The 268,014-nt window shown below is 42.6% G+C and overlaps 5 protein-coding genes and 1 long non-coding RNA gene across 12 annotated transcripts; 3 read left to right on the top strand and 3 right to left on the bottom strand.

The window, feature by feature from the left end:
* Positions 1-14,746: 14,746 nt before the first annotated feature.
* SLC7A9 (solute carrier family 7 member 9) lies at positions 14,747-34,479 on the bottom strand. 2 transcript variants are annotated; one of them, XM_054048542.1, is made up of 13 exons: positions 34,356-34,479; positions 33,181-33,328; positions 29,311-29,458; positions 27,703-27,945; positions 26,528-26,653; positions 26,104-26,203; positions 23,408-23,452; positions 20,500-20,623; positions 19,093-19,196; positions 18,166-18,262; positions 17,159-17,308; positions 16,226-16,400; positions 14,747-14,830 (listed from the first exon to the last, which is right to left on the bottom strand). In XM_054048542.1, the coding sequence occupies exons 2-13, from the start codon at positions 33,283-33,285 to the stop codon at positions 14,766-14,768; spliced, it is 1,482 nt and encodes a 493-aa protein (XP_053904517.1). In that variant the 5' UTR covers positions 33,286-33,328; positions 34,356-34,479; the 3' UTR covers positions 14,747-14,765. The 2 variants fall into 2 exon arrangements, with proteins under 2 accessions (XP_053904517.1, XP_053904516.1); XM_054048541.1 differs by having other exon boundaries at positions 33,181-33,309.
* An 8,584-nt stretch (positions 34,480-43,063) lies between these two features.
* On the top strand, positions 43,064-69,773 carry LOC128848622 (uncharacterized). Of its 2 annotated transcripts, none has more exons than XR_008447083.1 (3): positions 43,064-43,256; positions 49,440-49,564; positions 69,713-69,773. It is a non-coding gene; the product is annotated as an uncharacterized LOC128848622 (long non-coding RNA). The 2 variants fall into 2 exon arrangements; XR_008447082.1 differs by having other exon boundaries at positions 43,064-43,283.
* Positions 67,204-192,822, bottom strand: CEP89 (centrosomal protein 89). Of its 3 annotated transcripts, XM_054048648.1 has the most exons (20): positions 192,714-192,820; positions 190,536-190,642; positions 186,960-187,118; positions 185,897-186,098; positions 178,975-179,080; positions 171,385-171,413; positions 158,895-158,949; positions 151,613-151,831; positions 150,033-150,175; positions 146,941-146,991; positions 145,188-145,271; positions 143,538-143,645; positions 138,030-138,141; positions 134,388-134,568; positions 131,695-131,862; positions 129,829-129,970; positions 116,996-117,085; positions 87,861-88,030; positions 69,720-69,769; positions 67,917-67,977 (listed from the first exon to the last, which is right to left on the bottom strand). In XM_054048648.1, the coding sequence occupies exons 1-19, from the start codon at positions 192,750-192,752 to the stop codon at positions 69,721-69,723; spliced, it is 2,214 nt and encodes a 737-aa protein (XP_053904623.1). In that variant the 5' UTR covers positions 192,753-192,820; the 3' UTR covers positions 67,917-67,977; position 69,720. The 3 variants fall into 3 exon arrangements, with proteins under 3 accessions (XP_053904624.1, XP_053904622.1, XP_053904623.1); XM_054048649.1 differs by lacking the exon at positions 69,720-69,769 and having other exon boundaries at positions 67,204-67,977; positions 192,714-192,822; XM_054048647.1 differs by lacking the exons at positions 69,720-69,769; positions 192,714-192,820 and adding an exon at positions 190,751-192,704 and having other exon boundaries at positions 67,204-67,977.
* LOC128848619 (E3 ubiquitin-protein ligase RNF182-like) lies at positions 88,043-103,193 on the top strand. 2 transcript variants are annotated; one of them, XM_054048651.1, is made up of 2 exons: positions 88,043-88,172; positions 101,947-103,193. In XM_054048651.1, the coding sequence occupies exon 2, from the start codon at positions 101,963-101,965 to the stop codon at positions 102,686-102,688; it is 726 nt and encodes a 241-aa protein (XP_053904626.1). In that variant the 5' UTR covers positions 88,043-88,172; positions 101,947-101,962; the 3' UTR covers positions 102,689-103,193. The 2 variants fall into 2 exon arrangements, with proteins under 2 accessions (XP_053904626.1, XP_053904627.1); XM_054048652.1 differs by lacking the exon at positions 88,043-88,172 and adding an exon at positions 90,877-90,885.
* Positions 192,823-192,912: 90 nt separating the features above from the next.
* FAAP24 (FA core complex associated protein 24) lies at positions 192,913-207,024 on the top strand. Of its 2 annotated transcripts, XM_054048653.1 has the most exons (5): positions 192,913-193,206; positions 194,212-194,355; positions 200,075-200,214; positions 200,712-200,864; positions 202,983-207,024. In XM_054048653.1, the coding sequence occupies exons 2-5, from the start codon at positions 194,244-194,246 to the stop codon at positions 203,229-203,231; spliced, it is 654 nt and encodes a 217-aa protein (XP_053904628.1). In that variant the 5' UTR covers positions 192,913-193,206; positions 194,212-194,243; the 3' UTR covers positions 203,232-207,024. The 2 variants fall into 2 exon arrangements, with proteins under 2 accessions (XP_053904628.1, XP_053904629.1); XM_054048654.1 differs by lacking the exon at positions 192,913-193,206 and having other exon boundaries at positions 194,230-194,355; positions 200,136-200,214.
* RHPN2 (rhophilin Rho GTPase binding protein 2) lies at positions 207,021-255,578 on the bottom strand. Its single transcript, XM_054048650.1, has 15 exons — positions 255,453-255,578; positions 237,593-237,708; positions 230,193-230,321; positions 225,497-225,572; positions 223,002-223,079; positions 221,946-222,070; positions 220,831-220,997; positions 217,806-217,993; positions 215,723-215,879; positions 215,078-215,197; positions 214,183-214,377; positions 212,815-212,891; positions 212,583-212,729; positions 211,300-211,455; positions 207,021-208,038 (listed from the first exon to the last, which is right to left on the bottom strand). Exons 1-15 carry the CDS (start codon positions 255,519-255,521, stop codon positions 207,784-207,786), a joined length of 2,055 nt encoding a protein of 684 aa, XP_053904625.1. The 5' UTR covers positions 255,522-255,578; the 3' UTR covers positions 207,021-207,783.
* Between the last annotated feature and the right edge of the window lie 12,436 nt (positions 255,579-268,014).

Genomic DNA, 268,014 nt, shown 5'->3' with positions numbered 1-268,014 from the left:
AGCAATACAACACAACTATTCAGGACAACAATTGAACAATCACAGTTAAAACTACAAGGGAATTTTACCTAGGTGGAAGGCAATTGTCCAGCTGTGATTTAGCTAGGATACCAAGAATAATACCTTTACTCTTGAACATGCTGCCAGGAATGTGTGGGTGTCTTTACTTCAAGAACCAAGGAAGCTACAGTAGTAATAAATTTACACTAGTAATTATGTAACATACATTTGTAGGGTAAAATGTAATAGAATCATAAAGAGTAACTACCAGCTTGTTTTGCTTGTCCCAAATATTACTTTGCTCAGTGGAAAACTGCAGTGTAATCGAAGATTGTAATCTCTTAAAGGTACTGAGTTAGATGTATATTTTTAAAAATTAAGACTTGTAACTATTTTGACAGTCTGATATAAAAGGTGGCTTATACAGTTCAGCTCAGATTTGAGTACAAGGACTTTCAGATTTTTATATGATGGTTTTTAAAAAACATTAATTTAAATGTTATTCAAAAATAGAATTTAATTCTTGCTGAACATTATTGTAAAGATGGATATGACCTGACAGATAATCTGGATAATTCCCTGACAGTGAGATCCAACTCCGAGCTCTCCTAGTGGAGTCGGTGTTGACCCCGGCACCGGCGCGTCGAGCTGACACTGTGCTGGGCACATCGTCCTCGGCGCGCAGCGAAGTGCCCCAGGCGTGCCGTCCTGATTCCACACCCGGTACCGTGTTGTCGGTGCACAGCGACAACCTGACGAGCCGGCACCGCTCCCCTTCTAAGAAGCAAGGGAAGACTCAGCGGCGCCGGGAGGAAGATCGGGGTGAGGCTAGACCCGCGTTGGGCAGCCCACGATCCCCATCGGGACCGAGACCTCCGACTCGGGTAGAGCGGAGTAGTCCAGTGCCGTCCACGTGCGCCTCACCAGAGGTGAGAATGCCTTCGACGCCGGAGGCAGCTCAGGCCGTGTGCGACATCATGACGCTTCCGGTACCGGGAGCGCAACTCCAGGCAGGCCCCCAATCCCATAAGAAGCCTTCGCTCAGTGCCCATCGACGCTCTCTGGGGTCGAGATAGCGTCCCGAGTTGAAGGTCTGAGCCGCAGACCCCGGCATGCCTCCACGCCGCGAGCAGGATCATCTGTGAGCGAGCTTTCCACCTCCACTCCGGGAGACGGTAGGGGAGGCATTAAGAGACGGCGCTGCTCCTCTTTGAGCCTTGACCGCAGGGACAGGTCTCATTGTCGGCACCAATGTTCCTGCTCCAGCACCTGCCGTGGAAGGCGCTACGCCAGGAGACTGTCACGGGAATCCCAGGCACCGAGGCGTCGTAGTCTTGGGCGCTGGAGGCATTACGGAGACAGCACCTCAGACTCCTACCTGTCTGCCTCCAGGGACTGGAGCCGTCATGTGCAGGCCCGCTCCAGCCGTTTGCACGGCACCGTCCGCTCATCCCGGACTTCGGCTTCGGCACGTAGCCGCCCCTCGTTGAGCCGTCCAGTGCCGCGAGACCAGCCGGCCCTCCCAGGCTACCTCGCGTCCCAAGGCCAGGCCGTTCCCTGGCAGGGACAGTGGTGCCAATGGGCACCGTGGCCCCAGGCACCGGCACCGCCGGGACCCCGCTCCATGGTGGGAGCGTCCCAGGCCCAGCCAACGTCACCGCCTTGGCACTGCGATGAGGCAGTGGGCACTGACCCTCCGGCACCGACTCGGGCCCCGGGTCAGGACGTCGAGCTTGCGGTACAGCCGGGTGCAGACAACACCGCAGCACCGACCTCTTCGGCGCCGGACGACTCTGTGGTGCCACCACCTCCGGTCTCTCAGGAGGATTTCAAGGCCCACCAGGAGCTACTCAGGAGGGTGGCATCAAACTTCCATCTCAAGGCCAAGGAGATGGAGGAGCCGTTGGACACATTGTTTAATGTCCTGACCTCCTCAACGCTGGGACGTGTGGCCCTCCCGCTCCATTGTGGGTGGCCAACATTACTACTGGCCTCTGGCAAACCCCGGCATCTCTGTCCGATCTCCAAAAAGGCTGAACGGAAGTACTTTGTGCCCACAAAGGGGCACGAGTACTTATACTCCCACCCAACACCAAACTCTCTGGTGGTGGAATCGGTGAACCACCATGAGAGGCACGGCCAATCTGCTCCTACCCCTAAAGACAAAGATGCTCGCAGGCTGGATTCCTTTGGGAGAAAAGTTTATTCGTCTGCAAACTTTCAGCTCAGAGTGGCCAACCACCAGGCCCTCTTGAGCAGATACGATTTTAACCTGTGGGGGGTCCCTTGCCAAGTTTGAGGCCTCCCTCCTCGAGAAGGACAGGAAGAAGTTTCGGGCCCTTGCGGATTAGGGGGCAGTGGCGGCTAAAGGGGCGCTCCACATGGCCTCCGATGCAGCGGACAAGGCCGCTCGTTCAATGGACGCAACGATCTCCATGAGAAGGGCGTCCTGGCTTTCACTTTCTGGACTATTGGCTGAGTCCCAGTCGATCATGCAGGACCTGTCGTTCGATGGTCGGGCCCTGTTTGCAGATCAAACAGACACGCATCTGCATGGGATGAAAGACTCCCGTACTACCCTGCAGACGCTGGGCCTGTACATCCCGCCAGCCAAGGACAAGCCCAGGCCTCACACCTTCGCTCCACAGGCTCGGGGTAGATATGAGCCCCTGCCTAAGAAGCAGCGGGAGCAGAGGTGCCGGTCACAATGCCAATCCCGCTCGGCCCCTCGCCTGGTGCCCTCTAAGGCCAGGAGGCCAGGAAAGCGCCGTTTTTGACTGGGGGGGGTCATCGGGCCTGTTGCCAGGTTAAGCCCCCCAGTTAATAAAGTTCAGGTTTGCAAATCGTTTACCTGCCTTCCGTTTGCAATAGTCCCATATTACTACGGACCGCTGGGTCCTCAACACTGTTTCCCTGGGGTACAGGTTGCAGTTTGTGTCGCCCCCTCCCAATTGCCCTCCGGTCAGGGAATCGGCGGAGGACCCGGAACATTCACTCCTCCTGGAACAGGAGGTACAGCATCTCCTCTCCCTGGGAGCCGTAGAGAGGGTACCTTGGGAATTCCGGGGCAAGGGGTTCTATTCCAGGTATTTCCTCATCCCGAAGGCAAAAGGTGGGCTTCGGCCCATCCTCGACCTGCGGAAGCTCAACCAGTTCTTGGTAGGCTGCAAATTCCGCATTGTGTCCCTAGCCTCTATTATTCCCTCCCTAGACCCGGGGGATTGGTTTGTAGTGCTGGACCTTCAGGATGCCTACTTCCACATCCACATTTTTGAAGGTCACAGGCGCTTCCTCTGTTTCCTGGTGGGTCAGGACCACTACCAGTTTAGTCCTACCCTTTGGCCTCTCAACGGCCCCCAGAGTCTTCACGAAGTGTATGGTGGTGGTAATGGTCCACCTCAGGAGGAGAGGGCTGCAGGTCTTTCCCTACCTGGACGATTGGCTGCTCAAGGGCAAGACCCGGTCCCAGTGCAGCAGCAAATAACCCTCCTGCTATGCATCTGCTCAAATCTAGGCCTAGTGGTAAACGAGGAGAAATCCACGTTAGTTCCGGTCCAGCGCATAGAATTCATAGGAGTGCTGCTGGATTCCCAGGTGGCCACGGCCTCCCTTCCAAGGGACAGGTTTGAGGAGTCGCCTCGGTCACAGCCTTCCTGGTAACCACGGCTCGGATATGCCTTCAAATCCTCGGCCACATGGCAGCATGCACCACAGTGGTGCGACATGCCAGGCTCTGGATGAGGCCTTTCCAACTCTGGTTGGCCTCCCGCTATTCCCAGGTCAGGGACGGCCTGGACAAGGTTGTTACGGTGCCGCCCACGGTGGTTGCGGACCTCCAATGGTGGTCCCTCCCTAGCAACATGCTCCAGGGAATCCCCTTCCGAGAACCCTCTCCCTCACTAGATCTAGTGTCAGATGCCTCGGACCTGGGCTGGGGAGCCCACGTGGGGGACATCAGGATCCAAGGTATGTGGTCATCCGAGGAACTGACCCTGCACATAAATGTCAGGGAACTCAGGGCTGTGCGCCTGGCATGCCTGGCCTTTCGCCAGCACTTTGACCACCTTCCCTTTCGAGTTCTCACGGACAACACCACCGCAATGTATTACATCAACAGGCAAGGGGGCATGCGCTCCAGGGCCTTATGTCAGGAAGCCTAGCTCCTGTGGGAGTTCTGTATAGCCCACAACATCCTCCTCCAAGTGTTCCACCTACCCGGTGAGAGCAACACGCTCGCAGATTGCCTGAGCAGGGTGTTGTCACATCAACACGAGTGGTCCCTGCACAGGGAGGTGGCAGAATTGATTTTCCTTCAGTGGGGCACTCCCCAGGTGGACCTATTTGCCACCGCCCAGAACTGCCTGTGTCCCAGGTTCTGTTCCAGGGTGATAAAAGGCGAAGGGGCCATGATGGACATGTTCCTGCTCAATTGGTCGGGGCCCCTGATGTACACCTTCCCGCCCTTCCCCCTCATAGGCAGGGTCCTGCAGAAGGTGAAGTCAGACGGGGCGAGAATTATCCTGATAGCCCAGGATTGGGCCCATCAACATTGGTACGGGACCCTACTGCAACTCTTGGCGCCCCCCCTTGCAGGCTGCCACTCCACCCGGGCCTCCTCCCAGGAGGGAGGTCGTCTCCTCCATCTCAACCTGGCCCCGCTCCACCTGACAGCATGGCTGCTCCGTGGCTAGATGCGGAGGAGGGGAGGTGTACTGAGGCTGTTAGATGTGTCCTGCTTGAAAGCAGGAAGCTGTCCACACGGAGGACCTACCTGGCCAAGTGGTATCGGTTCTCCTGGGCGAGGGAGAGAGGCTTCTCCCCTGCGTCCACTCCTCTACAGCTGGTCCTGGACTACCTCCTGTCCCTTAGGACCCGAGGGCTAGCCCCCTCCTCAATCAAGGTGCACCTGGCAGCCATTTCGGCCTTCCACCCTCCGGTGGCGGGACAATCAGTGTTCTCCCACCACATGACTTTCAGGTTTTTAAAGGGTTTAGACAGAGCGTTCCCTCATGCTAGACCCTCAGTTCCCCCTTGGGACCTGAACGTAGTACTGTCACGCCTCACGGGATCTTCCTTTGAGCCCTTGGCCACTTGTTCCTGGTACCACTTATCTGAGAAAGTGGCGTTTTTGGTGGCTGTCACCTCAGCCCCCAGGGTTTCGGAGCTTAGGGCGCTCACCTCGGAACCCCTGTACACTGTCTTCCATAAGGGGGAAGGTACAGCTTCGCCCACACCCGGCCTTCCTACTGAAGGTGGTCTCAGCGTTTCATATGGACCAGGATATTTTCCTGCCAGTCCTATGTCCTAAGCCCCATTCCTCCAATGAGGAACGACGCCTACACATGCTAGATGTGCGTAGGGCGTTGGCCTTTTACTTGGATCAAACAAGGCCATTTCGGGCATCCCCACAGCTTTTCATTCTATGGCTGAGCGCATGAGAGGGCAACCGGTTTCCACCCAGCGGATCTCCCGCTGGATCACCTCATGCATACGCACGTGTTATGACCTGGCTGGGCTTCCCCCGCCTCCTATTGTTAAGGCGCATTCGACGAGAGACCAGGCCTCGTCTGCGGCCTACGTGGCTCATGTCCCCATTCAGGACGTATGTAGGGTTGCTACGTGGTCCTCTGTCCATACTTTCGCATCACACTATGCGATCGTCTCCCAAGCAAGGGATGACGCCGGGTTTGGTAGGGCAGTGCTCCGCCCGGGTAACCTCTAACCTTTATCATTTAGAACTCCTACCCACCTCCGTCAGGTATAGCTTGGAATCACCTACTGTGGAATACACAGGAGCAATCACTTGAAGAAAGGACATTTACCTGTTCTGTAACTGGCATTCTTCGAGATGTTGCTCCTGTCTATTCCACATCCCACCCTCCTTCCCCTCTGTCGGAGTTGTCTGGCAAGAAGGAACTGAGGGTCGGGGGAGCACACAGCCCCCTTTATAGCATGATATGTCGGCGCCACTCCAGGGGTTGCAGCGGTGCTCCCCCACTACGGATGCTGCTAAGGGAAAAACTTCCAGCACCGGTGCACGTGGCAAGCACGCATACCTACTGTGGAATAGACAGGAGCAACACATCTCAAAGAACGCCAGTTACGGAACAGGTAACTGTCCTTTTTTGTTTTGAAGTATCAATAAAAATACCAAGCTGCTTGCATAAAAATCTATATTTTCCTTAGAAAAGAAGTTTTTAGTTTAGTTTTATTTTTATAGAGCCCAATGTATGCAACACTTCTTACAGACAAAAAAACCAGTTCCTCTGCTGAAGAGTTTATAATAGGGGAAGACAAAGGGCATGCCTATGCTGCCTGTTGTTTGGAGAATGGGAACATGAATAGTGCTGCCCTGTAACTCCTCTGCGTGGATGCTGCAGGAATGAATTAAAAGGTTCCTAGTTCACAGTGATGTAATCCTGTTTGAACAGCATGATGGGCAGGGAGAGTGCAGCAGCAGCAGGAAGACTCTGATGTCACTGGGATCTTGGAGCTACAAAAGCCATCTTGCTGTAGCTCCTGCTGCTGAGGATCTGGGATTCTTCTGAGGGTCTGGGATTGCTCCTAAGAGATTGTTTTCTTTCCATCTTCAGCCTTACCTGGCTGAGGATAGGTGCTTGGGAGTGGTTTGTGCTTGGAGCAAGGAGGAGAGGCAGGGTAAACACGGAAGTTGGGCCCCTTTTGTACCTGCCATGCTGTTTGCTTTAAAAAGGCATGCATGGTTCATTGATATAGATTCTTATTTTATTGGGTTTTAAATGACCCTGAAACAAATGTCATATAAACTGTAAATACAGGGGCAAAAGAAATAATTTTATTATAGTATTCTACGTACAATATTAAGAGGTTCTGAAGCTCTTTAGTGTGGACACATCCCCATTGGAAAAATTCATCCATGTTCATGGTGGATTCTCCATTGCTGTTAATTTTTAAATCAAGATTGGATGTTTTTCTAAAAGATATGTTCTAGGAATTTTTTTGAAGAAGTACTCTGTCCTGTGTTGTATAGGAGGTCAGACTAGATGATCACAATGATCTCTTCTGGTCTTGGAATCCATGAGAAAAAACCCTGTCCATTTGGGATCACATGAACCATCTCGTCTCCCATTCACAATTGCATATTATTCCTGAAGCAACTGTAACAATTACCATGAATAAGCAATATCAAGGAAATATTCAAGTTGTTTTAACTGTCTTATTCTTCTTCGAGTGATTGCTCATGTGCATTCCACAATAGGTGTACATGCTCGCCATGTGCACTGGTGCCAGAAGTTTTTCCCTTAGCAGTACACGTAGGGGAGTGCTTCTAGTGACACCTGGAGTGGCGCTGCTATGGCACGGTATAAGGGGCACTGCGCGCTCCCCCCACCCTCAGTTCCTTCTTGCCGCCAGTGAAGGTGCTTCAGTACTGCTCTTCTCCAGCTCTACTGTAGCTTTCCCTCTTTGGATTTTGTTAGTTCATAGTTAGTACCTATAGTTACCCCCCCCCCAAAAAAAATAGAATAGTTAAGGGCACCCAGCCAAGGCATGCCCCGCGCCCTGGGCTTTAAGTCATGCGACACTTGCAAATGGCCTATGCCTGTGAGTGTTCCGCACGTGGACTGTTTATGCTGTCTGGGGAAAACCCACCTCAGCGACCACTGCAAAATTTGCAGATCCTTCAAACCTCGGACCAAGGAGGAGTGGGGACATACAGCTCCGAGCCATTCTGATGGAGTCGGCCCTGATCCCCACACTGCTGCACCACTCCGAGTTGGCACTGAGCACTGCAGCATCGGTGCGTGGCAACCCAACGATACTTTCCACCAGTCGGCACCTCTCCCCGTCCACAGAATACTCTAAAAAGGTGAAGAAGAGACCTTCTCCACCAAGGCACCGGAGCAAGCCTGGGAGAGAGACTAGACCTGTGTTGGGCAGCTCTCGGTCCCCATCAGCCTTGCGGCCTCTGACTCAAGTCAAGCAGAGTAGCCCAGCCCACTCTTGAGCCGACCTTTTTGGACGCCAGTGGCCACATTCGGGTGCCCTCCACACCAGAGGCCCTGCAGGCAGCCCGAGATGTTATGTCTCTACTGGTACCAGTCGCACCACTGTCAATGGATCCCCGGTCCAGGGGCAAGCCCCCACTCGGACCCCCACAGTCACCGCCTGGATGGTACCGCTCACAGTCGAGGGAAGGTTCCCGACGCCGTTTTCTGCACAATGACCATCCCACGCGCAGCCCGTGCCGGTCCCCGTCAACCCCCACCAGGTTGTCTGGCTGTGTGCCAAGCAGCAGGGGTTCCAGGCACCGCTCTGCCTCGAGGGAACGTAGACCTCCCGATGAGTGTGCCCGGCCGAGACCAGGACAGATGGCACCGGAGGTCATTATCTCCGAGAAGCTGTCGTGGCCCCTCATGGTATGGACGTCGACGCCGCTCTCTCTCTTCATCCTGTTCGAGGGCAGTGCTCCCACAGCCCCAGGCGTCAATCACCAGCACCCCGCCATTGTGGATCCGCCCATCAGAGCCGTTCGCGGAGCAGCTGCTACAGACAGTACTCCCGCTTCTGCACGGCGGGATCACGGTCTCGTGTTCGGCACCATTCCCAACGCCGTCATTCGGCCCTGTCCCGGGATAGCGGTAGATTGTATGCCAGCCTGGCCTCCTGTCGAAGTCAACAGTTGGTGGGCCAGGCGAGTCAGGCAGGGCAGTCCGCTCTGATGGTGCCACAGCAGGTGCAGTGGCACTGGGCTCCCTGGCCAGCACCATGATACCAATGGGTCCCGACAAAGCCACCCTGTGGTGGCTCACGTGGTGGCCAGAGCCTCAGAAAGACCATCGGCCTCCCTCAGCCTCCCAGAAAAGGGTCAGCGGTGTGCTCATTCCCTAGTCCCACACTTAGAAGGGGGACCAAGTGATGGGACCTGCGGCACTGATGGGGACGCAGAGCACTGCACCCCCTTCTTCATCCTCTCCTGATGAGGCTAATGGTCCCTCAGCCTCCCATCCCACAGGAGGACACGAAAGCCCACCAGGAGTTGTTGAAAAGGGTGGCATCAAGCCTCAACCTACAAGCTGAGGACGGGGAGGAACCCTCGGATTCCCTCTTCAGTGTCCTCTCGGCTTCAGCACCGGCCAGGGTGGCTCTCCCACTCCATGAAGGGGTGGCAAAGATCTCAAACTCCCTGTGGCAAACCCCGGCTTCCTTGCTCCCCATCTCTAAGAGGGCAGAACGGAAGTATTTTGTGCCTGCCAAGGGGCACGAATATCTGTATATCCCCCCCTCCACCCCCAACTCTCTAGTGGTCGAGGAGGTCAACCTGTTCTTACTCCTAAGAATAAGGACTCAAGGAGACTAGATTTATTCGGTAGAAAAATTTATTCGTCCTTGAGCTTCCAACTGAGGGTGGCTAGCCACCAAGCCCTGCTGGGTAGATACGACTTCAATTTGTGGGGTTCAGTGCCCAAATTTGCGGACTCCCTCCAGGAGCGTGATAAGCAGGAGTTTAAGGCTCTGGTTGAGGAGGGCATGGCTGCCGCTAGGGCGGCCCTTCATGCAGCCGCGATACAGCTGCACAGTCTATGGCCTCCGCTGTGTCCATGAGGAGAGCATCGTGGCTCCAGCTGTCTGGGTTGTCCAGCGAGGCACAGAACTCCTTGTCCCGGCCAGGACCAAGTTCAAACCGTAGCAAACTCCCAGTCAGGCCACTCCAGATACCAGCCCCCTTATAAAAAAAAAAAATCAAAGGACTATAAAAAGCGCCCACAAAAGGCAATCCCGGCCTGCGCCCCAGCCTGGGCCCTCTTAGGGCAAGCAGGCGGGTAAGTGCCAGTTTTGATGGGACGCCCAGGGATGACTTACCAGTTCGTGCCAGGGATCCACTGGACCTTCCCTTCTCCAACCACCTATGTACTTTCCTCCTGAAGGCTAAAGGGGGGCCTCAGGCCCATCCTGGACCTGCAAGGCCTGAACCAGTACATGGTAAAGCTCAAGTTTTGCATGGTCTCTCTAGTCTCCATCATCCCCTCCCTCGAGACTGGTACACCGCCCTCGATCTACAGGACGCATACTTCCACGTTCATATATTCAAGGGCCACAGGGATTTTCTCCGCTTCACGATAGGGCAGGAGCACTACCAGTTCACTGTCCTCCCGTTTGGCCTATTGACGACTCCCTGAGTCTTCACAAAGTGTATGTCTGTGGTGTGGTCTACCTCAGGCGTCGAGGGGGAGGGGGGGGAGTCCAGATCTTTTCCTACCTCAATGACTGGCTGGTCAAGGGCAGCTGCAAGTCACAGGTACAGGATCACATAACACTTCTCCTGTCCACATGCACCACACTGGGGCTGCTGGTAAACAACACCAAGTCCACATTGGTACCGGTGCAATGCATAGAGTTCATTGGGGCAATTCTGGACGTGACATCACCAGAGCCTCCCTCCCACTGGACAGATTTGAAACCCTAAGGGAGCTCATTGGCGTGGTCACAAGGTTTCCCGTGATGACTGCCAGAGCATGCCTCCAACTGCGTGCACGTACGTGGTTCATCACACTAGACTCAGGATGCGGCCTCTTCAGCTTTGGTTGGCCTCGGTATTCTCTCAGACCAGAGACAGTATGGACCAAGTCCTCACTGTGCCCAAACCTGTAATAGCCTCCCTATGCTGGTGGTCCTCCCTGGGGAACATGCTCCAAGGGGTCCCGTTTAGGGGCTGGTCCCCGACTGTGGAGTTGGTGTCCGATGCGTTGGACCTGGGGTGGGGAGCGTATGTGGGAAACCTCCAGACCCAAGGTCTGTGGTCTGTGCAGGACCCAGCCCTGCACATAAATGTCAAGGAGCTCAGGGCAGTCCGTCTAGCCTGCGTGGCTTTTCACTCGTGCCTAGCGACGAGTGGTCAGGGTTCTCATGGACGACACGGACTCGATGTTCTACATCAACAGGCAAAGCAGGGTCTGCTTCTCAGCCCTCTTACAGGAAGCCCTCAGGCTGTGGGGCTTCTGCATAGCCCATGATATCTACTTGGAAGCCCACCATCTACTGGGCATTCAAAACTCTTGGGCGGATCGGCTGAGCCAGGACTTCTCCTCTCATCACAAATGGTCGCTGCACCCAGAGGTGGTGCACAGGATTTTTCAAATGTGGGGCACTCCCCAAGTGGACCTGTTCATGACCCACAGGTGTCACTGCTTCTGCTCCAGGGGAGGGTTGGGCATGGGCGCGATATCCGATGCCTTCCTTCTGTCCTAGTTGGTCAGTTTTTCTATGTCTTTTCCCCAATTCCACTGATCGGCAAGGTCTTGGAAAAGATAAAGATGGATAGGGCCCATGTCCTTCTGATCGCCCTGGCATCTCCCAAACCAGGGAGGACGCCGGGTTCAGCAGGGCAGTGCTCTGTTCCGAGTGTCTGTGACCTCCTACCCACCTCCAACAGATATAGCTTGGAATCACCTATTGTGGAATGCACATGAGCAATCACTCGAAGAAGAAAAGACAGATGTGTTGCTCATGTCCATTCCACATCCTGCCTTCCTTCCCCACAGTCGGAGTTGTCTGGCAAGAAGGAACTGAAGGTAGGGGGAGCACCCAGCGCCCCTTATACCGCGCCATAGCGGTGCCACTCCAGGGGTCGCTAGGGGCGCTCCCCTACAGGTACTGCTAAAGGAAAAACTTCCGGCACCAGTGCACATGGCGAGCATGCACACCTATTGTGGAATGGACGTGAGCAACACATCTCGAAGAACACCAGTTACGGAAAGGTAACGGTCTTTTCCTGCATCAAGTCTGCATACGAAAGTTTCAGCCACACCACCTGTATTGGTGCGAGTTCATTCTGTGAGAGTGTAAGCTATGTCAATAGTGTTCTTAAGTGATGTTTCAATATTGGATATTTGCAGGGTTTCCACATGGTCATGGATGCATACTTTTTTGAACCATTATGCCATTATTGTGGGATCCAGAGCTGATGCAAACTTTGGGAAGGTGGTCCTGCAGTCCCTGTTTAAATAGGATCTGCAGGAAGTGGGATTAAGTCTGTTTACAAGTCATGGAAGTGAAATACATGGCCGCATCTAATCGAAAAAGAAAAGGTTACATACTGTAACTGTAAAAAGAACAGGAGATACAGACTAACACGGCTGTTACTCTGAAACCTGTCATACTGTAACTGTGGTTCTCCAAGATGTGATGCAGATGTGTATTCCATGACCCACCATCTGCCCCCTCTGTATTGGAGTCTAGTCTCTGGGCATTTGATGCGAAAGAACTGAGGGGGATCAGGGCGGCACTGCCTCATACAGCTAGAGATGGAGCTATGGCCACGAGGCGCAAGTACCACCCCTTTATGGTACTGTTAGGCAAAATTCTCCAGCTCTGGTGTGCTGAGCTTGCATTCACCTGAATCACATCTCAAAGAACCACATTTACAGTACATAATCCTTTCTTCTTGTACGAACCCCTGTTCTTTCTTTGGTCAGGGAGTGGGGTAGTGGCGGACCACAATCTGCTTCTGGGCCTCCAGTTCTGCAGTCTCCTGCTGCAATTACTTTGGATGCCATCCTTTTCAGGTGTATGTTTGTGTGGAGGGGGGACCCTCTTCTGTCAGGACTGCTGATTCCCCCTGAAGAATACCAGTTACTTAGTCTTTTGAAACAGAGACATTGGCTTGGCCCTCAGACTCTAGATTAGCGTGTAAAAATCCACTGTGACAGCTGAGCCTACATCAACTGTCAGAGGAGCACCCTCAATCCTCTGCTCCTAAGGGAAGCTTTAGCACTCTGCTCTTGGGCAGAAATTAACTTGCCTTCTCTCAGACTGTTTTCTTTGCCAATCCTTATCTCAAGGGAAATGGAGTTTGCAGCTAGATGTATACATCTCACTTAGTCGTTGGTGGAACACTCTCTCAATGGATTTGTTCGCCTACAGGTACCTAACCTCCCCAGCTGCTGCTTCCCACTCTTCTGATCCTGTGGCCATGAGATGGGATGCCTTTTCCTGGGATTGGAGTAAGGCGTTTAGATATGTGTTCCCTCCTATTCTCTTACTGCCGAAGATCCGGATAGACAAAGCAGAGACCTTTCTCTAATCCCTCCCCAGGTGATCTTGGTTCTGTGAACTCTTAGCCATCTCAGTGGGCCAGAGAGTCTCTTTCTCTCTGCCCAGACTTGCTTTGTCAAGGTTCAGCTCCCTTCCACAACCTAGTCTTCGTGAACCTTACAAGCTGGAGGGTGAGTGATCTCTGCTCCTAGCAGATTATTTTTCCTGTGACATTGCTAAGGTCTTGCTGAATAGTCAGAAAGCTTTGACTAAGGAGACATATTCCAGAATCTGGGTAACCTTTTCTGACTGATCATTCTAGAAACAGATTTCTTCATCCTCCTTTTTTCCTTTAGCATATCTTAGAATATATCCTAGTGGGTTTCAACAAGCTATGTTCCGTCAGAATACAGGTCTCTGCTTTTAGGGGCTCTTGGAGGGTTTGCTTCCTTGGGATCCAATGCATACGCTACCAAGTTTCTCAGAACCCCTGGCCTAAAAACCCAATTTCAGAGCCATTATCCCTCAATGGGACCTTCATGGGTCTTTAAACATTTCTGCTGTTCTCCCTTCAACTGCTGAGAGATATAACCCTGGAACTATATGAACTGTCATGATTACCCTGCTAGTTACTATTACTTCAGCTTGTGTTGGGGGATTCACATTCCTTTTCAACCCTGCTTATCTGCAGTGTTTCTAAACAAGTTAGTATTTCATTTGCTTCCAGAATTCTTTCCCAAGGAAAGTGTGCTACATAAATGAACCATTTGTTCTATCCACCTTTTACCTGAACCTTTCTTCCAGCCTCAAGCGCACTCTTCACACTCTAGATGTAAAGACAGCTATCCAGTTTTATTTGCTGCTACTTGCAGTATGTTGAAAGTGCATGTAAATCTGACTTAGTGGGTAGTTTAAATCCCCTCTGCTTTCAGAAAGGATACTCTGCCTGGCTACTTCTTGGTTAGGGAGAGCAAAAGCCGTGGACCTCAGGAACTGCAAGACCACCATCTATTATTCACCTCATGTCTTTGTCAGTCACTACTGAGTGGACCTTGAGCCCTCTGTGGAGGCAGATTTTGGATGCTGCATCTTGTAAAAGCCCACCTCCTTGCTTAGAATATTTCTTGCATTGTCTGCTTACTGTTCCATACTTCCAGCAGGATGGAAGGAAAGGGAAACAATCAACAAAGGAAATTTACTCACTAGTTAAGAGTTTTCCAGTGCATGCCTACAACCCTCACTTTCTGTTTTCCTTGTCTTTTCTTCTGGGGATTTCCAGTTTTTGACTGACCTGACAGGTTGAGGTTGGAGTCAGCCTAATATGCACGTAGGCTTTCACTATGCTTTGCCTCTGTTTTTCCTGATAGATCATGCTATAAATCCTTTCAGCAGGATGGCAGAAGAGGAACTGACAAACTCCTTTACTGGTGAATGAATTTCTCTTTATTCACCACTCCTATAGCTGAAAATAGTTCCTATTGTGTATGTGCAATCTGCTAATCATATTAGCAGAGTAGCAGTCAAAACAATGAAGCCATCCAGATCTAGATAGAATTCCATGCACAGAAAACGTCTGTTTCTCATGTTCTTAAGATAATATTGAAAACATACTTATAAATTATAATTGTTGCAAAAATAAAACGGCACATCAGGATGAAAAAGTCTGAATTTAGCAAGCATAAACATTTAAACTATTCAAGCTGCCTCACAAACATTATAGTACTTAAAAATAGACTACTGGAAATCAAATCTTTTTATTCAGGAACTTTCTCTGGTGGAACAACTTCTAGAAGCATCTGAAGGTACATGGTGATGGGCCCTGAAAATAAGTTATTGTGGTTAGAGATGTTTAACACAAGTTTTAAAAGGCCTTTGGCAATGTTAACTATATAGTTTAATTCAAGTTTACACCATTTCAATAACTCAGTGTAATGTTACATGCATAAGCATTTATTTTCCCCACTCTACAGACGGGGAAGACAAAACTTGCCTATGACCAAAGAGTAAATTGGTAGCAGATTTGGGACATAGGTTCTGAAACTGCAGCACCCCCTGGCTTGAAGTGGTTTCCATCATATACAGGGTTTACAGTTTGGTTCAATGGCTCTTAGCACCCCCATGTACAAATTGTTCCAGCACCCCTGATTTGGGATGTGAATTCAGAAATTCCAGGCTCCCAGTTTTGTGCTCATTATAGTAGACTACACTGCTTTTCATAATGTAATAAAAAGTAGCTTTAGTTTTGTGGGCAGATGGATTTTTTTTTTTGTAAGGAATACCAATAATGTGGGATTTATATCCTTTTAGAACCAGTCCAACTTTCCCTTTCAGTAGTGTCTCATTGCATCTTCCATCTCCCCCAGAAAATAGTTAGGAATTGTACTTTTAAAGAAGACTGTAAGTCACTTCATAAACAGACCTGTAAGGGCACTGCTAAAACATAATCATTTTCCTCTCACTTGCGCACACTGGAAGTTTGAATGCATGGTAGCAGGGTCCACATGTCCAATCAGTGCATGGCAAACTAGTGCACTGTATATTTACGTCTCAGCTTGCTGCACACTAATCCTCTGTACACAAGCCCTAAGGCTGTCATTTTAGTTTCCCTTTCATGCTGTTAATTTTGTCTTTGTTAGACTGATTGTGAAGATACTAAATCTTGAAAGAGATCTGAGTGCAAGGTAAGTGCCAGAACAGAAAATAGCTAGGTGTATTTAAAGTCACTTCAGTTACTGGCTAGGGAATTTCCAATTTATTTCGACTTCTAAATTACCCAGGAGAATTGAACGGTTCAAAATTTCACCTTAAATAAAAACGAGTTAAAAGGATATTGCCAGTGGAAACTTACGGTAAGCTATTTTATATAGCCTTTGCACTGACACGCTGGTATGTATCACGTTTCTTCAAAGCATTTTATGAACTAAATCTCATCAAATTTTATGTTATCTCAATTTGTACACAGGAAAAAACTGAAGCAAAGATGTAATGTGCTAAAGAGCTTGAATTAGAATTCAATAGCTCCTAGCAATTTTTGCTATGCTTATATCAAAAGATCATGCCTTTTTCTCAATGTAAGTTAGATGTGATGGTTGACTATAACGAGAATTTTTACTCAGGGGAGAAAGGAGTGGTTGCTACATCTTAGAGTATCCTGTTGTATGCCTTATTTAATGGGAATCGTTGTTTGCAAATCACCTGTAATATATATACTTACTTGATATTTTTTGAGCCCAGTTGAATTTAAAATGAATGAAAAGGACATAAAATATAAGTCCTCCAAGCATAAATAAAACACAGTAGAGATATGCCCATTCAGGTTCACTGATGATTGGTGCCAAAACTAGTAAAATGGAGACTATTGTCACTAAGATGGGAATGACGATAGGTATCTGTAATAGACAAAGCATAAAAGTATTGAGCGAATTCTGTGGCCATTTTTTCTTCATATTGCATACATTTAGTACATAGCTTGTTGAATGTGAGAAGTTATCTTTACCTCGTTTCTGATATTTTTTAAAAAATATTCAGAAGAGAGTTCAGGAAATTAGTGAAATGGTTGAGAGGCTCAGCAGCAGCAGAGGGTCAGTTTGGCTATGTTACAGACCAAGACCACTCTGGCTATGCTATTGGTCCCAATGCTAGAACTGTAATGAATTCATTGTAAATCATAAACCTGAACGTCAGTAGGATGAACTCTCCAGAAGGGTCCTGCCACCAACTCATTGTGACCTATCATGGTCACTCTGGTTGCAGCTTCCCTCCCCTTCTTCATTATCTGCAGCTAGATTTCTTTCCTTTTTCCCTCACCCTTTCACTATGGCAGGCAGCAGAGGTGTGTCAGTATGGACAAGATGCTAAGACCAGTACTTCTCTGACCCTCTGCCTGTCTCTCTGTTCATTCTCAAGGGAACAGAAAAAGGAACTATACTAAGTAGTAGTTTCCTGGGACAAAATGATCTTCAAAGGAAAGGGATCAACTTCTCCAGTATGTTTTTCAATATTCCAAACTCCCTGGACAAGTCCATGCCTTCTTGTTAATGGGGGTGGAGGAATACCAGTAGTGGAGAGCCACTTTTCTTACCATCCTGAGGTCCATGATTGGTTCATTTTTATTATGTTTAGAAATGTGTTCTAGTACTGAACTTACCTTGATTGGTCTTTTGAGCTCTTTTCTTGTAAATCTCATAACTATGAGTGCAAATACAGTCAAACCATAAAATATCCAGACGGCAAAACTAAAGTAGTTTATGAGTGTATTAATGTCTCCAGGGATGATATAAATAATAGCAATGGCACCCTAAAAATAAAATATGAAAATTAATGTGGACTTGATAAGACAGTCGGTGTAGCAAGGAAGAATGCACACTCACTTTTATGGAGGGCACAGTTTTACATTCAAACTGATCCCATACGCAATGAGTGTATGTGTTTTTGCTCTGCTTTATGATGAAGATTCAGCAAAAATTCAGCATACTTGGTACCCTTTCCTGAGAATGGCCTGATCCTGCAAACGTATGTGCTTAATTTTGAGTATGAGTAATCCCATTAAAGTCATGCTTGAAGTTCAGTATGTGCATAAGTGCTTGCAAGATATGGAACACAATACAAATCTTCTTTCCTGCTTGTATAAACCTACTTGCTAAGCATGATGAAGTGTTTGTATTGATGCTACATATATACATAACGAATCTGTCAAATTTATGACACCTATTTTACAGGCCATGAATGTTTGCAGGAGAAAAAATTCCTAGATTTCTTGTATTCACAGAAACCCTGCAGTGAGCCAGTTTGACCATCAAGATAATTTTACTCTACATATCTGATTTTCATTGTCAGTACCCTACTTCTTTCCTAAAACTGAAAGAGTTGCATTTTAACATTCCAATTCTATGAACTTTAAAACACGGAGAATCTGCATCTGGTATGGAGTTAGATTCAAGTTGATCTGTTTTTATTACATAGTCTTTCTGATGTATAAAAGAATATTTCAGCTATTTCCCTGTATATGTAACTACATGTGCATGAAAGTAAGTGTAGGGATAGCATGTTGAGATCACCATTGTGTCATTTGAAGAGCCAATGTAACTTCACATCTGAGTATTTTAGATTTTTTTAGCTGAAAGTTTTATTTCTTTGCTTAGCATTCATACTTACATAAAATATGATAGCAGGTGCTGGGGTGAAACGTTTAACACTAATGTAAGACAGCACCTTTAGCATGTGCCCTTCACGACCTGCTACATAAACAAGTCTGACAAAACAAAAACACATTAAGCTGGTTAGTGGGGCATCTACACAGATTCAAGTGGTTCTATTTTTCAGATATCTCCAAATACTCAATATTCTTCACAGAGTGCCATTTAACTATTCTCTCTCTCTCTCTCTCTCTGTGTGTGTATGTGTGTGTGTGTGTATATATATATATATATATATATATATATATATATATATATAATATAGGCTATATCTATATATGCTTCTCAAGTGCATCAAGCCTAATTTAATATTTGCTTGAGTGTAGGGAACAATCACACTGGTTGTGGAGGAGGAATTATAACTGCTTTCAAAACAAGTGCCTAACTCCATTGAGCACAAAAGTGAAACTGGTTAATTAATTCAGAGAAAACCATTGTTTTCCTCTCCCTTAAAAAAAATTCATCACAACACTTTCAGCACAAATGTAATTTCACATTGTATGATTTTAGGGATTTAGAAACCTTGAAGTATGAGATTTTGCAAACCTCTCAAATACTTGTACACGCACAAAACTAGTTAAAGTTATAACCTCTTTAATTTTTCATTTTCAGGTGACTGTGTTTATTTTTAAAGAATTGTTTTTTTTTTAGCTGAAAGAAGCCTGTACTTGTTTACAGGCATTTTAGGAAAATGTTTAATCTCTTATTTTCTAGCTTTCTCAACCTTTCATAGCTACTGGTCCTTGCTGAGGATGGGCTACATGACTAAGTTTGCAGGTATTTTGTTAAATCACTTGTTTAAATTGATCCCTAGACTTAGAAGACATTATATAACTTCTTTCTGTAAATTCAATCATGTATTCTGCTATTTAGAGTTAAAATTTACCTTCCAGCAGTAAAACAGGTCCCATTGGCTGCTCCAATTGTAGAAAATGCCACAAAGAGAGGAACTATCCAAGAAGCTGGATAAAGGACCCGATCACCAAATGTCTGGGACCAGAGGATTAAAATAGACACATTAATATAACATCTATCATTTTTCCACTTTGTAGTGTGTCCACTGGTAGGAACCAATCAGATATACAGTAAACGATCTTTAAAAATATATTTTACCTTTCAAAAAAATCTATATTAATATAATTTTACATAGCTTGCTTTTATCCCAAATTATTCTGCAAACTATATACAATAATTACTTCACCTACCATTCTAATGAAAGAACCTTGAGACTACAACACAATAGTTGTGTTGCTATGACCCAATGCCACTATACAGCAATTTAAGACAAGAATCTAAGAGTATCACATCCAACTGAAAGTAGAGGGAATTTAGATACTGAACATGTCAAATTGGAATCTGATCAAGATACCAGCACTAACATCCTTACTTTTGCTAAAAGTGGCATGGGAACTTAAATATAGGTGAGTCTCAGGGCCTCTCTTATGTGTCTTATTACCAATGCCCGCTATCACTCCTTCCTAAGTACCCTATGTTTTCTGGGTAACCTGCCATCCTGCCCTGACCTTGCTTAGCTTTTGAGATCAAATGAGATATTTCTGCATGCTTATGTGCTCAGTGTTGATGCAGTTTGATCAATTTAATAGTAGCTGATGTAATACCATTGATATAATTTAATAATATGTTGATAGGGACATTCAAGACTAGTAATCCTAAAATCAGATTACCTAGCTGCGTTTTAAGTAAAGTATGCATGCACATTGCATCAATCTCTGCTCTGCAGCCATTTTTGTGAGTAGGCAGGATATTGAAATATACCAGAATCCAGCTCTCTAAAAGCAAGAGTCTATTTGCCTGTACAACGTTCATTGGTACATGAAGTATTTCTGCATGGATGCTCCTCTTCACTGTGCTGTGCATGCAGAATGCAGCGTGTCATGAATTGTTTGTTCCCCCCCCCCCATCCCCGAACTAATGTAGAGATGGATACAACCAGGGATTCCGATGTTTACCAGTGAAAATAATTGTCATGTCCCCCTCACTGAGCATTGTGGAATGAAAGCATCACTAAACTGCAAATACACTGAAGATTTCCTGTAGAAGATAAGATGTCTCATGCATACTAAATTTTCACTTTCTACAAACTAATTTCAAAAAGATACTTTTACCTCTGTGACATAATTAAAATATTGATAGAGTTAAATGTACAATGGTACTGAAAAATTCTTTCCTGAAAGCCAAGAAATTTAGGATTTTTTTATGATTTGGACTCAGCCCTGCAACAAAAATAGTGTCTCACTTGGTACTTCTAATCACAAAATGAAAAGTGGCTTACCACAGCGACCGCCTGGGATTGCAGAAGTTCTGTTGAAGTCATTATTGTGAAATATGAAATATTAATCAGAACATAGCAAACTGAAACCAATGGGATTCCAATGATTATAGAAAGTGGTAGATTTCTACAGAATGTAAAAACATAGTATCAGCATTTCTAAACCACTAGGCAGTTTTATTATAATGGACTGTAGGCTCTTTCCTGTTTTAGTTCAAATTTAGGATTCTAAAAGAATCACAGATATCTTAACTAGTAAATATTGTATATGAATCATTGTGTTAAGACTGAAGGATCGCTGTTCAGGACAATCATGTTTTTAGGAATTCAGTACCTGTGTTACTTATGCTATCATGGGTGATTAAAATTGAAAGAATTTTTAAAATTTAAATTCCTTTTTCAACATTTATGCTGTTTGTTCTCATTTTTCACTAAGCTGAGTAAAGTGAAATTACAGTTGGGTATTCCTGGTGCATGTACTTTCTAGTTCTCATGTAATAACATAGTAGCTATTCACTCATGGGATTGATGCAAAGGTGAGTCACAACTTCATACAAACTGGATCTGACTGTACCTGACCCACGTGTATCTGGCAGAGCAGATCAATGCTCTGTGTGCTCTGACTAGAACAATATGTTATATTTACTGCCGGGGAATGGGTAAATCCCCAGCCCGCCCTGTTTTTGTTTCCATTTAACAACAAACATTTTTGTTCCTCTTACAGTTTGATAAAATTTGTTTTTACAAATTCTACATTCACAGGTATTCCTTTTTGCAGCCAGTACCTCAAGTAATTCATACTGATGGCTCCTCCTCTTTCCACAGGTGATTGGCAGGCAGCTGATGAGTCAGAAGAAAAGGAGAGTCCCCTTCCACAAGGGCAGAGTAGTGCTACTGTGCATTGAGCCTAGTTTCTGTTTCGCCTCTTGCATGAGGAGCATGATGTGCAGCTGCTAGCAGGGACTTTTTTTCTTAGGAAGATGCATGCAAAACCATGGGTAAAAATTAGACCTTATCAACTGTTCTTTTTGCAGTGGCCAGTAAGCAGATACAGAAGGACCTATGGCCTGAAATGCCCGGGCGTGTATCTCTTCCACCTCAAGACCCAGTTGACTGCTGAGTCTAATAATACAGACCTCTGCTACTTTTTTCATAAACAGGTGGTCTCTTATTTCTGACTCAGCTCACAGAAATAAAAGTAAAGCCCTCCATGTTGGCCTGTCCTGGCATCACAAGCACATGAGTTTTTCCCCACATTCAGACATCCTGCTGCTGGCTCCCCTCTGATGGTGCCTGTGCCTTCATTAATCTAGAGCTCGCTTGGAAGCCAAAGTCCACAGCTGCTGCCTCTCTCACTTGGCCTAACTGCAGAGGTCAGTCCCTCTCTAAGACCACAAGAACAAGAATCTCTGTGGAAAGTGGCCACTCTTTGAAGCCTGAAAGTTCTTCCTTTCCAAAAGAGTTCCCTACCCCCTCAAAAATCTTGACTTCCCAGGCATGTCTCAAAAGGAAAGGATCCTGCACGTACTCGCCCAGGTTCAAGCATTTGCATAGGGAGGATAATATTCAATCAACTGATTACCACTGAGACTGTTTTATAGTGCAAAAATTCAAAGCATCTTGAAAATCATCGATTTCTCGGTGGATTCAACAAAGTAAAAGCTCATCAAGACCAAGGGACAGGCTCCCTCTTGGGCAGGAAAATTGGGGAGGAGGCAGCCTCTGTAAACAAGATTTACATGATCATCTGGAAGTGCACTTAAAGTTTAGTAAGCATATGGATGTTGTTGCCTTATCTAATGCAAATTTTGGCTGACACATTCTAAATTCAACAATCCCATTTAATCTGGTATATTTTTAAAGAGTCTTGGCACAGAGGTTTTTTCCATCCTAGTTCAGCTGATTGGTACTGACATTTGAGTCCACTCATATGGATTACTGGGGCTACTTGCTGCAGAAAAGGGATTTGTTCCCTATCTGTAAAATTGGTCTCTGGGAGAGTAGCTCCAGTAGTTCATATGCCCACCTAGTTATTATTGTTCCACATAGATGGTGTTGGATGATGACCAGTTCTGTTAGTGAATTAATTCTAGGGGAGTCACTCTCCTGGTTCTTCTGTGTGTACTAGCAGCAGTGACTTCTTGTGGTGGGAGCCTCTTCTTTTTCTGTACTGGCTGCCTGCCTGTCAATCACCTGTGAAGAGAAGTCAGGGTTACTAGACTTACACTTTGAGAAACCCATTTTACAGGTTGGGAAGAAATCTATTTTTTTAAATTGTCATTAATGTAACTATTGTGCACTCTTAAGATTTTCTAGAAGAGACTAGGAAGATAGGAAGCTTGATGTATGTGTCTCTAGGCCTGCAATTACTTCTGAATGAACTTTTGGTAGTTTCTCTTGACTTTAGCACACAACTTCTCACTCCTAATGGGAATTGTGTATGCACATTGAAGGGAATGATATAGTCTGTATTCAGGCAATTTTCTATACTCTAGAGGGGTTTTCTCCACTATTTATTTCTATAATAATAAGATTGAAACCTCCCTGACATCCGGGTGGATGCTAATCAAAAATTAAAGACTCTATTAAATCCAAAGTAGCAGTCAGCAAGGGGATGGAAAAGAATTAATTAGCATGCATTCTCTGTACTCGTTGCATTGTAAAGTCATGGAAATGAATAATTAATAATAATTAATTAGAGATGATTCACAAGTATACAGTAATCAGTGTAAAAAACAGAATAAATGCTAACGAAATTATTCCTTTGTGAACAAGCACCAAAACTTCTGAGTGCCCAGTTCTTAACCAGAGGGAGAGTAAAATATGCAGCTGCTATTAAGCCTTCTAATCTGATTGTGGCATTAGAAATTGTGCCTTTCTTGTTTTCTAGGTTATCTTTTGGTTGTCTTACCTGTAAGGATTTTTAAGTTCTTCTGTAATGTAATTGAGTTGATTCCTGCAAAAAATCCATTAGCAGAAGGTTACTCGTAATCAGATCCTGAAATGCCAAATTACTTGTCAGGTCTTTATTTCTGACCTCACTGTTGCTGCTATTCAACCTCTAACAAGAAAAAAAATGTAGACCAGGTAAGCTCCTTAACTTAACCAAAGCATATGACATGGAATTAAATCTGGGTTCTATACCCAGGTCTGCCTCTGTTTCATTATATGTCACTGGACAAGTCCCTTAATCTCTCTGTGTCTCACTTTTCTCATCTGTAATATGAGATGAATAATGTCAATGGCATTGCAAGGTTTAGGGGTTTGGATTTTTTTGTAAGTACTTTGAGTAGAAGGGACTGTAGCACAGTGTGGTGTTAAAGTGTATTGCTCAGGTAATGTGTAATTGCCAAAGTGTAAGAATCTAGCTAGAGTACTGCCAATACGTCAGATAGACAAATTGCTTGGATTAATGGCAGGTTTTCAACAAAGCTCACATGCCACAAGGCTGCTTGTGACCTCCACAAGTTCTGGAAAACGTGAATCTTTTCTAATAAAAACATTTGTACACCAACTACAAACCTTAGTGCTAGGGTGACCATATTTCCCAAAAGGAAAATGGGATACCCCCAGCTGTTTGCTCGAGCCCCCACGTGGGGCTAGCATCTCCACTTCCCCCTCTGCATGTTCCTCTGCACCGCACCCCACTTTTTTGACAAAAGTGAGCATTTCTCCTGTTTGCTCTTGCTAACCGATCGAGTCAACAAGAGCAAATGGGACAAATGCCCACTTTTGCACACCAAAAAAAAAAAAGTTGGAACGGCTGGGACAGGGCTTAAAAAGGAATTTATGGCCACCCTACTTAGTGCCTTAGTGCAAATACTATCATTTAGCAATATATAACTTGCATTATTTAAATCTCTTATCCACAAGGCTTTCATGAAAACTTGTATGAAGTTTTTGCAACCATCAGAATGACAAATTTAAAATACTCATTTTCATTAGACTGTGTTATTTTTAAACTAGACTGTTTTATGTTCATAATTGTAGAGGATTGACACACGTGTGGTTTTTTTATGCTTCTGTGATTGATAGAAATGTGAAAGGAGTTCACAGTTATCTACAGATATTAGAGACCAATTTTCAAACCTGAGTGGCTAAAATTAAACATTCAATTCAATATTTAAGCATCTAAATAAGCTTTAGGCAGTTAGCTAAATAACTGATAAATAACCTGACTTTAGGCATTTGAGTTTGAAAACTGAACCTTGAAAGATTAAGGTCAATATGCAGCAAAGTATTTAAGCATATGCTTAAAGTTAGACACATGAGTAGTCCCTTACTCTGGTGCTTAAAATTAAGTACGTGCTTAATTACCTTCTTGAATAGGGAGCTAAATAAAGACTTTTCAAGGCTGAGTGACAACAGTATTGATGTGTCATAGCTGAGTCAAGAAAAACAAAGCCTGCATTTTTGTAAGGTCCCTGAAGTGGAGGTAGCCCAAACTGATGCCCCAATCCTGCAAGGTGAATCATGCGCACAGACCCCTGCTCTCCTATGGTTTTCCTTGCAGGATCAAGGCCTGAAATGTGTAAACCCCTTCCTAGGAATCAAAGGAGATGAAAATGTATCCACATTGTTTTAATATTAAACTTAATATTGTTTAATTAAATATATTCAGAAAGTGTAGACTTCTTGGGTGGTTAAATTAATTAAGTATTGGGAAATACTATTCTGTAGTTTTCTGTTGGATAGTGAAGAAATAATTTTATGAAATAAATCTATAAGCATTCAAATTTAATATATTAAACATAAAGCAGTCACTTTTAGCTAGGGCTTTGGAGTTCAGTGGGTAAACAGATGTGGGAATATGGAAATATTGTTTTGGACACTGGAGGGGCTCCCTTTTTTTTGTTTAATACAAGAGAAATGGAACATGAAGTAAATAGTAATAAAAGATGAACCACATGGGCTGAAAAATCCAATGCGTTTTTCCCTAGTTCATATCAAGAACGTATACATACACAGTCTATAAATATATCCATAGCCACATATATATTTGGCACTAATAGATTGCCCATATTGGCAATTGTTACAGAGGCACTAAGGACATGAAAATCTGTACAGATGGTCCCACCAGAGCAGGATTGAAGCCGTGTATAGAAGCTAGCACTATGTGCTACTCAGGATATATCTGTTCATTGAATTAAAAGAAGATTCAGTCTCAAGTGCTAATCAGTCTGACATATTTCTTGAATACTAAAATTCACACAACTTCAGAAAAATGTTTTGTATGTGATGCTAGAGTGAGGAGGTTAAAAACAAACTAACTTCCAAGTGATATTAGGGCAATGGCTCAAATTTCTGAATGGAAAGAATGTAACTTTATGGTCCTACACCAGCTTCATCCCCACAGTATCTGAGCACCTTACACCCCATATCCTCTTGAGGTCCAGTCGGGTATCTTCCCCCTAGGGCATGGTGCTTTGTTTGGTTTTATTTTAAGGTGGTAGTGCTCTTTTTCCAATGCTCTCTGGAATTATTCTCCATAACAAGAAGTCAAACTTCAACTTTCCCAAATAAGACGTTTAGGTGAGTTTTACAAGAAGAGATAAAATCTGTTAGACTCTTAAATAGTAATTAACAACAGTAATAAAAAAATCTTACCATCCATCATAGGCCCAGAGTCCATTATAAAATGCCAAACTGATAGAACCAGCAGAAATTTTAGCATCATTGAAAGAGTTTTTAAAATTTTCTGTTTTTCCTGCAAATGAAACAATTGATACTGAACTATGCTGAGGCAAAATGAAACAATCACCACTGATTGAAAGCAACATTTCATGATCAAATTTTATTTTGTATAGCACTTTGACAGTTAAAGTGAACACTTAAATAGTAATTTTTTCCTAAAAGACAACAGGGCAGTCAACGGGATCTGGTATCAAAAACATATTAAATTAGAATAATCTGATCATTGCTTGTTTGCTTTGTTTTTCAGTGAATGATCCAGTAGCAAGTCATGGCAGAAACAAAAGTACTCTCTAAGTTACTATCTTTGTAAATCTAAAACCAACAAAAATTAAATTACCTTGTGCAAGGAGAACAATTCCACTTACAATAATGATTATGACAATGATCATTTTAGCAGCAGTGAAAAAATTCTGAACATAGCTCCCCAACTTCACACTCAGTGAATTCACTGTGGTAATAATCACTAGGGGAAATAAAGATTATATTTTTTCAGTTTAAATGCCATAAATCATAGCACTATAATAATTGAGTTTAAAGACACATTCACAATATAATTTTTTATCTTCGGTTCAGACACCCAAATATGTATATCTTGTTTCTTATATTGATTTGTAAATTCCATGTAATTATTACAATTTCCTGCATTTGATGGATTGTTCTAAAGAATGAGAACAATTTTCTGAAACTGAGGATTTCTTGACAATCTCTCTTGAAAAATATTTTTAAAAGTTGGGATAACTTTGGGATCTATTTTTAAAAGTTGGGATCTAGAACAGTGGTTCCCAAACCAGTGTTCCGCCGCTTGTGCAGGGAAAGCCCCTGGCGGGCTGGGCCGGTTTACCTGCCGCGTCCGCAGGTTCGGCCGATTGCGGCTCCCAGTGGCCGTGGTTCGCTGCTCCAGGCCAATGGGAGCTGCTGGAAGTGGCAGCCAGTGCGTTCCTTGGCCCGTGCCGCTTCCAGCAGCTCCCATTGGCCTGGAGCAGCGAACCGCGGCCACTGGGAGCCGCTATCGGCCGAACCTGCGGACACGGCAGGTAAACCGGTCTGGCCCGCCAGGGGCTTTCCCTGCACAAGTGGCAGAACAAGTTTGGGAACCACTGATCTAGAAAATATAAGCTTGGACCATTTTTTTCTTTTCATTCTTTCCTAGAGATACACATGCTTCTTAGCTCATTCTCGTAATAGGGTGTATAGATAACTGTATAAGGAAGAAACCTGATTGTTCAGATCTTCTAACCCTAGAAGTGAAGCTTCCTTTAAGTTAAACTCACCCTTTCTATCAGCGTTATGAGAGACATTAGATATATTAGGTATCAGTCATCAAGTCTAGCCCTCTTCCAATGCAAAATTGTTCCCACTAATACAGTTTTCTGTATGGTATTCTAGTGATTTATGCATACTAGGTTTTAATATTTAAGAGATGAGGCTCCTCCTACTTTCCTGGAAAAAATAATTCATGAACGCTACACAGTTTCATAACTCAGTCCCCTTTAAAAAAAATAGAGATCTTACCAATGGCAGCTGCTGCAAGACACTTAATGACTACTACGGGTGGATCACAGCCCGGATAAAAAGGAGCTGAAGCATATTCTGCGAAGCTGAGACAAATGATAGCAAATGAACTGGGTTTGATGACCAATAAACTAGTCCAGGAAAACAAATATGCTGGAATAGGACCAAATGCTTCCATAAGGTAAGGATATTCTCCCCCTGATTTTGCAATCATTGTGCCTAGCTCAGCATAACATAGTGCACCTGAACAAAAAGAAATGGAGTTAATAGTCAAGTGCTTTTAGTTCATACACTTCTTTAAGCTATGTTTGGTTTTAATTAGCTCATTAAATGTTATAATTAATATAAAATTAAGGAAATGGCTATAAACACATGCTATATTTCATTATATTTGTATAACATCATAAGTAAATAGTGACTGAATTTTTAAAAAATTATAATTTGCCAAAGGCAGTTCCATAAGTTAGAAAATTATTGGAAACTAACAAGTTACTGATTAGATCTTATAGTTATGAGTGCCTAATTTGAGACTATTTTTGCAGACTCAGTTTGTAAACAATTCTTGCTAACTTAACTATGTTTAGTTGCTTAGAACTGAATGCAATATTCCAGACACAAGTGCCTCCAGACTATATAGAGGAGAGAGTTTTACTTCCTCACTCCATGATGTCTGTATAATTAGTTTAAAATTGCATTGTATTTTTTGCTTATTTATTGCATTACAAACTCATGGCTAATTTGCTTTACATTATAACAAACTCGTTTTAAATTGTTACATACTCAGAATTTTAATCTATAACATGACTTACTCCTAACGTATTCTTTTGGATTAATTCCTTGTTTTTTAAACCCTTTATTATATTGGACTTTCAGGTAGTTTAAGATATTTTTGGCAAATATTTCTATTTTAGTTTTCTATTTAGAAACTCAGAATTCTATTCGGAAACAGCAGACTAAAGGAAAACTGCATTCAGTACTGGCTCAGTAGTTTGAAAACTCGGGGAAAAAAGCAGCACAAGTCACAAAGCACAATGAGGAGTTGCTTTCAAATACAATTGGCATTTCTGAGCTTATTGCTCATGGATGGCAACTTGCTGAAAGTTGCATCACTTTTGCTCAGAGCCCAACAATAAGAAACTATAAATTTATGTCCAGTTTTAATGTTTAACATTTTATGTAAATATTACCTGTTTAAGGCCAAAATTCAAAAAATAGCCTCTAATTTTGCACCTGCAAACAAGGCTTTGTACAATGAAATTGTGGAGGTAGGTATGCACTGTGGGCCTGCTTCTGCTCCCATTGAAATTACTGGGTTATTTTGTCATTGACTTCAATGGGAGCAGAATATGTCTTGTTTGTGCTCCCATTTGGTGGGATATGCAAAATAGGAGGCTAGATCTAAAGGTCAAGTGAAAATTTGACTTGTACAGTTTTCTTCTAATACTTAATGTTCTTTAAACTGCTTAATTTGTGGCAAGTTTTTGCCCAACCACTGAGCACAGTGGCTGGCTAGCATTTTGGTTTGATGTGAGCAGAACCATCTAATTTTCATAATGGAATACAAGAGTAAAACTGGAAATATAAAGACTTTTCCTTTCTTTTGCTTACCTAATGTAGAAAGAATTCCGCAGGCTGCCCAGATGACTAAACAAGGCCCCACAGCTCCAACATTGGCAAGTACCGACTTTGGAGAAATAAAGATGCCTGAGCCAATAACTGTACCAACAATAACACAGATCCCACTGATCAGGCCCACCTTGAAATAATGAGATATTCCAGTAAGGTAACAATATTAACTTCTTGTGCTATTATGCTGTTAGATGAGAGAGAGAACCGTCACCATTAGTAATTTTTCTGGCATCACACATGCAGCTTCTGTTTATTGATCTATTGATAGACACGCACACAACTTAACTGCATATCTGCTATTTTTAAGACGTGTTCACATGCCATAATACAGCATAATGGCCACCTTTCTCAAAAACACAATTAATATGACCTGGTGTATCTAAAGATACAATAAACTGAAATGGCAAAAGACAACAGTAGACCTCAATGATTGTTGGCAAATATTCATAGGCCATAGATCACTGCTATGCAAAATAGTTTTGAATTTATTCATCAGGCTTGTGTTTTTAGAATAGCCCTGAAATTGCTTCTGTATTTTGAGATGCTTTTTGTTTTAAACATTACATATGTTGTACTCTGTTTCCTAGTAGAAAGCACACATCACATTGATAGTTGTTAGCATTCACTGTAGAAAAACAGGGCCATGCTGAGGGAAAATAAAAAATTAGAAAGTTGTGCTCAGTTGATGAGAGTAATTAATTAGTTACTAGTTTGTGGAATCAGAAACCTACATGGTTAAAATTCTAAGAAGCCTGATCAGATCCTGATCAGACAAGACATAGATATTAGTTTTGGACAGTGGAATTTACTAACTTTGCTCTCATTTGATAGCAGAGAGGGCACTATAAAGGCAGGTCAACGTAGAAGTAAATATTTGAAATATTAACTATTATATGATCTTTTCCTTGCCCCATGACTACTGGTTGCTTTATTGACAAGGAGACAAGCAGAGGCAGAGCCTGGCTAATATAGGTTTCCCCCTCCCATGGAAATTTGATAATTTGTCATCATTCTAACTATTTCACAGCAGATAATTATGGTAGAAACATGGGACTGTGAGCACATCTTAAGCTGAGTGCCACTATATTTCTCTACAAATCTGATCTGTCCATTGAACACAATGCACAGCAATCCTATTCCTGATATCCATAGTTGCTACTTTCAGACAAGAATATGTTCGGTCATAATTGGGTAGGATTCCATTTAGTTTCTGTATCTTGATCATGCTATTGAAGTGGAAGATTTTTACTCATTTGGATTTTGGCCAGAGTCAACAGTTTTGGTGGATAGTTAAGGAACATGCAGTCCTAACATATTGTTCCAGCATGCCTGTTTCATGATGTTCAGGGCCAAAAAAACTCTTTGCAATCCTGTTAATAGAAGACAAAGTGAATGGAAGTAAGTGAGAACAAAATGCTATTACAGTTTTAATTATATTGTTACTGTTTGCAATAAAAAGCCGTTTGTGAGATCCTGTGATGTGTTCCAAATATTAAACAGACATACTGGCCAATACTGAATTTTTCTCACATTGCAGTATTTCAGGATTATCTCTGGTTCTAACAACTGACAGTCTGTAATTAACTTAAGGATAATGATTACAGTGCATTTTGCTTATGTGTTTGCAGCATTAAAACTGAACCTATTAACTGCATAAGTTACAGCTTACAGTGTGCCATGCATTCACCTTTATCCTTACTAACTGCAGTTATGTCTTCAGTGTGGAGCAGAACAAACAGATATATATATTCCTATCTCTAAAAGAGCACCTCCTTGTCTGTTTGTCATGTGAAACTTATTGCACCAACTATTAAATGATTTAAGCACTGTTTGGAGTATTCTAATATACGTCATCAATTTGTAACCATTGACACTAGAAAAATGTGTGAGTTGAATACTGTGGTTTCTGTATTAGTGTGCAGCTTCCTGGTGTTTGAAGCAAATAGCCATACCTTTGCTAAATGCTAATCTTGCTTGAAGGATGCAAGTTGCACGGTACCAGGCTTGTTACACGTTTAAGGGTCTGATCTTGCAAAGTACTGAGTGCCCTCAACTCCTATGAAGTAGACAATGGAAGTTGAACTTACTCAGCACCTGGCCAGTAAGGATTCAGAAAATGAAAGATTCAGTTCCACTGTGTGGTCCTTTAAGTGTTTTGGTATTCTGTGCTGAAAATCTGATCCCTGTAAGGAGTTTCCAAAATACTCTTCAGTGACTCTCAGCTGATAAGAACTCAAAACGGCTGCTAAATAAAGAATTACACCCTTTTCTTGTTCCATGTGGGGTCTCTCTCCTCCCTTTCGTGTTTATAGTGGAAGTTATGTACACACAAAATAGTGATGATTAGAACAGTTTTCTTCATCATGTTGGAGGTGCTCTTTCTTACTCTAAAGTGGCCTGAGATACAAGTGTAGATTAAGATTAAATGTGACCCTGAGCCACCAGAAGTTAAGGCACCCCCCAAAAATCAAATCTTCCCCATGGGATGGGCTTCTTCCACTTGTCCTGTTAGCCACCAATGGACTTTTGGTTTCTCATTGATATTTTGATGCCTCATGCTCCCTCCCACCACCAAACATGGATTACAAACATCTCTCTCGCCTGTTGAGATCCATGAGATATTTGAGACAAGTCAGAGAAGCTTTTTTCAGAAATTGGAGGGGATATTGTAGTTTCCTCTCAATGGTTAGAGAACACAGTGTATAAATACATATTAATTGAAATAAGACTGCACTGAAAACGTGTGAGCAGTGAAATTAATGAGAGCTTTACAGGTTAGAGAGGTGCGAGTGACAAAAATGTTGAATTCTCCGTTGCCTTCCATAATGTTCTGGGATATTCTCTATGGCATTGGCTATTTAAGATTCTCACAAATGAGGATGAGGAACTGTGATACATGACAGTATTGGTAACATTTTCAAAAGCAACTAATGGAGTTAGAAAGGCCTAAGCCTACTGAAAGTCCAGGGGACTTAGGCTCCTAAGTGGCTTAGCCACTTTTGAAAAGTTTACCTTATATGTTACTGGATCTGTTGTGTGCCACTCACCAAATTTTTAAGTGGTTTTCAGACTTTGAGTTAGATAAACAACATTTTTTTCTTATAATCAATGGGAACTTTGATTTATGACTAGAGCTGAGACAACAATTTTTGAGACTTCAGAAGTTTTCCTGTTCCACATCAGACCTAAGACCTTATACATTTTTTAGAGAGAAGAAGGGAGAAAGAGTCACCTAAATAGACAGTAGTCTGGGATGTGGGAGACCCAGTTTCGAGTCCCTTCTCTACTTGATTTGGAGCAGGGACATGAACCTGAGTCTCCTACAGATATGTGCCCTAAACACCAGGCTGTTCCGGGGTGTGTCTTTTTCAATCTCTTGTGTTGGAGTTGTTCCACTTCATATCAATAAATATTCATTGTGTCAGAGAGAGAACTACTATATAGTCAAATGACTAGAGCTTTCACCTGGGATATCTGAGAGACAGGTTCAAGTCTCCACTCCAAATCAGGAAGAGAGGGTATTTGAATCTGGGTCTCCCACATCCCAGATGAGTGCCCTAATCACTAGGCTATTGGCTATCCTGGGGTGTCTCTCCCCTATATGAGCTTGAGACAGTTTCCCAGCAAAAGTTTTATCAAAAATGGATACATTTCCGTGAAAAATTTTGGTTTTGATGAATCAGCATTTTCTGTCAGAAAATGTTGTGTTAGAAAATTCTCAACTAGTTCTACTTATTACTAACACAGAAATCAACCACAACCTCACTGAAATACTTGTGCTTCTCTGTTACATTTAGCATTGCTATACAACCCTCTGATTAAGGTAAATATTTTAGAAAACATTCTTGCCTCTTTCTGAAGATTCATAGTTTTGGACTCTTTACTTTGGATGGATTGTTCATCTCTTTCCCTGTTAGTCTCTCCCTTTCTTTTTCTCACGTTTTCTTCACCCATTTGGCTTATTTGATGTTGAGATATCTATAGATATTAAACAGAACTAACAAATATTTAGCTTTATTTTACTATTATATACAATCAGATTAATATACAAATATGAATCTGAACATTTTACAAAAAAATAATCTATTTTTCAGCATAGTAGTAAAAACTCATTTTTCAAAAGGGTTGATGCACAAACTTGTGTATATTGGTACATCTCCTTTTCACCTTCAATTACCACCATTAACAGTTAGATGCATAAATATTCATTTGTTCAAGAATCATGCTAATTGTATACTCAGACTAGGTATACAAATGTGGACTAGGTTGTTTCCGAGAATGTTTAAGTAACATATTTTTAACTGATGCAGCAAGTGGCAATTTAGGAGAGATCAGATTCTGGTACTCCCAAACCTAGTCAAATAAAAATCCCATCTGATTCTAAATCTAAATTTCTGGAAACCAAAATGTTGAAGATAATTTTGCAGTTGTAATTTAATACATTTAGTTCATGATGTTTTAACTACCCACATTTTTGGTCAATGTTTTGTATATGGTGAATAATACTACTTAGCAGTTCTGTAGTACTTTAAATATAGGGTGACCAGATGTCTCGATTTTATAGGGACAGTCCTGAGATTTGGGGCTTTGTCTTATATAGGCACCTATTACAGCTCCCCCTCCCCTCCCCCCCATCCTGATTTTTTTACACTTGCTGTCTGGTCACCCTATTTAAATGTTCAAAAGACTGTGCCAGTAGTAACTACTTCAGCTCAATGATCCAAAAAAGTTTTTCATGAGAAGGTATTAGAAATCAAAATAATGCCTCTGCATGTGATTACCTATAGCAGCAATGTCTGTTAAGAAACACTTTGTCTGCTAACCTGATGGTCTAGTTAAAAAAAGCTCCAAATAAGTGTAATTGACCGAATGAAATAGTCAGGCTTCAATGAAAATGTTGCCTGCATAAGGATTGCAGGACTTGGGCCATCAGATTTTATTACAATTCTGTGCCTTACTCCCTACCTGAGAGAGAACTTTATTGAGAATATTAGTCTAAAACATTGTTAGCAATGTTTACTTACCTTATTTCTTTATATTTGTTTGTCATAAATCTGGCCACAGAGCTCTTTGTGTAATGTGTTTCTTCACTGCTCCAGTTAGACTTAAGATTTAATCAGCAGGGAATGTCCATGTCTGAAGGCTGAATATCAGAAGAGGAAGAATCTTAAGTACAGAGGTTATAGAAGGTAATTATTAAACAAATGTGTAGCCAAGAAGCTTTGAGATATGAATCCAAGGTAAACCAACAACCCAATTAGTTTATTTGTAAAAACCTCATTGGTTTGATCCATTTCTATGTACAAATTGTTTCTATTAATGTTTTGCCAGCATCTAAGTATTTTATTACATAGTGAGAGTGACCTGAGATTCTGGTAAATTAAGGTTGTTTGTTTTTTTTAAAGTGTCAAGGTCTTTCTAATTCATAAACTTTGGGGAAAGAAAACTTTGGAAGTGATTATTTTACTATTGTGGCCACTCATTGTTTACTATGCTGAGTGAGTTCTGCAGATAACTGTAGCCCATAGAAGTTGTTCATTTATTTTGTCTTGAGGTTGGAGAGTGTTAGCAGAAGCCTTCATTTTTTTCATTAAATTTAAGACCACTGAGTGGGCAGGTTGAATTCTTTTCATTCATAATTCCAATTAGATTTTTCATTTTTCTAAATGTTTAAACCTACTTTTATGAAAAATATGATCTTTTAATTTTTCTACAAATGTGTATCCAGGCAGAAAGCATGTTTTTTCTAAAGACTGAAGGACTCTTTCACTCATTCCTGCCATAATCCTTTAAACTCACAAAAACAAAGATTACTTTAAAAACTCCAAGTCTAGGTGCCACTTTACACCACACATTTGAAAGTATGCAAATGCATAGTTAGATCAAACAAACTTTTCCCCATAGTATACCTTAGTTGTTCTTGGGGAGTAAGTGGAAACATTAAAGATCATTTGAATAAGATGAAAAAATGCTTTGTCACCCTCTTTTGCAACTTGTTGATATATTAAAGAAGGCCTGAAAGGTAGGAGGATATAGGGAAGTATCCTACCTGAAAGGTAGGAAGGATATAGGATATTGTTTGTCTTTAAACCTTAGAAATGTCAGGAATATCATGTTTGAAGTCTTCTGATTATGTTGGAAGCCTCATTGAAGTTCTCTGAGATGTGGGTTGTGAGAGATCTTCGCTCTTGTTTGAAGGAATGGGGGAGTCTGATCTTTAACAGTTTCTCAAGTATTTGATGTGTGTATTAACAAAACAAAGTTTTAAACAATGTTTATAAAGATCACTTCCCCTCTGAATCAGGTTTCATATACTTGATACCTGTAGCGTTAAAGTTCTCAATCACTTGTAATGTATTGTAGGAAAAGTGGAGGAGACAACACCTAGATTTCCAATATGAAAGAATAATAAAAGATTAAAAAATAAACGAAACCACACTGTCAGACCACCGTCATCCATTATAACAAAACCAAAAGAGCATAAACCTTTTCTTTTTCTTTTATAGGTTACCTTTAACTTGAAATCCTCAGGCTTTGTAAGATTAAAATATATAGCAGCTGCAACTCAAAGACAACAGCTACACGTCATTTAAGAACTTTCTGGTGGATATACATGATAGTTATCTCAACTTTAACACCAGGTTAATGAAGTTTTTGCCTAGGAATTTCCTTAGGTTTCAACAAATGTCTCAACATCGGTCAATGTCATGGGTTCCTGCAGACTTTGCAATCTAGGAAACATTTGAGGGTATTGAGATGTGGGGTTTCTTCTTCGAGTGCTTGCTCATATCGATTCCAATTAGGTGTGTGTGCATCGCGTGCACGATCGTCGGAGAAATTTTCTACCCTAGCAACACCCGGTGGGTCGGCTGTGGAGCCCCCTGGAGTGGTGCCTTCATGGCGCTGGATATATACCCCAGCCGACCCAGTGCCCCCTCAGTTCCTTCTTACCGCCCCTGACGGTTGTTGGAACTGTGGAGCGCGGCATAGCTGTTCTCCACTCTCCCTAGCTTATCCTGTTAATTCTGTAGATAGTTGTAGTCATAGTTGTTGTATAGTTTTAGATCGTTATTCATCTTCGTTTTTAGTAGTTGTAAATAGTTAGCGGGGGTTAAGGGGGTTGTTCTCCCTCCTCTTCCCCCCCGGCGCATAGCCGGGCTCATGCCCAAGGCTCCTGGCTTTAAGCTGTGCGCGTCCTTGCACTAAGCCTATGCCTACGAATGATCCGCACGACTCGTGTCTGAAGTGTCTAGGAGAGTCCCATCAGACAGATAAGTGCAAGATCTGTAAGGCCTTCAGACCGAGAACCAAAAAGGAGTGGGACTTTAGGCTTAGGCAGCTCCTCATGGAGGCGGCACTTAGCCTGGATCCTCCCTCGGCGCGCCCAGCCCCAGTACCGAGCGCCTCGGTGCGCAGCGCCCCTGCGGCACTGACCGGTACTGCACTGCGGGCAGAATCGGACAAGGCCTCACGGCACCGGCCTCCTTCGGCACTGCGCCCGCCACAGGGCCCTCGGCGCCATTCCCTGTCTCCGGGATATAAGAAATCCCGCAAGGCGCAGTAGTCTGCTGTCCTGCAGACGCCGGCTCCCCCGGTGCCGGGGGTAGAGCCGCGTCCGTCTTTAGAGCGCCAGAAGCAAGTGCCTGCTACACCGTCGACTTTGGCACCGCGGCCGTTGAGTCCGGTGCGGACTGGATCACCACCTCAGTCGGCGGTGGAGCCTTGTCTTCTGTCCACTCCAGAGACCTTCGCAACGGCAAGAGACCTTATTGCTCTCACGGAGCTGGCACCGTCCCAACCACCGGCACCGTCGGCTCCTCGCGCGGTGCAATCCAGGGGCAAGCCTTCCCTGGTACGCCCGCCATCTCAGGACGTGGACTCACAGCACCGCTCCTGGTCTCAGAGCAGGTCCCGACGCCGCTCGCAGTCCCGGCGCCGACTATCGCCTCGGCACCGGTCGTACTCATGGCCAAGATCTTCTTCACGGCACCGGTCTACGTCTCGGCACCGTCACGATCATCGGTACCGATCGGACTCAAGACGTAGTTCTCGGCACCGGTACGAGCACCGCTCCAGCTCGAGGGGCCGCTCCCGGTACCATGTCTACTCGTGGTCGTCGTCGTCTAGGTCCAGATCCGGATCTCGGCACTGACATGGCCACCGGCACCGATCCCAATACCGCTCACCGGCACCGCGCAGGGACTGATCACCTGCAGACCGGCGCTGATCGGCTCCGTATCGTCCTGAGCCGATTCCGACGCGTTCGGCACTGCCTTGGCCCTCGAGATCAGCATCTCGCTCCTCCGACGGGGCCTCGAGATCGGCATACCCTCCTCAGGGTCAGGCTGCTGCGGCTGACTTGGGCCACTGGCAGGAGGGGGCGGAGGATCCTGCGCAGGGACCTACGCACTGGTCGTTCTGGACCCCATGGGCGTATCACCAGGCGCAGGGGGCTCCACCATCAGCCTTTCGCTCGGCACGCTCTGAGCTCAGGGTCCCGGAGGCCACCATCTCCCGTCCTCCCCCAGGGGGCATGGAGGCTCCTGTGCCTACACCACCTGAGGCCCTGGACCCAGGGGCAGGCGATGCTCCGCTTCAGGGACCTTTAGAGCAGGACCCTCCAGTAGACCCCTTGCCACCTGATGCATCCTCATCTTCCCTAGATGAGGCGGTGGCGGGCACAACAGCCTTGGGCCCACCCCCGATAGATCTTTGTGCCCACCAGGACCTATTACGTAGGGTGGCGCGTAATATGGATCTCCAGGCAGAGGAGATAGGAGGAGGTGCAGGACCCGGTGGTGAGCAGCCTCTCGGCTGATGCCCCATCCAGGGTGGCATTACCTCTGATTCGGACGATTCAGGCTAATGCCACTACAATATGGCAAACTCCTGCCTCTATTCCACCCACAGCTAGAGGGGTGGAAAGGAAGTACTTCATCCCTTCCAAGGATTACGAGTACTTATATATTCATCCCCCACCGTGTTCACTAGTGGTGTCATCGGTGAACGCAAGAGAGCGTCATGGCCAGCAGGCTGCAGCGCCCAAATCGAAGGACGGTAAGCGCTTCGATTTGTTCGGGCGTAAGGTGTATTCAGCGGGAGGGCTGCAACTCAGAGTGGCAAACCAGCAGGCGCTCTTGAGCCGCTACAACTTTAATTCATGGAACTCTATGGGGAAATTTAAGGAGTTGGTTCCCCAGGACTCAAGGGAAGAGTTCGGGGCCTTAGTGGAGGAGGGTAAGAAGGTGGCGAGGACCTCCTTACAAGCCTCCTTGGACATAGCGGACTCGGCCGCCAGGACGCTGGCCTCAGGTATCGCCATGCAGCGAGTCTCCTGGCTCCAGGTCTCGGGCTTGCCTCCGGAACTGCAGCAGACCCTACAGGATTTACCCTTTGAGGGCCACGGGCTGTTCTCGGAGAAGACGGACTCTCGGCTGCAGAGCCTCAAGGACTCGAGAACAATCATGCGCTCCCTGGGGATGCATGGCCCAGGGCCCCAGCGCAGACCCTTTAGGCCCCAGCCTCAAAGGTTCTACCCTCCCCCGCCTCGTCCGAGACAGGACTTCGCCAGAAGGCGGGGCCAAGGTGGTAGACAAAGGTCGACCGGCCCTCAACCTGGTCAGAACCAGGGGCTGCCTAGGCCACCTTCAGGACCTAGGCAAAACTTTTGAAGGTGCGGTCGAGGACGGCGCCCCAGCCACTACCCAGGATCCAGCTCCCTCCTTTTGGGATCGCCTCTCCCGTTTCCACCGTGCTTGGTACCTTATAACCTCGGACCGTTGGGTCCTTCACACGGTGGAGAGGGGATATGCTCTCCAGTTTTCTTCATTCTCCCCCCTCCCACCTCCCCCGTCCCTCTTCAGGGACCCTTCTCACGAGCATCTCCTTACACAGGAGGTTTTTGGGCTCCTCTCTATTGGGGCCATAGAGGAGGTTCCTCCAGAGTTAAGGGGCAGGAGGTTTTATTCCTGCTACTTCCTGATCCCCAAGTCAAAAGGGGGTCTACGACCCATTTTAGACTTACGCGGACTCAACAAATTCATAGTAAAGTTGAAGTTCCGCATGGTCTCATTGGGGACCATTATCCCATCCCTGGATCCTAGAGACTGGTTCGCCGCCCTCGACATGAAGGACGCATATTTTCATATAGCGATCTATCCCCCTCACAGGCGCTTCCTTCGATTTGTGGTAAACAAGGTGCATTACCAATTTGCAGTCCTTCCCTTCGGCTTGTCCGCAGCTCCGAGAGTGTTCACAAAATGTATAAAGCAACAGAGGGTCCTGTGGCACCTTTGAGACTAACAGAAGTACTGGGAGCATAAGCTTTCGTGGGTAAGAACCTCACTTCTTCAGATGCAAGTAATGGAAATCTCCAGAGGCAGGTATATATCAGTGTGGAGATAACGAGGTTAGTTCAATCAGGGAGGGTGAGGTGTTCTGCTAGCAGTTGAGGTGTGAACACCAAGGGAGGAGAAACTGTTTCTGTAGTTGGATAGCCATTCACAGTCTTTGTTTAATCCTGATCTGATGTATGGCTGTCGTGGCAGCATACCTTCGTCGACAAGGGATACAGGTGTTCCCGTACTTAGATGACTGGCTGGTACGCGGCTGCACCAGAGAGCAAGTTCAAGCTCACGTCCACATAATAGTACAAACATTCCACGAGTTGGGCATTCTGCTCAACAAAGAGAAGTCCACTCTGGAGCCAACCCAGAGGATAGAATTTATTGGGGCAGTCCTAGACTCCAGACGTGCCCGAGCTATTCTACCAGACAATCGCTTTCATACCGTCACAAGCATCATTCGAGGGCTCAGGGCCTTTCCGATTACCACAATAAGGACGTGTCTTGCCCTATTGGGTCACATGGCCTCTTGTACTTATGTAACCAGACACGCCAGACTTCGACTTCGCCCACTGCACGCCTGGATATTGTCAACGTACCGCCCTCGTCAACACAGCCTAAACATGGTGGTCACGATCCCGACCTTGGTCCTGGCCCCTCTCACCTGGTGGCTGGACCGCAAGGCGGTTTGCGCAGGAGTGCTGTTCCATGCCCCTCAACCCTCCCTGCACCTGGTTACGGACGCCTCATCTCTAGGTTGGGGCGCTCACCTTGGGGAGCACCATACCCAGGGAATGTGGACCGCACCCCAACTAGCCCTGCACATCAATGTTCGAGAACTGATGGCGGTGCGCCTGGCGTGTCAGGCTTTTCTCAGTCTCCTACAGGGCCGTTGCGTGTTAGTCCTCACCGACAACACCACAGCCATGTTTTACATCAACAAGCAAGGAGGAGCCCGCTCGTCGCTTCTATGCCAAGAGGCCATTCGCCTGTGGGACTTCTGCATCGCCCACTTGATACATCTCACGGCATCGTTCCTTCCTGGAGTCCAGAAGACGCTAGCGGGGACTGTCTCAGCAGGTCCTTCCAGACACACGAGTGGTCAATTCGCCCGGACATCATCTATTCCATCTTCCAGAGGTGGAGATTTCCCCAGGTCGACCTGTTTGCATCTCGAGCCAACAGGAAGTGCCACACGTTCTGCTCCCTCCAAGGGCGAGCTCTGGGCTCTCTGTCGGACGCGTTCCTTCTATCCTGGAAAGACCACCTGTTCTACGCTTTCCCTCTACTTCCACTGGTCCATAGGCTACTGCTCAAGCTACGCAGAGACCAGGCACGGGTAATTCTAGTCGCTCCAGCTTGGCCAAGGAAGCACTGGTACACCACACTGTTGGAGCTATCGGTTCAAACACCGATCACACTTCCCTTGTGTCCAGATCTCATCTCTCAGGACCACGGCCGACTATGTCACCCCGACCTGCAATCGCTCCACCTCACAGCGTGGATGCTCCATGGCTGAATCGGACAGAGCGGCAATGCTCGCATTCCGTCCAACAGATTCTGCTGGGAAGTAGAAAGCCCTCTACACGGACCACTTACTTAGCCAAGTGGAAACGGTTCTCCTGTTGGTGCGAGCAGCGAGCCACGCCCCCCTTGCAGGTGCCTATTCCTCTTATACTTGAATATCTCCTATCCCTAAAACAGCAGGGCTTGGCGATATCTTCAATCAGGGTTCACCTGGCCGCTATATCGGCGTTCCACCCAGGAGAACTCGCTTCCTCAGTCTTCTCTAACCGGATGGTCGTTAGATTCCTCAAGGGCTTGGACCGACTGTGCCCGCAGCAACGCCAGCCCGTTCCAATGTGGGATCTCAACCTGGTTCTCTCCAAACTCACAGGGCCTCCATTGGCTACCTGTTCACTCCTGTACCTATCCTGGAAGACAGCCTTCCTTGTAGCCATCACCTCAGCAAGGCGCGTTTCTGAACTCAGGGCGCTTACGTCCAAGCCCCCATACACTGTTTTCCGTAAGGACAAGGTGCAGCTTCGCCCCCACCCTGCCTTTCTTCCCAAGGTAGTCTCACCTTTTCACGTGAACCAGGATATATTTCTCCCGGTCTTCCATCCTAAGCCACACGCTACTCGCCAAGACCAGCGTTTGCATTCCTTGGACGTACGCAGGGCCCTGGCTTTCTATATTGACCATACAAAGCCGTTTAGGAAGGCGACACAACTCTTGGTTGCAGTGGCCGACTGGATGAAAGGCTCACCGGTCTCCTCACAGTGCCTGTCCTCTTGGATCACGTCCTGTATTCGTGCTTGCTACGACCTGGCTGGCGTCCCGACGCCGCGCCTCACCGCTCACTCCACGAGGGCCCAGGCCTTCTCAACTGCCTTCCTGGCTCAAATCCCGATCCAGGACATTTGTAGAGCTGCAGTTTGGTCGTCAGTCCACACATTCGCCGCTCACTATGCGCTGGTACAGCAATCCAGAGACGATGCTGCATTCGGATCAGCGGTTTTGCACACAGCAATGTCTCACTCCGACCCCACCACCTAGGTAAGGCTTGGGAGTCACCTAATTGGAATCGATATGAGCAAGCACTCGAAGAAGAAAAGACAGTTACTCACCTTTGTAACTGTTGTTCTTCGAGATGTGTTGCTCATATCCATTCCAAACCCTCCCCCCTTCCCCACTGTCAGAGTAGCTGGCAAGAATGAACTGAGGGGGCGCTGGGTCGGCTGGGGTATATATCCAGCACCATGAAGGCGCCACTCCAGGGGCTCCACAGCCAACCCACCGGGTGTTGCTAGGGTAGAAAATTTCTCCGACGATCGTGCACGCGGCGCGCACACCTAATTGGAATGGATATGAGCAACACATCTCGAAGAACAACAGTTACAAAGGTGAGTAACCGTCTTTTTTAATTTGGGAGTGATATCCTGTGTGCTGCTTGCATATAGATGTGTGTATTGTACCTCCCACAATTTTCAAATTTTGTTTCTGTTTTACCCCAAGAGCCATACCCCACTTTTTCTTTTTTTCCTTCATCTCAGTTGCCAGCACCAACATCCTGGATATTTTTGCAGCTTTGGACAAAGTCATCAACATCTTGAGAGCCACCCTAGCTATATGTTCAGAGAGTGTGGTCTAGTGACTAGAGGACTCAGGTCTGTACCATTGCCTCGCTGTTTGGCCTGAATTGTTTTATTCCCTCATAAATAAAATGGATAATTTATCATATTAACCTATCCCCTGGGATATTTTTGGGGTTAATCTTTTTAAGATCTCCTCCTTAAATGAGAGCTGCTTATAGAATTGCAATTTATTATGAGCACTTCTACCAACAGAGCACCCCTTCTTTCATCAGTAGGGACAAACCACCCCAACACTAGGAGATCTACTGAGATGCCACCTGTGGGCAGGAAACACAGTAATGCTTAATGTGATATTCCACGGCTATTGAAGAGTTACTTCCTTGTCAAACCGATGAGTGGCTGCAGAGATCAAGGAACTCAGAGATTCCAAGGACCTGGAGAAGCAAGGGCTCCTTTGAGCTGAATATGATCCTATCTGAACAGCGTAGGTTGCTAATGTTGAAACTTTAAGGTACACTTAACTGCTTTCTCAGTGTAATCATAAAAGAGTAATTTTTAAACTTCAATGCCTAGTAGGGACAATGCTATTTATATAATCATTACTGCAGTCAGTAATATCAGGTTAAGGTTTGGTAGGGGTTGGTATTTACTGCTTGATAACAGTGCATATTCTACTTTGGATCAATGACAATATTCTAATGTATTGGAACGACTGTTCAAACTTGGAGGAGACTTTAGTTGGGCCTTGTATTATAAGTATTTCAGAATGGAAACTTTTTATCTTAACCTTATCCTCAAGCAGGTTACTTTCTTTTAACAGGGAGAACAATGTATTAGCGGTACTTGCTCCTCCCTTTGAGTCCTGACTTTAATGTATTTAAACAGTCATTGCTTTAAGAAGTGACTGTAAGTATTGACCTCACCTTTAAAAACTTTCCAGGTTTGTCTTTGCAACTATAAAGAATGACCACATATTCTCTGTTCTTCTATGTATTTAGTATTGGAAATACCTAGGGAACATTGCGGCAATGTAATGTTGTTTGCTTATAAAAGTGGATCAGAGTTTTGATTCAGGCCCATCTCTAGTACAGTGTCTGCCCTTGGAATTTTTCCACCAATCACTCATAAACGTTGGGTTCAGATATAAATCTGAAAATTTTAGTCACTCCCTTAATTTAAAATAGACCAGATCAAAACTCTAGATCCAGCTCCCTCCACCACTCCCTGTTAAGTTCAACCCTAGATCCATACTCTGTGGCCTAGATCTGGCTCTAACAAATAGCTTTTTGAAAGCCACAAAGAAGCCATATTAGATACACTATATACTCATCTAATTCCATTTGAAATGTTTGTACTTTCTAGTGATGGTTTGTTTTACTGGTAGTATTGAATATCATCTTCATTAACATTTATTTCTAATATTTGTTAATAAATGAAACAAACACTCCAGCAATATAAGGGTCTCCCTTGCATCTCCGCCAAGTGTTCACTTGATCCTCAATTATTGAAGTTCAATGGTGTTTCTCTGTGGTGGGTACAAATAACTGCAATGCCCACTGAAACAATCAATGCTGAAAGTCTGAATTTTTTAATGTTTGGTTTTGCAGTCTTGACTGAAAAATAAATCTCTTCCTATTTCTTCATCTGAATGTTGTACTTCAGTATATCGGCATGATTTTGTGGCTATTTATTCCATTTATTTTATTTCCATATAGAGTTAAGTCTTACTGTCTAGTATATTAGGCATATTTTACAGTGGGTATCTTACTGAATTCCCACTGGTGTTTTCCCAGAAAAGAAATCAAATGAATCTTGTGTATCATGAATGTGCTTAGTCTGAGAGTTTTGAAACTTGCATTCACAAGGTGCAGCCCCTACATGTGTTCAGAATATTTCCTCTCCTCTCAGGACACAGTTGCTAAGCTGCAACCAGCAGGTAGATCTTGCATCTTAATGAATGTTCAGTTGTTCATACCTCCCTGCAGACCAATTTTAGTTTGAAAATCCTCTTTCTTTACTTTTTCTACATGAGAAAAATCTCTAATATTTGTTCATTCTCAGTAAAATTATTGGCTTGATTCAAATTAGGGCCAGAACCTAACTTCTATGACCGAGAAAGTGTAAGTCAATGGGCCATTCACAGGTTTAATCTAAAAAGCTCCTATTTCACATCCCATGTTGGTGAAAGTGAGTTTGGTGAGCCTTAATTTCTCAGAATCACTGGAAAATTCAGTAGGTTTTGAGCCTCTGGACTGGAATAGTAGCAGGACAGGTTAGAGGTCAGGATTGAGATTTATTTGCAAAACTGTGAGAGGAAGCTTACACACCACCAGTGCTATTAGCCCTTCTCTTTCATGAGGATTAAACTCATTCTTGGAATAAAACAAAAATAATGGTAGAAACTCCAGCAGAAATGTAGTTGTCTTTCCTCCTAACATGGTGCTGCCAGCCTGTGCTTTCTGAAACACTAAAAGCATGAGCTGTCTCATAGAAAAAACACCTTTTTTAAAATTCTTTAGTGATGTGAGAGGTGTAAATTAATTGTATTCCTCAATGATGAATCTAGCAGGGAGGTGGCATATGTCCATCCAGTGCCATTCTGATTCCCGTGAAGAGGATGCAGCCTGCATCACTGATATGTACCTTCAAAGTGTTTTGCTATGTGGATGGGGCAATACATTCAGGGACCTCTTAAAGCAGTATCGGAATCTCTCCTACTCTTGACAGAGATTGAAGTGGTGCCACCTGAGTTTTTCAGAAGAGGCTTCTATTCCAACTATTTCCTAGTCCACAAAAGAGACAGAGGAGGGAGAGCAATCCTCTGTCTCAGAAACTTGCCCACCTATCTCCTTTCAAAGCATTTCAGATCATGCTAGCCACCATGGTTACATCCCTAGATCTAGGAAACTGGTTCATCACCTTCAACCTACAGGATGCATACTTTCATGTAACCATCCACCCATCCCACGGGCATTTCCTACATTTTGTAATAGGCTCAGATCATTACCAAAACTGAGTGTTCTCCTCTTGGGGATCTGCACAGCCCGGATGGTCTTTACAAAGATTGTCCTCTCAGTGTTAGAAGCACACCTATGTCACTGAGATATTGTGATATTGGACTACTGGCTCATCAGGGGTTGGTCAGCTCTAGAGGGTCAGTCGGCAACGTCCAGGGTGCTAGCTTTATTTCAGTCCCTGGGTCTCCATATCAATCTGATGAAGTCTACACTGACCCCAATCCAAAGGATAGACTTCATCAAAGCTACTCCAGACCCTTACTACAAGAGCCTACCTGCCTAAGGAGAGATTCTCTATTATGTCCAGTTTAATCTCAGCAATACAGCACAGCCCGCAAATAACTGCAAGGACCTACCTACAGTTCTTGGGCTGTATGTCAGCCTTCACGTTTGTCATGCTTTATGCAAGACATGCACCTTCAGATGTTGTAAGGTATGTGTACACCCCAAACAGGCAGTCTCTCCAAACTCATCATGGTACCACCTGAAAATTCTGGAGACTCTCCAGTGATCCAAGGACCCACTGAAGCACTTCATGGGAACCCCATTTTCACATCTCCCACCCTCAAAGATCCTTACAACAGATGCCTCACTTTTGGGGAGGAACCACAGCCCAGGACAGGTGATCCTCACAAGACACCACACTCCACATCAACATCCTAGAGCTAAGAGTGGTTCAATATGCTTATTAGCACTTTTTTCACACCATACAGGGTCACTCTGTCAGGGTAATACTGGACAACAGGGCAGCTATGTGTTATATCAACCAGCAGGGCTTAGTAAGATCCCAATCCTTATTCACGGAATTGCTGAAACTGTGGAACTGGTGCATTTCCTATCAGATAGAAATCTCATAGACTCATAGACTTTAAGGTCAGAAGGGACCATTATGATCATCTGGTCTGACCCCCTGCATGCTGCAGGCCACAAAACCGTCCCTACCCCTTCCCTGGACTCTGCTGTTGAAGTCCCCAATCCTGTGTTTTAGTGACTTCAATCGGCAGAGACCCTCCTGCTAGTGATCCCTGCCCCATGCTGCGGAGGAAGGCGAAAAACCTCCAGAGGCTCAGCCAATCTACCCTGGAGGAAAATTCCTTCCCGACCCCAAATATGGCGATCAGTAAGACCCCGAGCATGTAGGCAAGAGTCTCTAGCCTGACCCCTGTTAGCCATTATACTATTTACGTACCATTGCTTGGTTTTCCTTGGCTACTATGTTTTTACCATTAAACTATTCCCTCCATAAACTTATCTAACTTAATCTTAAAACCAGACAGGTCCGTCGCCCCCACCGTTTCCCTCGGAAGGCCGTTCCAATATTTCACCCCTCTGACGGTCAGAAACCTTCGTCTAATTTCAAGCCTGAACTTCCCCACGGCCAGTTTATATCCATTCGTTCTCGTGTCCACATTAGTACTAAGCTGGAATAATTCCTCTCCCTCCCTTGTATTTATCCCTCTGATATATTTAAAGATAGCAATCATATCCCCCCTCAGCCTTCGCTTTGTCAGACTAAACAACCCAAGCTCCTCTAGTCTCCTTTCATACGACAGATTTTCCATTCCTCTGATCATCCTAGTCGCCCTTCTCTGCACCCGTTCCAGTTTGAATTCATCTTTTTTAAACATGGGAGACCAGAACTGCACACAGTACTCCAAATGAGGTCTCACCAGTGCCTTATACAACGGAAGCAGGACCTCCTTATCCCTACTAGATATACCTCGCCTAATGCATCCCAAGACCGCATTGGCTTTTTTCACCGCCATGTCACATTGTCGACTCATAGTCATCCTGCGGTCTACAAGGACCCCTAGGTCCTTCTCCTCTTCCATTACTTCTAACCAATCTCAGTGGTCTATCTACCAGGCCACACAACTGCAGACTCTCTGAGCAGGAACTTCCATCAGAACCAGGGGGAGGGATAGCTCAGTGGTTTGAGCATTGGACTGCTAAACCCAGGGTTGTGAGCTCAATCCTTGAGGGGGCCATTTAGGAGGGATGTGGGGCAAAAATCTATCTGGGGATTGGCCCTGCTTTGAGCAAGGGGTTGGACTAGATGACCTCCTGAGGTCACTTCCAACCCTGATATTCTATGATTCATGAATAGGAGCTCTATGACTTTGTCTTTCACAGCATCTGCCAAGCCTGAGGTCTCAGCAGACCTCTTTGGTACCCCAATCAACATGAAAACTTGCCTTTTCTGCTCCTTATAGACACGACTCCTCGAGAGATTTCCTAATAACACCATGATCATATACTTGCTATATGCTTACCTGCCTCTATCTCTGATTTTTCAAGACCTTGTTCAACTGCAACAGAAAAGAGTAAGGGTTATCCTCATAACATTGTCCTGGCCAAGACAAGTGTGGTTATTCAAATCTCCTTCACCTCTCTGTGGCAATGTCTATCTGCCTTCCCATCAGGAGGGATCTCCTATCACAGAACTTAGGGACCCTGATCCATCCCAACCCCTCATCCTTGAACCTGACAGCATGGTTCTTAAATGGTTCTCAAACATGGAACTAACCTGTTTGGATAGTGTCTAGTCGTTTCTTCTGTCTAGCAGGAAACCTACTACTTGCAAAACTTCCCTTCAAAACTGTAAACACCTCCATTCCTGGTGTTCTCTTCACTCTTCTCAAGCATCAGATGCTCTGCTCTGTAAGGGCCTAGAGTACCTGTAGGATTTGAAGACACAGGGTCTGTCAATGAGCTCAGTCAGAGTACGTTTGGCCTTCCACTCACTCACTGAGTGCTTCTCAGATTTTGCCCATCCTATTACAACCAGATTCTTTAAGGGCTTACACAACTTGTTTCCTCCTGTGTGGAATCTGGCCCCCCAATGGAATCTAAATTTGGTTCTTAATGCTCTAAGGAAAGCCCTTCTTTGAATTGATAGCTACATGCGCTCTCCTCCACCTCTCCCTGAAGACTTCATTCCTTATGTCCATCACTTTGGCTAGATGGATGGGAGAACTAAGTGTTCTCATGGCAGACTGACCATTCACTACATTCTACAGAGAGAAAACTACACTGTGTCCCCATCCTTGCTTCCTCCCTAAGGTCTCTTCAGAATACCATATTAATCAGGAAATCGATCCACCAGTGTTATATCCAAAGCCTCGTGTCTCTGGGGAGGAAACCAGCCTACATACACTAGGTGTCAGGAGAGATCTCATACTCTACCTTGACAGTACTAAGACCTTGCCTATTTGTATTTTTTTCAGAGAGGATGAAGTGACAGCCCATTTCCACAAAAAGACTGTTGGGGTGGGTCTTGGGTTGCATTTTAATGTACTATGACACTTCTGGAATAGAGCACCCTCACAGCGGAACAGCACACTGCACTAAGGCTCAATCACATCTGTAGCTCTCTTGAAATATGTTCCCATAGTAGAAATCTGCAAGTCTGCAATTTTGTCCTCTGTCCATGTTTGCCAAGCATTATGCTATCTTATCTGCTTGTAGAACTGATACAGTGTTTGGTGATGAAGTCCTCTGAACTGTCTTGGATCTTCCTCCTCCGCATGCACCAGTTACTGCTTGGGAGTCTCCTACAATGGAGCACCCATAGGGACATATATTCAAAGGAAGAGAGGTTGTTTACCTGTACAGTAACTTGAATTCTTTAAGATGTTTTGTTCTTATAGGTCCTCTACATCTGGTCCTCCGTCTGCTGTGGAGTCTCTGGCTTTGCAATTGAGAAGGAACTGCTCAGGAATCTCCAGTCCAGAGCGCATGGCATGCATAGATCATATGGTGGGAGCACCCACAGGTAAGTAACCTCTTTTTCTGCTCTACTGTATAGTATGCACCACCTTGCTACTATTGTACTGGTTTGTGCACTGTTGGAAATTGGAATCATCAACTTTTCTGAGGACACATGTAATAAGGCACATTAGATTATGGTGTTTCAAGCCTGCCTTATAAGTTTAAGTTTTAAAAAAAAATTGCCTCCTTGATGATTTCAGCTTGCTCAGTTACATTCTTTCCCCTAGTGACTGCAGATAGGTGATTGCAGGGCTATGGGATATTATGATGTGTCAAGATTCAGAATTCTGAATTATACCTATCGATTGGATCCGCAATTTACAGTAATATTTACTTAGCCTGCCTGGTTATATTACAGGAAATTATGGCACTCAGAAATAATATAAACAGTGCCCTATTATAGTCCAGAAACTATAGCTAAAGAGCTCAGAAATTAACTACTTGGAGACTACCTGCTGTGTTATGAAAAATAAATATAGGGCCCAACTGAGAAAGGTGCTGTGCACCTGAAACACCCAGTGAAGGAAATGGGGAGCTCAACCCATCTCACAATATAGCCTGTAAATTAGTAGTAGTGGAGATATGAGAAGTCTCATGACTGACTGAAAACAGACATGAATCATTACATTTTTTATCATTTATCTTTCTCAAGGTCCACAATTCTGAGCCCTGGAACAAAGTTTACTAATCAGCTCATCCAGTCAGATATGTGCATTCTAAGTGACTGCCATGAGTTCTGTGATAATTATCTCATAGGAAGTAAAATAACATTTTTCCTGGCATTCGAACTATTTGTCCTTGTTAATTTTTCCCCCCATGAGTATATTTTGAAACGAAAAGATCTGCAACAAATGATTAAAAATTCTGTGCACAATATTTTAAAATTCTGCATACTTTATTTGTCAAAATAACACAATATAATCACACCAATTTCAATTATTTTTGGTCATTTATTGCAAAATACCTGTCAGCAAGTATGTCTGTAACAATACAGACAACAAAAAAGATTTAGGAAATGTTTTTTGACAAATAGATTCCTTACTAGGCATATTAATACAGAACTCCGCAATTATTAAATGAGTAATAATTCATTTAAACTATAATACAGAACCATATTTCACGCACCCCTCAGAAGCAGTGAAAAGGCTTGGGGGAGTCAGGGGTAACGGACGAGCTGAGGGAGAGGGAAGTAAATTGCTGAGAAGGAGCCTGGGTGTGAACTTGGACAATTGTTTGGTATGGGTGGGAAAAGTATGGAATAGGTTTTTAGGGGCAGGGCAGGGAGGAATTGTTAAGGAGCTTCCTCCATGTGTCTCTGTGCCCTACCCAGCCACTGCCCTGTCCCCATGTGTCCCTGTACCTGCTCCCCCTGTCCCCATGTGTCTCTGTGTTCCTACTCAGCCATCTCCTGTCCCTTATCAGAGGGATAGCCGTGTTAGTCTGTATCCACAAAAACAACAAGGAGTCCGATGACACCTTAAAGACTAAGATTTATTTGGGCATACATTTTCGTGGGTAAAAAACCCACTTCTTCAGATGCCCCTCCTGTTCCTGTGTCCCTGCACCCCTGTCCCCATGTCTCTGTGCCCCTTCCCCCTGCCTCATGTGTATCTTTGCCCCCACTCATCCACTCACTGTCCCCGTGTGTCCCTGTCCCCATGTGTCTTTGTGCCCCCACTCAGCCATGCTCTGTCCCTATGTAGCTCTGCACTTCCTCCCTCATCACCATGTGGCCCTGCACCTCCCTCCCGCCTGTGGCCCTGTGCCTCCACTCCTATTCAGCCCCTGCCCCAGTCTATCTTCCCCCACTAGCCCTTATGATCCACTGTCTGCCCCCCCCCCGGGACCCACACTGTCTGTCTCCTGACCTGGCCTGACCGGCGCTGCAAAGAAGACGGTTTCTTTCTCGTCCCTAGCCGGCTGGGAGCTGCTGCTGTGTTCTGTCACCACAATGCCCTCTGGTGGGCAAAAGGCAGAACTGCAGAAGTTATTTTCTGCAGGGAGTTGCTGCTGTTCTTGAGCCATAGTACCGTCTGGTGGGCAAAAGGGGGAACTGTAGCAACATTTCGGCAGAAGCTTTTTTCTGCACAAAAAATTTAAATAATTAATTATTTGCAAGCACAGTAGCAGAATTCCCCCAGGAGTAAAAATAAAATCTTCTGAAATGCATGGCTATAATGGAGGATTTTCTAAATACTTTGGTTGAAATTCAGAATATACATAAAACAAAGTCTGAGAACAACTCATTTTAATGAACCATATCTGTTCTGTCAAATATTGCCTGACACATCTAATATTTACTTTTTGAGGTCAATTAATCTCAAGTTTACCAACAACAGAAGTTGTCGTATTTAATGTAAGACGGTTTAAAGAATGCAATGAGAAATTATCATGGGATTGCTTGTGAATAGACTGAAAATATACAACAGGAGATAGGCTCTGCTGAAGTTAGCTTGTTGCAGAAAGAAAATTAAATTTAAGCTAAAGAAAATCTGAGATATTCACTTCTTGACATCCATCTTTTTGAAAGTGAAGCAACTTTCAAACATGTTCCTGCTCTGTTAGACTTTTAAATTTATTAAATTTATACCATATTAAATTAATGCTGTTAGATCTATAGGATCATGAGCGCTTAGATCTTTTCTAAATGGAAGAGTTGTGCCTATCTAACTATAATCCCAGTGGAAGAGCCCTGAGCACTCTGGATGGAGCTTTGCAGATCTAATGGCATTAATTTTTTATGGTGGAAAATTCTTACGAGTCTCTCTCTTTCTGGCTAACGAAAAAGTAGTGATCAGTGTTGGAAACTTACAATGTTCTGCTTGCTCCAAAGTGGTGAAAAGGAAAGAGCAAATTGCTGTTTGAACAACTTTCAAACCTCTCAAACTGTCTCACACCACAAGTATACCATGAAGGAATAGTGGAGGAAAGAGTGCAATTGAGAAAGCTGAGATCAAGGAGGCAGGTTTTTTTACTTTAACTTATAAGGCAGCCTGGAAACACCCATTATTCTTTGAGGAGTGTCCCTGTGCCTTTGATAGGAGAATTTTAGCAGCAGTGCTCATCTAGGTCGCACATGCGCTCTCCCTGTTTCGAACCGTTGTTAGTGCCTGTTTAGCACCGCGCAACCAGACCCCCTCAGTTCCTTCTCCACCCCTGAGTCCATAGATAGAACTCCGGAGTAGTGGAGCACCCACAGTTACTGCACAGGGTCAGTAACCTTCGCTTCTTAAATTTCAAGCTAGAGGTTTATGGATGCATTATAAACCACTGGAAATTGTAGATGGTGCAATAATGGATTATGAAAATGAAAGTCTACTGTACCTTTTTCATCCAAGAGAATTATCTACATTTTGAGATAGTAACTTAACTTTGCACATACTAAACTGCTGATCATCCCTGCTTCAGTGTTCATGAAAAGTAGTTAAATTCTCAGATATTTTTCTTTATACTATGACTATGAACAACTGAGTTATCTTTTCATGGCTACAAAACCATTTTCACCTAGGCAGCTTTGTCAGTACAGTACTGGCATTAGTTTTGAGTCTTTTTTTATTCTCTGTCTATTTTTCAACACAGATTGAAAATATCTACTGTTCTCTGTGTTTGCACAGCGCCTAGCCCAGTGGGATCCAGGTTCATGACTAGGACTCATATGCACTACAGTAATACAAATAATAAAAAAGAATATGGTTCATATTTGCATAGTTAATACATGTGATGCCTTGCTTAACTTGCTGCGGCTGGCAAAGAATGAGGGACCCTTGGAACAACAAGTCAAGCTTTGTCTTTTAATTAAATTTAAGTCTCAAACTCTGTTTGAAGTGAAATTGCTACCTTGTGTCATCTTGGTACACATAACTGGAATTTTACAGCACAAGCTAAAGGTCATAATGAATTTTATGAGTCTAGCTATCAAAGTACTTGAGAAAATGGTTCACGTCATAAACAACATCTCTGATTATTTTCGTCCTGAGTTTCACTCTGCCTGTAGCACAGAAACAAACTCTTCTGGGTAGGCAACGATCTTGTTCATTCTTTCTGATGGTAAGGGATCCCATTCTCTCTATCCAACTTCTCCCTCTTGGTCATCTGACCCTTAGTTTTCTCTCTTTAAAACTTTAACCACTGCTTTCATGTTGGTAATAGTGTATATACATTTTAAGCCCCTTTTATGACTCCTTCCTGTCCATGCTCTGCCTCTCTCAACCATGTATTGGCAAAGCTTCCTTCACAGAAAAGGTGAAAAATAAAAACAAATATGAAGGATATTTTTCTCTTCTTCAAGAAACTCCTGAACAATTACAGAGAAACAGCATAGATGTCTGCTCAATAGGATAATCTTGTGCTGAGGAATAGGGAGTTGTTAAAAAATATGCAACAACAATGATTTTGGCATGTGGCAAACCAGGCTTTTCAGAATAAAAATTATTTATAGTATTTATACAGAGGTAGTCACTTAAAAGCTTTATTGCCCCAATTACAGTGAGTGTCCTTCATGCAAGAACTCAGTATAATTGTCCCAGCCCACAATAATATGTTAAGATGATCAGCACTGTATGATCCAAACCAGGATATGGAGGGGGAAAAAAAATTAAACGGTGAGATAATGAAGAAATAGGGGAAATTGTAGGTTCAGCATTTGGCATGTTACCAACAACATTGTACAGTACCCTGGCAGCCACTTTTAACCATGTGACAGAGGAGATGCAACATCCTTTGAGTTTAACAGGGTAATTCTCTGTTTTGTGCATGGCTGCTCTCTATGGTACCAGATATAATAAAATGTATACACTTTAAAGTTAAGCATGAAATTAAGCATTTTACTCACAAGCTATTTTAACGCCTTGTTAAAATTAGAAGGCTAAGTTAAAGCGTTTTGAAAATTTGTTCTTAACATTGAACAGGAAGGGAAAATTGCATACACATTTGCCAAAATATTATCAGAAGTTAGTATAGTTTGCAACAGTTACCGGCAAGTATCTTCTAAATTGCATACACTAAGGGCTTGTGCACTATGTTAGCAGTTGATTTAGACTCCTTTTCACTTCTGAGGACATATGTAATATGGCACATTAGAGAAGAAGAAATTTACTAAGAATGCATTTAGCATGCACCAGCCAAACTTAGGGGTTTCCACCACTTCCCTTGGAAGACTTCTTTCACAATTCAAAATACTTTGTATTAGGAAGCTTTCCTGGATGTTCATCTTAAACTTTCCATGACTGAACTTCATCCCATTACTTTCAGCATAACAATTCAAAGTAATTACCTGAAATAATTTCTTTCCATCTTTACATTCATCAAATATTTGTAGGTTATGCTTCCTCCTTAGTTTTCACAAGACAGTTATATTGTACATATTTCTGTCTTCTAACCTTTTCTCATTCTTCCACCTCACTAATTATTTATATTGGCTTTCTCTGAGCTCCCTCCAAGGCTGATCTAACACTGAGCTTTGTCTGATAATTTGTCTCTGTCATCATCATCATCATCATCATCATGTTCCTATTATGCCTTTGGCATTTAGGGCAGTGATGAAGCTCCTCCACTCCGGTCTGTTTCTGGCAAGCTGTGCCCCAGGTTTTTCAGCTCGGCTTCCACAACTCTTCGCCATGTTGTTTTCGGGTGACCTCATTTTCGCTTGCCTTCAGGTGTTCATCTTATTGCTTCTCTGGTGATGGAATCAGTTTCCATCCAAAGCACATGACTGATCCATCTCCAGCACCTCCTGGCAATGATGGTGGTCAGATCCTCTTTGCTACACTGTGTCAATAGATCTTGGTTTGAGATTGTTCTGGGCCAAAAGATGCGGAGGATTTTTCGGAGGCAGGTTGTATGGAATGAAGACAGTTTGGACGCGTCATACTTTCTTATTCCCCAGCATTCTGCATTATAAAGTAGTGTTGAAAGTATACAGCTCTGATAAATCTTAAGATTGGTTTTGGTGTATTTTGGTGATTTTCAGACTGTATTTAAGCTCCTGAAGGTGTTCTTGGCTTTATTTATTTTGTTCTGGATGTCCTGGCTTGTTCCGATGTCCTGGCTGATGGTGCTGCCCAAGTATACGAATGTTTCTACATTGGTGAGAACATAATCCTCTATCCATACTGGTGATGGTGAGGCAATATTAAAGGTCATGATATCTGTTTTATTGCGGTTGATTTTCAGTCCAATTTGCTGGCTGAATGCGTTGAGTTGACTTGTTTTTTTCTTGTATATGGTGTTGGGTATGTGATAAGAGAGCAACATCATCTGCGAAGTCCAGGTCTTCAAGGGATGAGAAGAGTGTCCATTTAATGCCCCTTGGCATGTCTTCTGTTGTACGCCAGCCATTACCCAGTCGATGGCAACGTTGAAGAGGATTGCAGACATGACACACCCCGACATACTCCTGTTTTGACTTCAAAACTGAGCTCACTGTATGTAAAGTTGAAATAGAAGCTTTTGATAACGTTGATTATACGGAAAGAAATTCCATATGCCCGCCGTGTCATAGGCTGGTCCTATGAATGCTATCAAAAGTCTTCTCAAAGTCTGTGAAATTTATGTAGAGTTGAAATTGCCATTCTAAGCACTTTTCTATTATGTTTCGTAGAGCGAAGATCTGGTCTGTGCATCCACGCCCTTGCCGAAAACCAGCTTGCTCTTTTCTGAGAACACTATCAATTGCCTCTGATATATGCTGGGCTGTGATCTTACACAGTACTTTGCTTGGCACAGATAAAAAGTGGGATACCATGCCAGTTATTACAATCACTGAGAGTTCCTTTCTTTGCTATCTTCACTATAATCCGATTGGTCCACTCATCTGGCACTTTCTCCCTTTCCCAGACTGATTTAAATAGAGGGGCCAGGATAGATGCTGCTAATTTAGGATTTACCTTGAATAATTCTGCATTCAAGTTATCCTTGCCAGGAGCTTTCCCATTTTTTAAGGATTTGATGGCTTGAATGAGCTCTTCCTTAGTTGGGGTGTCTGTGTTGATATCAAGATCATCTTCTGCCCCCTGGATGTTTACTTCCTCTTTAGGTGGCTCCCTGTTCAGCAATTATTTGAAATGCTCTGTCCAGCGCATTTCTTGTTCTTTTTCGGTTGTTAGGAGGTGTCCTTGTTTGTTCCTGATGAGTGTTTGTTGGTGTCAGCCGTTTACCACTGATAAGCCGTGTAATTTTATAAACGGTTCCTTGTTCACTACGAGCAGCTGCATCCTCTGCTTGTGTTGCCAAATTATCAATATAATGCCAATTGTCTGCTCTCACCAGGCGTTTGACCTCTCGGTGTGCCTTGCTATACTGCTCATGGTATTTGTCCTTTAGCTTTTGGGATTTTGTGTGTCAAACTTTTTTCTTCAGAGCTCGTCTGGTTTCTATGGCATTCCATGTACTGAGTGTAATCCACTCCTTCCTTCTCTTCTGCCTGTAGCCTAGACAGGCTTCACTGCTGTGTTTATAAATTGCTGTTACTTTGTCCCACCTCTTGTTGATCTCATCTGCATTCCTCTCCTCTTCATCAAGGTCTGCAAGTGCTTGAAACCTGTTCTTAAGCTGCAGAACAAAGGCTTTCTGTATTTCAAGGGACTTTAGCTTGTCAATATCATAACGTCTATGTCCCTTGTTTGGTGGACCCACACTGCTCAGTTTTAGCTTGATGGAGGCTGTCACAAGGTGGTGGTCACTGCCAACATCTGCACCCCTTCTCACTTTCATATCTGTCAGTGAGCGTCACCATTTGCCATTGATCATGATATGGTCAATCTGGTTCTTACCTCTGCCATTTGGAGAACGCCATGTCAGCTTGTGAATTTCACGATGTTCAGATAGGGTTCTGCCGATGACCAGGTCATTCATATTACAGAAATCAACAAGCCTTTCTCTGTTTTCATTCATGGTGCCACACCCATGTCTTCCCATTGCTCTGTCATTGTTTGTATTGTCCTTACCGACCTTGGCATTCAGGTCTCCCATGAGGATAGGTCGTGGCATGGTCCTCTCTCTAACTCGGCCTGTAGTGTAAGGTAGAATTTGTCCTTTACTTCTTCATCACTGTCATTTGTTGGAGCATAGCACTGAATCAGGGTGATGTTGATGTTTCCCTTTCAGTCTGGTCCTCATAAGTCTGCTGCTGATGGATTTCCATTCAAGCAGGGAATGCTCCACTCCCTTCTTCAAAAGGATGGCAACACCTTCATGGTGTTGTCCATCATCTCGTCCAGAAAACAGCAAAGTTTCTCCTGAGGCTGTTGTTAAGCTTCCTGATCCTGTTGATCTGCTCTCGCTGACACCCAGGATCTGTAAGCTGACAATGATTTTTGGATGCTTTGAAGACTGGATAGAGGGTGCCATCTCAGGCTTAATTCAGAACCATCCTCATTCCTGCTTGAGAGCAGGCAGAAGCCATCCATATCTGATGTGTTCCTTCTGAAAGGGGGATGGGCCTGTTATACATTTCCCCCCCCCCCCCCCCCACACACACACATCCAGAGGGTGTTAAAAATAAGACATGATGGGCCAGGATAATTCCAATTGCTCCCACGTGACCAAGGCAATAGCAGTGTTCAGATCTTCTTCACTCTTCTGGAGCATCTACAAACTTCTGCTTGTGATGCCAAACATATTATAACAGGACATGAGGATGTATGGTCCAGGTGATTCATCCTCACTATATCTAGCTGTGTGGCAAATGCAACTCTAATGGACCTTGACAAATCTTGCAGTGTACAGGTGCAACAGGTTCAGGTTAATTCTAGGAAGCAGTCACCTCAATTGTGAATTTAAGTGGTATAGATTAGTGTACTCCATAGCTGACAAATGTGTAGATCCTGTACAAGTACCAGTCCAATGTATTTTTAAATACTTATTACATTTAAGGTCTTTAGAAATACAGTAGAACCTCAGAGTTACAAACTCCTTGGAAATGGAGGTTGTTTGTAACTCTGAAATGTTCGTAACTCTAAACAAAACATTATGGTTGCTCTTTCAAAAGTTTACAACTGAACATTGACTTAATATGGCTTTGAAACTTGACTATGCAGGAGAAAAATGCTGCTTTAACCATCTTATTTTAAATAAAATAAGCACAGAAATAGTTTCCTTACCTTGTCAAATCCTTTTTAAAGTTTCCTTTTACTTTTTTTTAGTAATTTGTTTAACACAGTACTGTACTATATTTGCCTTTTTTGGGGGCGGGGTCTCTGCTTCCATACTTCCGGTTCCAAATGAGGTGTGTGGTTGACTGGTCAGTTTGTAATTCTGGTGTGTGTAACTCTGAGGTTCTACTGTGTTTACATATTACATATTTTCTCAGAATACAGTTAGTAGCAATAGCTTATCGTGTACTTAAGATAGGAAATCTGTCTTTGTACATAACACAGTTAAGACATTTATTAAAGGTCTAGTTAATGTGTACCCACATTAGGACCCAGTTTTATCATGGGACTCTAATTTGATCTTGACACACCTCATGAATTCTCCCTTTGAACCCATAGCAGATTGTTGTTTGTCATTTATCTATTTAAACACTTTTTATAATATCCACTACACTAGCAAGGTGGTTGAGCAAGTTGCATGCTCTTATGGCAGATCCACCATTCACTGTTTTTCATAAAGATAGCATTGTCCTCAGAGCTCACTCCAGATTCCTTCCTAAAACGTTTTCTGGGTTTTATAACAATCAGTTAATTTTCTTTCTGAAATCTCATGGTCATAAAAGAATATAAACTACATATTTTAGATGCTAAAAGAGCTTTCGATTATTACCTAAATGGGACAGGACAGTTTTGCAACTCTGATAAACTTTTTATTTCTTATGTTTACAACTATAAGGATCATGCCAGTCCTGCTTAGTCATTATCTTCTTGGGTGAAACAGCATATTGAACAGGCATATAGGGTAGCATCAGTTTCTCCTCCTATTGGAGTTAGGTCACACTCAACCAGAGCAATAGCTCCTTTATAGCACATCTGAGACATGTTCCAGTTCTTGAAATACAGGAATATATATATAGGAATATAAGGTTGCTACTTGGAGTTGCAATCATACCTTTACAAAACACTATTCATTTGGTTTGGCATTGAAATTAGATGCCCTGTTTGATAGAGCAGTTCTGCAATTCTTATTTAGTTAGGACCCTGAGTGTCACCATCCAGTCCTGGGGTATTGCTTATCTAGCAAACCTATGAGTGGGAATAAGCAGAGGACACTCAAAGAAGAAACGAAGGTTACTTGTAACAAGTCCTGGGAAATAGACTCTGCCCACCTGAATGGTCACACAGCCCAGGGCCTTTGGACAGCACGAAAAGCTAGGATGTGTGTCAACATCTTGGAGTTGAGAGCCACTTGTCTCGCCTGTCTGGCATTCCTCCCCCTCATACAATCCCATCACATTCAACTGCTATCCGATAATATATCTGCAGTAGTCTATATCAACAAGCAAAGTGGTGCCAAGTCTCCCTCCCTCTGTGTGGAAGCTGCCTATGTCTGAAACTGGTGCATCAAGCACAGTGTCATCCTACAGGCTGCATATCTCCCGGATGCCCACAACTCCCTCACGGACATGCTCAACAGGTTCTTCTATGAAGACCACGAGTGGGAACTGCACAATCCCACCCTGCACTCCATTTTCCACAGGTGAGGCTCCCCTCACTGGGACCTCTTCATGACCAATGAGAACCATAAACTCCCCCTTTATTGCTCCAGAGGGAACTGTGGAGGCAGTCTCCTGGGGCAATGTCCTTTTCCTCCCCTGGACTGGCAACTTTTGGTATGCCTTGCCACCCATTCCCCTGCTCCCCCAAGTCCTGTGCAAGATTCACAGGGACTGAGCAACGGTCATACTGATAGCCCCTTTTTGGCCTCACCAATATTGGTTCACAGATCACCTTTGTCTCCCCCGCTCATCCCCCTCTCTGCCTCCATGCACATCTGGATTTCCTCACCCAGGCACAGGTACATCTCCAGCACCCCACTCCACTCATGGCTTGGTATTTGGATGCAGCTCGCAAGTAAACAGAGCATGCTCTACCCTGGTGCATGAGGTCCTCATGCACAACAGAAGACTATCTACCAGGGCCTGTTATCAAGCGAAATGGAAACCACCTGGGCTCACCGCCACCATTACCCGCTGGACTCCATATCCATTGCTATTTTCTCTGACCACCTTCTTCAACTCAAACTATTGGGCTCACCCACAACTCCATACAGGTCCACCTGGCGGCACTCAGTGCCTCCTTCCCTCCGGTGGATGGCTGCTCTGTCTTCACTCACCTGACCACTGTTTCCTCAAAGGTCTGCTCAACACCTTTCCACTAGTGCTCAAGCTGATCCCTTCTTGGGACCTTAATGTAGCTCTCTCTGCTCTGACCAAGCCACCCTTCAAACCCCTCATGATGTGCTCTCTCTCCCACCTCTCAATGACGGTGATCTTCTTGGTTGCCATCTTGTCAGTGCAGCAGGTTAACAGATTGGCAGCCATGATGGCTGATTTCCCCCCCCCGCATCTTCCATAAGTACAAGGTCTCCTTACACCTTAAGGTAGTGTCCTTAAGGTGGTGTCCGCGTTCTACCTCAACCAGTGCATCCACCTCTGGGACTTCTATCCCAAACCCCACACCTCCCACAGAGCCAGAACATTGCACTCTCTTGATGCCAGCCGTGCACTGGCCTTCTACCTGCAACACACCTGTGCCTTCTACACTCCATCCAGGCTCTTCATTGCCATTGCCAAACGTTGCAAGTAACAAGCCCTCTGCTCGCAATGCATCTCCAAATAGATCTCGTGTTGCATTTACGAATGTTACTCTCTCCAATATACCTCCACTTCTTGAAGTCCCAGCTCACTCTATGTGGATGCACGCCATCACATTGGACTGCATCACGGACATGCTGTGGCAGGACATTTGCTGAGCAGCCACGTGGAGCACCGTCCACATCTTTACCTCTCACTAAAACATCACTCCAGCAGTGGCAGTGGATGCAGCCATCAGCCACGCTGTCTTGCAGTCTATAACTTCTTGCAAATCCTCACACCCACCTCTATGCTTTCCGTGTTTGGAATCCATATAGGGACCATAACTTGAAGAAGAAGAGGTTACTTACCTGTAACTGGAGGGTCTTTGAGATGTGTGGTGCCTATTCGGATTCCAGTACCTGCCTCCATCCCCTGTGCAATGGACTATACTGCTTAGTGGTAAAAGAGATACTGGAGCGGTGTCAGCCCGCATGGCCTCTTATAGCCTCAGCTGCGGACACAAGGACAACATGTGCAGATCGACGGACACTTGTACAGAATGGTTCTGACTCTGACACATGGCGGACCTCAAATAAGGACCATTCATCTCAAACAACCTCCAGTTACAGGTAAATAATCTCCGCTTCCTACTTTGGTTTAAATTATGTTATATAAATGTAAGGGGGCGAGTACTAGCTGAGGAAAACAGGACATAGAGCATCCAGGGATAACTGGAGCAAAGAGGCACTCCAGCCAAGCTCTACCCTGCAGCTTGACAATAAGGGAGCTGCAAAAGTGATGCCCCTCAAACTGCCCCAGTGCTTGAGCATTTGACCCATAAACTGTAAAGTGGATCTGAGTATGTCTGAGCTGTAAGTAGAGCCACATAAATCTCCTGATATCATATTGCTGTGGGAAAACTAATCATAATGTTTACCACCTATAAATTCATAATAAACAGGATTAAACAAGAAGCTCTTTCAATGTGGAATTAAAACTGGTGAAGAAATGGGATAGTAATGTTCAAACAAATACCCTGTAAGCTTTATACAGGGTTTCAATTGAAGTATGCGTTTAGGGGGTATCTTAGTAAAACGGTAAGGCCAGCTGGTTTATACTGATTATTTCCTACAGAATTATCACCTATTTAATGTCATCTGTAACGCCACATGGCACAGCATACTATTTCATCACTATGAGATACGGATCTCTAATTTCAGAAGTGAAAAATCTTAGAAATATATTTTAACACTAACTGATACAGATGGCTGTCTGGGTTTTTAGTTCTCTTGTTATTCCTTTTCTTTATGTGGCTGGGTTTTATGTTGCTAAAATACCACTTTTCTATTTTGAAAAAATATTTTACAACATGTTCAAGTAAATTGAGCCACAATGCAGAAGTGTCTCAGTGTTTGAACCACTAGGCTGATGCCATAAAGTATTTATTCAGCTTCTGGATCAGCTCCTTTAGTGGCAGGGATTGTGGCAGTAAAGGAAAGGGGGCGCTCCTAGTCTTCCCTGGACAGCTGTAGCCCCCTGATTGGTATCTAAATAATATTACCAAACACATCTACCAGGCCACCTGCAAAGTCCCGGGACAGAATGCATATCATAGGTCTAAGCCTGGCTTGGTGCACTGATACCATCTACTACCCAAGTGATGCCATCAGATCTCATGTAGGGTGCTCTGGCCACAAATCCGAGGAGGGTTATTTATGTCAATGGTGAGTTGCTATGTCCTTATATTATTTTCTTCCTTACTCTATTTGGAAAGAGGTTGCTGCTCCAGTGCCAGCAATCTTTTTTCACTGGGTAACCTTTCACCTTCATACACACAGCCAATATTGATTCAAATAGTGTATTGTTTGCTTGTTTTTAAATTCACTACTGGAAGCAAAAAACATATTTTATTCTTCTGAATTAAAAATACACCCTGCTTTTTGGAGGGCTTAACTTTGTAGACAAAACATATTAATGAGTTCCTGGTGCTGATCTTTTTCTCTGTCTTGTCTTTGGTTATGAATTAAATCTGTCATTCTGAAATGATGCAATAAAATACTCTTACTGCACCCACTGGGAATTACATGACTGTTTAGTGTTCTGGAGCTGGAGGGGACTCACTAGCAGCTAAAAATCCAGAATCTATCCACTTGCTTTTGTCTCCAGTGGCTCATTTGCTTTCTCTAGAAGTTAAGGAAACCTTGACAGGCTTTCAGGCTTTTGACTGGGACTTGGGCATTAATTCTGGTGTGAATCACGATCATGCTAATTCAGTCAGGGACTTGTTCTAGTCAACATTATTTCTGACTTTTTGATGCGGTATTTGTTTACTTTAACTGGCTGTACTTCCTAATAGCCAACTCTAACCTGTATGTTACAGCCTTTGTTATTTATTAGGATCTTGGATATTTTTTATTTTGGCTTTTTTACTGTATTTTAGTATACCATCTGAATGTAAATGATATTCAGAATAAAATGATTTGAACTAAAATAACTTGCTTTCAAATTAATAGCTTTCTGCATAAAAATGCAAAATGCACTCTTTGTCTAGTCCTAAGACCAACAGTTCACAATAAACTACATTATTTTTCTACCTATAAACAGGCTTTAAATATAAAGTACTCTGAAATGAAAGCTAAACAAATTGAATCTAATACTTGTTTTTCACTGGTGAGAAATTTAGAGGGAAATCAACTCTAAGCTGTGCAAAAAAAAGAACAAAATTACTGGCTTCTTTCATAACTCATAGATTTCACAGCAGAAATATCCCTTTAATCATTAATTCTGTTTGTATTAACTCCATATTATATTGTGCCCTCTAGCCAAGATGCTTTTACTTATTCTTCATCATGAAATTTCTCTAATCTCAAGGGTTTCCAACATCTCTGGTTTGATTTTAAAACTCAGATAAACTCTTCAACTAATCAGCAGTGTAATTGCACATATTATATACTTTTTAGCGCTAAAAATATGTATTTCAACATACTCATCAAAACAATTGGGGGCCCAATCCTTTACATGCATAATTCCCACGTGCCTTTGGGAGTTTTTGGTATGCACAGAATGCAGGATTGGTCCCACATGGGAATATGCCATCACGTTTTCTAAGTTCCCTTAATACAATGCAAATTTTATTTCTGAGAGAATTTCACAGGATGAGAACCTCTTTAAGAATATTTTTTTATTAAATTTTACATATTAGAAATGTTTTACATATAGTGCAGCCTTTGGTCATGCAAGTATATTTATGAATATGTTCAATAAGCTATAAAGTTACATTGTGAAGATACATAAAGGCACATAAAACTTGTTTTAAATTTAAAGGTCTAAAATGAGAGCTATACAGAGGAAAGGAGACACAGCAAAGAAGGAAAGGGGGGGAGGTGGAAGTGTGTCAGAGGGAGTTTTACCTTTGACCTCAGTAGCACCAGAATTAGGCCAACACTGAGTGACTTTGAAAATCTTACCCCTAGTTTCTAACCAGTCATAACTGGAGTAGTTCTCGCAGATCTGTTAGGGCTGGTCTACGCTGGGGGGCGGATCGATCCAAGATATGCAACTTCAGCTACGCGAATAGCGTAGCTGAAGTCGAAATATCTTGGATCGAATTACCTGGGGTCCACACGGCACAGGATCGACGGCCGCGGCTCTCCCGTCGACTGCGCTACCACCGCACGCTCTGGTGGAGTTCCGGAGTCGACGGTGAGTGCGTTCGGGGATCGATATTATTAACGAGACGCGATATATCGATCCCAGATAAATTGATTGCTACCCACCGATACGGCGGGTAGTGAAGACGTACCCTTAGATGTAAGCCAAGAAGGGCAGGGTTTCCAAAGAAGGAACCTAAAATGTGCAGCCAGGTGCAAACAGGTAATTAAAACCTGAAAAGTTTGGGTACCTAATTACTATTCTTTACCTGAACACTCATGCTGTGCATGGGAAATTCAGGTGCCCATTTTTAAAAATCTGATGCACAGTGCCTGATTTTTAAAACCTGTGATGTACAAGGCTATGCAAAAAAAAAATTGTGTGCAGCTGTCTGATATGTATGCACAATTACTGTATGTGCATGTCTAAGTTGTCCATTTGTGCATGCTGATGAAGTTTGTCTACTATATTAGATGCAGAATTATGCATGTACATAGTCTGTAATGTTCTTCTCTGTATAACAGCTGAATTGATACTGTGGGTATTGCCTCTCAAATTACTATAGCCACCTGCAAGACCTCAGAGAAACAGGAGTGGTTGGGCTACAAGATCTAGTGAAAGTCTAAATGAAAATATTAGGTATTATTAGATATTATTAGCTCATTCTCTCAATCCTCGTCTGGTGTATTACTTGATCTTACTAGGTTTAGGCTTTTGTAATTTTGTAATTTCACTGTTATGTCACAGCCATTGAGCCCAAAAACATGAGAATTTTAAAAAATTATCCTGTTTGTAGTTAGGTGTCTGGGGGAGAGGGAGTGAGATAATAATTCTGTCTTTGTAACTGAAAGCTCTAAAATGTAATAGTAAAGATAAAACTATTTGGGCTGGTAACAAGTCTGCTGCAATTTAGTGATTTTGCACATGCTTTAGACCCCAATTCAGGAAAGCACTTTGAGCACGTGTTTAATTCTCATGGACTTTAACGGGACACAAAGCACATACCCTATCTTAGGGTATGAGCTACAAGACTGTCTACCGTGCAGAACAAAACAAAACACCCAAAACCCTGCAGTAGCAAGTCTTAGGTCCAGGTCAACAGAGTTGGGCTTACCGGGGTCACACTATGGGACTAAAAATAGCAGTGTAGACATTCCTGCTCAGGCTTTGAAACCTGGCAAAGCAGAGTGAGTCGCAGAGGCCTGAGCTCCAGCCCAAGAGGCAGTGTCTACACTGCTATTTTTAGATCCATAGCATGAGTCCAAGTCACTTGACTAGGGCTCTCAGACATGCTGCCTAAGGTTTTTTTGGCAGTGTAGACATACCCTTCCTTCGCTTTCCTAAGTGAGGCCCTTAATGTGAGGTAGAAGACTCTAGTAAATAAGTGTACTCTCTCAGATCCACACCAATTGGAGTACATTTTCTTTTTTTATGTTCATTTTAAGGGACCTTTGTTTCCCTAATTTTATTTTTGCTGCTTAGGTCCTGTCAACAAGCAATAAGAGATTGTATATGTTGTAGATTTACACATTTAAGGAGTATTGTTTTCACCTTTTTGTTTTCAATTCACAAACAGTTGTCAGTTCTTTAGCTAGGGTAATAAAATTAGGCACCAAGCTAAAAAATTGCAGAAAGATCCAACATACTTGTATAAATTGTGAAATAAAACCCTTCACTTTTATATCAACTTTGAGCTTTGGTTTCTACAATGTGCAATTGCTGTGAAATATGAGAATAAATGTATCATACTAATGGGATAGACTTCCCCCTGCTGCAAAGAACTCTGTGAAGGGGTCTAGCTAGAGCAGAAAAAATTGAGGGGTTCCCTGCAAATTTTCCCCTAAAGGGGAAGTGGTTTCAGATGCTGTTGAATTTGCAGAGGGCAAAGCCGCCTGATCCTGGGGATGACTCCATGCCTCTTCTGACTTTCCATCCCCTTGGCAGCACAACTCCATCAGGAAATGTGCTGCTGTTGGCTGGGTCCCTCTATAGCTATTTATAAGCAGTCATGGATTCAAGCAGTACTAACTCCCATTTGGATGTCTGAGGTAGCAGGGGATGTGGTGCCACTAATTTGCCCCTGCCTTGTCCCCAAATTCTCTATGCAGTTGGCACTTCCTCTTTCTTTCTCCAGGTAGTAGGCAGAGATTTTGTAAGACAATCGATCCTAATAGTAACACTTTGCATCTAAGGATATTAAAGTGCTTTACAAACAGTGAAATAAAGATTAGACATTGCAGATGTTTTCTGTGTATTTTGTTTGATTAAATCTCCACATTTTGGATAATTAAACAACTGTATGGGATTGTTTATAGATGAAACTACTAGCATTTCAATTAAACCATATAAAAACATAAGCATTATTTACCATATAGGAGAGTCTCTGCTACAAAACAAGTGAACAGGAAATAGTAACCCTAGGATTTATGTGCTCTGTGAGTCTGGCAATTAGAATGCCAAGCTCTCCAATTATTTATCCCTTTAATTTGATAAGTACTGCCGGCTTTAGAGTCATGACTAGTGCTATACTACATTTCTACTGGATTAGCAATGGTCTTTTATCAAATTATATCAACAATATTATTAAAATCTATACTAAAAATATAACGCTACCGGAGTGAGACTATGCTGTTATCAATTCAAGTTAACGTATATATCAGTATCAAAGAGCATAAATGATTTTTTTGTTGGAACATATTTTGTGGTTGAGGAGAGTCTAATTCAGATGTAGAGCTCTTCTTGTTTTGTTTCTTTGGGATCATCCTTTCCTGTGCAAGACGTAGAGGCACCTTTGTCCTTAACACAGAGGTTCCTGTTTACTTTGATTTTTTGTGGGTGATGATGGTTTCACATCACAGTAGCTAAAATCATATCCAGAAATAAAATCCTTCTGAGAGATTTCATCTAAATATGATTCATAAACTCTGACAGTGCTCCACATGTTATTTTTCTCCAGAGATTTATGCAAGAATTCTTTCATTCTCCGGTTCTCTTTGGAGGTAGATTCCCAAACTATTTCAAGTTCACCTTCCACTTCTCTGAAAGAACAACAATAAAAAAAGAGGATGCTGATTTCAAAAATTCAAATAGTTAGTTTAAAAGTTCATTTGTACAGTATATGCCTTAATATTTAAACAAATAGTGTAATTGCATGATACACGTCTTCAAGTACCTGAAGTGTTTTGATTAAATTGGTCTCCATCGTGTTTAAAAAACACATTAAGTATTTAAAAATGTTAGGAAGAGAGGATGTGATCAGAAGCAAGACATGAGTTCTGGGCTCATGCAATAACATGTTGTAAGAAACACACTATTTTGCATCAGTCCTTCCCAGCACGTGGTTATGGATCCCCCTCAAAGCACTAGCCTGTGATCGAAACAGTTCTTCCTTATTCCTCCACCATTTCTGGGGAACATCATGGGTCAGTTTCTCCTGTTACACGAGTACAACTCCCCATTTAAGTCGCTGAGAGTTGTACTTGCATAAATGAAGGGAGAATTCAAGCCCATGTCTGCACTTGTACTTGATTTTGCTCCCTCTCTGGACATCTATGAACATGGCACTTGTACTGTAGGGGAGAGAAAAGAAACTCTATGGATGTTTAAAGAATATGCCAGCAAAAGTCACTCATGCAGTGAGCAGATATTACCCCCCTTCCTTAGGCATCCAATAGCATTACCTGCAGAGTGCACTTAGCCCTGAGAATAGATCCCAGCTGCTCTTGAGCAATGATACATAGGCTTTCATCAAGCCACTTCTGACCGTTTCATTGCAAATACTGCTTTTTTTAAATTGACTAGTTTTGGGGACAACATAATCTAATGTTGACACTTTGATAAAATAACCCTTTGAACAAGCAATGATGATTATCTGCCACTTGCTCTAGGATGCTAAGCATGAGAATCCTGGTAGATGGTATCTTTAGTATCTCCATTACCAAGGAAAGGAGCTGACTTCTTGCTGCACTGCACAGAGCTACCTCATTCACACAAAACTACTCTCCAAGTGCTGCCTGATTGAATTTGACTCACTTCCCTTCTTGTCACATCTGCTGAGAACACACACAAAGTCTTGTCGGAAGGCCACTGAATGAAAATGGTTGTGATTTGATATCCGTTTGTACCCTAAGGCTTCCTCTGGTCTTGTACAATGGTTGGCTTTTATAACTGCACTGTGGTTTTTATTTAGCATTGTATCGCTTTTGGATAGGCTCACAACCTACTATCTTAATAAAATGCAGGTGGCTCTCTTCTATTCCCTGTATACCCATGTGGTCTCAGATTAATGCATTCTAGATCAGCCTGTAAATAAAGGAATAAGTTGGCATAAACACTGATGAGTGAAAGTTAGAATCCTTGTATTTGAGTGTAGGATTTTTTAAATTTTGTGATAAAGATTTGTGTGATTTCCAGCTATTAAAGCATATGACCAGCTGTAATACGGCAATAAAGGTGTTTCAGCATCATAACATTTAATTGTACTACTCAATTGTGCATCTATCTACATGCTGCCCACATGCTGATATGCAATGCCATTCTCAGATGTTCTGAATTTTTCTTTTTGGATCCAATGGTCATTTTAAATCTACACCACCTCTCTCTCATTCATACACATGCAGACTGTATACACCGTTCACACACACAAGCCTTAAAATCTGGGCTCATTTAAATACAATGCTTGCCTAATTTTGTGTCATATTTAGAGGGTAAATATTTTGCTTTGTTTAGACTACAAATTATCCCCATAGTTCATACTTCAGTATCCATTACTAGACTCTACCTTATTCTTGGCTGGACAAAGATCGCACAACCTCAGAAGATAAAGAACCACTAGAGAAAAAGAAAAGGAGAAAAGTATGGTGCCAATGTTGGAGGAGAAAATGGAGCAAGAAAAGAGGTTACTGCAGCACCAGTAATAAAGTAAATTATGGTATGTTTCCTTCACTCTTGTAGTTCCTTCCACTCTATCCAAAATGCTGCTGTCAAAATCACCTTTCTCTCATTGCACTGCACTCCTGAAATCCCTTCACTAGCTTTCTCTTGCCTTCCAAACCAAGGCCCTATGCTATCCTTCCCTGCCTACGGCTCTGCCCTTTTTAATCTCTTTCTTGCTCCCCTTGCTCTGCCACGCCTCTCTTCTCACTGCCTCATTTCTATGTTTCTTACACTCTTGTCTCTGTTTTCTTCCACTCCATCCTTTGCATTTGGAACTTCAGAAATGGGTGAAATCATCTTAGTGAAAATGACTCTTGTACTGTGTAGATCTGTTGTAGGCCCTGCTCGTTATTCAGCCAGGTAGGTATAAAAGAGAAGCTTGCTGACATTTGTTGGAACTTCACACTGCATGCCAAAGATATTCAGGAAGGGCACTAAGACTACAGGGAAAGAGGATCCTGGATACTTACTATATTCCCAACAGCATTGAACCAGGGCAAGAAAATGTAAAATTTAAGAGCTGGAAGGGATTCAAAGAGTGCTAGCTGCTTAGAAAGGCAGAATGTTACATTATTTACATGAGACAGTTTAAGAACTAGACAATGTTAAAAACCTTTGTTTTAATAAGTTAATGCTGCTTTCCATCCCAGATTAGACAATGACACCCACTTCAAAAGCAGGAACCTAAACACTAACCAGCAGTGCTGAAGAGAACCGTGAAACTGAAACAAGGCTACATGAGACTTTTTTTTAAGAACTGCTTCTGGAAGTACAGTTTGACCTGACCCCATTGGTGGATAAATATACAGAATAGAAGGTGAAGAGAGTGGGGCTGTCTCTGAGGTACAACAGAAGTTTCAACAGGACAATTACTGTGTTCTTTCTGTTGCTTTTATGAGAGATTGAGTTCACCTCAGAATGGAAATAAAATTAGTGTTTAATGGATTGTTGAATCAAGACCTTGTTGTTAGACGCTATCGGTGTGGTGCTCTGCTCTGTTCAATGTTGGTATCAATCGGCTGCGTGCGTGTGTTCCCTCTGTGCGCTGCCCCAGCTCTGCGCAGATAGCTGACACAGCAGACCCCAAGAGAACCCCCAATGATCACAGACTCTAGTAAGGTACGAAGGCACGTCGGCCAGGTTTATTGTCAAAGAGAAACACAATCTCCAGTTTTCCGCGGCAAATGAAGTCCAAGGTGCTGCTAAGGTGCGGCTAGCCAGTACTTATGTGCTCCCTGACAATGGATTCAGCTCAGTCAGTGGCGGGACTTTCCACTGCCCCTGAGGCTGGACAAAGCTATCCACTCAGGGATGCGTTCTTATACACAGATACAAACAAGTTACACATTACTCCTGACGTATTGAGGTGCAACCCCACTACGTAGTAAGGTGCCGCCTCTCACCTTGTACATGTTGGTTCGAACCAACAACTCTATCGATCATATTCCCCTTTGGGCCCTGTCATTGGGATGAGTCAGCTTGTTTCTTGTTATGTGTGGAATGTACAAGTATGCAAATGGTCTGCTATCTAGTGTTCAGTACCTTTTAGGTATGTATCTTCTGGCAGCATCAGCCCTTTCCTTGCCAGCTTCTGTGAGCAGGGCCTGCCTCTGGCTCACAGTTTAACTTTGCTTTATGTTAGCAAAGTCTTGACCATTACTTTAGTTCAGGCCTTAGGCCTCATACTGGGCCTCTGATACCAAGGTTTATATCTCAGGGCCTCCTCTTACTACAGACCTTTCTTAGCCTTTCCAGGTAAATGCAGGTATTTGCATATGCTGAATGCTAGTTGCAGTCCTCTCTCCTGCTGAAATGCAAGCTGCACTACAGTGAATACCTAATGTGAGTAGCATGCAGTTGGGTCTTTTTGGATGAGAACTTAATAAACGACTACATGTGACTATTTTTCATATGGTTAGGCAGAAACCTGTGTCTCCCTTTGTGTGCTCTGTGAATTAGGTAAATGTGCATGGCCTGGGGCCTCTACTTTATGAAATCTCTTGGTACTTTTTGGAATGTCCTTGGCCAAATTTCTCTTCGCTGTTGTGCAGAAGGCTGTGTGCTGGCTTTCTCTAGCAGTGGTTGCATTTCAGTGTTTGTATAGAAGAAGGTAAGTATTGTTAAAATCCTTTAGTATTACAGGCCTTATAGTGTAGAAATGTGAAACATTAATAAATAACTGACCTGACACTACTCAGGGTGGGGAGAATAGCACATCTTAAATATTTTTGACTTTCTTCTTCAGACTCTCTGTAGCCACTTGGCCCAAAAGGGGCTTAGAATTAAAGCTGTGTGTTAAAAAGGGGTTTTATGAATTCATTCTGGTATAGAGGGGTGACAAGTCTTTAAAAAAATCCTCCTCCTCTGACACTTCCAGACTCTCTGGAGCACACCTGGAAGCCTTCACTCCAATTGAAGGGGATTTCTGGAGAGTAGCTGCTGTCCCTATACCACAGAGAGCAATGTAAAACAAGCCTTGAAATGCACCTTTTCCTATCTCAATTCTTTTGTGAGATTTAGTGTTACTTGTGAACCATGTCAAAAATGAAGGTTGTATGGAGAGATTTGAAGGCTGGAAATCATTCCTGTGTCTCAGGGATAGGGAAAGTGTTCCAGATAAAATGCTTTAACAAATCTCATTAAGCAAGTATCTGCTTCTTAAATATTTAATCCTTGATCCCTGCAGGAAGTTGTGGGGAGAGAGAGAGAGTGTGTGTGTGTGTGTGTGTGTGTGAGAGAGAGAGAGAGAAAGAGACAATAAATTGTGCCTCTATTGTCTTTTGTAGCAAACTAGTCAACTGAGGGGATGCCCCATATCTACAAAATAAATTGCAGCACACTGTTTTTGAGAGACCATTTGTGAGTGAATGAAAACCCAGCCAGTTTTGGGAATCAGGTAAGTGAGTTGCCACCAGGGCGATGTTCTGTTCGATGCATAATTTCCAGAGGCTTATCACCTCCTACATTTGTATGGAGAGGGTCATTCTCCCCACCCCCACCAGCCCGGTCTATTTAGATAATACATGGCAGTTGTATTGTCAGTCAAGATCTGGACTGCTGAATCTTTGACAAGAGAGAGAAAGGCCTGGCAAGCTCTGTAAATTTCCTGTAGCTTCAGGACATTAATGTGAAGCCTCACTTCCTGGTCTGTCTGTATCCCTTGCACCCATGAACTATTCAGGTGAGCACCTCAGCCTATTGTTGAATTGTTGGTTACAACTGTCTTCTTTGCAAGGGGACTGGAAAAGGTATGTGTGTGTGGTGGGGAAATCCCTGTGCTGTCCTGGTCCATCCACCATTCCACAGACTGTAAGACTACAGGAGCAACTCGGACCAGCTTGTCCAGATCATGCCTACTTGGCTGGTAAACTGACTTTACCCATGCTTATAGAGGACAAACTTGGAGTCCCGCATGCATGGTCACATATTTCCCTGCAGCCATGTGACCTAGCAACCTGAGGCATACTTGGGCTGTGGTGGATGGGTGAGACCTATAGCCAATGATTTTAGTGTATTCATTTATAGTGTGATGTTATAATTAATCAATACGTTATATTACATATATTCATTGTATGTTAATAAGAGTTAATTTGTAGGGTTATAAGAGTATAAGATTGATCAGTATTTAGAGGAATCCGGTATTAGACATGAGTAAGACCAGCTGAAACACAAAAACCTGTAGGTTGAGGCCTGCAAGACTTTAGCTTAGCTATTTTAGGCCTTGGAGGCAAGAAATTATTACATAAATGACTGAGAAATAACCCAATGCCCTAAGATTATGGGAAAAGGGGTACCAAGTGATAATATTGTACAAAATTACCCAGAAGATTAATATTAGATCATAAAAATACTGTAAAGGCGCATCTGTCTCACCCATGTGTCTTAACCAAGGGATACAAGTTGTGTGTCAATGCTAGTGAGAACAAAGGGAACTTACACAGCCTAGAAAATTGGGGGTGCTTAAGTTTCTAGGGGACACTGACCAATAAGAGTAAAGAAGGTTAACACTTGTATGGACATGAGCAGAATGTAGGTATAGACAGAATCACATTATAAAAAGGGGATGCCCAGAACGGGAAAATTGAGCTCCCTCTGGGAGACTCCAGCAGGAACCATCCCTCTACTGATAACTAAGCCATGAGAGACCCATCGGACCCTAACACTATTGTTAAGGATGTGAGTATATTTGTAACTTGTGCATAGGTCTCTATGGAATTTCTATATGCTTGAGTAATCATAACTTTAATAAAACTTGTAAAATAGACTAGACCAGTGGTTCTCAAACTTTTTTTTTTTCACGGACCACTTGAAAATTGCTGAGGGTCTCGGCGAAGCACTTAATGATCTTTCCAGATGTTGTTTGTACCATTGGCTAACTATTGTAAAGCGCTTGGATAAAAGCACTATATAAAAAACCTTGTAATAATAAATAACTTTTTTTGTTTTGCAAATAAAAGCGCACAACTCATATTTTAATATCAGTAGTTTTACCTTTCTAATGCAATGGATGTGCCCTCTCTCCCCCACCGCGGCAACCCCCAAACTGCCGCTGGGAAGGAGGGCCGTCTCTTCCCAGCAGCTGCAGCCCTGGAGCTGGGGAAGTCGCCTTTTTCTCTTGCCACTGCAGCCCAGCGTGTCCCAAATTCCCCCCACTCCCACTTCTCACTCCACTGCCCCGAGTGAAGAGCTAAAAGGCAGATTTTTCCACAGATTGGAGCATGAGCTAGAGGACTTTTTTCTCCGAGGTCTATATCTCCTTTTTCGGGTTGTCAACTTGTCTAGGCTGGTAGAAAGGGTGTCTATAGTATTGCTGAGAGTATTGGATATGAAGAGTTTTATGTCTTTTCTTGGATACCAGGGCATAAATTCCCAAGGATTGGAGGGTCACTCAGGAGTCATTAAGTGAATGCAGCGTTTCATCAGTTTTATCCAGAACGAAGCGCCCATCAAATGGAAGGGCTTCTCTAGTTTGCTGAATGTCAGGGATTATACCAGAATTATATAGCCAAGATACTCTCCTCATTACAATTGCAGAGGCCAAAATCCTAAAGGAACCATCAATGATATCCAAGGCAGACCGAAGAGATGGCTTCGCAACCAGACTGCCCTCCGTCAAAAGCCTTTGAACTGTTCCCTGGAGTCCATGGGGAATTTCTGTAAACTTTAGTTTAAAAAAAAAAAAATCAAATTTAGCTAACAGTGCCTGCGGATTAGTTGCATCCATTTTTTTCAGTTCTTGTTTTTTGGGGGCCGACTTGAACCTCCCTTGCCTTGACCTCTCATTGGCAGCCACGACTACCAGGGAATTTTGGGCCAGATGAGCGTAAAATCTCTCAAACCCCATGGCAGGCACGTGGGAAATGTTTGTCAGTGTGTTTGGCTATGGGAGCCAACAAAGCAGTTGTATTCCATAAGGCCTTTGCTGGCTCTGAAAGTGCCTCGTTAATTGGGAGGCTACCCTTCTCAAGTTTGCACCTTGAAGAATATCCAACAGCTTGTGGGTATTCTCCTGTAAAAACCTGGCTTGTATAACAATTGCAGAGGCCATTCTTCAAAGCAAATTCTGATAGGATTTAAAAACATCTGAGGTTGTGAGGATGAGCCTGCGACTACTGAGTCCTCTGGGGAGGGCGAGGATAAATTGACTGGAATGAAAGTAGTCTTCTAAGACAGAGCTCATTCCTCCAACAATAGCTCATCTTGTTGGGCTGGTTGTTCAATAGGAAGAGCTTCTAGATGCTCTTCTAGTACATGAGGTTCTGATGTGGATGGTTGTGGGGATCTTCTGGAACCGGGTGGAGCTCTAGATCTGGAAGATCTAGGAATCCACTAAGGGGGGTTTCACATCAGCCAGTATAGCACAGGAGGCCAAAATGTCTCAGGCTGCACTGGCTTCTCCTTGTTGTGTGATTGGTACAAATCTTGGTACTAAGGTTGTCCCTCTTAAAGTAGTTTGGATGATTCACTGGACTTTCTGTGCCTTGGCGGGGATTAAGAAGAGCTAGAGAAGTCTGACCCATGTTGAGAGGGGCCCTCCGAATAATCATTTGGCATAAGAGGAGCCCAACCAGGCGAGGCCACTGGATGACCCAATCTGTCCAACTCTCAGCTGGGCAGAGGTAAGGTTGGTACTGGTGGTGGTACTGCAGTCGGTAAGGTGAATGTTTCTCAAGAAGCAGGCTCTGTTGGAGGCAGTGCATAGCCTGGCATCAACACCCAGGCTGACAAAGGCCCTAGTACCGGTGCTAATGTTTAAGACTGTCTCAGGACCAATGAAAAGTGCATTTAGGTGCTGGAAGATGCAGATGAGTCTTAAATTGTGTCCCTTGCACAGATGCTGGCAACATTCTGTGTCTGGTGCTGAAAAGGTTGAGGGCCTGGGAAGCGACGAAGGTAATAGCAGCCCTGCAGACTCCTGCATCAACGGCAAAACAGGGGCAGACAAAATGGTCCTTCGCTGCCTCATATGCCTGTGGGATCGTAGGTACTAAAACAGGCATCACTGAAACTTTTGTGTTGGTACCAGGCTCAATGACCACCATAGTGGTTTCTTGCCTTGGTACTGGGAGACATAAGCTAATGGCCCAGTTCTACCTGGGTACCTGGTGAATCTCATTGTTGCTCCAATCTCTTTGAGGTGGAAGATGAACTTCTCTTGGAGCATCTATCAGTCTTATGGGTTCTTTTGCAAAGGACCTAGGGTGACCAGATTGCAAGAACAAAATATTGGGATACATATGCGGACGTCTGGTCACCTTAGAGGGACCCTACAAGAGAAAGATTGACCTCTCCTCCATGAAGAGGAGTGCAAGTCCAAGGGTCTTTCTGAACTCTCTACAATAGTAATAGTTGACTGTGCATGGACAGAATGATCTGGTGTCAGTGCTGAGGCAGGCCTCTGGCCTGTTCCAAGAGGTGCAGCTTGAGGTGTAGATCCCTGGAAACTTGAGTATGTTTCTTTAAGGAGTGGCAAATGCAACTCCTCTCCTTGATGTGTCCTTCCCCAAGATACAGCAATCAATGTATGTAGGGATCGCTATTAGGAATAGATACCTCACACAAAGATCAGTGCTTGAAGTCCAGAGAGTGCTGCATACCCCTGGAGCGTAGCAACTACATTAACAAATAAACTAGAAATAAAAACTGAAAACAATAAAGGAAACCTGCCTAAAGGATACTAACTGCTAACTATTTACAGAATTAAATAAGCTAAGAGCTAGCTAAAAGGTGTGAGGAGAACCACCCATGGAGTTCCAACTCAGCTGTGAGTGATCATTGTCGATCCCTCAAGGTTGAGGATGATCTCTTTCACCGGTTTTATTTTTTATTGGTCCTTTGGTGACTGAGGAGTCCGATCCTTGAACCACAGGCTCATTGGCAGACTTGCAGGTGATGTTGGAAGCAGGGCCAGAAGTGCTTTAGGAAGTGCGGGGCCCAATTCGAACACTTTTGACGGGGCCCCAGCAGGGATGACTTAAAAAAAAGCCACTTAAAAAGAACCCTTTCATTTCTTCCATGTATTGTTTACTTTCCATGACTATATAAATAATAACAAAATTATATATTACATAGATTGCGTCATATATTAATTAGCTGATTTTCACTTTCCTATTAGGAAAATAATTCATGTTTTGATAGTTGTACAACTGATTTTCTTCAATAATGTTTATTTTATTATAATTTATAAAATATTTTCTTATTAATATAAAATTGTGCCCTCCCCCCGCCCCCCTCCGGAAACAAACCCTGCTTCCCCAGCGCCGCCCCGTCCTGCCAAAACAGCTGTGGGCCGAAAAGGAAGGTTTTTTTGGGGGGGGGGGAGAAATGGCACACATAGGGTGACCAGATCACAGCAGTAAAATAGGACCTGACCTCTCCCCGCTCAGCCCCACCATCACACTCCTCTTCACCCCCTAGCTCCCCGCCCCTAAGAGGGCCCCGCGCAGATCGGGCAGTGTCCCTGCCTGAAGCAAAGCTCTGTGGCTCTCCCGGAAGCAGCAGCTGTTGCTGCTAGGCAATGAGAGACGCTGGCCGGCAGGGGGCTGAGGCATTTTTCCTGGATCTGCCTGTGAAAATCATGTCGGTGGTGCCTTGTGTTGGTCTGAAGCCACACTGGGACTCTGTAAAAAGGAACACAGAGTCCTGTGGCACCTTATAGACTAACAGATGTATTGGAGTATAAGCTTTCGTGGGTGAATACCCACTTCGTCACTGGGACTCTGGAAATATTTCCTCTGCAAGAGGGAGCAGGCGATTCAGTCAGATGCTAGCAATAATTTTCCCAGTGATGGAGAGGAGGGCAATGCCTCGCTAGTTGGCCCTGTCTCCCTTTTTGAAAATGGTGATGATGTTAGTATTATGTAAGTCAACGTGGATTTCTTTGGTGTTCCAGATTTTGAGGAGCAGCAAATGAAGCTTGTTAATCATTGTTTCTTCCCCCACTTTCAATACTTCAGGTAGTATGCCATCACGACCTGGTGCTTTATTGTCCTTCATTTGTTTAATTGCTTTGCAGACCTCCTCAGGTGTTGGTGGATTGGCAGGAGTTTCCCAGATTTGGTGCTATGGGATGGAGTCGATGGTGTCGTCAGTCACAGTTGATTCTCGATTTAGAAGCTTTTGGTAGTGTTCCTTCCAGAACTCTTTGATGGATTTGTTACCTTTAAGAAGGGTACAACCATCTTCAGATCTCAGCGGTGTGAGGCCACATGAGCTTGGTCCATAAAAGGGAACTGAACGGAGTCCGGGTGGGGCCACAAGGAAGTGCAAGGCGCATGGACTGCCCTGACAGGTACTGCTGCTGAAAGCTCCACTGTGCTGGGCACATACAAATTTGCATCCACTCAAATACATTTTAACATCCTGGGACATGCGGGCAAGTTGGACTTCAACAAGTTTCAGCTGGTCACGGTGAACTCTAGGCTCCCTTCTAGGATTCATCTCTGCCAGCTAGCATATGTTAAAATCCAGTGTGCACTGTCTGCATGTAGAAACTATTATGTTTTGAAAACTATGCCTTTTATTCTGGCATGGAAAGGCTCTCGTTCTCTGTAATGGACTCTACCCTGGGATGGTCTACACTCAAGGTGCTTTCTCTCCACTGGTACTTCAGCATGTTGTCTGCACAGCATTCCTAGCTCCTGCTATCCCAGGAATCAAGAGCTCAATCTGGGTTTCTCAGGTGGTTGTGCAGAGAATTAAGTATTGGGCCACCATCCAGCCTTATAACAGATTTCTTTCTTTCTAAGTGGCTGGTATATAAATAGAGAAGCGAAGAAACCTTCAGATCATAATGTGGTAGATACTTTTTTAAATTATTATTGTTTCAGCATTCAGCCTTTAATTTCCAACAGCAAGAGCCCTCTTGAGTTGTGGTCATGCTTTGCTGAACTTCAAGGCATCAAGGTTTTAATGCTGTGATGAGACAAAACTAAGGAGGGCTCAACTCTGAACTGCAGTTTAATGCCTTCAAGGTACCTGACAAAATGAGGGGCTGAGAGGGCAAAAAAAAAAAATAGAGATCAGAATGTAAATTCTTTGACTTGTCACTTTTCCTTCATGCATTGCTCAGTTCAGTGTTAGCTGTATCGATATATTTAAAATAATAAAAAAAGCAAGCATATTTGAAGTCGCTAACCTTAAAAGTCAATTTGGGTTTGCACCTCTTGGAAATGGCTTCAGCAGCAAAGGAGCCTTTGAAGGATCCTAAATAAAACTTAAATAAACCGGAAATAAAGCAGCTGAAGCTGCCTGCTGACTTTATTTTGGTCAAAGCATGTTGCTGCAAGGAAGTTCATCATAGATGCCCTTGGCTTTTGTTTGCACTGTGCCAGAGTCTGAGTGTGGTAGCCTACAGCATATGGTGCAAGACACATCTTTGTAATGTAGCTATTCGTTCTGGTAGTCAGCTACTGAAAGGAGGTTATTATCACGAGGTTGTGGCTGGCAACAGTGGGCTAGGTTTTTCTGTCCATTGATGATATACTTGTTTTGTTTTAAATTCTTAGAAATGAACCCACATTCAAAAGTATAGGGAGTCATACAAAGTTCTCCATAAATAAAACAAACTCCCAGTCCAATCCAAGATGGCAGCCCAGCACTGCTCAGAACAGGAAGAGGGTAACTTGAATTTTCTGAGCCCACTGGAACCTGAAAGTCTTTTTTTGGCAGGGTGGCGGGGTCTGGCTTGCTATTGCCCTTTTCAGTCACCAGAATCTGGATTTAATCACAGCAAGACCACCACAGTCCTCATCAATCTCCAAGGAGAACACAGAACTTGGAGGCTACAACAGGGGATCTCTTAATCCTGGGGTTCCATTAAAGGTTCACGTTTTCTCCTCTTTTTACACCACTCCTTGCCCATCTTTTCCATGTAATGCTCCTACTTCACAAGGACCTGTTGCATCCCTCCAGAACGAATTTCTTCAGGTCCTGCACTGGCATTAGCATCCTGTTTTGACATTGTCTGTAAAGGCCCTTAGTTCAGTAGATTTCCTCTCATAGACCCGTGATAAACGTCATTCTGTCTTGTGTGCCATCTCTTCATTTTGGTCAAGAGTTAATAATTCTACATGTAAAATTGGCATTTTAAAAGTGGACATTCCTCCAGCAGTGAATAAATATCCCAGTTCTAAACATGACTGTACAAGATGATAACCTTCTGTTTTTTTTTGTCATTAACAAATGATTGCCTAACTTATTAAAGATGAAAATGCAATTAAAATCACAACTAACCTAAAGAGTGATGAGATTGAATACCCTACTTGCTGCTACCAAAAAGTGTTAATACAGTACTAAGATGTTTTAGGAAAATGAACCCAATGGAAGGAGAGCAGAGGCAGATTCAGTGATTTTTCCCAAATCAGTTTATCTTAGATCCTAATTCAGCTCTCTCAGTCCATTCTGTAGTAGATAGGCATCCACAGCACAAAGACCAAACCCACAACCAGAACACTTCATGATAATTTCATCTGAAAACCTAAGGCAAAAGACTATATGGAGCCTTTCCCCTGATTATATAGCACTGCAAAGTTTTGTATTGATGCACCTTTTCTAAGGATAAACACAGGAAATTTAGTCAAGATTTTCAGGCTCGTACTTACAAGTGCAAAACAGCCATGCCATTTCTTTGGAAAGTGTAACAGCTGTGACAAATTACCATGTACTGTACCACTGCAGAGGATTTATGATATAATATGGTGTGATCTAGAAAAATCACAGAGGAAGGAAAAGCAGTGTTCAGAAACATAAATAAGATGTGATAGCATTTACGAACCTGATTTCTTACCTTGCAGCTATATTCACAACTTAGATTACATATTTCAGATATAACATTTAATTAGGGTTACCATATTTCAGCAAGCAAAAAAGAGGACGGGAGGAGCCCCGCCCTAGCCCCGCCCCTGCCCCTCCCACTTCCCGCCCCCCCAGAACCCCCAACCCTCCCCCCGTTCCTTGTCCCCTGACTGCCCCCTCCTGGGACCCCTGCCCCTAACTGCCCCCCAGGACTCCACTCCCTATCTAAGCCTCCCTGCCTCTTGTCCCCTGACTGCCCCAACCCTTATCCACACCCCCACCCCCAGACAGACCCCTGGGACTCCCACGCCCCATCCAACCACTCCCCACCCCCTGACAGCCCCCCCCCGAACTCCCAACCCATCTAAACCCCTCTGCTCCCTGTCCCCTGACTGCTCCAATCCCTCTCCGCACTCCTGCCCCCTGACAGCCCCCCCCAGAACTCCCAACCCATCTAAACCTCTCTGCTCCCTGTCCCCTGACTGCTCCGATCCCTCTCCCCACTCCTGCCCCCTTGACAGCCCCCCCCAGAACTCCCAACCCATCGAAACCTCTCTGCTCCCTGTCCCCTGACTGCTCCGATCCCTCTCCCCACTCCTGCCCCCTGACAGCCCCCCCCAGAACTCCCAACCCATCTAAACCTCTCTGCTCCCTGTCCCCTGACTGCTCCGATCCCTCTCCCCACTCCTGCCCCCTGACAGCCCCCCCCCAGAACTCCCAGCTCCTCACCCCCCTGCTCCTTGTCCCCTGACTGCCCCTTCCTGGGACCCCTGCTCCTAACTGCCCTCCAGAACCCCACCCCTAAGCCTCCCTGTTCCTTGTCCCCTAACTGCCCCCTCCTAAGACCCCCCCCAACTGCCCCCCAGGACCCTACCCCCTACCTGTACCCTGACTGCCCAAAACTTTCTCCACCCCCCCCAAAAGCCCCCCCCCCCGTTTCTTGACTGCCCCCTCCAGAACCTTCCTGCCCCCGGTCCCCCTTACCCTGCTGCTCAGAACAGGGTGTTGGGCTCTGTGCGAGCCGAGCCGGACACGTGGCTGCGCTTCCCAGCACAACAAAACCCGGTCCCTGGCCCTGCACAACAAAACCCGGTCCCTGGCCCTGCACAGTGCTGCCGGACCGGGTTGCAGGAGAGGCCAACTCAGAATGCAGGGCGGCTCCGGCTTCTCTACAGCTGCTCAGGAGTCCAGCCCGGGATTTTTCTGCAGCCCTCCCAGCCGCTCGCTCTGCCGGGGGAGGGGGAAATCCCGGACATTGTGAGTGCTTTACAAATTCCCCCCGGACGCTATTTTTAGCGCGAAAAGGAGGACATGTCCGGGTAAATCCGGACGAATGGTAACCCTAATTTAATTTAAAGAAAGATGTGTGAAACGATATTCTTCATAAGTCTGCTCTATAAACAATAATAGCATCAATTGAATATCACCTATGTTAAGTGAGAAAATCACACCAAATTCTTCTGAGCTTGGTGGGGCAAAAGGTTACTGTGAATTTCCAATATTTTTGCAAGAAGGCTGTAAAAGTTAAGAAATATTGGGAATAGGAATTCTCTCAAAGAAAGGGAATCCTAAATGTCAGTTTGAAAGAACATGGAATTTGTACATTCTTCCTTTAGAAGCTATCAAAATGTCTTTAGTAAACAACTGTGACTTGAAAAACCAGGCAACTCATGTACATATATTTGACATATCTGTTATATTTAATAGTGTTATGGGGTATAATCAGTACTGTTGGACATGATCGTTGGTATAATATTTCAATATATTGATATGCCAACATATGTATATCTATATATTCATAGTAACTATATTACCATTATCTCCTTATTTCCACTTATATTTATATCTATATTTGTCTATTTAACATAAGAACTGAATAACTTCAGAATGACCATACTGAGTCAGACCAATGGTCCATCTAGTGCAGTAGCCTGTCTTCTGAAAGTGGCCAGTTCCAGATGCTTCAGAGGGAATTAAATGTATCGAGTAATTCATCCCGTCATTCAGTCATAACTTCTGGCAGTCAGAGATTTAGGTTTATTTGTTTAATATATACATTATGGTAATATATTCATAACTACTTACTTGTATGTTATTTGTGACTACCTGTATCACTTTATATGGGCAGTTGTATATTTTTATGCTTCTACCCACAGTTAGGGTTTATACATTTATAATATGTGTATGGTAATAATATATTCATATTTATTTATTCACACACATCATTTGTCACTTCATGTTTACCTTTTTTCATTAGTCTATTGGTATATTTATAAACCATGTGCATGTCAACATTTATATACTATTACTTATACATTGATATCTATGAAGCAATCAGTTCTTCAAGTGCTTGCACATGTCCATTCCAGGTTTGTGTGCACCCCAAGGACAATTGCTGGAAATTTTTCCCTCAGTTGTATCCATCAGATTGGCTCTGGCGCCCTGTGGTGCCATGAGCTCACAGAGCCAATATAAAGGGCCTGGCCTGCACCCCCTCAGTTCCTCCTTATTGCCAGGGCAGTTGCTGGAACTGCAATTTTTGCTTCAGCAAATTTTCCAAGTGATTTTTGCTGTTTTTTATAGTGTACGTAGTTGAATTTGTTGTAAATAGTTAGTTTTTAGTCAGGAAGTGTTTGGAGTTTATTCTCCATCAGTTATTGGAGCTTATTTGTTACCTGAAGCTGAGGCATGCCTCAGTCACCGGGCTTCAAGCCCTGTCCCTCCTGTGGCGAGGCGATTCCCCTGAGCGACCCGCATTCCAGTTGTCTGAATTGTCTGGGAGAGATTCATATAGGGGACAGCTGCCAGATCTGCAAGGACTTCAAACCTCACACAAAAATGGACTGGGAGGCAAAACTGACATACTAACGTGAGTTGTCAGCAGGGATTGAGCCCAGGACATTCAGATCCACAGCATAATCCTCTATTATTTGAGCTAAAGGGATAACCCATGGCACAAACAAACTGTTGTGTATGTGGACCAGATCCTAGAGCGCGGTGTGTGATATACTCTTAGTTAGTGGCTTACATAGCTACTGGTTAGACAGCAGTGGAATGTCAGGTATCTGGATACTGGCTCTGGTTCAATGGGTAGAGCAGGGGTTGCAGGAAGTATAGCTAAGCAGTTAGATTTGGCACATTTATTCTTAAAGGATGGTTAAGGGAAGAAGATGTGAGCCTGTTATGTTAGAGGTATGGGTTTCTGTTCCTAGATAGAGGTATAAGACCTTATTCAGTTTATGAATGGCAGAAATATTAATATTGATCTTTGGAAGCAGTGAGCCTAGTAATCATAGCTCTTCCCAGTCCAGTGCTCCTTTCTCTAGGCTAGAAGGAATTTTCTGAACAAGGATCTCTCTGTCGTAAGACTGCCAAATGTGTGACGGTCATGCAAGAGGCATAACGCTTGGCTATCTATGCTGTACGGCTATTTTGGATGATCTTGGTTCCTTTAATTACATTGATTGAGGTGTTAAAATGTGTGTGTAGGAGAAAAAACTATTTTTGCACAGGTTAAAGCACCCTGGTTTAAATAGGCTCTCCTTGACCCTTTTTTAGTATCACATCTTGAATTGGAAGGTTGGCCATTTAGAAACTGTTTACTTAAGAGACCCTGTTGCTCCATGAAAGCTTTGTATATTGCTTTAATAATATATTTTAATAATCCTATGTGACTCCATTTAAGTGGTTTTTTTTTAACATACAAAGATTTAAAATGGCAGTCATTTTCATGAAGACTGTTTCTGACACTGTTGTAAATGCAGGCTGAATATGGTCCCCTGCAGGAGTCTGTAAGCTGTGAATTCTGCTCAACAGGAATGTCTATTTTTAAAAATAGCACTCAAAGCTAGCTCATCTTCTAGCAATCAACTCTTCAGAGCCAAGTGAGTTTATGGCAGATCCTCCACATTTGTTAGCAACTAGAACAATGCATGCAATCATAAGCAAGTTTAGGAATAAGAAATAGCTGTGTTGGGGTTTTTTCTGTTTTTTTTTAAAGCGCCCATAAATAATTATAGTACATCTAGCCCCCTTATGAAAGCGCAGAATGTCAAGGTATGAATAGAAGTTATAGCTGATATCCTGATCCTAGCTCTGACTGTTATAAAACAAAATTTAAGAAACTCAATAGTATGAGGAAAGGACATTGCATCATCCAGGTTCTTCAATTTACCTAAGTGTATTGCTTTTGGTTAGAATTCAATGTCAGTGTCTTTAAAATTACTGTTTGATTTGCTTTATAGTATGTCTCAAGAATAACTGCTGTAACATTAACACAAAAACACTGCTAACCAAATAATCCACATATCTTCAGTTAACTGTTTTATCACATCAGCTTTCCTGATTCAAAATTCTTGAACATAGTATGATTTTAGTTAAATGGCTATTCCAAATGTACAGTCTAATACACAAAGCCTGCATGTGGTAAGTTATTTTACACCCATCTTATTTAGTATTTAGAATACTTTTATCTTTATCACCAACTATTTTAAGTTCATAATTGAAATTATGTGCTGAAAACAATTTTCTGTTCTGCAAATTTGCTCCTTGAACAATGCTGGTGGAAATCTATAACAGTCCATTACTGTCCCAGCACTAGTGATGCTGGTTGCCAAGCTACAGATGATTAGTGACATCTAACCTACAAGTAATTCCTCCTTCCACTTTATTCCGCTGTCAGTGAGGGGAGAGTGATAAAGATAAACCTTAAAAAGCTAGAAGTACATTGAATTGACAGATGACAAGAGCAATGAATTTTAATTTATATGGCAGACAGACATACTATAATATGTTAATATTCCTTTAAAATGCTTGGCTTGGGTTGACTAGTAAATATGTTATCAGGAGACAATCAGAGCTGGAGGAATCTTGATTTATTGACATTACAGTGTTTAAGAGGTGAATGAAACAACATAAGTGAGGTATTTTTGCATAATTAATGATACCATATTAAATTAAAAAATCTTTATAGTTAAAATAAAAGGGATAGTCCTAGCTTTATAATAATAGGATTAATTTTCAGCTATAGGTCTTTATCTATTTTAGTTTAGAGTTTTTACCATAACTGCCACAGCAAAATACAAAAGATGAGTTGAACTAAAACAGGAGAATTAGAAAATGAATTGGTAAGCAGCTATCAGAACCTAACATAAATACTTTACTTTCTATCAGCTGTATGCATCATTTTATACTCCAGTAAACATTAGCAAGACTGAGCAACCATCAGTAAATTCAGTCAGTGATTACACTGTTATGAAAGGGACTGCTTGAATGTAAACAGTCCTTTGTGACCTTAGTATGATTGTTTGCACAAACCACACTTTCCCCACTGTTAAATCAAAGAACAAGCAATAATATTAACAATGTTACAATGCCAAGTGAAAATGTAGCTTCTTAAAAGTGCGAAATTGAAGTTACTGATAGGAGTGTGTTTTATCAAGGAGAAATAGTCAATTCAGAGTATAGAAAAGAAAGTGATTAAGTATAGTCAGTGTATCCGTGGAAGATAATGTTTGATACAAATAAACTTTACCTCCTTTTCTTGGGGACATAAAGCCAATATCTAAGAGGCTCGTATGATGGCACTATGGCTTTATGCCCCAAAGTATATCACATAGTTCTCCTCCTTTTAACTAGTTATATTTTTTAAACAGTTGGCACAGGCATGCACGGAGAAGAGTCACTTAAATAATTAAAAATCCTAAGTAACCATTTCCCAGACAAATCAAGAATGATCAGAATACTCTATTTTTCTGCCAGTTTTCAGAGATGCAGCAAAATGATGCTTATTATATATCTACCAACAATTAAATGCCATCTAATGACACTGTATGCACGAACAAGAAACAGAACTGTGCAGATCTTGTAGACGTAGATGGTACTCTGCTTGAGCTCTGGTTTCCATCATTTTTAAATCCATATTATCTCACAATGGCTGAGGCGACTTGCAATATGACTGCTTAATTAGCTCTCACTTATTGTAATTCTTTTACGCTGATAATGGGAATGTGTTATTAAGTCTTCCACCACCAGGGGAAAAAATCTCCTTAAGGTACTATTTATATTAATAGGCTATTTCAACACTGACAGTCATAATCTTGTCAAAATCTGTTAAACTATTTTTATTTTTATTTTGTGCTCTTGATGATGGCAATCTACAGTAGTGGATAATAGAATATTAAGATGTTGTCATTATATATCACTCCAAAACCAGTCCCCTCTCTGTGTACTCATCTGACAAGGTTCTCTAATTGACTGCTTTCACTTCCCATTTGTCAGAAAACTGTCAGCAAAAAACAGTGCTTCAGTCTTCACTGAAAGCTAATTTATTTACTATCATACGTCCTAGTGATGTATAGACACATAAAAGAATTAAAGGCTGGATTCAAGTTGATATTTGCTACATATTTCTTTTTTGTTGAGATGCAATGAGCCATTGGGAGGATTTTTAATTAAGAACAGCTGTAGTCTTCCATGAAAAACTCCTTCCTTGTAAGATTATTTTTTGGAGGGAGGAAGAAGACAATAAGGAGCATTTCAGTATTTTCTATATATCTAAGAGATGAGTGAGAGAAGGCTCCCAGAGCATACCAGATGGAGCTGTGTTTAAAAGCAAGTGCTTGCAGCTGTGCAGCTGCCCCCTTTTTACCACTCAATCCAAATGGCTTGTTTTTGACTGTGACTGACTTACCTTTTCTGCTGCAGCACTTCATCAAGGGTTTCTTGCTTGTCTTGCAGCAGCCGCTGGAGGTGCTTCATTTCACGCTGGTACTGAGAAGCCTTCCCAGCAAATTCCTTCTCTTGCTCGGTCATTTTGAGATTGATGTCTCCAAGCTTCCCAGCAGCTTTCTTTTTGTATACCTATGAGAATTGAAGATCGTGGGGAAAATGTGGTTATGGCAGTCTCAAGGATAATTACTATGGACAAAATAACCAGCTAAATATTTTCTTTCTTACTGTGGCTTGATCTTTAACTCACTGATGCCTTGCTTAAATAAATCAGGTAAGGTGCACTGATATGATCTTTTTTAGAATATTTATTAATTGATAGGTATGATGCATGTACTTTCCACTGCATAGATCAGTCCGAATACTACATATTATGCCTATACTTTTATTTTGAGTGAAAATGACAGAAAGCAGGAAAACAAAATGGGTTTACTCTTCTGGGTGTAAAGCTGCTCTTCACAACACATGTTGCTTACCCACTAATTCAACAGTCAAGTCTAATTATCTGTCTACAACACAAAGAAATAGGAGTAAATACCATTGGATGGCATGTTTTTAATCTTACTACAATGAGAAAAAATTAGACTGATTTCCTTATTAAATTAAGTGTGTAACTGTTTTTCACAATATGAAAAAATATATTTTATTGGAATTACTGTACATGAACACTTTCTCCTGAAAAGGGTACTGTTCTAAAACAGCTCACAGAGTAATATATTGCCAGAAAATATGCTCAATACATTTGTAATGTTAAAATATTTTGCCACTTCAGATAGTAGTTCATTTTTCTTAAACGAATGCCCTAGTGAGTTTTTTCCTTCCTATTAATAAAATAACCAATTATGCAAGTCTGAACCCTAGAAATTTTTTTAAAAATACTTTTGATAAAATGTATCTTTTCAGCTTTTAGAATCAATTTCTCTGTTACACTGCATGTCACCATGTGGAACTCACAGGAGTATATGGCTTGTCAGCTTAGCATCATGATGCCCCATGCACTTCCATTACATTTTTTTTAAAGGGGGTTTTCTGCTAATGATTCCAAATGGAATACAATAATTCATCATAGGCTGTAATTTTGACACTCTCCTCACTACATCCATGTGATCTGAAAATAGAATCTTGTGCTGGAAGCAGCTCATGCAGCATGACTGGAAATTCTCTGAACTGAAATTTTGAAAATATTTATCTTCAACTGGTGCAAATTCAAATATGCCCACATGGCTGTCATCTTAAAAAGGCAGATTCTGCTTGCTTGTACATAGGTGCCCTAGGGGAGAGGGATGCTGTAGAGAGCTCCCCCTTCCCCTTGTACATCGGCACAGGGAGCAGCTAAAGTTTTCAGCAAAGCATTTAAACAAGTGCTTAATAGGGATGTAAAAGGTTAAGCAGTAGTTTTACCGGTTAACCCGCCTTAACCATTAACCCCGGGCCGGCTGGCGGACCCCAGCAGCCCCGCACTGCCGGAGCGGTCCCAGCCCCAGCTGCGCTGGCTCTGGCCGGAGGGGCCCCAACCTCAGCCGCTTAATCGGTTAACCATTTAAACGGTATTTACATCCATAGTGCTTAAGTCCATCCCTATCCAGTAAAGAATTTAGAACTTGATCCTGAAAGGTGGTGATGAACCATGCACCTATTCCAGCAAAGAACTTAAGCAGGTGAGTAGTCCCACTGAAGTCAATAGAACTATATTCATGTGCCTAAGTGCTTTGCTGACTAAGGGGGGATATTCAAATTGGGCTTGTGCTTCTTGATTCTCCACTGCCCTGCAATTCTGTAGCCATTTACAGCTGTGCAAAGTGGGCATAAAACACGACTGTTCTAATTTGATAGTATTTTATGCCCACTTTGCATTGGTGTAAATGAGTACATAACAGAATGCAAGGCATAGGAGTGTTAGTGTACCAGTGTGACAAACACCTAGTTAAGGCATGGCCCTGGCCCCACTCACTTGCAGCTAGAGCTAACACAAGCTCCACCCTTTTAAGCAGCCTCAGAGGGTATGTCTACACAGTCTGTGGCAACAAGCCTCACAGCCCAGATGGGCAGACTTGGTTTGTGGGGTTCACACTAGTGCTCTATAAATAGCTGTGCAGACAACACTTTGAAGTTGCAGCTTGGGCTCTGAAGCCTACCCCCTCCCTAGCTCTCAGATCCCAGGCTCCATTCTGGGCCACATCATCAAAGTGCAGTCTACACAGTTATTTTTAGAGCGCTAGCTTGAGTCCCACAAACCCAGGCTCAGAGGTTTGCTTCCACAGGCTGTGTAGATATACCTAGAGAATGCACCCTCTCAGCATTCTACCTATCTCTGCCCTCCATATGCTGAATTCATTTAGCAGCAGCTGCTGGTGTGGAACACATCCACACCTCCCAACACAGCTGTGGCTTTAGAATCATAGAATACCAGGGTTGGACGGGACCTTAAGAGGTCATCTAGTCCAATCCCCTGCTCAAAGCAGGACCAATCCCCAGATAGATTTTTGCCCCAGATCCCTAAATGGCCCCCTCAAGGATTGAACTCTCAACACTGGGTTTAGCAGGCCAATGCTCAAACCACTGAGCTATCCCTTCCCCCCCAAAATAGCTCATAAGCTGGTCAAAAATGGGACAAACTTGGCAGTAGTCATTCCAGTTTTTAATCCTTCTGATTTACATTAATGTAGTTAAATAATGTTCTGCATTTCAGGACTCTTGCAGTTGGGGAGGAATCAACAACATTGGGTGATAGATCCATATAAAATATTTGCCCCTCATCCATTTTTCACTGTTCTGACATTTCTTTGGTTCTTAAACCCCTACAGAGTCACCACCTTTCTTAGAGCTAGATTGGTAGCTCCTGGGCCTTGCAGAGGACCAATCCTTTTTCTACAAGACTTACTCTCTGCCTAGACAAAGCCTGGGACAGTAACTGGAAAGTTCTGGCAGAGGCAGACAGATTGGAACGCAAAGAGTTTCTACAAGGCTACTCTGAGGACAGGTTACAGGTAGACATCCTTTCTGTCCTCCTCCATACTGGCTTCCTAACCACACCTAAAAGAACAATTCAGATTGAGAACTACTTATCAACCCAGTCTGTCTGCAATCCACACCTGAACCCTGTATCATTTGCTGAGAGGAACTATTCTCTTTTCACAGAGGAGATCACCCACATCCAAGGTTTCTCAGGATACTCTGAACCAGAAACCACACAAACATAGTATCTTGACACTTTCCTATTCAAAGTTCTGTCCATTCAACAGTAAGTCCAGGACACAATGAAGGAAGTATAAAACCTTCTTTGGGTCCAATCCTTGCCCTTCCTAGTTGGCAAAGGAAAGTGAAGGATAAATACAATTTCTTCCAAGAAAAATATGGTCAATGCACCATTTGAAAAATTAACTCGTTCCGTCTCCTTAAAGCATGCCATCATCCTATGAATTCTGAAGAAACCTTCACTAGATGCAATGGAACTTGACATCTACTGCCTGGTGTCAAATCTCCCTTGGACTTCTAGGTAGCATTGCATATGGTGGATCATACACTGCTGCTCTTCTACCTAAGAGATGTGGCAGGTGTCAATGGAAATGTTCTAAAACTATTTGAATCCTTCCTCAAAGGCTGTACACAGGATAGTGATGGGCAAATACTCCTTTATCACTAGGCTTCTTGCCTGTAGAATACCTCAAGATTTAATTCTCTCTTCTGTCCTACTCAGCATCTATATATAGCCATTGGGGGAAAAGGTGAGACTTCATCACAGGCTCAGATACCAGAAATATGCAAATAACTCTATTATTCACATATGCAAAGACCTCAATCACTCAGCTATCTTAGTGCCTGGTTAATATCAGCACATAGATGAGGAGCAGTTGGCTGAGACAAAACCAGGAATGAGAGAGGTTATATGTTGAGATGGCTTTAATATTGTGTGTGTGATCATCACAGTCATGCACTGAGGTTAAAGCCATGTATTTGTGATCTTTTATTTATATTTATATCTATCTATCTGTTTTGACTAAGTTTCACATTAAATAAAAAGAATTGCCATTGTGCATTGAAGAGGTGTGTTAAGATAAATGGAAATTCCACATTTCATTAGTTACTTCAGACTTACTAAATTCATGAACACTGTAGAGATAAAATACTCTGCAAACTGATTCAGTATTCTGAAATGGTGTTAAAACACTGGACACAACTAGTGTTTTCCAAGCTTTCAGAAACACTGGCCTCTTGACACTGTCTGGAAAATGTATAGTCTGAGTCCCTTTAGGAGTAACGCAACCATGGGGACTTCTAGAGGAATTACTGTACTTCTATAGTAGTCACTTGAACTTCATCCTTGTGTCTTGTAACCTTATATGAGATGTGCTATGCTATAATCAGCTTTGTAGAATGATTTTCAGAAGTGCTATGTTTACTTTCTTCAATGGAAGTCTCCTTGCTCAATATCTCTGAAAATCAAATCACTAAGCACCAAATACTATAGTCCTCATGCAGGCCCACTGATTACAATGGGAGTTGCATGTGAATAAGAAGCAAAACAGGCTCTTGGAAAAATGCAGATGAAATTATTTCTGTTCAAATTTGTAATATTTCCAAACCCAAGCTTCCAAATATCATGTGAGGCCCCCAAAATTCATGAGATTGGCTTACAACTCATGAAATTTTTAAGCCAATAATGTGGCATTCATTTGCCTTCTCATTTGAGTCTTTAGGTTGCACTCAAGTCATGTTTTCAAGCTTTCCGCAACAAGGAGGAGATGGTCTGCACAAATGGCTAGCCACTGATTTCCATTTCATAGAAACAGCACCACCACAACAGCAGGACAGGTATCTAAAACAGCTGTAATAGGAAGTCACTAGGGTCACTTTTTGCCCTTGTCATCTTACTGCTTCATGCTATGACCAGAGTTCAAAAGCTACATAAAAGTTAAAAGTAAACATCTATATTAATTTTTCTAGGTTGTCCATTACACTTCATCACCAGGCTTCAAACCTGTTCGAAATTTTTTAGCCTTTCATTTTATCGAGTTCAGATGAAAGAAGAACAAAATGTTATTGTGCTAACTAGCATTTGATCTGCTAACCAACATTTATGCATGAGCTTAACATTACTTATGTGAGCAGTTTCATTGTAGCCAACAGAACTATTCACATGAGTAAAGTTAAGCAGGTGCCAGACGTGTTTCCAAGATTGGGGCCTAAAGTTACGAAAGGGAAAGAGTTAAGACTCCTATAGCAATATTAATAGCCACTTTTAACAACAGGAAAAGAAAATATTGTGTATGGGCAATGTTTAGTACAGTATTTCGACTCAAATTAAATCTACACCATAAAAGCTGAGGCTCTGGTCCACAATATGGGGAACACAACTGAGATAACCTTGCTATGGGAATTTTGATTTTGTATTTCTAGATTTAATTAACTGCAACCCAAATACAGCTTTTTGAATTTGATTTCCTTAAAAAAAATTAATTGGGGGGAGGAGGGAAGCTTGCTCATAATAGCAGCAAATTAGGCTTTGAAACTCTCATCTTAGTGAGGTAAAATGAGGTTGGTGAATGCAGAGTTCCCACAGCTGCTGCTATTTTCTGGCTAGAGTCAGTTTTCTGCAAGACTGGTTTATGTAACAGTGAAAAGCTCAGGTTTACATTGCAATGGCTCTATATCTTAATTTTTTGAAAAATGAGGTTTGGAATGTGCAAAATGCAGCACAAACTGAGCGTGAAATTGCAGCCTCTAAATTCACACTTGCAGTTTTCATGGGTTCTTGATGTGTGTCTTCTGAAAAAAATCCTGCATTGCGTTTTGTGTTTTTCAAAAGATATTTCTTATCTCTCTGACAAATTGTCCCAACAGGAACAGTAGCCCCTTGAGCCTGTCAGACTGGGCAGGAAATATATGCAAACAGAGAGAGGTTTCTAACAGCTCCATGGTATGGTCAGGGTAACAGATGCAGGGGGTTCTGTTCTTTGGGGCTGCCTCCCCCTTTCTGCTACCTTCATTAGACTGCTCAAAATCTTAGATGCTTATTACACACATTCAGAAGTGAGTTTTCAGTAGTTTATAACTCAGTTACCCAAGTGATTTTTCCACACTTGGTTGCGGATGATAAACCTCATTGTCATTGGGCATTATTTACACACCAAGTTCAACCATCCTTAATACCTGCACGGAACAAAGTGCAGCAATCTTTACACTTGTAAAAGTGTGTATTTCCAACTCACTGATTCAACCAGTTGAATAGATTTGGCTCATATTTTATTTACCAAAAATCCACACCCAAGACAAATGGCCCTTCTGTTAAGATCAGCCATAGAATATTACAGCCCAGACAGTGAATATTTTTGCAAATTATGAATGTGTGACTATGGGATTTATAAGCGAAACCTTAACTATTGTATAGCAGTTGATGCCAGGCAAATGCTATAATTGTATCTTCAGAACAAAAATTTAACACATTGCAGTACAGATAGTCAATTTCACTTGTCTTTATTCTAGTTCAGTTTATCATTTAAAATGTTCTTTTCTCCATTTTTTTGCATGTTCTTTCTGCACTCTATTTTTACCTTCTTCCCATTAATTTCACAGCTATGGCTGCTTAGATTCAAACTTAAACATTGACATTTTACATTACCAAAATAATCCACAAGAAAATGTTGGATAAATTCATTTTGTTCATGGTTGCTATTAATTTAATATCTTATGCTGTGGATCAGATGCAACTATCCTTTCAGCTTACGAGCTTTGCTATTGCTGAGTGTGCGCAGGTTAGGGTTTCTGTGCAAAAGACATGACTTGTGCATACCCATTGGGGCTTGCACAGATACAAAATTGGCTGTTGAAAATCTGGCCTTATTTTACTAAAATGGCATAAAATATTGATTTCTGTTGAGATTAATATCAAGATTTGGTCTAAGACAAATCACCATGGTCTCTAGGTGCCGATTCTTGATTTTCTATATATGAAGTTGAAAATTGATCTGATATGTTTTAGGAATGCTGTCATATTTTTGATACTCTGCAGTTACTCATTTGGACAAAGTTGTCAACCTGAACATCACCTTTAATCCTAAGACTTGTCTAGTGCATTTCTTGCAGAACCAAAAGACAAATATATTAGAAGGCATCTGGTAGTGTGCTCTTTTCAAAAGCTCTTTGATTTCTGCAAGTCGCCTTCTGTGCTGAAATTTTTCCTCCTTGATTTCTAGCTGAAGGTATTTCTTTTTGGCAGTATGAGCAAAAAATATATATTTAAAAAACAAGCTGCCTATTTAAAAACAAAACTCATCACTCATTGAGAATTGCCTAGAGCAAAATCTTTAAATTATACTCCTTATTGAGGACTGATTTCTTTGCTTAATTTGAAAAAGGTTGGGTTTGATTTACCAAGCAGAGTTTTTAGAAGCCTGAGACATTCAGGTCAATGCCGTTTATTGATAAATATATTATACTGAGAGGTAGTATATGACCACATAATTAAATTGTGGGCCAGAATCACCCCCAAACTCCTGAAAGATACTGGGTTCACTCCAGCTATGGTGACAGAGGGGTTGAGAGGGAGACAAGCTAAGCTTTCACTCCCCTTCACTTCCTTTTGAATCCACACTTAGGCTACCATGGCTCAACTCTTTATAGAGTCAGTTGGAAGCTAAAGCCACTTGGTAAAGGAGGCCGAATGCTTCTTCCAGCTGCTGCACACTTTCACAGACCTGGCAGCATCTCCCTGTGACGCTGGAGTATTTTGCATATATCTGCTGACAGGGAAATATATTTCTTTTGAATTGGGCCTTAAAGGTGAGATTGCATGAGCTGCACTATGGCCACTGCCTTAATAATGAAACAACTGAATTTCCTGAATCATCTATTTCTTATCCTTGAATGACATCCAAAATGGTTGAGACCTAATTCTGTAATACATTTTTGAATGCTGTGCTTACAACTTATTTTTATTACAATCAAGATTTTGATTTGAAATTGGGTAACAAAATAGTGCAACATGTACAAGAAACAAGCAATTCTGTTTTGTTCACTTTCAATAATATGGGTCTTTGTGAGAAGCACAGAATACTATAGTTTAGGTGAAGAAAGGTAAAATTAATCTGTTTTGAATCACGATACTTGTCTATCTCAGAATATTATTCAAACACTACTTAGTTTTAAAAGGAGTAAGTAAAAAAAGACTTAATTCCTGATGTGCTTAAATGAGTCAAGGATTTTATACCATTGTTACATGGGGACCACAATTTTAATATATACTTAGTAGGTAAACTCTTTGGAGCAGGAACTGTCTTTTTGTGAGAGTTTGTACAGTGCCTAGCACAATGGGGCCCTGATTCTTTCTGTTGGCCTAAGGCCAGCAATACTACAAATAATGAATAATAATGTAGACCAGGGGTAGGCAACCTATGGCACGCGTGCCAAAGGCGGCACATGAGCTGATTTTCAGTGGCATTCACACAGCCCGGGTCCTGGCCACCAGTCCGGGGGGCTCTGCATTTTAATTGAAGCTTTTTAAACATTTTAAAAACCTTATTTACTTTACATACAACAATAGTTTAGTTATATATTATAGACTTATAGAAAGAGACCTTCTAAAAACGTTAAAATGTATTACTGGCATGTGAAACCTTAAATTAGAGTGAATAAATGAAGACTCGGCACACCACTTCTGAAAGGTTGCCGACAAACCTCCACTTTCCCTTCAGAGTATAATGGTCATGATAAAGCTTGAAATTGTTATAGGGAAGTCTTCACTTTAACATATGTCAAGAATAAATATATATTCCAATATCAGTGACAAACTTTAAACTGAGAACAATGCAGATGTTTAAAGACTGATTCAAATGAACTGATCATATTAATCATCCTTATCATAAAATAATTATATTCCTTGTGAAGAATATTATTCAACATAATTGTGTAACTAAATAATCATAATATACCTCAGCTATATAGTATGCGAGCCACTGAAAACTCTCAGAAGATGTGAATCCAAAATGGTGGCCACAACCTCAGTGTGGTTATAATTTTGTGACTGTTTTTTTTAGGTTTACATCTGAGTTCCAAATGGGTGGGAGGAGCATTTTCCCATCACACAGAAGTTGTCGATGCTGTTCTGTATGTTAAATATAATAGGGCTTGATTCTCGCACCAAGACTTCAACCTAAGCCTTAACTTAAGGTAGTAGATGGTATCTTCCTAAGGAAAGAATAAGTCTTCTTAATTACACATATGTATCCTTTCTGTGCAGATACTTACGAAGTCATGGCTAACAAGAAGCACATTTTTAGTAAAAGAGAGAAAGAATGGACATCATAAATTAAATGGCTGAGTTGTCAGGAAAAAGGCAGAACCCATTTTTTGAAGATGGGTCTCACTGTTTTTGATGGTCTTGCTACTTGATACCTGGGAATGATATGTCAGTGAACCTGGAAAACTTGCTCAAGATGTAATAGACTGATGATGACCAATACCTGCCTAGTTATATTGGGTTATTTGCAACCCAAGCCATTCCATCTTGTAAGAAATCAATAATCACTGGTATGCCTGAGTCTCCTGGTTCTGTCTGCCATTCCTCACACCAGAAGCAAAACTTTGACCAGGTTCCTGAATATTCTTCGACAGTAGATTTCTACCTTAAAGTCAGAAGTCTCTCTAGAGAAGATCATCTGGCTTAGGTTTTCCTATTCTGTAGTCACAGAGTCAGCTGCAGATGATCTGAATTAGAATGTATAAGAGGGCTGTCAAACAATCTGTGGACTTCTAAAGAGCCTCTGTTCAGCCCATCTGCCTCTTGATTCAGGGTGCCTTTGGCACTGACTGAAAGAAGTGGAACCTCTGCCAAGGACAAGGTTTGGGCTTCTGGTCCCACCATTATTGGACAAACCAGGATTGTGGTGGTGCCCAACAGTACTATGAGGTAGCATCTGATAATCTGAGTTTAGAATTTGAGAAGAGCTAATCTGACCACTTGAAGCTCCAGCATGTTGGTTTTCTCCTTCCTTAGGCCTTGTGCTGTCAGATTGTTCAGGCATGCTCCCCACCGCTAAAGGTTCTTGTTGGCAATGAGCTCTGAGGGTTCCAGAAGCGTATGAGATGACCCATGCTTTGTGTTTAAATCCACAAGTATTGTGAACACATGGAAGGCCTCTGGAATTTTTGTCAACGATATCTAAAATTGCAGAGGTTAGCAGGATATTATCACCACAGAACTTAGTGCCATCAATGCAAAAATTACATGAACAGAAAGTAAGGCTATGATTTAGAGCTACACACCAGGAAATTCAGAGCTTGGGCTCCTGCAACACCTAGAAGTGCTGCTTGGCACATATGCATTATGGGCCTGATCCAAATCCCACTGAAGTGAACTGAAAGACTCCCTTAGATAGCAAATGAGGTCTGTAGTGTGTAGCACTGGATAAGGGAATATACTCTGGATGACAAAATTGTATGGTTTATTATGAATTAAGGGTCATACATATTTAAATGTCATTAGTAGCCATTGACGTATCATATTGTAAATTATAACATTAAATGAAAATTTAAAAAAATTCTGTTTGCAAATGTTTGTTTATAGAGTGCCTAAAGTAAATACTCAACATACATATTTTAAAAAGCATAAAAAAATCTAAAATAATATTTCAAGACACCAAATACTCCCATGTCTACTAAATGAAAAGGGAGAACTCCCATCCCACTTCTCAGAAAAAGCCTGAGTAAATACAGGCATAGATGCTTGTAATGCTATTACTGGAATTTCTCTCTCTTATATGTATTGTAACAAATTGGGAGGGGGAAGGCTTTTGCTCTTTAATACATGAAATTTAATTTTTGTTCAATAGGATGAATGCATAATTACATTGTTATAATAGTTTGTGTTTTATGTGCACATGCATTGAGGAATTGAGTTAAATAACTTGGTAGTGTATAGATAGATCAATTTCAGTCACATTCTGTTGAATGGGCTGGGCCGAGGAGTTTGGAATGTGGAAGAGGGCTCCAGGCTGAGCCTGGGGTGGCGGGTTGGGGTGCAGGAGGGGGTGATGGGTGTAATCTCTGGGAGGGAGTTTGGGTAGAGGAGGGGGCTCTGGTCTGGGGCAGAGTGTTGGAGTGCAGGAGGAAGTATGGGGTGCTGGCTCTGGGAGGGGGTTCAGGGTGCAGGAGGGGATATCGGGTGCTGGCTCCAGGAGGGGGCTCGGGGCCGGGGGTTGAGGCGGGTTCCTGCCGGGCGGCACTTTCCTCAGGCGGCGCGCAGCCGGGCTAAGCAAGGCAGGCTCCCTACCTGCCCCAGCTCCACCCTGCTCCCGGAAGGGGCCAACGCACCTCAGGCTGCTGGGGGCGGGGCACATGGCTACGCACGCTATCCCTCTTTGCAAGCACTGGCCGCAGTTCCCCAGTCATAGCCAATGGGAGCTGCGGGGGTGGTGCTTGCGGGCAGGAGCAGCGCACGGAGACCCCTGCCTCCCCCCCTTGCGGGGGCATGCTGCACTAGTCACTTCCGGCAGTGGCATGGGGCCTTAGTGGCAGCGCTGCTGTGCTACACAGCTGGACTTTTAGTGGCCAGAGATCACAATCGACTGGGAGAGTCTCCAGGATTGACCAGTTGATCGCGATTGACCAGTTGGTGACCACTGCTCAAGAGGAAAGGAAAATTAAAACATTCAGGCCAAAAATAGTGATCTGAGGAATTTTAGGAGGCTGGATTCTTTTCTGGGAAGCCTTGACTAACCGGTTTTAACTGTCCTCAGTCTCTAATCATAGGGTATGCTAAAATTAGATTGACATGTTATGATGAAGAAATTGACATAGCATACAGAACAGATTTCCATAATCTTGTCTTCTGAAGGTTGAATGCAATAATAATGGTAATTGCCATACAAATTACACATTAAACTTGTTGTAGTGGAGTCAGTGGAAGAAAGCAAATGAATTATGCTTCAGCCATAAATTTATTTTTCTAGAATTGAATAACTGAGTTAAACTAGTGCATGAGATTTCTTTTTTAAAAAAAAGTTAAAAATTCAGTAAAACACCAAATATTTTTTCTTCTAAAAATAGTGACACACTTTCTACAGAGAAAGAATACCAGTTCCTACGCTGAGGATGTAAAATTGAATCTAAAATGTAACTTACAAGGAAAATTCAAAAATTAAACAGCAAGCAAACTGCACACATGAAGGAAACATTAGAATAATTTAGGGTTCTGCACATTCCCCTGTAAACAATTTGTAATTATTGATGTTTAAATCTTGATAGATGTTTCACTTAAGTCTACTTTTTTTTTATCCCTACCAAATATATAGTCTCACTTCAGTAGTCATACAGTACATGGTTCATAGGTCAAAGACTCCTACAGCTGTTGCCAACATGAAGAAGCCTGTTAGATACCAATGTCATAGGTACCTTAGAACTTTACCCATTAGAGTAGTTCACTTGCCAAGGTGATTTATACCTTTTAAAGGGTCTGATAGTACACAGAAATTGGTAAACATAAACAGAGAGTGAAGAGACTCAAGATCATGTCAGTCCCAAAAATAAAAATCCATGAATTCAAATACTTTAGGCTCCAATCCTGCAAACATATGGGCATGTAACTTCATGTACATGAATTCCATAGGATCATTATCTTAATAAAGTTATTTATATGTGCAACTGTTTGCAGGATCGATATCTTAATTTTTACTATTTTAAAAGAATGCAACTTTCATGAAAGCAGAGATTGGGTCCCATCATGCACCTATTTAAGTCAATGGCAAAGCTTTCATTATATCATCTTGCCTGTTTCCATTAACACAGAACCTGCTGTGTAGTAATTTGAGCCTGATGTTCTGAGAAAGGACTAATTTTACTTACTAACAAATCAGAGTGGAAATAAATTAACTTTTCTGGAAAAAAGCTGAGGAAAAACACATTGCTGAGAAATGCAGTGTCACACTGGTCAGAAATTGCTATAGCTTCACAAACATCTGTATAATCCCAAAGCATGACTAATATAAATGTGTCATAGGGAAACCACTATAGTTAAATAATCATGTCTCTGTTCAGTAACTTTAAAAATATAGCACAGCTAAAATGAGCAACTGTGACGCCTCCTTTTTGGCTTCAGACATATAGAACAGTGTTACCGGAGTATTCATGATTGATAACAAGATTCATCTCCAAGGCAAAGCAAACTATAAACACTTGTCAATGTTAGATTGTAGGAAGTGCCTTAGTAGTCATTTTGGGCTATATTACTCATACCTTGAATTACAGAAAATGTAAAAGCACTTTTGCAACTTAACTTGATGGCATTTTTAAAACTCTTTGTTCCATTGATGAACATTAAATTATCAACAGTATTCAATAACTGGCAATCTCAGATAAGAAAAAATGGGTTGCTGCCTGTCAGAACTGATGTATTCAGGTAAAGCTACATAGAGAATCTTGCTTATATATACCCATATGATGCTTGGTTCAGATAGTTAAAACAGCCCTCGTGTTTTCAGGAAAAAATGAAATTCTAAAAGGCAGGGATCCTGTGAGAAGTGATGGGGAAGGGAAATGGTATGTGAGGTGAGACTTAACTCATGGTATTCTGCCTCCTGGCCCAATGCACCTTCCTTCCCCTAGATCAAAAAGTATTTTTATATGGCAGTGAGAAGGGGGGGGAACATCCCTATTTTTCTCGCATCCAAATGTTCTGGTCTTCATGGCTGCTTTAAAGTGATGCATGAAAACGTGTACTGCAGATGGAATTCTCAGAAAATGTAAGAAGCAAGCCTCTAGCAAGTACTACTGCCCTATGCAAATAGCAATTTTTCTGCAGCTTACATTCAGTCTGAGCCAGATACCAAGCATAGAAAACTTGAGCCAACACAGCTAAAATTTGGCAAGTTATATGCAATTGAAAACAAAGGGAATTATAGTGGAATGTTAGGCAATTTTAATATGAGACTTGCTTCCAGCTCCTTTGCCTACTTCTTAAAACCAACAGTAGAATTTATTCTTGGGAAAATTAATGTCAAACAGATTTTTAGAGATGTACGGTAACTTATTGTTTCTCTGACTTCTTCTTTTGACAGTGTGCCTAAATTAAAGATGAGTTACCCTCACACAGAAGGGGAAGAAAAGGTGCCAAATGATGAGCTGGAGTGCAAAATTTGTTACCAGAGATTTAACATTCATAGTCGTAAACCCAAAATACTGAACTGTCTTCACAGAGTATGTGCTAGATGTCTGACTAAAATACTTCACATAGGAGATGGCTGTCCTTGCATTAGTTGTCCCTTTTGCCGCCATGAGACAGAGTTGCATGAAGATGAAGTTGAAGGACTACCTAATGATACAAACGTTATGTCCAAACTCGTGTTAAAAGACAAAACAATATGGAATTCCGACTGTAAAGAAGTAGTTTTAACACCAAAGAACTTGGCTTGCTCAAGCCCCACTCATGGATCTTCAAACTGCTTAGTAATAACAATTATGGAAGTACAGAGAGACTCTACTAGGACTCCAAGCCAAAACACTATCTCAGATTATTATGCAGACCATAGCCTTGACTCAGTATCTATCAGTTCTCACAGTCAGCTAGACCAAGATCTCTTCTCTAAGCTTTGTAATCATGTACCCAGAATACTGGTATGGCTGTTAGGATTTTTCTACTTTGGCTCACTGCCTCTTGGAATCTATTTATTAGTGATTCAGAAAGTGACCCTAGGCATTGTGTGTGTCAGTCTTGTTCCCTCAAGTCTAACTGTATGTCTTGTGTATGGTTTCTGTCAATGCCTCTGCCAGGGAATGTGTGACTGCTCTTCAAGAAGCTGAGAGGAATTGCGTTATCAAACTGTACGTTTTAATTAAACTTTGAATGATAACTACAGACTTCCAATATTATGGACTATTAAGGTGATTGCAATATGATTTTAAGTTTTTCGTGGTCCCATTTCTTAGCTATAACTAGCACAAAGGCCTATGTTTAAACAAACAAAAAGCACCACCAGCATTTGTGTAAACACTAGAAAATTGGCAAAGTAATATTATTATTAAATAGGTGGTATCTAATATCACCTTTTCCTTGAACAATGTATAATTTCATAAACACCTCATCGTGTCAAGAATTCACAGGTGAAAGTGATAAAAATGAAATTGATGTTTTCTACATTATGCTGGTACTATTTTTTTTAAAAAGAATGAAGATCAGAAATATTTTGAGTACAACTTTCTATAAAAATATATTTCAATTATCACCTTAAATTACATTTTCAAATTCTGTATGGTACTTTATTGGACATTTAAATACTCGGATGATAACCAATACAGGATCTAGAATTAAAAGCAAAATAAAAGTGCAATAATTTTTTTAAATTTAGAACTCGTGTACTGTTGAAATCTTGGAGAAAGCAATTTATAGTTAAACTAAATCTCAAGGGAACATAAAAACAAATTAAGTATTTTCAAAAGAGACGTTTCCAGAATTTTTTCAGAAACTACGGCTATTTCTGAAATATAATGCTCTAAATAGTGTACGTCAGAGCACATCAGAATAGAAATGGCTTTAAGAACTGTCTTCAAAATGTTAAATAAAAACATGCCTACTAATATATATGGTGCCTTAAAATCAAGGCATTAATTACAGGCAATTAAAAATAAATACAGAAACAAGTTATTATTTTATATTAATGTTAATTCCATATGCAAAAATGGTTGATTCATTTTTCTGAACGTTTTTATTGAACCTACTAGATATTGTTACATTAAATTTTATTTTTAAAAAGGTAATTGAATTTTGTATGGTTCTAGTGTAAACCAGAATCTAAATTGAAAAATGGTATGCACAAGGGTTTTTATATAAAGATTTGTACAAAATAATTATCTAGTAAATCCCCAAACTACCAATGGGTAAGACTTCTGAAGAATAATGGAATTTTGGTAGCAAAGTAAGAATAAACATGCATAGCTTTAAAATAGGTGTTCTTACAAATCAATGTAATAAACATATATAAAAAACAATGTTTTGATGCTTTTTTTTAAAGCAATTTATAGCTATCCCAAATGTTGTTTAATATGTCCACAGATTAAATATCAGCTCCTGATTTATTTTTCATTGAGGCCTCAAAATCAAAGATAATTTAACTTGTACTGTATGCAACTCAAAAGGAAATGTAAGAATTTTTTTTTTCTCCAGAAGAGCATATAAAAAGGTGGAACTGTGTGCCACTAAACCAAATCCACTCATGCACAAAGGTTAACTAAACAGGCTTCACAGAGGGATGGCATTCTCCCTGCCAGGCTTGTGTACACCCTCAGTGATGGAGATACATACTGTACAGAGCCACTGAATGACTGTTCAACCTCAGCCCGTTCCCTCCTTTCCCTTTTCCCCCAAATAACCTTTTTGGTGCTATGGGAGGAACTCCATGAAGTCTCCCAACACTCTTCCCTTCTCCAACATGCAGGTGAACTGCCCCCCCTACACTGCTTTCTGGTTGTCACAAGTCTGCAAAACTAAAGAGTGTAGGGTTTGTCAAAACATGAACTTCACTCATTTATCAAATTGTTTTTAAAAAGTAGAAATATATCGTCACTATTACAGATACATTCAGTACTATGTACTCTTTCATTTTCTAACCATCTCTCATTCCCTGTTGGCAGTCACCCAAGACTCTGAGCTCTCATCCTCAATTTAGGATTAGATGTCTCATTTATACAATCCAACTTCTATTTCTTAGGCCTTGTCTACACTACGAGAGTAGTTCGATTTTACTTAAATCGAATTTTTGGAATCGATATTGCAAAGTCGAACGTGTGTGTCCACACTAAGGACAGTAATTCGACTTTGTGAGTCCACACTAACGGGGAAAGCGTCGACATTGGAAGTGGTGCACTGTGGTCAGCTATCCCACAGTTCCCGGAGTCCCCGCTGCCCATTGGAATTCTGGGTGGAGCCGCAAATGCCTTCTGGGTAAAAAAAAGGTGTCCAGGGTGCTTTTGGGTAACTGTCGTCATCCGTCCATCACTCCCGCCCTCCCTCCCTGAAAGCGCCGGCGGGAAATCAGTTCGCGCACTTTTCTAGTCAGTGACAGCGCGGACGCCACAGCACTGCGAGCATGGAGCCTGCTGCAACCATCACTGCAGTTGTGGCCGCTCTCAACGCCTCGCAACTTATCATACACCTTTCCCTGAGGCAGATGCAGAAAAGTCAGGCGAGGAGGCTACGTCAACGCGGTGATGGCCTGAAGTCTGAGAGTAGCACAGACCTCTCAGAAAGCAGGGGACCCAGCGCCGAGAACATCACGGTGGCAATGGGTCATGTTGATGCCGTCGAAAGGAGATTCTGGGCACGGGAAACAAGCACTGAGTGGTGGGACCGCATAGTGCTGCAGGTCTGGGATGAATCCCAGTGGCTGCGAAACTTTCGCATGCGGAAGGGAACTTTCCTGGAACTTTGTGAGTTGCTGTCCCCTGCCCTGAAGCGCAATGACACCCGGATGCGAGCAGCCCTGACTGTCCAGAAGCGAGTGGCCATAGCCCTGTGGAAGCTTGCAACGCCAGACAGCTACCGGTCAGTCGCGAACCAGTTTGGGGTGGGCAAATCTACCGTGGGGGTTGTTGTGATGCAAGTAGCCAAGGCAATCGTTGATGTACTGCTGCCAAAGGTAGTCACCCTGGGAAACGTGGAGGCGATCATAGATGGCTTCGCAGCGATGGGATTCCCAAACTGCGGTGGGGCCATAGATGGAACTCACATCCCTATCCTGGCACCGGAACACCAGGCCAGCCAGTACATTAACAGAAAGGGCTACTTTTCCATGGTGCTGCAAGCACTGGTGGACCACAGGGGACGTTTTACCAACATCTACGTGGGATGGCCGGGCAAGGTTCATGACGCTCGTGTTTTCAGGAACTCTGGTCTGTTTAGACGGCTGCAGCAAGGTATTTACTTCCCGGACCACAAAATAACTCTTGGGGATGTGGAGATGCCTATAGTCATCCTCGGGGACCCAGCCTACCCGCTAATGCCCTGGCTCATGAAGCCCTATACTGGCGCCCTGGACACTGAAAAAGAACTCTTCAACTACCGGCTGAGCAAGTGCAGAATGGTGGTGGAGTGTGCTTTTGGCCGTCTCAAGGGGAGATGGAGAAGCTTACTGACTCGCTGTGATCTCAGCGAAACCAATATCCCCATTGTTATTGCAGCTTGCTGTGTGCTCCACAATCTCTGTGAGAGCAAGGGGGAGACCTTTATGGCGGGGTGGGAGGTTGAGGAAAATAGCCTGGCTGCTGATTACTCACAGCCAGACAGCCGGGCGATTAGAAGAGACCAGCGGGAAGCGCTGTGCATCCGGGAGGCTTTGAAAGCAAAGTTCCTGAGTGAGCAGGGTAACCTGTGACTTTAAAGTTTGTGTATTGAGAAGCTAAACCTGCCCCCATTTCTTTGCCCAGTTAATGTTGACTATCCTATCCAGTTACATACCCCCTTCACCCCACTTCCAACACACGTTTCAAAATAAAAATAGTTCTACTTTGTTAAAGCACACCGTTTTCTTTAATACTGTATTCGCGGGAATTTTTTAAAACTGGGACGCAGACTGTGGTGCGGAGCGGGTGTACTGTAGTGGCGCGAATGCAGCTTCTAAACTCAAGGATTGACAGGCTCCGCTGCGGTGGGATGGTTGTTTCAACGGAGCCTGTCACCCCTCCTGATAGGGACTGTGTGTATGGGGGGGTCTATGTGACTTTGTGGCAGGGGGAGGACGGTTACAGATCCCCTGCTGTGTGGCTCTGTGATCCTGCCTAAGGACCGCCGCTTAAGATCTGTAACTGCCCTCCCCTGCCACAAAGTCACAGAGCAACCCACCCCCCACCACATAACATGAAAACAACCTCCCAGACTAACCAGGGTAACTAGTCACTGCATCACTGCACTATGTATGTGCCCTGCTGCTGTGCCTGCCCCCGACTATATACCCTGCCAAAGGTGACTGTCCTGTCGAATTACCAACCCCCTATCCCCCCCTCCTGCAAAAGAACATGATGGAAACAGTAGTTAACAGAAACGTATTTTTTATTATCAACCAAACATGGAACTGGGAAAGTGAAACTTGGACGGGGGCTTGTGTCAGGCGGGAAGGAAAGAACTTGTCAAATTTTGGGGAATGAGAGCCTTCTGCTGCTCGAGCTCTCTGCAGGGGTGGAGTGAGAGTTAGCAGGGACTCTGCCGCCTCTCCTTCTGTGCACTTTGGGTGAGGGGAGTATGGGACTTGGTGGCGGGGGAGGGCGGTTAGAGATGGACTGCAGCGGGGCTCTGTCCTCCTGCCTCCGTTCCTGCAGAACATCCACAAGGCGCCGGAGCGTGTCCGTTTGCTCCCTCATTAGTCCAAGCAGGGTTTGAGTCGCCTGCTGGTCTTCCTGACGCCACCTCTCCTCCCGATCCATGTTGGCTTGGTGCATTCGGGTCAAGTTCTCCCGCCACTGGGTCTGCTGTGCTGCCTGGGCTCTGGAGCAGGCTATAAGCTCCGAGAACATGTCCTCCCGTGTCCTCTTCTTCTTATGCCTAATCCGCGCTAGCCTCTGGGAGTGTGATGACAGGCTAGGTTGTGAGACAGTCGCAGATGGGGCTGTGGGAATGGGAAAAAGGGAGTGAATTCCTCAGAAAGATAAATGTAGTTGTGAACAAAGAACATAGTCTTTCTCTGTTAACAAGACCATGCACAGCACCTCTCACATGCGCACTCAGCACAAGGTCGAATTCTCGGCCTTCGCATTCAGTGCCTGGGGTCTTCTACAGCACATTTGAGAAGCCTCTCAGGAGAACGGAATTTCTGTTGCAGGCAGACATGGTAAGCCGTAGACTTGTGGCAGCTTAAAACTTTAATATTAGCAATGGCCTCATTTCACATTGAAATCAATGTCGGTCCCTGCTGCCAGCAATTCGGCAAGCAGGAAGTCTGCTCCTGTCCCACACCCTCGCGGCTGTCCCCGGGAACGATCCCTTTCGGCTGCCCCTCTCCCGCCTCCACCGCGTGGCTGCAAACCAGCGGTTACAGTTCTGTAAAGGAACGGCAAAGCAGTCCCAACACTAACATTCCCCTACCTCATTCAAAGCAGGTCATCATGAGCGACATCACCCTCATGAGGATCTCTGACAGCGAGAAAGAGAGAATGCTCCGGGAAAGCCTGCAAAGACCAGGGCCGTATGCCGCCATGCTGTGCAGAGCAATGATTCCAGAGTACTTGATAGTCTCGTGGCGTGGCAACGTGTCCTACTACGGAGGACCCAATAAGGCCGCTCTCCCCAAGAACCTAATGCAGCGGATTTCCAATTACCTCCAGGAGAGCTTCCTCGAGATGTCACAGGAGGATTTCTGCTCCATCCCCGGACATATAGACCGCATTTTACTGTAGCTGCTGTAGCAGTGACTAACCAGTAGAGCGGCTTGGGCAGGACAATCATGCAAAACCGGACATTGCTAGATTTTTTTTCAATAGTTGCACTGCCCATGACTGAACCGTTAAGCTAATCAAACTAATCATGAGAAACCCATTTTTTAAATAGTTAATATTCCTGTTCTGTTACAAATAAATGTTTAGATTTTTACAACACTTACTGGCTGATCCTTCCCCAGATTCTGTGTCCGGGGTAACGGCTGGGGAGGGTTGGTAGGGGATCTCTGTAAGGGTGATGAAGAGATCCTGGCTGTCGGGGAAATCAGCGTTGTGAGCGCTGTCGACTGCCTCGTCCTCCTCATCTCCTTCCTCATCTTCCCCGTCCGCTAACATGTCCGAGGATCCAGCCGTGGACACTATCCCATCCTCAGAGTCCACGGTCACTGGTGGGGTAGTGGTGGCGGCCGCACCGAGGATGGAATGCAGTGCCTCGTAGAAACGGGATGTCTGGGGATGGGATCCGGAGCGTCCGTTTGCCTCTTTGGTCTTCTGGTAGCCTTGTCTCAGCTCCTTGATTTTCACGCGGCACTGCGTTACATCCCGGCTGTATCCTCTCTCTGCCATGTCTTTAGAGATCTTCTCGTAGATCTTTGCATTCCGTCTTTTGGATCGCAGCTCGGAAAGCACGGACTCATCGCCCCACACAGCGATGAGATCCAAGACTTCCCGATCAGTCCATGCTGGGGCCCTCTTTCTATTCTGAGATTGCACGGCCATCACTGCTGGAGAGCTCTGCATCGTTGCCAGTGCTGCTGAGCTCGCCACGATGTCCAGACAGGAAATGAGATTCAAACTGGCCAGACAGGAAAAGGAATTCAAATTCAAATTTTCCCGGGGCTTTTCCTGTGTGGCAGTTCAGAGCATCCGAGCGCGTACTGCTGTCCAGAGCGTCAACAGAGTGGTGCACTGTAGGATAGCTCCCGGAGCTATTAGCGTCGATTTCCATCCACACCTAGCGTAATTCGACATGGCCATGTCGAATTTAGCGCTACTCCCCTCGTCGGGGAGGAGTACAGAAGTCGAATTAAAGAGACCTCTATGTCGAACTAAATACCTTTGCGGTGTGGACGGGTGCAGGGTTAATTCGATGTAACGGCGCTAACTTCGACATAAATGCCTAGTGTAGACCAGGCCTTAGAGTGTCCCTATCCCCAGTGCAATAAATCACTATGGCCAAAGGCAATGAAAGATGCTCTTTTCCAATGTTGCAATACAGTCAGCAAGAGCCTTTGTAAAAGATTACTCTAGCCTTTCTATAAAATAAGTGTATTGTTAATTACTACTGTTAGTAGTATTAAAAGCCCAATACAGGCCTGGATCCCCCATTGTGCTACACACTGTATAAATGCATAGTAAGAGACAATCTCTGCCTTGAAAAACCTCCTTCTCACAGGTGGTTTGATTTGATTATTCAGGTTCTGGTCTCTTGCTATCTAATCCAGCAGGGGCTGATAGTTTTGTGAATAAGAGGCTCAGTTCTTGGGAAAGAAGGAACATATAATACCTCACCTTGCTTTGCAGTGATCCCATGAATGATCTAAGGATAGCACTGACCGGCTCCTAAGCATTTTCCCATCCCACATAAAGTAGGGTCTGTGTAGTCCCAACAGACACTGCTATTCAAAAATTCCAAGGTTGTACACTCAAAGCATGTTTATAACCTACAGTGGAAAATCCACACAAGCAAACTTCAAAGAAGAAACATCCTTTTCTCCTTCCATACTCCTTATACTGGGATCTTTTGGATCTTTGTCACCTCTACTTGCAAAAGCAGAGAATATAATATGGCTCTATGTGAGAAACTGTGCTAGTAGTTAGGATTAAAAAGGTACCGCAACCATCAAAATATTTAACAACTTTGATAATACTTGTGCTTAGATCAAAAATTAAGCTTTATTTTTTTCCCCCAGTTTTAAATCAATACAAGAATCAGACTCTCTAGAGAACACTCAATGACTCGTTCTTCTGTATATAGGATATTGTGGTTAAATTATCTGTCAAAATCTCTAATAGGCCGGATTAGCTGATATATGATTAGGGTGTAAACAAATTACAAGTGCTTGTAAGAAAGACTTAAAGAACATAGTTCAGATAACACCATAATCATGATTGCTGAATATGCTGCCATACACTTACTTCTGAGTGGTTATGTCATATGCTTAGTTAACATTTTTATTTTTGTTTGCAATTTTTTTTGTTTAAGAAAGCTTTGTTAAAGACTTGTTTGGGTTTTTTTTTTAATTTTTTTTTATTAGTTCCTATTTATGCTTTTCCCTTCTTTATTGCTGTAGTTCCCAGCCAGCTTTTTTCAAATTTGCATTAATAATTCAGGGTCCTAATGTATTTAAAGTTTATCTTGTGCTCTGGATTTGACAATCTTCTGAAAATAAGAGACTTTGTCACTGAAAGTTGGTAGTGTGTATTGCACCTAAATGATTGGCTAATTTTTCTGAAAATGTTTTCTCCAGTTCATATAGTAGTGTCACATAACATGACAAAAATGCAGTTAAATAAATACAGATTTTCTGATATTTAAGAAGATTACAAACTGGCATCTTTTTAAGGGATGCATTTACTAAGCTCAGATACATATGAATGGGAGAAAAAGCATGGCTCAAGCATTTTATAACTGTATTGGTAAAACTGTAGAGTTGTGTAAGATTGCTACAGTGATGCTTTGATTGTGATTACCTCCCCTAAAAACTGCACTGCTTAATTTTTTAACCTAGCATTGGTAAATGATAAACCTGAAAGAGTTCAAAATAAAATGAATCTCTAATTGTTCAATGTATAATCAGAATTCCTGTACAGCCAATCAGCTTCCCTGCTGAATGTGTGGGTCTTTATTTAGAACATCTGTGCTGAGAAAACATAGGAAAATGTGGCGGTAAATCTGTAGAAACTTAAGGGGATCCAGATGAAAGCATAGTAACCAATTTCTTTTAATTCTCTTTTTGAAAATGATTAGATTTCAAGGTGACTCTCCCTTTTATTAAAATAATTCTTCATAGAAGACTGAGGGGGCGTAAGGTTGGCTGGGCGCTCAATACCGGTGCTAATGGCAATGGCAGCAGAGGGTGCTTAAGCCGCCCCAACAGGTACCACTGAGGGAAAAATTTCCAGCGATCATGCTCGGGATGCGCGCACTTAGAGTGGAATGTACATGTGCAATCACTCAAAGAAGAATAAAAATTCTGAGTCACTTTGCCAGGACATAATACATTTTATTTGCTCTCTTGCATGTATGGAGAATAGAAGATGGAATGTGCCAGATGATCTTCCTGGCTTAGTTGATAGGCAAAGCTATGCGGGCAGATGAGGGCGAATGGAGGATATTGAGCAGCTTATGATGAGGCTCAAGGAGTCCGCAACTCTCTTGACTAAATTCTAGACATGCTTAAAATATCTGTCAAGAATGGAGAAGGAGGCATGACAGACCCATCGCTGACTGGGATCACCTCCCAGCATGACAACATCTGAAGCAAAACCTCGCAGTAAAGAAGAACTAAAAACTAACTAGTATCTAGCTAAATACAATATGAGTGAAAGAAAAAAAATTAAGAAGCTATACTACTACCCCGATATAACGCTGTCCTTGGGAGCCAAAAAATCTTACCGCATCATAGGTGAAACCGCGTTATATCAAACTTGCTTTGATCCGCCGGAGTCCGCAGCCCCGCCCCTCCAGAGCACTGCCTTACCGCGTTATATCCAAATTCGTGTTATATCGGGTCGTGTTATATCGGGGTAGAGGTGTACTTATTAACTAATACTATGACTAACTATTAATAAGAAAAGAAGATAAAGTTGAGGAAATCTCAACAGGACAACTGCCAGAGCTCTGTCTCAGGCTGAGGCAGTTGAGAAGGAGCTGAGGGTGGTTCACCCATGCAGCACTATACAACAATGTCACAGGGCACGAGACTAACATGAACATGTGGGCTGAATGGACGCTGCTATGAGAAATCTCCAATCAAAGGCACAGGGGTTACTACCGCATCTAAAGTGGAGCACCCATAGGACACTACTTGAAGAAGAAGAAAGCTAACATATGTGCTACCCAGGGAATATGTACCCCTGGGCCCAGGACAGCCTCCCTAAATCTTCTTTCTCCTCCATACAGTGAAATGGTTTTGACACAAGGGGGACCTCTGGACCTGAGGAAGATGGGGAAAGATTTGTCCTTATGGACATACGTTTACGAGAGGGAGGACTGTTCCCTATCTTGACTGGATCTCATTCCTTCTGCTCTGAAGAGGAAGTGATCTTCTTTTGAGGAACCACTGCCCTTGCCTCAGACCCTGCAGAGCACTGCACATCGAGGTGGGGCAGGGATAGATTCAGAATATAGTATAATTCCATAAATTTTCTTTGATATATAACGGGCCCAATATTCTGCCATCACTTGTACATGTGTAATAAAGTCATGACGGTCAGTGTGACTTAGATGCGATTGCATAGTATAACTGTTATTGACTACTGTGGCTGAAAAGACTATTAAACAGTAAAGTTCAGCATGGATTGAAATAATAAAAGAAAAATATGGATGAACTTGCTTTCAGATTTGACAGCACTTACGTATTTATTTATATTTTCACTAGAAGAATAGTAGAGGCAGCAGCACAGACAGGCTCCCTGTCTCCCGTGCCAGCTCAGTGAAAACTGGGTACACGAATGGGGGGACACCCTGCCATTAGCCCGACCCTAATCCGCTCTGCACAGCAGACAGGAGGCTCCTGGTCCCGAGCTGCTTGGCCAGGGGCAGTTCCAAGGTGAAGGGAGGGGTTGCAGGGGAGGAGGGGCACCTCTGCTCCGGAGGCACTCCCTGCATGCACTGGCTAATCCTGCCCACCCCTAAGGCCGGCCCTGGGTTGATCTCAAAAGACACACTGTGACAGAGGCCCACTGGTACCAGCTGGCAAAGTGTTCATGGTTCTTTACAAGCAACTCCTGACTCAGTCAGACCTGACAAACTTACTACACCTAATAAAGGGTAGTATATGAGGTCTCTACTGAAAGCTTGTAACTTATCAAGTCATAATCATTGTGAGATGTGTATGCAGGTAATATTTAAGGAATAATGTAACTATATTGAAAATTATGCCTTATGGTCAGAGTAAAAGTTAGTCACCAGGCAATCATTTGTCTTGGTGATGGCCCATTCATGGTCTATGAACAAAGTATGATTCAGGGTGGAGAAAGACACTCTGCATCCATTCACTGAGAAGACGTGGTATTTCATGACAGATTAGATCCAGCCAGCTCTGCAACACACTGAACTTTTGGGGCCAGGCAAGAACCTACTTTATTAGATAGGAAAGGTAACTACTACTAAGTGTCGGGCCTAGTGTGTGTGTTATGATTTTGTTTTGCATTGTGTGACAAAGTCAAACCAGACAGCTGTAAGAGAGTTGTGGAAGGCAGGTATACCATCCCTAGAATGGTAAAGTTCCTTTCCCCCGTAAGCTGAAATGTTACCTCAGGTAAACTAGGGACATCTAAGTCCAAATAAGGGCTGCCTGTGACTGTTAAAAACCCCTTTTCTGGTGCGAGAGAGGGAGGAGAGATGGGAGACAAGGTACATCAGGACAAAAGACTTCTCTTGAGTGGAAGGCTGCTCTCCTCCATATATGGGAAGCAACCACCCTAATGGACTGTTTGGAGAAGGACTGGCACACAGTGCCCTCATAGCAAGGCAACACCCCAGAAACGGGGGAGGGAAAGGTATTCTCTCTTTTGTGTTATGAACTTTTCTTTTTGTTTGGCTGAAAAGTACTCCTTGGGCCTACCCTGAGGCCCACCTTGTAAATATGGAAGAATAAAAACCCAAGTGAGGAATAAAAACTCTCCAGAGTGGGTCTAATTTACTCTAAGCTCCCCCACTGCCAGAGGGAGGAATGCCATCCCCAGCAAGGCGAAGGAGGTGCCTTTGCAAAACTGTAACTATTTGTTTCCATCACTCTCCCTTGTTTTCAGTGGAATCTCTATTCTCTCTTAAATAAACATTCTTTTGTTTTATTATAAATGCTCTCAAGTGCTGTGAATTATCCAGAAGTGGTGATTTAAGGCAGTGGTTCTCAATCAGCGATACGTATACCCCTGGAGTTACGCAAAGATCCAGGGGGTACATCAAGTCATCTAGATATTTGCCAAGTTTTACAACAGGCTACATAAAAAGCACTAGCGAAGTCAGTACAAACTAAAATGTCATGACAAGACCATGACTAGTTTAGAGTGCTGTATATACTATACGCAGAAATGTAAGTACATTATTTATATTCCAGTTGATGTATTTTATAATTAGATAGTAAAAATTAGAATAATCAATTTTTCAGTAATAGTGTGCTGTGACACTTTTTTGTATTTTTGTGTCTGATTTTGTAAGCAAGTAGTTTTTAAGTGAGGTGTAACTTGCAGGTACTGTAATGGGGCACCTGCCCCATATTGGCCTGTCAGGGGTTAATAGAGCCCTACGGTGGCTGCGCAAAAAGCAGCCAATAGGAAAGGGGCTGTGAGGAGCAGCCAATCATGGCCAGACAGGCCCATATAAGAAGAGCTGCAGGGCAGAGCAAGTTCAGTTGCTCCCTGGCGCTAGAGGAGGGAGAACTGACTGCCTTGCAGGAGGAGGAAAGCTAGCACCTTGGAGACAGCAATGCTGGGCAGGATCAGGGGAGTGAGAGCGAGCTCCTGGCTGACTGTTAAGATGGCATGCTGAGGCCTTGAGATAAGGTTGGAGAAGGTGCTGGGGCTGTGGGGAAATGGCCCAGTGAAGTAGACTGAGAGGTTGGAGGCAACGCAGTGCGTGGCTGCCATTTACAAGGTCCTTGGGCTGGGACCTGGAGTAGTGGCCGGGCCCAGGTTCCCCCTCACTCCCACTTGCCACGGAGGAAGTGCTGTACCGTCGGACTGCAGTACATTCCCCTGGAAAGGGGAAGAACGAAGTGTGGCACAGTCAGAGGGCTGTGTCCTGAAGAGGACGCCGCGGTCCTTGGAGCAACATGGGTCCAGGACTAGAAATGATGGTGGGCGACACACCACCGAGAGTCGGCATACCGATCTGTGGAGCTGATCTGCAAGATGACCAGCAGGAGGCGTTGGTGTGGTGAGTCGCACCCCATCACAGGTACGCAAGACATATCAGATACCTGAAAGGGGTACAGTAGTCTGGAAAGTGAGAGCCACTACTAAATAGGGATACACTGTCCATTTGGGAGCAGAGGATCTGGGAGTTCTGTGAGTAGCTAGTGTCAGGGGTTGGATGTCACAGTGGAATGCTTCAAGGGGACTCAGTGACTGGGCTGCACCTATTGTTAACTTGCAAGGTAAAGACAAGGCTGACATAGCCTGGAGGAGAGTGCTTGAGGGGCTGACAGGTTGGTGGCATTAGAGAGCTAACACCCAGACTCCCTCACAGTAGAGGCAACTAGCACAGTAAGGGTCTAGCACATGGGCTCAATAGCCTGAAGTAGAGACCCTAGGAGCAGCCATGGTTAGGGAGAAGTTAAGCTGAACTCTGCTCTGTTATTGCTAATTTCTTTGTTAACAAAGTCAAACTGCAGGAAGGGTTGTGTGGACTTTATTTTAAAATAGATTGGAAAAGACTTAAAAGCTCAACAGACGTTTTCAATTATTTAAGAAAAACAATAATTACCAATGAAGAACCCAAGAAGTAACAGGATGTGTGCCTAAGATAAATATGGGGTCTTTGGGTTCTGGTTTTTACCACTGATTCATTTGCCAAAAAAACTAATTTGACAATGCAGATTCTTGATCCCATCCTATCACATCTGACTGTACATATAAGAAGAAACTTGTTAAGAAACTATGTGCTATAGAAAAAACATTAGGTTGTATAAATATTTAAACAGAATTTCTGTAGCATCAGACAGGTTAAAACTGTGAATGTACTAAAGAATTAAAATATAATTCACTCAAGTTTGCCATTAAATTGCAATGAAATGTAAAAACTAATAAGATATACATGGTAAAGAGAGGGACTGTATACTTTTATAGCTGATTATTTGTATACTTTAGACAACATACAAATACTTCACTACAAATACAACCAAGGTGGGGCACCCAGTTACTTAGATTTCTGACTTAATTACTCTGCAAATGGAGCAGTGTAGCAGATAAGAGTGTAACTGTGTTTTGGAATTAGGTTAAATCTTTGGTATGTCCATATTCCCTGAAATTGAGGTACAACCCTATAGTCATCTGAATGCACCTTGACAGTAGTTGTATATGCATCTCAATACTTGTAATTCTAATTTTAATAAACTCTATATTGAGAATATTTTTCAATTTTCCCCATTATTACAGACTTTTTAAAAGGTACAAAGAAAAGGGTTGGGATATATCCTATAAAATAAAAAATATAAATAAAATTTCTATGCTTCTACCACTCTACAACCTGCAATAGCTCATACAAATCATTGGAACATTATGTTCGTATATAGAAAGCAGTGTATGTATACAAATGAAAAGGACTTTTTATTATTTTTATTGTGTAAAATATGCTAAAAATCCCATTTATCTTCTAAAATCCATTCTAAAAAATATCCATAAAATGTTCTTACAAAAATATACTGCCATGTGGATTAAGTACTGATTTTTTTAAAAACAAAAGCAACTTGTAATAGATATGGAATGGTAATTAATATGTGATTTACAAAGCCTACTTACCCGAACCTTCTCTTCTAATCTTCCTAAGCGTACATTCCCTTCTATTATTTTGTTCAGAACTCCATGCTTCTCACTTTCCAAGCATTTGGCCTGCAAACATAATAGGTAGATGAATGTAGGTTTTGTATTCTGATATATGTAAGAAAAGGAAAAAGCACAATATTAAAGTGCTGTTTTGCCATCATGACACCATTTTTTTTTGTATGAATGGCTCTTATTATACAAGTGTATCATATACCTAACTTGAAAATGTCTTGCTGGCATTTCTAAAAGGGAGCATGTCTCTTAAAGCCTACAGTTGCAGTTTTTGGAGAGAGGAGTGGTAGACCTAAGATGCTGATAAAATGGGCAATGTTCTACAAAGAGACAGAATTACCCAAAAGGGACTTGTTTGAATATATTCTTTCCTTGTATTACCTTACACTGAGGCTGTCAAAGCACATCGCAAATATTAGTCATTTCTCATTACTTTCTTCTATGGGAGGTATCTGTAAATATTATTTCCCTTTGTTGCATACTCCACAAGCATTTCCATGCTATCATCCATCTTATTTGCTATGCTTTTAATGCCCTATTGAAACTTATTCACCAAGCCACTTTCCGTGCCACATTCAAATCTCTCCTACAGACCTATTTCTATCAAGACTACTAAAAGCAAAAAAGAAAGGTAACCAATCAATAGTAATTAAACGGGGAAAGAACCAAACTATCAAAACGCATACGTGCCTCATTATTGTCACCCTATCCTTCCCTTCCCTCTTCCCCCACACTGGTCTGTTTCTGACCTGCACTTGTGCAGTGTCATGTTAAATCAGGATTGGACAGTTTTCTAGGCAGTGATTGTATCTCTTTGTGTCAATCCTTATGCCTTTTCTGAGTCTTGAGAAATAAGAATTAATAAGTTTCATCCACAACTATTGACAATAATATATGTCAAGTTTCTACACCACCTTTTAAAAAGATTTCTACAAACAAATCAATAAGTGAAATGTATCTTATTTTTCCAAGTGCTGTTTCTCAGAAGTGTCATGACTAATTAACTTCAAAATTCACCTTCTTACACCCTCCCCAAATTCTCCTCTGGCTAGAGATAAGATATATGGGATTCCAGGTACAGGATTTTTTGATGGAGGCTGAGGGCAAAATCAGTCTGATAGAATTGGGAAAAAACGGTTAGAACCTTGACTATGGAATCACTACCCTTCCTTCAGAATACCTCTACAGAGCTAGTCACACTAAATAGACTATACTGCTATCATAATATTTATATATAGTACACACAATAAAAATGGTAGGAAAATGTGTTTTATTCAGTAGATGGTTACTCACCTGTAACCAGAGTTCTATGAGATGACCTCTGCACATTCACACTCTTAGGTTCCTTTCAACCTTTCACATCCTCAGAGTGAGCACAAGGGTGGAAATGTGCACAGGCCATGCAAAGAGGAACCTATTTTTAAAAAGATACTGGGCAAGATCATCAGCTCATGTAAATTGGCACTGCTCTACTAAAATCACTTTTTATAAAATCGTTTTAGGCTGAGACCTATATAGAGGAAGTTTTTACCTCAGTTTTTACACCCTGTGAAAAACACAGATTTCTAATGAAAATGTTGACACATTTTTAACTATTGTGTCACCAACCATGCCCCAGAATTCAGTGAAAATAACTAACTATGGCAGTAGTTCATTATTGCTCTGTGAATAAAAAAAATCCTGTGCACTCAGTTCATTAACTTCAAAAGGATTACTTGCTTTCATGCTCATATTTCATCTGAGGGGAGTCTAAATGTCAGTGAACTGAGTTTGTAGTCGTATGTAATGTAAAGGCCTCCTATAATATTTCAGACTTAATATTTATGCAAAACTACTGAAATAAATTAATATATAAGAAAAGCAGGAGATGCAGAAAAACAACTCCCTAGCACTCTACTAATTCTATATTTGTAGTGATTGGGCTTGATTCATGCAGGATCTGGGCCAGCTTCTGCTAGTACGGATCTGGGGCCCAGTCCCCCCCGAGAGGGCTGTCCAGTTGCATAAAGGGTACATAACTTCTGCTACCTTGGGGAGTTAAAATCAGCCAGTACGGCCCTCTAAATCAGAGGTTCTCAAACTGGGGGTCAGGATCCCTCAAGGGGTCATGAGGCTACTATATGGGGGCTCGCGAGCTGTCAGCCTCCACCCCAAACCCTGCTTTGCCTCAAGCATTCATAATGGTGTCAAATATATAAAAACGTTTTTTTAATTTATATGGGGGAGGGTCGCACTCAGAGGCTTGCTATGTAAAAGGGATCACCACTAAAAAAAAGTTTGAGAACCACTGCTCTAAATGGTCAGTGTTGGTTGGAAAATATTTGAGACTCCTTATTGGCATTTTGAACTGCTTGAACTGAAAAGAGCCCTTGAAATAGCAGGAGGTCAGGTTTGAAGTAGAGATGCATGGGGAAGCTTATGCATTGCCTTCGTACTATATGCTTGGCTCAGTTCACTGTTATGAATCCATCACTTTTGTAAACACTAAGTTCACTCACAGATTTAAAAGAAAACAAAAAACTGAATAGACTGCAAACATGAAAAGATCTTAAACCCCTTAAGAAGATAAACTCTTAAATCCACTGACAGTGTTCAAAAGAGAAATAACTAGGTTAGAATTAGTGACGCTTGACTACATGTGAAGTATACACATCACTCCTGTCTATTCCAGAGAAACAACTCCCTTCACAGAAAATCAAAACTCACCAGCATCACAAAAATGAGCTTGGTGCTCAGTCACTGAATGACATTTTGACTTAGTATGTGGCACCTGCATCATAAAATAAAATAAAGGAATGATTTTTGACAGCTGCTAACACTGGATTATAGCTTACCACTATTACCCAGACAAAACTGTTTTAAATAATTTGTTACCACCCTTTCATACTGCAATTTGATTTTTGTTTATCAGAATACTGGCCTGATCCTGCAAACAATAAAGCTAACTCTGTGTGTGTACTTGCAGGATTGGGGCCATCGGGCTAATGCTGGGGCGGGGAAGCCTGTTTTCTCTTAGATCCCTCTGCAAATTAATCTCTTCCTTTCTATCTGTGGGAATGGGACAAGCTAGTGGAAATGTAACTCGTTGGACCACTACACACACACATAACCGCTGAAGGAAATCTGCAAAACCATTAACACAACCTCCAAACTACATTTGCTTTTCTGTAGCTCCTATTTGGCACTGTGGAATCCCACTTCATCGGCTTTTCCAGGAGCAACTGCAGCTGGAGGAAGCCTGGGAAGCACAGCTCCAATGGAGCCATGCTTTCTGAATCAGAAGTGAATGCTAGCGATCCCAAAGCATAGAGGCACAGAGTTCTATTATGTGAGGCGGTAGTGAATCAGCAGGAAAACTAGGAAAGACCACCTTGTTTGTTCCATGGGTGAGCAAAGAGACCTGTCTCCATAATAGAACAATCTGAGGAAAACTTTGCAAGGGAAACCCTTTCCTCTCCCCAAAGGCTCTTCCATGGGAAGGAGCAATAGGGACCACACAAATATTCATTGATTATGAGAAGATTGCTTTCCTATTAACTGTTTGAATTGCTCTCATGTCAAATGTGACAAAACTTCAGAAATTGTTTTTAGTATGGGCATTTTTCCTGCAACTCGAAGTATGATAAATATTAAAACACTATTTTTTTATGAAAGTGCCTGTGGGACAAAAAAATTGAATTACTGTAACCAAAGTAATATTTGTATGTGTAAATAAAACGTCCTTTAATTTCACACATGCAATTCCACTGGCCACCTTAAATTAACTATTAAATATTGTAGGGAGAAGTTTTCAGCTGTCAAGTAACCTTAAAGTTGATATCCAGACTTAGACTCAAATCAACTTTTCTATAGCAAATTTCATTCTCAGTTTTTGCCGCAGGCACAGAATTGTTCTTTAATTGTAACTTTAACTTTAATTCTTCAATTTATTAAGAAAATACATTCCAATGCTTGTTTTTAAAATGTCAGCAGAACTTACAGGTGACCCAAAACGACAGTCACAGGGAAAGTGACAGTTATGTCCATTTCATTATGTAGGAGGGAGCGTGGAAGGTTGCAAAGGGCCCTAGCAACTGTGAGAAGGCATCTTGAGAACTATCAGAAGGAGTAGTATCAAGCAACTGATCATCTGCCCTAAGGGCTCTCATATGTAGGTCTCCACCTTGTGACCTCATATTGTTTAATGTCCATAGCTGGGGTCCTGTCACCAAGACTACTCTAACCTCAATGCCCAGTAATCTAAGAAGGAGCCTTTCTGGCCACTTTGTCTGTGTAGAGTTGTAGTTGTCTTGAAGGGTTGTGGAATGTGAGACAGTCTTGGGGGGGAGGGGAGAACTGTTACTGACCTTTTGTAACTGTTGTTCTTTGAGATGTGTTGCTCATATCCATTCCATGATAGGTGTATGTTCACCACATTCACTGTTCCCCAGGAATTTTCCCTTAGTGGTATCCACTGGGCTGGCTCTAGTGCCCTGTGAAGTCATGCGCATATTCACTGGTATAAGGGGTGCTGCTGGCCCCACACCTTCTCAGTTCCTTCTTGCTGGTAGCTCCAACAGGAGGATGGGTCATGAAATGGACATGAGCCACACATCTCTAAGAACAAATGTTACAAAAGGTTAGTAACTGTTTCTTCTTCTTTGAGTGCTTGCTCATGTCCATTCCATGCAAGGTGATTCACAAGCAGTATCCCAGGAGGTGGGCTCGGAGTTCACTGATGTGCTGCCTGCAACACTGCTCTCCTGCAACTGGCATTGTCACAGGCCTGTTGGGTGATGGCGTAGTGGGACGCAAAAGTATGAACTGACAACCAGGTTGTGGCTTGCAGATGTCCTGTATTGCTACCTGCACAAGGAACGCTGCTGATGAAGTCTAGGTTCTTGTGGAATGCGTAGTAAAGATGGCCAGAGGCAGAACATTCACCTGCTTGTAGCAAGCTCGTATACCAGCGGTTATCCAGGATGAGATTCTTTGGGTTGACAACAGGTAGCCCTCTCATCCTTTCCAACATTGAGTTGTGTGGACTTATGGAAGGGCTTAATTTTCTCAATATAAAAGGCCCACCTAACATCCAATGTATGATGCTGACGTTCCTCTAAGCTTTCGTGAGGCTTTAGGAAAAAGACAGGTAGAAAAATGACCTGGTTGTTGTGGAATTGTGACACCATCTTTGGAAGGAAGGCCGGATGAGGGTGCAGTTGGACCTTGTCCTCTCAGAGACCCTTCTGGCCGAGGTGATTGCCACCAGAAAGACCTCCCAGGAGAAAAGCAGTAGGGAGCACGATGCTAAAGGCTCAAAAGGGAGCCCAGTGAGCCTCGACAGGATTGGGTTTAAGTCCTGGGGGAGATGGTTTGCAAACCTAAGGGTAGTCTTTCCAGCCCTTAGAGAAGCTGGACCATCGTCTCGTGAGAGAACACTGATCTGCCATTCATTGGAGGGTGGAAGGCTGAGATGGCTGCCAAATGAACTTTAATAGATGAGAGTGCCAGGCCTTGCTGCTTTACGTGGAAAAGATAGTCCAAGATAGACTGGAGAGAGATCCCATTTGGAGGCCCAGCAAGTGAAACGTTTCCACGTAGCCAAGTAGGTAGCCCTGGTGGAAGGCTTTCTGCTACCTAGCAAGACCTGTCAAACCTGTTCTGAGCAGGCCCAGGGGGCCATTTCAGATTTTTGGGGGAGGGCAACTTTAACCATGATTCAAGGGGCTACTTAGGCATCTGAAAACGCTAAGTTTTTTTGCAGATAATAACTTGGAAAATAGCCGACAGGAGCACTGTATCTAATTCTTATATAAAGAAAGAAAAAAATATAGATACAAACACCAATTAAAGACACATTTTAAAGCTTATATGTAAGTTTAGAACAATCAGCAGATAATACAGCAAGATAGTGCCAATTCCAAGCCTTGAGGTATCAGTTTTGGAGCCTTGACACAGATATCAGATACACAAGTTTGGGTGTTAACAATGTGGATCTATACAAACAAATTTTGGTAGCCAAATCTTACAAATTGTTCAAAATGGCTTGGGTTTATGTTCACTGAAGGGCATATACAAATAGTTACAATAAATACAAAGGATTAAATTGGAAGGAGGTTTCTAGTGTGTTGCTGTAAGGATTGGTGAGAGTAAACATCACTGCTATGAAATTCACAGATGGTACTCAAGCTTGTGAGACTCTGCCATACCCTCAGAAATGTACAAGTGAAAGTACAACAGGAGATATGAATACATACCTGCTGGAAGAGAAGGAGATATAGCAGACAGCTGCAAAATGCCTGCTTGAGAGCAGCAGCTGAGGGGATGCAGCTCCTCAAAAAGTATTCTGGGAAAAGGTCCTGCAGCATCTTCCACTCTAAGCACAAAGTTTGAGAGCTTCCTTCCTCTCACCGCTTCTTGAGCATGTTTGTTTCATAAAAAAGTGCTGCAGAAGCTCCCAGCCCTGCTATTGGCTCTACCAGATACACCCCTGCGTTCTTATTTGCTGAGCAAAGAATAGGCCAGAGAGGGGTAGGGGGGAGAGGAGCAAGCAACATGGTTGCAGTGTTGTCTGTCAGGACCTGCACCACTTCACCTGAGATCTGGGGAAGAAACACTTGGCAAGCTAACCGAGTTCCCTGATTTTGATGTGCAGGGGGAGTTCTTCTTGGGACCAGAGACCCTGAGTCTTGAGGTGTTGAGGTGGGGCTCCCCACCCTACGTCTGATGTGTCTGAGCCTAAGGCTACTAACAGTTATGGGGCAATAAAGGAGACCCCCTTCATTACCGATTTTGGGTCTTTCCACCAGTCCAGGGAAGCAAGGACCGGAGGCTGGACCATGAGTACTGAGTCTAAGTGGTGTCTGCTTGGAGAGTAAACTGACGCTAGCCACATCTGGAGGGGCCTGAGGCACAGACTTGTATACTGTACCATGTAAATACATGCCACCATATGTCCCAATAGCTTGAAACAGACCTGAGCAGTTGTGATTGGGTGGACCGTGATCTTGGATATCAGATCTGACCTGATCCAGAATCAGGCATCCAGCAGAAGGGCCCTGGCTTGGGTTAAGGCAAGAACTGCCCTGATAAATTCTATTCTTTGAACTATGACCAGAGTTGACTTTTGCTCATTTATCAGCAGGTCCAGCACTCTGAAGGTAGCTTGGACTGTGCTGATGCTGTTCTATACTTGGGCCTATGAGCAGCCTTTGATCAGCCAGTTGAGGTACACGTAGACTCACCCTGTCGCCTGAGGTAGGCTGCTATGACCGCCATACAGTTCGTGAAGGCCCGGGGGCTGCTGGTAGGCCAAAGGGTAAAACGGTGAATTGGTAATGGCGTTGACCCATTACAAACTTGAGAAATCTTCTGTGGCCATGGAAGATAGAGATGTGAAAATAAGCATCCTTTAAGTCGAGGATGGAGTACCAGTCTACTGGATCCAGGGAGAGAATGATGGAGGCCAGGGAGATCATGCGAAACCTCAGTTTCTTGAGAGATCTGTTGAGGCGACGTAGGTCCAAGATGGGCCGGAAGCCCCCTTTTGGCCTTCATGATTAGGAAATACTGAGAGTAGAATCCCTTCCCTCAAGTCTTAAGGAACTTCCTCCACACGTAGAAGGGATTGGACCTCTGGACAAGGAGAAGAGGGATGGGGAGGTGCAAAGAAACGGCAGAGTATAACTGGCTGTCACTGTGTGCATGACCCAACGATCTGACATTATGAACTATCATGCAGGGCTGAAGAGCAACAGACAGTCTGAAAATAAAAGGGTAGACGGATTTGAGATGTGACTGGTACTGTGACTTCGGGCACATCTTCAAAAGGCTTGCATGGGCCCGCCCAAGTATCTCTGAGACCCTGACTGGGAGGCTAAGGTGGACAGGAGAAGTTGGCACCATTTGTAACCTCTCCCTTTTCTCTTGTAGGGCTCCTGTCTTGGAGGTGCAGAGAGCCAAGGAGGCTGTTAGGGCCTGAAGTGCTTCCTGGAAGCTGACGGGGTATAAAGGCCTAAGGAGTGCAGGGTGGCCCTCGAGTCCTTCAGGATGTGCGGCCTCATGTCTGTCTGCCTGTCCCAAAAAAAGAGCAGCCTTCAAAGGGGAGGTTCTGGACAGATTGCTGGAACTCTTCTGGGAGTCCAGAGGACTGGAGCCAAGAACCACCTCATGGTGATGGCTGAGGCCATTGTCCTGGCTGCCCAGTTGGCCGCATCCAGAGCCGCCTGATTGGAGATCCTGGCTACATTCTTACCCTCTTCCAGGAGGACAGTGAACTCTGGCCTTGACTCAATGAGTCTTTAAATTTACACACTGAGTCCCAAAGATTAAAATCGTATCTCCCCAGCAACACCTGCTGGTTGGAGATACATAGCTGAAGGCTACCCATTGAATAAACTTTCCCTCCGAAAGATCTAGTCTCTTTGCGTCTTTGTTTCAGAGTAGCGCTCGACTGGCTCTGCCTATCCCATTCATTCGGTGTAGTGACCACCAGGGACCCTGGGGATAGGGTGTTGCAAGTACAGGTATTCAAACCTGCTCGCCAGTACACAGTACTTTTTCTCTTCCCTCTTTGAGGTGGAGGGCAGAGAAGGAGTTTTCCACAGGGCTTTGACTGCTCCCATTATCGCCTCATTGATGGGCAAGGCCATGTTGGAGGGTGCTGACATCCAGGATGTCAATGAAACTGTGTGCTGACTCTTCGATCTCTAGACCCAGGCTTGCCATGACCTGTTTGAAAAGGTCCTGATGGAACCTGAAATCATCTTGCAGAAGCAGGCTACTGGGCCCTGCGACAGCTTTGTCAGAGGAGGAGGAGGCTTGCGTCAGAGGAGGGGCTCCTTCCTCTTCTTCTGCTTCAACCCTGACCACCGGAGTCATCTCCAGAATGTTGGCACTGGGATCAGTGCCAGAGTCAGGATCCGGTACCGAATAGGAAGGAGTGATAGTCTGTTTCTCCAAAGCTACCGTATAGAGCTATAAACAGATAAGAAATTTGTATCTGCATCTGATCCGCAAAAATGATCCACGGATATCAAGCTGATATCTGCAGATTTGCAGAGCTTTACGAATAAGAGCAGTGGGAGGAGTGGTCCCACATTGCGGGAAACCCCCAGGGTTGCGGTACGGCCACTGCATCAGCCAGAGACCTGCTGGCCAGGTACCGGCACCAAAGTCCGGTGGCATGTAGGCTGGGTACTGGTGATATGCCCTGGGTGGAGCAAAAGATTCTCCTTTGGACTCTGAAGAGGAGTCTTCTCGCAGGGACCATGCTGGATCTGTACCCACTTCTGCCTCCACATGATGCCGGGATTCTGGGGGCCGCCAAAGAGTCCATGACTGTGTTGCCGGGATCATGGTAGGCTTACCCTAGAGGAAGCCAGCAGTGCCTGGGAAGGAGCCCGATGCTTCCAGTTGCCTGGGCTGGTGAGTGCCCCCTTGGAGTCAATGGGATTGGAAGAGAGAAGAGGTTATTCACTTCTTGGAAAGCCTCCAGGGCCAAGGGGACTGTTGGACTGCTGGCACCGCAGCAGCTTCCAGGGTCAGCAGAGGATCTCACACTGGACTCAACGCTCTAGGCAGAGTTGACGGTGCCATCTCTGGCTCAGGGGAGGAAGAATGGCCCGGCACATTGGCCTCTCCCGGCTTGTCCCTCTTCTGGTGCGCTGCTTCTTCTGCTTCCTTGGCACCAGAGATGGAGAACGGTGCCAGAAAGGACATGGCACCAAGGAAGCGCTTCACATAGATGTCAAAGTGCTTGGTACCAATTCGGAGCAGCTCTGCTCCGAGACAGGTCGGGGAGGCCTGTCAGCCTCTATGAGGAAAGCCTTCAGCCAAATGTCACGGTCTTTTTTTTTTTTTTTTTTTTTTTTTTTTTTTAAGTGCAAGGTCTGAAGTCCCTGCAGATCTGGCACATGTCCTTTACTTGGGTTTCCCACGGACACTTTAAGCAGCTGGTGTGTGGGTCACTCACTAGCATATGTTTGCCGCAAGAAGCCCTGAGAACCCTGGGGCAAAGGGTCCCTCGATGACAGGCTAACCATTCACACTACTATATTCATTAACAATAAGAACGATACACACTAACTACAATAACTATGAATAGAGAAGAGTCCAACCACTGTTAAAGAAGCCTTGCCACAGCAAAAAGGATCATTCCAGCAACCGTCATGGGCGGTAAGAAGGAACTGAGAGGATACAGGGCCAGTGGCACCCCTTATACCGGCACATATGCGCACAACTCCAGAGGGCACTAGAGCCAGCCCAACGGATACCACTAAGGGAAAAATCTCCAACAACAGTGGATGCGGCACGCAAATACCTCGCATGGAATGGACATGAGCAAGTACTCAAAGAATATCTTGGTCCCAATTCATAAAGAACATTTTAGAGTACAACCAGAACTTAATTCTGTTGTAAAGTAAGTGGAGTTAAAAAAACAAAAGGAATGATGTATTTAGGATAACCAGACTGCAAGTGTGAAAAATCGTGACAGAGGGTGGGAGGATAATAGGAGCCTATATAAGAAAAAGCCCCAAATATCGGGACTGTTCCTATAAAATCGGGACATCGGGACTGTTCCTATAAAATCTAGATGTATTCACACTAGTCTTTGTTGCATATCAGGTGCACTGCTGCAAATCACAACTAGTTTGTGCAATGACAGAGGTTGTACCAGTTTTATTGCTGCAGTAATCTAGCTCAGAAGTGGCTAGGCCCTTTCTAAATGGAGGGGGCAGAGTTTCATGGCCAAACTGAAAATGAAAGGAAGTGTTCTTGTTTGAACTGCACATTCCCACTCCTGGGATGCACCAACAATGTGAGCTGCACTGCCAACACATCCTGTGAATGGACGGAGTCAATCTCTAAGAACTCGGGTTACAGGTTAATTTCCCTATCATTGTGGCAATCTCTATATCCAGGAGTAGAAACAAGCCCAGCATGACACTGAGACTTGTCACCAGCTGTGGTGTGCTGCCGTCAGTCATCAGTGAAGTAAGAATACTGACAAGTTCCATAGTGTTTTTCCCTTTCTACTAACCACCTGTTTTTCCTGGGTTAAATTTGAGCCAACTACTTTTAATCTCTGATCATCTCTTCCAGGAATTAGGAAATCTATGTAACAAGAAGTTAGGTTTGGATAGAAGAGTAGTTGTACTGAGTAAATCGGCTAGGATGACTGTCATTTTAGATTGGGTTGATGTTATGTTCTTTACTTTCGGAATCAAAATTATCAGGAGTTCTCCATGACCATTAGAGTCCTAATGCTCATCAAGTTTTCAGGGTCTTGCCCATAGCTGGACTACACAGGCCACCTGGACACAGGTCATCTACAGTGCCATATTAGCTTTTATTCATTTCACGGATGGTTCTTTCAAAAATATAGTTTCTTTAACACTGCCTCAGAGTTAAAACACACTAAATCCAATTGAGGGGGAAGAGAGGAGGTTTGGATGAACAGCAATGTTTCGATTTTTCTAAACTGAGCACACACAAATGAGCACAAATTTGTGCTACTTTAAAAAGCAAATGGATAGTGAAATGCGTAACTGTCTATTTTCACAATAAATTATGCTGTATGTGAAAAGTAGGTGCACAGTTGCATGCACATTTTGTGGGTTCATCTCCATGTGCACAGTTTACAAAACTGGGCCTGTCAAGTCCTTGACTGGAATAATTCAACTCTCTCTGACTAACTGTATACTGTTACAGTCCCCCACTCTCACACTAATTAAGTCTGTTATATTATTTCTAATCACAGTCGCTGGGATTATTACAGATGCTTTTAAACACTGATCTATAAAAACTTTTTTTGCTCTTTCTATCCAGGTGCTCAAATCTGTTTACACATCTAAATCAGTGGTCTCCAACCTTTTTACACCCAAGATCACTTTTTGAATTTAAGGGCAACCCAGGATCTACCCCGCCCCTTCCCCAAGGCCCTGCCCCGCTCACTCCATTTCCCCCCTCCCTCCGTTGCTCACTCTTCCCCCCACCCTCACTCACTTTCACCAGGCTGCGGTTGGGGTTCGGGAGGGGTGTGGGCTCTGGGCTGGGGCCAAGGAGTTCGCAGTGTGGGAGGGGGCTCCGGGATGAGCATGGGGCAGGGAGTTGGGGTGCAGGAGGGAGGGAGGGGTAAAAGCTCTGGGAGGGAGTTTGGGTGCCAGAGGGAGCTCCGGGCTGGGGAAGAGTGTTGGGGTGCAGGCTCTGGCAGAGAATTTGGGTGCAGGAGGGGGCTCTGGGCTGGGGCAGAGTGTTGGGCTGCAGGAGGGGGTATGGGGTGCTGGCTCCGGTGGCACTTATCTCGGGCGGCTCCCAGTTGATGGCGCAGCAAGGCTAATGCAGGCTCCCTGCCTGCCCAAGCCCCACGCCGCTCCCAGAAGGGGCCAACGTGCCCCTTTGGCCCGGGGGGGAGAGACATGGCTCCGCATGCTGCCCCTCTCTGCAGTTACCGCCCCCGCAGATCCCATTGGCCACAGTTCCCCATTCCTGGTCAATGGGAGCTGCGGGGGAGGTGCTTGCAGGCAGGAGCACCGCGTGGACACCCCTCCCAGCTGGGGCTGCAGGGGCATGCTGGCCGCTTCTGGGAGCGGCATGGCCGGGGCAGGCAGGGAGCCTGCCTTAGCAGCAGCCCCGCTGCACCACTGGAGATTGCGATGGATTGGGAGAGTCTCTAGGATCAACCAGTCCATCGCAATTGACAGGTTGGTGATCATTGATCTAAACTACTACATTTTGAAATATTAACCCTCATTGTTAGTTGCTTTCTTTTTTTCATAATAAAACAAGGAAACCTGAAATATCCCTAAAGAACTTACCAAATGTATAAGATGGTCACGTTCCTGACTTATATTCTCTGCCAAGCTAATAAGATTTGCTAAGTACTGATGAGCTGCCACTTCCTTTTCCATTGCTTCTCCCAACTGCTGTTTCAGAAGACCTATTTTCTTCTGTGATTTCCTACAAAATATAAATATAAATACAGGAAAATCTTATTTTTAAACACTAAACTACTGTATAACAATTAAAAACATTGTTTTTGTGCATACATTAGCTTTTAAACAGTATTGTCTTATGAGTCAAATCACATGTAAGGAAAGATTCTGAAACATGATGATTTTAAATATAAAAGGTCAATAATCTAACCTTAGTACATTACAAAAACATCTTACAACATCTTTGTCAGTTTACAGGAAGACCAAACCTCTATATTCTCTATTTTTTGGCTGTTTTGTTTCAAGCAATGAGTACGACTGAACTATCTGAATGACTAGCAAATACAGTGAAAACTTTCTAACATACTACATGGATATAAAAAGATGCTCCCAGCATTATGAATATTTTAAAAAATTCTTGTTCACTGAAATAGCTTTATCTCATGGGTATCATATAAAAGAAGTATGTTCAGTATGGAACAATAAACTCTTCCATAACACTGACTAATTTACCAGTGTTTATTATTCATTAACTCATCATATGCAATCTGACAATTTATCTACTTTTATCAAAGACCTAAAAAATCATCAAATATTTTTTCAGATATGAACTGGCTCAGGATGCCAGGGTTACCACAAGCATCATGGCCTGTGACCACCTTGTATTCTTTCCTGATTTGATGGGGCACGTGATCATAACAAATAATAATTCCAAGAAATATCTTGTGATGCATGATAGCTAGAAATTCACGCTGCATGCCATGCAATAAAAGGATAATCCAGCATTCTAATAATTACACTTTTTTTTAGCTGATGGTTCAAAAAATATCAACATTTCAAAATAACGTTATTCAGATCATATTTTTGCGTGTTCTGTTGTGCTTGCAAAAAACATCGCGGCATGTGACCCAGCAAATCTGACCCATACTTTGTCTTGAATATTTTTCCTAAATTCATTTGTTCACATTTTGGAGATTTTATTATTTTCCTAGGTTCTCTGACATTCTGTCCAGTCCATTACACACAGTCCGCCACAACAGTCTACTATGAGTTGATGATACACATATACTTTTGTTATTTTTTTTATAGTTCTGCATAATACGTGCTGCACTGAGGTACGTACTTAAATTCTATGACAATATTTATTTTTTACTTGTGAAATGTTTGAATATTGGGCTTAATTTCTAGCTTCAAAATATGCCTACAATATGATTGCTTACCTGAATCAGATAATTGGCTAATTATAATTTTCACATGCATTTTCTCAGTGCAGTCATGGTAATTGTGCATGAAAATTATACATTACAATTATTTAGCTAACATATGAAACATCAGTCCTGTATAGGTAATATAGAAGTTAAATCATATTTCACTGGAAAGACACACAAATTTTAGAGAATATATTTAATTGGCAGCAGTAAGACTTCATGTGTCTGGAATGGGCTGTAGGGGTCGTGGGCCAAGAATATTTTTTCAGTGAGATATTACACCTCTACCCTGATATAACGCGACCCCGATATAACACGAATTCGAACATAATGCGGTAAAGCAGCGCTCCGGGTGGGAAGGGCTGCGCACTCCGGTGGATCAAAGCAAGTTCAATATAACACGATTTCACCTATAACACGGTAAGATTTTTTGGCTCCCGAGGACAGCGTTATATCAGGGTAGAGGTGTACTTTGTTTTTTAAAATGTTAGTGTCGATGGAAGGAGATATCCAAATGAAGAAGAAAAGGAAATAGATAAACCTATTTGTCTTTTGTGCCATTTTCAGCTCAGCTTCCAGGATCTTGTTTTCAGCAACTAGGTCATTTTTCTCTAAGAGCAGGCTCTTTTTCTGTGCTTGCAATGATGCTAGCCTTTCCATTAGATCTCCCAGCTCAGCACTTTGCTTTTCCTGTTCCTGTTGCAACTGACTGCAGAAAAAGACAATATAAAATGGGTATCAAAGATCTACTTCACTGAGAAAATTGACAAGTTACATATTTGACAGTATATTATTGTTTTAGCTTACGTTTTACTTAGGTGTCAAAGATACAGATGTTAAAAACTTTGCTCCAAGTCAAATGGCCAACAAAGCATAATGCCAATTGTGACAGACACAGACCAGTGGGGTACAGGAGTCTGGTAGAGGGCAAATATACTGGTCACTGGATGAGTAGTTTTCTGTTCCCTGAGTGACCAGAGCAGGGGCTGCACTACAGTAATCAGGAACCTGCTAGAACCAGTTAAGGCAGGCAGGCTAATTAGGACACCTGGAGCCAATGAAGAAAAAGCTGCTAGAATCAATTAAGGCAGGCTAATCAGGGCAGCTGGGTTTTAAAAGGAGCTCACTTCAGTTTGTGGTGCAAGTATGAGGAGCTGGGAGCAAGAGGCACAAGGAGCTGAGAGTGAGAGGGTCTGCGGAAGACTGAGGAGCACAAGTGTTATCCTCCTGTAGTGAGGAGGAAGGTCCTGTGGTGAGAACAAGGAAGGTGTTTGGAGGAGGCCATGGGGAAGTAGCCCAGGGAGTTGTAGCTGTCATGCAGCTGTTACAGGAGGCACTATAGATAGCTGCAGTCCACAGGGTCCTGGGCTGGAACCTGGAGTAGAGGGCGGGCCCGGATTCCCCCCAAACCTCCCAATTTACCTGGACTGTGGGTTCTTCCAGAGGGGAAGGTCTCTGGGCTGTTCCCCAACCCACATGGTGAATCCCTGAGGCAAGAAAATCCGCCAATAAGCACAGGACCCACCAAGATAGAGGAGGAACTTTGTCACACAATGCAATTACTCAATGGAAAGACATGTACTGGCAACCCTGCTCTAAATAGGATTTATATGTATGCTATATAGTCAAAATGTATCCTCTTCCTGGTATTTGGTTTTACTGGTAACTCAAATAACCACCACTAAAACTGCATGACCAGCAGTGCAGAAAGCGTATCAATGGATTACTCACAAAGGCAAAAACGTGCTATGCCAACAGAGTAATACATTTCCATCATACCTAGTCTTGAGCAAAAATAACTCATCTGAATGTCATAAAACGTAATGAATTAAGTTCTAGACAACCTGAGGTAGAAAGTTAACATTCTCTCTGAAATATGTCCTTTAATACTCAAATCATGCCATAAAATATCACAGGCCATCAAGCAAAGAACATATTTTCATGGTGGAGGCAGGAGATGGTAAAACAGTTCTCGGTTCATTAAAATAGCTTAGCATGCATTTTTATAAGAAACTGAGATACATAAATTTAAAACACACTGATGGTTAGTTAGCTATAATTCACTTTAAATCCCTTCACTGTCTTGTAGTTTAAAGTTCTGATATATTTCATTTTTATTATTAAAAACTAAATCTTAGTGAATGGAAAGAGAAGAAATGTTTCTGCACCAGAGGAAAAAAGTAAAAGCCTTTTACTTTTCACCAGAGGCTTGTTTGATTCAGACATGTTGTTTGATCAGACTGGATTTATCAAAGTGATGTGCTCCTAGGACCTTTTAAGTTTATCTGTATCTTTCCCCTAGAGTATGGGTTGGCTACCTGAAATATTATAGACTGTTGGGCATGACATGTTTATTGCCAACTTTTGTTTATCCTTTATGTGGTATCTTGCTAGACTTTCAAGATTTTATAAATGGGGATGGACATTTAATTGACAATCTGTTGTACTGTAGTGCTTGGCACTGCTTAGTGTTTTGTCCTGATTTCTCATACTTGAAATTGTAGAGAATGGAGAACAAAGGTGTTTTCAGTTTGAGATCTGAGTACATTTTATACATTTGTCACCAAAGAAGGAAACAAGAAATTGAAAACAATTCAGAAATAAGGAAAACAGCTTCTAAGGTTAATATGATTATCTTATTTCCAATAAAGCAGTTTTCTTATAACAAAAAGACTTCAGTATTTACAATGCAAATTTTGCATCTTTGTGCTAGGGCATGAGAACTAAGTGAATTTTTAAAATGTAATCAAGCAATGGGAATAGTGAAAAATACATCAGGATTTTTAAATTCAGTTTTAATTGTCCATAGTGTTACCGGTAATGACATTTGTTTTCTAAAAATATAATTTTTAAATGTTTTCCCTTGGGGGAAATTTTTTTTGTTTGGCTAAGGTGCGTTTTTTGTTTTAGTTTACATGCTGTTTTATCTAGGTATAAATATGGGTGAAATCCTGGCAAAATGTCCATTGATTTCAACGGAACCAGAATTTCCCCCTATGTTTTTATCAGACTAAAAAATTAAGTTAAGAGTTTTCTAAAATAGTATTGTTCTACCTTCTTTGTACTTTGCCAGCTACCTTAACAACATATGGATCTTGATGGAAAAGAACACTGGTGATTGGGTCCTGTTGCAGCAAAGGGATCTGTATGGGTATAAGAGCCGGCTCATGTGGATACTTTGCAGGATCGAGGCCTTTCACACCACTTGTCTGTATAGAGTATATAGACCCATACCTTCTTAATGCATTTACCAAAGCAACATGCTCCTCTGCTGTTACTCTGCCATTCAGATTGGCTTTCAGTTCTTCACACGTGGAGCATAAAGACTTCAGCTGCTTCTGATTCTCTGATATCTCCTCTTCCTGGCTCTGTTTCTTAGCTTCCAAAACCATTAGCTGTTTGGTCAATTTTGAAACTTCATGGGGGGGGGAAAAAAACTGTTGACACAACAGACCTAATCCACAAATCAAGTCAAAATTCTAATTAAAACAATAGGACATAATTTAATAGCTGCATTAAGCACTGGACCAACTGTTGCTTGACTTGTCAAATTAAGTATTGCACTTTTATCCTATGTCTTCTGCTATTTGTCAAGCAGTTTATCGAGATTCTAGTCTTATCCACAGTTAAGAACAAAGAGAAAATCCTTCTGTTATAAACCTGAGTTTTCACTAACTTCGGCCTTGGGCAAAACTAAACCTCAACCAACCCACTTGAAATTCTATGTGTATGCTCTTATGTCAGGGCAGAGGGGGGGTTATTTGTTTGTTTCCTGGAAGATTTGGGGCAAACTGGAGGACTGTTTGGAAGGGGTGTGTGGGGGTGTGTAGGGGTGTGTGTGGGTGTGTGTACAGGCGAGTCTCATCTTACACGGGGGTTCCGTTCCGCGGTTAGCGCGTAAAGCGAAAACCACTTATAGTCAAAATTACATTGAGTTGAATGGCGGGCGGAATCGCCCGCACTACAAGTACAGTATTAAAATTGTTGTTTTTCTCTTTTTGTTTTGTTTTGTTTTTGTCTACCGCGTAAAGCTGAAATTGCGCATGTTAAATACGCATAAGGTGCTACAGACCTGTATATCAAAAAAAAGTTGTTCACTTCTTGGATATTTTCTTGATGTATTTTGGTTCGTCACAACCCCAGAACAGTTTGGCCTAGAAACTTCAAATTAGTTTGACTCTGTTGGTCTTGGTGAGGATTGGTGCCTTTTGGGGAGGGATAGCTCAGTGGTTTGCGCATTGGCCTGCTAAACCCAGGGTTGTGAGTTCAATCCTTGAGAGGACCACTTAGGGATTTGGGGCAAAAATCAGTACTTGGTCCTGCTAGTGAAGGCAAGGGGCTGGACTCGATGACCTTTCGGGGTCCCTTCCAGTTCTATGAGATAGGTATATCTCCACATATTTATTTAGTAGCTTTGAGTTACAGAATGAATGATTTTTTTTTTAATTTAAAAACACTTGCTATGAATATTAGCAGCCCTATGGAGTTCCAAACTCTGCATGGGCCCTGATGCAGATTTCATAAAGTTTCATATGCCAGGTGCAGATTTTATACAGTTAGTACTGCAGCCCATGAGTTAAGACCTCTTCAATGTTCCCAGTATACACAGAAACTTCCCAAGACTGTGGATTTCTGAAAGCCAATTCAACTAAAGCACAGAAGCCAAGGGACTTTAGAATTTTACTTTTCTCATGGCTTTCTGAGATGTCAAGGGAGGAACACCTATATGGCCTCTAACTTCAGTAATGTATACCCTATAACAGAGGTGGGCAAACTACAGCCCGCGAGCCACATCCAGCCCTTGGGACCGTCCTACCTGGCCCCTGAGCTCCCAACCTTGGAGACTAGCCCCCGGCCCCTCCCCTACTGTCTCCCCTCCCCCGCAGCCTCAGTTCACTGCGCCGCCAGCGCCCTGGCCCGCTGCTCCTGCCAGGCAGCGCAGTGGCGTGGCTGGCTCCGGCATGGTAAGGGGGCAGGGAGCAGGAGGTCCTGGGGGGCAGTCAGGGGACAGGGAGCAGGGGTGGTTGGAGGGGGCGGAGGTTCGGGAGGGGGGGCGCGGTCAGGGAACTGGGAATAGGGGAGCTGGATAGGCATGGGAGTCCCGGGGGGCCTGTCAGGGGGTGGGGGTGTAGATAGGGGTCAGGGAGCAGGGGGGGTTGTATGGGTTAGGGGCTCGGGGGGGCAGTCAGGGGACAGGGAGCAGGGGGGGTTGGATAGGTGGGGGATTCTGCGGGGGGCAGTCAGGGACGGGAAATGGGAGGGGGTGGATGGGAGCGGGGCAGGCTGTTTGGGGTGGCACAGCCTTCCCTACCTGGACCGCCATATAGTTTTGCAACCCAGATATGGCCTTTGGGCCAAAAAGTTTGCCCATCCCTGCCCTATAATGTAAGAGGTGGGTGTGGCTTAAAATGTACATAGCCAAAAATTAATATCCTTTAATATCCTCAAGTAAATTACATGGTCATCTGTGTTCACCTACAAGATTCCTTCCTAGGTTCAAAGAATCTCAGTGACACATCCAAGTTATGTGTTATACATAGCAAATAGCTACTATACTAGGATACTTATCACATTTTTGCAATCAGACCTTCAATAGAAAGTGTAGGATTTGTGGGACACAGTTAAGATTTTTCAGGGTACATTAAACTGAATTTCCATACTTTCACAATTATTTTACTAGAAGTGTGGCTTTCTATATTCGGGTTTTAAACTACAACATATTTTAAGGTGTTTTTTTTCCCTTTAGATCCTGTTAAGTTTCTGAATGTTCATAGGATTTTACTGGTATAATAATACACCACAAGTAGCAGAATGATTCTTTATCTAGAATCTTTTCCCTCTTACACTTTGTTTTCTTCCTTGCATGTAATTAATCTTCTGAAATCAACTACCAATTAAGGAGTACAAATCTGAATTAAACTGTGTATGTTGTGGGCTTGATTCTCACTATAAAAGATGTCATGAAATTTTAAGAAAGGTAGGTTATAAAAATTAGTAGAATCAATAATATTATTTTTGAGATAATTAACTATTGTAAAGCAATGAACATTACCTACAAAACAGAAAATAAAATCACACAGACTCCAAATGATTTATCTTATACAATATTTAAATAAGATCAAACTGTTTAACATATTTAATACTACATAAAGCTAAAAGTATTCTAAAATTACTAACAAAACATACTTTTGTACACAAATAAAATATTATTTTACACTTCTGGTCACTATTTCCAGTAGAGAAAGTGACTTCTGATTAACACATTTTGGTTCAAGATGGTATGTATTACATAATGTCTGCAAGGGAAATAACTTGGATATTGATTGTAATTATATTATTTTGACTTAATGGTGCTTTTAGGCATGTATTAATTAAAATAATACTGCAGTACTATCTCTGCTACAATCCAATTAATCCACTCACACCCCAGTCCTGGCCTCACAAAGTTGCAAGACCTCCTCGTTAACCTTCTTCCAGCGCTGGCAAAGACAGCCATCCATTACACCAGGAGAAAGCTGGACAGGGTCATATTCTGCAACTATGGGGTCTATTTCCATTCCCTTGTCCGTTCACAAATCCAGGCAGAGTTCCTCTGGGCAGTGTCCACTGACTCCCTAGATGCCTTTGAGGAACAGTGGGCGCTGTCCGGGGTTCTCTGTTCGGTATCCTCCTCTGGATCCCTGATTCTTTACCTCAGACCTCATCCTACTCCTGTTGAATCATTTGCTGTCTTCCGTATTCAACTGATCCCTGAGTCCAGTGGTTCTTCCTCATTAATTGTAGGGGAGGGCCTTTAGTATTGGGCAGGCCTATGCCGGCCCATCCCCAGTACTTCAAATAGTACAGTCAAAGTAAGTAGCAATTGAAGTATCTTACCTTCCTGAAGATGTTGGTTGTAACTCTCCTTTGCTTTAGCCTGCTGAATTTCAAGTTGCTCCATCAACACACCATTTTCTTCCAAAACCAGCTTTGCCTGAGTTTGCAGCTGCTGCCTATGATGATGATGATTGATTTAGAAATAATGTACCACTCAAACATTAGTAAGTTAAATAATTAAAAGAAGACACAGAAATGAACCTTACATTAATTTTAGACTGGTATTTTGCATCCTTAACTTCAAGAAGCTTACTGAAGATAAATGACTGAACCCAGATTACTTAAGGTTATCAGAGTGCAATTATTACATTACAATGTCATTTTCATATGAAAATACCTCCTTAAAAGTAGGTTTTACTTTCTAGAATGTTGAAAACAAAATATGAATGAAGAGGGGAAATGCAACAACAATGCAGAAAAAAAATGTGTATCTGACAGATATGGCAATTTCCTGAATATCCCTGAACAACCTTATTGAATTAAATTTAAGTATCTTTGGGGTCCATTATATTAAATAGATGGTTTATGTATTATTGTAGTCTGGGACTGTATGTAGCCTCTCTCAAAGGAGATGTGATAGATGTGTGACCTGCGGGCTCAGAGGACTATATTGAACAATGTGCCAGACGAGCATTTCTTGGAAGAAAACACGGTAAGTGGTTTTTCTGGGGAATATCTAGAGGGAGGTGAATGCAGATTCCCCACCCTCACCACAATTATGCAGAAACCCAGTCTTTTGAAGCTATGCCCCTGAGAAGTGAGCCAGTGTCTGCTGTTCACCTATTACATGAGGCCATGATCAAAGGCCCAAGCTGTATAAAGGAAAGACTGACCTATTCATGATTGTTCTTGTTTGGAATCTGAAACAGTTATGAACTTGTAACCACAGGAAAACCCAGCTGTGGGTTTTGAAGGACTGACATCTACCAGAGCCTGAGGTTGGAGTTGGTGTGACTTCTGGTAAGCTTTTCAGCATGCGTGTGAGTTCTTTTATTGTTTTAATGTTTTCTCAGTAATGCTTTCCCCTTAAGAATAAATGTTTAGAGAGAGTTATGTGGGAGCTTGTTGGTGCCTTTGAGGGACAACAGAGTGGGTATAAAGGTGCAGTTGCCCTGAACTGTGATAATGTATATTTGAATTAAAGCCAGATGGCTCTCATTTGTGCCAAGTGTATGAAGGAGGGGACAGCCAAATGCTTCACAAATGGATCACATAAAATATTTCTTAGGACTTGCTAAGTCATCAGTTCACAGCTTATAGATCTAGAAATAGTTGCCAGTGCTAGTCATATAAATGCTATTTATGGGACTTAAAAAAGAGAGCCTTTTAATCTTAGCTACCTCTAGCATACAACTGATCCTTTGCTCTATACTAGGCATTAATATAGCCTTCTAGGAAGCAAATACAAGTCTTTTTGCTGTTAGGAAAAGTCTAAGGAACTATTTGTGTTCTGATGTGATAGCCGGAAAAGTAGAGAAGTATTGTCCAGGATGCAAGCAGAAATATAAGAAATGTGGACACTTTGAAGACAAATAAGATGCAGTTCATTTGTTTGTGACCACCTGATATCATACAAAACCACCAAATCAATTAGCTAAACTTTACCCAGTCATAAGATAGCGGGCTAACAGTTATCAATGATATCAATATTAACAAAAGTTTATAGATGTGACCAAAACAAGAAAAATGTAGCCTTATCATATATAGAGTGTTGCAGTATGTACAGCTTGATAATATTGTCTGTTACAATACACAAGTAGAGTGTGCAAAATTACTATGTCAAAAAGACTGAGTACGCAGCATCACTGTCTATAGAAGGCCACACAGGACCTGGGTATGTAATCAAGTGGCTAGACAGTGCTGCTGCAGCTTCAATGCTATTGTTATTTGAGATAGATAGATAATCAAAGCTAGGTCAGATATGTCTACACACGTGGCAGTCACACTTCTGACTGCAGTGTAGATATATTCTATACTCCCATTCTTGTCTGTCTATATCATATAAACATAGTGTGAGTGTTCATGAATTTAATTGCAACATGTTTGGATTAGGTTGCTTGTGGATGCCCCAAACATATCCTGGTGGCCACTAGTCATTTGACCTTAAAATATGAACCTGGGGTCTGACCACACAAGAATGCACCAATGATCATAGCTGTCCTGAAGATTCCTACAGTTCTGGTTGGCAAATTGGACCAATGGTGGACAAAATTATTCTAAATCTGGTGGGGAATCGTATAATAAAAATTGCCTCCCTCTCCCCAATATCTTGCTACTCATATGAAGGTGGGATTATGTGCTAGGAGTTTTTTTCCAAAGACTTCTGAAATTTGGGGAAGGGATCATAAGCAGCCATCCCTTGAGATTTCTAAAGTCCCTACATTTCTGAAGTCCCTACTAATGAGCTAGTGTCCCCCATCTGTGGAATTTGGAGGTGGTCCAATGTTATTACTGGCGGTTCTAGGACTAAGCTCTGCCCTTCATCTCAGGCCACAAGAAAAGTTCTTCCACAGCGGTAAAAACACTCCAACTAATTATCAGCATTAAGAAAACTTGATATATTAAATTAGCCTTAAGACAATATATGTCTGTCTCCCTTTAGAGACAATTTATATTCTGATCATTTACCAGACTAGTAGGGTGGGTTGAATTCAGAGAGAGCTGCTAACAGGAAAAAAAAAATTACCAGGTAAGAAATTTCTCATTTTGTTGCACTGTTTCTTTCCTCATTCATTACTAAAGGGAAGTAGCAAGCAAGAAATCCTAGAAGCAGGGAGAGAGAGAATAAGTAGAGTTTTATAGTAGAATTACAGGCAGGAATGGAAGTCATTCCCACCCCCCTCCCCCCGCCACCATATAAAGCAAGAACTTCATAAATTAAGGAGTTATGTGGGAACCAACCCAGTAGCAACTTCCTACAAAAGGATGAATCTGCAAAGGAATGGAAACTTACTTTGCAAAGTTTTTCAGATGAGGCTCATACATTCTCCACCAGTGCCTCTAGGGACTGCTGTGAATAGTTTCCCAGACACCTAGAATGCCAACTGGTGCAGGATTTTCACATCTTGCCTGTAGCAACTTTGAGACTTAAGGCCTTGGCATTTTGGATAAAATGAGATTAACAGGGTACAGTTGGCATATGTACTCCATTTTACAGTTCTAGGAATGCCCATTTTATGCCACAACCTTCCAAGGGTTACAACAAAATGATGAGATTCCAAGAATTGTAGAAAGAGAGAACTTAATTTAAACAGAGGTTTCTAGAGCTATAAGAATATTCTTTTCCTCATGATAAAAGCAGAGTGGTTCTTGTATAGATCATCATCTCTTTTCTCGCAATACCAAGGTTCAGTAGGGCTGATGATATGAGTAGATTCCATCCATATCTGTGTTGAGCCACAATTTGAGCTTGTTGGGGTGCTGACTGGATAGTTTTATACACCATATTATACCACTGTCTCCTTGGATGTCCACTGCTTCTCTCTCCTTGTACTCTTTAGCTTTTCTAGATACTCATTTAAGGTTACAAACATTTTTATTCAGGCATTCAAATATTCTGCTGGAAGTAGCTATCCGCTTGTTGATGTCATTCATCTTCATAGCAGTTGTCATAGGTTATGATGGAACCCAAGTAGCAGAAACTGTCTACTTGTTTAATGTCTACACCATAATGTCTAGTTTAGTCTGTTTCTTGATGTTACCATTAGTTTGATAGTTTGTTCATTCGTGTTTAATCCCCATTCTCTGGCTGTTATATACAGGTTAATTGCTGCTCCTTGGTTGTATTCCTCCATAGGCATTATCACTATATTGTCTGCAAAGTCAAGGTGATTGATAATTTGCCCCAACTTTTTGCAGCTTCCGCCAATGTTACTAAGGGAGTTAGACAAAATGTTTTTTTAAATATAGAGCAAAAAGTACTGGACTGAGTACATATCCCTGCTTGACTCCAGTTTTCATTGAAAATCAGCCGCTAACACATACTGCCATACAGACTCTGCAGTATTTGAATCAACTTGTTGATAAAACCATATCACTTGAGTGCCTTCTACAGAGTCTCTCTGTTAATGGAGTCAAAAGCCCCAGCAAACACTCCCTGAGGAGAAGAAGGGAATGGAGAAGAGATTTAACCCCTAATTTTCACCCCACTTATTGGTTAACAATATTAATTGCTGCCTTGCAAAGGACACATTTGTTTTTTTCCTTTTTGGGACCCAGACTCACTCAAGGGGAAATCTTGCAAATCCCAGAATCCTGAGAACCCCCCAATTTCCAGTGGGAGGAAGAGGAGCTGTGGAGGAGTCCTGCTTCTTCCCCTAGGGAGCGGAGGACCCACTTTGGTTTCTGGAGCAGGGGAAAGGAAAGAGACTCTGGATCCTTTTCAGGATTCCCATTCCATTCCAGACCTGTTGTGAGACTTACCCCCTGAGTTGTCCAGATAACTTTTTCCTCATTCTTAGACTCTTTTACCGAAAGCTCAGAAGCTCCTGAACAGGCTTGTTTGCATTGGAGTCCCAGTTCCTTGGGGCAATGGGGAACTGATATGCCAGTCTGCCTCTGAGTACCATACCCTGGCAATGTGCAATATGAGGGTCAGTTAGCTGGGTACAGGAAGGGCACAAGTGATCCTCTGTAAAGCCTGTAAATGCTGCCTCACACAGGGAACACCACTTGGATTTAAGCCAGGTGTTTGTAGGACAGTTCTGACATGCATGCCTGAGTGGGAGTAGAGGAGTCCAGCAAGTAGGTGCTGAAGCAGCAGGTCCAAGCGGTTATAATCATCATGTATGTTGCTATTTACCCAATCTGGGGGGGAGAGGGGAATATAAATTGCTACTGCACAAAACAAAATAAAAGGTTTTAAAACAAAATGGTTGGAAGAAACTGAATCGCAAACTTGTTCTACCACCAAAGGCAGAAGATCTGGGTGGCCTCAGCTGATGGGCAGAGCTTAGTCGTAGAACATCCAGCAACCACGCTGGATGGCCTCCAAATTCCACAGGTGAGGAGCATTTGTAATGAATGAGGACAGAAGCAGTGTATCAGAAATAGTCAATTCTGGTAAAGTTGAATAATTTTTTAATTAAACTTACTTTACTTGATTTTAAGATTAGTAAATTAACTGATTAATTAAAACATTTGAAAGAGTTTTATAGAGAAATGGTTAGTGTACAGTGTACATTGACTCTCTTCTCTTTTGGGATATGAGGTTTACTTCAAATTAGATCAAAAAGACTGAAAATATTGTCCTTGAAAGATCACAGATATCATGAAGATTTGTACATTGGACAGATCTTAACAAACGTGTATCAAATGTACAAAATCTTTCCTTCTGGTATTGAGTATTTGACATTAAGGGACTACGTTTCAAAATCAAAGTCCCATTGACTTACATGGAGCCAGGATTTCACCTGTCGTGTTTATATGCTCTTAAAAGTCTGTTTGTATAAGAGTAGTGTAATAAGAGTACTTTTTCACTAATTTCTAATAAATACAAACAAAATCCACTTGCCATTCCTTCAGGGTAACAGAACTATTTTTATTTAATTGCTGGTGCAGTTGTTCATTCTCCTTCACCAATTCTTCAACTCGTATCCTAAACTTCTTCATGTCCTCCTGAAATACAAATAAATTCACATAAAAATATCAAAACATACATATTTTGCTTCAGCCTCATGCTATAAGAAATATTTTTATTAACTTATATCTGAGTGTATTTATATCATTCATGTAAGAATAGTAAGTTTACTTGACTGCCCATCTTTAACTCAGTTTGTTAGTGTCAGTGCTGCTGAAGGAAGCATACCCATGCCTACATTGAAAATTACTTAACTGATTTAAATATAATTTGGTAAAAAATATATGCTTTTTTTTTTTTTTTTTTTTTTTTTTTTTTACATAAAACACCCACTGAGAGAGAGGTTTTGGCTTCATGTCCTATGAAACTGTCAAATTACAACCTCCCAAATAATGGAGGTTTATTGGAGTTACCAGATGATGCTAATAATTTTCAGTATACTTGATTATGGAAATATATTATGGTGAACTTACAAAAACAGAGCCCTAGGTGTCTTCTGTTCTGCTTACCAACTTCATCCTTGTGAGGAAGAAGACTATTGAAATATACAAGACTTTTGCTCTAAGGCTGAAATTTATTGCCTTGCAATTGGCCCAAAATATCTCGTTGTAGAGATGAATGAACACAGCAGATGCACAGGAAAGCTTTGCAACTTATGTCCATTGATGAGGTTGGTTCTGTGCTCACTCTAAATTAACCAGTCACTGTTTTCAATAGATTCAGGCCAAGAATTCTCCCTGAGAGTAGGGTTGCCAACTTTGATTGCAGAAAACTGAACAACCTTGCCCCACCCCTGCCCCACCCTTTCTCCAAGGCCACACCCCTGCTCACTCCATCCCCCCTGCCTCCATTGCTCGCTCTCACTCACTCATTTTCACTGGGCTGGAGCAGGAGGCTGGGGTGCAGGAGGAGGTGAGGGCTCCAGCTGGGAGTGAGGGGTTTGAGGTGCAGGAGGGGACGCTGGGCTGAAGGGTGGCACCTGTGCTGCAGGTAGGGGCAGCACACGGAGCCCCCCTGGCCGCCCTTGCACCTAGAAGTTGGATGGACATGCCAGCTGCTTCCAGGAGCCATACAGAGCTGGCTGATGCAGCCAACTAGACTTTTAACGGCAGCTGACCGGAGCCGCCAGGGTCCCTTTTCGACCGGGCATTCTGGTCGAAAACCAGATGCCTGGCAACCCTAACAGAGAGGGTGGAAGAAGGCAGTGGTCACTATTAAAACCTCTAGGGGCTGCAATGCAACTTTACAATCTTCCCTATTGGTTGCAAAGGTGAATTCTTTCCTTCCCAAACTGCAGTTGAGACCTCCGCACAAAGTCTATTTACTCTGGTTTTCACCCTGAAAGGACAATTCTTGTACATCTCAATGCTCTGCCAGCTCACAAAAACAAAACAGAGAAAGCAGGCAGAAAAAACAGATGGCATAATGTGTATGTAAGCCAAAAATCAGAGCAAAGCTAGTTCTAATTTTAGGCCTCCAACAGCTTTGACAAGATCCTTTTACGGATTTCAACAGTTTGTGATGTGTTCCTATTTCTTTCCACTTTACTGTTAATTTTTTTTAATTATTTGCCAACTTGCCTCATGTGCAAGATTTAAATCTTCCTTTTCTCGCATTCTGTCTTCATACGCCAGTAGGAGAGGTGACAAATATTTCATATCCAGCTGAAGGAAAAGACCCAATGTATTTTAATCCATGCAAATGTATTCAAAAACATATAAATATTTTAGGTTCCTTCTTTAGTTCCATATTTAACTTTTAATGTAGTCAGATTCAAGCCAGAGTTTAAGTAAAATGAATTAATACGCTGAAAATGTAGAACTCCGCACAATACACAGGCCAATAGATAGTGCAAAAATTGATGAAAAGATGAATTTTTATAAGCAGAAAATAAAACCTGATTTTACATGATGGTTGTGTGCTCTCAACTCCCATTAACTGCATCTGCAGGTGATTTCAATGGGAGTTCAAGGGAGCCACTAGCTCATAGAATTCTTTATAATGAGAACTATAAAAGATACTGTACATTGATTCACAAAACTCAGAACACCATTAACTTCAATGGGAATTGTGAGTGCTTAGTACCTCCCAGGAGATGGCTCAGCACTGCAGATTCAGCCTGTGTGCTAAAGTCTGGCTCTCACAGGCATTTTTGTAAGCAGGAAAAGCCATAGCTGAGAAAGAACTGCTCAACTGGTGAACTTGAACCTGTCCTGGCTACCTAAATAACAACGGACCTCAAACTCTCCAAGTCCTCCATGGTTCTGATTGTGAAGGGCTGTGGTCCATTTTAGCACATTCCCACTGAGTGAACCCCAATGCACTCACCTTGCTTGAATTACTTGTGCTCTTGGTACACTGTGCAGGTGAAGGTGCAAGGATTATGCAAGCATTCACAAGCCAACTAGAATGTCCACGTTTTCCTGGGACATTATTAAGCCAAGTATTGGTAAAGTTTGATCCTGCTTAGTTTATGAGATCTTACAAAACCACACACCAAGGTGCTATGGCTACAAACTAAGAGCATCTTTTTCACTATCCTGCCAAATTCTAAATTCAGGATTGAAGTCAGAGGCTATTCATGTGTTTAAAATTAAGCACCTGCATAAATGCATTCTGGTCCATACATCTAAGAAGTTGGAGAAAGGACTTTTCCTGCATTTTTGATATTGTTTAAAGTATTTGACTAAACATAGAAGTGGCAGAGGGGAATCTTGAATTTCGGATTTGACTGGGAAATTGAGACATTTTGTTTTAAATACTAGATAAATTATATTTTATAAAATCTGTATAAGTATTTTGTTCCTCTTTTAAGATTACCAACTTTTTAAGTATTGTTTTTTATAACATTTTGCATTTCTTCTTTAGGGAGGATATACTCTCTGCAGTACCTGGATAAAATATGCCATTTGTCATTGTTTGAGCTGTGTTTTTTTGTAGCTCTTAAATAATTTTAAAAATACAGTTAATCAACAGTTCCTGCAATTACATTATATACTGGACAATATCAAACAATAGCAATTTTTTCCACTTCTCACTAATGTGTTCTTGAATGAAGGCCATAACTCACAATAACTTCAATAGCAGATGTACATGTTTAATGCAGGGCTGAATTTTGCCCCCTATTTTAAATCATAGTATAAAGATTAATAAATGCCCATCATCTCATAACTGCTAGCATGTAGCAGCTCAGCACAGTATCCAAACAATATTCTGTAGATTTAAATATTTGTTTCAAATTTATTTGGAAAGTATACAAATTTTAGAAAAAGCTAAGATTAAATACAACAATTAACTAATATATAGTAAAGGTAAAGATACTGATTTACTTACCAGCCAGGGAGGGGGTGGCCCTTTCGTTGGCAGACCTCCAATTTTTATATTCTATAATAATTTAAAAAAATTGGAATTCAAATTAAACTCTCTCTGCTTTTTGATTCCTCAAGCATTGTCCACTCGTAAACCAAATGACTCATAGGAATCTTTATACTCAGACATATGTTTCTAAGTAGATAATATGTATAGTACTTACAGATTCACCAAAACTGAGACTTTCTATTCTTATTGATATAACGTAAAGCATAATTTAATTCAGGCTAGTTTACTGATAAATTCTCAATTTAATTTTCATAAATCTGTATCAATCTGAGAATTTAAGATAAGTCTGAAGAGTATGGTATTATAAAAGGAACTCTAAATAGAATGTAGGAATACTGGTAAATTTTGGTGTGAAAAGAAGGATTATTTGAACCATAACATAAATGGGTCATGGTGAAGAAACCATTCCTTTCTGAGTTTATTTTAATAAAAAAAGGATTTAAAAAAATCTCTACTGAAGGCAAAGGGGTATATTTTCCACCAGAAGCACACGCATAGTTTCAATTAAGCATAAAATCAAGTTGCCATTTTGATGTATCTGTGAAATTTATACAGCCCCCATTATCACAGTAACTGAGCATCTCACAATCTTTAATGTATTTATCCTTACAAGGTAGGAGGTACATAAGGGCATAGAACTGTAAGGGACCTCCTGGATCATTGAGTCCAGTCTCCTGCTATTGCAGGCAACCCCGTTGTATCATCCCATTCATAAACATAAACTGCATCCTGACAGTAATATTCTTCCCCTTTGACAGATGGGGAATTGAGACACAGAGAAACTAGGTGACTTGCCTACATTCAGAGAGGAAGTCTGTGGTGGAGCAGGGAAGTGATCCCAGGCTTCCCGAGTCCCTGGCTAGTGCTCTAACTGCTGAGAAGGATAAATGTGAAACTTCTCTTTGTTCAGTTACCCCATGTTAACACTTGCTTGTGTGATTTACAAAAAATAGTTGTAATTTACTTCTGATTATTTATAAGTCTTTCCATGGTGCTCAGCACCAATCAAAGGTTCTCAAAGGGCTTTATGATTAGACCTATTATCTAATTTAACCATGTCAATGTCTTTCACTTTTCTAAATATCTAAGCAATAAGTGGAATTAAATGTTTGCCTAGTTATATTGTGTACTGCTTAAAGTGGTAATACATTATTGTATTTATAGACTTACAGAAAGACATTGTGAATCATGACAACTACTATCACAGCTAGCATTAGTTTTCATTCCTGTAGTAGTCTCAGTAGAGACCACATGTTGAACAACCATTTAAAAAAAAAAAAAGTCCACATTTGTCAGAAGCTTCATATTTAAAGCTTATTATTTCCACTTTCATCTATTTGCTATTTCCTCCTTTCAAAAGCATTGAATTCAGACCACAAATACCAAAAAACTCTGAAGATTTTGCCACCAGCTAAAAATTATGCATTTTAAGATATATTAAAACTATAGTGAATTCTAGTCATATCCTTTGAATGATCAATTTAAAAAAAAAAGACTTAGTTGAGAAATAGTAAGAAGGATGGAAGTATCTCTAGGGAGCTAAGATGTAGGATTTACTGTCAAGAAGAATTAGCAGGTAGCAAGGAGGTTTTGCTGCAAAATGTCCTTTACCTCTTCTGTAAAAAGCTTAGTGAATAGATGTCTGAATCATAGTTCAATGACCTTTCACAGCATTTGCAAAAGATGGATAGCTATGATTAGTTGATAAAGGAGAAGTAGCTGAACAAGAAATGCCAGCAAGCATATAATTTACTGTTTCCTTAAATTAAGTATATTGAACAGCAGAGTAGCTAAGCATGTCGAGTCGTTAAATTGGATAATATTTTTTTAAATGCAGACTTTTTTTTCAGCCAAAAAGACTTCTTGTATCAGCATTTACTTTGTAAATCAGGTTATGCAACTACTCAGATCTTACATTCATTATATGTTTCAAAAGAAAGAATAGATGACATTTGACCTGGAATTTAAATGTGAATCTCTACTCATCCAATCCATCCTTTCTACAGCTCGTGCAATAAAGTGGGCAGGTGGTAGTGCCAAAGTAACATCTTACTTGCAGAGAACTAGGTCTCAAGAGGGAGGAAGGGAACAAAATCCTCCTAAGTCTTGAGGAGATCTTGAGCCCATTAATGCCTGAAGGTCTGGGAGGAGAAGGGAAGAGAGGCATAGGGTTTGGTTTGGTTTTATACTGTCTGTTTGGAGTTTACAAATTGTTAAGATGGATGAAGGAAATAGTGTTTGAATTGAAGCCTAGAAATAAACTACAAATAAAGAAAAAACATTTTTTGCTTAGTCTTGGCTTCCTTTTAAACTTCTCTCCAACTGTTCAGGCCCTAGCCCTGCCAAAAATTCAACAGGGATTTTTTTTAAACCTGTTCTTCCTACAGTAGGTAACTTGGTGATACAGTTATCATTACTAATTAAGGCCCCCTATCCTGCAATCTTATCTGTGCAGGCAGATCCTTACACCTGTGCTGAGTCCCAATGAAGTCAGTGAGGCTCTGCACAAGGGGCTGCTAGCATGGATCTGATTGTAGTACTGGGGCCAAATGTCTGACGTCAGTTGGTCTACTTACATGTTTAAGGAGTAGTCACAAGGTTTTGTGGGATCAGGCTTTCAGTAACTGATTTATACACTCCCTACATTACAGACTGGAGATACTAAAAATAAAAATGCATTGTTCCCCTTTTTCCATGAATTGTACAATGTATTGGGGAAAGTAATCCATTGTACCTAAGTGATGGCTGCATACTATACAGTTTCTGAAATGGATAGAACAAATGAAGTAGATAGATAATACAGTACTTCGGTGCACAGGAAAAAATTCACTTTGGTATCCGAGTATTCTCGTTACAGTAATGTCAGATAAATGTCCTATAGTCACATCATCTCTTATTTTTCTGGAAACAACATAAAAACATGAAATATACATTGCTTTAGTATCTAGGCAGCTAGCTGATACACCAATCTATAGGTATGCAGATCCTTAAAATCTACCAAAACCCTCAAATATTTCTTTACAAGCACCAGTAACCAGGAATATTACCTCATCTTGGGACAACGGCCTGAATTTGGTTTGATAGCGACTCAATTCCACATTCAGACGATGGACAGTCATTTTCAAACCATCATTTTCATCTACCAGTTCCTGAGCTTGTTGTCTCAGTGAAAGCAATTCTGCAACTTCCTCTATATTTAAAAAAAATAAAAGCAAATCACAACAGTCTGACAAACACATGACACCTGCACATAAACTTAGCTGTCAAAATTCCTTAATCAGGAATGGAAAAATTACAGGATAAATAACCTCTATTGACACATTACTAACCACACAAAAAACAATAAGAAAAAACAAAAGGAAGATCCATTTCATGTGTTCTGTGGCGTAATAACTAGTTAGTTAAGGGTCACATAAAAACATTAACATTCCCACATTTAATACTTATTACTATCAAACAGTTTAAATAACTTAATTTATAAACTATTATTGCATGACAAATGTGGGTTTTGACTTCTGCATTCTCTGTAAACATTTCCAAACTATATTTCTATATCTTGTATGCTAAAAATGACATGGATGTGGAACAAAGAAGAAATATGCAGTGCCTGTTTTAAAAAATAATGGAGAATGGCTTCATTAGTTTCAAGTAATAGAAGTGAATGCCTTCTCTTACCCAAAAGGAGACTTTATTTCAGTGGAGTCCTATGCACCAAAAAGACTACAAAGAAAATGAAAACATGCTGTTTTTCTACTGATGGGGAACTCCATTTGTACCACATACTGCAAAATCAGTATTAAAATTTCAATAGATTATGTGTTTAAGAAACATGCAAAGCACTGCAGAAGAGTCCAATCTTGCTCCCATCCCACTAAATGGGAATTTTACTCCTGATTGCAATGGGAGTAAAATTGGGCCAAAGTGCTGAATCACCAATACAGAAAAGGACTGTCAAGGTGCTAATATGATTTATTTAATTTAAAGTTACAAGGGAGAGGGACTGCTAGTGGAATTAAATTGTAATAGACTTAATTTTACTTAGCAACATATTCTGTTGGCCTTCTCCTTCAATAGCCAAAGGCCTGCAAACAGATATAAAGCATTAATACAGCTTCCAATTATTGCAGATTCTCCTTTAGCTCAAGTAGTAGAGCTACCATATTGCTTCAGGATGCAGGGATTCTCAACTGTAGTGAATTTCTCACACACTTAAAAAAAACAAAAAAACAAAAACAAAAAACAAAAAAAACCCAACCCACCATTCAGTGGACTAAAAAGATGCAAGAGACTCAAAAAAGACTTTCTTAATGTCTTCTGATACATTGCTAAGGGACTTCCAAGGTGCCACTCCAGCGTTGAAGTTTTTGTGGGACTTTGAGACATCAAATTCACCTGAAGCTTTATTAGACGAATTATGACCAAGACTTTGTATAGCACTCCATAATCTATTTAAAGAACAGAGCTGATTATATTCTGTTACCCTTGGAGAATTATTTCTGTCTGGATATATGCTGAGGTCACCCCATGTGGGGACTCAATTACTGAGGGGACAGGTTTTGAGTGAGTTAGAAAATAAAGCAAGATATAGTTCTCCTTCAATAAAAGATACTCTAAAGTTGTATCCCACCTTCCTTATGTGAACTCTCTGCAGCTTTTCTACATTTTTTATTTTCTTTTTCCAGTGTCTTAAGTTTTAATTGTAGTTCCTTTATTTGTTGTTTTAGTTCCTCAAGTTGTAGGGCCATAGTCTGATTTGCATTGATTAGAGACCAATTTTCTTGTTTTAGTTCTTGGAACTTCTCTTTAGTTGTCTCCATCCGTCCTTGTCTTGCCCGAACAGATACATCTACAGATGATAGAGAAAACATGTTATAAAACATACAGTATTCACATGGTATTCAGACTTTTCTACATTATTAGGTCCAAGAGAGGGAAAAAGAATATTCGTCTTTTCACAAATTACTAGCATTATATTACTGAAAAATAAGTATCTACAGCTGGTAGAATAAGAGTACATTAAGCTAGAATGCATGTTAAATTATTTTAAGGAAAGGATCTGTAGGACACAAATCAAATCATGGCACTGATGGGCCTGTGGGGCCAAGAGGGAGAAAAAACTATGGAGTGAGGAAGGGAGTTGCATAAAAGGACCATCACCTCTGTCCCAGTGCTTCCAGTTACCACTGACCCCACTGAAGATCTCCCTCTCACAGAGACCAGCAAGAGTAGTAGCAGGCTTCCCCTCCTCCTCCTCCCCCCGCCCCCAGTATATCTGCTGAGGTGAGCAGGCCAAACCTGCTGCTCTCTTCTCCTGCCACACACACAGTCCTCTGTTGGGATAGTGTTGGAGGCTCCCCCCTACCTCCCCACCCAAAACAGTTGGTCTTCTAGTTAACACATTCTTGGGAAGCATGAGGTCGTTCACACCTCGCAGATCTACAGTTTCAGGCTGTCTGCAGAATCAGGCAAATATCACTGCATCAGTTATACTTTGATCATGTTTTCAAACTTTTCTTTGTAGCTATATGAGTTAGAAAACTTGACCTTTTTTTTTTTTTAAATGTAAGTTGAGATTCTAGTCTCATCAATGGACCCCAGGAGTTGGAGCCCTAGGTATAAGAGACTGTGGCCTACAGTGCCTATCCCTGAATCCAGCTCTACTTAGGCCAACTGTAGAAGGGGGCTTCAGAAGTATAGATATCCATTCCAAGAGCTGCTTGGGGAACCTGGAGTTAGTTATCTATAGATATAACTGTGTAGATATCCAATAGCTATAATATAGTGGTCTCCAACCTTTTTACACATAAGAGCACTTTTAGAATTTAAGTGCAACCCAGGATCTACCCTCCCTGCTCACTCCATCCCCCCTTCTCCATCCCTTGCTCTCCCTCCCCCACACTCACTTTAAGCGGGTTGGGACAGTGGTTGGGAGGGAGTGTGGGCTCTGGGCTGAGACCAAGGGATTCAGAGTGCGGAAGGGGGCTCCAGGCTGAGCCTGGGGTGCAGGAGGGGGTGAGGGGTGCAAGCTCTGGGAGGGAGTTTAGGTGCAGGAGGGGGCCCCAGGCTGGGGAAGAGTGTTGGGGCGCAGGAGGGGGTACGGGCTTCCCAGAGGCAGTTGGGTGCAGGAGGGGACTCCAGGCTGGGTAAAGTGTTGGGGTGAAGGAGGAGGTACGGGGTGCTGGCTCCAGGAGGGGGGTCAGGGCTGGGACAAGGATTCAGGGTGCAGAAGTGGGTTCAGGGTACAGGAGGGGGCATGGGGTGGATGTCTCTGGGAGGGGGCTCAGGGCTGGGGCAAGTCTTGGGGTAAAGGAGGGGCTGAGGGGTGCAAGCTCTGGGAGGAAGTTTAGGGGAGCTCTGGGAGGTGCAGGGGGCCCCAGGCTGGGGCAGAGTGTTGGGATGCAGGAGGGAGTATGGGGTACTGGCTCTAGAAGGGGGGTCAGGGCTGGGATGCAGGAGGGGGCATGGGGTGCTGGCTCTGGGAGGGGGCTCAGGGCTGGGGCTTGGGGTGCAGGAGGAGGTTCAGGGTGCTGGGGAGGGTACGGGGTGCTGGCTCTGGAAGGGGACTGAGGGTTGGGGTGCGGACTCCCGCCATGTGGCACTTATCTCAAATGGCTCCTAGTCGGCGGTGCAATGGGGCTAAGACAGGCTCCCTGCCTGCCAAGGCCCCACGCTGCTCTCGGAAGGGAAGGGAGCCTGCCTTAGCAGCAGCCCCGCTGCACTGCCGGCCTTTAAGTGCCCGGAGGTTGTCATTAGGGTTACCATACGTCCTCTTTTTCCCGGACATGTCCGGCTTTTCAGCAATCAAACCCCCGTCCGGGGGGAATTGCTGAAAAGCCACACATGTCCGGGAAAATGGCCGGCACTTCCTCTCCCCCTGTGGCTCTGCTCCACTCCTCCTCTCTCAGATTTACAGAGCCAAGCTGCCCGAGCAAGCGCTACTGGCTTCAGTCAGCCTCCGGACCCCGAGCCCCCAGCCAGGCACTTCTCCTACCCGGCTCCAGCTGAGCTGCTCCCACGGTGCAAGGTCCAGAGGCAGGGGGGGTGCTGCCTGAAGCCGGTGCTGGCTCCTGCAGCTCTGCTCTGTAAGTCTGAGGGGGCGGAGCCGAGCAGCTCGGCTGGAGCTGGGGAAGGGACGTGTCCAGCCAGCTCTGGGTCCTGAGGTAGGGGAGGGCTGCCAGAAGCCAGCAGCTCGGCTCTTACAGTCTGAGCTGGGAGGAGCAGCTCAGCTGGAGCCCAGGTAGGAGAAGTGCCTGAAGCCGGTAGCACTAGGGCAGCTCGGCTCTTAAACAGAGCCGAAGAGTCAGGGAGCAGCAGCAGTCGCCAGAGCCTGCTCTAAGGTAAGCCAGGGATGCCAGCAAAGCTGGGAGTACCATGCGCCGCTGATTGCACAGGTGGGGGGCAGCGCTGGGGGAGCTGCTCCGGGGAGTCGCCAAAAAGCACTGACTGGTGGGGGAGGAAGGGAGGGCAGTGTGAGAAAGGCAGGAGTGTGCAGAGGGATCAGAGCTCTGGCTGCGATGGGCATCGGGCTGCCTTGCCTGCAAGTGGATCAGAGCTCCTGGGGCTGGGGTGTGCTGTATGGCACTCAGCTCCCCATTTGTGATGAGACACAGCAGTGTGGTGGATCACTGCGAAATACCTGCCCAATCAGAGCTGTGGGGGCAGGACTTGCAGGGGCTGGCTCCGACAGCTCCCATTGGAGCTTTTCCCAGCCAATGGGAGCCACTGAGCTTGCCTTGTGGCGGTCCCAGCACGTGGAGACCCTGGCTGCCCCTGGTCCTAGGAGCAAACACAATGCCAAAACGAAAGTGTAAATTCACTGCAGAACTAAAGACAAAGTTCCCATGTTTTCGAAGTGGTAGAGATGAATGGGAAGCTGAGTGCATGGTATGTAGACCTGGTACTTACATCTCTGTGAAAAATAAAGGTGCTAATGATTTACAAACTCATGTGGACTCAGACAAGCACAAAAAAGCAGTTCAAGGAGAGAGCTCATCAACAAAATTGACAGATTATTTTGTAAAACCAGGCAGCGAATCAGAGGATGCTGTTACTGCAGCAGAGGATGCGTTTGCATTTCACACTGTTAAGCATCATAATAGCTTTAAGTCAATGGATTGCACATCTGTCTTGTTGAAGAAGACATTCCCTGATTCTGAAGTGGCACGGAAATTTTCAAGTGCTAGAACCAAGACAGAAGCAATTGTTATCTCCGTGCTTGCACCACATTCTGTTGATGTTGTTCTGAAAACATTTGAAGAAAATGACATAGCTTACTGTGGAGTTGCTACAGATGGAAGCAATCACGGTTCAGTGAAAATATTTCCAGTAATTATTCAGTATTTCAACTGGAAGAATGGCGGTTTGCAGTCAAGTTTGATTGAGGTCCAGAACACACCTAATGAGACTGCCGACACAATTGCTCATTACGTAAAAGAAACGCTTGAAAAAAATGGTTTGTTCGAGAAGTGTATTGCATTTACAGGTGACAACTGCAATACAATGTTTGGAGGACTCCGGCGTGATGAAGATGGAAAGAACGTGTTTGCAAACTTAAAGAAGTTGTTGCAGAAGAGAACATTAATTGGTGTGGGTTGCCCAGCACACATTTTGAACAACTGTGTTCACCATGCAGCAGAAAGAATGAACATTGACATTGAGAACATTATTTTTAAAATTTACCAGTACTTTCATATCTACACTGTCCGAACTGAGCGACTGAAGGAGTACTGTGAGTTTGTTGATGTTGAATACAGAAAGCTGCTTTCTCATAGCAAGACACGATGGCTGTCATTATTTCCGGGCATTACAAGGCTGATACAGATGTTTCCAGCCTTGAAGTCATTCTTTCTGTCACAGGACAAACCACCCATAGTGCTTAAGACATTTTTTGAGTATGAATTAAGTGAGATTTACCTCTGGCACATGCATTCACTCATGAGTGTATTCCAAACTTACATCCAAGAAATCGAAAGGGAAAGCAATTCTGTTGTGGAAGTGCTGAACAGTTTGAACTCGGTTCAGACTATCCTTCTTGAACGCAAGACTCACAACTTTATGTCCCTGAAAGTTAAGGGACTACTGGCACAAAAGCGCATGGAAGGAATTGATGAAGAGTGTGACAAATTCTGTGCTGAAGTGAATAATATGTACAGCAGATGCTTAGAATATTTGGAGATGTGGCTTAGACCCCTTGAAGACTTCTCTTGTTTCAGGTGGATTACCCTGAGTGAGACACCGAATTGGAGTGATGTGGAACCTTGTATCAAGTACCTGACCGATAAGGGGATGCAAATTGATGACGTGAAGTGTTTTGATCAGTTCAGCAACCTGAAGAAGTTTACAGAAAGTTGCAACAGTGATGAAGAGTTCAGTAATTTGCTAGCACACCAGAAGTGGACCAAATATTTTGAGAAATCCAAAAACATTGAGTGTCATTCAGAACTGTTAAAGATTGCACAGTTTTTCTTTGCTATTCCTTCTCACAATGCAAATGTAGAGCGAATTTTTTCACTGATGCAAAGCCAGTGGACAAAGGAAAGGACCAACTTGAATGTTGAGTCGTTGAAAGGAATTCTACTTGTACAGTACAACTTCAGACAAACTTCTTGTAAAGACTTTCATGCCTTCTTAAAGAGCAATCAACCACTGCTGAGAAAAATGCGATCTGCAGAGAAGTATGCGTGGGCACATGAGGAGAAAGAAAACTGAAGAACTGGTGAAAGGAAAGGACTCACTACATATAAAGAATTACGTTTTAGAATTAAAGAATTAAATAGCTCAAAATGTCCGGGATTTTACCCGGCAGGGAGGAGAACTGGGTGCTCCAAGGCATCTGGGGAGCTGGGAAACAGAACAGTGTGAGCTGCGTGTCCTGACCGCTCCCAAAAACGGAGCGCTGGGGCAGATCCTCCACTGAGCAGCTTCATTAAAGTCATGGGAGTCTATACTAGTGGAGTGCCTGACTTTAGAATTGGTGCAGTTGTTTCGTGTGGCTGGGAGGGAGGAGGGGGAATGTGGGGTGCTCAGGGGAAGGGGCGGAGACTTTGGGGAAGGGGTTGGAATGGGGGCAGGGAAGGGGCGGAGTTGGGCGGGGCCAGGGGCGGGGAAAGGGGTGGGGCGGGGGAGGGGAAGGGGCGGAGTTGGGGCGGGGCCGGGGCCCCGTGGAGTGTCCTCTTTTTTCAATGTTCAAATATGGTAACCCTATTGTCATCGACTGGGAGAGTCTCCAGGATCGACCAGTCAATCGCGATCTATGGGTTGGTGACCACTGCTATAATGAAACACAAGAGACTTGTCTATACTACGGCCAGTTTATCTGGTATTGGGTGTGTTGGGAGTTGTTAACCTTCTCATATGGCATATGCAAGTGTGAGGGCACAGCAGCTTTTTATACAGGAAAAACCTTTCAAAGGAAACAAAAGAAAAATCATAAATTTGAACATGCGTAAATATACCATAGACATTATACATCTCTTTAGAAGATCCATGGAGCTGTGCCTGGAATTGCTGGTTAGATGCAACAATCCATAGACTCAGCAATAGCTGAAGGCAATGCCACGTGTGGATGTGCTGCATCACTGCAATTGACACCACTTCAGTCACATTGGTGCAAGTAGCACTGGGAAAATTCTCAAGTGTACACAAAACTTAAGTGACTGGGGAGAAGGGGAAAGATAAATGTTACAATATTGACTTTCATTCCGATCTCCTAGAGCATGTCACAAAGATGAAGATTTCCAAGACTCATGAGGTAAATAATGATGCTTAGGTATTATGAATTTCTTTAATTCCAAGTTCCTTTCGCCTTTCACTATTGGCTTTATATTCTGTTAACGGCTAATTCTGTACCTGACCTCCCACTGGGAAGTCTGGCAAATATCATGCTTTATACCTGACACCTATGATGACTCTTTAATTTATTAGAGCGACAAGGGGGGTGAGGTAATATCTTTTATTGGACCAACTTCTGCTGGTGAGAGAGCCAAGCTTTTGAGCTACACAGAGCTTTTCTTTAGGTTTGAGAAAGGTATTAAGAGTGTCACACCTACATACAAGATCAAATAGATAGTTTAGCATAAGTAGTTAACACATAATCTAAGGTTTCAGAGTAGCAGCCGTGTTAGTCTGTATCCGCAAAAAGAACAGGAGTACTTGTGGCACCTTACAGACTAACAAATTTATTAGAGCATAAGCTTTCGTGGGCTACAGCCCACTTCTTCAGATGCATAATCTAAGACATCATTCAAGGTGAAGTAGCCTGTTAACACCTTTGGAGTCATAGGCCAAAAAGAGGGGTTAGTGGGTTACAGATTATTGTAATAAACCATAAATCCAGTGTCTTTATTAATACCATGATTTTTAGTGTCTAGCAAAGCTTTGAATTCAAGCTCCAAATCTCATCTTTTGAAAGTACTGTACAGGTTTCCTTTGGGGATGAGGACTGATAGGTCAGATATAGAGTGATCACTTTGTGAAAAGCTCTGTGTAGCTCGAAAATTTGTCTCTCTCACCAACAGAAGTTTGTCCAAAAAGAAGTATTACGTCACCCACCTTGTCTTTCTCCTACCTGGGACCAACATGGCTACAACAATAATCTTTAATTTATTAGCAGACATGCTATGAAAATAAATCCTCTTCAGTGCCTATGATCATTAACTAAATTAATCATATTCAGCCAAAATTCATTCACGTTATTCACATTTGGAAAATAAAAACAAATATAAATAATTCATGTGATGAAAAGCCTGGAGTTACTGCTTTTGTACATATCACTGAGTATTCAACATTTTCTATCTCTTATACCTCAAATATGTAACTTTTGCTTTTTGTGTAAAAGCAGAAAAAATGTCTTAATGTACTTTATTCTAAACCTTTCACTTTAGGGATTATGTCAAAAACAAGAATAGTACCTGGGGATGGTGGAGGCTTTTCGCTTAGTGGATTTTCAACTGCCAGTTTTTGCTCCTAGCAAATAAACAAAATAATGTGAGATAATTTGCTGTAACAGTTATCCTTTTCTATTTTAACAACCTCACCATCAACACAAAAATTACATTATTTATCAAACATTTAAGATCCAAGTTTTATCATTACAATTTTGTAGCCCTTAGTCTCTTTTTATGTAATGAATATTTTGTCTCATTAAACGGATGACAAAAGAAACCATAAGTATAAGGGAGGAGTGTGGTCTTTTAGATAGAGACAGACTCTGTCACTGCCTCCATTACCCCTGCTGCAAGTCAGTTTAATATCTCTGTGCATCAGTTTACCTATTTGTAAAACTAAGTATTAGCAGTGCTTGACTAGTTAGGCTGAGGTATAGCCACTTACACATTTCTCCTCACTACTTGATTGATAAAAGAAAGGGGGGGGGTGTTTTTTTGTTTGTTTTTTTTAAGAAAAGGAGGAGAGAAACAATGGTTACTTACAATAGTGGCTACAGTCCTTTGAGATTACTGCCTACATGAATACACTCTGTGCATGATGCACATGCCTTGGACTCAAAACTTAGAATTTTCTAGACAACAGTGTCTGTTGGCCCACTGACTTCAAAGGAGTTGAGAGCACTCAGCTTCTATGAGGATTAGGACCTAAATTACTTTGATCTGTGGTAGTGTAAGTAATTTGTATCTAATTATAAACAAACATTTCATTATATACAACCTGTCCACCTAGATAATTATATAGCGACCACACTGTAGTATCTGAGTACTTAAATTACAAAGAAAGCAATGCTAAAGGCCAGTTTCTATCCACAGTCACCTGGTAAAATACTATTTACTGGCAAAATCTGTGAGAGTTCCCACCTCCTTCATAACTCACGAAGTAGTAAGTAGCCAGCTGTTTCACTCATTTCTGGCCACCCATAGATCTTTCCAACTGTGTAAATTGCATTATAGTCAATTTGCTAAGGCAATCAGAAATGGAAACTGCTTTCAAGCTAGGGATATTTTTCAGATGAGAAGGAAGATTAAATATGTTAAACTTTTTAATTGTTGACAGCGAATAATGGTTTATTTGATCATTTAAGTATCAGTATAATACTTAAAAGTGTATAAATGAAAGTGTAGTGTCAAGGCATACAGTTGGGTTTTTTGTCATATGGCAGACATCTAGAGTCCTCTGGTGGCTATTATAAATTGGTTTCACTGTACTCTGAGTGGAGAACTCCTATACAGGGAAGAGAAGGAAGCTAAAAACTCTGAATTTGTTTCCCTTACTCAACAAAGTGCTGGTGAAGGTACAAGAGCCTCACTAAGTCGTGCTGTGATCCTGTCAAGCAAAGCAGAATAGGGCTGGATCAAGAGACTGCCTGTAGATTCTGCAGGAATAACAGGTACTTACCTTACAGTAGCTATGTTCCTTCTGGATTTGTTGTCCATATATATTTCACTCGTGGGTGCGCATGCACCCAATGCACTCGAGTTTGGATTCTTTTGGCCAGCAGTCTTTTGGGGGCTGACCTGAGAGTCCTCGTGCCTCCTACCAAGCACATAAAGGGAGGGGCAATCCCAACAGCCCCTCAGTTCCTTCGACAATACAGAATCAAGGTGTTATCAGGCTTCATACCAGCGGGGAAGAGAGATGGGTCGTGGAATATACATGGACAATACATGTTAAAGAACCACAGCTGCTACAGGTAGGTAAACATTTCCTTTTCTTTCAATGCTTGTCCATATATATTCCACAGTTGGTAACTCAGAAGCAGTGACCTAGATCACTGGAGGTGAGTGCTAGGAGTCTACCTAAATAGCAGTTGTAGGACAGCTCCACTAAAATTAGCATCGGACCTTGACACCTCCACTACAGGATAATGCTGGGTGAATACATGTACTGCTCCGCAAATAGCTGCCCTATCTATCTCCAATATGGGAACTTTTCTTACAGGAACAACACAGTGCTCCAGTAGTAGTGCTCACTCTATTGTGCCCCAGTAGGGTGAGCTGTCAGTCTCCTAGATGGGTCTATCTTGCTAATACATAATACAGCTAGATACAAGCAGAAAACCAGTCAGAAACTGTGTTGAAATACCTGTCTTTTAGCCCAGGATCCATAAACTATGAATAATCTGGGGAATATGCTCAGTGACTTAGTTCTATCTATATAGAAAGCAAGGGCTCTAAGACCATCTAGGGTGAAAAGCTACACCTTGCCTTTTATTTGAATGTAGTTTTAGGGGAAGAATAGGTAGATGGATGACTAGATGTAAGTTACGATCAGGGATCACTGCAATTGGTGTTTCAATGATACCCTCTCTTTATGAAAAATTGTATATGGGGTATGATCCTACACCCCATATTATTCACAGAGATGATATAATATATGGCCTAACTAAGATGTGTTCTATGCAAGATTGGTCATGTGAAGTATCACTGGAAAGGTTACGATTTACTGAATATGATTATCCTATTTTCTACATGTATAATTTCTGTATCTGAAGTTAGGAATATGGACTATGTATCAATTACAAAAATATTTGCACCTGGGGAATGTCCACCAGACAAAATGCAATCAGTCTGGCTGGTTACTCAAAGGCCCATTAGGGAGAACAATAGGACTTTGAAGATGCTAATCTCCCACCTTCCTGAGAAGCTTCCTGGGATGCTGCTTTGACACTGCAGGGTCATGTGCTCATGTCACCTGGTACTGGACCCCATCTTGGCCTACTAGTATTTTTCCACTAATAGAGGGTGGGGACCAAACTGGGAAACAAAGGATTCCCACCATATGTAAATACTATTTAAGGCAGGGAAGTGAGTTAATCAGAACTCATTCTTCACTGAATCCCTGCCCAGGATGACTGCTGAGAACATCTAAAAAAAACAAGGAGGGGCAAGGGGGGAGAGAGAGAGAAGAGTTGAGCCCAGGCTGAAAAAGGTGTCTGGCCTGTGAAAGAAATACCTAAAACAACACTTAGGGTGAGAAATTACTACTTGTAACCAGTTTATTTAATGTATTGAGCTTAGGTTTCACATTTGTTTTATTTGCTCAGTAATCTGCTTTGATCTGTTTGCTAATCTTTATAATCACTCAAAATCTACCTTTGTAGTTAATAAACTTGCTTTGTTTATGCTAAAACCCAGTTTGTGGGATTCATAGTGGGGGTGGTGGGGGGGCAAAAAGCTGTGCATATCTTCTTCCACATTGAGGGAGAGAGCGAATTTCATGAGCTTATGCTGTACAGCTTTATGTGCAGCACAAGACGATACAATTTTGGGTTTGAAGGGTGTGTCCCTACCTGTGTGTGCTAGAGGAGGCTTGAGGGCCTGGCACAGCAGGAGAGGGTGAGGGAGCCCAGGCTCGTGGAATGGGTGGGCTCACTCGGACTCCAGTACATCACGTGGCACCCCAGAGTGGGGGGTAACCAATCACACAGGGGTCCTGCCATGACTGCCTGTATCTCCTCTACCCTTCTGGTCAAGTTTACTACTACTAGAAAGCTGTTTTAATGGAAAGATAAAACAGGGAACATGTTGCCAATGGCTCTACAGGTGAGCCTATTAACCCCATTAGTACAATATTTAGATCCCAAGGAGGGTGAGCCTCAATGACTAGGGGACATACCACAAAAAGCCTTTCAAAAATCTAGATAGCGTAGGGTGTGAAAATATGAAATACCCCTGAATTGGAGAGTGGAAAACTGCTGCTAGTGAGATAGCTGCTAGGTGATCCTCAGGGAATTCACTGACAGTCCAGAGTTCTTTAAAGAGAGAAGGTAGTCCAGTATGTTTGGTATCTGTGATGGGTATAGGGATACTGCCGTTATTGCACCTGGGCAGTGAATTTCTTCCATTTAGCTGCATAAGCACACCTCGTTGAGTCTTCTGTTATGGATTAGGATGCTTTGTACTTCAGATGAACAGTATCTTTCCACGGAGGTCAGCCAGACAGCATCCATACTGTGAGGTTCAGAGTGCGTAGAATGGGATGGAAGATTTGACTGCATCTCTGCAATATTATGTCTGCCTGGAGAGGCAACTGTATCAGAATTTGGATGGAGAGATTGTTTAGATCCCAGTACCAGAACTGTCTCAGCCATGCTGGAGCTACCATGATCATTTTGGCTGAGTCCTGCCTAGGCTTTCTGAGAACACTCAGGATTAATGGAACAGGAGAATAAGTGTACATCAGACCTCTGACAATTATGGCAATTTCTTGAAAGACCTTATTGTATTAAGTTTATGTATTATTGTGGGACAGGATTGTACGTAACCTCTTGAAGGGGGAGATGTGAACAGATGTAGAACCTGAGAGTTCAAAAGAATATACTGAAAATGCGCCACACAAGTATGAACTTTTTGGACAATTATGTGGATTTCCTGAGGAATCCCTAGGGAACAGTTAAAGCAAATTCCCCAACTACGGTTATGCAAAAACCCAGCCTTCTGTACTATGCCCTGAATAGAGCGCCATTGTCTGGTGATTACCTAATATAAAAGGCCAAGATCAAAGACCTGAGCTATATAAAGAAACGGCTGATCAGCCCAGTTGCTCTGATTCTAATATAGATGAACCTATAACCATTGGAAAACCCAGCTGTAGGTTTTGAAGGACTGGCACCTACCAGAGCTTGAGGTAGGGATGATCAGGTAAGCTTTTTAGCATGCTTGTAGGTTATTTTACTGTTTTCAACATATTTTCTCTGTAATGCATTTACCTTAAGAATAAATGTGTTTGCTTAGAAGGAGCTGTATGGTAACTTACAACTGCAGGCAATACACTGGTCAGAGCTACCTCAGAGAGAAAGCAAAGCACAGGTGCTGGCTTTTTAGGCAGTCTGCTTGCTCGGGCTATCACAGTGCAAGGCATGGATCTGTGCAGCCTTAAAACTCGTGGTCAGGAAGGAGTGAGACACAAGTCTCTGCCCATGAGAGACAATGTCTGAGAGCCAAAAATCTAAAATATGTGCCCTTGGTGGATCAAAAGGGGGAATTACAGGTACAGTTGCCCTGAAACTGTGACAAAGCCCAGGGACCATGTTATCATGAATGCATCAGATAAGAATCCCTAATTATGTCCTCTCTGGAGCAGAGCTTTTGATATTTCTCATTTTCTTTGGTGGCAAAGAGGTATATGGTGTAATAACCCCACTTTAGAAATAGGTCTTGGATTATGCTGTTACTGACCACTTGTGGTCACTTGAAAATTGTATTCTGAGGTGATCTGTCATAAAGTTCTGTAATCCTGACAAATGTACTGCTATCAGAGTAATTTCATGGTGGATACAAAAGTTCTATATATATATATATAGCCTCCTGACATAGAGGAGTGGATCCTGCTCCCCTTTGCTTGTTATATAAAACATGGCTTTAATAGTGTCCATCATGATTTGAATTATCAGTCCTTTCAGAAGCAGGAAGAAAGCTGTGCATGCCCGATAAATGGCTTTTAGCTCAAAGATACTTATGTGGAGTTATGTTTCCCCAGAAGTCCAAGTATACTGTGTTTGAAGATTGTCCAAATGGGTTCCTCATCCTAGTGTGGAGACATTATCACTAACATCTTTGAACTCACAGACTTTCAGAGGATCCTTCCACTAATTTAACGATTATGGGCCTTCTGATGGAACACATACTAACATATCCAAGTGTGCTTGGCCAATACACAGACTTTAACTACCCTTACATGCAATGAGATTGAAGTCTGGAATGCTGAGTTACATAGGTACAAGAGGCCATGTAAGCTCTCAGACTGAGACAATTTCTTGACAATATCCTAGAGTGAGTGTGTAAGTGGGCAGATAGGTGTAGTAGGACTTCAAATCTTTCTTGTGGCAACATGGAGTCTCATTGTTCTATAGAGTCTATCCTTTTGAGCTGGAGTCAGTATTGACTTTTCTCTGTTCAATTTTAGGCCAAAAGAGGCAAAAAGATGCAGAGTACACTGAATGGAGTCTGTTACTTTCTATGCAATCTTCCAAAAATGAGACAGTCATGCATACATGAAAACACCTGTACTCCTTGTCTCCTGGACTAAGCATTTCATGACTACTGTGGGTGCTGTTGCTAGGCTGAATAATAGCATCCTGATACTAGGCACTGCCCACCTGAGATGTCATATCTTCTGTGGCCAGAATTAAGAACATAAGAACGGCCATACTGGGTCAGACCAAAGGTCCATCCAGCCCAGTATCATGTCTGCTGACAGTGACCAATGCCAGATGCCCCAGAGGGAGTGAACCTAACAGGTAATGATCAAGTGATCTCTCTCTCCTTTTATCCATCTCCACCCTCAGACAAACAGAGGCTAGGGACACCATTCCTTACCCATCCTGGCTAATAGCCATTAATGGACTTAACCTCCATGAATTTATCTAGTTCTCTTTTAAACCCTGTTATAGTCCTAGCCTTCACAACCTCCTCAGGCAAGGAATTCCACAGGTTGACTGTGCGCTGTGTGAAGAACAACTTCCTTTTATTTGTTTTAAACCTGTTGCCCATTCATTTCATTTGGTGGCCTCTAGTTCTTATATTATGGGAACAAGTAAATAACTTTTTCTTATTCACTTTCTCCACACCACTCATGATTTTATATACCTCTATCATATCCCCCCTTAGTCTCCTCTTTTCCAAGGTGAAAAGTCCTAGCCTCTTTAATCTCTCCTCATATGGGACCCGTTCCAAACCTCTAATCATTTTAGTTGCCCTTCTCTGAACCTTTCCTAATGCCAGTATATCATTTTTGAGATGAGGAGACCATATCTGTACGCAATATTCAAAATGTGGGCGTACCATGGATTTATATAAGGGCAATAAGATATTCTCCGTCTTATTCTCTATCCCTTTTTGAATGATTCCTAACATCCTGTTTGCTTTTTTGACTGCCACTGCACACTGCATGGATGTCTTCAGAGAACTATCCACGATGACTCCAAGATCTCATTCCTGATTAGTTGTTGCTACATTAGCCCCCATCATATTGTATGTATCGTTGGGGTTATTCTTCCCAATGTGCATTACTTTACATTTATCCACATTAAATTTCATTTGCCATTTTGTTGCCTAGTCACTTCGTTTTTGTGAGGTCTTTTTGAAGTTCTTCACACTCCGCTTTGGTCTTAACTATCTTGAGCAGTTTAGTATCATCTGCAAACTTTGCCACCTCACTGTTAACCCCTTTCTCCAGATCATTTATGAATAAATTGAACAGGATTGGTGCTATGATTGGGGAACACCACTAGTTACCCCTTTCCATTCTGAAAATTTACCATTCATTCCTACCCTTTGTTCCCTGTCTTTTAACCAGTTCTCAATCCATGAAAAGATCTTCCCTCTTATCCCATGACAACTTAATTTACGTAAGAACCTTTGGTGAGGGACCTTGTCAAAGACTTTCTGGAAATCTAAGTACATTATGTCCACTTGTTTGTTGACCCCTTCAAAGAACTCTAATAGATTAGTAAGACATGATTTCCCTTTACAGAAACCATGTTGACTTTTGCCCAACAATTTATGTTCTTCTATGTGTCTGACAATTTTATTCTTTACTATTTTTTCAACTAATTTGCCCGGTTCTGGTAGTTTCTTATATATATGAATATAAGAATCCTAGAGATCAAAATTTGCATACGAGTCATTTGGAACTAGAGTTATAATTACTGAGGCCAGAGTTACCATCCTTAACTTGAAATTGTGGGTGCAAGTGTTCAGTTGTCTCAGAACCAGAATAGGGTGCTGGACACCTTTTTGGGGGGGAATCAGAAGGAAATGAGAATAACGTCCCTTCCCCTTGAGTTCCTGAGGTACTTCTTCCACAGCTCCGACATTTAGAAATGACTGCACCTCTTGATGCAGCAATCTCCTGTGAGAGGAGTCCCTGAAATGTGAAAGGGAAGGTGTATGTGGGAAAGTCTGGAACAGTGGTGCTGGAACCAGGGGGAGGGGGGTAGGGAGGCAGGGCCCTCCCACTTTTCACTAGGACGGACCCCCACCCCCTTCTCCGCTTCCCCCGGAGGCTCCACTCCCCGACCAGGCCAGCGTGGAGCCCGGCTGGGCAGCCCGAGCAGTTGTAGGAGCTGTGGCAGACCCTCCACCTGCCCAGGTTGCAGCGGGGATGAGAGCCCGTGTCCCTGACCCCCAAGCTCCCTGCCTGGTCCAGGGCAGGTGGACTTCAGTTAATCATATTTAACCAAAAGATCTTGGTAGTTGGTGATTTTCATTTGGAGGCATGATGTGAAGTAATTTTTCCATCAAAAAAAATTGTTTTGGGGGGCTTTCCTTGTCTTTTGGTGTTGTTTTAATGTGATCTCTCATTTGATGCCATAACCACCACTGAACCTGGTGTGGGATATGCCCAAAGCCCTAGGAAGAAACCTGGTAGTGATGGTCTGCTCTCATCAATATTGGTACCAGAGGGGCAGGTGTCTGCTAGAGCAATTTAGCTGGCTCTGAAAGTCCCTAACTGATGGGTATTGCAAGATGTCCAGGTACCAAGGTGTGCAAGATGAGCAGGCGCTTGTGTGATTTATTTTTTCCTGAACTACCTCAACTGGAAGCTCCAGCATGTTAGCCATTCTGAGTAACAAGTCTTGTAACATCTTGTCATAAACTGTTGAGGCTATACTCATTGACACAGATAACTCAACAAGTACAGCCTCATCCAGAAATGATGGGGACATATGGGCTGGTGAAAGATGGTCCTCTGACTGAGACTCTCTTCATCTGAGCCATCAGCCTGTTCAGTTGACGGAGGAGCAGACTGAGCTGGTTGTAAAGCCGCCTTGTGCAGTGGAGAAAGGGAACTAGTCCTGATTTGAGAAGCAGACACTGGTCTTCTAGATTAGTGAATCCTCCAGAGAGCCCAATAAGTCCAAGGCTGCTGATAGGCATAAAGGGTAGATGGCCAAGAGCTACGATACCAAGGACTACTTTGAGCCTCTTTGAGCTTCAATGCCTAGAGTAATAAAACTCATCCCTTCATTCCCTCTCAGGTGTAAATTGGCCTGAATATCTGGATTTCAGGGAACAAACCAGTGAAGACTCTCTAATGCCCTCAGTACCTGAGGAGAATGAATAGTCCTCCCTATGAGGAGAGGCTGTATCACCTGGTGTGCTGAAAGCACTTTCAGATGGTGCTCTGGTCTGTACCATTGATGTCCTCATTTCCCATACTGTAGCAACAGTCAATGCCAAAGGAGGAAGCTTCAGTACTGCAACAGTGGGGATCCCAGTACCAAAAAGACCAGTGAGTCTTTTGAGGCTATATACAATTTTGGTACCAAATATGTTGTACCAAACACAAAGACAGGTGAGTAGATGGCGTCCGTATGAGAGACATGGTACCAGGGACCTCAGGACTTGGAGGATGATATGGGGCATGTAAGTGGTATCAAGGGAGCTGGTCTTGAGGCACAGTGACTAGTGCCTTACCGGGGTCAAAGGGACCCTTCTGGCGTCTTGTGCTACCCTTTTCCCCTGAGGTTCAAGAGGATTTATGGCTCCCTGAGGAAGGACCTGGTGAAGGAGAGTGAGATCTAATTTTTGTGTGGACTTGGTACTCCTTTCTCCTCTAAACCCTTGTGATTTTACCAGACAAGGGGGATGGCTTTTTAGAAGCATTTATTTTGACTTCACAAGTTGAAGACACAATGGGAGTACTTTTATACGATGACTGCTCAGAAGCTGCTGCCTATCGGGAAGAGGTCGCAGGCGGCCAGGCCTAGTGATTGGAGTCCAAATGCCACAACACAAGATCAAAGTAGAGTCAGAGCCAGGAATAGGAGCTGGAGGTCAGAACCAAAGTCAGAGTCCAAATGCCAGAGCCAAGAGTTGAGACAGAACTAGGGCTGAGGGTCAGAACCAGATTAGCTGGAGTCAGGAAAGGCAGGAGCAGCATGGGTTCCCAGGCAGCAGCAACACTGGAACAAGACTGGAACAAGGCTGGGTGCTGGGCAAGTGTGGCAGTCTACACCATTAAGTTCACCCCTTTTATAAGACTATGATAAATTTTGTACAAAGTATGCCTTGTGAGATATAATTTAAAAACTCAATCTGCTGCATATTACTGTCCTGGTTAAACATGTGTATCGATATTGTATGTAAAGTTATAAGTTTCTACTGTATAACATTGCTGTAACACATTCCAGATTTAGAAAGGCAGGCCCAAACCAATTCTTTAGAGACAAAGACACACTGGCATCCCCAGACAGGTATTAAAGTCAAGTGGGCTATCACTTAGTTATGCGACCATTCTCTGGCACGGGAATAACAGTTCAAACCTCACATCTAAAAGGCACTGTTTGTCACCAGGACTCAGCCAGGATGTTTCTAGCACAACAAATTGAATTATAAAGAGGGGAGAAAAATGCTTGACCTCACTGTCCTCCATCTCTGCTCGTGACATCAACAACTCTTAAAGAACTGAACTTGGGGGATGGGAAGTCCTGTCTAAAAGGCTTTTCAGCCAATAAAGACTGCTGTAAGCTTACTTTTTGCTTTTAAATATACTTAGATTGTTAAATTAGGCATTTAGCTCACATTTTATCTTTTATTTCTGTTGTAACCAATCCTGATCAATCATTACTTGTAGTCCTTAAAATCTTTCTTTTCTTTCTGTATTTAATAAACGTGTTTCACTGTTTTATCAAACCAGTTTGTTCGGATTGGGAAACTCAATTTGTTATAATAGCTGGTGCATATCGTTTTCCATTGATGAAATAACACACTTTATATGAGCTTGCATTGTTCAGTAGGGTGCTGGACAATACAAGATGCACGTTTCTGGTGGAAAGTCTGGGGACTAGAAAATCTGCTGCTGTTCTTCTGCAGTGTAATTCATGAGTGGCTAGCTAGTAACACTCAATACTGGGCAGCTGGGAGCAAGTTACATGCTGGAGGCTGTGTGTTAACTGGCCAGGGGTGGCTGTTCACCAATAAAGCAGTGTAAAAGGTATCCCAGGTTGGAAAACTCAGGAGATGCAGCTATTCAGCAGTCCAGATTGTACCCTGGGGAATGTCACTGCAGGTCTAGGCTGAAGTGAGGTTGGGGGCAGGGCAAGGTCTAGGCTCAAGCAGTGGAGGAGCAGGTCTTGGAATGAGGCAAACAGAGAGAGGCAGAGAATCCACAGACGTGTGTTGAACAGCCAGTGAACTACTGCTGGCTTAAGAACCAGCTTGCTAGGTTCCTCAGTCAGTCAAGCAGGGCAGTCCATCAGGCAGCCTGGCTGACTCGGTAGGCTGATGGAAGATTGAGCAGGCATAGCTGCAGGGCCTTACTCCTGACACTGTCCCAGGATGCACTGACCTTTTCAGCCAGAGCATTTTCAGATAAGACTTCCTAGCTCCTTGGGTTCTTAATAATTTACAGAGAGCACATCTTTTTGTAATGTGCCTCTCACCCAGACACAATCAACAAATGGTGTGCTCATCATTGAGAGGCATTACAGCCTAATATGAAGGACAATTTTTAAAACCCGGAGATTTGTGTTCAGTCATAATGATGTACCCCACAACAGGGCCTAACTCCCAGGTAAACAAAGGAGTGAATTTCCTTCTAAAAGAAAGAAAGGAACACTATCAAAACTCTGTAGCACTAATGACTGGTTAACTGCTAAGCACCTATATTTATATTTACATAGCAAAGAATAGTCAGCACAGTGAATGAAGAAACTTGGACACAGCCAATTCTGACTTGTAGCCAGTGGTAGTGAGAAGGGAATAAAAGGTGGCTGGGGTTGCCCCATCGTTTGTGCACTCAGTTGGAGACATGCGGACATTCAAAGCACAATCGTAACCGCCAATGACACTGCTGACCAAAAGAATCCATCTCAAGTGCACTGGGTGTATGTGCACCCAACAGTGGAATATATATGGACAAGCACCCAAAGAAGAAATGATTAAATTGGAGGCTTGATGGGGCAGTCTTTTCTTCCACTGGTACTAAACCAAAGTCCCAGCAAGGTAATTATGGGACACTGAGCCTACATTACTTTTAACAAGAGTAGGAAGTGTTAAATCCAGTATCCTGGCCAAATTCTAGCTCAGGAACACCAAATCCCCTTAACTTTGGTGAAGCTTGGAACAGATTCTGAACTTTACCACTTACATATGTCTCTTGTTTTTATATGCTACCTCCCTAAATTCCCCTTGCATTTTCACTTATTTCTTTCTTAGTGCTTGTGTGAATCTGTTATGTAGTGTTTCTGCATCCTGCGTTGCTGCTGTGCTTCACCTCAACACTGGTTGCATTTCACTAAAGGGTGAAGTGGTCCCTTTATAGAGACCCATATAATGTGCTTTGGGATCTTTTAAAATAAATGATTATCTTCATTAACCTGTAGGTCAGTTGTAAAAGGCTCCCTGGTGACAACAAAGTAACTTTCATCAGATCAATTCTTAATCAACCCCTGAAGACACTTTTTTTCAAAATGCATTGTAATAATTCCCTTCACCATACTCTTACCTTTAAATTCAAAACAGGCGGTTCATCTTCTGTTAAGGAAAAAAAATAGATGGTCTTTGAATCAATTCAAAACAAAAATCTTTACAAGTCCATAAATATTCCCAAATGAGTGCACAGATTAGATAAATTAACTCCTCTTCCATTATAATCCAGACATTTTACTATAATATTGATATGATGTGTTTATTTTAGCTAATAATGCAGAGAGAGAAATGTGGGAGAAATCAAGTTTTATTGCTGTCCTCCTCTAGCTTATCTTTCTATTCTTTTAGGACCTCATCCAAAGCACAAATGAAATACTCTGTAGTGAGGCGGAGTGGCCTCCCACTGAGCCAGAGGGGGAGGGACCACTCTCTGAGCTTGGGTGGGTGGAGCCAGGCTGTGCCCGCCCCTCCCACCGGAAGTCAAAAGGCAGGACAGGAAGTATAAAGGGCGGGTCCTGGAGCTTAGTTGAGCTGTAGACTCTGGAGGAGACGGATGCATTCTGCCCCCTTCCAAGCCTGGAGATCAAAGGGGAGCCCTGCCACGCTGAGGACTGGCAGAGCTGCTGGAGAAGCCAGCTGACTGAGACACCAAGGAATTGCTGGGACTGCTGCTGACTACCTGTCCTGAAGAGATGGAGAACACCCACAGATCCAGGTACACCCCGAGGGGAGGGGAGGAAGTGGCCCAGGGACAGTCAACTCCAGTCTGGCCGCATTGCTGCCTGAAATGTGGTCAATGTGTTGCTGCTGGATTCCCTGCTGACCCAGTGGTAGAACACTCTGCCACTGTTAACACCCTGGTCTAGGACCCAGTGGAGTTGGGTGGGCTTGGGTGGCAGTCTCCCCACAATAGGCCAAGATACCTCCAATTGTCTGCAGTCTACCAGACCCAAGACATCAGGCAATAGACTGCCCAATGCTCTGCTCCACCTCAGGGGTCAGAGAAACCCTCTTCTGAGCTCCCTAATTGTTTGGTGCCCCACCCTAGCTGAAAGCCAGGTCCCCTAGACTCTTCTTACTGTTCTGCCCTGACTGCAGGCCAGAGCCCCCTACTCTGTTTGATGCCCCCTCTGCCTGAGGGTCTGGGCCCCTAGACTCGGTATTGTTCTACCGAGACTGAGAGCCAGAGCCAGAGCCATAGACCATTTAGTGCCATGCCCTGACTGAGGGCTGGGGCTCTCACACTATTTACTTCTTATTTGCCCTGCCCCTACTTGGGGGTCAGAGTTCACAGACTGCTCATTGTCCTGCCCTGCCTGAGGGCCAGAAGCCTCTAGACTGTTTGCTGCTCTGCCCTACCTAAGGGCCCAAGCCCTAAACCTTTGCTGCTCTGCCCTGCCTAAGGGCCTGAGCTCTAGACTGTTTATTGCTGCCAGAGCATACAGATGGCTTATAGCCTGCCCGGCCTGAAAGCCGGATCTCCTTAAACTGAGGGCTTGTCTACACTGGCAAGTTTTGTTGCCAAAACTGCATTTTGTCGCCAAAACAGCAAGAGCGTGCACACTACAATGGGACTTTTGTTGCGAAAAATGCCCAGTTTTGGTGACAAAAAACTTCCACCCCAAGAGAGACTTTTGTCTTTTCCCCTCCCTTTATTGTCGACAAAGAGCCTGTGTAGACACTGCTGATTGTTTTGTCCACAGACCTGGCTCCCGCCAGTATCCCACAATGCCTGCCCTGATTGCTCTGCTCAGTGTTTTTACCTCTGCTGCCCTGCAGGCATGTGCCCTTCACCTTTTTAAAGCTCCAGGAAGTAGCTGTGTGCTGCTCCGTTTGGGGAACAAACAAAGAGCAAATCATTGGAATGCTCCTGTTTTGCCCTGCACTAGGAACACAGCAGCAGGCAGACTGCTGCTGCAGGGAGAGGGGGACAAACTGCTGTGCTGCTTTGCCATTCCTCAGCACAGAGAGCTCACAGAGCTACTCATGATGCTGCTCTTGGCAGCTGAGAGGGCTGTGGGAGAACTGGGAGAGAATCCCAAGATGTGCAGCGATCAGCTCTTCCTTCCCACAACACTGCACTGTGGGATACATACTCACAGTGCATTGCTCACCCTTTCAATTATGGTGTCCCCAGTGTGGACATGATCTGTCAAAAGAGGGAGCAAGTGTGAACACCCTTTGGCGATTTTTGTTTTGTCGACTTTTGGGTGTCGACATAAGTTTTAGAGGGTCCTGTGGCACCTTTGAGACTAACAGAAGTATTGGGAGCATAAGCTTTCGTGGGTAAGAACCTCACTTCTTCAGATGCAAGAAGTGAGGTTCTTACCCACGAAAGCTTATGCTCCCAATACTTGTTAGTCTCAAAGGTGCCACAGGACCCTCTGTTGCTTTTTACAGATTCAGATTAACACGGCTACCCCTCTGATACTTGACATAAGTTTTGTCAACAAAATTTGATAGTGTAGACAAGCCCTGCCTGAGTCCACTCCACACTGGAATTCTAATTCCCTGACTGTAGGCAACGCCCATTAATGTAGTGAGGTGGAGTGGCCTCCCACTGACCCAGAGGGGAAGGGCCCACTGCTAACCCACTACACACCTATTGATTTCACTGGGCATTGATTTTACTGCTACTCTGATCAGGGCCAATACAATTCTGTGACAGTCTAAGATTCTGAGACTAAATAAGATTGTGAGGGCCATAGATACAATAGTAATAGGTCTCTGTAAGTACCTAAGGGTATGTCTACACTACCCGCCGAATCGGCGGGTAGTGATCGATCTATCAGAACGCGATAAAATCGATCCCCAATCGCTCTGCCGTCGACTCCGGAACTCCATCGCGGTGAGAGGCGGAAGCGGAGTCAACGGGGGAGTGGCAGCGGTCGACTCACCGCCGTCCTCACGATGGTAAATCGACCTAAGATACGCCGACTTCATTATAGCGTAGCTGAAGTTGTGTATCTTAGGTCAACCCCTTCCCCCACCCCCAGTGTAGACCTAGCCTCAGACAGATAAGCTATGCTAAGGCCTGATCTACACTACAGTGTTAGGTGGATGTAAGGCACCCAATGTCAGTATATGTGCTACAGGCTTGCTCCCGCTGATGTAAGTGCCCTACTACACCGACATAACAACTCCACCTCCACAAGAGGCACAGGGCTTAAGTTGGTGTAGTTAGGGTGATGCAGTGTCTCTGTAGACACTGTGTTACTTATATCTATTGGCTGTCATGCTTGGCTGGAGCTGTGAAATTGACAAGAATACCGGCTCTCAGGTCTCCAGCTGGGCTGCTACCTGGTCTCAGCTCCAACCTGGGCTGCCACCCAGGCTCCCGGCTCCAATCCGGGCTGCCTCCTGGACTCTCGGCTCTCCAACAGGAGCATGGCAGCCGACTGGACTCTAGGCGCAGATCTCCCCGCCAGGAGCTTGGCTGCCCCCCGGGCTCTCTGCTCCCTGCCGGGAACAGGGCAGCTGCACCAGGCTTCTCAGCTCCCCATTAGGAGCATGGCTGCACCCGGTGAGGAGTTTTGCACCCAGAGTCCAGTCAACTGCCATGCTCCCGGTGGGGAGCTGAGAGCCCAGGGGGACAGCTGGGCTCTCGGCAGGGAGCTGCGCACGTTGCTGAGAGCCCTGGCTCTCAGCCCCCCACGTGACCCCTCTTAAGTCAGCGGAAGCACTCCTGGTGAGGACGCACGCAACGACAGAAGAAGGGCAATGTGGACATGAACAACTGCAGCAATTACTGCGGTGGCTGTAAGTCGACCTAACATAGGTCAACTTAAGTTTATAGGACAGACATGCCAGCCGAGTAGAAGAGACACAGCACCTCGTGACCACTTGGAGCTGCAGATCTGGAGAACTCAGAATATGAGATTGTGGGGAAAAAAGTAGGAGTCCCTTATCAGAATCAGGAGACTTAACAGGCTGCTTCTTGAATTGACTGAAAAAAGGCAAGCCATTGCTTGAGTGCACTCTCTTTTTCCATCAGCTAGATACTCTAAACGTGCTGCCCCAATGATACCCCCAACTCTGACAGTCCAAGAAGAGTGGGACCAACCTGAAAACCTGAACTGAGATCCCCTGAAGGGCAGCATAATATGTTTATATTGAAAGAAAAGCTAAATTTTTATTTTAAGCTCTAAGAGGTTATGATAACTGTATTATAAATTTTGAAAGCAAAGAATACAATTACAGGTCTGTCACATCTTACGCGCATTTAACATGCGTGAATTCAGCTTTACGCGGTCGGCAAAATAAATAAATAAATTTAAATACTGTTCCTGTAGTGCGGGCGATTCCACCCGCCATTACACTCAATGTAATTTTGACTATACACGGTTTTCGCTTTACGCGCTGACCGCGGAACGTAATCCAAGTGTAAGATGAGACAGACCTGTACAAAGATAATGAAAATACGTTGGGAGAGAGTTCAATTCATTTTAACTGATCTAGTATATATGCTAAATCTTCCCTAGTACTCCAGAATTTTTAGTGTTCTGTAGTGTTTGGTTCTAGGCTAAATGCGTGAGCTACTCCCTCAAAAGCAGGATGGGAATTGATTAACCTAGTTCAAAACTGGGCAGTTTTAAATCACTGGAGAGGAATATAGGAACAACACTGTTAAATGAAAACTTGCAACTAGAAATCTAGTCAATTTAAAAATAAGACTTAAGAGTAGCCTCAAGTATTACACTAGCCTATGAATTTCTCTGCCACTTCTTGAAGTTTTTACAGTCACATTTACTTATTTTAAAAATGTCTTCTCTCTTCATGTTGAATACTCAGACAGAGAAAATGGACTAGAATGGAGTAAATGGTGAAAATGACTGTACACAAAGTACTGCCAAACATGTACAGCAAACAACTTGAAAAAAAAAAAAAAAAGATGTTTTCCTCTAATCTTTTCAAGGTATAATTTTAGGAATTTGTTTTAACAATAGCAGCTAAAATATTGTGAGACAGAAATGTTATTTTTTTAACTAGATGATGTCTCTAAGTGCTATAAAAAGTCACTCTTAAGCCCACTTATTAATAACTAAAATTCCTTCTCTCACAACTATCTTTAAAATACATTTGCCAAATATTTTAATTCACAAGTCTTTTGTATTTTAGGCCTGGCTTAGATTACGACTCATTTATTTTGTAGTAACTTTAGTAGAAAATCACAAATTACAGCTAAATTTTATTTAAGTTTTTTTTTATACCAAATGTCACTTGGCATGACACAGACACATGAATAGGACAGGAATAAGCAAAAAGAGGGTCAGGGCACAGAGTATAATGAAAGCAAAGTTAAGGGGAAGGTGGTATAGTGGATTATTTATGCATAAACATTTGGAGACTTCAAATACCATTTCAGGACAGAGATGAAAACAAGTATGGAGATGGGAGAACTTTATAAATTATTATTTTAAATTATTAGCCTTCTCCTATTTTCCATGGCAATAGGGTGATGGTAAGAAAAGGTTCAGGTGCACTGGCACAGATGAATAGAGAAATTTGCATATCAATTGACAACACTATGGCTAGCTCAAGAAAGTGCTGTTAGTCCCTTCTCTTCCTAAGCACTTAAATTCCCCCAGAAAACTTATTTTATAAGTTGCTAAACGGGAACATTGAACAAAAAGGTATCAAATGAAAATGGAACATGTTTGGTATATACTAGTTAAAACTGCTTCAGTTTCAAGTGTAGAGAAGATTATTTTACCTCTCATTCCTGCATATAACTTCTATATATGGGAATTCCTTATGTACGATAGGGAGAATGTACACATAATGCTACTGTAGACACAAACTTCAGTATTAGACATATATCTTCCAACACCCATTTTATAACTAGAAATATATTTTCTTGTAAGAAATGCAAATACAAAGAACCTCTTGACATTAATTTTTGTTCTATCATAAAGCAACAATGGAATACAAACTACTGCAAAATACATTTTGTGTGTTATCAGTCCTGACCTCCAAACTAATACTGCTTTTGATTCTGCACCCACAGAAAAACATAAAACTTACATCAAAATCTTATTTTTTCTGCACTAGGAGCAAGAGAAAATTAAACTCTGGTAGCTCTTTCCTATTACTGCTGAACACACGACTCCTGTCTCTGGTCAGTGCCAGATGCTTCAGAGGGAATGAACACAATGGGGCAATTTTGAATGATCATCCCCTGCCATCCAGTTCCAGCTTCTGGCAGTTGGAGGTTTAGGGACACCCAGAGCATGGAGTTGCGTCCCTGACAATCTTTGCTAATAGCCATTGATGGACCTATCTTCCATGAAGTTGTCTAATTCTTTTTTGAACCCAGTTATACTTTTGGCCTTCACAACATCCCATGGCAATGAGTTCCACAGGTTGACTGCACTGTTTGAAGAAGTACTTCCTTATGGGTTTTTTTTTTTAAACTTGCCGCCTATTAATTTCCTCAGGTGACCCCTAGTTCTTGTGATAGGTGAAGTGGTAAATAACACTTCCCTATTCACTTTCTCCACACCATTCATGATTGTATAGACTTCTATCATATCCCTGCTTAGTCATCTATTTTGAAAGATGAACAGTCCCAATCTTTTTAATCTCTACTCAAAGCTGTTCCACACCTGTAATCATTTTTGTTGTAATTCTCTGCACCTTTTCCAATTCTAATATATATATTTTTTGAGATGAGGCGACCAGAATTGCACACAATATTCAAGGTGTTGGATTTATATAGTGGCATTATGATATTTTCTGTCTTATCATCAAGCCCTTTCCTAATGGCTCCTAACGTTGTTAGCTTTTTTGATTGCTCCTGCACATTGAGCAGATGTTTTCAGAGAACTATCTACCATGACTCCAAGATTTCTTTCATGAGTAGTAATAACTAATTTAGATCCCATCATTTTCTATGTACAGTTGGGACTATATTTATTTTGCATTTATCAACACTGAATTTTATCTGCCATTTTGTCACCCAGTTTAGCAAGATCCCTTTGTAACGTCACAGTCAGTTTTGGACTTAAATATTGTGAATAATTCTATATTGTCCTCAAATTTTGCCACCTCACTGTTCACCTTTTTTTCCAGATCATTTATGAATAGACTGAACAGCACAAGTCCCAGTATAAATCCTTGGGGGACCCCACTACTTACTTCTCTCCATTATGAAAACTGACCATTTATTCCTACCCCTTGTTTCCTATCTTTTTACCAGTTACTGAGCCTGAGAGGACCTTCCCTCTTATCACATGACTGCTAAATTTGTTTCAGAGCCTTTGATGAGGGACTTTGTCTCAAAGACTTTCTGAATGTCCAAGTATACTATATAGACTGGATCACCCTGGTCCATCTTTGCTGACTGGCCAAAGAATTCTAATAGATTGGTGAGGCATGATTTCTCTTTACAAAAGAGCTATTGACTCTTCCCCAACACACTGTGTTTATCAGTGTGTTTGATAATTTTGTTCTTTACTATAGTTTAAACAATTTGCCTGGCATGGAAGTTAGGCCTGTAGTTGCCAGGATCTCCTCTGGGGACTTTTTTAAAATAGGCATTACATTAGCGATCCTCCAGTCATCTGGTACTGAGGCTGATTTAAGCAATAGGTTGCATACCACAGTTAGTAGTTACCCTGGGAGGTTAAAAAGTAGAAAAAATCACTTTAAAAGTATGTTTGTTTACCTTCCACTTGTATATTTGACTGGTCTACTAAAATCGGAAATGCAGCTTCATGGGATGAAATTTTATTCTCATCAAGATCAACACTAGAAGATACTGGAAGCTTTACCTGGATGAAAATATCACAGAGAAGTAACTGTATTATAGAAATTCAGAGAACATCTTAAAAACAATCCATGCACATTTGCAGGCACACAAGTGCATGCAACACATTTATAGCATTAATGCTCACACCAGTCCTTAGAATGATCGTTGCAAGGAAGTGTCTTAAGTTCATATTTTCCACTTTTTTTTCCTTTAGCTTTACATCCATGAAAATCTTAACAGTAATTAGCAGTAGATAAGGAATTATGGTATTTTCTTAGCTCACAGCAAGGTAATGGTCCCTCTATTTTGCCCAGTTAAGTCTGTAAAAGCACCTTACCTTTCACTTGTTACATACAGTATCTAAACTCACTGATTATACATAAAACATGTATACAATATATCTCAATCTGTTCAATAAAATTACTGTGTGCATATTTAGGGAAGCAAGAATATAATATACCTTAAGATTGTATTGTCTGAGCTGTTTTACCTGTCAACTACATACCAGCATCCCATACACTTCTCTCTCCCTTTCTCTTTTCTTTTCCTCTGCCCTTTCACTGACTACCCTCTCTCTGCTTCACCTAAGAGTATTTTTTGCTTCCTTTCAGACATAGCATTTTCCTGCTTCTCATCTACTCTGTTACTTTTCTTTCTGTCTGTTAATTAATATCATTTTGGCACAAAGCTCCAAATTGCACTTTACGTGTGCCCTAGAAATGTTAAACTGCTCTCTCGCTCTCTCTCATAGGCAGACAATCCAAATCCACAACATGGAAAAATCTACTGGAATCAAAGATGCGGGGTCTTTCTGATAACTGCTGTATGATTCAAAATCTCTCAGTCTCTAGGCATGTTGTCACAGATCCACAGGATCTGGTGAATGCCCAGCTTGTAACCAGTCCCGTGGAAGTGATCCCTTTAGTGTGCCAGGCCCTGAGAACCCACATGGTTCTGCACAGGCAGGCCCCTAACCTCCAAGACTGGGCCTTTAGGCACCAGCAAACCCTGTCTTTCTCCATGGCTCCCTGCAGCAGATCCAACCAAGCCAGACTCCCATGGGAGGCTTGTACTGTACCCCTTCAGCTCCCAGTAAGTATTTCCAGAGACAGCAGGCAGCAAAAAGAATCTGAAAGTCCTTAGGTTAGCAAAGACTGGCAAAGGTTATCCATAGTCCATTCCAGCCAAGTTGTGATGGACTCCATCTCTGTCCCTGTCTCGCTCTCTGTACTGGCTTCCAACTAGTTTCCAGATAGAATTTGAAGTGTTCTGTTACTTGTAAAACACTCAATGGTTTGGGCTCAGACTACCAGAGGGACCATCTTGTATCTCTAGGTAATACTGAAGCACACTGATCATCTGCAAAGACACTCAATCTAACAGCTCCATATCTATGATGGCCCTTTGACTCTAACTCGCCTCCCACCTACTCTGACAAAGGCCAGATTATTTGGCCTTCAGGGACTGCTGCAGACACTCATCTATTTTCCCAGGCTTTTCAGGGAGGAGTGGGTTGAAGTATGCGGTTGGGAATGGTTGAGTGCAAATTATTATTTAGTGGTGGTGGTTGCATTAAGACTTAACTTATTAAATGAGCTAAGTGTGGTATTAAAATGTGCTACATCATTAAGTGACTTTGGGTGACTGAGGTTTTGGTTTTATTTATCCTTTTATTTGTATATGTGCATAGAGCTTGGAAGGATGCTCTTAATATATCTTAGTAAATAATAAGCAAATAGGTACTATGTTCACTCAGTTGGACAAGTTAAAGAAGTGGGGTATGTTATTTCTAATCATTATGTAGGTTTTTGATGTGCAATTTCGCCAGTATGCTGTTTTGTAGATTTTAACTATCTTTGTGCATCAATAAAAAGCTGGTAGATCAACTTTCATGCCAACCAGCCATCACAGTGTCCCTTCCAGGAAATATATTTCAAATAAATGTAAAAATATTGAAAACTACTTTGAAACTGCAATTCTTTTATTTTAAACTTGATTTCACCCTATATTTTGTCATAATAAAACATGAAATATAGAAACAGCTCCACCTTATGGCCACGATTATATCAGTTATCTTTTTGTAACTGAAGTAAGGCCAGTGAATGTATCCTTTGGTGCAGGAGTCAAGACTTTCTTGAATTATGAAATTTACATAAAATGTCAACATTTACATAAAGCTAAGGTGATGGAACTGATTCCTATTTCTGTTATACTATTGTCATTCAGGATTAATTCCACTTACATCAATGGGGACGGACTAGTGTAAAACAGGTCTGAAAGCAGAATCAGGAAATGGGGTCTAATGTGTAAATCAAACAAGTTTTCCAATTAAAATGAAGATTTTTTTTTTTACATTTGTTGGTGAATGAGAGACTCCTTCTATAGCAGATATCTGTAACTTTTCCAGCTGAACATATATATTTTCAATTCCTAACATGTCTGAGCACAAAAGAGCCACTTGGTTGCTAGAGATGACATAGTAATAATATTCAATGCATACATTGTTTTAAATTTACTAGAAATTCAGGCAATCCTAATATATTAGGAACAAAATGTATTGTTTAGCTTATATTTTGATTAATAAAAGTAGCAGTTTTGTTGTTACGGGTCATTACGCTCCCTGAAATACCTTTATATGCAAGATAAGTTATTTCCTCTTACGTCTTGAGGAATATTGCAAGAAACAGAATTATTTTTTTCCAAGATGGAATGACTCCAAATCCAATCAGGCAAGGAACAGGTTAACAGCCTGAGGTGGAGGAAATGAAAGAGGGGCTTTCCTCACACCAAAGAAACTGCCAGAACTTCCAGTTATGAAGGGTGGATCCTCCAGCTGGGGCTCATTAGAACAGGAAGAAATAAATAGAAGGCATTAATAAATGGACTTATTCCTTTCTAGGAAGAAAAAGAGGTTGAGGAGGCTCCTGGACTGGACCAAAACTCTCATGGAAAATCATCTGTACAGAAAATCTTGATCCCAGGAGAAAGCTGTGATTTGCTGTAGGGAAAACAGTGAGTGGGAAACTGCTTTCTCCTTTTATTTTGGATCTGGCTAAGGGAAGTCTTGACAGATACCTTTACCCTTGATTAGGGCTGAGAATTCCCAGTTGTGGATATATGGTGTCCTTAACAGAGTAGGATGCTTTATTTTTTCTGCTGGTTAATAAAGGCTCTATGAAGCTATTTGATTTAATGTAACTTGGGAACAATCACAGGTCCTTAGTGGGTATTTACTATTTGAGGACCTGAATGGCTAAAACTATGCTACCAACCCTTACTGTCCCTCCAACTATAGGCAGGCCCATAAAAATAAGCATCATCAATGGGGTAGAGGGAGATGATTGAGGTTGACAAAACACAGAGGCTGAAACGGGCTGGGCAAGGAGACTGACTAGGAGATGGGGAGAGACTCAAAGCCAGATGGCTGGAGAGGAAGGGAACACTGAGACTGAATGAGGAGCTGAGGGGACTCGGGAGGCTGGGAACAGCTGGACAAAGAGACTGGGCCTAGGAAGCAGTATCGAGGGGTTCAAACAGATCTGATGAGGAGCGAGGGTTGGGGAGAGAACTGATACTGGCCGGGCAAAGAAACTGGGACAAGGGAGCGAGGTGCAGGACAGAGACTAGGTCCACACTACCCGCCTGATTCTGCGGGTAGAGATTGATCTTCTGGGATCGATTTATCGTGTCTCATCTGGACGCGATAAATCGATCCCAGAAGCGCTCCCCCGTCGACTGCGGAACTCCTGCTTGCCGAGAGGAGGAAGCACTGTCGACGGGGGAGCTTGTCTGTGCCACGTGGACCCGCAGTAAGTAAACTTAGTTCGATCTAGGAAACGTCAACTTCAGCTACGCTATTCTCGTAGCTGAAGTTGCGTTTCCTAGATTGATCCCCCGCCCCAGTGTGGACCAAGCCTGAGATTTGAATGAGAAGTCCAGAGAGGGGGCAGATTACTGGAGGCCAGGAAGATGGGACAAAACAGATTGGATGAGGAGCTGGGATGAGGGGGGGCAAAGGGTGTGGGGGGGGTGAAAGAGAGAGAGAGAGAGAGAGAGAGAGACTGGGAATGGTGAAGGAGCATCAAAGGGGAATCTGGGAGTGGAAAGGCGATAGGAATGGTTTAGGTAGAAGGGGTCAAGTTTGTAGGGTAAGGCAGGGACAGACAGAAGGTTCTGTGATCACTTGAGCCCACTCCCCTTCAGGGCCTGCAATGGAATCCAAGATTTCAGAGTCTCATCATTCCTATGCTGTCAGCACACATCTCTGAAATCCAAAGTGTATCACATCCCCCTCTATTACTGGTTCACAGAGAGGATGACCTCTTATTATTGCTATTAGTTACTCTGTTAGCTCAAATGATAGAGGTCTGTGAGGTGGGCTAAATGATGCAACCCTGCTGATGAACCGTTTGGGTATCAATATGATGTGATTTCCATGTGAGTTTCTTTTTTAAAAACCTAGTTTTTGTATAATTTCTTATGTTGAAAGAATGTGATTGAAATTGCTAAGTTAAGACCTAAAGTTAAGAAATGCCAGAATTAGGGGTTACCAGTGCAACCTTAATTTGGCCTTGTCTGTACACATTATGATGCAGTCTTTAACGACATAATCACATAATACTATTTTCTCCACTGGACCCTTGCCTCTTGCAGTCCACAAGCTAGACCTGCTTTGCAGATGAATCAAGGTAGTGTCGCTGACTGCAAGATCCCTGCCTCATTTGTTGCACAAGTAGGAAAGGAGGCAGGGGAATACAGGAAGAATAAGGATGGTCTCGTGGTTAAGGCAGCTGAATGCTGGGCCAGAGAACTCAAGTCTATCCCTGCCTCTGCCATAGAATTCCTGTGTGATGCCAGGCAAGTCATACTAACCAATTTTTTCACAGCTGGTCATTAATTGTGTGTCTCTCATTTTCTGGGTATCTCCCTTGATAGCCTGAAGTTTGGTTTGCAGAAGTGCTGGGTGCTCACAGCTGCAACTGAAGTCAATGGGAGCTGTATTTTGAACATACAAAGTACTATATAATGCTAAGATCTCTGAAAACTTAGGTCCTAGACATCGAAAATTGGGCACCAAAAATTAGTGGATGCTTTTGACCTTAATCTCTTTGTGCCTCAGCCCTTTATCTGTAAAATGGGGATAATATTACTCCTTCACATCACAGGGGTGTTGTGAAGATAAATTAATGTTTGAGAAGCACTTGGATATAGTGATGAGCTCCATAGAAAAGCCCATAAGGAAACTAATAATTCAGCACAAGATTTGAATAGCACAGCAGTTCTCAAACTGTGGATCGGGACCCCAAAGTGGGTCACATCCCTGTTTTAATGGGGTCGTCAGACTTGCTGGAGCCTGGGGCTGAAGCCAAAAGTCTGAGCCCCACCACCTGGGGCTGAAGCCAAAGCCTGAGAGCTTCAGCCCTGGGTGGCAGGGCTAGTTACAGCCCCCACCCGCTAAGGGCTGAAGCCCTCAGGGGGGCAGGGCTCGGGCTTTGGCTTCGACCCCCTTCCCCGCCCCGAGTGGAAGGGCTCGGGCTTTGGTCCCCTTCCCGGGGTCGTGTAGTAATTTTTTTTTTTTTGGTCAGAAAGGGGTCGCGGTGAAATGAAGTTTGAGAAACCCTGGAATACAATATAGTAAATAGGGCCCAAGACTACACATTGAACAATAAAAATAAAACAAAACAGTAAATAGCTGCTCATTAAATGATCACTGTTCATTCTGTGCCTCAAATGAGGTAAAGGTCCTGTGGAAAAGAGAGTATGTAATGTAATTAAAAACTGTATCATCATGCGCACAAGGCAGATGAATTCAGATTGCACAGGCAACCTTAATTCTGGCAATTCCTAGCTTCTGAGTGGTTGATTTTGCACCAGTGATGTTCTTTTAATGTAGTTGTGTGTGTGTGTGTGTGTGTGTGTGTGTGTGTGTGTTTATATGTATACAAATCATTATTCCAATTTCTGGAAGTTATAAAGTGTTTATAATTCACATGACTTGAGCTCTCCACGCCATTCCTCTCCACAGTCTACAGTGTAGGTTTCATACTCAGTGTATTGAACACCTTTATAAGCCAGCAGTGAAACTCTGGGGACAAATTTTCAGTAAGAGCTTCTAATCTTACCAGTGCAAACAACTGAAGGTACAAATGACACAGTTTAAATTACTATCTGATTTGTGCCCACAAACATTTGCAGCTATATATCACATTAACAGATACCTATAATCTGTCATTTCTGCCTGCAAATTGCAGGTGTAAAATAAGCTTGGACTGCAGCCTCTGTGGAAAATTTTGCTTCCAAAATGTGGACTGAGGGTTGCATGCTTTCCTCAGCCAATTATGCATCCTCATTAAATGTAAAATAAGGTGCCAAAATACCACATTTGTTTCCTGGCAACTTCTAAATCATTCTGATAAGAGAAACCCCAAAACCATCAGAAAAGTGGGTGACTGTGAATGTTTGAATGAAACTAACTTGGAGAACTCCAATCAGAGGTAAGTGAAGCATGAGGCAAGAATGAAAAATGCAAACTGGAAACAATGTGTATGAATAGTAGAAAAAGGTGTAATAACCCTTTTTCAAGTTTCAGAGTAACAGCCGTGTTAGTCTGTATCCGCAAAAAGAAGAACAGGAGTACTTGTGGCACCTTAGAGACTAACAAATTTATTAGAGCATAAGCTTTCGTGGACTACAGCCAAGTGGGCTGTAGTCCACGAAAGCTTATGCTCTAATAAATTTGTTAGTCTCTAAGGTGCCACAAGTACTCCTGAACCCTTTTTCAGACATTCAGATTCTTACATTTTGTATTAAAATGTGCAAAAGAAACTAAGTGACCAACCTTTTTATTTTTATAGGGAACAGCATAAATAGCATCATTGCTGAAGCTTTCCTCTCTTTTCTCTGCACCCTGATAGTTGTGCTCTGGCTCTTTTTCTGTCTCTGAAAGATATGTATCCATGTCCTCATCTTTACAAGGATTGCCTGACACTTCCAGCGACTGCACAGGAGATCTTTCACTATCATCATGCTTCCAATTGGGCCTGCAAATGGAGAACACTTTAAAATACAATGTTGTTCTTTTCCAAAGAACAAAGGCTAGTAAAGCTGAAAGGGTCACACTGAAAATATATATCCGATGCAACAGCAGATGCCCAAAAAAGACAATTAAATTTCTTTAACAGCAAACACAATGGGTCAGAATTTCAGCTGTTCACACTCTTGTTTATGCTAGTGAAACTGGATACACCTCTATCCCGATATAACGTGACCCGATATAACATGAATTCGGATATAACGCGGTAAAGCGGTGCTCCGGGAGGGCAGGACTGTGCACTCCGGTGGATCAAAGCAAGTTCGCTATAATGCGGTTTCACCTATAACGCGGTAAGATTTTTTGGCTCCCAAGGACACCGTTATTGGGGTAGAGGTGTATTTGCATCCCCCGCCTCTGGTAGTTAGACACATGAAACCATGTATTTTTATGGGACTGCCAGACTGGGGACAGAGAAAGAGAGGTCTACCATTTCTACATATGGAGTAGTCTGTGGAGAATATAGTATGGGTCAAGGGAACTACCTTATGTGCAACTCAGATGATTCCCTAAGAATAATTGTGCCAATGGGAGTGAGTTGGCAAACATTCATATGCACATTTTTACTGGTATGCCTTGCTGCACTATTCAGTCTTTCCCCTCTGGAGTCTGTGGTTATAACACTGCCATACATGAAACGGAAAATGGGGGAAAGGGAATGGGTCGGCACTCTGGACTCAATCTAGGACCTTGAAGGGAAAAGATAAGTTTAAATGAGTAACTTAAGTGCTAGGGATTATTATGAGTACCACCATATCACTTTCAGATTTTATTTCTAATGTGAGGTGCTAAAACAGGAAGTGTACATTACCCCAGTTTGAGCTCAGTGACTGTGGCATAGGGCTCAATAAAACACTCTTGTTCCAAACAGCTGGTATCACTTTCAGAAAGTGATCGTTGACGAGGCTGGGGAATAGCAATGGTACGCCCAGTTAAAGTTGTCACTAGAATAGCTGCTGCTAGGGCAGATCTAGAAGAAAGGAAAATAAAACAGTGAAATAAAACACACTGTGATGTATTCTCTATGGCTCAAAACTTGTATCTGTACCTTTTGTGAAGTACCTTCACTAATTAGGCAATAGCACAAAGTTTAAGATTTAACAATCATATAATAAAAAAATCTTAAAATATTAAGGGAACTGATTTAAACCACCAGCCCACAAAGATAGTTAAGGCATAAACTCAGCTATAACTAGGCACTGCAGAATTCTGTGTAAAATGTGTTCCATATCCCACTTTCCTACATCACATGCACAGAAATCTCAGTTACTTTCATGGAGTTGCACATAAGAAACGGAGGGCAGAATCTGCCTCAAGCATTCCACAGTACCCAGTATCATCCCCAGGTGATGTGTTGTAAGGAGTGCCCCAGGTCCTGCCATGTAGTTTGTGGGCCTATATTCCCTACTCAGCTTCTGCTGTTGACTTTGAGGCTGGCAACTAATGCTGTAGGACTGTGAACTGGGATAAGGGAGGGGAGTGTATTTTGGGGGGATGGAGTTGAAGGGTGAGGAGAAGAAGGATGAGGAAGGTGGAGAGGAAAAACAATGGAATCAGAGTAAAAAAGGTGCAATAAAATCACAAAAAAAGAGAGAACTTGAGGGCCCAAGAAAAGGTAGAATGAATTGGAGTTGACTGAGAACATACTAGACCAGGGGTCAGCAACCTCTGGCATGCGACTTGCCAGGGTAAGCACCCTGGCGGGCTGGGCCAGTTTGTTTACCTGCCGTGTTGGCAGGTTTGGCCGATCGCGGCTCCCACTGGCTGCGGTTCGCCGTCCCAGGCTAACGGGGGCGGCGGGAAGTGGCGTAGGATGTGCTGGCCGCGGCTTCCCACTGCCTCCATAGGTCTGGGACGGCAAACCATGACCAGTGGGAGCCGCGATCGGCCAAACCTGCCAATGCGGCAGGTAAACAAACTGGCCCAGCCCGCCAGGGTACTTACTCTGGCGAGCCGCGTGCCAGAGGTTGCCGACCCCTGTACTAGACACAGGAAGGAAACAGATGGGGACTGACACAGAAAGAAGACTAAAGAACAACTACCAGGAGTGAGGGAAAATGTAGAGAAAGGAGAGAAAGTGGACTACAGTAGGGGACTAAAAATGGAAAGGAACAGAAAAATAACTTCTTATAACATTTATATGGTACCATGGGTCTGCACTGCTAACTCAAAGGATGTTTTATTCATTTTCTTATTTTCACACCTATTTTAGGAGCACCTGTTGAAGGGGTGATTTTTTTTAATTACATAATTCTTTAATAAACTGTTTGGTGTTAATTTAGTCATACAACATTTTTTTCTTTTAGATTTTAATTTGGTTTCTAAATTCTGATTTAACTGAGGTTGCATTTTTTTGCAGTTACTTTAACAATAATCTTTTTTAAAATAAGATTATTCCACTCCTTATGACAAATTCCTCTCCCCAAATAAAAACCTACTACTTGATCATATACCTCTCATTTCAATCAGTGCTTGCAGTTTAAAGAAAACTTCTAGGTATGTCAAATTTTGAAAGCAGTTATAAAAACCCTATGAACTTGTCTCATGACTTCTCTTTTTTTTTTTTAAATCTGCCATTTTAAAATATTGTACTATTACACTCATAGATTCTAAGGTCAGAAGGGACCATTATGATCATCTAGTCTGACTTCCCGCATGATGCGGGCCACAAAAGCTGACCCACCCACTTCTGGAAGAATTCTCTCCCTTGACTCAGCTGTCGAAGTCCCCAAATCATGATTTAAAGACTTCAAATCGCTGAGAATCCTCCAGCAAGCGACCCCTGCTCCATGCTGCGGAGGAAGGCGAAAAACCTCCAGGGCCTCTGCCAATCTACCCTGGAGGAAAATTCCTTCCCAACCCCAAATATGGCAATCAGCTGAACCCCAAGCATGCGGGCAAGATTCTCTAGCCAGACCCTCTGGAAAAAGTTCTCTGTAGTAACTTTTAATATCCCATTATTGACCACTGTTACTGAAAACTCCAGTAACAAAATAATCATAGCTGTTTACTACACAAAAACTACTTTATTTTAGTGATGAAGCAAAGACATATAGTAATAAGTGTTTCATAATCTGGGCACTCTTGGTAATAATTAATAAACCATAAAAGTGGTTTTACCTGGGTTAGCCAGGTAATAAAAAGATTTTATAATTAAACTTAATTTTTCAATCAATTACTCATCCAAACACAGCACAAATGTAAGCAACTTATTTGAAATTTATGAAGTTTTGACTGCTTATGCTTGGCATGAACTTGGCCTAAAACAAAACAAAAAAAATCAGGCTATTTAATCAATCTGCCTGTGTAAAAGGCAAGGTTCAAGGTTTATTTAACATTAAATGGCCCGATCCTGCGAACATACATATGAGTAGCCCCTATGAACTCAACTCAACTTTTTTCAGGTACACATGTTCACAGGGTCAGGCTGCCTACCTGTCTGCATGTGATCAACTACAGGACTGGGGCTTTCTTTTGTACTGGTGCTCTTATTTAGAGCCTGATAATGCAGTCACTCTGTAAGCAAACTAATGGGAATTTTGCCTGTGTGGAGGCAGCAGCATCACATTCTTAAACTTAAAGCTGCTGGGTCAGGGACCTTTATCTACATTTAGAATGCTTGATATGCTGCTGGCCTTCATTAAATATTGAATATCCAGAGCCTCAGTTTTCATGAAACAGATTTTTTGTATTGCTAGACTAACTACAAGAAAATGGAAACTCAAACAACCGCCACTTAATGTTACTGTACTCGAATAACACATTCATTAACTTTTGTCAAAACATAAAATAAATGTCTTTTGGAATTGTCAAGAAATTACAGTGCTTTTCATACCTGTATTTCATCCTTGATTATAGGAATTAAGAGGAATTATGTTTGCCAGAAGCTGGGAATGAGCAACAGGGGATGGATCACTTGATGATTACCTGTTCTGTTCATTCGTTCTGGGGCACCTGGCACTGGCCACCATCGGAAGACAGGATAGTGGGATAGATGGACTTTTGGTCTGACCCAGTAGGGCCATTCTTATCTTCTTATAACAAGCTCCACTTAGACAAAAAATAGTCCAAAGTAGACCTTCTGCATGTAACAATTCCTAGTAATTTCAAAAGGAGTTACATGTACATAAAGGCTACAGGATATGGCCTTGGCATTATTCTGGTATTAAGAATGCTTGGGGGAAGGGGAGAATAATATAGATCTTAGTAGTACAAACAAATTGTCCTATACAGAAAATATATTCCGCTTGAGAAAAGGCTTACATAAAAGAGCTACAGTATTAATATGCAATTATTCTAATCATGCAGTTCTACTACACTGATTATTGTAATTCCACTGTAACTAATGATACTTAAGAGAGGAAAAAGAAGTAACTTTAAAACCTACCTGGGCCTTTCTGGAGAAGGGTTTGGACTACGAGGGGGAGGGGTGCGGGGAACTGCAGGTTTAGGAGCTATGGTAGCAGCAGGGACCAGGCCATGAGCTATATGTTTCTAGACAATTTAAAATAAAGTTAGTTGGCAATGATCTGAAGGATAACAACACAAAACTGAACATGTACACTCACTATACAAAATAACACAAAAGGAGAGAACACTTACATGCAAATTAATGTCCATAGATGATTTCAAGAGATTCTAGATACGATTTTTAAATTATATTCATAATTGTTACCACTAGGCAACAGTTTGTGATTCATTCAAATCCCACAAGTGTATTTCTCCCATTACTCCCAACTCACAAAAGTAAGGTTCTAAACTGCACACTCGCTACCACCACTACTTTTTGTGCATGTGTAGGGGTAGTGGTGCCAAAAGAGAACGTGTTTCTTCCAAAATTTTTAAACTCTGCCTCCCCAACATTACCACAACGTGATCCTTCCTCTAGTGAAGATGACTACATAGAGGCCACTAGTTGAAGGGTCTATCAGTACTACCTCTTCAGTTAGTCACAAGGGATCACCAGACAGAGCAACATAAGGAGATGGGGAAAGAAATTAAAATTAAACCAGTCAAAGTTTAGTTTGAATGGGGGGGAAAATATTATGAAGTAGCCCCTAAGACTTGCGTAATGCTTAGTACTAGTTGAATAGAGCTAGCACTAGTGACTCTTTTGCAAGGGAGTTTGCTGTACCAGGGCCCAACCCTTTGGGCAAATTTCACTACTTTGGGGAGTACAAGGGGGTATGTATTTAAGATTTCAGCTGAAGGGAATTTGTTCTGATCCTTAAATGTCCTTTTATTATCTGGATGCGGGAGTAAATTGACAATTGGGAAGAAATTTTGCCTTTTCAGACAATTGTACTAATTTACTAGCTCCTGAGTTGGTGCAATAGAGAAACTCTCTCCTTCACTGAATAATCAAATAGAGGCCACTGCTTCCAGATCCTGGATTTAATAGCCAATGTTCTGAATTGACATGACCCATCCCATTTTTGTTTTTTAAGTGAAACATTTAATGGTCTGGTAATTAGTACAGAGATCTTCCTATTATTATTAAGAGGCAAAAGTAACAGTGTGAATAGCAGGCTAGTACTCCAACCAGAGCAGCAAGAAAGCAGCAAAAAGCTGAATGATTCGGGTTTTTTTATTCTCATAATGAAAAAAATAAATGTTAATGTGCATTCTAAATGTTCTCTGAAACCCAAGAATGCATGTGTCCGAATCAGTTTAAAAAAAAAAAAAAGCTATGTGCTGTTTTTTTGTGAATTCAAGCAGTCTTTGCAATCTAAATTTCTATTATCAACTCAGCTGCTGAAACAGCACAAGCTAGGTGAGTGCACATGTGTTTCCTGGACAAGTCCAGGCAGCATGACAAGTCTATAGGCATCACTACATTGTACAAGTGGTTATTGCCCCAGCCTGCATTGGTATCCCCACTTCTCTCCTGCCCCGAAGGTGAATGATAGGTTGGGATTGGCCATGGGGTACATAGAGTGGCATTTGGGGGGCGGGAGCAGGAGAGACAAGAGGTAGTTAAAGAACTGAGTGAAGAGAGAGTGGGCCTTATTTACTCTCTCCTCCAAGATGCCAAACCACTCCTGTGCAGAACGCCCCTGATCATCCAGTGCACCCTGGGGCGAGTCTTCTGGTTTTGAACATTGAACCATCCAACCGTCAATTTCAACGTCAGGTTAGCGCCAGGCATGATGAGATTTACGTTGCCGGGGGGGGGGGGAAGAGCAGCTGCTCTGCAGGGTTTAGCCGGTTCCCCTTTTCACAGGGGATAGTAGAGACAAGCGAAAATGCTGCTGAACTTTTCACTCAGAAGAGGGATAACGACGGTTCGCCCAGGCCTCTCCTACGTGGAACTATGGCCACCCTCATGTAACGGGATCCGCGTTTGGTGTCACGGGCCTGGGAAGTGCTTCACGTTCACCACGGTCTCTGCAGAAGGGGCAGGTCCAGCCTCTGGGGCCACCTGGGCCAGGCTAAAGCCGGACTGTACGTAGCGCGGCCGCCTCTTGCTCAGCACTGCGGGGGACGTCCACCCGCGCCCCGGCCACGCCCCCGGGGTCCCCTCCGTTGGATTGTGACCCCCTCGGACTTGCGGGACAATACTCACAAAGGGGCCCGTCCGGCCTCTCCTGAAACTAAGCGCCATAAGCGCAGGCTGAGGAGGGGAGACTACAGCCAGACTGAGACCAGCCCCGCTATCACGGCCATCTCCACTCCCAGAAGCTATCCCTTCACAACCGGCCTTACAACAACAGCGTGCCTGATTGGAGAAAGGGAAAGCCGCAGCCAATCAGCGCTGGCCTTACTTATCCTTCCGCTCCCCTTAGCAACCCTCAGCCGTTACTGAGGTCTACCTTCCCGCCCCGCGTTTGCTATTGTCGACTCTCGACTCCCATTGGTGGTTGTCCGTGTCAATCATCTTCGACATTTGGCGCGGGTGAAGCAGGCGCTCTGGTTTTGTTTGCTCTCTGCAGCGTAAGCGGTGGATGGTGGTTCTGGCGGCACGGGACGGCGAGGTCAGCCGCTCTGAGACGCTAAACAGCTGCGGGGGCTTCGAAAGCGGATCTCCCACGGAAGGGCGATAATCCCACGGCGCTCCTGTAAGCGACTGCGCTTTAACCCCAGCGTGTCATTACACCTGGCCAGCCCCCCTAAACCAACCTGATGGGGTCCCTGCCGCACGGCTGAGGCCATGATTCCTCAAGGCAGAAGGTGCCGTGCGCTGTGGGCGTCAGTACAAGCCTTCACCTTATTGAGGCACAGACACTCCCAGTTAGGGTGATCAGATGTCCCGATTTTATAGGGACAGCCCCAATATTTGGGCCTTTTTCTTATATAGGCTCCTATTACTCCCCCAGCCCCGTCCCGATTTTTCACACTTGCTGTCTGGTCACCCTACTCCCAGTGTGAACTGCTGCTAGGCACTCGGGAAGGGTCCTGCAATGTACGTGCTGTGAATGTCTCTCTGCGAGACTGGCTGGCTTCTCTGGCATAGCTGCAAGTCCCAACATCACTGACTCATGGGATATTTGGTGCTTTTTCTTACCGGTAGTCTTGTTGCTTGGAGTCATGTGATTACAGGGCAACCTAAGTATGTTGTTAGCCCTCATGGTTGTAGCTTGGAAAGGCGAGGTGAGCCCTAAAGGCTCAAAACTAGAGGACAAAATTAAAAAAATATAGTTTAAGCTAATCTCATTTCTGAGAGCCTGACTCTGGATTTTTGACTACTTGGTGTTGGCAAGTATTTCTTCAGTGACTTTTCTATTAAAAATACAAAAAAAACTTTTAGAGACAACTGAAGGGATTGAAAGGGCTTTTGAAGGCTGATAGATGAAATTGTGGGGCTGAACTTTAAATTTGGGGTTTTTTTTCAATTGATGGCAGAGCTGGGAACAGAACCTACCTCTCCTGATTTCTAGGCCTGTGTTTGAACCACAAAAATATCCTTCCTCTCCAGTTTTATTATTTTAACCAACTAATATAGTGCATTTTTAAGGACTGGCTAGAACCTGTTGTAGATGATTGCAGCCAGACTAGACTGTTGGATGGATTTTGAGGCTGGGTGGTAAGGGATGAAATAACATTTTTCACATTCCCCTGTTTAGCTGCTGGTAAATAACATGTAAAAGGAGTTTAAATGACAGCAAAAGATACCACTCCTGACGAAGTAGGAGCTGTTAGTGTCCCTTACGGACATGTGATTGGAAATGAGAAATGGAGAGGGTCACAGATAGCTCAAGGATTACAAGGTAAGCATCTAAATAGAGCACAAAAATGTATAAACTAGTCTACATGTAGAGTAACTCTTTTCAAAGCAGTTTTAATACTGATTCCAGCTAATCAAGCAATCAGCTTTGTCTTATATAGAATTTTAAAATAAAGTAAACTGCAATTGTACTGGCTTAAAAGTTCCCATTTGTCCATCATAACATTGTTTTCCATATCCTAGCTTCAGTCCAGTCACGCTCACTCTCTGTGCAATACAAATGAGAAGCTGCCAGTAACGTGTATTAGAATTCTATTATTTACAAACATAGGCCCAAGTCCTGCAAATGGATCCATGAGGGTAGACCCCATTGAAGGCTCTACCTGGGTATAGAGACCACATTAGGGTGTCTAGGTTCAGGATCAAGTCATATTTAGGAGATACTTTTAGAATCACATAGAAGTTAGTGGAAAGTCATAACAAAAAGCTTGTTTTTTGTTCAAAATGTGCTTTACTGAAGAGAGCCCCCATTCTTTGACTATATATTTTTGAAGTTAACATGAGTAATGCCAGCCTCCCATTCCCCTCTGACTCTTTCTCCTCGCAATGCAAACATGCGTCAGTTTTTCCCATCTTAAAACTGCCCTTGACTCCACGTGCTTCTCCATCTATCACCCTTTCTCCCTTTTATCTCTAAGTTCATTGAATGGAGCTCTTTACAGTTGCTGTTTGAAGCGTCTCTTCTCCAGTTCTATCCTGGACCCTCTCCACTCTGGTTTCTGCCCCTTGCACTCAACTGAAACCCCTTTTTTTTCCAAACTCTCTAATTACCTCCTCTTAGCCAAATCTCAGAACCACTACTGCATCCTCATCCCCCTTGGCCTGTCAGCTACCTCCAACACTGTAGACTGTGCTGTTTTTTAAATATGTCCTCTCTTGGCTTCCGTGACTCTGTCCTCTCCTGGTTCTTCTACTTTTATAATCACTCCTTCAGATGATCCTTCTCTTCCCCTCCCTCCCCACCAGCTTTCTGTGGGGGTTCCACAGGGCTCCGTCCTTGGTCCCCTTCTTTTCTCCTTCTCCACCTTATCTCTGGGTAGTCTCACCCACAAACACAAACTACCATCTCTATGCTGACAACTCACAGATACACTTCTACTTCAGATTTTTCTTCTCTGTCCAAACTAAAAACTCTGCTTAACTCTCTGACATCTTGCAGATGTCTAGTCATTGACTGAGCTCAACATGGCTAAAGCTAAGCTCCGCATGCATACATCTCCTTGCTACCTCATTTATTGATCACTGTGGACAACACTACCATCCTGCTTGTCACTCAGTTCCATGTCCTGGGTGTCCTTTTCGACTCGGACCTCTCTAGGTCCTCAAATTCAGATTATCATAACATGTTGCTGGGGATATCCAGAGCTGTGAGGCACTGTTTTTTCTCTGCCTCACCGAGAGTGAGCTTTGCTGTAGATTAGATTGTCAGCTCTTTGCCACATCAGCCTGTCTTCCCTACCAGCAAATTCCTCGAGACTCTACCAGTCTTAACCCTTGCCTAGCAGGTAACAATCACTGAATTCCAGCCCCTGAGCTCCTCAGAGATGTCACTCTGCAAGGCACAGCATTTATCACTATACATTTGCAGAAGATATTAAGTTCTCTGCTCTCTTAAAGAGTCAGTACATTACAGATTATTAACTTAACTGGGGTTAACACACCCTTCCCTTCAAACACTGCACTGAGTTGGTTTATAATAAAAAATAAAACAGGTTTATTAATGAAAGGACATAAGTTAAGTGATACCAGGTAGAAGGATTAAAGATAGAATTGGTTACAGAAGCAAAAGTAAAAATACACTTTCTCCTGGTTAAAACCTACCTTAACAAGTTACAGTCTGTTCAAGGTAGCTTCTTCACCCATCTTCCTTTCCTCTCAATAGCTGGCTAATTCTTAGCTAGGATCCCTGCAGGGGCCAAGGTGTTGGTTTTCCTTGTCTGCTTAGGTGAAAGATAACTTAAGGACATACAAAAAGACTTTTTGTATCTTAAAGTCATCTTTTGTTTCTAGAGTCAAATTGAGCCCTGGGGGTTCAGTCTCTGGTCTTTTCTGCTCCTTATTCATCTTAACGCTATGCTTTCCTTTGTTCTAGTTCTTTCCCAAAATAAACAAAATAATAAAACTGTAACCTTTCTTTGACTGTTCCCAGCCTTTTCACTTAAAAATCACTTAAAACTATTTTATCAGTGCCACTGTAAAATGCTACAGGTTTCTGCCTCCCTTTCCTTGGCTCTCAGATCAGCTTTTCTGGCTCGTTGGTGTGCTTTCCATTTTTGGTGGTCACAGTCATCCACATAACTAAAACTCAACAGAGGGTCCTGTGGCACCTGTAAGACTAACAGAAGTATAGGGAACATAAGCTTTCGTGGGTAAGAACCTCACTTCTTCAGATTCAAGTAATGGAAATTTCCAGAGGCAGGTATAAATCAGTATGGAGATAACGAGGTTAGTTCAATCAGGGAGGGTGAGGTGTTCTGCTAGCAGTTGAGGTGTGAACACCAAGGGAGGAGAAACTGCTTCTGTAGTTGGATAGCCATTCACAGTCTTTGTTTAATCCTGATCTGATGGTGTCAAATTTGCAAATGAACTGGAGCTCAGCAGTTTCTCTTTGGAGTCTGGTCCTGAAGTTTTTTTGCTGTAAGATGGCTACCTTTACATCTGCTATTGTGTGGCCAGGGAGGTTGAAGTGTTCTCCTACAGGTTTTTGTATATTGTCATTCCTGATATCTGACTTGTGTCCATTTATCCTCTTGCGTAGTGACTTTCCAGTTTGGCCAATGTACATAGCAGGGGGCATTGCTGGCACATGATGGCATATATAACATTGGTGGACATGCAGGTGAATGAGCCAGTGATGTTGTAGCTGATCTGGTTAGGTCCTGTGATGGTGTTGCTGGTGTAGATATGTGGGCAGAGTTGGCATCGAGGTTCGTTGCACGGGTTGGTTCCTGAGTTAGAGTTGTTATGGTACAGTGTGTGGTTGCTGGTGAGAATATGCTTAAGGTTGGTGGGTTGTCTGTGGGCGAGGACTGGCCTGCCTCCCAAGGTCTGTGAAAGTAAGGGATCATTGTCCAGGATGGGTTGTAGATCACTGATGATGCGTTGGAGAAGTTTAAGCTGAGGACTGCAAGTGATGGCCAGTGGAGTTCTGTTGGTTTCTTTTTTGGGCCTGTCTTGTAGCAGGAGGTTTCTGGGTATACGTCTGGCTCTGTTGATTTATTTCTTTATTTCCTTGTGTGGGTATCGTAGTTTTGAGAATGCTTGGTGAAGATCTTGTAGGTGTTGGTCTCTGTCTGAGGGGTTGGAGCAGATGCAGCTGTACCTCAGCGCTTGGCTGTAGACGATGGATCGTGTGGTGTGTCCGGGGTGGAAGCTGGAGGCATAAAGGTAGGCATAGCGGTCAGTGGGTTTTCGATATCGGGTGGTGTTAACGTGGCCATCGCTTATTTGTACTGTGGTGTCTAGGAAGTGGACCTCCCGTGTAGATTGGTCCAGGCTGAGGTTGATGGTGGGGTGGAAGCTGTTGAAATCATGGTGGAATTTTTCCAGGGTCTCGTTCCCATGGGTCCAGATGATGAAGATGTCATCAATGTAGCGTAGGTAGAGAAGGGGCGTGAGTGGACGAGAGCTGAGGAAGCGTTGTTCCAGGTCAGCCATAAAAATATTGGCATAATGTGGGGCCATGCAGGTCCCCATAGTGGTGCCACTGGTCTGGAGGTATATATTGTCACCAAATTTGAAATAATTGTGCGTGAGGATAAAGTCACAGAGCTCAGCAACAAGTTGTGCTGTGTCATCATCAGGGATACTGTTCCTGATAGCTTGTATTCCATCTGTGTTTGGGATGTTTGTGTAGAGAGCCTCTACATCCATGGTGGCTAGGATGGTGTTTTCTGGGAGGTCACCAATGCATTGTAGTTTTCTCAGGAAATCAGTGGTGTCATGGAGATAGCTGGGAGTGCTGGTGGCGTAGGGTCTGAGTAGGGAGTCCACATATCCAGACAGTCCTTCAGTGAGAGTGCCAATGCCCGAGATGATGGGGCGTCCAGGATTTCCAGGTTTGTGGATCTTGGGTAGTAGATAGAATAACCCCGGTCGGGGCTCTAAGGGTATGTTGATTTGTTCCTGTGTTAGTGTAGGGAGTGTCCTGAGTAGATGGTGCAGTTTCTTAGTGTATTCCTCAGTGGGATCTGAGGAAAGTGGCCTGTAGAATTTGGTATTGGAGAGTTGTCTGGCAGCCTCCTTCTGGTAGTCAGACCTGTTCATGATGACAATAGCACCTCCTTTATCAGCCTCTTTGATGATAATGTCAGGGTGGTTTCTGAGGCTGTGGATGGCATTGCGTTCTGCACGACTTAGGTTATGAGGCAAGCGATGTTGTTTTTCCACAATTTCTGCCTGTGCACGTCAGCGGAAGCATTCTATATATAGGTCCAGACTGTCATTTCGACCCTCAGGAGGAGTCCGTGTGGAGTTACCCTCCCACCAACAACACAGGAAGGAGATCTGCACTGTTCAGTGTTATCCTGAAAGTATTCTTTGAGTCGGAGGTGGCTAAAGTAGGCTTCCAGATCACCGCAGAACTGTATCATGTTTGTGGGGGTATTGGGGCAAAAGAGAGTCCTCGAGATAGGACATACTCTTCTGCTGGATTGAGTGTGTAGCTGGATAAATTGACGATATGGCTGGGTGAGTTAGGGGTACTTGTTGTTGCCCCATGAGGCAGGTAGGATTTTAGACAGCTTACGGTCCTTTTTCCTTTGTAGAGAGGTGAAGTGTGTAATGTAGATCTCTTGTCTTATTTTAGTAAAGTAACTAAAACTGCCATCCAAGCTCTCACATCTTGTGTCTTGATTACTGCAGCATCCTGCTCTCTGGCCTTGAGAAATGCAGTCTTGCCCTCTGATATCCATTCAGAATGCTGCTGCAAAATCATTTTCCTAGCCTGTCATTTTGACTGTGTCACTGCTCTTTGCATCCCTCCTATCTCCACCCTACCTATCATATCACTATCAATATGTTCTTTCCTGCCCCCAGTCAGCCCATGATGCCAGCCACTTGTTAAAATTTCAGACAAGCACCTTTGTGCTATTTCTCATGCTGCCCCTCATGCTCTGGTAATTATCTGCAAAACCACTTCACTGTGTTCCTTCAAATCTCTCCTTAGAACTTTCCTTTGCTGTGATGCCTACACAAAAATCATGGCAGTTAGGTTGCTGGTGTGCTGAGAGCACTGCCTATCATGCTGACCAAGATACTCTCACTGTTTCCTTGTACTCTCCTGTCTGTACACATCTCTCGGGTTTTATATTGGGTTGTATGCTTTTTGGGGCAGGGACTGTCTTTTTTTTGTTCTGTTTGTACAGTGCCTAGCACAGTGTGGTTCCAGTCCATGACTAGGGTTCCTAGGCTCTACAGTAATGCAAATAACAAATTTTTGCAGGATTGGGGCCTCCGTTTTTTAAGGGAAACAGTTTGACACCAATTTTCAAAATATGTAGTCAGAAGAGAATGAAGACTTTTGTAAGGCATACAATATAAAGTCAAACAAGCTTTCTGAAGTCAGTGGGACTTAACCACATGCATACGTATTTGCAAGACTGGAGCATGAAGTTCCTCTATTTTAATAAAAAATATCTGTCAAGGCAATATAAGACTAGGTTTTATTGTTACAATTTTCTTTTTACAATCTTATTTTTAAGGGAAAATTAAGCTAATTCTTGAAGATGGCTTAGGACTTGTGGATTTTCATCTTTCAAACAGATCTTGCATTTTGTATATTTCGGAAGCAGATTTGGTGGCAGGAAGTAGCTTCAAAAGACGTCTTGTTCGATTTAGAAATGTAAGTCCTACACAAAGTTGTTTTTGTTGTTGTTGTTTGTTTGTTTTTTTAAAGGCAGCTCCCATTAGAAAACCTGTGGTTTTTATCCATTAATAGAAGAATCCACATTAATAATGAATTCAATTCATTATCCTAAACTTCAAAAATGGAAAACATTCTAATAATCAGATTTTGATTAATATTTTGTATCCTATTGGACTTAAATTCATTAAAAAAAGTTTTCCATCTGAAAACTGACTTAAAAATCCACTAAATCTGTTTAAGCACTCTTGTTTTCTAGTATTTCAAATAAAGTATTGCAGCAAATCCTGTGGGTTGTTCCTAGACCCATATTGACTCCTTTTTAGGCTGGTGAAAAAAGGGGTTTGATGTACATTTCCCTCTCCGCCTTCTTTGGTATTGACTCCCTGATGAGCAGAGCTGTTGCTTAACCATTTGGAGAAGTATGGCTAGATGTAAGACTTGTTTCCCCTCACTGTTGTTTTTCTTTATCAAAGGCCAGCAGTCTTCATGGGATTGTGATAGTTGAAAAAACCCAGATAAGTGATCAATACTTTCCGGCAGTGCAGAAGTTTATTGTGCTAGAACTTGGAATGACATTGCTTCCGGTGGCCAATCAGGGAGAAGCATCTCAACTTATTATTCAGCTAGTAAGTACTAGTGTCTGTGTCAGTGAGCAGACATCGATTAAGCCTGAAAATGTGTTGCTTTTTTCATGTCTCAGCAACTTGTATTCAAAGTTAAGAGTTACACATGATCCTCTCCTGTATTTTCAACTCTGCTTTGCTCATTGACTGTGGAATAGAGAGTTTCACTCAAAAATAACATATCGCTCCCTCCTTGTCACTCCTAGCACCTGTCACTTTAAGAAGCAAGGGGCCAAACTTGGGGGGAAACTGAATTTGGATTCTCCATGTGGGCATGCATTGAGGTGCCATTAGAATATGCCAGCAAGCTTTCTTCACTGAACTTCTTTGACCAGTATGTGCATGTTTAGGGCTTTGAGGTCTTCTCAGCCTAGGAGTACTATACCTATCTTCATATTTGTTGTCTCTAAGATATGGTACTCTCACTGCTATATTTCCACCTGCTCAATTGCTCATTTATTTGTTGTCTGACGTACTGGGAAACAGCAGATTGTGGGATCAGAGTGCTAATTCGTATTAGGAAACAAATAGATTTTTCTCTAAGACTTGGCAGGCCTTCATCTAAACTAATGGGAAATATATGTTTAACCAATCATTTTGGTAAGGCAATCAAAGGCACTTCATTGTGAGGAAATCAGCTGAGAAAACTGACGTGCTGGTAATAAAGGTCAGGTAAGACAAAGCTCTGCTTTGAGTTACTTCAGAGCAGAGCCCAAGAAATGAAAGCCTCAATCGAGAAAATACAACACTGACCTGATGTAAGTAAAATTTAGTTTTACTATGAAAACTGACTGATCCCAGTGTGTTTTCAGGGTCACATTTGCTTCCCTTTTGTGTCTGAAATAATCTTTTATACTGGTTTTTGCTCCTTCTAATATTTCAAAGCCAATGTATTGGAAGAGAGTAAGCTGGATTCTGTTCCTTCTTGTGCACCATCAACAGAAACATGTACTAATCTTGAATTACAGAACAATCAGTTACCCTTGTGAAATCCAACTGAAGACCATGGAGTTTGCACAGTTATCAATGAGAAATCTGAAGACAATAAAGTTACACAGGTGTAGTGAGGATGTTGTTTGGCTTTAGAACCTTTATTAAAAGTGCTGAATTAAATTAAAAGAACATGTCGGACCTATGGTTGTGCTTACAGGGCTGACGTTATAAAACTTTTATTTTTTTTTTGTAAACTTGAACAGTTAATTGGGAAATCTTGGACTACATTAAATATGAAACCCCAAAATGCCACTTTTGTGTCCTCCTTAAGAGAAGGACTGCATTTTAATCAACATGAACTGATGACTGATCAGCACTCAAAATAGCTTTTAAACAATTATGTTGCATATTTGCTTTGAGTGTCCTACTGAGGCATAGTCCAGTGACATTCCTCTTTTTTCCCCTCAATTCTTGCAAAACTTCATACATCCTGTCTATAGCAGATGAAGCCTTTGAATAGTTAAACCAACAAATAATGCATGATCTGCCCTCAAACTCTCAACACTGCATACCTTTTAAAATCAACTATATATCTAAATTTTGACTTCTGAGTCTTTTGCAGACTGACCACTTAAAAATCTATTGTTCGGAGTGTGAGGGGAGAGCAGCCCAAAGTTTGTGTTTTCAGTCCAGTGCTGTGGTGTTGTCTGCAGCATCAGTGTCAGTGACTTTTTCTGTTCTTATTCCATCCTTCCCCCATGACTATAGAAGTAAGAATGGATGAGTATGAAGAAGGTGACTAGTCTCCTAGTTGCTACAGTAATGCAAATAACGAAGTTGAGACCTATGCTTTGAGACTGGCTGCCAGGTGTCACTACCCTCGTCCGGTCTGCCCTGTTTTTTGTCCTTCTGTACCTGTTATCTTAGCCCAGCCAGTAGACTGCATAACTCCACTTTTCTTCCCTTAATATTTCTCATGGCTCTGTCTTTCTCAGCTAAGTTCTAGCATCTACACTTACAGTTACATTACATGTTACTCTGGACCAGTGCATATTAACTGGTAAATGGATGGAAGTGATTATAGAGTTTCCTTTTTAACCTAAATGAAATGAAATTCTCTAAGAAAATCAGAAACCAGGGCTCTGCTAAATAAATGGAGGTCAGCTTCTACTTTCCTTTTTGTTTCAGGTCCATGAGCAAAGTAAGGATCACACTAGTAACCCCTTTCTTCATAAAAAATGTTCCCAGCTAGTGGAGGCATCAATACTTCGGACAGTCCAGCAGATTCCAGGAGTTGGGAAAACAAAAGCTCTGCTTCTACTACAGCAATTTGTAAGCATCCACCAGCTTTGCAATGCATCTGTCCAGGACCTCGAGCTAGTAGTAGGACAAACAATAGCACAACAAATTCATGCTTTCTTTACACAGACAAAGTGACATTCGCTCATTAATATCTCAGACAAACATGAGGGTTTTCTCCTTTGGAAGTGGAGAGTAATCTTTGAGTCCTATTCTAGGTGGAATTGATTTATATTTTTAAAGAACAATTCAAGGATGGACTCCATTTCCACCTAGTGTCTATGCTGAAGGCATCATTGTCACACCCAATCAGCAACTAAAAAGAGATGAGCAGGGATCTTGAGATTTCAGCCCTCTACTTATGTCACAGCTTCACACACACAACATATTCTGTCTTCTCCCCACCCCCAAACTCTGCTTGCATTGCCAGATCTTCAGCAGACATATGTGGATGTAGCTGCATTTAAACCAAGTTGTGATCTGGCCCCTTCTATTTCATGTTCTGAGTGCAGTTTCATGGTGGTTGTCAGGGAATTATTTGAGTTTCTCATTGTGCATGAACACTTGAGTTGTGTGCTATTCCCTTGTGTCTGAGCTGTTGGTTTTTTTCTTTTCTATAAACCTCATTTAGGGCCCAATCCTACAGCCCTTGGTCATGCCATTTTGTTTGGTTCACTTTAATGGGACTAGCATGAGTATGAGCTGCAGTACTGAACCTATGCTTTTATTACTTTGGAGGCTGCTTTGAGCAGTTCAGCTGCAGTTTCTTAGGTTTTAAATTTCCATGGTCATTTGAATGGAGCCCTTTTCTAATAACCTGCCGGATATTATCATACGTACTTCCTCCTTATTGCAAGATGTCCAATAAACTAGGATGTTTGTTCATACCTTTTAGTTTTTTCTGGTTTAAGATAACTATAATGCTTTATCGGCATGCCAACATCATCCGCCACAGAATATAAAATTTCACAGTCCAACTTCCTTTCCCCTTTACCAGCCCTTCTGAAATAGTTTCCTATAAAGGACAGGGTTGCTGTGCATTCCTGGCTACGTTGGACTTAATTGTCAGTGGAGGTTCCCTGTCCTTCCATTTCTTTTAGAGCAAAATTGTCTCTTGCCCCAGACCCCAGTTATGAAGTCTATCTAAGGTGGGCTCCTTGCATTGCAGGTCTGTGTAGGGGGAAAGTAGCCTTTGCAGGGTTGCTGCTCCCCCCTCTCATGCAGATGGGTGGAGAGTGGCAAGGAAGGAGCAGGGAATGGACCCCTTCACACCCACCCAAGGCACCATCTAGTATAGAGGGAAAGCAATTACTGGTATGGACTCCTTATTAGTGGATGAGAGTAACTTTCATTCTAGCCCTAAATGTTCAAATTATTGAATGTCAATGATTCCTGGAACTATGGAACAAGCTATTGCACTTCTGGGGCTTGCTTCTGCGAGTTTAAATCTCATGTAAATACATGTTCATTGTCCCTTCTCTCACTCCTTCCCACATACACACTTTCCTTAAGTAGACTGTGGGGCTATAAAACCTTTCTGTTGTACGCTGTGATGTGTGTATTGCTTGGCAATCTTTTATCTACTGGTACTGCAGGACAAGCACTTTTTAAATATTTCAAATGGCTGGCTGTTCAGTACATTAAATAAATCAAGAAGGTAGGTAATTAGAGCAGTGACTCTTAGTGCTAATGGGCTGAGCTGCTAATCTATTATAAAACCTGTATTTCCAAGATTTGGTAACACCCATAGACATTCCTTGTGAGTGATCCTTGTAAGGCTCTTAGCCCCAAAGTAATCTTTAAACATACGTTCGACACAGTTTTTGTGTTGCACAAACAGAACTTTATTTTTCAAATGCAATTTGCTGTGGAATTGGTAAGGTAAACCCTAATGATTTTGGTCATTTAAAAATAAACTGTCTGAGATAAGCTATAATGAGTCTCCTGTGAGTTGCCAGAAAATATTGTAAAAGTTATGAAAAATGAGTTGGTATTTGAGGGGAGAAGGGTCTCTGATATTTAGCCATGGAGTGAAAGTACATTTGAGGTCCAAATTATGGGTCAAAATTTGATGAAAACAATTTTCAAAAGGACTGGTTTGGGTTTTTTGTTTTGTTTACCCTGGTAATAGACTTAAATTATAAAAGACAAAGTAAGCCCAAAAGAGGGGAATATTTATGTGAGCACTGTCTTGTCAGGCTGAGGGTTATTGCTGTATCCTCCTACAACAGAGTATATTGAATTCTACTGCATGGAATGTCAGACCTAAACAATTTGTATTATATCACCCCCCTAGTGACTGCAGCCTGCATAAATATAAAAGCTCTATTACCTGTGTCCATTGGAAATCCTCTGAGTCTTTCCTAGACTGCCACAAGATGGCAATCTAATTCAAAGTAGAGAAAGTGAACATCTTAAAGAATAAGTGATTTGCAGCACTTATAAAATTAAAATGAATAAAATTGAAGATGACAAACCTTTACAAAATAACTCCAGACTGAAATTTTTTTAGAATACTTTATCTTGTAACGATGCTAGTTTTATAGGGTTAGTTCCAATATTGCACAATGAAAGTCTAACTTGAGAAAGTTGTCTGCTAATTCAATGTTATCCTTTATGAAGAAACTATATGAACATGAGTCTGCTAGCACATAGCTTCAAAACGAAGTCAACAGTGAAACTTTTGTAAGTTATACTGTTTCATCCAATCTGTAAAGAATGAAAAAAGCCACTACTAAATGGCAGCATGATTTTTATTCTTAAATAAGCTTTTAAATTTAACATATTTACATCTATCATATAACACAAAACCAAACAAGTGAAAGATTATACCCACGGTGTCTCAAAATGTGCATGGTACACACTTTTTTCCATTATTGTTTAGTGTTTTGAGTATCAAACAGCATATATCTACTCTGTAGATAGCATCTTAATCTAACACTACAGTGTTAGCAACTTTAAAACAATCAGAAAATTATATAAACAAATCTTCTCTCATAAGGAAATTAACACACAGTTACACTTTAGATGGCTTCCCAATTTGCGTTTTAGTTCAATATGGATTGTAAATTCTTTGACGCACAGCCCTTGTTCTCATATGTCCATAAAGTACCTAGCTCTCATTTGGCAATATATAATAAATAATGATTTATGGCTGAGTGACTTAAAGACCATTTTAAAATTACACACTTCTAAAGTGTCATCATAAATTGTATATTTTGACTCGATTATTTTAGCTGTAAAAGTGTGAAATTATACATAACTTTCACTCATTTTAACAAGGCTAATAATACAAAAAGCTTGTACTTAGCGAGTTAAATAATTTCAAGTTGGGAGCAAACCTTGTTTCTAATTAATTTAACAAGACGTAAGACATTAAAAGTGAATCTTGATTTTTTTTTAATTAGTTTTGTCCAACTCTTTTGTAGCTGAAATGTGATCTCCTTTTGATAGTTAAGCTATTGCAATTATTCTTTTCCTACAGTGAAATTCACACTAATGTAGAAGGAAAACACTCAAGAGGGCTTAAAGTGTGAGCTACATGGTACATAGGCCTTGTACTGTCCCTTTGCAGTGTGTAAATTTCACCTAAGTGAATAATAGTTCTGTCGTAACAAACTTGTCTGTTCTGGTCATTTGTTCTGTAGTTAGCCTTAGTTTAAACTGATGCTTAGCCATTTTAACTTTTATATTTAAAAAAATCCTTCATTTTATGTCCAGTACTACTCTATATACAGTATCATATGTAATAAATAATTGTCATCTAAAGGGTGCATAGAAATGAACGAAAACACCCCCATACTGAAATTCCAAAAGAATCCAGTTTCAGCTAAAGTAAGTTATTTTTTGTTTGATTTTTACAAATGATTCGATACTAGGGTTACCATCCGTCCGGGTTTTTCAGCTTTAAATAGCTGTCTGGGGGGGGGGGGGGGGGGGGGATTTCTAATAATGCAGAGTGCGGCGTGGCTGATTGGACGGCTGGGCCTGATTGAAAGCCGCTCACAGCCACTGGGGCCTCCAGCGGCCAGAGTCCCTCCCGCTCCCTCCTCCCCCGCAGAGCAGCGCAGCAGTGTTTGGCTCCACGTGGAGCCGCAGCTCTCCCTCGGCCTGGTGGGGGGGCGAGAGGCAGGCAAGGGACAGGGAATGGGGGGGTTAGATTGGTTGGGGGTTCTGGGGGGGGTTGTCGGGAGAAGGGGGTGTAGAGAGTGGTTGGGGCAGTCAGGATAGGGAGCAGGAAGGCTTAGATGGGGGTGGGGTCCTGGGGGCAGTTAGGGTGAGGGGTCTCAGGAGGGGGCAGTCAGGGGACAGGTAGAGGGTAGGGAGGTTCTGAGGGGGGCGGGGCAGGGCTAGGGCAGCACCCTGTGTCCTCTTTTTTGATTGTTGAAATATGGTAACCCTACCCGATACCTCCCACACTACTTCTGATTCTGATCAAACACTACATGTAAGTTCAGACTCTAAGCAATTAGTTTTCAAAGTTACAGTTTTGCACCATTTGGCCTCCAGATACATTGGTGTAAATGCATAGTAACTACTTCATGTCAGTGGAGTTAGTCTCTTTTTACACAGGTATAAAAGATTAGTATTGAGCCCCTTCCATATGTGTTTCACATTTCTGGCACATCCACAAAGATTCTTCTACATTTAGAAATAGTTTCACATTAAACAGATTCTTCTCTTTAAAGATTCAGTACAATGAACTTTCAATGTTCAAGACTGTCAAGCGAGAATCAAGTTTCTTCTTAGTCTCAGAACTTCCAGCTACAGTATAGGGAAGGCACAGGGTGCTTGCAGCCTTCTGCCTATTTTTGGTTCCCCAACTTAGAAAGGACAGTTTTGGAGTGGCTTTCTTGGTCTCGTTGATTTTATCCTCTTCCATGGCTAAGCAGATCAAGGAGTATGTCTTTTGCATTCCCACAGAGTAAGTGGCACTCTTATTATGCTGTAGGAAAAGTAAAGGGAAGAGGAAGCATTGATTTTTTTTTTTAATCATCTTTAGACATACTAAAGATAAAAGTTTGCACAGTGTGTGAATCATTTTCCAAGTCAGACTGTAGTATTCTTCTGCATTAATTACATTCTAACTGAATACAAGCCCATCCAGAGTGCTGAAGATTGAAGTATTTTGCTTATGTCTGGATACAAGTGACACAAAAGGCAAATAAATCCTACTGAGAGGTGTCCTCTGGTGAATCTTTCTGCAAAGATTGTCTGAAAAGTGTTAAAAATAATTCTAGATCCCAATAAGAGTTGTCAAGGGAAATGGAATAATTGTGTGAGTAAACTGGCTTTGCAAAGAGCTCTCCATGGATATCCTCTTTTCTTGGGCCTCAGAGCACAAGAGTGCCTGCTACTACAGCCTGTAGGGTTTGCCTTGTAGCCCCAGTGAGCGTTCACCAGGCTAGCCCCCAGCTCTTCTCCCCAGTGCTACAGGGGGAGCTGCAATGGGACACTCCTATAAGATGCTCATAAGGTAGAGTCCCCTATATGGCTTATCCACAGCCACATCCTGCAGCGATTCCATTGTATTCCAGCCTTCTGTTCTGGCAAAAGGCTGGGGAGGGGAGGTGCCAGGTTGTTCTTGGCTATTACTTATACTGTGGTTGACTTATATTCACAAAAGAGAGACTTAAACCTGGGGAAATGATCAATTTATGAAGTCAAAATACAGGATGGCAATAGCATGTGCCTAAACCTTGCTGGGGAATGCTGGAAGGTATGCAGCATTAGACTTAGCTGAACTATAGGTTCTTTATTTTGCTCACACTACAAAAATTATTTTCTCTTGAGTTACTTAGGGTTTAACTTTTTTTTTTTTAATCTTGTGATCATTTTCCCTGGGTCTAAAATTTCTATAGCAACTAAGTAACTGGATTTATATATTTTTGATTGGCAGGGTTAAAACAGTCCCTTAACCCCTAAATACATAAGTCAAGGCTGCTGATCCCATCTGTTCATAGAAATAGTGGATTGAGCACATAGCCAAGAGTTGAAAGACTTGGGCTCTCTTCTCTACTCTGCCACTGACTGTGTGTGTGCTTCTCAATGTGGAGAAGTTTTTTTTTTTTTTTTTTTTTTCTGTCTAGTGCTACCAAATGTGGGGGTGAGGGGGGCTGGTGTCTTTTTTACCACTGAGTAGGTAGTGCACCCTGTCTACAGTACTACTTCCATCAGTGGAGCTGCATGGGCAGAGAAAAATGTTTACAAATATTCCCAGAGTAAACATCATATGTGACCATGGGCAAGTCCATTCACTTCTTTCTATTAGAGAGTTGCTCCATTTGTCAAGTGAAAATGACCCCACCTTTTTTAAATCACTCTGAGATGTATCCATGAAAATGCATGGTGGAAAGTGGTGGTGATACAGTATTTATAACTTTTTTTGTCCGATTTTTGTATACACAAACTAAGATGGTTTGGTTTTGGGGTTTTTTTAAGTTTAACAGTTTTGAGTTCGCAGCCAGACAGTCTGAACGATAGCATTGATTGCAGGCTATTTGGGACATAAATTGTCTTCTCGTAGATGCACGTGCAGTAATTAGCACAATGGGGGTCTCAATCCTGTATTAGGGGTTTGTGCTACAATACAACTACAGTGTAAACTTTCAACTTAAAGGTTCGGGGAGAGGGAAAACTTGAAGACAAACACAGGCCTCTCTCTGCACTAAAGATATTGTCTAATTTGTCTGTTGCCAGTGCTAGTAATGGTAAAGCAGCAGTGTAGACCACCTGTAGTTATACAATACGCTGACAAAAATGCCAGCAGCCATTTTAGACCATCGGCCTTTACTACCATTTGTGAATATGCATGGGAGGTAAGCATGATATTTGCAGGGAGAAAGTCTAAAGTACAACCTCAACTTTCCAGTCTTGCCTATACTATGAAACAAATGTTAATGAAAATGGTTTTAAGCAACAGTTTTCCCAAAAGGCTTAAGTGCTAGAACCAAATCTCTACCATGATTTCTGACACAGTAGTAAACCGTTTCCCACACAGTGAAACGTCTGATTCAACAGACCTTAGTAGCACTACCCAGAAAGACCACAGATTTGGTTTGATGGGTTTGTCATCAACAAAGCACGGTCTGTGCCCTGGCTCCATGGTTACAAATGTACTAATACATGTATGCTTGTGACAATGGACAGCTCAGTCAGCAGCAGAAATTTCTGCTGCCCCCTCTGCTGGAGAAAGGTGCCCCTTCTATGACTTTTCCTTTCATCCATTGGTTCAAACAAGTTATGTATTACATTCCTGATGTCGTAGATTACCAACCCTATGCCTTGTATCTGTTGGTTTGAACAAAGCTTCCTCATTCCTTATCCTGTTCTGCTATCCTTGTCTTACTCAGGGTTGGTGTGTTCCTGTACTATCGCCTATGTGTTTATATTATACCTCTACATTGGGGTGTACCTGTACTAGCCTTCTGGAATGTGTTTACATGAGTATGTAGTACTTCTTAGAAGTGCCTATGTTTTAGCAATGCTTGCCATGCCTTTGCTAAGTTAATGTACCAGACAGTGAACTTGTAAGCAAGCATCTGCTTTATGACAGGGTCTGACATTTGGTCATAGCATTGCTTTTGCTGACTCGCATCTTGCACCAGGCCCCAGGCGCTCTCTCTAGCACAGCAGGCACTTCATGGAAGTAGGGCTCTTGAAGGCATGATGCCATGGAATGGGAAGCCGGGAGGGGGTCCATGAGCCTAGCTAGATATCCCAACAGCTACAGGAATTCCTTGCAGAATTCAAGCCTCCCCCCTGCCCTCCTTGTGTTTCAGGGCAGAGCACCATACCAATTTTGGGTCAAGGGGGGAGCTACAGAAGACAAATCTCCACCCTCATGGTCAATTTGGAAAGAAAACTGATGTAACTCTTGAAATTACCAGTCGGATTAGTCTTTGTGGAGTTTCACTCCTAAAGCTGGCAAGATGGCCCTACATATATAGGAATCACCTAGGGCCTTCATTAAGCAAAGCATTTACACGTAGGCTTAACTGTAAGCATGTGAGTAGACCCATTTATCGCAATGGAATCCTTTAAACACATGTTTAACTGCTTTGCTGGATTGAGGCCTAGATTTACCAGCAATCCACGACATCTGGCTATATCAAATTAAGATAGCATTCACTGCCCAAACCGAGGCAGTTTTTTCAATTTACTGAGTGTTCTTCAGGTTTAGAAAAGTAGCTGTCTCATTACTTACCACAGAAGTCATCGTATCCTGACAGCTAATAACCTTAATCTCAATTTCGTTCTCTCCCATGCTTTTGAACTTTTCCAAGACGTCATTCACTCCCAGCCATTTGGAATCCAGGCCATTAATTGAAACAATATAGTCCCCTTCTTTCAGACCCTTTAACTGTAAAATAATGTAGTGCAAATTAGCATCAGCTGCAGTTGTTGAAACGTTTCTTTCTCCAAAGGTGTTTTTCACCCCTTCCAGGCTTCATACAAAATTCATCGATCAGACAGCACAGGACAAAACACCCAAGCACCATTTTAATGCACACAAAATTGCCCTTTTTTGTGCACTGCCATACATTAATTTGACTAGAGCATAATTATTAAATTTTCCTATCTCCTGTTTGGGGTGTTTGCTTTTCTATTTTTCATTCATAAAAATCTTTAAATATTTCAAACTGTTGTTTAGTTTGGCTTTCCCATCATTACACTATTAGATGTTTTATCCTTCTGTAATATTTTTGTACTTTAATATAAACTTATTTAGTCTTATGCTTCTGCCTTTCACTGTGCTTTAGTTATGCCTCTTCTTTTCTCTTGTGAATGTTCTCTCTTCTCTGTATCCCTCCTTTTCCATTTCCTCTCATTCACAAAAGAGGATTGCATATTAGGAAGCACCAGTATATTCTTTTCCCTCCCATACTCTTTCTCCTTCGTTTCCTGATATTTGGCTCTATGCACTGCCTTTTTTCTCCCCCTTCTTTCTCATGGCTTTTCTCCTTCCAGCCTTCTGAAATAGATGGTGAATAATGGTATTTGATTATGGTACATGTGGGTCATCTTTATTTATTAAATGTACACAAAAGAAGGAATCAGTCCTAGTTTAGATTTTAAATTTGTAATCTTCACATTAGAGTCAGGTAATGTTAACGTTAACACTGCACTGCTAACCTGCTCAAATTGCAGACGCTGTATGTAATATGGCATTGCATTTAACAGCTTAATTAAAATCCAGAAATACTCCAAATGCCAATACAAGTGAGCTGCATTTCCTGATTTCAGGTGTTCAAATTATTACTTATCACTGCATTTATCTTGTCTTTTTTCATTTAAAATGGATAATGTCTATTGTTGGTATTACATTTAGTTCTTTAAAAACCACACTGATGTGATTGGTACAGAGAATATTTTATTTACACCAATCTGGGTGCCTTACTGTTGCAGATGACTTGGCTAGATTGAGAAATCACAGCAAACTCAGAAGAACCTAGAGAGAAAATTATTAAAACTCCAATCTCTACTTACTGCTGCAGAACACTCTGGATCGAGACAGTGAACTTGCACGGGTGGGCCTCCTTTAAGAGTGAATCCCAATCCCCTTTCTTGATAATGGAAATTAATAGTGCGTGGGCCTGTCCATCTCTGCTTGGCTGAAAACACAGGCAATGGGCCCTGTAGGATGCAGAGTGGCAGAATGTAATCATTAACAGCAAAATGGCTCACAAGCAAGTATTAGGCATTATAGTATGCTACCTACCAGCCTCTCAAAGAAGTCTTTCACTTTCACCTTGGAGAACTGCGGAACAATCATTTCTACTTTATGCTCTGTTTTAGCTAAAACAAAAGTGAAAAAACATAAACTTGTTTTCAAGTTCCAGATTGACAGCCAGAGTCTGAAAAGCTTCTATTGGCAGGATAGGCAGAGGAAGCTTCACATGCTACCCCTTTTTACACTTCAGCTATTAGTTTCTCCTACACCATTACTAGACTGTAGGACAAGTAAGCTTGTCAGAACTCAACTTTTGTTGTTGGTTTTTATAATTTTAACAAATATCAATGTTTTTTTATTTTAAGGGCTTTTTTAAATCAATTTAAATGTTCACAGTTGTGGGAAACAGGGCCAGACAATTATTTAATGACAGACACAGATTCAAAACCTTAAAACTTTAACTATTAAAACCCAAATTGTCAACATCACATATGAAAATATACAAAGTAAATATCCTTCAACTCCAATAAGTTCTCAAGCAGTATTTTTCTTACTTTGCCAGTTTGTAAATTTTGATTATTATTGATGGAAATATTTGTGTGCATGTGTACAGCAAAACTGACATTTATCAACATTTGCCAATTAAAAATCTAATCCTTCCAAGCCTCAGAACATATGGAGACAGACACCATTATCTTAGCAAGATGAAATGTCAGGTTCCACAAGGCTTCTTCAGAGTATATACTAAAAACCCAAAGAAAAGAACCCAGTCTGTTTATGCTTTTTAAAGGGGTTGCTGGTCTGACTGATGCAGGAGGAAGCAGTAGCATTCAAGTTCACAGTCAACTAACTTCTCTTTCCTATATGCTCTCCTATAGTACAGATCTTATGCAAATAACTGTGGGAAGAGATTAAAAATATAACACAAAGCAAACCACATTTTATAGCCAGAGAGAGATTTTAACTAATAGAAGGTGCTTTCTTCACCCACCGTAGCCCACGATATCTGGAAGATGCATTCACTGAAGACTGACACACTTTAAGGAGGCCTTCTTACAATCATCCCCTAAATATGAAGGTGCAAAGGAGGCTTCCTGAAATCTGATCTCAGGCAACCAGCCTATATGGTGTGAATGTGCTTAGAGGCACCGAAGTAGAAAAACTGCACAATTATTTCACTGTTACTTTTGGGACTAATCAACAGACTAAGTTCACTGTACAAAACATGCTTCTCCATGCACTTTGACCACAAATTTTTTGATGTGTAACTCGAGACACCTTTAAAGGGGGCTGGTTTTTTAGAAGTGGATGCTTACCACTTTCTGGAAACTAGGCCCCTTTTAACATGCATTAACTTGGACACCCAAAATTGCTAGTCCCTTTAGAAAACCTTGATTTTCATTTGGGGATACTTACGAAGGACAGTGGAAGCTTCCATTAAACTCAGGAAGTCATCTTCCTGTTCATGCTGAGCATACTTAGTAAGTGAACGCTTGTGAGCAACTGACAGAATCTCCTGAAGAATGTCAATATTCCGAAGCTTTTTGCACAAACCACAGACCCTCAGTGCTTCTTCATGATAAACAATGGCTTTCCGTAAATGTGCTTTCCCTAAAGAAAGTAGAAACCATTAGCAATCGCTTGCCTTTTATTTATTTTAACTGTAATGTAAACAATACATAAGGCTAAGATTTTTCTAACAATCTTCACCAAACATTTTATCCCATAGGAAGGCAAGGCTGAAGGCCCAATCGTGTGATTCTCCATCAACTAAGTGATTCTCATGTGAGTAGGTCCCACTGATTTTGTGGGAGCAACAGCATGAGTAAAGATTACTTATTCACTTAAGTGTTGCAGAATCAAACCCTTGGTTTAAGATTTAACTTGATTACATCAGTGTTTTTAGTGCCTATGTATTCCTAATATAGACACATTTGCAAAAGTAAGTCAGCTTCATGTATAATTCTGAGTCACTGTAACACAAGAAGTTGGACAACATTCTGCCACATTTCAATTGATTTTAATGAGCTACATGGTGTAACAGAACCAAATTCATCCCATTATTGCCACAGCTTGAATTTTGAGAAACAGACATGTTTTTCTCTCTAAAACATAATATTCCTCTTAACTGACACACTTAATAGTCGGAACACACCAGTTATAATCATGTAATAAAACTGATTACATGAGCTTTGCTTGATGCAGCTATAGCATATATATTCCGCTAACTATATCTATTTGTATCGGATAATATTTCTCTGTATTGTAATTTAGAACAGTTATACACTTGCTGAATGGAGTCTGCAATTACCTAATCGTTTTCGCTGAACTTTATCTCTTAAAATGGCTAGGGACGTCAATCCTTCTGGCATGTAGTCATGCAGCTGGGACCAGGCCTTTTCCTGTTTGTCTTCATCATCGCTGGGATGCACTATATCAACATACATAAAATGTTAGCTACTTTAATGTGTCTCTGTGTCAGGTGCCTTCAGGCAGGTGGACTGCAGAAGGAGAGGTCGGGGGACAGTAAGTAGTAACATTTTGGAAACATTCTTCTAAATATGTGATTTCACTCCAGATTATTATTTTGACTTTTTTTTTTTTAATCAAGAACTAATTTTACTAAATGCTGCCTGAACTCTAATTTTCTATTCATGAGAACTGATTAACTTAGTGATATTACTTAGCTCATATATAACACTTTTCAAATCTCTTTGTAAGTATTAGCTAATAAACATTCTCAATACTCCTGGAAAGAAGGGCAGAAAGCATTATTTCTATATTCCAGATGGGGAAAATGACAGAATAAGGTATCAAGGCCATAAAGGTATTCCATGGAAAGAGTCCATATTAGAACTCTGGAGTTCCTAGCTCCCGGTCCTGGCCTCAATACAAACCTTTCTTAATCATCGCAGTTGTTTATATGGATATATAAATAAAACCAAAGGATTCTTACACTGGTGGTCACTCAGTAGAGTAGCAACGAAGTAATGTGCCAGAGCTTTGTAATGGTCTGATTTTATTTTTGCCATATTTGACCAGGTATAAGGGACGTTCGCCTTGACTGGTGCCTGATTCATTGCAGTGTGAACAAGCGTGTAAACCTCTCCAACCTAAAATAAAACACACATCTAGGTATGAGAAGTTACCTTTAAAACTAGGAGCTCTTTTATTAGCAAGAGGGGATATAATAACCATCTACAAATATTTGAAGGCTTATTTACACCACGGAGAGCAAGAGGAAATTTTACACTGATACAAGGACTGGGAGGGATGAAATTAAAAGGAAAATTGAAGCTTTATCTCTGGAGATATTTAAAACTAGACTGAACACAACACTGTATATTGTATAGAATAATTCTGTATGGCATTGAACTAAATCATTTATTTGGTCTTTTCCATCTCTAATTTCTATGTCACAATATGAAATATAATCTAATATAAATATCCTATATAACGGGGTCGGCAACGTTTGGCACGCGGCTTGCCAGGGTAAGCACCGTAGCGGCCCGGGCCAGTTTATTTACCTGCTGACGCGGCAGGTTCGGCCGATCACGGCCCCCACTGGCCGCAGTTTGCCGTCCCGGGCCAATGGGGGCGGCGGGAAGCGGTGCGGGATGTGCTGGCTGTGGCTTCCCACCGCCCCCATTGGCCCGGGACGGCGAACTGCGGCCAGTGGGGGCCGCGATCGGCCAAACCTGCCGCGTCAGCAGGTAAATAAACTGGCCCGGGCCGCTACGGTGCTTACCCTGGCAAGCCGCGTGCCAAACGTTGCCGACCCCTGCTATATAATATAAATATCTACACAGTTCTATAATTTGCAAGCAAATCTTGGCTTATTAATGCAACTGAAAGGAGGGTAAAGCAGATCAGTGTTTTAATAAACACATTTGTCAGCTCAGGAAAGCTGGATTCAAAGTTGACATTAGGTTACACGTGAAATGAGTTTGGTCCGTGTAGGCTCTTTAAGATTGGCAGGACAAGTTTTGCCCATCCTATTTAGAGTCAGGTACTGCATGACCTTTATCTGATAATATGAATTGGTTGAGTGAACCTTCATGTCCCATTTTGCTACCTATGTTCAGATGTCACCACCCTCCGTTGAGTGTGGTGGATTATCTTCCATGTCAGAGCCTGCCTGCCTTATTTGTGAGTAAACCTGTGAAAGTTTTGCAACCCCATCACTACCAAACCATAACTAACTCTTGCCCACCATGCTGCCAGTACAATACACAGAACTCTGGGAAGGATCAGTGAAACTTTTGGGGGTAGATCAGGAGGATCGTTAGTGGTGGGCAGGATATATAGCCAACCCCAGTCTCCAGCTGCAGAAGTAAAGCCAGATCAGCATTTGGCGGCAGTTAATGGGAGAGGGGCAAAAGTGGTGCCACATAAGCAATTGACACCTCCTTCACATGTTGATCTGGGGGCAGGAGCTGGTCATCTACTTTATGGAATCAAATGCTATTGTCATAACTACTCATACATTTTTGTCAGAAATAATCTTATTAATTCTCAGTGAGAATTACAAGCAGTTGTGTACTTTAATTTGCTAAGATGAATCACACAGAACTTCAGTAAATAAATTATTCACTGTCCAGTTGCTGTTCTGGTATTTGTTTCCATTAGATACATTTTTTTAATGGAACAGCTCTTATTATGTGACAAGATTACCTGCAGTAGCAGGGACTGGACTCAATGATCCAGGAGGTCCTATGTTCCTATTTTAGTGGCACTGTTGAGGACGTGTCAGTATTTCCATCATAACTCGCTGTATTTGTTAGAACATGCAACCTTGCAAACAGATTACATTTTAGGTTCTCATACTGTGCCAACAACTTGACATGAGTCCCTGTAGTTTCAGTTTGTATTAAAAACATTAACAGTAATTAGCATTTTGCGCTCAACACTTTAAACCAAAGTCACAAAAACGCTTTAAAGGTTTAATAAATGGGCACTACGGTAGAGTTTTAAACTAGTGATTTGGCACTGGAAACAAACTTGGTGTGGGTTTAAAAACACTAAGTCTCATGGCTTACCTTAGCAACTTCCTGAGCCATCTTCACTAGTGTGAAAAATTCATTTCGTATTCCAGGTAGACTGATCTGCTCGAAGACACACTCTTGAGCTTGAGCAAGCATCATTTTGACCAGTACACTCAGCATGGCCGGGCTCATGTCATAACTTGGTGTGTGAGTAAATGTTTCCTTTAGGTAGTTTAAAATACCTGAATTTTTAAAAAGTTTTTCTAATTATTACAACAGATAAGGAGTTTTACAGGTGATCACAATTCACAAATTATCAAGTACAATTGAAAAGTAGCAAATAAGACAATTGAGAAACTTGAAAATATATTTTCTAGAAATTACCCAGCCAAATTAAGTTATCCAAAATGGATTCTTATTAAATGTGAAGAGTTAAAATGACCCACTGTCATATAGATTAGTGGTCTGTATTACCATCTAAAACAGCTGTGCTCAGTTCCCAATCCTGGGTTATCATTCACAGGGGCTACGGAAGCTGTCCTGTGGGGCAGGACAAGGGGAGTGATGCCTTAAGATTCACTTATAAGAATTCCTCTGACTGATTTTCGAGTGGTGCTTTACTGGGTACATACTGACATTCTACAGGGACCTAAGGGCGGTCTGTTACACAGGAATAGGAAAGAGAGAGGGAATCCTTAGGCCTCTGAAAAGGTAGTTTGAGACCCCTACAGCAAAAAAAGAACAATTCAACTAATCTTGGAAACACTCCAAAAGGAGGCTCAGTGCACTGTGTGCTCAAGTCTAGTGCTGTTCCAGCCCCATAAGTAAACTGGAACAGTTTGTTCAGCAGGGCAAAATTAGATTCTGTTTCAGTCATCCACTTCCACTAATCTATCATTTATAAAATTAAAACAAACACTAAGTGTAGTGTAAAAAATAAATAATGCTTGCAAGGATTAAAATGTAACATATCCCATTCATCTCATCCAACTGGTTTATCAAGTTCTGCTAGAGCTTCTTTCCCAAAGTTACTGAACAAGTATCACAGCAGTACCTGGGGCTATGGAAGTTCCCCCTGTATTATTATTATATCTGTCACTCATTGTCACTACTTTTCAGTTCTATCCGGCTATGTTCTTTATTTTATTAGTGAGTTAGCTTTTACACGTTTGGAGACAGAAGCTGCCACTACTCAAATTTTAATCACAGGCTATCAATCAAAAATCTGTCAAGCCCATCTGAGCTACTGATTCCTTAAGAAATAAATGGAATTGGCTCTGAAAGTCCAGAAAAGCATCCTCATTTTCTGGTGCCTCAATTTATTTCTCTTTGTGTGATAAATAATTCAGACATTTTTTACTATCCATGTTGAGGCCTCTTATGTATTGAATCAGTGCAACAACTTCAGCCCACCCATACAGAATAGCTACTACGTGTACTATATCATGTCACTCTGTTAACACAACGTACGTGTTACGGGGCTATGCGCAGGTACAATGAAGTGCTTACAGAGTGCATATTGTTGTGGGGCCCTGCAAAAGGTATGTTGGCTGCAGATGATGTGCTGCAGTTTATGACTTAATACAGCTCTAGCAAAACACTGGCATAGCTATTGCTCTAAGTAGGAATATATTTAATTTTAAAGAGAAATTCTCTTATTTCACAAATGCTGAAACCTCTTCTAGAAAGACAACAAGTCTGTAGTGTGGCAAAACAAAAATCTATTTAAAAATGAAAACTGCCATATTTTCAAAATCTCTATATAATTCTTTGAATACAAGAACTAGGGCTATTAAAGTAACACACTGTTTGTTCAGTGATTGACAACTATGATAGCATTTCACAAAATTGGAAGTCAGCAGTTGAGGATTATAATTATCATCTTGCAACACATTTTCATTTCACAGATATTAAGACTGCCTCTAAACACCTGTAAACACTATGAGTAATACAATACCTTACGCTTACATGATGACTTTTATCCAAGAAATGAAGGGTTTTTGTTCCAAACCTACTCTAATGAAAATCAGAATCAGAACTGTTATAGCATGTTAGCTCAAGGCAGGGGTGAAAGTAAACAGGTACAGCGTACTGGTAAAAAGTGGCCACCGATACCGGCCCGTACAGCTGACTTTAAAGCGCTGCCGCGGCAAAGGACCCTGCTTAAAGCATTGCCGTGGCAGTGCTTTAATAATGTTGCCCCTTTTGCCCCCCATCCGCTGACGGGGAAGGGGGGGGGGACACAAGGAGCAGCTGTCCCGGGGCCAGCGATTTAAAAGGACCCGGGGCTCCGGCCACCACTGCCACTACTGCAACTAAATCGCCGCTGGAGCCCCGGGCAGCACGGGCCAGGCAGCGTGTAAGGGCTGGCTGGGGGATGCTGATCCCCAGTCCCGCCCCTCCTACCCAAAGCGCCGCCCCTTCCGGGGGCCGAAGCCAGCTCCCGTACCAGTAAGTCTTCGGCTTTACTTTCACCCCTGCCTCAAGGGGTGCAGCTCCCATTAACTACCACAGACACAGTAGAATAGAAACTCCAATGATTCATTATGGGCATAGATCCTGCTCCTATTCGGAGTCAATGGCAAATTTACCATTGATCTCAATTGGACAATAAGCTTCATTTGGGATCAAAATAGACTTGACTGTTTTAAAATGTTTTTAAAATGTAGATGCTATAGGACTGATTATCCACTCCCATCACACACATTTTACACAAGTCAATGCAGTTACAGTGATGTAATGGCGAACGGGCAAAGAAAAGGTGAATGTACAGCTAATTAATCATTAACTACAATATTCACTTTGTCTTTACCAGACTTGTTCAGACAGCAGCTCCAGGTTTTTGAAATGTTAAACTACGGCTAACAGGAATGTTTAATTAAAGCCTAGTACAGATCCTTGTGAGGACCTTTGGGTTTCAATCCACCTCCTTTTCTGTTTGGACTGTGTTAATAAAATCAAAAGTCAATATTGAATGTATAGCTCTGTATGTAAGAGACAGATTGAGACTTCCCCAGAAATAATCTCCCCTGTATTTTCAATATGTAAATGAACCACAGCTCCTTCTCTCTTTACATACCTGCAGCTCTCTGAAAAGCATCAACAGCATTTTCAAGTCCGGGCTTGGTCTGCCGATTACACCTTGTACCAATCTGTGTGTAGAGGGCTCCAATATTAAATAAAATACTGGCTTTTTCTAGTAACAAATTCTGCTGACAGACAGGGACACCTGTGAAGGAATCATACCTGAGGGAAGTGGGGGGGAGAGGGAGAGAGAGAGGAAGGCAAAATGAAATAAGCATAAAAAGACAAGCGAGCACAGAGTTACCAGTGTTTTCATTTTATTGTTCAAAAGAGAATAGCAGGATCTATAATGCCTTTTCTGCTTCTGCTGAAACTTATGGTAATTCATAATCACATGCATGTAATGCAAATATATCCCTGAGCTCCAAGAGCTAGTGAGTGGATTTATTGAGCTTTCTTAAAAGCAATGTCTCCCTTCTTGCAATGCTGGACTGGAACTCAAATAGCTTTGCTTGACCAAATGGTAGGAGTCTCCTGTTCTATTCACAAACACAAGATTTAAATTCACTGAGTCACATTCTTCTCCCATTGATAATGGTGCAGTATATCATAGCACTTGCCATGCTGAGCCAGTGCAGAAGTCTTTCTACAGTCCTCTGATATTTTGGACTATGTAGTGTTTCCTATTCATTACAAATTAAGATAGACAGTAGTAGATACTCTTAGCCTATAAATCTTGTAGTTCCAATAACACAGGACTAGATTGTGTTCCATACGACAGCCTGAGCAAGGGGTGAGGTGTACATTGCACCACGCAAGGAGTATCAGCAGCAAATCACAATACTCCCCCATTCTCACCATGCTGCCCAGCAACTAGTAAGCATGTAGTCAAGGCTATGCTCATTCCCCACCGGCTCCTATGTGCTCATATCCACCAAGACCCAAAATCCAGGTAGCATGTGTAGATGTTTAAAGAGAATTCTTATGGCCCTTCACAGACCTTACTCTCAGCGTAGAAAGGGCCTTATTCTCTTCAGAACTTTACTGTACAAACTAAAGAGAGTGCGTAACAATATAAATATGAAAACACACTGTACAAGAAAAATGTAAGTCTTTCAAATTACATAGAGCTAGTTCAAGGTTAACAGTGTTCTAAAAAAAAAAGCTTACCAGGTAAATAAAATCCCCATATGTCTGGTAGGTGGAAAAAATCTGTTCTCTACAAAGCCAAGTTGAATGAAATAGCTCATCAACATCTCAATGCCGGATTCATCTCTGCTGGGAGTACGGCAGGCCTTAAAGTTCAGATATGTAAAAACATACATTCACACAATGCATTCTGTTTAGTTTCAGCGTGAATAATGTAACACACCAAGGACACAGTTCTGCTCAACTAAAATCAATGGGACTTTCGCATAATATAAAAGTGTCTGGAATGAGGGAATTAGAAGCATAGGGGCATAGCCTGCCCTTGATGTGTGCACCCAACTCTGAATAATAGAGTTGTGCTGGAGAGAAGGCTGTACGTGGCCCTAAGGAAACACATGGGAGATAGTGTGTGATAGGCAAATCTCACACATGTTGAAATACAATGTTGGACAGTAGGTATTGTGTGAGCTATAGAAGAACATTTGAACAAGGTCATCTAGTCTAAACCCTTGCCAAGATGCAGGATTATATGTGAGGAATAGCCCTTTTTCCCCACACCACTGCACTGGGAGCTCATACAGAGGTATTTGTCCACTATGACCCCCTAAATCCTTTTCAAAGTCACTGTTTTCCATATTTCAGTCCTCCCACTCCCCCCATTCTATAGATATGGCTTGCATTCCTTATTCCTAGATGTACAACTCTGCACACAGCTGTACTGAAACCCATTTTGTTTGAATGGGCCCCCGCTGCCAAGTGATACAAATCACACCATATAACTACTCTGTCCTCATTATTTACCATTCTGCCAATCTTTGTCATTTGCAAATTTTATCAGTGAGACTTCCAAATCACTGATGGAAATGTTGCATTATAGTCCTTGGGATATGGAGGCTGTCATTTTATATATCTTGGGAGCTAAAACAAATGGAAGTAAGGTAACCTGGAGCAAAGTATTAGTCATTAAGAGTGCCACAATCTAACCATATATGAACATTATTAATAAAAATCTGCAAGATTAAAACTGGATATGGTGGCACAGTCACAACAAGAATTAACATGCAAAATCAAACCTACTTGTCTCAAATCCATAAGATCAGCTATTTCATCTTCATAATCAGAACCGTCTTCACTGTAATGTTCCAGGATAAAGTCCTAAACAAAATAAAATGTGGAATACCCTTACTCTTTCAGGCCAAAGTTTTTGATTTCTATGCAAATATGAACAGTGTCCTGAATATTTAAAAATCTCATGATTTGCAAAGTTTCTACTCATTAGTAATAAATGGTGTTGTATTTATATATGTCAGATTTGCAAAAAAGCAGGAAAACTGTAACAGACAAGATTTCAAGGTAATATCTTCATCTTGTATCAAATATGAGAAACTCCAATCTTGCGTAGCGGACTCTAAACAGCTATAATATTTTTTCTGCTATTTTTTCAAACTGAGTTAATAGTTTTGAAATTGACATCTGAACCTATCAAATACAAAAAAAAGGGAGTCAAATGATCATGAAAATTCATTAATAGAAAGATATTGTCTCAAATTCTGCTCTTAGTTATATTGGTGAAACTCCACTGAGTTTAATGAAACTACACTGGTATAAATGGCAGCAGAATATGGCCAATCAAGAATAACCTACAGATGGAGAAGTGGGGCCAAATTCTTAAGTGATGTCTAAGAGAGTCTAAGTTAGTAGAAGGGGGGCTGATTCTCTCGTTTTACTTCAGTGTAACTCCATTGACTCCAAGGAGTAAGTTAAAGTAGGATGTGGGTTTTTTCAGTTTACTTCTTCTGGCTCCTTGTCATGGTTAGATGCACCAACTTAGACTCCCACAGTAGGAGATGAGGGGGTATACAGAGCTAAGGGAGTCTATATGTGGGAGTCTCAATTAGTGTAAGGGAGTTTAGCTTACACCAGCTTTACAATTCATCCTCTGAATTTGCGCTATAAAGTTCAAAAAAGATCCAAAGTAGTAGTGAGAAAGAGCTTTCTTCCTGATTCAAACAGCTATTTCCCACTAAGTAGTATGCAGACCTAGTAGCTGTCAATGAAAACCCAAAGAGAATTCTCCTTGATTCCAAACATATACTCATTTCTAAGACAGAACTCCCATTAAAGTCAGTGAGAGTTTTGCTTGAAAGAATGCAGATTAAAGTCCCTTGTGAAGCTCTGAATCCAAGTGGCTCTTGGCTTGGTAAAACTGTTGCTGTTTACTTGCTCCATGGAGAATTATTCCTGATTGTTTTATTTCCCTGCCTCAGGCAAAGAAAGCCTTCTTCCATGGATTTCATTATCTAATATGCTGAATACAGCTGAGCTCACCTGAATAAATATCCATAACCGGCATAGACTTTGTGTGCCCCAAGGATGATCTTTATAATGCTCACAGAAAATTATATCACATAATTAATCAAAACATAGAAGTAATAAAGCCCTTTTAATTGAAAAAATGTTAAACACTACATTTTCTGTAGGAGCCCAATTCTGCTCTCAGTTCTATCAAATGCAATTTCATGTGACTGCACTGGCAGCTATACCTATGTAACTCGGAGCAAATTGGATCCACTCTATGGTCTGATTCCTGGACCCAGTACAACTATTTTGCACCATAAAGCCCCCTTAAAGCTGGCACACACAAATAACTGGGGCTTCCTCTGTCCTAGCTGGGTATTCCCCTAGTGCAGAGCTGTAGAGCTGCCTCGGCACCATAGCCTCTTCCTGCCCCCAGGCATAGCATGCTCTGGCCATGTTTCCTCCCCATCAGAAAATCCTAGTCTAAATCAGAATCACTTGAATACACTGGGACTACCTTCCTGGGTGCCAAACCATCCCCCAGCTGCCCTGGTGGTAGGGGGAGAAAGAGATGAGTACAGCCAGATTATTTAATTAGTCTTCATTTAGACTAACATCTGGACAGGGATCTTGTTTAATTTGTATTGTAGAGCACCACGTACAAATGTGGGCAGTGTACAAACAATAAATGGTTATTATTATTATCATCACCATCATCACTAGCTGGGCCATAGAACAGTGGGCATGGGCAGCGGGTGAACCCAATATTCCCCCAGCCCTGCCCCTTCTGCCCGAGTCCCCGCCCCAGCGCGACCGGAGGAACCCCGGCCTGCCCCTTCCAGCCGCCCAGTGCAGGCTTGCCCTACACCCAGCCGGCCCAAGCCGCCTCTGGCTGAGACCCTGCCAGCTTTGGGGAAGAGAAGGAGCAATGGCGGGGCCTTGGGCCAGAGTGTGGGTGGGGCCACGGCCTGGATTAGGGGAGGCTTAGCACCCCCAGCCTTTGATACCCACCGCCCATGACAGTGGGCCTGATTTTGCTTTCACACAAATGTAAATCAAGAGTCAGTCCATTGAAGTCACAGGGAAAGATCTTCTGAAGGACATAACTGATCTCAAATCCTTGATAATTCTTGGTGTGCTAAATTCTTGGTTCTTGATCAGATTAGTGCATAAAAATATGTTTAGAATTTGCACACAATGCTGCGCACCTTCAAACATAACAGCAGTGTTACATGTTAAATATTGATTCTAAAATCTGTATCTTCGAAACTTACCTTAAGAGGGATTGTTAAGTCCCCTTCTTTAGTCTCCTTCAGGCCAAGTGGTATCAGGGGAATGCTAAAAGTCTCTCTGTGGCAACAGAAAAGACAAACAGAAAGTTAACTCCTTATTTTCTATTGTTCTGTTGGCAAAATTACCTGTCTTGTTCCATGTGACCATAGAGAGAAGGAGCTGTCTCTCTTGATGACAGCATATATAACATGCACCTTTTTATTTGCACTAGGAGGCTTTAAGCATTTCAGAATTGTGTAATGCTCCCTTTACACACACTGTTCTGTCCCACACAAGTTATTTTCCTTATTTAAAAAAAATAATTATTATTATAAAACCCAAACATGAATGCTCCTATTTCAGGAATGACAGAAGTGAAGTAAACAGCTGCAGTGTGAGAGATTTTATCAGGAGACCCCAATAATCTTTTTGTGGACAGGGGGAGCTCTTGATTCCCCAGGAGTTTATTCTGGCTTCAAGTCTCTCTGTACAATTATTCCTTCTGGCCACCAAGGGCCTCTGTGATGTGAGTAAGGAGTGAAGGAAGATTGTCTGGTTTCTTCTTCCTTCCTCTATCTCCCCTGCTGGTACCCAGCCAGAATGAGACACTGGGGGAGGAGGAGGCAGAAGCCAGCTGTATTTATCAGTGTGGTGAGAGGGACAGAATCGGGATATAGGCATAGGGATGGAAGCTCAAAGGGAAAGAGTCTGAAGGGAATGAGAGTTGCCCTTGAGCCATTGTTCCCCCAGAGGAAGAGGGGGCCAAGGAAACAGAAAGTGGGGATTGACAGATCACTTGTCTGTATCAGTTTGGATCAATCTTTCCACATCTGGATAAACCACATGTGCAGAAACCACCCACTGCAGAGAGACATACACAAGTAAGGGCTATGATAATTCCATATGCTTCAATATTTTAGTATTCCATCAATGGTTGATATATATAAATTGTCTCTAGCACATTGGAAAGTAAGGCCTGAGCTCATTGGTTTTGATATAACTGGAGCCTGACAGTAAAAAGTTTGAGAACCACTGCCATGTGTATTTAACTTTTAGAAAATGTTAGGGTGAGGGAAGAATTCAACCCTGAGAAGCATCTCCATGGAGGGTGAGGAGGTACAAGATGGCAATGTTAAAAAACAAACAAAAAACAAACAAACAAACAAACTCAAACCCTTGATCCTCAAGGAAAATAAAACTCTTGATCACATTATAAGAGTAATTCTATTGTTTGCTAGTGGGACTACTCATATGAATAAGGAGATCATGAGCATTTGGTCCCAACTGTGAAATCTGTCTGTACCACTCTTTTCCTAAGCAAAATGTCCCCATTTCAAACAGAGATGTCAGGATTTCTTCCAGTTATTATTTACACATGTTGAGTGGGAAAGATGGAATAGTGTCTGTTTAAACGAAATGTCCTTGGCATCTGGATATGTTTATCTGATATTTTCTTTTTCCAGCAAACACTTAACTGACTTTCTAATAATTGTTCATAGTGACCTATTTTCACTACAAAATACTGTGGGAGTGATTCACTCATAGGTTTCTATCAGCAAAGCCAGCAGAACCTGGGATGCATGTCCCTGGTGGTGAAAAGTCTGCCAGGGGAGCAGCAGTACAATCTACTCACAACTCCAGCTTAGCATAAGAAGGTCCCTAGAGCTGGCTGGTGCAATCCAGAAAGTAGGCAGGGCCAGTTGAGGAGGAGAAGAGCCAGGGCCCCAAGAAGCAGTGCTTATTCAGCTCACCTAATGGGCAGCATCTGCCAGGGGCTCCTATGGAACCCCGATGGAGTTTAAAACTATTCTCCCTGGTAGTGAGGCACAAATACACCCACACACACACTTGAGGGTGCAACACGTCTAACGTAACCAAATATTGGAAAGAACTGTTATTTCAATGCTTTTACCGCAGTTACCTTTGAAAAATAATCTGATAAAAGCCAAGGCACTAAAAATCCTACGTATTGATTTAATATTGATTTAATATGTTCTTTCATCATCCATCTTCATTAAGCAGCCAAGCTTGTGTACAATTTCCATGGACACCGGTGTTTCTGCCAACTCTATGATGAATGTAAAGAAATTCAATATCTGCTTTTAGCTATTGAAGTGCCAAACCCACAGATTAAGTAATAGACTTCTCTAGTCTTATATACTGGGTGTGTAACACACAGTTTTGAAAAATATCCTTTGACCACGCCGTAAGGATTGGCCTACAGGCACACTAGGAGTATTTTTATGGCTATAGAGGTATTCTCATGTACATGCTCAGGGCAAACTCTCCCCCCACATCCTGAATAAGCATATCATATTCAATAGGAAGACAAAAGAAACAAGTGGTATTTGCATTTTCAGGATTCCTGTCACCACCTCAGAAACTTCCTGGGCCAGATTTTGCCCTCAGTTTTTGCTGTGAGGGTTGCACAGGTATGAGTGGAGGGAGAATATGGCCCTCTGTTTAGAAGCAGATCTGCTTGACAGGTTTATCTGTCTTATCTCACTTTCTGGTGTCTATTTTGTACAAAAAGCGCCCAAAGTTGTATCCATTCTTCAAGGATGGTCTTACCAGAGTTGTATAAAGACACATTATTATATCCTTTGATCAACAAGAGATCCCTGTCAACTGGCGAACATATGGTTCACATAATGCCTAAAACAGGAGAGAAGGGCATATAGCCCTCCTAAGAAGTACAGCTCTCTGCAAGCTCTGCTCTCTCTCTGTAGCAGTCACAGAGGGGAGACAGGTTGTCACTGAGGTAGTAATATGCCTATACCCCCCTTTTCCCCTATATGGCTTCCCTCTTCTTAGCACTCTTTGAGACTTTCCCCTTTTCTTTGCACTGCGTAAATGGAGGTGAGTATACGGTCTATAGATATGGAGAAAGAGTGCCACTCTTTGACACAGAAAATATTGATGTGTCCTTTATGCAGACTTGGTTAGACTGTACATAGCATAATACCTGCAGTTTGGGGTTCTTTATTATATGAACAGCATTGGAAATGTAGGAAACAGTTCAAAGGAGGTCAACTAAAATGACAGTCACAAGGGCCACTGTTCCAACATTCTCCAGCCACAAGATCTTCACCAAAACCTGGGTCTTCACCTAAGTTCCCTGTAAGCTGTGCGGCCAGGAGCGGGGACCTGCCATGGCCAGGGGAGGGGCACCCCTCCCCTGACCCCCAACCTGCGACAGGAGGGCACTATACCCTCCAGGACACCCTCCAGCCCCAACTGAGCCTGTAGCCCAGACCTGTCGTGGCCAGGGCAGCGTGGCCAGATCAGGCCCGGCCTCAGGTGCAGACTGGGCAACACGGCCCGGAACAGCCCTGGAGCAGCCCGGCCCCAGCTGCGGCCAGGGAAGCGCAGCCCGGACCAGCCCCAGTGCAGCCCGGACCCAGGAGTGGCCAGGGCAGACCAGCCCCGGAGCGGCCCAGACCCAGCCTATCCTGCAGCCCCAGCCCCAGATCTCCCGTGGCGGGGAGAGGCGCTTCTCCTCCCCAGCCCAGGTGCTGCTGCAGGGAAAGAGTGCTGGGGGGGAGCCCTCTCTCCTCTCTGTAGCCCCAGAGCACCTTCCTGCACCCCAAACCCTTCATCCCCGGCCCCACCCCAGAGCCCACTCCCCCAGCCGGAGCCTTCACACCCCTGTACCCTACCCCTATGCCCCAGCTCTGAGCTCCTCATCCCCGGCCCCACCCCAGAGCCCACATCCCAAGCCAGAGCCCTCACACCCCTGCACCCCAACCCTCTGTCTCAGCCCTGAGCCTCCTCCCACACTCTGAACCTCTTGTCCCCACCCCCACCACATTAATTTTGTTCTGTGCACCAATATGAAGGTGATGTGTCACACATCTCCTGCATATTGGTGCACAGAACAAAATTAATTCTGCATATGGGTGGGAAAAATTAGAGGTAACACTGGTCTTCACCATCAAAGAGCAGAATGTTTTAAATTATCTTCTCAAGGACTTGTAGGGAGGTTGGAGAGGTGGGGTATGTATGTGCTTCTGGAGACTATCACAAATCTGCTCCCCCTACTGTCACTATGGCAGCTGTCACTTTCATCTTCCCTACTGCACTCCCTGTGCATGTTTGAGAGAGTGGAAAAATTCTGAATAAAACATTTTCCCCTCAGAAAATGAGATCTGTGTCAAAATTTTCTATGGGAAACTTGATTTTGGCAGAATTTTCCTTTGGGAAAACCAAAATGTTTAATTTCACATCAGGACAATATTAATCTTTGTGTCCGCCTGAGTTGCTGCAGTGTCTAATGGGAGCTGCCACCATTTTCCTCTATGGGCCTTGCTCCCCTGCTCTCTACCTGGGGCTGAACCTCTGCAGTGCCTCATGCACCGCAGTGGCAGCTTAGCTACAGGGAGAGACTGCGATGCATCATGTGAGATATAGTCAGGCCTGCAGCATGGTCCATATTGGAGAATGGAGGCATGAGGGACCTTGAACTACAACTCCCATAAGGCACTGCGGCAGCTCAGGTGGATGCAGAGAGAGCGACAAATATACGGACTATGTGGTCAGACTGTAGACTAAGAGAAAGTATATTCTCCTTCTATCATGTTCTTTATTCACTATTTTTTTCATGTAAATACTGTCCAGCATTCACACTCATCCAGCACCAGTTTTATTTCCAGTTGGTAAACAAAAGATGGGTTGATAATAGACTAGATTTTCACTTACTCTGTATTCTGATAAACTTCCACTGATATATTAAGTCCTTCTAATTCCTCCTTTAAGATTTGCAGGTCTGAGTTTACAAAACTCAGTTCAAGAAGTGCCTGCTCTCGCACTTTGTTGTTGGTGGTTGCTCTGCAAAGAGAAAGAGATATGCACCTTTGTGACTTCCCAGAGAACAGGCTCTGTATTGTGCACCCGCTTCGTTGAGCCCCCTTACTGGCATTCCCATCATTTTTAAGATTTTTTTCCTTAAGACATGATATGAGAACTCAAGTTTCAGAATTTACTTAGTTGCTGCCAAGACAGAACTTGGAATAGGTTTCAGATACAAAACAGCATGCAGACATTTAACAGGTTTGCTGTGTGCTGATCTTTTTGGACTGATTTTAAGATTTAACTCTGAGGACAAATTAACAGTGAAACAGAAGGGTTTACATCTTAATTATATTCTGATAATAAAAATGATTACAGGGCTTTCTCCTAAAATGAGCTGTAAAGAAAAAAGTACATGTCTAACTTTGGTTAACCCCCCTCCCCCATGCCCTTACGGTCACTGGACAATTCATTAATCATCTGGTATAATTGCTGTTAGTACTATTTTCTTAAAAAACAAAAAACAGACACTTTTCTCCTTACAAAGAGAATGTCCTTTTTCCTGATGTGTCTGGATAATAATTTTCTTCCATTTGCAATTCATGTATAGGTGTAGCATCCTTTTATACCATTAGCATAATAGATATGTCTTTAAATGTAGCCCCTAAAGCATTTCTGCACATTTCTATTTGAATATTTCTGGGTGTAGCTATATTAACACCTGCTTCTAGCATGAATCATCATATAAGCAACCCAATACTGTGTGGTACCTAGAAATCTCATATTTATCTATCATAAATGCTATTTTAAGATAAACAATTAGCTAGCAACACAAATGTCCATTAAAAAGTTAAGACTGAACAATTGCTTATTTGCTTATGGATTGATACTCTGAACTTTGGTCCATATAACCAAATAGTCAATAGCCTAATAGAATTATTAGTTAACAAGATCAGTATTTGCTATATAAACATTCCAACTTAGATTAGGACACACCTGCTAACCCATAATTCTCTATGGAAGTATAAGTCTCATTATTTTACTTGTGTTTCAGCCAGTAATAAAGGAACCAGCATTTCCAGTTTTTCCTCAAACTACGTTAAGAGAGGCTCTCTGTGGACAAAAGACTGGCTTGCTGCTTCTGGAGTCTGCTGAAATGCAAATAAAATCTCAATCTTTGATTTCATTTCTTTTCGCTTGAGTACTTTGAGTTAGTCCAACTATGTGAACTATCATCCAGCGGCATACCTAGAAATGAGTCTGAAATACAGTTTACCCTGGGAGCAGTTGTTTACCTCACAGCACCTACAAATGACATACATTTAAATAGTCTAATTGAATATGTTTTGATGCAATTTGATTTTAGTGATGTACTTGGACTTTAATTACATGGCACACTCACACACCAGAATTAGGTCTGATCCTACACTCCTTACTTAGCCAGAGCTCCTACTGAAGTCAGCAGCAGTTGCATTTTCAAAAAGTAGACACTGATTTTGGGGGCCTCTTTTTGGAATCCCAGGTTGAGACACTTTGGGGCTGATTTTTAAGAGGTGTGGAACATCACAATTCAGTTGAGAAATCATGGAGTTCATTTGGTGCTCAGCAATTCTGAAAATTAGCCCCAAGTTGGGCACCCTGAAATTAACACAACCAAATTCAGTGGCCATTTTTAAAAACATTGGCCTAAGAGTTCTGCTTGGGTAAGGAATGCAGGCCCAGGTCCTTTTCAGTAAGGTTTCAATTACTCATGTTAATAAATATGAGAGATGTTACTTTGAAATCAGCGTTAACAACAATTTAACACATCTTAATTCAGAAAAGAAATGTGGCAAATTTGTAACTGTTATTTAAATGACTCTGCTAATTATAAGGCTGGTTATTAAGCAATAGAATCAAGAGAAATTAAGCAATCCGATTCCACAGTGAAGAAGAGGGTGGTATAAGAAAGTGGATGAAAACTCATACCTTAAGTTCCCTCTAAGCTGCGTGGCCATGCAGCAGCCTATTAAGTGCTGTGCAGGCACTCAGGGCTGCGGTGGGAAGAGATGCCTCTCCCCCAGCCCAGGTGCTGCTGCAGCGAGAGAGAGCTGGGGGAAGTTCTCTCTCCCCGCCATAGAACCAGGGCAGCCTGTACCCTAAACCCCTCATCCCTGGCCCCACCCCAAATCCCCCACCACCAGCCAGAGCCCTCACCCCCCCTGCACCCCAACCCTCTGCCCCAGCCCTAAGCCTCTCATCTCCAGCCCCACCCCAAAGTCTGCACCCCCAGCCGGAGCCCTCTCCCTCCACCCCCGCACCCTAACCTTTTGCCCCAGCTCTGAGCCCTTTCCCACACTCCAAACCTCTCGGCCCCACCCCCGCCACATGAATTTTGTTATGTGCACCAATAGCATCACCTCCTTATTGGTGCACATAACAAAATTCATTCTGCACATGCATGGGAAAAATTAGAGGGAACCCTGCTCATACCCACCAGAGTATTTGAAAGGTGTGTTTCCCCTCATTTTACAATCACTTTTCCTCACTGTTGGTTTTAGTAACTCTTCTTTGCAGTGTTGTTGTAGGCATGTTGGTCCAAGGATATTAGAGAGATAAGGTGGGTGAGGTAATATCTTTTATTGAACTTGTATATCTTTTTATTGGACTTCATTTATATCTTTTATTGGACTTCTGTTGCTGAAAGTAGCAAGTTTTCAAGCTACCTAGAGCTCTTAACGCTTGTAAGCTTAAAACTTAAAAATCACTTGCTCCATTGTTTCATTGCCTGTGCTGTTAATTTGTTGCTGTGAGACTAGCACTGTGTTTCTCTTATCATTTTGCTTTGGAAGAAAGAAACTCAAAGATTTACATAGAGTTTGAAAACCTGTACAAAAAAAAGCAGATGAAATGTTGGGCCGGCCTGTCAGTATTGACTGTGTCCCCTTTGGATTTGAATTTTCACCGAGGATTCTTTATAGATAAAACATCCATTTTATATATTTTTCTGGAAATTCAGCAGAAAAGTAAACAGGAAACTATATTTTAATTATTCTGCCGAATGTCTCTATCAGAGTAACTGATCCCAGATTCTTTCCCTTTAATAAAACTCCTCTTTTCAAATATATTTAGAAACAGTTACTTCTGTGCGCAGCAGAAAATAGCCAGCATGGCTGCTGCCCCATGGGTGCATCACAGGGCTCCTGAGCTCCATAGTGAATGCAGGTTTTTCCTGTTGTAAGGGGAAATAATGTCCTTTCTGGGATCCACTGTCATCCTCTTCTCAGGAGAGGAAGTGGCCGCCATTCCACCTGGACCAACATAGTGAGTCCCCTGAAGCCCTAATTTGAGACAGGTTTACTCCTGGCTCGTTGAGTGTCAGCCACCCGCCGGGTTATTTTAAAGGAGGTGCAACCCAAAGTGAATAGGGGATTAGCCAAGGAGATGTAGAGAGGTGCCAGGCAGCCAAAAGGTTAATATTTCCCTCCATCTAAGAACAAACATGTGTGATATTCCCTAATAAACCATGAAGTGACTGCATTTCAATGGAGGTATTTGTATATATATATGTAACACAGACAGACCACAATTGTCTGTGGGCAGGATTGAACCTGGGATCTCTGGAGCTAAATGCATGAGCCTCTACTGCAGTGGTTCCCAAACTTGTTCTGCCGCTTGTGCAGGGAAAGCCCCTGGCGGGCCGAGCCGGTTTGTGTACCTGCCGTGTCCGCAGGTTCGGCCGATCGCGGCTCCCAGTGGCCGTGGTTTGCTGCTCCAGGCCAATGGGAGCTGGTGGAAGCAGCGTGGGCCGAGGGCGTACTGGCCGCCGCTTCCAGCAGCTCCCATTGGCCTGGAGCAGCGAACCGCGGCCACTGGGAGCCGCGATCGGACGAACCTGCGGACGCGGCAGGTACACAAACCGGCCCGGCCCGCCAGGGGCTTTCCCTGCACAAGCAGCGGAACAAGTTTGGGAACCACTGCCCTACTGCATGAGCTAAAAGTCACATGGCTCTTAGCTGAGGCTGTAGCAGACTCATTAATCTCTAAGTGGTCTCGGTGCATTAGAAGGGACAGAACACCACACTCAGGAGCTGTGCAGGTTACATATAACATGTAAAGTCAGAAAGCCCCATTTTGCAACTCAATGCCCTTACCTCAGTGGCCTATAGAACAGCTCTTTGGTGAGCATGAAACAGAGATCTTCAAATTTTAAGCAAAATAAATAGCCAAAACATATCTCAATGGCAAGATGAGCACCAAAATAAAAGTCACTCACTGAGAGGCAAAAAATCCCCAACTAGTGTAAATTGTCTAGCTCCGTGAAAGTCAAAGGAGTTAGGATGATTTACACCAGCTAAGGATATGCCCCTGAGCGTCTGTCACTTCCAAAATCTGAGGGGTAAGGCAGGTGCACAGGCAAGTGGGAATCTAGTCAGAGAAGTCATGCTTCAGAGAAGTAAAGTTACATGAGTAATCTTCTCTGAAGAAATCACATTGACTGGATTCTTGCTCTTGGACACTGTAAACTCTCCACAAACCCATAGATTCTCCAGTCATGGCAGTTTAAAGACACCATATGAAGCAGTTTTAAATAACAAGGAGAAATCCACATCCACAAATAACAGGAGGGAGAGCTGTTGGGAGAAAATAGTGACTAAGTGGTAAGGGTTAGATTAGATGGTCCTTATTGTGGGACAATATAAGGCTTATACTGCAAGGCAGATATAGGTAGGTGTCTACATAAATGCTTTTTTTCTTTGTTTTTGTTTTTTTTTAAATACGGAAATAAGCCTTCCAGCAGCAGGCAAATGAAAGAGAAATCCCCTCCCCACCACAGACCAGCTATGGGGTTTCCCCATAAACACTGCAAGGTCAGATTTTTAAGATAAATAACTCAGAGAACTAAAGGATACCAAAGTGAAAAGACAGAATCTCAAAAAGCAAGTGCACAAAAGGAAGGAAGTTCATGCTTTACAAATGTGAAGTTGGGAGGTTGTTTTAGTTCTGTGGCAACCTGACACTTTACTCTAGATATGACATGGGGTTTCACACAAACCAGGGGAAGCCCAGAGATCCAGAGATCATTTTATGCCATCAAGATAGGAAGCGTTTTTTCCTTTCAGAATCAGAAACTGGCATTACAGACCAGTGAGCCTGTATAGCAGGCACCTGCAAAAACTCCAGGAGTGGATTAAGTCTGTAATGGGGTACAATTTTTAAAAGCTCCTATTGATTTTCCTAAGTCCAATTTTCAAAAGTCACTTAGGCTCTTAGGAGTCTAAGGCCTGGTCTACACTAGGAAATTAGGTCGGTATAACTATGTTACTCAGGGGTGTGAAAAATCCACATCCCTGAGTGACACAGTTAAACCAACCTAACCTCCAGTATAGACAACACTAGGTCAGAGGGAGAATTCTCCTGTTAACTTAGCAGGAGGTGGAGAATTCTCCTGTTAACTCTTGGGAGGTGGAGTACCTACACCAATGGGAGAACCCCTCCCATCGGCATAGATAGCATCTTCACTGAAGCGCTGCAGCAGTGCACCTGTCCTGCTGGAGTGGTTTATGTGTAGATAAGCCCTTAGTTTCATTGAAAGTCATTGGGACTTAAGCTCCTAAATATCTAAGTGACTTCTGAAAATGGTACTTGGGTAAGTCATTCATGCACTTTTGAAAATTTTACCATCTGACCCAGGTCCAGGAAAATTTTGCCTTCAACCCCCCAAAAATCTGGCCCACTGCGACATCCAGCCTGCTGACCAAGTCAGTCACATGCCTCTCAGATGCAGTCTACTCCACCCTCTTCTTCCAGGTCACGTCATAATGAAGCCTAAGGAATTAAAAGGGGCACAATGGACATAGGTCCTGCAGGAGCAACAGCTAGCAGCAATCAGCCATATGCCATACTACCTGCTGCTCACTAACTCACTATTCAGCTGGTGAGCCCCTCTGCCAGTGGGCCACAGATGTGAAGGATCTTGGGAAGATCTGTTTTGTGGGGATCACACTCTTAGACAATTAATATTCAGAAAAATGTTCACTTGTTTCCTTTACAAGCAGGCATCATGCTAACAACCACTATCTAATGAAAGACTCCAGGAAAAACTGAATTAGGATAATTTCAACAGTCTTCAAACAAAGTCATTTAAGAACTTGAGTCTAGTGCAATGCCCTTTTTCTGCAATACAGTGGCTTTCAAAATGCACTTTGAAAACATAAAAACATAATACAGTAACTCCTCACTTGAAGTCTCCCCGGTTAACATTGTTTCGTTGTTATGTTACTGATAAATTAGGGAACATGCTCATTTAAAGTTGTGCAATGCTCCCTTATAATGGACCGGCAGCCCCCCTATCAGCTCCTGCTCCCCTAAGTTCCTGTGGGGCAGCCGCCCAGCAGGCTATCAATTGCCGGCAGTTCAGCTGTCCCTCCCCCCACTCCATGTGCTGCTCCTGACCTCTGCCTTTGAGCTGCTCCCAGGAGCCTCCTGCTTGCTGTGCAGGAGGGGGAAAGAAGGGGACTAATGTCAGGGTGTCCCCCTCCCCCTGCTCCTGCACCCCACTTACCCCATCTCCATGAGGGGGTGCGGGACGACAGGACGGAGGGAGCTTCCTGGGAGCAGCTGCTGTCTCAACTTGCTGATCTACTTAAAAAGGCAGTGTACTTAAGTGTGGGGGTCAGCCTACTTAAAGGGGCAATCTCTCTCTCTCACACAGGGTGTGTGTCTCTGTCTGCCATGCTGTCTCCCCTCCCTCCATTCGTGCTGCCTTGTAGAGTGTGAGGCTACATTAACAACAATGGGTTAACCCTTGTGGGCTCAGCCAAAAGCTAGTTCATCATTTAGCAGTAAGGCATTCCCTGGAAATATCTCGCCTTCTTCCACCCTCTGGCTTCCCCGCCTCAACCAAGCTTCACAATCATCATCGCTATGTACAGTATTAAATTGTTTTTTTAAAACTTATACTGTGTGTGTGTGTATATATATATATATATATATATATATAGACAGACAAAAAAATTTCCCGGGAACCTAACCCTATTTACATTAATTCTTATGGGGAAACTGGATTTGCTTAACATTGTTTCGCTTAAAGTCGCATTTTTCAGGAACAGAACTACAACGTTAAGCGAAGAGTTACTGTATAACAGTTAATGACTTTCTAGAGATGGGGCATTACATAAGGCTGTCAGCAGAACATCCAGCTGCAGTTTATTCAGCAAATTATGGGAGCAGCGAGGCAGCTATCTGAGAACTGAAGGACACCCCTGCTGAAAGAACAAAAAACATTTTGTTGCTTTAGACAGAAAAATAGTAAAGTGATGGGAACATACCGTAGAAGATTTTCAGCACCAGTTCTCAACCTTACTGCTTTCAGGATCTGTTGGTTTAGAGCAGCTCTTTGATTTTGCAGTTTGCTTCGGCCAGTCTCAGCCAAGGGGTTACATCCCTAGAATAAAGGAAGCAAATTATTTTTAAGAAGCTGACAACAGAAGAGCGAAAGAAAAAAGTGAATAACACTGATTTCAAAGACATGGATATGAAAATCTTAACCTATAAAGCATGACATATAAAGCCATTTGATTAAAGAGTGTTCTTTATTTTAAACCTAAGAAAGGTTATTCCCAAATTAAAAAAAAAAAAAAAAACCTCAGCTCAGGGTGACGTTTTCTCAGTTACCCTGCAGTAAATATACAGTTACTTCCTTGATGTCAATGGAGTTTGTGTGAAGCCTGAGCAACTACACTGATGTCCATAGAGTTACTACAAAGTTACACAATAGTGTGCCTGAGAGAAGAGTTGTTGTATTGTCATGATAAAAATCATAGTATGATGGTAAAAGGAATGAAAAGTCACAGATCATGGCCAGGGTTTTTTTAATTGTTTTTAAAATTGTTTTTAAAAAGAACAAAAGTGATTTAAGGGTAACTGAAAAGGCCTGGGACTCTTCAGTTTAACTTATTCCCTAGTCTCCTCTGTCTAGAGCAGGGGTCGGCAACGTTTGGCACGTGGCTCACCAGGGTAAGCACCCTAGCGGGCCGGGCCAGTTTATTTACCTGCTGACGCGGCAGGTTCGGCCGATCGCAGCCCCCACTGGCCGTGGTTCGCCGTCCCGGGCCAATGGGGGCGGCGGGAAGCGGCGCGGGCGAGGGATGTGCTGGCTTCATATGTACATGTCTCCAGTACTAAGTGTAATGGTTTGTCATCATACTAACGTCTGTTCTTTTCATGGAAGTGATTTAATAGCATGAGCTGGCCATATGATGTTTGTTTATGGAGATACGCTAAGCTCAGCATCAAATGACACTTGAAAAATTGGCTATCACATGGAATGACAGGGCCTGATTTTGTGAGACACTGAGTGCCTTCAATAGCTCACAAGATCTGGCCCTTATAAAAGTGTATCGAATAACTGCCTTCAATGTTATTTGTCCAGCCAAGAATGTGTAAAATTCTTGTATGTGCTCTGCATATGAGTATAAACCAGACCCTAAGACAGCGCAACTAGTATATGATTAAGACTGAGCCATTCTGGTTTTTGTGGTCATTGATAAAATGAAACTGTTATGGATGGATAAGTATGTTTTTCTGAAGTTTACAGGGCTTTTCTAAGGAGGCAGAAGTAAGGCTGTTTGAGTGCCTTGTTTGAGAAGTGCAACTTTATCTATGGATTTCTTGGGTTTCTAATTATTTTTTTTCATATATTCTTGAACGGTAATATGCACAGTCACCACTAATATATGCCTGCAACCTTAACTACTTGATTTTGAAACAAGTAGGGGAAACACTTAGCACAATGTAACCTAACCCAAGCATACCTATTTAATATTTCTTAGGTGTCTTGTCTTCACAACTTGTTCAGCATTTATTGGATCAAGGCCCATGTTATGATTTCATCTAGCCTATTATAATTAATTTAAAAGTCCTCATGGCAATATTTAAGTTTGAAAAGTTTGCATTTTGCACGGTATCTACTAAGTAGGTAAAGTAGCAGGAGAACATGTGTAATGATCTACAGCAGAACAAAGTTTGCCAGATTGCTTGAAAAACATGTCAAGTTACATTACTCTCTAGTTACTGATGAGCTTCAGCACTGAAGCCAATTATAGTGGAGGCCTGAAATTCAAAGCTTTGGTGCATAGTAAATGTCCTTCTTTGTCAAGTATAGTGGGGGATTTACTGTAGAAAGCAGCCATATGTACCAGACTCATGAGTAATTTAAGGACAGTAAGATAGTTATGTCAGGCATGAAGATGCTCAAACGTAAAATTCCAGTTCTAGATAATTTTATACTGTTTTATATGCGTTCAGAGATATCTGTGGAGGGTTCTTATGCTCATAGACTTTAAGGTCAGAGGGACCATCATTATCATCTAGTGTGACATCCTGCATATTGCTGACTACAGAACCTCACCCATCCACTCCTAACCATAACATATACCCAACAGGATGGCATGGTATCCCTTCCAGTCCTATGATTCTCTGTCTAAATGGTTTCCTGATCCCTTTGCTGCCGATCTCCTACTCTTAGCCTGCTGTGCTGTCACCTCTCCTCTTGCGCTGCCTATATTCTATTTTGTATTATATAATCCCTGCCTCTGCTATAGCTGCTCATTATCATAAAATAAATCAACTGGAATATAAACATTGTACTTACATCTCAGTGTATAGTATATATAACAGTATAAGCAAGTCATTGTATGAAATTTTAGTTTGTAATGACTTCGCTAGTGCTTTTTATGTAGCCTGTTGTAAAACTAGGCAAATATCTCAATGAGTTGATGTACCCCTGGAAGACCTCTGCGTACCCCCAGAGGTATGCGTACCCCTGATTGAGAACACTGCAGTAGCTCAAGTGTACTAACTTGAGCTAACTACTCCTGTGACTACAAGACTTAGGATTGGATGTGCTCCCTCTCTGCCTGTCTGTTCTGCACTTTTGTCTCCCTGATGGAGGGCTCTCTTGGGACCAGGGGTCTGTTTCTGGGGGAAGTTGCTGCAGGACCCCTTCTGTACAGAGTCCTGGAGTAGCTGACTATGGCCTGGTCTATACTAGGAAATTAGGTCAGTATAACTATGTTACTCAGGGGTGTAAAAAATCCATACTCTCGAGCAACGCAATTAAACTGACCAAACCCCCAGTGTAGACAGCGCTCGGTTGACAGGAGAATTCTCCCCTCGATCTAGCTACCAGCTTTTGGGGAAGTGGAGTACCTTTGCCAATGGGAGAACTCCTCCCCTTGGCATAGGTAGTGTCGTCACTGAAATGCTGCCGCGTTTTAAGTGGAGACAAGCCCCATGTAGGATTCACTGGCAGGCTAGCTGCACTAGAATGAGGATGCCAGAGAACTGGCGGACAGGAGTCAGGATGGAGATCAGTCCCTCGTGCAGATAATCTGTATCTCCAGCAGATGTCAGGGGATCTGTGCAGTTTGGGGTGAATTTCCTCTGCATCTGCAAGGGGGGTGGACATATAAATCTCATATACACCTCTACCCTGATATAGCGCGACCCGATATAACACAAATTCAGATATAACGCGGTAAAGCAGCGCTCCAGGGGGGCAGGGCTGCGCGCTCCGGCGGATCAAAGCAAGTTCGATACAACGCAGTTTCACCTATAACACGGTAAGATTTTTTGGCTCCCGAGGACAGCATTATATCGGGGTAGAGGTGTACCTTGATTTGGATAAAAACTCCATGAAGGGAACCAAACTATATTTTACTCCCTGTAGGACTCTCCACCTCCACCATGTCTCACACATTCACAAACAGGTCTTTTTGCAGGAAAGTAAACTTTGGTTCCATGTTTGTAAAATGCCAAGAACATTGTTAATGCTCATGACATAGCTGGGATCCAGATCTCAATGTGAATTTCACACCTGCTGCTTTCGCTTCTGTCTGGTCTTAATGAACAATACTTTATTTCTTACAGTAACTATTACAATTACTCTCAAATGTTTCCTTTTCAATGGATGTTCATTAAAGTGCAACTGATCAAAAATGTGGCTGCATAAAAATGGCAACTTCTTACTCAACAGATTTGTTCCCTGTGTGTATTGGCAATAGTCATATCTGTTTAGATGTGTTACATAACTTCCTTGTACTCCTGTTGGCTCTGCAGAGCTAACATAGCTCTGAGAGGGTGAGCTGGATTAGATCCTGGCTCATGGATCAACAGTAAAATTATTCCAATTTAAGAACCTTTATTGCGACTGTTGATGCTTCATTCAGAGATTCCAGTCTGAGTTTGCAGCACAGGTAATTAGAAGAAGATAAGTTTTATTTGTAAACTGAACACATTTGCTATGAAATTAATAAACAATGAACCTTATGCTGCCATTTTATAGTCATTTTTTCAGAGTATAATTGCAGGTTATGTAGCGATTCACTGCTGGTGCATATAGCTCAAATGCTATATTGAGTTCATAAAGCAATGAAACCCTCTGTGCTGTCTAAAGTTCATGTAATTATTTACTACTGTAAGTTCCTGCTTGGTTGAATAGTGTTGGTAAACTACAGAAACAGAATGTTGGAGTATTTTTAATGAGTTCTTATCAGAGGCAAGCCCCATATGACTCATGTTATAGAAATGTACCACATACTATTTATATTAAGTAACTTCTGCAAAAAAACTGAAGTCACATACAGACTCCGAAGACAGAAGAGATTATGTGGGTTATCAGTGCTTGCCTGTGCAGGTTGCTAGCTTGTTTGATAGCAATCCATTGGCTAATTAATGAGATTGGCTAATTAATGAACAATGCAGACAGCTTTCTGTCTAGTTCTTGTATTTATGATTTAGGGGACTTTTAAAGGAAGAAAGTCGGGGTTCCTCAGTGCTCTGTCAGGGATGTGTAAGACTAAGGGGAGTAGGGAGAGAAGATCTGTACCCCTTTTTTCTTATTTTCCTAAAAATTGTGCAGGTCTCTCCTATTGCTCATGACATCTAGGAGAATACAAGCCTAATCACCTGTTGATAAATTAGACTTCATTTGCATAATTTTGTATCCAGACAGCTTCATCAAAGTTTAAGAATATCTGATGTAAGAGCATATTCTGGAGATGATCCCAGATTAAATTGTATTCTCTCTACATTTATGAAAGATGATTATCATGTCCTTGTTTCAGTAAGAGAGAATGAAGGAAATGCAGAGAGCTAATAGGTTGTGGCTTCAAACATACTGCAGCACACAGAAATATTCAGCCTGAGAGATGATCATAAATTGAGACACACCATTTTTACTCTTTTTACTTCTTTTTGCGGATACAGACTAACACGGCTGCTACTCTGAAACCTGTCATTATGCAAGGCTGTATGGAGTGGAAATCCATCAACTTCATGATCAAAATTTGTTAGTCTCTAAAGTGCCACAAGTACTCCTGTTCTTTTTGCATTTTTACTCTGTGTGTTGAGGCCATTGTGGCACTCGCTGACCTGGCTGATTTTGAAACTGAAAACAATTAGCTTTCAGAACTTTGTCCTTTTAACACACAATTTGTGTTGGCAGTGAGACCTCTAAGCAAGCAGCACACTACCTGGTTCAGCATAAAACCTGACAGTCAATAGTCTCAAGGTGACGCAGCTGATAATACTCTTCCCGGTGGGCCAGATGGTCATTCAAGTTTCACATCATGATACGGACCCAGATTTGCAGTTCAGTTTTAGGACACACTGCACCACCTTCTTCCTATTTCTGCCCTTTGCCCAAATGAAAATTAAAGTTTCTCTGGCATGTTTCACAAACAGTATAGGATAACCCTAATGTCCTGGCAGATGGTACAATACCTCCCTCTGCAAAATAGATTCCAACATTCAAGCCTAGGTGTGAACTACCGTTGAAAGCATGCAGGTTGTGTAAGCAAATAGAGCAGTCACAGCACTGCTAGTACTTAACTAATAGTTTGGATACCAGCAATATGAAAAAAGTTATAAATAAATATATTTTTTATTTATTTAACTATATTTATTTATTTAATATACACAATCGCACTCACATGATCAGTTTCTGTTATGGAGTATCTGAATCTGTTAATCAGACTACCCATACTTCGGGTTTACCGAAAATGTTTTGACTTGAAAGTTGGACAATAAGTGAAGAGCTTTTACAAATACAAATAATGGAGATTTCCCATCTCCTAGAACTGGAAGGGACCTTGAAAGGTCATCAAGTCCAGCCCCCTGCCTTCACTAGCAGGACCAAGTACTGATTTTGCCCCAGATTCCCAAGTGGCCCCCTCAAGGATTGAACTCACAACCCTGGGTTTAGCAGGCCAATGCTCAAACCACTGAGCTATCCCTCCCCCCTGAGGAGTGTGTCTCCTAAAACCTTTAGAGAACCACACTGGAAATGGATAACCATAGTGTTATTTATTTTAGTTCATATATATTAAAAGCACCTAATCCACACTCTAGCTGTTATCACAATTTCTAAAACAACAATCCGTACTACATATATATAAAATAGGGCTATCGATTAATCGTAGTTAACTCACGCAATTAACTCAAAAAATTGTGATTAAAAAAATTAATCATGATTAATCACAGTTTTAATCACACTGTTAAACAATGGAATACTAATTGAAATGTATTAAATATTTTGGATGTTTTTCTACATTTTCAAATATATTGATTTTGATTACAACAGAATACAAAGCGTACAGTGCTCACTTTATATTATTTTTATTACAAATATTTGCACTGTAAAAATTATAAACAAAAGAAATAGTATTTTTCAATTCACTTCATACAAGTACTGTAGTGCAATCTCTTTATCGTGAAAGTGCAACTTACAAATGTAGATTTTTTTTTTGTTACAAAACTGCACTCAAAAACAAAACAATGTAAAACTTTAGCGCCTACAAGTCCACTCAGTCCTACTTCTTGTTCAGCCAATTGCTAAGACAAACAAGTTTGTTTACATTTATGGGAGATAATGCTGCCCACTTCTTATTTACAGTATCCCTTGAAAGTGAGAACAGTCATTCTCATGGCATTTTTGTAGTCGGCATTGCAAAGTTTTACATGCCAGATATGCTAAACATTTATATGTGCTTCATGCTTTGGCCACCATTCCGGAGGACATGCTTCCATGCTGATGACGCTCATTTAAAAAATAATACGTTAATTAAATTTGTGACTGAACTCCTTGGGGGAGAATTGTATGTCTCCCGCTCTGTGTTTTACCCACATTCTGCAGTATATTTAATGTTATAGCAATCTCGGATGATGACCCAGCATGTTGTTCATTTTAAGAACTCTTTCACTGCAGATTTGACAAAAAATGCAAAGAAGGTACTAATGTGACATTTCTAAAGATAGCTACATCACTCAACCCAAGGTTTAAGACTCTGAAGTGCCTTCCAAAATCTGAGAGGGACAGGGTGTGGAGCACGCTTTCAGAAGTCTTAAAAGAGCAACATTCTGATGCAGAAACTACACAACCCGAATCACTAAAAAAGAAAATCTACCTTCTGCTGGTGGCATGAACATGCGTCGGTCTGCACTGCTTTGGATCGTTATTGAGCAGAACCCATCATCAGCATGGATGCATGTCCTTTGGAATGATGGTTGAATCATAAAGGGACATATGAATCTTTAGCACATCTGGCACGTAAATATCTTGCAACGCCGGCTACAATAGTGCCATGTGAACATCTGTTCTCACTTTCAGGTGACATTATAAAAAAGAAGCAGGCAGCCTTGTCTCCTGCACATGTAAACAAACTTGTTTGTCTCAGCGATTGGCTGAACAAGAAGTAGGACTGAGTAGACTTGTAGGGTCTAAAGTTTGACATTGTTTTATTTTTGAATGCAGTTATTTTTGTGTGTAATTCTACATTTGTAAGTTCAACTTTCATGATAAAGAGACTGCACTACAGTACTTGTATTAAGTGAATTAAAAAATACTATTTCTTTTATTTTTAGTGCAAATATTTATAATAAAAATAAATATAAAATGAGCACTGTACACTTTGTATTCTGTGTTGAAATTGAAATCAATATATTTGAAAATATGGAAAACATCCAAAAATATTTAAATAAATGGTATTGTTATTAACAGTGTGATTAATCACGATTACTTTTTTTAATCGCTGATAGCCCTAATATAAAAATCTAGCAGCAAATCCCAATTTACAGCAAAGGCATGATCTTAATGTTCTTCTGAACAACAAAAGGCTTTAAAAGGAGCTTAACACCAGAAAAGGAATTTGAGGTTGCATTGTTTCCACGGGTTCACATTATTTTCATACAAAAGTGCCATGGCATATTGTTTTTGACAGTGGCATGCTCTTGCTCTTCACTGGTGGAACCAAATACCAACAATCTACTTTATTTCTTTTCCCCTGGAGGGTCCCTATTGGATGTCGCCAAACACTTAGCAATTTTCTTCACACCTTTTCTTCTACCTCTCAATGCCCTGCATTGCCAATTACTATATTTCTGGCCCAGAATGACTCGGCAAAAATCAACTTTAAAGCAACTATGCCAAATTAGAGAAGCTGATGTTGAATGTAACACAGACCCTAGGCTGAGTACACTCATATCCTGAGCATTAAGTGGTTGCCTAGTGCCATAATAATCTTGAAATGGGGAATCCCTGTAACACTACCGTTGCCCATATTGGTAGTCCATGCATAATATGGCTTTATTAACACAGCACTAGGAAGAGACATTGGATTTCTGGAGCAAAAAATGTGAGCTGTCCCCTTTTGATCCCCAATCTATGAGATACTGGTAGTTTCTTTGTAGACTAGGAAGATATAATACATAGCCCACCCTTACAAGTGGAAAATAGTTTTCAAGAGCGCAGTGACCAGAAGGGAAAATGTGGTCTGGTCCCCAAATGAAAAAGCAGATAGTATCCTTCATTTGTCTGGATGCCAGAGCACTTTACTTAAAAATAGATTTCTTTTTCAGCGTCACAAATTCAGCTGTGATGTACACAAAATAATGATTACTAACTGTTTGGCAATCAGAAGTGGTATTAATGTCAGTGAATATGATGCATACAGAAGGTGTTTGAACTGAGAAGGTGAGTCATGATATGCTAATTAGAGAAGGTGATGCAGAGTTGAAACTGGGTGTGCGTCCTTGCTAAAAGGAGAACATTCTTCTCCACCCAGTGTAACCTGTACTGCTTGTGAAGCCATAGTGGAGGCAAAGGGGGCCTGATCCTGCAAATACTTACACACGTGTGTAACTTTACTTACACAAGTAGTTTAATTGACTTAAGTAGGACTATACTTCTGAGTAAAGTTATTCATGTGAGTGAGTATTTGTAGCACTCAGACCAAAGCCTGCCAAAATGAACATCATCAATATAATAATATCTTGTCCTGCTACAAATACCAAAAGTTTCTTTTGATATTTTATCAGTTCAGTGTTGTCAACTCTGTGATTTTATCACATATCTTTTGTTACTTGGTGTTTTTCTTGAAGCTATAGTTCTTAGTCATGAGAATCTCAGCTTTAATTTTAAAAAAGTATGGTTGCATAGAAAAGCTGGAAAATATGAACCCAAAAAGCTCAAAAGACAGTAGGAAAATAGAGAACTAAAAACAAATAATTCTCTCTCTAAAGTCATGAATCATGACTTTTTGGGGCCAGACTCACATTTTTTTTAACACTTCATGTTGACAATATAGAATCATAGAACTGGAAGGGACCTCGAGGCGTCATCTAGTCCAGTCCCCTGCATTCATGGAAGGACTAAGTATTGTCTAGAAGACCATCCCTAACAGGTATTTGTCTAATCTGCTGTTAAAAATCTCCAGTGATGGAGATTCTACAACCTCCCTAGGCAGTTTATTCCAGTGCTTAACTACCCAGACAGTTAGGAAGTTTTTTCTTAATGTCCAACCTAAACCACCCTTTGCTTCTTGTCCTATCCTCAGAGTTAAGGAGAACATTTTCCCCTTCTCCTTGTAACAACCTTTTATGTACTTGAAAACTATTATCTCCCCTCTCAGTCTTCTCTTCTCCAGACTAAACTAACCCAATGTTTTCAATCTTCCCTCATAGGTCATATTTTTAAGACCTTTAATCATTTTTGTTACTCTTCTCTGGACTTTCTCCAATTTGTCCACATCTTACCTGAAATGTGGTGCCCAGAACTGGACACAATACTCCAATTGTCAGTTGCTTCTAGACTTTGCTATCAAACAAGAAATAGCCAATTGCAAATGATTGTATATCATTATCTAAATATTAAGACAGAATAATTGTTTTACAGAGTTGGCTATAAACATCAAACCGATAATATATTCCCTTTCAAGAGAAGAAAAGACTACATTCTTGTTTACACTATTTGCTAGAATTTTCCAGCCAACCTTTTGATGACTGTTATAAGTTTATAAGAGGGGAAAAAAGGGAACCTTAAGGTTTAGCGTAATTGCACAATAGAATAGAATAGAATATCAGGGTTGGAAGGGACCTCAGGAGGTCATCTAGTCCAACCTCCTGCTCAAAGCAGGACCAATCCACCATGAACAGTTATGGCACTTACCAATAATTATTTACTTTAGTTAATTTTTTTAACTCCAGGCACTTAAAAAAAGTGAAACAAATGTTTAATACAAAAGTTAATACATTAGTTACAGATTTTTAAAATAGCTACAATATAATCTACACTATACTATAGCAATCAGCCACAACATAATATTTGCCAAACAAAACCAAAAATAGTAATAATGCATCACAGAAGTCAGTTTCTTGAAGAGACAGTCTGGGTTGGTTAGTTCACTCTTTGAGATTCAGTTCTTTTTCCTGTGGAGGTGTTCCTGACATAGGGGAATGAGCACGTGAGTGACTGATACAGAACATAAAAGGTAGTAAATTCTTTCTGTCTAATCATTGCAACATTCTTTCTCTCTTTCCCAAGAAAGAAGAAAAAAGGACAAACAGGCAAATGAATATTCCTATGTAAAAGCTAATGATAGTTGCCTGACTACTAATCACTGGAAGAGCCCCACCAGCCCTGCTGGAGGCACAGCTGTAGCAGGTTAGCAAATGGAAACCTTAGGCACAGGAAACAGGATAACACCTCAAACCTTAAAAATAATAAGCCTAATATTTTAGATCAAGATCCTAATTTCTTTATTGACAGTAACCTTTATTATGGAGTTTTGTTTGTTTGTTTTTTGTACCTTTCCTCAAAGTAGGGAGGATTAACAAGTTCTGATTTCTTTTACCCTGACAGGTCTGCAGCACCCTTTTCTTTATGAGCTGACCCAGCTGTTTGGTCTGTATGGCAAATATCCAATCAGATCAGGTCAGAGTAGTTTACAGAGACATAGTGCTAAGAAAGAGAAGCAGGATGAACACATCAAGCTGACCAGAACTTACAAATTCATTGAACTGGCTGCCCTTTTAATCCAGCTGTAGCACAATATATATATTTTCTACAAAGGAATCTAAGTTCAAGACTCAAGGTTGGTCAATCACTCCTAGGCCAGCAGAAGCTTGGAATGCTGCAAAAGTGGTATGCTCAGTAAATGGATTGAAGAAGCATTTAAAATAACTCTATTTCAACCTTCCCGATAACTTGGGGAGTAAGTGATGATAGTCCACGTAGAGTAAGATTATTATAAATTGTGGATGGAAAAGGTCTACTAGATAGAGCTGGTCAGAAAAAATTTTCTTTGGAAAATTCAGATTTTTTTTTTGTTGTTGTTCTGGAGGGTAATGGGGCTGAAAAATTAATGTTCCAATGAAAAACAGTTAACAGAAAATGTTTAGCCAATCCTAATACTAGATAACTGAATCTGCAAGTACAGGATGTGGTCTCTGGGACTGAATTGGAGCTGTTCTTTAATAATCCATGAATACCGTATGTTGACATGATTATCGGGATGTTTACTGTCTGAATATATTGGTGTAGTTTAATAGGGGGTTATAAGGAAAAACAAGCAGGAGGAAAAAGAACGGTTCAAGATAAGCTACTTCTCCACATGTAGCAGTTTAGATAGTTTAGTGTCCTTTTTCCTTTGTAGAGAGGCAAAGTTACTTCTCCACAAAAACTTGAGAGTTGAGATGCTGTGAGAAGAGGAAAAGGTCCATGAATCCAGGAGATCAAAAGAAGTGAGGTAGGTTTAAGAGGAAATACACTCTCTAAAGGGGTGGTGGTGTTTGGGGGAATGAGAGTGGGACACAGGGCACCCATTGGAGTGTCTGAAGAAGTACCATTACCATCAAGGGATCTTTAGGTAAAATAGACATGTGCATGGGCAGTTTGTTGCTTTAAAATCCTCTCTCTAAATGCTTTGTTCCTACTGTAAAATAAATAATACTTTGGTTTAAGAAAGATTTGTCCAAAGTTTTGTCAACAAATGAAGATTAAGGTAGCACAAACAAACAAAACAACAGAATCCTCAGAGCTATGAAGGGTTCTGAGAACCCTCCATAGAACAAAATATTAATTAAGTAAGAATGCTAGTTTAGCATTGGTAGGCTAGGAGAAGCAGGTTTAAGTTTATACCTGTTAGTTGTAAAAGGACACTGTCCATATTAAAATAAGATATATCAATTTCTCTCAAATGATGCAAATAAGTTGCTTTCTGTGGTAATGACAAAAGAATTGCCAAAAATCAGAAACACCACAAATTGACATAGGGTATAAACTGATCTATATTAAAAGTTTCACTATTTGTATAGTTAAATCATTTTAAGAACAAGTTTAAGACCTTTGATGGGTATCAGGAGATCTGATCTTTATTCCTAGCTCTGTCAGAATTCCTGGGTGTTCTTGGGCAAGTCCCTGAAGCAATCTGTGCCTTTAAAATAAGGAAAAATACTTCCGCACTTCAAAAAGATAGTGTGAGGCTAAATTCATTGTTTGAAAAGTGCTTTGAGATCCATTCATGAAAGGTGGTATTGAATAGAAAATCAATGTTCCTATTTTGTTCCACTGTCTTGAGATTTAAAAAGTCAGCTATTTAATTAAGTGGTTTTCTGATCTTAATACAAAGGAAGTATCCTTGAAAGATATCCTTGGGAATGTACATGTGCATGCACCAACAAAATTTGTAAAACAGTCCTTAAAGCCTTATAAGAAAAAAGTACTGTGTAAAATTAAGATCTTTACTTTAAACATTTCAGGATAAGCCTAAGGGTACAAACAAACAATGCAATCGCCAGTTCAATTATATAGAGTCCTTTAGGGCTCTATTCAGGCTGAAATTTGATTTCCACACTTCAGACCATATATACAGCCACAGGGTTTCCATGGCTTGACTGCTTTAGAGCCTAATCCTGTTCCAGAATCTAAAAAGGTTTTTTATTTGTAATGATTTTGTAGAACTGAGGCTCTAATCTTTGACGGTATTATCTACCAATGTATAACAGAAAGTATTGTTTCCTCACTTACATTTACATACCTGCTGAGGACTGAAGACTTTATACTTTCAGCCAAACACGTTAAAGCTGACAGTTTTTCAAAAACTTATTTATTGGACTAATCTAGAGTAGATGGGTGGAAGCGCCATTGTAATAACAGCTCATTCCAAACCTAGATACCCAGCCAAAAATGTATAATTCAGGATTTGTTTGAGCTGCATTTCTAACCCTAGTTTTAGAGTGGTAGCCGTGTAGTCTGTATCAGCAAAAACAACGAGGAGTCCTTATGGCACTGTAGAGACTAACAAATTTATTTGCACATAAGCTTTCGTGGGCTAAAATCCACGAAAGCTTATGCCCAAATAAATTTGATAGTCTCTAAGGTGCCACAAGGACTCCTCGTTCTTTTAACCCTAGTTTTGTAACCCCAAACTTCTATTGGCGTAAGTGGAAGTCTTAGGTGCATAAAAGATATCTTATCTCAATGGACAAGACTTTGGTCTAACCGTAAATCTGAAGTAACAAATTAAAATTATGCCTATTTATATTTAAAGTAAACTATATTTTTCCTTGAGTCTTACATCAGTGTAACACCATTGATTTCTGGGGAGTTCTCCTGATTTACACCAGTGTAACTGAAAGGAAAATCAGTTCAATTTTTTTAAGGTTTGACTAAAGAACATGTATTTCCTTAAGAAGGTTGAGAGCTAACTGAAACACTGAGATAAATCAGGCACTACTCTAACGCATTTATTTGTATTTAACTTGTAAAAAAATACTGCCTGTCTTATTTGTAACCTTTCTTCAAGTTCTTAAGCTTAATTTTCTAGCAGTCTTGATTAAAGTACAGCCCGTGAGATAACCAGATGTGCAATACTGTAGAAAAGTTGCTGGAGAACTAAGCAAATCTAATACAATTCTCACCAAAAAAACAAACCAAAGGGCAATCACTTACCAGTGACATCAGTGACACTTTTCAAGTTAGGACAGCAAACAGGATTTGAGCCAAAGTTTGTTTTTTGTCTGTCTAGCTATTTATATGGCAGTATGAACGTCCCCATGGTGCTAGAACATGGGTGGGCAAACTTTTTGGCCCAAGGGCCACATCTGGGGATGGAAATTGTGTAGTGGGCCATGAATGCTCACAAAATTGAGGGTTGTGGTGTGGGGGGAGAGGGGCGGAGGGCTCCAGCTTCGGGTGCAGGCTCTGTGGTGCAGGAGGAGGCTCCAGGCTGGGACCGAAGGATTCGGAGGGTGGGATGGGGATCAGGGCTGGGGCAGGGGGTTGGGGCACGGGAGGGGGTCAGGGGTGCAGGCTCCAGGCAGCGCTTACCTCAAGCAATTCCCGGAAGCGGTGGTATGTTTCCCGCCCCGCCCCTACCCCCCGGCTCCTATGCAGAGGTGTGGCCAGGCAGCTCTGTGCGCTGCCCTGTCTGCAGGCACTGCCCCTGCAGCTCCCATTAGCCGTGGTTGCCAGCCAATGGGAGCTGCGGGAGCCGCACAGCGCTACGGCACACATGGAGCAGGGCAAGTCCCCAATCCCACTCCTCGGTTGGAGCACCAGAGCGGGGTAAGACCCAGACCCCACTCTCTGGCAGGAACTTGAGGGCCTGATTAAAATGTCTGAAGGGCTAGATGCGGCCCCTAGACTGTAGTTTGCCCATGCCTGTGCTAGAAGATGCACCTGAAACATTACTATAATGTCAGTCTTGAGTCTCTCCTGAGGAAAAACCACCAACCCTGTCTAATCTGGTGATGTGGAGATGAACTACTACAGACAAAAGCTCTTTCACACCACATGGCAGAGCAAGGTACTTGCACCTCCTAAAGCCAATCTAGTCCAAATGATGGTTATAAATGCACTGTAGAGGACGCTTCTGCATGGGTGGATAGTGATGTGTGTACAGTTGTACGGGGGGGGGCCACAAGGTGGTTAACATGCCAGTTTTTAGACAGAGCCTTAATTTGTTTAAAATATGGCTACAGCCTTAGACCCTGATTTTGCACTGAGTAGCACAGTGATGCATCCCTGCACCCATGCCCCTACATTGAAGTTAGTGAAGCTCCACAGAGAAGAGAGGAGGTGAGGGGAGTGGGTAGATGGGATTTAATAATTACAAACTGAAACACAGCTGCTTGAAGATGGCCCTGAATGCCATCAAAGTTAATAGGAGCTAGCACCTTACAGGATTGCATCCTCAGTGACATTTTAATATTAGAACTACTGCCATATAAAAGTAATGCAGCTGTGGATCACTGCATAAACCATCCACTCTGTTTAAAAAGTAGTTATAGAGATGTGTATTAGATATTCCAGTACGAAGCTATTGATGAGTGTCTTATTTCCAGTAAGATGCAACATACATACATAACAAAATTAGAACAACTATTAAAAGGTGGATAAGCAGTTGTAGTGGGCATGTAATGGGGGAAAAAGCTTTGAGATTTTACATTAATGCACACAGTGACAGTATATTCTATTATTTTAAAGAAAAACAGGACAAGATCTGAAGTGTTCGTGCCTGAGCCCTGTGAGAAAGCTGACGTTCACATTAAAGTCTGTGGGGAATTTTGCCTTTCCAGGGAGCTTGGTCAGAATAGGCAGCATCAGAACTTTCTGAAGAGGCACCCGGTGAAACCTATATACATGGGAGCACTAAAGAACTCTCAAAGTAAAAGGTGCCTTAAGTTCAATATGTAATCTAATACCCAGAAAGAGCTTTGCTTAGTTTTGAGCACTGGTCCTACTGTCAAGTCTTTGGCAAGCTAAAAATGCTCAGCTCTAATCTAAATCCCCTATCACATTTCCTTTGCAGTTCCTGGGCCAGCTCCCTTTATCAGTTGCTTTTAATTAGTTAACTCAGCTTTAAACCAGATCATCTATATGTAAGGAAACGGCTCACAACATTTTACAAAGAGTAAAAAGAGAAGTAAATAATTTAGACCCTAACCAATATTCATGAAATGTAGACCCTAAATGGATGAACAAACTGCGGGTACTATCTGAAGTAACACTAATAACAACTGTGGTTTAATATTAAAGATAGGGGGAGTCTTGGACCCTCCAGATCTGTTCAATGCCCTATCCTCTGCACTAGTGGTAAGAGCTGGAGGAGATGCAGGGTTGGAGGCACCTAGTACTGGGTTAACAAAAGTGCTAGTGTCACCAGGTCCACACTGGGAAGGGGCCTATTACAGACCCCTCTAACCCATCCACAAGGCCAGGTCTGGACCCTCACGCGGGGCAGTCCAGCACCAGGTCTTGCTGTGTGAGCGGCTCACAGCCAGCAGATCCTGCTCGCCTATAGGGGGCTTGCCACCCAGCAGCCAGGCTTCACCATGTCGGGCTGGGCAGGACTGCTGGCTGCAGGGCCAGTGGGCTCTCGGGAGTTGTCCCAGAGACCTGCCTCATTCCCTAGTGTGGCTCCAACTCCGAGCAGTCTCTGCTGCCCAGCACCTGCAGGGCCCCCAGCTGCCTTCCCGGGGAGCCAAGTTGGCTGGGATCTGTGCAGAGGCTGGTCTGGTCTTGGCCAGTGAGGGGGGAGGAAGAGTTTGGGGGTGGGGGGCCCTCGGGCAAGTGCCGCCAGGCAAGTGGATCCTGCTCCAGTCTGGCTGATCGCACTGCTCCTGAGTGACCAAAGCAATGCAAAACCTGCCCCGCCTAAAGACCAGCCCTGACGCACTGCTTGGCTCAGCACAGCAGACAGTCATCTCCTACTTAGGTGGGGGGAGGGGACAGGGTGTGGAGGAGTGGGTCTCTGGGAGTCTGTAGAGAGGCACTGGGCAGTGATGGGGTAGGGGATGCTGGGTAGTGGAGGAGGTTTGTATGTTTTGGGCGCTGAGCAGTGGAAGGCCTGTGGGGGATGGAGGAAGTCTGTGAGTGTTGGGGTGCTGGACAGTGGGGGGATCTGTCTAGGGCCCTGTGAAGTTGTGGGAGGGGCTGTAGAGGGAGGGCACTGGGGGCTCTGTGGGTGGGGAGATGGTATGCAGGGCACTGTGCAGTTGTGGGGAGCTGGGCATGGGGTCAATAGGGGTCTCAACAGTGGGGCATGGGGTCTGTGGGGGATCTCCAGGCATAGGGGTCTGTGGAGGAGTCTCTGGGCAGGGGGTGGGAGGGCACTAAGGGGGTGGGGAGCACTGTGCCAGCGCAGGCTGCTCCCGAGGGGAAGGGGCACGCTGGCAACGCAGCAGGCCAGCCCAGTGTGCGTGTGGTGGCTGCCGGTTTGTAAAGTGACCTCGCACTGGGCTGGGCATTTGTGCCATCCCCCATTACCCCATGGCACCTCACTCCAGGGACCCTGCCCCTCCACACCAAACCCCACTGCCCCCATGGGAGCCCACAAATAGTTAATCAATCTGGCCCTAGGCAGGCACTTGCCGCAGACCATTACAGTCAGTCTGTTTTACAGTAAGGAAAGGGGATTGGTGTGTAGGCAGACAAGACATCCCATATTAGGGGCTTTGTCTTATATAGGCAACTGTACCCTCCCCCCGCCCCAATAAAAAGTGTCCTGATTTTCACACTTGCTAGCTAGTCCCCCTATCGGTGCGGGAGAGGCTGGTGCGGGGGACACTGGCAAGGCGGGGAAGGAGGAGGCTCCCGCCAGCAGAAGCTGGGTGGGAGAAGGCTGGCTCAAGCCACCTGTGTCTGTCGCTGGCCCCGCTCTCCGGGTACGGCTGGTTGGACACCGTCACCAGCGGCTGTCCCGTACCAGCGGGCTCCGGCTAAGGGCTATTTAAGTGCGGTGGAGATGTTGGGGCTCGGGCTGCCGCCCTCCCACCTAAGGTGCCACAAGTTCTCCTGTTCTTCCTCCCACCTTGCAGGCTCGGGATCCCCGCGGAGCGGGCCGCCCTTACCTTTCGGAAATAGCTGCCCTCCGCTTGCCGCGCCGCCCGGCAGCCCCGGGGCACCAAGGTGTCCGTCATGTCCCGCCTGCTGTGCCGCGCTCGCCTGACCCTGTGCGCGGAGCGACGCCCGGCCTGAGTGAATCCCGTCCCGCAGCCCAGCTCCACCCCCCGCACGGGGCGGGGCGGCTGAGTCAGCCCCCGAGCCCGCCGCGCCGCCCTGCCCTGCCCAGCCCAGCGTGTGTTGGGGCGGGGTGGGGGGGAGGCGATGCGCCGGCGGGGACGGGGACTCCGCGACAAGCCACTTTTCCCTGCCCCCCCCGCGCCTGATCTTCCCCGGCGCGGGATTCGCCCTGCCCCGGGCTATGCGAGTGGTGCCCTGAGGGTGGCATGGAGGCCGTGAGGGCTTGTGCATTTCGTTGCCCCCTGATTTCCTTCGCTGTGACTTTCTGCGTGTGCCCTTGTGCTGCCACACCTACCCCCGGCGCGTTGTGTGCACGCAGGCTATAGGGAACAGGCAACACAAGTGCCCTAACCTCACCCAGAGCCTCCCTCCCGCTTGATTAACAGGGCAGCGCCCAGCCCGGTGCCTCGTTGTACTGGACCGGCGGGTGTCGTTTGCTTCGTTCCTCTCTTCCCCTAGTACGAAGCAGGCTCCTGTGATTGTGTTTAGTAAAATCCCGGACCCGTTCTGCTCTGGATGCCCCACGCTCAGTCTTCCTTATGGCACCCAGTCTGCTGCTGTCTGGACATCTCTGCTGTGAAACAAATAATCTGTGGTGATGGCATATTATTATGTGGCCTCAGAAGACTTTATTCATGTTTGATGTATTTTCCCTCGTGCATTTTCTTTCCCATGCAATCGTGTTCAATACCAGCCTTGAAAGCTGCAGGTGCGTCTATTTCATCAGCTCACGTAGTTGGAGACAATGCCTTCCATTTGCCTGGAAATTGTCCCTGCAGGGAGCACTCTCCCCCTGGCGCCGGGAGCTGCTGGCTTTGTTTTCAAATACACATTGTCATACCAGTCTTCCTGGGGCCGTTTACTTCCCCTGATTTCTCTGTATTTGAAGCTTTCAACTCAAGAGATAATATGGTCACCATGGCTCATTACTCTTCTCCATGAGTGATTCATTCTTCAGCGCTTGGGGGAGTATTTACAAAATGCTGGTCAAGATAATTAATAGCAGGAAAGAATTACTGTATGTGCTGTGCACTTACGCACTCTGTTGCTTTCCTGTTAAAGCCCATTGTACAGCAAAATAATACAAATGATAACTCAGCAGCTAGGGGGGCAGGAACTGTTTTTATTTGTTCTTGTACAATCAGGCTCCATTAATTATTATTATGTATTTAGACTAACGCAGTAGTTTTAGTACACCTCTGGAAATGGTTACACATTACACTTTTAAAAACAAATTCTTCCCAAATTGATATAATAAATTGTAACCTACATCTCAACCCTTTATCACCCAGAGGCAGCAGAAATCTGGGAAGAATTTTGACAAAATCTGTATTACTCAAAGAGCCTAGTTCTGCAGGCTTTACACAGACTAAAGTCCTCTCAAGTCAATGACAAAAAACCTAAGTAAACAATGCAAGATTGGACCCGAAATACTTGAATGTTTTCCTCAAAATTGCAGAAATCTGCAGCACTTTAAATAAAAACCTATCATCCTTCAAAAAAAAAGTTCCATTGTATAACTGGTTTTATAGGTATTTTTGTTAGTCATATAAAGAAGTTTAAATATTAGATACCAAAATAATGTGCTCATTACTGCACAGTCCTGACCTACAGAGATCTGTGGAAATGTACTGATTAAAGATGCAATACATCAAAATACTTTATAATTAACTTTCCATGAGTAGAAGTGAGTGTTATTTTCCAACAAATGCTCTGTAAGTTTAAAGTGTCTGGTAACCACAATCTTCAGAAAGAGGAGAGAAAATCTGCGGAGGCAAGTCCCCATTATCTAGGGAAAATATCTTTGGCATTCTCTCTTCTTTTACTGCAGCTGCATTTTTTTTAAGATGCCAATGTTTGTGGAGTTATTTATGAATTGTAGTCTGATAGGCTGTACATCTATTCTGTTCCCATGGAACTGAGATACGTTAGAAACAGCAGATCAAAAATTTGGATCTAAGGGCCCGATCCTGCCCCGGTTTAAATCCATCAGAATTTTGCCATGATTTCAATATATGAATTGCAACTACCTTTCACTAATCTGTCAGTTGTAGGTCCCATCCAAGTCAAAAGCAAAGCCAGACCCAGCTGTTTCATCTTTTTAACTGTCTTTGCTGCTTTTAAAATGTGTGTGACTTCCAGAAGCACTTTCCATTCAATTGACTGACTATTACTGGAATGTGACAAACTCATATGATGAATATAACTAATATAGTAATTTTCAATCTCTGAGCTCTGCGAGTCTTTTGAGTCTGCATTTCTTGTGGAAGTCACAAATTTGAAAAGTGCACCTTTGGAGAATCGCCCATCACACTTTCTCAACAAAAGATAAGAGAGAAAAGAGAAAGCAGAACTTATGTCAAAGGCAGTCATAAAATAATGGTGATGAGATGTGCGGGAATTATTTTCAGAAGTTTGTAAGATGATACTGTGTCACGACAATGCAGCATCAATATGCAAAGATTGCCGCATAATCAGGATAATCCTTCCTGTGGCTTTTGTGAGACTCCATTCATTGACAAAATGACTTTCTAGTTTTGCAAGGCTGGGGATCACTGTTTTTAATATGTTGTCCAGTGGATAGTAGAGCTGAGCAAATAATGGATTTTTCAGTTCGGAGTCTCCTGACCCAAAAAATCCAAAAAAGGTCAGTTAAATTTGAATTGAAATCCTTTTTTTCACTGAGTTTTTGTTGAAACAAACTCAGGAAAAAAATTGTTCTGAGTTGACGCCAGTGATTTCAGTGGTATCAGTCGGGAAATTTTTAGCAGTGCATTTCAGAATCAGGCTCAGTAAGTTGGTGAAACATTCATGCAGTGAAGATTGGAAATAGATATTAATTATATACCAGCTTTGATTCTCTTAAACGTATATAGACTCACATCTGATTTTTTGGTTAAGTTAGCATCTCAGTATCTTCTTAAAGGGGCAATTTCAGGTAACTTAGTACTCCTGTTATTCTAAGGCCTGTATTTTAAATTGCCCAAGAAAACAAAAGTCTAACTCAGCCTGCTATTTAAAATTGTTTCTGAAAGTCAGCAAAAATTGTTTAAGTTAAAAGAACTCTAAGGGTCTTCAAGGCTCCTGGTAAAGTCATGGGTCAGCAGAACTAGCTGAAACAGGAGGAAAAGTTCATAGTTGAAATAACTGAAATGTGTTTTTAAAGGGTTAATTTTAATGGGTGAGGTTGCCACCTCTTCTTAGAATCAGTTTATCTGAGGATTATTTAACTAAGTGGGAGCAGCAGGGACATGTGAACTGGAAGGAGCAAATTTTACCATGATGTCTGCCACCCTCACCATTTCCTAGGACCCTGGCATCCACCATGGCATTATTTGGGTCTTCATTCTCCTGATCCCACAAGACCAGAGCAGGCCAGAATAGGAACCAGATGACATCACCAACTCCACCAACTTCAGCTAAATCCTGAACAACACCTAGAATGTGATACTTGGATTCCTGCTTTCATCCCATCTCTAGTGTCATTTTCCTTCCCCACTGTGTTTGTTCTCTTTCCCAACTCTCTTCTTTTGTCTTCTGTCTAATAAGCTAGCAGCGAATATCTCCAACAGCCTGTGATGGGACATTAAGTGCGGAGGGCTCTGAGTTACTACAGAGAATTATTTCCCAGGTGTCTGGCTGATGGGTCTTGCCCACATGATCAGGGTCTAATTGATCACCATATTTGGGGTCAGGAAGGAATTTTCCCCTGGGTCAAATTGGCAGAGACCCTGGAGGTTTTTCTCATTCCTCTGCAGCATGGGGCACGGGTCACTTGCAGGTTTAAACTAGTGTAAATGGTGGATTCTCTGTAACTTGAAGTCTTTAAATCATGATTTCAGGACCTCAGTGACTCAGCCAGAGATTATGGGTCTATTACAGGAGTGGGTGGGCAGTGATGCTGAAACAATTTGTATAGTGAGGGATACTGAGAGCCATTGAACCAAACTGTAAACCAGGGGTAGTCAATAAGAGAACTGTGGGCCAAATCTGGACCGCCAGATGCTTTTGAACAGACCCCAAAATCTTATCATTATTGTTGGATTTTTTTTAAATTATTTTCTCTTTAGTCTGGGCCTTGACTATACCTTGACCAAGAAATTTGGACTTTGAATAAAAATAATTGACTACCCCTTCTGTAAACCCTTCTTATGACAGAAACCACTTCAAGCCAGGAGGTGCTACTGCACTGAAGAAAAAAATGCTGTTTTAATTCGGATTCTTGTCATGTGTGACTAGAGAAATAGTCACACATTTTGAGGTTTCTCAAGCAAGCCTGTTGGAACATTAGATATGAAATTCGGGACTGCCCAGAGGATTCAGGGGGCCTGGGGCAAAGCAATATCGGGGGCCCCTTCCATAAAAAAAAAAAAAGTTGCAATACTATAGAATGCTAAATTGCCCCACTTGCCCCCACCCCAGGCGGCCCTGATGAAATTCAGATATCTACACATCAGTGTTGCGGCTCTTCCGGACTGATATTCATAGTTCTATACAGGTGAGTCTTATCTTATGCGGGGGTTCCGTTCCACGGTTAGCGCATAAAGTGAAAACCGCGTATAGTCAAAATTACATTGAGTTGAATGGTGGGCGGAATCACCTGCACTACAGGTACAGTATTAAAATTGTTATTTTTATCTTTTTTTGCTTTTGTTTCAGTTTCTGACAACTGCGTAAAGCTGAAATCGCGCATGTTAAATGCGCATAAGATGCGACAGACCTGTATATTTCTTTGAGAAGTAGCAAAGCTGTGTCTTCAGATTCCCAATAACACAAGTGGCTCCAGCACCTATGTGAGTGGGTGAATGAGGTTCTGTGGCCTGCAACGTGCAGGGGGTCAGACTAGATTATCAGGATGGTGCCTTCTGGCCTTAAAGTCTATGAGTCTAAGGTCTTGGCTACACTTGCAGCTGTACAGCGCTGTGAGGTAAACCTGTCTTTGTACAGCTGAGTAGGGAAAAGCACTGCAGTCTGTCCACACTGACAGCTGCCAGCGCAGTGGTGTGGCCACACTTGTAACATTTGCAGCTGTGTTGGGAGCGGTGCATTATGGGCAGCTATCCCAGCATTCATGTGGCTGCAACGTGCTTTTCAAAAAAGGGGGGGGGGATGGGGGGGATTGTGACAGGGAGTGTGGGGGGAGAGAGAGTGCTTTTTGGAGCATGTCAGCTCTCTATTTTGCAAGTTCCAAACTCCCGGCCCCCTGCTCATTCGTTTACTCACTCAAAGCAAGCTGCAAATTGTTTGCTTTTCTCTGTGGTACGAGCTTTGAAACCGGCACTTCCGCATTCCTACAGCCGGTCACAACAATGGAGAGGATTGGCCACTTGACAAGGTGATTAGTACAGCGCTGCAAGCGTTTACACTCACACCCGTGAGTCGTAGCCACTCCGCTGCAGCTGTTATTCCTCTCAGAGATGTGGAGTACCTGCAGCGGTGTACCCAGGGAGATACAGCGCTGCAAGTTAGGGTTACCATATTCAAACATTTTAAAAAAGAGGACACTCCACGGGGCCCCTTCCCCGCCCCAACTCTGCCCCTTCCCCGCCCCTGACCCCACCCCAACCCTAACCCCACCCCTTCCCTGCCCCCATTCCAACCCCTTCCCCAAAGTCCCTGCCCCAACTCTGCCCCCTCCTCTGAGCACCCCACATTCCCCCTCCTCCCTCCCGCTCTGATCTTGGTTGGGGGTTGCTAAGTGCTTCTCTGCTCCCCACTCACTCTGCAGCCCCTGCACCCCCCCACCCCTGCAGCCTCTGCGCCCCCCACCTGCCCTGCCCCTGCGCCCTCCTGCCCCTGCAGTCTCTATGCCCCTGCCTGCCCTGCTCCTCCTCACCCTGCAGCCTCTGCACCCCACCACCTGCCCTGGCTCTGCGCTGCCCTGCATCCCCCTGCAGCCTCTGCGCCCCCATCTGCCCTGCCCCTGCGCCCCCTACCCCTGCAGCCTCTATGCCCCTGCCTGACCTGCTCCTCCTCGCCCTGCAGCCTCTGCACCCCCCCCGCCTGCCCCGCTCCCCTGCTCCCCCGGCAGCCTCTGCCTGGTGGGGGCATCGGATGCTCAGCGGCGACCGGGGCAGCGCGGGTCCCTGCAGCCCCAGCACACGCCGCACTCCTGCCCCGCACCGCAGCCTCCTTCCTGCCACGTGGGGTGACGGGGCCGCAGGAAGGGTCCCCCAGTGGCCGGGGAGTCCCCACCCACGAGGGAAGCCTGAGCCGCTGGCTGGGCCCGGCCTCCCCGTGGTCCTGCGGGCACGGCTGGGGCGTGCAGTCCGCCCGGCCTCCGGGGGCAGCAGCGGCCCCTTCACCGCCTTCTGTGGCTGCGCCCCCCCCTTCCCCCGCCCAAGCTTGCTACAATGTAGCCGGGCGGCTGGGCTGCGCTGTGGACCCGGGCGGACCCTGGTTTATGCTGCCTCCCTATTTCCCCGGACATGTCCGGCTTTTTGGCAATTCCCCCCGGACGGGGATTTGAGTACCAAAAAGCCGGACATGTCCAGGGAAATCCGGACGTATAGTAACCCTATGCGAGTGCCCTGCCAGTGTGGACAGGGAGTGAGTTACAGCGCTGGGGGAGGCTTTACAGCGCTGTAACTTGCAAGTGTAGCCAAGGCCTAAGAGTCTGGCTTAGCTGGCCAAGCCACCATCTCTGAAACAGCACTTTGAACCTGTGACCAGACATCTAAAAGCAACACCTAGGAATTCCGACACTGGTACAAGTTTGATAGGCTTCAGAATGCCTGATAACACTGTGCCGGGCCTGATTCTCTAGCAGTGAAGTTGCAAATGAAAGCACCAGAGAAAGAAGCTGCATTTTCTATCTTTGCTGTTCTTTCTCTATCCTTTTGTGTGCATTTGTCTTGCTTTGCCTTCAAAAAAGCAGGATCGGACTTCAGCAGTAACACCACCAGGTCCAGACCATCTAAACTAACTTTTTCCCTTTTCCCCAAAAGAGAAAGGTAATCTTAAATGCCATCTAAAAGACTGTCAAACAGGGGTTGTCCCTGTAAAAGATTTTATATAGCTAAAAGGAATAAGAAATATTGTTACAATTAAACTCTTACTTACTACTTTGCATTTCAAATGCTTCACTGATTTGTGTGTGTGTGTGTGTGTGTGTGTGCACCTTTAATAATAAGTTTAAAAGATTTTTAATCATGGTTGTTACAGTAGAAATAAACCAGCAATAACTTGAGACACAGCTCAGGACCATATGTAATTATTTGATATTTTAATCATGAAAAAGAGTTTCATTAACATCCCTTGTTGGGCCTGAGACACTGCCTTATTAACATAATAGTCCCCAAATTAGAGGGCTTTATTATTACTATTACTAATTTAATATATTCATATATGTTATGGTGTTGCCTTATGGTCTCAAACAGGATTGAGACCCATTATTTCCTTTAAGGTGAAGGGGAAAAGAGAGTTATGAAACCCAGTATAACAGAAATATTGCAGTTTTCTTCTTTTTTAATATCAAAGGAAACCCTTTTTGTTTGGAATGAAACATCCTCTAACAGAGTTTACAATCTACATACTGAAGCTTTGTTCAAGTATTTGAGAGCTTGAAATTGGCTATAAACAAAATTGAAACTGACTAGTCTATTTTTATTGTCTAAGTTGAGTTAAATGCAAAAAGTAAACGGTATCACTAGTAAAAAGTATTTTTAATTTTAAAAACTCTTTCAGCTGTAATAATCTAAAGAATTTTAGGCCACATTCATAGGGAAGGTAGGCTGTAGTGAAAGACAACCATTTCTAGTTAACATATCCCTGATACGTAAGTGGGAAAGTAGTGTAACTTGCACCAATTTCCATTCAATGGGTGTGCAAAATGAGTGTAACAGGTCTTTTCAATACTAGAAAAGGGCCTTGGTGTAACAAAATAGATTTTAACATCAGTCTAGCTAAATCAATGGAAACCCCCAATGCAAATGCACCTATACTAGTTTACCTTTTGTTTATATTAATTTAGCTTGTGTTAGAAAATTACAAACTAAAGCTACATTGATATACACTGAGGGGTTTGTTCTGCTTTAACTAGATTTATTTAAAATCAACTCAGCTAAACCAGTGCAACTTTCTCTTCATAAACAAAGCCTAAATGTCTGCAGGATTGCCAAAGGGCAATTTGAGAGGAAAAGCAACCAATATAAGGGTGTAAGTGAAGTAGGAAATTCTGTGGAACATGCCAAACTTATGTATGCCAGAACCTATTTGACAAAATGGAACCTAACAATTCACACGTTCTCACTGGCTATGTAAACTTGAATTACTGTATATTATTCTAGCAGTGCTTTCCCTGAGAATTTCCACAGCACGCAGCAGAGTTCAGGGTAAATCTGAGGGACTTTCACCTCATACTCACTGTCCTGCATGTTTCCTACTAGGCACTTTTATTTACTAGATTAGACTACTTTAAAATGATCCCTGACACTGATAAAGGCTACTTAACCATAATAACATACTATATGTGTAGGATTTGATCATATATTCCTTACATAAATCGATGGGAGTTTACTCTACATAAAGAGTACATGATCAAGCCCTTAGCAATTTTTCTCCCCAAGAACATGCAACATGTTGATTGTATCATTTCAGTAGCTACAGTTGAGCTGTGTAATGGCTGGGTAGGAAAGCTCCATGCCCGTGGAATGTAAATCACAAGTTTGTACTTTCCAAAAGCTGATTTACTCTCAGACAATCACATTTCTGATCTTTCTTGGAACCAGATGGCCAAGCATCCCTCATCTATTACCAGCTACACATTATTATATCTGTTTCCTTGCTATTAGAAATCTTAGGTGGACATGGACCCAAGCCACAAACTCTGCAGGGTTCCAAAGAGGTAGTGATCAGGGTTGTGGGTTTGTTCCATTATAAAAATAAGAGCAAGAGTAAAGTATGGATCTGGAACTAAATGTCCTCAAAGTTTGGGGTATATGGATGTAGGATTTTGGTTCAAGTCCACCTCTATTATTAGGAGAGAGAAACTATAGCAAACTGCTACACTTGACATTGGGCTTTCTTTACCAAAACATTTCTTTGCTACTCACAGGTTTGGCTCTTAAGAAACATTTGGTATCTTTTGGTTAAAATAAAAACTAGAAAGCACTGAATCTAACTCTGAATCAAAATAAATATTCCCCTTCATCTTTTTTAAAGATCTCTGTACTAGTTGACTTTCTTTATGTTTACAGATGACCCCACCACTTAATCAAAACAGAGTTTACATGAAAAACAGGCACAGAATTGCAAAGCTTTAAAACAAAGGGCTCAAACCTGGTCACACTGAAGTCTATGTAATGGGCAACATCACCACAGACACAAAATCCTATGTGCGTTCCATAAAGTAGGTCAAATTTTCTTCTGTGATGTTGGTGTCACCCAGTAGCCCAATGTGTTCTTTCTGAACGTCTGCCCCATGAATATGTGAAGCTCTAGCCTTTACTCTCTAGGCTGGGCACCTTCCTGTTCAATCATCTTAGGCCTGGTTTACACTGCAGGGGAGGGAGAATCAATCTAAGTTACGCAACTTCAGGTATGTGAATAACGTAGCTGAAGTCGACTTACTTAGACCTACTTACCATGGTGTCTTCACTGCCGTAAGTCAACTGCTGATGCTCCCCTGTCGACTCTACCTGTGCCCAGGGCCGGCTTTAGGACCTGCGGGGCCCGATTCGAATACCCGGCAGCGGTCCGGGTCTTTGGAGGCACTTTGGCGGCGGGGGGTCCACTCCGCGTCTTCCGCGGCACTGAAGGACCCTCCCCCACCCCCGCTGCCAAAATGCCGCCGGAGCAGACCGCTGCTGGGTGAGCCTAAGGCACGGGGCCCTCTTACCCGCGGGGCCCGATTCCGGGGAATCAGCCTAAAGCCGGCCCTGCCTGCGCCTCTCCTTCCGGTGGAGTACTGGAGTTGACAGGAGAGCGCTCGGCAGTCGATTTATCATGTCTTCACTAGATGCGGTAAATCGACCCCTGCTGGATCGATCGCTCTGGAGGTAAGTGTAGACATGCCCTTAGTTAATCTTGATTAACTTTACAGGAGTAGTAACAGTTAATAAGTTACAGTTAGTGAGGTAATTACTGTAATCACTTTAAATGGATTACAGCATTAAACACATTACAATCCATGACAATAAATGCTTACAATAAACTGTTAAAATATTTACAAACAAGCTCCTAAATTGATTTTTCTCTAACCAAAAAGGTATTGAGTCAGTTATATTTCAGTATGGATACTCATGCAATTTAATGATAAGCCCCCATGGTGCCTTTTGGTGAACTGTGTTTTTTTATTCTTGTAGAATACCAGTGAGATGAAAGCACTTAAAAGAAGACAACTTGGTCTAAAAGTCTGCGATCCCTCTTCCATTGCAGTCAAGAGCAAATGTCTCATTTGTCATAGTTCAGGGAAACTGCACCTGTTTTCTGCTTCACTGGTCCATCAAGGGCACACACTTTAGGCTCCCAAGTCCTCAGCCATCACCTCTATTGCGTGGAGACCTGTGCTTCTCTTCCTCCTGACCAGGTTTTTCTAGGCTGTACAGTTCCCTGCCTATACTGTGTTATTCCTTCTTTCCTAATAACAGCTGCTATTTTTAATTAAGGTAGCAGCTTACAAGCAGAAGCACAATAAAATGGGACTATGTGAAGATGGAGGCATGGACTAGCCAATGCTGTTTTTCATGGCACATTGGTAGGGTGACCTTATGTCCCATTTTGGCTGGGACAGTCCCCTTTTTAAGTCCTGTCCTGCACATCCTGCCTTTTTGGCAGAACTGGGCATTTGTCTCATTGGCAAGAGCAAATGGGACAAATGCCCAGTTTTGCCAAAAAAGTGGGAGGTGCTTCCCTAATGGGGGTGCAGAGGAACATTTTGGGGGATAAGCGATAATGCCAGCCCCTTATGGCAGGGCATGGGCGAGCGACTTGGACCAGCTTCACGTGAGAGTAGAGGGGGTTCGGGTGTATCCATGGGCAGGGGCTGAGATGCAGGTTCGGGGATGCTAGGCCCCCCCCCATGGCTGCTGCCCCTGCCCCGGGCTAGCGCCCACAGCCACACACGCCCTCCCCCCCAGCCCCGGAATGTCAGGAGGCCAGGCAGCGCGGCCTCAGTGCCCGCCCCCGCTGGGGCCATGATGACCTAGGGGAAGAGCTGCCCACAGAGCGCGGGAAGCAGGGCCAGAGTGTGGGCAGGGCCACACCTGGCTGTTTGGGGAGGCTCAGCCTCCCCCAGCCTATGATACCCGCCACTCATGACTGTATAGGTTCTCTTCCCCTATACTAGAGCAGGTGTAGAGTGCATCAGACACCGCTGATGATGTGGGGGTTCCATGACTCACTGACTAACTTATCCAGACATTTATGACCATAGGTTGTAGGACATGGTAAATTGAGGCAAATCCACACAGCTCATCTGCCTCATGGATCACTCCTCATCTCATCAGCCTGAATAATAATATCTAATTCATATATTGCACTCTTCACCAGTAGATCTCAAAGCACTTTACAAAGGAGGCCAGTGTCATTATCTGCATGTTACAGATGGAGAAATTGAGTCACAGAGGGTGACTTGTTCTGTCTACGAGGCCATAGTGCCCTGAAGAGAATCCAAAATACAGTCTTTCAAATACATAGCTGTTGAACTCCATGTTTCACTCCCTTAATCTCATGATCTGGGCAGAGATACTGTCAGCAGCTTCTCTTTGGATCCTTGTCCTTCTTCCTTTGCTTCTCTTTACACTTCTTATCTTACTTTCTTCACTTTTTGGGAGTGCCCAGTATGCCCTACAATATCCTATTCAGCATACACAGCTGCATCAAAAAGTAGCAACTTTTATCTTAAAAGAACAACAATCCTCTTTGCTGATTCACTTGGCTAGCAAACTTCTGGCTTTCGTGAAGCTTTGTAAAGGCGTTCTCTTCCAGGGATAGTTTTAGTTTTACTGCAAGGCAAACTAGGTGAGGTCAACCCCAAGTGGGGGAAGGGAGAAGAGAGAGGATTATAGCACTAGGGCTATTGCATGTTAGTTATCTTGATGTAAAAAAACAACTCCCTTTGTGAGACAAAGGAGGTGAGGTAATAATATCTTTTATTAGACCAACTTCTGTTGGTGAGAGAGACAAGCTTTCAAGCCAAACAGAGCTCTTCTTCAGGTCTGGGAAAGGTACTCCCAGCGTCACAGCTAAATGCAAGGTGGGACAGATTGTTTAGCATAAGTAAAAAGAACAGGAGTACTTGTGGCACCTTAGAGACTAACAAATTTATTTGAGCATAAGCTTTCATGGGCTACAGCCCACTTCTTTGGATGTAGTTAGCACATATTGTAAGGGACCATTCAAGGTAGACTGACCCATTATCACCTCTGCAGTCATAAGATAAAAAGAGTG

This window comes from Malaclemys terrapin, chromosome 14 (genome assembly GCF_027887155.1).
Source record: "Malaclemys terrapin pileata isolate rMalTer1 chromosome 14, rMalTer1.hap1, whole genome shotgun sequence".
In the NCBI taxonomy this organism is placed as follows: Eukaryota; Metazoa; Chordata; order Testudines; family Emydidae; genus Malaclemys; species Malaclemys terrapin.
This window is presented reverse-complemented; position numbering and strand designations above follow the sequence as displayed.

Coding starts and splice junctions, on each gene's coding strand:
- SLC7A9 (XM_054048542.1), bottom strand. CDS start 33,285: ATGGGTGAAGAAAACGTGAGAAAAAGAAAGGGAGAGACTAACAGGGAA. Junction 29,459..33,180: donor CTATGAATCTTCAGAAAGAG/GCAAGAATGTTT, acceptor CATTATTTCAAG/GTGGGCCTGATCAGTGGGAT. Junction 20,624..23,407: donor GAACTTAAAAATCCTTACAG/GTAAGACAACCA, acceptor TACATTCTGTAG/AAATCTACCACTTTCTATAA.
- LOC128848619 (XM_054048651.1), top strand. CDS start 101,963: ATGAGTTACCCTCACACAGAAGGGGAAGAAAAGGTGCCAAATGATGAG.
- CEP89 (XM_054048649.1), bottom strand. CDS start 192,752: ATGGCGCTTAGTTTCAGGAGAGGCCGGACGGGCCCCTTT. Junction 145,272..146,940: donor GGCCACCCCCTCCCTGGCTG/GTAAGTAAATCA, acceptor CTTTTCCTTCAG/CTGGATATGAAATATTTGTC. Junction 88,031..116,995: donor GATTAGAAGAGAAGGTTCGG/GTAAGTAGGCTT, acceptor CAATTCTCATAG/GTATACAAAAAGAAAGCTGC.
- FAAP24 (XM_054048653.1), top strand. CDS start 194,244: ATGACAGCAAAAGATACCACTCCTGACGAAGTAGGAGCTGTTAGTGTC. Junction 194,356..200,074: donor GATAGCTCAAGGATTACAAG/GTAAGCATCTAA, acceptor CTTATTTTTAAG/GGAAAATTAAGCTAATTCTT. Junction 200,865..202,982: donor CTCAACTTATTATTCAGCTA/GTAAGTACTAGT, acceptor TTTTTGTTTCAG/GTCCATGAGCAAAGTAAGGA.
- RHPN2 (XM_054048650.1), bottom strand. CDS start 255,521: ATGACGGACACCTTGGTGCCCCGGGGCTGCCGGGCGGCGCGGCAAGCG. Junction 237,709..255,452: donor AGGGCAGCTATTTCCGAAAG/GTAAGGGCGGCC, acceptor CCTTTATTCTAG/GGATGTAACCCCTTGGCTGA. Junction 215,198..215,722: donor TCTACTGAGTGACCACCAGT/GTAAGAATCCTT, acceptor ATGTTGATATAG/TGCATCCCAGCGATGATGAA.